Genomic DNA, 288,358 nt, shown 5'->3' with positions numbered 1-288,358 from the left:
GCTGAGTGCTCATGGACCAAATCCCCTTCTTGACGTGAGACACATTTCCAATTTCATACATATTACCACTGATCCAATCAAGCTGATATGTTATCTTGCCTCTCATGTTTGTAAGCTCCTCGAGGCGTTATTGAATGTTTTCCATGCTGTTCACTGTCAGAATGAATAAATACAATATCATGTTTATCACATGTAGATGCTCTCAAGCATCTGGCATAATCTTTGGATGAATGTAAATGAAGCAAACGGAGCAGCTTTTCAAATCACACACGAGTGCTCTCCCTTAAGAGAACGCTTGTTTTTTTCCCAAATGGAACTAGTTAAAACTTTCAAGTCGAGTAACGAATCAGAGTACAAAAACACTTTCTTGGTTATAACAGTGCAGGCTAGGTAATCAGCCGTTTAGTTGCAGCACAATATAAAAGTATAGTAAACAAATCTCCATATGTGACTTATGTCACTTTTATTTTTCTTTTATTTGTCAGCACGACAGTTAAACAAACCCTATGCCCTATGTGGTCTTAGCAGCAGTCAATCAATACCAGAAGTCTCCTTCATGGCTTAGTAGAAAATAAACCTTTCTAGTATCTCTTATGAGCCTTTTTCTTCCTAACAAACTGTTAAAAATATATATTTCTTATCAGTTTACTTTTTACAGCAAAAGAGGGATAATTACAATATCTGATAACAATTTATTTAACAAATGATTATCAAATATGTCAAAGGTTTGTTGTTTGGATCTCTGACAAACCTTAATTATCTCAAAATAATGCCCATTTTACCTTTTATGTTAAAGATCAGTTTCACATCACGAAGCAGAGACTCTGCTGTCTTTAAACATTACATGGGCAATCTGTCAGTCAGTGAACTGGAGCATCATTAGTTCTAAAGTGATCCAGAAGTGATGCTGCTAATGTGGGTAAAATAGGGACTAATAAGTACGAGAAACACTTGAAGCCTCTGAAGGTCAAACTGACTTTAGAAGGAACGCTAAGATTCCCCTGTGCCGGATCATCCTTACAAAACCTTTTGAAAGTACTAGCATTGAATACGCAAGTGAGTTAATCTGAAAGCAAGCATCATTGCTCTTAATTTATTCGTTTTATTTATTTATTTTTTGCAGTTTTTAAAAAAGGGCTTGGAGGTCATTAAGCAGGTTCTCTGGATCTAAAAACCCGTCCGCTGTCTTTCTGAAGAGAATGTTGGTCTAGCTGAGTGGATCATGTTTGGGTTTAAAAAGTACAAAGATGTCACCTTGACTCAAAATATTTTCACAGAATTATTCAGAGAGAGAAAACAAGGTCCAGAAAAGACGTGGGATGAATGAAGTCAGTCGTGATATAGGTGGGTGTTTTAGCAGCCAATGAAGATTTCAATCACAAAGACAACAAGAGTGAATCATGTTCTGCATTTTTTTTACTGCAAGGATGAAAGTTGGTCGACTTTAAATATTTTAAATATACAGCAAAAATTGTGTTTTCTTCCTAGTCAAGGAGAAACGGCAGTTAACATGTCACTGCTGACCTCTCCCACTTTGACAATAGTTTGTCATGTACTGTAAGTTTGGAAGTTGGGAGAAAATGTTGTTTACAATAAAACAGCTTGTGTCAGTCAGTGCAAGACTTTTGAAGCCAAAGTTGTAGAATCTCCAGGGTTGGTTCTCAACATAAAACCATATGAAATGAATCCCCACTTGCCTTAGCAATGTTAAGATGATAGACATTTTTAAAAAGGCAGAAATCCTGTTGCCAATGACACGTTCTAACAAGCAAAGGCTCAAACAAACAAAAAAATCAAAAAAATCATAATCCTTAAAAGCACGATTGCTCAGCAGCTAAAACAGTAAACTGGTCACATTGATCAAAATAAAGCCAAAAGTCCAGGCGTTGTTCAATGAAAAATAAGAAAGATATTTTTTTTTTATTGAATCTATAGAACAGAAGTCAATGATTAAATCACAGTCTGTTCAGTTGCCTCTGACTGCTACTGCACAAACGTTACAGATGTTGGCAGCTACATGCATTGTGGGTGTGCATTCATGCTCGCTTGTGTGTAAAGATCGTGCCAGTGTGTCTGTCTGACAGATCAGACAGTGAGCGATCTCAGAACTCACCAGGAACTCCTGTTTTCCCCCCTCTGATCTCTTGGTTGTCTATTTCCTCCTGTCACATGAGTAGTCTGGAAAAAAATAAAAGAAATAAAAAGTGTGATGTGTTGTTTTTTTTTGTTCAACATAAAAGAAAGATTTTCCTGCGTTTTGCACCAACTGTTACTAGGCATTGCCTTTGTAAAATTTCTTCTAGCAGACGCCAAGTTTAAATGAATTCATTTACTTTGCTGTGATCTTGGATTTGATCAGCATTCATTTTTAAGTAATAACATTTTTATTTTATAGTCTTGGTACTACAGTAAGATTTGAAAAAAAGGTATCAAAAATCCATTGCTCACATTTTTCTGCATTTAAATTTGATGCTTTCACAAACGTTTAGTGACCACAGGGAACGTTTTAACACCCAGGTTCACCCTTCCTGTCCTTGCTCCCCGAACTCTATACGTGACTGCTCTATTAAGCATGATCTGTATTTATTTTTTTATTTCCTGAAAATAGACAACCCGCTGAGTTCAGCGGTAAAAAATAGCAAAGACTGCTTCATTCAGGGCTCCTCCTCATTATAATCTGCCTTCAAGGACTGCGAGTCACACGCTGTTTGATTCTCTCTGATGAGCATTTGGGGAATACACCTTTTACCTTTCAGCTGAAGGTTGGAGCACATGCTGTTAGAAATGTCAGATGAATAATCATTCGAGATGAACGAAGTGTTGGGCAGAGTTTAAAGAGAAATTACCCCTTCGGTAAAACTGAGAAAAAGTCAAATTTTTAGGTCACACATTTGACAGTATTTTTTTTTTTTCACATAAGGAAAATATCAAGCCTATATTTGTAGTCACATGCTGGTTGAGAGACATTAATAAGGTTATATTCTGATTTTATTTACGCAACAAAAGGGAAGCAAGACTATGATTTTAAAGTGCTAAACGACTGTCAAATGAAGGAAATAGTTTTTTTTTTCCAAGCAGATGTACAGTAATCTGCAGTATTTATTTTTATTCACTTCACTATAATGTGGAGTCATAATCTTCAAATTAGCACACTTCACTTTTTATTCAAAAATAGGGCTGTGTTGAGCACATGGATGCGTTCGAAAACGTATACAATCAGTTAATGCTGGAGGGTCTTGGTACATTGCAACTGTCCTTGCAGGCCAAACAACATCCACTTGAAGTCTAGAAACACATGGACCCAGCGGTTCAAAAGGTTTGATCTGGATGAGAATGCTCTGGATTTGGTAATTCACTTTTTTCCTACCAATGGTCACTCAATCCAGCTCACTTTTGTCCTTCAAGACAAACTGGATTTAATCGACCTGATCCAGACAGATTTAGAGGGATACCAAATCTGGATTGTCAGTGTTTAAAGGTAAAATATGCACAATTATAAACATTAATATGGAGACACGTATTCCGCTAAATATGTCGGTCATGACAGACTCCCTCTGGGTTTGTTCTTCTCAGCTTGTTTATGTTTTACTAAGAGGCTCAAACATGCTTCAGTCATGTCCAATCGTTAGCCTTGAGACCACACAGGACCAAAGTATTGACATAATGACAGAGATTCATCGCAAGAGGTCAATTAAAGGAGAGCCCACAGATTTTCGAAAACAAAGAAAGTGCTACAGTACTGCTATTTTGGTATAAACTGCTGACAAGAAATAAGAACTGAATCGACTTTCATCTGTGTCTGAATAGAGATGAGTGGATTGGAAATCCTCAGTCCCACCTACACATGTATACTGGATTAAAGAGGTGCTTTGTTTCCTTAAACCAGAAAAACATCAGGTTTACCCTGTCTGGATCTGTGAGGTCCTTGGAACCCCTTTTTTTTTTCATGTCAAAAGCACCGAATGTCATCTTGATCTCGACGGGAAGCCTGAAAAATCTTGTTTTATTTGCTTATTATTTTTTACCTTGTTTCTTTTTTCTTCTTATGGGGATGAGTGCCAGGGGAGGGGAACGGGTGGGGTGAGGCGTCACGTGTGTTTTTGAATGTTTTTGTTTGGTTTAATAAAATTTAAAAACATTTTAAAAAATCTGTACAAGTATTTCTCAATTGAAATAATGTTAATATGTTAAAGCAATAAAGAAAGTTTGAGATGAGTAGATCAGATAATCTCCCGCTGTGTGCATATGTGAAAACAGCTGACTGAGTGTTTCTGAATTATCTAGCTTTTTCATTCACAGTCAAAGCTGTGTGACCTCACAGATTCAGCCACAAGTTCTCTTCTCCTTTTTTTTCCAATGCAGGCATCCTCAGGGATCGTAAATTATGACACCAGGGGCTTTTAAAAATATCTTTAATGCCAGAACATGTAGTGGTATTCCCCCAAAGTCAAGGGTAGAATTTGCCCATCTCTGTATTTTGTTGGACATATCTTAATAAGCAGAAATCTCCATCCCAGGAGCTCATCCAGCAGGAGAGTGCTTACCCCAGCACTCAGATTAGCATGCATGGAGAGGGGGAAAGAAGCATGAGAGGAGTTAACACGGGGTTTAAATGAGGATTTGAGTCAGATTCCCATAAACATTACTTAGCTTGTACCGCAAAAAACAACACTGGGCTGTGTGTTTTCAGATCTCCCAAGGAAACAAGAACTCATCATCACAGTAGCTCTACATTACATCTCTGATGAATCAGCTGAATTGTTTTAGTCCACGACGTTCATGTACATGAAGCATACTATCTTGTAGAACCTGAGTGCCTCTTAGAAATTCCAGGCCTCAGAGTGTATGCAGCTGCTTCTAACCTTTCCCTCGACATGCTTGTTTACAGGAAAGTGCTTTGGGCCTGTGATGTATGGTCACATGGGCACTGGGCTGGAGAACACACAGGAAGTTGCTTTTTAAGTGAATAAACGTTTGCTTCAGTGCCTCTAATAAACCTTAACGGATCACGGTCTATTATTTGTTGTTTGGCAAAAAAAATGAATTTATCAAAAATCTTTAACATATGCTACAGATCACTAGTCTCCATAACTTATTTCTGTTTGTTTCTGTTTCGAGTCACACATTTAATGCAAGCTCTTTTTCCTGCACATCATGAAAAGCTAACTAAAGGATTTGTCTTCACCTGCTTTATATTTATTTAAATGCATTCTCGGTGCTTGGATCATAAGTGCTGCAGCTGTTAGCTGTGTTAGACAAACCCACAGCAGAAAGCTGAAGATCTGCCCTGCATGCATTCAGGCACCTTCTTCATCCTGATTACCTTACTGAATCAGTATGGGCCCCAGTTTAGCCTGTATATTTAATGCTGCTGCTCTGATGTATGCATTAAGTCTCAACATGCTAGAAAATGAAAAACAAGTCACATAATGCACACAAGATTCTAAGAGTATGTTGTCTTCATTGTGGCCCAGGTTGACACATGTTCACAGACTTTTTAAAGAATGTGGACTTGAACATATGCCCCTTAATTTTGCCAGCGAGCTGGTTGTTTCACCGTTCTAGCCTTAAGCTAAAGAGAAGCCTATCTCAAAACTGTTAGATAAAATGGCTGAGGCTAAGATATGGAACAGGATTTACAGATTAATCTAAGAAGGGTTAGGGCGAAGATGTAGCATATATCCAATATGGCGACCACCATCATTGCTATCCTAAAACCTCTTCAAAAACCAATTGGAGACAGCACTGAGGCTACATCCATGTTTTATACACACTATGGGTTACTTTAGGCTATCCCTGTGTGATTGGATCGTTTAAGACTCATATTAATACCAGGTGTAATACAAAGCCTGCTCTGCAGTTTGCATACTGAGAATTATAAGACCAACATTGTTTATCCTTAATATGTACCTTGATATTCAAACGAGGATGTTGTTTTAAGTGATCAAATGCATCAAGGTGGCATTTTTCTTAAAAAGCTGAAGATGACTCTTAATCCTTCCAATCCCCTTTCTTTAGAACCTCACATAATCCTAAATGTCATGTTCATTGTTGAGAGCAAAATAGTCCATTTCCCCGACCACAAGCACTCAAACACACAGCACTACTTAAGCACAAGTGCCACCAAGTTACTGCGCACACCCCCATGTAAAGAGGGAATTTAATTAGGTGCTTAAATATTCAATCACCACTCTCATTACTTAAACCAAGAGGCTCTCTGTATGGGTTTGACAAAGAGCCAGGGCACACAGTGCATGCCTGCTAGTTGAAGATAGTAGTAAGTCTACAATTCAAGCGAGACAGTGGATTTCCTGAGGACAGGAGGATACACTAGAGGGACCGAAACTTCCTGCTAATGAACCGTGAATTTAGAATCAAACAAGTTCTTTCTTGTTAATACTACAGAACGCGGTCAAGGATGTTGCACCCTCATTCTGAAGTTGTTTCATCACCCTTATCCATCAAATTAGGGGCATGGGTTTTGTGTCATCATCATTAAATGGTATCATCATAATTAATGCGTTTTTTTTCTTATTATTTGGGTTCTTCAAAAGAAAAGTCTGCCAAATATTATAACTATTGATAGTGAAGGAAATTAAAGATGAAAGAATTCTCTTTATTTAAAGAGACATCTTGAAGATTGTTCACCTTTAATTTGCATAGGTGTTAGAATAAAAAAAAAAAAAAGGATTACTATCATCAAAATGGCTGGAGAAAGTATGTAATGTGCATATGACGTGAAGTTTTTTGAAAGTGTAGCTTTTTCGTGATAAAAAACATGATAGGTGGTTGCTCTTTTGTTTCATGAATTGGTTTCACTAATGGAACAACATTTGTATTTAAAAGAGAAGGGAAACATTGCTTGGCATCATAAACCAGAAAACAAAAAGTGCTGCTTTTAAAATAATCAGAATATTGTTTTGCAAGTTCAAAATAAGGAAGGAAATGCATTCAGCGTTTTTGTTTGACTATGAGGATTGATTTGAAGTACTGGCTTAAAATTGGTTTTGTTCATTCTGAATCAAATAGTATGGCAATTTTAAAATTCAAGAAAAGCAAAGTTTAGAAGGAGGGTAGTGATTTTTTTTCTACAACTTTTATTTTATTTTGGTTCACGGGCCGTGTCTAGCCTCAAACTTCGCCAAAATGCATCGTATGCCTGAGCTGTGATGTTTACTTCCACCGCAGTCATTACTCAAAGCACAGCTCTAAGAAAAAGCTTAATAGTTACAAGTGCCCCTAAGGTTGCTTTAAATCATTAAATGTCACAGAATAATACTCAATAATGGCAAAACTGTCTCTTCCACAGACTTTTTAAATTGAATTTCATGTCAGGCCTCGTTCATTTTCGAATGATTTCATTTTGATCAACTTTAAATGATGCTACTATTTAATTGATATTCACTAATGTGTCTGATTATTTTCACTCATTTCTCAAATTACCAGCTCTACATGTCTCCAACATACAAACACTATCATTGAGGGAAAATATAGCAGCAACAAACAAAAGCGCATACAGAGCAGAACACTGGACTGACCTCTATCAAAAGACTCTGATATTGCCAGTTTAAAGGCGATACTTTTACCCCGCTGTAATGTCTCACCTTCACCGTAAATGTCACGGGACGCCCGCCTGCACCAGCATGGGTGGTTTAGTAATAAAGGCGTAAACGGCATCTCTGTCAAATGATGGAGATGGCAGGGCAGAACAGCGCTGTGTGTGTGTGTGTGTGTGTGTGTGTGTGTGTGTGTGCTTGTGTGTGCATGTGGGGGTGTTCATGTATGTGGAGCTCTTGCTTCTTGTTTACAGATTGTGCCTCTTATGCTTTTGCAACACCATGACGAAATGTAAAATCACCCACTGTGACGCCATTGCAGATTCAATGTGGAAGACGAAAGGCAGAATGACAGTGGACCTTTGTTACAGCACTGTTGCAGACTAGCAGAGAAAAAAAAAAAAGGGCTAACGATGGATGAAAGAAAAGAGCCTTGACAATGAAGGAAGCAAAATAAGTCGTCATTTTCCTGAGATGTTGGTTGTCCACTGTCATGTGAAGATTATCTTGGGAGAATACCTGAGAAAATGTCTGTTTTAAAAAAAATGTGTGGAGGGGAATTTGCTGTACAATACAATGTGCATCATAATCAACATCCTGCGACTCACAAGACTTGGATTGTGAATGTCTCATATCATATTGTTCAAAAAGCTGGGTTTAAAGATCACACTTGATTCAGCCTTTGAAATGAAGATTAAGCATGTTACATGTCTGTTAAAGGACCAATATATAACTCTGACATCTAGCGTTCAAAATGGGTACTGCAATCTAAATCCAAAACATTGGAGAGCGCCGTCTCCTCATGCCTCCTTCTCTCTAATAGCCCGGTTGCTATGTTGGTGAGACGGAAGCTTCCATGTGGTCTGCATTGTCTTGGAACCTTTTTCACCTCTCTTAATCTTATAAAGCATGTTCAATATTCATCCTTGTTTTACCACATTTCTCGTCGTGGAGCTAATTAGAAAGATGCAGAGGATTTTTCGGTCGGGTTGAATCACTGAACCAATCAGTTGGCCACTTTCATCGCTGCGACACCTATTGGTTTGCCATTTGTCTGGCAAACCAAGGGGCAAAACAATTGTGGGGGGGTCACTTGGAAAACATTGTGTTCTATGATGCACACAGCAAATAAATAATGATATCTTTGGGAGGAACACTGTTGGAGTTTTTGTGCATCATATGTCGAGATTTTTCTAAATAAGTGATGTGTGTGTTTTCTGATTTAGTCCCTTAAAACCTTCTCTGGTCTAAACAAAACAAACCATACCACACTGGAATTTAAACATACTGACTCCTGCATTGATTTTAGAGAAGCCAACACTTCAACACGGCATGTTTCCTTAATGACTAATGCTATAGTACCACACTGTATACTATAGGCCATTTTAGAGAAATGCATCAGAGTCAACAGTTAAAAACAAACAACATCTGACCTTATTAGTCTTATCAGCTAGTGTGAGTCTGCTCTATCAAAACGTGGCTACAATGTTGTTTTCCTTTTTCAGAACTATGCCTCGAATCTCTGAAATGGTAAGACCTTTTCTGGGGCTGTTAGCATTTTGGAGGAAGTGCCTATTATGCAATGTGTTTACGCTCAGGGGGGCTTCTCCATGTGTCCTCTGAGTTTTCATTACCTTGGAGGCAGCCACAAGAATATGAGAGCGGTCTGAACAGTGAATAACTTCTCGCTGAGCTCCGTGGCACCTCGATGGCCAGGAGCTGATGTTTTCCTCGAGAAGCCGTGCTGATATTTCCTTCTTTTGTTTGTGTCAGATTCATGGTCGGTGCACAGAGGAGAAAACAAGTCACCAGGCTTGAATAAGATTCCTAGGCCCAAAACTAATCTGGATCTCATCACTGTCTTAATTAATCGGTTTTACACATTTGTCTATGACCTGCATCCTCAGTCGAACACACTCCCTGAAGATTTCGGTGGATTATCCATGTGGTATTTACAAATAGAGAAAAAGTTTTCGAACTTGTAGTGTTTCTCCTTCCCTCAAGTTATGGTTGGCAATTAGCCATGCAGCATTATTCATTTAGTTACATAAGGCTGTGTTTTATGTTCAAATCAAATTTGCATAATATCTGTATTCATTATGAGCTTTTGTGCCATTCTTTTCACCCAGTATTCCAAGTAAAAGAGAATTGTTTGCAATTTGTTTAATGACATACATCAGTAATCCATTCATCTAAATTACATTTTGCAAGAACAAAGCCAAACATTTTCTTGAAAATCAAACACTTATTAAAGATTGAACCACCTCTTTTATATCTGTGTGTGCACTGCATTCTGGGACAACAGTGAACGGAGAAAACATCATTATTTGACTCATGAGAAAAGAAAAATACAACAATAAAACATTTAAAATGTTGTCCTCTTATGTAGTAACGTATCCAGCAGTTAGCAAACCAGGTATTGTCTATTTTAATAACATCCCGAACTCTTTGGGTAGTCCCAATGCAAAAACAAATTATGACATAGACACATCTTTAAGGAAAAGCCATGAAACATTTTACAGGGTTCAATTGTTGTTTAGAAATGGGGGATGGAGTCATTTTATTCAATTTGATAAAAGCCTTGGGTTTGATTGCATAGGGAGAAATAAATGTAGCCTATATCTTTGATTACAGTGAAAACTGAATTGTGACAAACAGCGTAAACATTCTTAAAGTTTCAATAAAAATTATTTTGAGGATTATAGAATAGACTAGTATTAATACTGATTTCTCTGCAATACCTCCGAAAGCAAAACAGACCCTTGGAAAACAGATTAATTATAGCTAGATGCTCTTTAAAGCCTAAAACCAGTGCCGCAGGGTAGGTGTCAAACACAACGTTACAGCATCCTGTCAAAACATTTACATTTAAGTGTTATATTTTACTATTGAAGTAAAGTTTTAGTTTTTGTCCACAGTGGGCACCAAAGTGAACCCCAAACAAAAGTTATTAACAGGCGCTTTAAGCTTTGAATACTAAGCCAGACATCCCAAAACAGATAAACCTCTAAAGTGCTCCATCCAGTTTAATCCAGTTTAAACTTTGTCCTTTAGACTATAGACTGCTTTACAACATTAAATTCAAAACTGCATTTGTAAAATAGAGACAACAATACAAATCCTCTCAAATAGAAAATGCAGTATGACAAACTATTCTGCCTGATTGCTAGCATGTTAGTTAGTTTGTTAGCTAGTAGATTACTCACCATAAATCTTTCAGCATCTTTGTCTGTGAAAGTTCAAAGATGTTTCAAAGGCAACTCATTTCAGAGTCATTAAACATACGCTTGAATTCAGAGTTGTCACCTGGTCTAAACTAAGTAAGTTTTTATTTATTTATTTTAAAGGTAAAAGGTAAGGCTACACTGAGAAAGAAAAGTCAAAACTGGGCACAGTTTATTCAACACAGCTAAACACAGGATGAGCCTGTTTCTGGGTAAATAATGTTAATTTGTTTAGTTTTTTCCAAATATGGTTATTGTTGCAGTGCTAGTGCTGGCAGCCTTCAGTCCTCCTTGTAGGTTAACACCCACATGCATGTTACAGTCAATATACAAAAGAGACAGACTTTCCTGACTCCTGGCTAATTAAAAAAAAAAAAAAAAAAAAACTATGCAGTGGATAAAAGTTTTTTTCTGGAGCAAATTCTAAAGCTATACCACAGAGATTATAAATATATGTGACACAGATGTTCTATTTAACAAACACAATATCAAGTAGCCTCAATGGATCTGGGTTACATCTTTATGATATGATCTATGTTTCTTGTAGCTCGTGTGTGGGTGGGCATGACTAACTGTAGGAAAAACACAAGTCCCCATGTTTACTCACAGTCCAAACTAGTGGGAAAAAAATGCTTAGGGATTTTCTGTTCCCAAAGCCCATTTTGTGGTGAGAGAGCTGTCACTGCTCCTTGAAAGCAGCACAGAGCAGTATTAATTAGGCCACCTTTAGCCCTGTATTTACTTCACCTTTCATGCTCTTAATGTTGAGAAGATATTGTTGGCTTAGTGTGAGCTGCCGTCAAATGAAAGAATATTTTATAGCTCATTAATCATAGAACATGGAGGTAAGGTGACTGGTTTGAACAGTTTCTTAAGTATTGAAAAAGTGGGTTTTAAGAAATTCATTTTGTGTCGCAGCATAAATGGACATCTTTTGTTAGCGAGGACGAAGAAAGACTGAACCTTTCGTCACCAAATGTAATGCAACAAACAAGTTCTTAGGAAAGAAAAAAAAACTCTTAGCATAGGAAGCTTTGGGAATCATAAAGTGTTTAGATGTTTACAATCTCTAAATTACATACTGGATTTCAAGCAGAAAGACACAGGGGCACCTGATTCATTTCTTCCATCTCTACGCTGCTGACCCTTTGGAAGGGCAGGTCACAAAAGCTTTTCATCCTGTTCCTCTAGAGCCTCCATCCAATCTCATCACTGTCCTTTCCTCTACCTTAGAACCTTACAATGTATACTTTATCCCTTTGAGCAACCAACCAGCATTGAACTGCACCGTAGGGCTAACAAAACTGAAAGATACAGACATACAGTGTATATCTGCAGATTTACCTCTATTTAGTCAGTGACTGGGGCTTTTCTCGCCCACTTTTCCTTTTGGGTGTTTCTTAAGGTGACTGTTTTAATTCAATCAAAAACAAGATAATGAATGCCACCATTCTTATGACACAAAAAAAAGCATTTTCAGCCTACTCTGTGGTAAATGCAGGCTCACGCATATGGCTCAGACAGACATTTATAATGCTTTTTTCTTCTTCGACCAGGTAACGTTTTGAAAACATGCTTACTGAGTTTAATTTGAAGAGCTGAAGTTAGATTTTGATCATGCTAGCTTTGAATAAGAACTGGAGGAACAGCTGGCCAATCTATGTAATCAATTCTTAACTTTTAGTCACGTGACCAGAGCGAAGGTCTGGAGGACAAAAAGAGCTTAGAAAAGAAACGTTCACTATTGAACACATTGTTGGGATGTATCACGCTGACTTGATAATTTACCATCTTTTCAAAACGTCACATATTAATAACACCTGAAAAAAGCAGAAAAACTAATTAACTAATTAAAATAAACTGCTAGTTTTGGCTGCTTGTGACTCCTATACAGCACACAGGACATTATTTCATTTCAATCATTAAATCTCCTTGCCATAATTTCACTTCAGTGGTGTTTATGGGGAATCCTTCCCTTACACTGTTGCAGGATGAAATCATACAAGCATGCAAACAGCTTATAGCTGGGTCAATAACGCTACCGTTTGGAAGTGAAGAGCAAGAAATTCATCATCAACGCATATGTAAGAGTTACTTAGTTGACTCTAGATAGCTCATGTACTGTATCAGGATCACTGGCATCAGTCCGTCTTCAGGTGCAGTAATGGTAGACAGACTGGAAGACAGTGAGATTTTGATGAAGTTTCTGTTATCTCAAAGGGATAGCAAAGCATTTAATAGCCGGAATACACAATCTCCTCCTCTGCGTTTTCTTTCTCTGGCAACATTCAAGCACAACAAAGAGGCTTGTCTCATTGTCAGTGAGTGAATTTAATTGAACAAGAAATGTCTTTATTTAAACAATGAACTTCTCCGTAGCAAACAGCTGTTGGAAGTCTTTCTTCCCGACCATGCAGGTGCACGGGCGATACCATAAGTGTGTGTTGTCATGTGAAAGCTATGAATAGCTACATGCACCTGTTAGCTAACAAATGAATAGCATATTTGATTTTTTCCACCCAAATCAAAAACAGGAGTTTAAAGCTTTAGTGGGAGTAAAGTCTTGCTAGCTTAGTAATTCAGGACCCTTTACTATAATTTTAAATAGTTATATACAGTTATATTGTGTATATAGTTTTGAGTGTACTGTACACATAGACTGAGCTATTATTTTCAGTGTTTCTCGGCTGATTCTCTCGATGTAGAACACGACATTTAATTAAAAAAGAGATGATTATTACAAACTTTTCTAAATCTGAAAAGTCTAAGAAAAATGTATTTTGGTGCACTGAGGGTAAGGTTTAATGACGTTCTAGCTGTTAATCTGCACTGTGGGTTTTGAGCACTGGTGCAGTAAGAGGAATATTAATGCTCAGCAAGCACTGTGATCTCCTGCGGTCTGTGCAGCATGTAGAGCAGACATAACCCTGCTCTCCACCTCTTCACACAAGAGGATTTTATTGTGTAATTCTCCATCAAGGATCCTTGTCTTGTCCTTTTCTCAGTGGTTGGAAATACTGACATGTGCTTATGCATATCGAGCCCGTATTAGTATTTCCATAAACGTACACTGATGTGCAGTGAAAACATGGAGGTATCGTTCATTCACAAAGCTCCACTTTCCACAAGTGGAGCTTTGTCAATGATCCTTCAGAAATTACATAAAGGTTAAAGAAATGTATACACCTATATAGTTGTGAATGTTTTCTGTTGCCTTTCGGTTTTATACAAGGTCTAAAATATGGAGAATAGAGACGCTTTACTTGGGTCAGGGAAATGGAAATAATAGCTTTTAAAAGTCTGGACAGCTTTTCTGCTTAAGCATTCTTATTGCTGCTTCTTATTTAAACAAATTCTTTTTCCTCGCTGCGTCCTTCTGACCTCTTTGGTCGAGGGAGCACCCAATCCTAGTTCTTCCTTTGGGCAGCGGAGCTTTCTTCTCCTTAACAATGTCCTCCTTCTTTACTTTTTCCTCATGCCTCTTCCTCCAGTTTAATCCTATTAAAATACATCATATTAGACAGATTTCTTCTCATGTGAAAATTGTTTTTCATTTCTCTGACCTTTTCTCAGGAAAGCTTGAGATTTGAAATGATGTTCAATGTTAGCTCCTAGTTTGACTAGTTTAATAAGCTGCTACAGCACTTTTAAGCAGCAATTTGCTGTACTCTACATTTTAGTAAAACAGAAAATACTATTCCTGTACTCTGCAGTCTTCGGGATTTGTCAGTGTCCACTGAAGCCACAGTCACTACGGCAGACAGAAACTGAACGTGACCTCATTGTGAATCCCCAAATACCAGCGGGGCTGTCCCCTGTCTTGGCCCGGTAAGAAGTCCGCAGGGTGCTGCCCTGGTGGGTCTTTAAGTGACAGAATCTAATTCTCAGCACATCAGTCGAGAGGGACACAGGAGGGAAGCCAGTGTGCACGCCGGCACCGGTGAAGGTAGCACAATTAGCCGAAAAGGTCTGATTCTATCTCTGCCTTTGTCCTAATGTCCTTTCCTTACCCTGGCAGCAGACTTCCTCGGAGGTCAGAGGTTAGCTGTGTGAAATGTGTGCCAATGGGCTGCGAGCGTCTCCTGGGGAAGACATGACGTGTGTGATATATCAGAGGCTATAGCCTATACAGCAGACTACAGAGCATGGCTCCTTTTCTCCATCCACACTGAATGGAGCTTTGGATACATTAGTTTGAGCTTTAAAAACCAGAATGAATTCACTGTTTCCTCAATCCGTTTCACATAATCATCCTCCTTTTTTTTCCAGCCCTATACACTGGCTTTAGACAGCACTATATAAATACAGTGTTTTCTTGACCAGGGACTATGATTACATACTAGAAACCATTTCATCATTCACTTGCATCTCAAATAGTGTTGCTTCAAAAAGCAAGGAAACCTGCAGTATATTACCGTTTATGAAAATGTGTGCAAACAATCCCTCCTTCCTTTCTCTCTAGGTACTGACGCTCTCGCTTTACACACACAGCAGAGATGCAGATGTGATCATAATTTCAGATCACTTTGAACCTATGTGCACCTGTCATTTAAATACGATCTGAATTTAGGTATTGAATCTATTGGGGTCAAATTAATGGAATGGGTAAATGCATGCTAAGCATTAAGCAGCCAGAATGCAAATCCAGCTGTCTGCAGGATGTAAGGGAAATCTGTTAATAATGCTGGTGTTACGATACACTGTTGGTTGGACCCAGACGCACGACTCAGAGACAGTTTATCAGTGAACAGTAATTTAATAAACACGATCTAGTGACACGAGTTACAATGTGTGAGAGTCCTTGCTCGTCCGTGAGCAGTGAATGAAAATCTAGTGACAGTCTTTGTGAGAAAATCCTTGATCCCGAATCCCGAACGCGTGAGGTGAAGGCAGGTGAGCTGAACAAAAGGCAGACAGGTCGACAGGACGGAGGAGCAGGAGAGTCTTTGTGGGGAGCGCTGATGTAGGGAAAAAACATGAGGAGGGTCAATACACGATAGTCACAAAACACTAAGAATCAAAAATACGAGAGAGCCTGATCAAGGAATACTACCACTTTGGGAAGAATAATGATCCGGCGCCGACTGAGTGTGGAGAGCGGCTTAAATACTGAAGCTGATGAAGATGAGCTGCACCTGGGAAACACACCTGCTGCAAATCTAGACAGTGGGAGGAGACAGGAGGAGCAGACAGACAGGGGAAAACAGACAACACACACCAGTAGGAGGGAACTAAACAAAACCAACTCATGACAGCTGGTCCAAAAGTTCATCTGTACTACCATCGTAGGCACCAGTCGAACAGTACCAATGACAACAGCAAAGAAAATTCAGAGGCCATACAGTAGCTATAGGAATGTCTTTAGGGTCCACTTTCCTCGGTCAGACAAAGGTTCATGTAACCAACTCGGCTTGGTGAACCCAATAAGTAATTTTATTAAGACCCGTAAAAAGTAGCTCCTCCGGCTGTCTTCTGGTTTTCACCTTGCAAGTTGTAAACCCTTGAAAGTTTCCAGCTGGGCTTCTCTTGACCCAGAACACTTCAAGTTTGCTGTTCGCTCAGTCTGCCTAATTTACATAGTAAATGTATGAATGGGGAAAAGCATGAATTTAGACCGTCTGCTAAAAGAGGAAAAGAGAACGTTGGCTGTAATCAAATCATCTTCATCTTCCGAAGGATGGATCCAGATTGCATGTTATTGTTTTTGGCTTTAAATGAGGCTATACTGTATGTCCCTCCAGGGGAAAAAAATCAGCAGGTACTGTCAGGACTAAGTCTGAGGTTATTCTGTGGTTGAAGAATTTAAAATTGTCTGAAACCAATCACCAGTTGTAAACAGGTTCCATGTTTGCTTGCAATATGGGGTTGCTGTGGCTCAGTGGCATTCAGTCATCTACAATCAAAACCTGTCATGACAGGCCCGTGTCCACCTTACGCTCTTTCCAGAAAATAAAGCACTGGCTGCATACTGAGGAGTGCTTGGATGAAGTGTTTGAGAGACAAACATCCCTCCTGTCTCTATGACAAAAGTCTGTTGATAAAGGCTGCTGTATGATTGACACTGCTCACTATATGTATGTTTTTTATTCTAGATCTTTTATTTCCTGATTAGACATGGAGAAAAGACGATGTGGGTACAAGACACGATCTGCAGGCAGCAAAACTCCAGGGAACATCATACATTCGGAAAAGAGCGAACGAGCGGCTGCATGGAGTATGAGGAACAATTACGCTGGGTGCTGAGCGTTTTCTCCAGGCGGCCTGACTTTTCTCTCTCCTCCACTGATAAAAGGAGCTCAGAAAAAAAAAAAAACACAAGGTGGACACAGGGCCTTACTCTGTAAAGTTTAAAATGAGCAGTCGTTTTTCCAATTTTTTGGCATTGCGTGCAAAACTCTTTCCCGCACTCAATATTCCATAAGTGATAGCTATCACTTTAGGAAACTGAATTGAATGCTTTTTAATTGGCTGTAGGGGCACACATGCAGGCTTTTTGTGATATATTTAGAAACTTATTAATTCATTTCTAACTTTTTTTATGTTAAAGATTGGTTGAAAAGTGTCACATTCTGCAGTTTCCTTTTGGGTGACTGTTTTATAAAAGAGCCACTTTGGTGCCACTTGTTTGCTGGAAAAAATATATTAGGCAAGTCCGCTTTGTTTCTTGTGAGAAACTGGGCTTTTGTATTAAGGAATATTTTTCAATATATTATCTCCTGTATATTTTAATCTTTAACCCATCAGTGTTTTGTGTACTATCTAATGTCTTGTTAGTGTCTGCAGGCAATTTCCACCACATACATCATTATCACAATCGATCAAATCACACATGGACAAAAATTATTGCTTTTGAAGCATCAGTTCAAACAACAGGAGTATTCAGCGACATACAATGGTGCATTTATTTTCTTAGTAGAACCCTACAAGGTACTTTAATGAGCTTATCACACTTTGAGACTCAATTTGTCCTGTGCAACAGAATAATCATTTCTCCAAGAATAAAGGGGCAATTGTTGCAGAACGAATCAAACCAACAGAAAAATAATAGATTTCTCCGGATGCGTGGGTTGGTGTTTTCTTTTTAGATCTTTGAAAAGTGGTTTTCGTATAAACAAGGTAATAACATCTGAAGTCTTGTGCTGTCAAATAAATTATGGTCTCCTTGGAGGGAAAGAGCTATCACAAGTGCCTTTGTGTCAAGTAGACACCTTAGAGGTTGTTATCCTCCACCACACACGACGAGAGGGAAACAGCTATCATAGTTTGATCTGAGCGCAGACGCCTCAGAGTGGCCATAAACTGAAGAAAAAAAAAATAGATATATATCCCTCAGAGTAAAGAAAAAACATCAGACCTGGATATCAAATTAATTTCAAAGCAAACCTGACTCCTTGTTGCCTCAATTTTCAGAAGGAAATCACTTATTTTCTCCTATTAGCATGGCGTAAACAAAACTCTTAGCCTCCTTAGTTTCTAAAGCTGTAAAACATGTTGAAAAAGATGCTTTCATAACAAAGACGAATGTGCATCTTCCCTTTCAATGAGATGCAGTGGGTGCGGCACAAATAGGCTTCTTGAGATTTGTCTCAGCCGGTATTAAGGCCTTGAAATGAATACAGATCAGAGGTTGAAGCAGATCTGACAGGTGTCTAAAGAAGCAGCTGGTGCCAGCTTTCAGCTCTTGTCTGCTGCAGCCCGAACACCCATAAACAGTGATTACTCAGGGATTAGGATGACTCAAACTGTAGAAAAGTTGCGAGTATATCATGAGCTTTTTTTTCTTCTTCTTCTTCTTTTTTGAGGAAAAACATATCTGCTTGGTTCTGACTGACCATGACACCAAGTAAAGTGATTACTGGTGATGAAAGAAACAAATTAAAGCAATTCCGAAGTCAACAGTGCACACAAAGATATACGACTTGTGACGGGGCCCTCAAAGTAAAAATAAAAAAGCAACTCTTCGGTCACAGGGCACGCAGGGAGGAATCAATATCTAAGGAAATAACAAACCCCCGAAGATTATATTTAGCCACATGCAACCTGACATCTGTTGTGCTAACAGCTGGAGAAAGACTCGCTTCCCACATTCCCCCGTGTTCAGCTTCAAATGGAACCAATTACTTGACTGTTTGCTTTCTGGTGAACAAAGTGGTGTAAGACAACAAACCTAACCACATAGTATCCTCTCTGCACCCCTAAAGCTGCAGGAGATAACTTACGAGCGACTGTGTGAAAGTATATAAAAGAAAAAGAGTCAACATTCTACCTCCCCCCTGTCTGTGTCCCCCTTCTTTATAAACTGAATCTATACCAGCGTCACAAGTATGCATGCCGTGAACTTCTCTCAATGCAATTATTTCTGAATCTTTCACGCGCAGTGTAGCTCTGCTCGCTCAATCTAAGCGCAACTAAAACATTCATCAGCAAATTGAAATTTTCTTGGTTTATCAGAGCAAATTAGCCAATGCAGCAACAAACAAATAACAACATATGTACAGTAGGCAATCAAGCTTCACTTAATATCGGAGAGTCAGTGCTGCCCCACTTGCAAAAGGCAAATCCTTTTAAAAAAAAGTTACATACAAATATTTTGGATGGCTGCTCAGTCCATTTCTAATCCATCTTTATCAGGAAATGATTAATTTTTATTACATTATTAAAGCACAGCGGTCATTGTACTCAAAAGAAAATACAACATTGTAATGTTGTATTGTGAATAATGATATGAGAATTATTTCTGTAGGTTCCAGTAATAGTGTTGTTTGTGGTGGTCATATGAACTCGTAAGCCAAGTAATGCCGATTTGTTGGCAAAGATCAGAACGACTCATAATCTTCAAATACCCCCTTCACAAAACAGGACTTCTACTCCTATGTGCATCGTCACCTATTCCCTGTGCATGACTGCAAATGTTGGCTCTTACAGATGTTTACTCACAGTTACATGAGGTCATTTCACGACAGCCCTGTGGGACTCGATGTTATTGGTTTCCTGTCTAAAGCCCCACACACCGCAGCTCACAAAGAGGTTTCAGACACTTTAAACTGTTGTTTTTTTTTTTTTTGCTCTAGCATGACTTGATATTCTTGATTATCACTTGGTCCTGTGTGTGATTCAACTTTCTCCATGTTTCACTTTGATGTTATTGTCTTTGAACGCTTTGTTAATTCTTTAATATTATGTGAATTGCAAAAAAGCTCCAATTAGCCTCACTGTTCCAAATTACATTCTAGCTACAGGAAAATGTTGTTCTTTCATAAAATGAGTACTCCTGGGTTTTTTTTTCAAAGGAGTCACTCATAGTAATAATAATCATAATAATTTACATTCATATATATATATCCTATCCTCTTGTTCAAATTCAGGTCCATTTTGCTCTTTCCACTTGAATGTTGGCTAAAAAAAACATTTTCAACTGTCGTCAAAGACTCAACAAGCTGCATGGAGATTGTCTTGAAGCCTTGACCTTTACTGTGCTTGTCAGTTATTGAATTTCTGATCTTCTCACACAACTCTCTGCTTTGCTTTCTTTGATCCATGTTCAGCACGGTGCACACGGTGATAACCAAACACCACAGTTACACTTTTTCTCCGTTGGATGGGTAAGTTGTGACAAGGTTGTGGAACAATCATGCTAATCAAGGGCACCAGTAAGTTTGAAATATCCCAGTAACATATTTAGTTTTTACCCTTCCATCTGGAACCAACTAATGTATCAGAACATCCAAGATTACTTTAAGAACATGAAAGGCATTACTTTATAGGGTGTCTCAAGTTTCATTTTACTACACCAACAAATACGAACATCATTCTACAATTAACAATGACTTTAATGCTGAAGAGAATTGAACTGGGCCCAATATGGATCCTTCCTGAAAGGGAAATGTAATTTAGAAGTATTTGATGGTTTGCGTCCATAGTCAAGTCAGAGGCAGCAGCTCATACTTCACAAATATGAATGAAACATGGCCTTTTCATGTAGGACACAATAATTGGAATGATTTTTAAATAAAGTTAAGCAAATATAGAACAGTCTTGATCGTCATATTAAATCCGTATGTGGATTTCATAATTCATGGCTACATCTATTTGGGTCTTAGATTTTTTTGCATCACAGTATTAACATATTTTATTCATGAATAAACAACTCTTGGCATAGATGGCAGAATCAGTGAGAGAAATGGACACGTGAAGACAGCACAACGTATGTAGGATTGGTGTTGGATGGTGCCTCCTTTATTGCTGCACAGTTCCATCTGCTTTCTTATGCATATCAAACTGTAATAAGCCCTTCATTTGTTGCAAATTAACATAACTTTCAAACTGAATAAACATCCTCTTGTCCTGCATTATGTATCACTAAATACATTGTGGCATCAGAACTCATCGTGCGTTGACGTCTCACTCTCAGTTAGATAACACGATGGTAATCTCGTCGTGTTTGGGGTGTTCTTGTCTAATCAAAGCGCCTTATTGACTTCTGTCTGTTACATGTTTTCCATCAACAATGTTTGTTTACACTCATCCATATTTAAGGGATCCTAAGGATGTCACCATGCCTGGTCCCTAAAGATCAACATTTTATTTAGAATCATGAATTACAATGTTGATCTGCTCTCAAGGAAGATACATTTCTGTGTTTCCTAAAAAGCTGAACAGCTTTGTACTATTCAATTTTGACTGGATTATGAAAATCGTGTTCTTATTGTGTTGGAATCCATAATGTGTGATTCATCCTTCCCTTGTTTATTCTACCATAATATGGATTTTTGTCCTTTTTATTGCAATCTAAATACAGTGCATTGGAAGACTTCTCTGGTGCAAACTAACAGGCACCGTCACAGCACAGATCGTAGCTGAGAATCTGGCCTTTCAAATTTGGTCCAAGCAAGGTGTGATAAACACCTCCGTCCCCAGGCAAGGACATTAATATATTATGATTCTGCAAAGCGCTTGATGCTATATAAACCTCTCGTGTTGTTTTACATTCGCTGCAAAATTCATGCTTTGCACAAAAGCATTTGAAAAAAAGATTAGATCAAAGGTTGATTGCCAGTTACTTTAAAAGGTACTCTGGTGTGATTTGTCGGATAGCTTGTTTGGTTTGGGGTAGTATAGATGCTTAATGAGAAAATATCCTGCTATCATGATATAAGGCTTCATTTACATTTGACACTGAAGATTACCTGTTTAATATGTCTCTGTCATTGTTTTATGACCTCTAAATAAACAAAGTATCAAATAGTTGTTGTAACCTGCAATATATTGCATTCAGTTATGGGTTGAAAAGGTGTGAAACCTTAGGGTGCATAGTGCTTTTTAAAACATACATTTAAACACTTTGAGTCTGTCCTGTCTACACAGTTGATACTCAGCAAACACAGTATACATGTACCTTACAATTCTGTACAGAAATCCAACTACTCAGAAAGGTTATATATTTAGTATTTGCCAATTTTTTTTATTAATTAAGTTCTTATCCAATTATTTGTGTGGGATGAACCAGAGTGCCTGGAGAAAAAAACCCACGCAGACACAGTGGGACCATGTGACGTGCTGACACAAAGAAACCTGCTGGCTTCTCTATGTCAGGACTTCACATGTTCCACTGTGCTGCCCTGCAGCCTGTTATAGCCTGTGTGAGCTGGGGGTGGGGGAGTTGGGGTGATTGGGGCTGTTGAGTTCGTCTCAGCTGGTCCTGCATCTGCCCCATGCGATGCTTGTTTTTACGAAGGTGTTTTGGAGTGATGGCCTTCTTAAACTTCCTCCAAGGAGCGATCTTCTCCATCTCAGTGTTTACCTGGGTGTTGTCCTCTTGAAGGGAATGCTCTTTGTTGCACTTACATGTCTGTTGCTCCAGTTGGTTTTGGAGTACCTCCACCTCCTTCTGCAACACCTGACAGGTCTCCTCCTTAACTTTCAATTTCATGTTCAGCTCATCACAGCAGTTTTTTCTTGTTTGGAGCTGACCTATTAGGTTCTCCAGCTGCTTTTGGAGCACTTCCACCTCCTTCTGCAACCCCTGACAGATCTCTTCCTTAACTTTCACTTTCAAGATCAGCTCATCACAGCTGTTTGTTCTTGTTTGGAGCTCACTTGTGAAGCTCTTCAGCTGATCACAGTTTGACTTGTCTTTTTGGGAGAGCTCTTCCTGAAGAATCTCCTTCTCTCTCTCCAGGGATTTATTCTGAGCTTTCAGCTTCATGTTCTGCTTAACTGCCTCTGAATGCTTATGCCTGACTTCCTTCAGTTCTTCCTGGACAGAATCAGATTTCAACATTTCAGCTTGCAGCTGTTTGTTTTGAGTTCCAACAAGATCTAGGAGCTCTAGTATTTTGCCATTGTAATCCTCCTCCGGTGCTGCGGAGGATGGACTTAGACTTTTTTTCTCTTCTATGACCTCCTCAGGAGTTTCCTCGACTGAGTCTTGAGTGTAGTCATCGTCGTAGACATCCGTATCGTCCTCTAGCGTGAAGGCGGATACACCTGGCTCCCACATATACATGGTCAGTTGTTTTCGGAGCCCCTCCATCTCCTTTTGCATTGCCTGATTAGACTCCTCCTGATCCTTCAGTTTTAAGGCCAGCTCAAGGTTGCTGCTGGTCTTTTCTTGCAACTGATTCATTAAGGCCTCCATCTGCAGGGAGATAGTTATTTCTTTGTCGAAGGCCTGCTCCTGCATGGCCATGCTTTCCTTCTCCGGGGTGGTGTTTTCAGCTCCCATGGTTTCCTCCAACTTTGGACCAACTGAGGCTCTCTCCTGAAGCTTTGTATTTTGAGCTTCAATTATTCCTATGAGCTCCTCTCTTGTTTTGCAGGAATAATACTTTATGTCCGGTATTCTTAAGGATGGATTCAGGTGGTTCAGTTGTTCTTTTAGCATCCTTACTTCCTTTTCACGCTCAAGTGTGCTGTTACGCTCCTCCTGCATCGTTTTTTGTAACTCCAGGAGCTCACTCTTGGTGATGGCATTGGTGTGCTCCGAAAATTGCCTCATCCCTTTCTCCTGTCTTAGGTGGTAGGTCGCATCCTTCAGGCGAGCCCTAAGATTGTTTTCCACCAGCCATCGGGGAGGAGGTGCGTATCTCTCATACGAGGTTCCAGGGGGCCCCTGGTAGGGGTACTGATGCTGCCAGTAGCCTCTCTCCACCCTTTGAGGATGAGCTTGTGGATGGGGAGGGAACTTTCTTTGCTGGTTTTGCCACTGCCTTCCCTTTACACTTTGGGGATGAGGATGAGCTTGTGGCTGGGCAAGGACTTCTCCTTGCTGGTTTTGCCACTGGCTTACCTTCTCTCTTCTGGGCCTAGGATTATCTTGCGGCCTGATGTAGACCTCTCTGGACTGGTTTTGCTGGCTGCTGCTACTGGTACCTTCCATTGGGTTTTCAGCCTGCTCCTCCATCTCCATGATATCAGCCCAGCTCAGGGACTGTGAGTTGGTGTTTTGTTCCATAGCTTTTCTGATTAAATTCAGAGATGTGGTCACTTAGATGTTGAGTAGTTAAGAGCACTTGTTAAAATATCTTACTGACTCGTGTCTCAGATCTGATCCTTGAACTGATAAGTGTCTGTGGCTCTCAGCTTGGTGTCTCAGGCTTAAATACTGAAACTTAACATTCTAAATGCTTTGATGATGCTTTGATCTTCCAGAGTTACAGAATTATTTTGTTTTGCTTTGTTGCCAACGTTCTGTGACCTCATAGCACTGGAAGTGTTGTGAACATTTCTCTTGTACCCTTGAAGTTATTGTAAAAGGTGCAACTGATGAATAAAGTTTTGCAAAAAAAAAATACAAATAAATAATCTTTTTGTTTTTACATCGCTTGTTAAAATATCCTTACTGATTATCATGATTATTATTTTCGAATGATTAATAATTATCATTCATATTACTGGTCCTTTTTTATTACATGCTTTAGAAATATCTTGCCATTTATGCCAACAAAGCTCACAGAATGAGATAAGAAAATGTTCTTTATTGCATTATAATCACAGTGTTTCCAGATTTGTGTCTACTTAAATGATCCTTAAGTGTACTAACATAAATAACCATAAAGAAATTATATAAAACCTCAAGAATGAATGATTTAAAAATAATAGCGTGTAAATGGATGATTCATCATTATTTAGACAGCATTTTATGGAGGAAAACTATTTTACTGTTCCAGTACCTTTTGTCCGAATGCTGCAGGTAGGATGTGCGTTGCATGTCGGCACTAAACAAGTGGCCGTAGAGAAAGGTTGAAATCATCACTGAGGTTCGTCAAACAGATCACACAATTAAACTGTCAAAATACATCTGACATACACGTTGACACACGCACAAAAACATGAACTGGTTTAGCAGGCTTGGGCAGCGTCGAAGAACGTTTTGCTCCAGCTTTTCAAGGCTTTGGTTAAATGTCACAGAATAGTAACGACTGAACGATTTATTTAATCTAAGAGTGAATTCACACCTGAGCTGTTTGGTCCATTTAAAAGGTACTCTGGTGTGATTTGTCGGATAGCTTGTTTGGTTTGGGGTAGTATAGATGCTTAATGAGAAAATATCCTGCTATCATGATATAAGGCTTCATTTACATTTGACACTGAAGATTACCTGTTTAATATGTCTCTGTCATTGTTTTATGACCTCTAAATAAACAAAGTATCAAATAGTTGTTGTAACCTGCAATATATAGCATTCAGTTATGGGTTGAAAAGGTGTGAAACCTTAGGGTGCATAATGCTTTTTAAAACATACATTTAAACACTTTGAGTCTGTTCTGTTTACACAGTTGATACTCAGCAAACACAGTATACATGTACCTTACAATTCTGTACAGAAATCCAACTACTCAGAAAGGTTATATATTTAGTATTTGCCAATTTTTTTTATTAATTAAGTTCTTATCCAATTATTTGTGTGGGATGAACCAGAGTGCCTGGAGAAAAAAACCCACGCAGACACAGTGGGACCATGTGACGTTCTGACACAAAGAAACCTGCTGGCTTCTCTATGTCAGGACTTCACATGTTCCACTGTGCTGCCCTGCAGCCTGTTACAGCCTGTGTGAGCTGGGGGTGGGGGAGTTGGGGTGATTGGGGCTGTTGAGTTTGTCTCAGCTGGTCCTGCATCTGCCCCATGCGATGCTTGTTTTTACGAAGGTGTTTTGGAGTGATGGCCTTCTTAAACTTCCTCCAAGGAGAGATTTTCTCCATCTCAGTGTTTACCTGGGTGTTGTCCTCTTGAAGGGAAGGCTCTTTGTTGCACTTACATGTCTGTTGCTCCAGTTGGTTTTGGAGTACCTCCACCTCCTTCTGCAACACCTGACAGGTCTCCTCCTTAACTTTCAATTTCATGTTCAGCTCATCACAGCAGTTTTTTCTTGTTTGGAGCTGACCTATTAGGTTCTCCAGCTGCTTTTGGAGCACTTCCACCTCCTTCTGCAACCCCTGACAGATCTCCTCCTTAACTTTCACTTTCAAGATCAGCTCATCACAGCTGTTTGTTCTTGTTTGGAGCTCACTTGTGAAGCTCTTCAGCTGATCACAGTTTGACTTGTCTTTTTGGGAGAGCTCTTCCTGAAGAATCTCCTTCTCTCTCTCCAGGGATTTATTCTGAGCTTTCAGCTTCATGTTCTGCTTAACTGCCTCTGAATGCTTATGCCTGACTTCCTTCAGTTCTTCCTGGACAGAATCAGATTTCAACATTTCAGCTTGCAGCTGTTTGTTTTGAGTTCCAACAAGATCTAGGAGCTCTAGTATTTTGCCATTGTAATCCTCCTCCGGTGCTGCGGAGGATGGACTTAGACTTTTTTTCTCTTCTATGACCTCCTCAGGAGTTTCCTCGACTGAGTCTTGAGTGTAGTCATCGTCGTAGACATCCGTATCGTCCTCTAGCGTGAAGGCGGATACACCTGGCTCCCACATATACATGGTCAGTTGTTTTCGGAGCCCCTCCATCTCCTTTTGCATTGCCTGATTAGACTCCTCCTGATCCTTCAGTTTTAAGGCCAGCTCAAGGTTGCTGCTGGTCTTTTCTTGCAACTGATTCATTAAGGCCTCCATCTGCAGGGAGATAGTTATTTCTTTGCCGAAGGCCTGCTCCTGCATGACCATGCTTTCCTTCTCAGGGGTGGTGTTTTCAGCTCCCATGGTTTCCTCCAACTTTGGACCAACTGAGGCTCTCTCCTGAAGCTTTGTATTTTGAGCTTCAATTATTCCTATGAGCTCCTCTCTTGTTTTGCAGGAATAATACTTTATGTCCGGTATTCTTAAGGATGGATTCAGGTGGTTCAGTTGTTCTTTTAGCATCCTTACTTCCTTTTCACGCTCAAGTGTGCTGTTACGCTCCTCCTGCATCGTTTTTTGTAACTCCAGGAGCTCACTCTTGGTGATGGCATTGGTGTGCTCCGAAAAATGCCTCATCCCTTTCTCCTGTCTTAGGTGGTAGGTCGCATCCTTCAGGCGAGCCCTAAGATTGTTTTCCACCAGCCATCGGGGAGGGGGTGCGTATCTCTCATACGAGGTTCCAGGGGGCCCCTGGTAGGGGTACTGATGCTGCCAGTAGCCTCTCTCCACCCTTTGAGGATGAGCTTGTGGATGGGGAGGGAACTTTCTTTGCTGGTTTTGCCACTGCCTTCCCTTTACACTTTGGGGATGAGGATGAGCTTGTGGCTGGGCAAGGACTTCTCCTTGCTGGTTTTGCCACTGGCTTACCTTCTCTCTTCTGGGCCTAGGATTATCTTGCGGCCTGATGTAGACCTCTCTGGACTGGTTTTGCTGGCTGCTGCTACTGGTACCTTCCATTGGGTTTTCAGCCTGCTCCTCCATCTCCATGATATCAGCCCAGCTCAGGGACTGTGAGTTGGTGTTTTGTTCCATAGCTTTTCTGATTAAATTCAGAGATGTGGTCACTTAGATGTTGAGTAGTTAAGAGCACTTGTTAAAATATCTTACTGACTCGTGTCTCAGATCTGATCCTTGAACTGATAAGTGTCTGTGGCTCTCAGCTTGGTGTCTCAGGCTTAAATACTGAAACTTAACATTCTAAATGCTTTGATGATGCTTTGATCTTCCAGAGTTACAGAATTATTTTGTTTTGCTTTGTTGCCAACGTTCTGTGACCTCATAGCACTGGAAGTGTTGTGAACATTTCTCTTGTACCCTTGAAGTTATTGTAAAAGGTGCAACTGATGAATAAAGTTTTGCAAAAAAAAAAAAAAAAAAAAAATATTTTTGTTTTTACATCGCTTGTTAAAATATCCTTACTGATTATCATGATTATTATATTCGAATGATTAATAATTATCATTCATATTACTGGTCCTTTTTTATTACATGCTTTAGAAATATCTTGCCATTTATGCCAACAAAGCTCACAGAATGAGATAAGAAAATGTTCTTTATTGCATTATAATCACAGTGTTTCCAGATTTGTGTCAGCTTAAATGATCCTTAAGTGTACTAACATAAATAACCATAAAGAAATTGTATAAAACCTCAAGAATGAATGATTTAAAAATAATAGCTTGTAAATGGATGATTCATCATTATTTAGACAGCATTTTATGGAGGAAAACTATTTTACTGTTCCAGTACCTTTTGTCCGAATGCTGCAGGTAGGATGTGCGTTGCATGTCGGCACTAAACAAGTGGCCGTAGAGAAAGGTTGAAATCATCACTGAGGTTCGTCAAACAGATCACACAATTAAACTGTCAAAATACATCTGACATACACTTTGACACACGCACAAAAACATGAACTGGTTTAGCAGGCTTGGGCAGCGTAGAAGAACGTTTTGCTCCAGCTTTTCAAGGCTTTGGTTAAATGTCACAGAATAGTAACGACTGAACAATTTATTTAATCTAAGAGTGAATTCACACCTGAGCTGTTTGGTCCATTTAAAAGGTACTCTGGTGTGATTTGTCGGATAGCTTGTTTGGTTTGGGGTAGTATAGATGCTTAATGAGAAAATATCCTGCTATCATGATATAAGGCTTCATTTACATTTGACACTGAAGATTACCTGTTTAATATGTCTCTGTCATTGTTTTATGACCTCTAAATAAACAAAGTATCAAATAGTTGTTGTAACCTGCAATATATTGCATTCAGTTATGGGTTGAAAAGGTGTGAAACCTTAGGGTGCATAGTGCTTTTTAAAACATACATTTAAACACTTTGAGTCTGTCCTGTTTACACAGTTGATACTCAGCAAACACAGTATACATGTACCTTACAATTCTGTACAGAAATCCAACTACTCAGAAAGGTTATATATTTAGTATTTGCCAATTTTTTTATTAATTAAGTTCTTATCCAATTATTTGTGTGGGATGAACCAGAGTGCCTGGAGAAAAAAACCCACGCAGACACAGTGGGACCATGTGACGTTCTGACACAAAGAAACCTGCTGGCTTCTCTATGTCAGGACTTCACATGTTCCACTGTGCTGCCCTGCAGCCTGTTACAGCCTGTGTGAGCTGGGGGTGGGGGAATTGGGGTGATTGGGGCTGTTGAGTTCGTCACAGCTGGTCCTGCATCTGCCCCATGCGATGCTTGTTTTTACGAAGGTGTTTTGGAGTGATGGCCTTCTTAAACTTCCTCCAAGGAGCGATTTTCTCCATCTCAGTGTTTACCTGGGTGTTGTCCTCTTGAAGGGAAGGCTCTTTGTTGCACTTACATGTCTGTTGCTCCAGTTGGTTTTGGAGTACCTCCACCTCCTTCTGCAACACCTGACAGGTCTCCTCCTTAACTTTCAATTTCATGTTCAGCTCATCACAGCAGTTTTTTCTTGTTTGGAGCTGACCTATTAGGTTCTCCAGCTGCTTTTGGAGCACTTCCACCTCCTTCTGCAACCCCTGACAGATCTCCTCCTTAACTTTCACTTTCAAGATCAGCTCATCACAGCTGTTTGTTCTTGTTTGGAGCTCACTTGTGAAGCTCTTCAGCTGATCACAGTTTGACTTGTCTTTTTGGGAGAGCTCTTCCTGAAGAATCTCCTTCTCTCTCTCCAGGGATTTATTCTGAGCTTTCAGCTTCATGTTCTGCTTAACTGCCTCTGAATGCTTATGCCTGACTTCCTTCAGTTCTTCCTGGACAGAATCAGATTTCAACATTTCAGCTTGCAGCTGTTTGTTTTGAGTTCCAACAAGATCTAGGAGCTCTAGTATTTTGCCATTGTAATCCTCCTCTGGTGCTGCGGAGGATGGACTTAGACTTTTTTTCTCTTCTATGACCTCCTCAGGAGTTTCCTCGACTGAGTCTTGAGTGTAGTCATCGTCGTAGACATCCGTATCGTCCTCTAGCGTGAAGGCGGATACACCTGGCTCCCACATATACATGGTCAGTTGTTTTCGGAGCCCCTCCATCTTCTTTTGCATTGCCTGATTAGACTCCTTCTGATCCTTCAGTTTTAAGGCCAGCTCAAGGTTGCTGCTGGTCTTTTCTTGCAACTGATTCATTAAGGCCTCCATCTGCAGGGAGATAGTTATTTCTTTGTCGAAGGCCTGCTCCTGCATGGCCATGCTTTCCTTCTCCGGGGTGGTGTTTTCAGCTCCCATGGTTTCCTCCAACTTTGGACCAACTGAGGCTCTCTCCTGAAGCTTTGTATTTTGAGCTTCAATTATTCCTATGAGCTCCTCTCTTGTTTTGCAGGAATAATACTTTATGTCCGGTATTCTTAAGGATGGATTCAGGTGGTTCAGTTGTTCTTTTAGCATCCTTACTTCCTTTTCACACTCAAGTGTGCTGTTACGCTCCTCCTGCATCGTTTTTTGTAACTCCAGGAGCTCACTCTTGGTGATGGCATTGGTGTGCTCCGAAAATTGCCTCATCCCTTTCTCCTGTCTTAGGTGGTAGGTCGCATCCTTCAGGCGAGCCCTAAGATTGTTTTCCACCAGCCATCGGGGAGGGGGTGCATATCTCTCATACGAGGTTCCAGGGGGCCCCTGGTAGGGGTACTGATGCTGCCAGTAGCCTCTCTCCACCCTTTGAGGATGAGCTTGTGGATGGGGAGGGAACTTTCTTTGCTGGTTTTGCCACTGCCTTCCCTTTACACTTTGGGGATGAGGATGAGCTTGTGGCTGGGCAAGGACTTCTCCTTGCTGGTTTTGCCACTGGCTTACCTTCTCTCTTCTGGGCCTAGGATCATCTTGCGGCCTGATGTAGACCTCTCTGGACTGGTTTTGCTGGCTGCTGCTACTGGTACCTTCCATTGGGTTTTCAGCCTGCTCCTCCATCTCCATGATATCAGCCCAGCTCAGGGACTGTGAGTTGGTGTTTTGTTCCATAGCTTTTCTGATTAAATTCAGAGATGTGGTCACTTAGATGTTGAGTAGTTAAGAGCACTTGTTAAAATATCTTACTGACTCGTGTCTCAGATCTGATCCTTGAACTGATAAGTGTCTGTGGCTCTCAGCTTGGTGTCTCAGGCTTAAATACTGAAACTTAACATTCTAAATGCTTTGATGATGCTTTGATCTTCCAGAGTTACAGAATTATTTTGTTTTGCTTTGTTGCCAACGTTCTGTGACCTCATAGCACTGGAAGTGTTGTGAACATTTCTCTTGTACCCTTGAAGTTATTGTAAAAGGTGCAACTGATGAATAAAGTTTTGCAAAAAAAAAAAATAATAATCTTTTTGTTTTTATATCGCTTGTTAAAATATCCTTACTGATTATCATGATTATTATTTTCGAATGATTAATAATTATCATTCATATTACTGGTCCTTTTTTATTACATGCTTTAGAAATATCTTGCCATTTATGCCAACAAAGCTCACAGAATGAGATAAGAAAATGTTCTTTATTGCATTATAATCACAGTGTTTCCAGATTTGTGTCTACTTAAATGATCCTTAAGTGTACTAACATAAATAACCATAAAGAAATTGTATAAAACCTCAAGAATGAATGATTTAAAAATAATAGCTTGTAAATGGATGATTCATCATTATTTAGACAGCATTTTATGGAGGAAACCTATTTTACTGTTCCAGTACCTTTTGTCCGAATGCTGCAGGTAGGACCACGTGCGTTGCGTGTCGGCACTAAACAAGTGGCCGTAGAGAAAGGTTGAAATGATCACTGAGGTTCGTCAAACAGGTCACACAAAGTAGAGAAAAAAAAACAAACATCTTCTTCGTCCTTATTTTCCAGCGGGCGGAGTTCGATCAGTCTGTATGTGAGTTTGACGCACGTCAAAAAGTCAACATTAGCCGTATAGATATGAGATAAAAGCTCTTGAACAGTACAAACATGCCGGCGCCAGCAAGGAGATATTCGGCTGCCGAAGCTACAGAGTTAACTATAGATACAGACTCTGATAATTCATTTTTTGACCTCCGTGAAACTGATCTGGATGAAGGCAGCAGCGGCGACAGCGAATGGAGGGATTCAGGACCTACATTCAGACCTTCAGGACGTGTAAGAGGTAAGATATAATCACGTTATTTTTTGATTCACCGTGATAGCATATGCATCTGATAATTCATGAGATAGCGTGACGTCGAAATAACATATCCCTCAGTTTTGTACATAAACTATGTACCAAACGAATTTTTGACGGACTTTTTATTGTAATTTCCAGACACAGAGTCCAGGTCTCCAAGGTCCAGACATACACGTAGGTGCAAGAGGTGAGTCATGATAACATATTTTATTTTGTTTGATAGTATGTTACTTGGATTGTATGATTATTAGATACTACAAGACAAGAGCATCTGCTAATTTGTGAGAGAAGATAAAAAAGAAATAATTTAGCTTTCATTTTGTACACAAACTATTTACCAAATGAATGGTTGTATGACATTTTACTGTCATTTTACACACACAGAGTCCAGGGATTCAAGGCCCAGGTGTCCTTTATACAGAACTACCCAAGGTGAAAGAGGTAAGAAAAATAACGTTCCTCTCTTTGTGCACATCACACTGTTGAATAAAAAAAATTGTCTTGCTAATTATTTACAGGTCGATCACAGCAAAGAGGCAGAGGTCGGACCTGTGGATCTTATGGGCGTGGTGGAGGTCAAGTACCTGGTGACCAAGCAAGAGGCTCTGTAAACCAGCCAGGTGCAGGTCCTGGTCCAGGTAATCTGATGTGGAAAGAAATGAACTGCCAGCCAAAAGACTTTCCTTTTCACTGAGAATCCTGGACCTCTAAATGATGCTGCTGCTCTTGATCATATCATTCGTAAGCCTGACCTTGAAATGTACTGGTCTACAGATGACATTTTGGCCTCTTCCTACTTCAACAAGGTCACGTCCCGCAACCAGTTTGAAATCATATGGAGATTTCTACACTCCAATGATTATGAATCAAGGCCAGCAAATAGCACTGACAGGTTGTACAAAGTCCGCCCTGTCTTATATTACCTTATATCTAAATTCAGTCAAATGTATCAACCTAACACCAACATTTGCATTGATGAGGGTATGCTTCTGTGGCGTGGACGGCTTGCGTTCAGGGTGTACGATCCCCAAAAACCTGTCAAATATGGGTTCAAATCCTACATCCTTTGCGATTCTGACATAGGGTACTGTTACAACATGAAACCCTATTGTGGAAAAGGCGCTTCACTGGGAGACACAATTGTCTCTCTTCTTGATCAGAAGTGTGTTTTATTTATTTTCTAATGTTTTATTATTGAAAATAATAATAATATTTAAGTGTTTGTAAAAACAAAGTATTTCTGAGTGTATAAGAGAAGAAAAATGTATAATATAGTTTGTAAATGTTGTAGTGCTACACTATTCAAAGAAAATTTATAATTTTATGTGATCATTTTTATTTATTTTAGTTATTTGGTTTAAAATATAACTGTAGTTGTCAAATGAAAGTAAAAAGAATCCAAATGTAAACTCAAAATCACATTTTTTTCTTGAAAATAAGTGTGTTTTACAAAAGTGCTGTTTTCTCAGCTTTTTGTCCGGAATGTTGTTTTTTTGTGAAAATGGCCGATATTCAAGTGCTGATAAAAAAGATTGAATGAAGTTTGAATAAAATAGTTTTTTTGTATACGAAAGCAGAGGCTCTGATCTTTCTTTTGATGTATTCAATATTTACATATTCAAAGAACAAAATATTCTGTGGGTCTTGAAAGATTGGTGAAAATGGTGAAAAAGGCTGGCGCTGGCTGGCAACCATTCTAGAATTCTCTGGCGGGGAAAGTGTTAATATGAACGTATTGGACTAATAGAGAGGGTGAGCACAGTAACCTCACAGCACAAAGGTACCTGGATGAGTGTCTGCAGTCAATTTGCACCTGGTCAGGGTTAGAATCCCCAGCCAGGCAGGTTCCCTCCTGTGTGGAGCATGATCTCCCTGTACATGTGTGGTATCTATTTTGTCCTATTACCTGCTCAAATTGTAACGAGTTATGTGCTACAGCTCTTTTTGTTAGCTTAATGCTCATTCATGTTGGATAATGCCATGAATGGGCCAACAGAATTGTCATTCTGATTTACTGAAAAACAAAAAAACCCTCAATTTCACATGACCATGTAAAGTAAAAGTGATGGTTTCTTAGGGGAAGAGATGCTAAGTTAGCTTTTCTCTATAGTCTGTACTGCTACTACTGTTTCATTGTTTAAACCCTTTTAGCCTATTTGCTAAAAAATTAAAACCCAATGAATCAGCCAATGAAAATTATATTGCATGTTTTTCTATGAGGCTTGGTTCCAGGTTTCACCAACATTTAAAACAATCAGTCTTCCTTTGTAGAAAAATCGGTATCTGTAGTCCATTTATTCCTCGTGAAGTCATGTGACCTTTTCTAGGCTGCCCTCTCCTCCAGATCAATCTATGTCTGCATTAGGGTCTCATCTTTGACAGAAACTTGTACTACAACATTTTTACTTATACTGTGGTGGGCTAGTTTACTTCACCCATCTTTTTTAAATGATTGTGTTGTAACACACTTGTGTCTAAAATACACATAATGGAAACAGAAGAGTCCAATCAGCCATCTTGGGACATGAAACCAAGGACAAGAACGAAAGAGTTGAAATAATCCACTTCAGACATCTCACTGACAGTGTTCCTAACATACTTCTGAAAGATCTCAGAAAACAGATGAATTTTCTTTTGTTGAGGATACTTTTAAGTGTATACATGTCACTGTCAACTTCTAGATGTTTTCTATTTAAAATAGTGCTCACTGGTGACTAAAGATATGTGATTAGTTATAGACAATTTAACTCACTTAATTGAGCTGAAAAGACTTAAAAATGTGTATATATATATATATATATATATATATATATATAGCTTCTGATCGAACACACACTGTATATGTTTCCTTATGATAGGATTTTTCTAATTAATTACCATGTTGACATAACCATCAGAGAGGTGACAGTGTTCTGGCAGGGGCAGATGACTGCAATTAAAGACTGGGCCTGTAAGTAATTTGCACGTTGCAGATGAACGGTCACATGGGTCCAGGCTTAAACTGCTGACTGAACAATATTTCAGCACTCGCTCACAGTATTGCCCCCAGAAATAAAATAAAATCCTCCTCCTCCGCTGAGAAGTTTCATCAAAGTTCAGAGGCTGGCGTGTCCCTTGTTTTAAATCCATTTCCCCCGCTTTGAAAGATGCTCTCTATTCCTCAGCAAACAGAATCTGTATCCTGAACCCACTGCTGCAGCATAAGGACATTCTAATGAATATTTATAGTACATTAAAAAAAAGTTGATATGCATACAGTTACAGTTGATACAATTTTCCGATTCATGGTCCAGGATGAGATTTAGGTCATATTTTAGCGACACTCCGAACTTTCGAAAACTGTCAAGCTCATTAACTGCTAATCTTAGAAAGTGCGCGGTAATAATGTTCCTTTTAGTGCACTGGGAGAGTGACAGTTTAAGATTCATGAGGTGGCATAATTACTGGGTTATTAAACAGTTTTGGGACGTTCAAAGAGAGCTATGTGATATAAACAAGATGGAGACACATTGAGGACGTTTTTCACTCTTAAACTGATTAACATAGTGATGAAGAGTTTCGGGCTGTCGAGAAGAGCCCCACATTTTTTGGAGCTGAAATATTAAAAGTCATACCATAGAGTTAGATGCTTTAGTTGTAAATCCCAGACTTGGTCACATGTTTTTTACATTTCAGAGAACTCATCCACTGATCAATATCTTCATCATCAGGCAGTTCCTTCGGACTATCTTTAGTCTTTCTGTCATTAACCTTTCCCTCAAACTTTGAATTCTCAGCAGCCGGAGCCTGAACGCCACAGAAAGAGGACAGTGGAGGACAAACAAGAAACACATCAAAGTGATGCATAAATCCACATCGTTGCTTTGGCTAATGTATGCAGACTGGATGTGCTACTTGCACAGCCAGGGGGAAAGACAGAAGCTCGTTCTTACTCTCGTCAAATGTACTCAATGAGTGAAGCAGCTTCTGATTGAACAGCAACATACAACAACTTCTTGACGTGCAACTTGTCAAATGGAACAAGCTATCTGCTAATCAACTAACGCACAGACATGAAGTCTAACGACTGTGTCAATGTCTTCAATAAAACGTCAACACAAAGGTAGACGTTTCTTTCTTCCTTTTTTTTAAGGCATCACAAACATTGGTGCATTACAAACTGCCTTATTTGACTTACTGCATTACTCTCTAATAGCACAGACATGTTTTTGTTGGTATTTACAGAGTCAAATCTATTGAGCCCTTCTATTTCAGCTGCCCACTTTGACTAGCTTTTTATTCCAGCCATCATTTGTAAAAATGGCATCAAGTGACCAACTCCAGGCTCCAATGTCAACATGCTCGGTAAAGGGCAAAATTCCAAGGGCTAATTGGAAACACTTAATATTTCGATTTTAAATCCATCAAAAGGTTTATATTCCAGATCTTGATCGTCCCCGCACCCCAATAGGTGAATAATAAACCTTTTAGTTCTACAATAAAGTAGTTCCTTGGACAACAAAAAATTCTGTAATAGAGCAGTAGGAAAATATAGATTTTCTAAATAAATCTTAATCAAATGTTAGTCACATTAATAATGAATGCAAGATTGAACAAAATTTCACCTCATCTGAGTCATGAATTTTACATGATTTTTTACAGAAGCCTTTCGTTCAGTCACACACACAAGGTGACGCCTCAGGGCAGCACTTCCAGTCATCTCTCTGGAGCTGCTGAGGTCAAGATCCACACAGGCTGTCTTTGGAAAAGAAGGGGGACTGCTTCTCCCCGTGTTGGAGAAGGCCATCAGTAATTTCTATTGGGGAATTGGGATGTGTCCAATTATATCTCGTACCCACTGTGGTGCTGGTGGGATTCTGTTGTTTCTTTGTCACCAGGAGAAATCTGTGTTTCTCTGCCTCCCCAGCCACTCGCAGGTTTCAGGCTGTGGCTAATGAGGCTTAGCTGCTATATAGGCCAAGTCAGTCTCAGCTCAGCACTGGTGATTGCAGGGGCCCGCTCAGCCAGAATCAGGCAATAATTAACGTCTTTTTGTGGAAATCAAAAACCCCTCTCATTATGTGGCGCCATAGAATCAGAGATATTTTTGTAAATATCATCTCTTGCCTCTTTATTTACAGTATTGAGTCCCTGGACGACTGCTGCTGTCCCTATTTCTCAGAGCATGGATGGTAGACGTTCCAGAAAAATCCCATTAGCTGCTCATGATTTCAAGTCAAGTATGTGATGCACAATTCTTTTTTTTTTTCTTTTCTTTTTTTTTTTACATGAAAAATGTCTGTATCAAACTGCACATAAGCTGGTTTTTCGATTCTCAGCTGGAACTAGTGTGTCCCAGATAGTTTTTCTCGTGGAAAGGAGGAAGGAAGACTTGTAAGCTTTTGACATAATCCAATTCATGAATAAGCAATCTGCTGTCGTAACATCTTCATTGTACAATGAGAGAGTGCAGGTTTTGAACGATATGTTTTAGGATGAAGGTTCAACAAAAAGATGTGGTGTTCTGTTTTTACTCGAGACGTCACATCTGTTGCTTCGCCAATTTGTTCCATCTAAATACATCAGGAACATAACATGCACAAAGGATGTTGACCTGTTTTTCTCTGGCCTTGTGAATAGGAAGAATATTTTCTGGAAAAAGCTTAAAAGTAATATAATCCAAATCTAAGCGTCTACAGTTACCAGGCAAACATTTTCTCAAATATATGTTACATTACGGTCATCTTCCTCCCTCCTGCCGGCATGACCACCATGGGGTCCAGAGGCTACAGCCGCTCTGCCCCCCACCTCTGGAACTCCCTCCCACCTGACATCTGAAACATTGACTCTCTGTCCATCTTCAAATCACGTCTCAAACCCCACCTGTTCAAACAAGCCTACTCACTCGGATTTCCATCCATTTCACTGCAAAAGTCCTGTTTTAAAGTAAAATTGTCAATTACCTCATTTTAAGTTATTAATTTGTATGTTTTATACTGTTTGTTTTTAACCCTGCTTGTAAGGTGTCCTTGGGTTTTTTGAAAGGCACTCATAATAAAATGTATTATTATTATTACTAATGCACAGTGATTTATGGTTGTTCAAAACAACAAAACAAAGGTAATCATTTGTAAAGGAAAAAAAATGGTTGAAATAGTCAGTCAACATGTTCTCTCCCTGACTTGTCAAATATGGGAGCTTGGTCTGGAGCCCTCGGTTTGGAAAAAAACATGTAGCTGTCTTTCTTCTTGAACCACAGTTGCCTCTCAAGCTTCAGTTCTTCCAGCTTTACTCTGTGTTCTTCACAATATGGTATCAGTCCATTCCTCTCTAAATTTTTCTCTGTCCTTTGGTGGATTGGCACGAACAGAGCGTCTTAATACATAATGCATGTCCAATTCAACTCTTGCGGCAGATCTACAGCCACTGAGTTGTTATCTTTTTACGTGACAAATATTGCATCATTTTGTTGGAATTGTGAAATGCATTTGTAAGGATGTTTTTCATGAGCTGTCCCTGCGTAAAGATGCTGAGCCGCTGAATTCTTTTTCTCCCACATATTCATCCTCCATATAACAGAAGAATCGTTACTAGAAGTAATCTGAGACATCCAAGCATACAACACAAAACACTTTACCAATAGCCGTGTGATTCTCTCCCAGCGTCAGATGACAGAAAACGAGCAACACATTTTGATTGATTTGCATAAATAAATGGGGTGTTTCTTATAAAAAAAAAACAACAACATTACACAGCATGCTTGTAGTTGAGAACAGACCTGCTGCTTTGTGGGATGTGATAGATACCCGCTATTAGTCAGACATCAGCAAGCACTTTAATGTACAAGGCTAATTGCAGGTAGTAAAGAGAGGAAAAGCATTACTTAGCATGGAGGGTGCCTAAAGGGAGAGAACCACTGCACAAAAAACTAATGAACCATGAGTAAACAATGTTCCTCTAACACCCCTAACCCACCCCCAAACAATCCCCAATACTTTATCCGATGCAGAGGAGCAATTCTCCATCTCAAACTATGTAGTTAACTGTGTAGTTTTTCCTCAAAGCCCTTTTGTAGTTTCCACACCATTTCAGCCCTTCCACACACATGCATACACTGATTGCAGAGACCACAATTTAAAGTATCATACTGCCTATCACTGCAGATCAAATCCGCTCCACATAAACTAATGATTATGCCGATGGCTATGCCATTGGGAGCATTTAGGAGATCAGTGTAATACCCAAGGTGACTATGAACCCAAGTTGAACTGCTAATTGGCCACTCTTTCTTTTAGCCACAGCTGCCCATACATGCTGCTAACCAATTCTCAACTAAGCCCTGTAACAAGTCAATGACTCCATTGGTTGGCCCTTTTTGGAAGTTGGCATAGTTCAAAAGTAACAACAGCAGCTGGCTCTGTCTGGAAACAACAATAAATAATGTTTTTAGAGTTATACGCATGTAGGGTTCATTTCCACTGTCAAAAAAAAGTCAACATTTCTGTTACCAAGAAATAATGTACCTCAAGCTTCTAAACGCATGAATTTTTTCTCAGCCGACATTATTATGAAATTCCTACCCATTGGTTCATTTTTTTTGTGTTTAGATTTTGGGCTTTTTAGTCTTTATTGTAGAGAGGAATGTGGATAGAGTCAGAAAGTGGGGAGAGACACGCCACAGGCCGGACACAAACCCGGGCCGCCCGCGTGAGGACTGTGCCTCAGTACATGGGGACGTGTGCAGTGCCACAGCCCCACCGGCGCCCCTACCCGTTGTTACATTTGTGTTGTGATTAACTTGACCATGTGATTAACTTAGTGTCTGTGTTATGTTCACCATGCCTCGGCATGAAAAATACATGGCTGACTGGTGGGTTTGCCATAAGACTTGGCATATTTTTAAACTGAGCATTTTAAACATCACAGTTTTACGGAACCATACTATTTTTTTAAGTTCAGACCATTAGAGACAAATTACATTCACTCCACATTTTTTCTAACTACTTTCCAGTGTTTTGTTTGTGCTTTTTTAGATTAATTACCCAACCTCCAGGCAGCCACTGCTTTCTATTCACGTTGTTGCAGTATGAAAATGAGAGCCTGGAAATTTGCCTATGATAATCCATCATCAGGAACTCTAAAATAATTTTGCACTTGATGCATTCATGGGAAAAAACCTGAAATCCAAAATGTTTAAATGTGGCTGTAAATAGAGAACCTTTTCAGAAAAGTTTTACAATCAGAACATTAGGACACTGTTATTACTGTTGCTGTCTGTATGAATATGGTTGTTTCTTGCATGTGTGTGAAATGCATGCATCAGCTTACCCATTAACAACACGCCTAGATCATGCACCATTTCCTGTTATTTGCAAATGTCTTGGTATAAATTCAATTAGAAAGGCAATAACAGAATGCTAACATACTGAATAACTATTGATGTAAAAATGCTGACATTAACTTCAATCTAAAACTGGGTCTGATGAGACAGAACGTAACGTAATCTGTCAACTGGAAAGTCAAATTTCAGCAATTTGTCATTTTGTAAGTGAAAAGTAGACCAAGGTCCTGCATAAATCCTGTTCTCAATTGTAAGAGATTGAGAGTGTAAATGAACCACGTTTCTTCAAGAATGTAGAAACATCCTCCACTATATCTATATCGATCTATATATATTGAGATGGATTAAGGATTATCTTGTTTTATCTTAGTCCAAGACTACCAACACAAATCCAACTACAAACAGAGCAAAATAAGAGAACACAGTTGTGTCTTGAAAGCACAGAAAACAAGTTCTATTGTCATTTTGCAGTGTGTGTAATATGGAGTAATATAATAACAAAAAAAGAGGTTAGAGAGGAACAAAAGCAGGAGGGGAAAATACTGCACATAGTCCAGAATGAGCTTGAAATACAGTTAGTTCTCAAGTTTAATAAGCAGAGTGCCCTAGAAGCAGAGCTCTCCTGTGATAAGTAGAAGGTACTACATACTGTAAAGAGGATTACAAGGTCCTCTGTTCATTTTTAAATTAAGCTTTAACTGATTCACAAAAACGTTGAAATTGTGACCTGGTTTGTAAGGGTCGAAACCCTGTAGCAGAAAAACAGTTTTCATTGCATAAGGCAATAGAAAATGAGAAGTGGCTACATACAAGGCCCAGATAATAATGGGCAGGATAGAGCATGCAAGTCCACCTATTTTTATCTCCTACATTTTGTTCGTGGACTTAAATTGCCTTAACCTGTGACACCTACCCTGACTGCACCTCCAGGGGGAAAAGAAGTTCAGACAAACATGCCATCTTAAAAGCTGTAGCACTGCTCCCTCTATCAGCATGGTACAGTTTGTTTCTCCTCAGATTTCCTCTGCTGTGTGTGACAACCTTGAACACTCAAAGCAATTTGAGGGATTTATATTACCTGCCAGATTGAGCATTATATAATCTTTCTATGTGAACTTTAAACCAATCTTTTTAGTTAGAAACAAAAAAGATGAGCAAAAGATTATTGATGAAAACACTGAGGTTTTGCCTGAACTCCGGCCTTATTTTCATAACTCATGCCAATAGACCAAACGCAAGAGCTGAGGTCTGTCAATTTTATGGTTAGAAATGCCATCATCCATAAAGTAAATCCTTCCACAAAACACAAGTAGTCAAATGGAGAACATTCTGAGATTATGTCCCCATAATCTTAAAGTTCAAGAGTAGTAGGTTAGATGCATAGATGGATGGAGTTCTTCAAAAGTTCAGAGTAAATGCATTTTTATAAGAACAAAGTTCAATATGAAAAGTAAAGCTACGTATTTAAGTACATACTTATATGTGAACTAGATCTGAGCAATGGGGAGTTGCCATCAATCCATAAAACTGCTCTATGGAACTAATACAGAGTTCCTGTGCTAATTTGGGGATCGTCTAATTAAGATATTTTGTATGTATGTGTGTATGTACACATGATCAAATTCAGTTGTGCTCTGATTTATTCCTCATCCATTGGAAACATGAACGTATTGCTGTTTAAACATGAAAATGAAACTCCGGGTGGTTGTTTCACACTCATGGGCCCAGATCCGAGTACACTTGACCACAAGGTCTGGTTCATTTGATCAGTGTCATACTCTTTCTGAACTCAGGTACTCAGGAACGCTTGAAGTAATCCAATCCAACTTTATTTAATTAAGCACTTTAAAACAACCACAGCTGACCAAAGTGCTGTATAATAAATTCACAAAAAGTGAGTTAAGGGATTTGAGTATGGTCCGTGGGAGACGTGAACCGCTATGTCATGTAATTCTAATTGGCTCCTGTCTCTTCAAAAAAACGTACAGCACGGGTCCGTTTAAGTTGCAAGGGAGGTGTGGAAGGAGAGTCGTTGTTAGTGCCTCAGAAATAATGAAAGCACCCAGAGTAAGCAGGATGGACTCAGCCAGCAGGCGGTTGCCATGGTTGCTTCTTCTTCTTTCTACTTTTTGGCGGATTTTCAAATCAACAATGTGCCTCCTGCCACCTGCTGTATTGGAATGTACATATAGTGAGTAAGTGTAACAATGTTAACAATGTGAGAGCAGAGCAGAGGAGAAGGGGCGGCAATTTTGCCTAATGTAATGTATAAACGTCCCAAAACCAAGTCATCATAAAGGAATTAACAAGAAGGTACTAATTTTGTTGACAATAATACAACTAGTCTGTTAAACTGCTTATCATTTTATGTCCTTTTAGATTCCTCACGATTAAAGAGGGACAGATGAAAAAAAAATAAAAAAATCCATAGTTAGACAAGTCAAAACACTGGTGAAAGGAGGGGGGATGATTGGCACTCAAAGATGGAATTGATGTACCTTTGCATTAAAATATATTGTTTTAGATGATCAGATACTAAGATACTGAGATGGGACGTTTCTGAGGATTTTTTATTCTTCTGCTGAACTCTTGTTCTCTCTGATCTCTTCTTTGCCTGTTATCGGAAGTTTGGGTCTTTCCTTTAATTGTGGGCGAAATACTAAATAACAGGTCGATACAAAAGCTGTTTAACAAAAGAATCATTCCCTCCTCTGAAAACATGAATAACTCCGACACAAACACAACTCTTGTGCAGTACTTCAGACTCCTTAATAGCCCTTCACAGCAATTTCCCACCGCATACTTTCAGACAGCAAAAAGATCAAAACAAGAGACAAGGGCTGTGGAAATAACACATTCAGGTTTTTGTTGTCCAACTTTCGACGAAAATAGAGAGCTGACATGAAGGTCAAAGCCTACCCCTGGTGTAACAGTGGTCTGTCAGTTTGGAGCTAGTTCAAAGGAGAGGAGCCAGGTGTACTGCTGTTGGGGGGTGAGGCCTGCTAGGCCTGAGTGTCACAGGCAACCCAGCGCCAGGTGCAACCGCAGGGTGACCCCAAACGTTGAGGTAATTCGATGAAAAATCTCTCACTGTTTCTTGACTGCAGTCTACACGGAGCATAAACAAAAGTCTAAATACTGGTGATATGGTTAGAATGAATTTGTCCTTAAAGGAGCAATTTGTAACTCTGACGTGTAGAGTTTAAAATGGGTACTGCAGTCCAAATTCAACATAGGGGAAAGTGCTCTATGCCCCCCAGCTTACAATGTGAAGGACACAGAAGCTTCAGTGTTTAGCCAGCTGTGTGACAATCTTTTTTTTTTATTTTTTTTTATTTAGTTTTGGGCTTTTTGTGCCGTTATTAGAGAGATAGGACAGTGGAGAGAGAGTGGGGATTGTCATGTGGGAATGGAACCACAAGGCTGGAGTCGAACCCAGGCCACCAGCGTTGAGGACTATAGCCTGCATATATGGGGATACGCACACTCACCACTGTGTCAGATATCTGTGCTGAAACTTCTCTCCATTTTTACAAAGGACCTCAACATTTATCCAATTTTCACTAAGTTTCTGGTGGCGCTTATAATAAAAATGTAGAGGATCTTCTGGATGAAAATAACCGGTTCCCTTATCTTTTAAATGTTCTTGTTTTGACAGGGACAGTGTAGCCAATTAGCTGTACCGGAGTTAGTTATAAGCTTATTTACATCTGTAGTCCCTGGGCAGGAAACAGAGACAAACTTCTCTTTTAAGAAACAAAATATACACTTCCAACATCAACACAACAATACACAACCACTGTACAACATTAAATTAATCCACAGGGAAATTCACAAATGATACGTCAATGTTACAAAGAGATGAAGACATTTTTTTTTACATATTTCCATCACTGCATCACCTTTAACTGTAAACATTGGTAGTTTATTATGGGACCCCATGGGGATTCCACAGTGTTTATGCTCTTCAGCATTTGTCTCTTTTCCCAACACCAAAGGTTGCCACTTGGTTTGAACGCAGAAAATATGTGTTTACTTGAGTTAATGGCGCCAGTGTTAAGACGGTATCTGTTTCATATATAACATTGGAACAAGGTGTGATGATTATTAACTGGTTTTTGGGTGTTAGCACAGAGCATGGGCCAGCACCACTAGCACGGACTCCTGAAGAAATTACTGATCCAATCCGGTGCAAATTTAAAACAACAAAAGTTCACCAAAGCGCTGTAAAATCAAAAACAGAGACAGTGAGAATAGAATACAGATACAAAACAACGTAAAACAGCAGGACATACGTTTCTTCTTGGTCGTAAACTGGAGCCACATATTGAAGTTTATCTTCTTCTCTCACTCACGGCTGGAAAGAAGTGATCCATTTCCCGACTGTTAAATCATTGTTCCACCAAGGGAGGAAGACAGAGGCTGATAAAGCAATGCACTCACTCTTCAGTAAGTCATTTCAACATAAACACTTGTTCATACTTTACATTCAACCATCTGTTACAATCCACACTGACTTTTCCAAAGGATTTTATTTAACCTGCTCCTGATAAGCATAATATAAACCTGCAGGCCATCTTGTTTCATCCTCATGGATTAAGAAGTGGTTTTATCTTTATCTGAACATTTTCGAGCACAAATGCAATGTTCTTAAAAGTCATCTTCAAATCCCTCCTTATCTTCAAACTCACTGTAGGTTAGGGAAAACTTTGATGTAATGATACTTAATCCATGCCATATGAATTCACCTTTTTTTCCCCCGTTACTATATGTTTTTTAATGGTTTATTTTTTAACTTGTTTATGCTTTTATTTTGCTTTTTATAAAAATGTGGGACAGAGAGAGTGAGGAAGATGTGGGACCCTTATGGTCACTTCATAATCCCTTGCACTACTATTTACTATTTATTTAATGTCTACATTTAAGAGCATGCTAACACAACTGTTCTACAGTGATATGTGCTTTTTTTTCCAACTTTGGTAGTTTACAAATTTGTATAAAAAGACAGGTAATTAAACACACGTCATACTGTTTATAGGGACGCAGTTTACAACTAGTGGTTGGATGGGGTGGTCTGGGATGGAGTCAAACTCCCGGCCTGATCTATTATTCTGCCCCTGTTCATCCTGATGAAGTTAGAAATATGAGGCACAACAGTAAATTACAGGTAATTTTCTTTGACAGCTGACTCCTTAAATAATGCTCTAAAGACACAGTAGTCAGAATGATGTGACATAAAAAAAAGTAATTGTCACTCAAATGAAATCAGAAACAGAGGGGCTGAATTAAAAGGGGGCAGTGAGTCATTAGGCTACAAGTTGAACTCTCAGTCAGTTCGATGAATCTATCAACAAACCACACCACTCAAAGTCTCATCTTACACTTTCAGCACATGTGATATAAAGAAGCTCTGACATGTATTGGACAGAAACACTTCATCCTAATTGATCCTGTGTGGTCATGAAGTCTGAGAAATCAAGACGGAGTAATTAGTTAATAATGATTACTGTATCCAGAATCAGACGTGAACGTGCAGCGATGGGCTTACTGATAGCCACCCACCAAAACGCAGCCAGCCTCTAATTGCATTTTCGAGTCAAAGGCGTCAGATCAATGCCTGGCTGTAGCCTTTTTTTTACGGCGTCCTTCACCCAGGAATACACCAAGGAGGCTGATAACGGTGAGATAGAATCAGCCGGGGTTGGGAACGTCCTCGCCCTGCCATTTGTGTCAGGCGTGTGGCGCTGTAATGAAGCCTGCAGGAGCCAACTGCTCAACATGCACACCGAGCGGCTCATGTCATTGTCATTGCAGCTGCAGGTCATTATTCACACATTTATTCAAGAGTTATTTTTCATGAGTAAAGTGTTAACTGGCTCTGTTGACAGTTATATGAAGGTTTTAAGCATCTGTGTTTCCATACAGATGATCAACTCACGCAAAACGAGCTGTGCGATCTTTAAAACCCCACACATTTAGTTTCACACGCAAACAACACAAACTAATGTCAAACTCATGATGGGTTTATAAAACACCAACTCAAACATCTTTGAAGTAGAAGGTTAAGGTCTCATAAGCTGTGAAAGAGCTCCTTGTACATTAATTCCCATGTTTGTAATGGCTTTATTAAAAATGTATGAGCGCCATGATGTTAATTGCAACCACCGGGGCCGATACCACCACGTATGCAACCCCCCCCCCGGAGTGATGTGTAAACCTAATTGCACGAATGACACATTTCTTTAAATCACTCTCATGTCTGCAGCCAAGACAAGTCCGACGCTGTGAGATAATTCAAGCCTGTCAAATAACATGCAATCAGAAGAAAAGACCGGTTCATTACGGGCAGGGCTTAGGGCTTACACAAAGAGGGTTCTGGATAGATAAAAAAATAAATAATACAAGTGTCATGATTTATGTAATAATGTGAGAATAAAAACTTGTTTACCTTTATATTCATTAAACAAAAAAAATACTTTAAATGCACATAAAAAAAGAGAATTAGAACCGAAACAAACAAAAAAGAAGACATCGACCAAAATCAGGCACAACAATTGTCTGCTGACTCTTTTGTTGCATGTTCCAGTCTGTATTTAGACAAACAATGAAAAAGCTGATTCAGCAAGAGAAAGGACACATGAGAGTTAGCTTAAGTTCACAATCACAGACCAAGAGGAGGGAGGTGTTTGACTCGGGCACAAGAAAGAGCTGCTGTCATCTAAACCACAGACAAAAAGAATGCACATGTCGCCCTGCATGCTTCAGGAGATACGTATTTCTTTCTCCAAGTTTAAGTTTGACTGAATGACAGGTTCCTCATCAGGTTGAAGAAGTGTCAATATGTTGACCTTGGATGGGACTATAATGCATAGTGTTATGTAGCGACAGTCTGAAAGGTTTACAATCCCCTCCTGTTCGTTCTATTTAAGACGAAACAGTGAGAGGAGGCAGGGCTGAAGAGTTTTTCAGGTGAAGGTGATTAATCACCTCCTGCAACAAAGAGCAATATTGCAGCACCTCTGCCATTTAGTTAGAGCATTAATGACATCCTCAAATCGTTTGGGTCCTGAAGCTGAGGTGAGGAGAAACAACTTTAAAACAGCAAGAAAAACATCTTTGATTTCTCTCAGTGAAATGTATACTCTTCATCATTCTGCAAAAAGAAAAAAAAAGAAAAAAAGACCAAAAGTGTGAGAAACTGCGACTTACTGAGACTTGTTACAATGATCAAACATGACTTTTACCCATCATGCCTTGTGCTGTACCAAGTTCCTTGTTTAATAAATGTTTTAAAGCAGTTAAAGAGTATTTTAGGGCTTTTGCCTTTATTTGACAGGACAGTGTACAGAGTATAGAAAAATGGAAGAGAGAGTGGGGAATGATATTTGCCCACTTGAAGACTAGTGCCTCCGTACGTGAAGCGTGACCTAACTGCTATAATGCTGACATTGTTCAAAACTGCTTTTTGTCTCTTTTCTATTGCAAGGATATTGTTTACATAAGTCGTTGTTTTGTTTGTTATGTAGTTGATTATGTTCATGTTTTTATTGTGTTGTTTTATTTCTCTGTAAGGTGGCCTTGAGTGTCATGAAAGGCGCCCTTAAATAAAATGTATTATTATTATTATTATTGTGAAGTCCTCTCTCACATCAAAATGTGAAACAATATGTGTGCATTATTAATTTCATCTTAACTGTTTTTTTAGTTTTTGCCTTCACGTCCGTTTATTATTACGTGTGCACGCAGTCATACAGTGATTTCTGCATGAGCACATCCTGTGAGTATGTATGTGTGAAAACAACAGAGTCCTTCTCTTCTTGCTGCTCTTTTACTTTAGACTGCTTTCTGCTCCAGAGGTGAGAAGTGTTAAGGAGGCTGCACCAGCCCTTGCCACATGATAACAAATACCAGTCCACAAACCCCATCAATACCGTGATAGCGAGTGCACACAGATTTGCTGGTAATTATGCCCTCTGGATGTTCCCGACTCCGTCCCCCAACCCTCTCCCAATCCCACAACCAGCTAGCCTCTACACTCTGCAGTGCGGCCCAGTTTCTGACTCTGGTTCTCCCAATAGGAGAGGATAAGCCATGGAGAGCCGGAGTAGGGGGGCTGGACCAATTAGAGGAAGAAATACACAGCACAAGAGGCTGCTCCTCAGATCAGCCAAGCAGGGCAGTGCCAGACGTTTGTTTTCCAGCTCTCATGCAGGAGGTTAGCGGTGTGTCAGCCTGGAGAGAAAAGTCCACTGTCGGCTTTCAGCTTGTTGAGAAGCTTGTTGTATTGAACCTCGATAACAAGGAGCCATAATGACTGAGGCGGCTTTTTTTTTCTAGTTCTCTTCACATCAATTTCACTCTACTGATCTTTTCTGGAGGTCAGAAGACGCCTGAAAATAGACAACTTTCTAAACAGGCCATTAACAGTGGGAGCACTAACTTGTGAAGTTACATATCTGGGCCAAAAATCACACCTCATGGCTTAACAGCTCTGATGTTGCTGCGAGCATCACGCACATTTAAGAAAATGACCTCCAATGAACCATTAGTGTGCTCCAATGGGATCATTTTCCCTGGACAGCGAGGTGTGAAAAGACTCTGACGGCGGTGAGAAAGGCGTTGCCTCCTTCTCTCCCACAAGACACCTGCAGGTGGCAGAGTGGCAGAGCTGTTGTCATGGCAACCCACCTTATTTCCACAATCCCCCTGGCAGGTTCTGACAGATGTGTCAAGCCTTATGGGAAATTGGAAACGAGAGAACTGACCTCTTCTCGCTTGTTTTTCTGTTGGGAAGTTTTGATTTGGAAAGGCTCAGAGAAAGAAAAAAAAAGAGGGAACCAGGAAAAAAGTAGACAGAGAGAAGAAGATACACAGCGAGAGAGCAAACGTGATCAGTAACCTCCTTTCTGCTCCTCCCGCTGTGTAATCAACGTGACATTGCAGGTGGAAAAGCTCTGGGAACTTTCTCTGCCAAAAGGCCCGAGGGTGAACTGCAGGGATCGCTGGCTGACAGAGAAACCACGGATCAGGGACTTGTGATGTTCCCTCTCAGTCCATATCAGCCCCTCACAGTCCACAGCGTGAACCCGGTCCCTCCACCGTCCCTAAGATTACTTCCAATAAACAGCATTTCTAGTCAGCGCTGTCAGGGCCTGGAGGAGAATATCGCTTCTGTCATAGGAAGATGCACACAAATGCCATTTGAATGTTTTTTGCCTCGCTCACTTGAGTTTTAGAGTCGACATGGTCGTTTCCAACGGTCAGTTTCATGAGCCTCAGATGTTTAAGGGCCCAGTTTGTATCCCAAGGGAAACATACAATCAACCAGATTTGAAATATCTGCATTTTTCTTTTGGCAATGGTCGCAAAATTGGCAGTTCTCTTGGTGGCAATCAGCTCTTTGAACTGCAGCTGTTATTGAAATTCCACCAGTGTCCTTTAATGAAAAGAAGTCATCCGAAAGAAATGTGAGAATTGTGTGGAAACAATGCCACAGCTACTGAATACTGACAAAAAATGTCCTTTTATTGGTTTTAGATTAAAGTAATCGAAAACATCCGGAATCTTGGACTGTTACTCAAAATATATATATTTTTTTTATTCTTGGGCTCTTGGGTAGAAATTACCAATTTGATCAAAAACAATGTTCTGTGAAGTGCTAGTTTTGTTTTCATCCCTTTAGACATTATTAATGCATTGCAACATACACACACATACACACACACACACACACACACACACACTCACTGCTTGACTACAGAATATTCTTTCCAGTCGATGTAATATCCCCAATGTCCATCAAGTATAAACATCCATAAATCTGAGTAGAAATGATATTAAAAAAAGAGGTCTTATAACGTTAGATATTGCCCCTCATTTTCTGACTGCTGCTATATTAACTTTGCAGATATTGCAGAAGGCACAGTATTCCAGTATTCTCCAGTCACTCTCTGCCTTGAAACAAAAATGAGGTTAGACTGAATATAATCTAAAAACAAAAACAAAAAACATTTAGCATCAGCTTGGAGCCAGACTTGTTCTGCAGACACAACATGGTACTACACTTTTTTGATTTGTTGAGCACGTCACTAACACATTCAAGGTTAATGGTTCAAACCCACTGGGGCCAAATACACAGAAAATGAAAGCACTCGTGGTATTTTAAGGCACTTTAGATAAAAGCGCCTACCATATGTTCCATTACAAGTACAAAGTCAGGGGGAGTGAGGAGCGGAAAGTGGCAGCAATTATGTTTTGAACTACATAATACAGAACATAATTGTTTGCAAATAGAATTTTCCACCCAAATGCTAAACGCACCTTGATATCCTGACAACAAAGGTATGAAAACAAATCGATGGCGCCAGTGTAGACAGAAGAAGAACGGTTTAATACACACTGATATATTGAGTGACTAATACATTATACAGGGAGCAGTTGTGGACATGTGTGGTACACAAACGCGTAAAGGTTTCCTTAGTTTATGCTCGGTCATGGTACTCTTTTTCCATGCAAAGTTTTTGCTGTTGTGTGGTGCACTGTTTTTACACCACACAACTTTTTTTTGACTTACAAAGTTTGGTAATTCAGAAAAGTGACATTGCGACGAACAAGCTTCTAAGCTGTTCCAGTGCTTAAACATTAGTTGCAGAAATCCATGCCGTTAATGAGGAGGCTATATTGGAATACAAGTATATGACATTAACTTCTGCTACCCTTCATGATTTGCTGGCATGGCCTATAAATATATCTTCCATTGTGTCGCACACTTGATTAGAAAGATGCAGCGGTAGATTACTGAACTTACTTTCACACTGAGATGGTGTTTACATGGTGGCACCAATAAAAAAAAATACAGTAAACAGGAAATATACTAGACCACTTCCCCCCCTCAGCACTACAGCCTCATTACCCGAGCTGAATGTAACATTGAGTGAATGTCAATGTTTCATTGCATATTGAACTGACTCCAGTGCTGCGGCAGAGAAACTGTTCCAGACTGCAGCCAGACAGATGAGCTCTGTGGAACTGTTGTCAACATCCTGTTCTCCCAGTTCGTATTTTCTCGGTTGTTTTTTAGATCTGGATATGCAGGGTGTCAGATGCCAGACAGATGTCCATCTGTTGCAGTCTGTCAGCTGCCTCCTAACCCCGCTGAATGTGACACAGCACATCATATTTGCTGATTTTAACAACACGTCCCCTTTTATTTTCAACAAAGGTCAAAATGTATGTAGCAGAACCTCTGCTAGCGTCACACTCTGTGTCAACATATCCTCATTGATGTCTCTGCAGCACAGATAACGCACCAACAGTCGAGCATGTTTTCCCCCACTCCCGTGTTTTTCTCAGGGGACTGGTGGTGATGTTGTTGATATGCATCTCGGCGCATAGGTGCCTAATTGCAGTGTAAACTACTCAGACCTTGTTCGTCTGCATCATCCAGCAAATAGAAACATTATAAAATGACACTTTCAGTGACTGCAAATAAGGCTGTAGTAAAAGTCTCATTACTGTAACATCAACATCAATTAAACTTTGTGATTGTTTATGGCCATCATTGTAGCATATTACATTGTTATGAAGCCTCAAGACTCATCCACTTCACTTGAGGCAACAGTGTTGAATTATGCATCACGCTGCTGTAAAAGCATTCCAGAGTGATAAGAGTTTAGTACTGTGTTTAAAGCCTGCCAGGACATGTTTATGGCAGCTTACGTCAACCTGGATAATGTCAGGTTGTCATGATAAACCTCTAAAGCAGTGTCAATATGCCACTGAAGTGACATTAACCAAATGGCAATTACTTGTTGTAAAGCTTAAATCAGCATAATAAGTACATTGTTATCAAAGTGTTATAGTATCTAAAAACAAGTAGTTTATTTTTTATAACACATGAAATAAAAAATAATAAGAGCAATGCAGGGAGGGTTGGAGATTTGAAAGGTTTCAGTGAGTTTGAACTGGAATACAAATGGGAGACCATTCACCAATCATTTGGTCAGTTTTGTTTTAAAGGTTTTAAAGCATGGGTTTCTCTAAACATGTTCAATCTCGAAACCTATTTTTACCTTACATTACCCACTGCTTCCTGTTCCCTTTTCAGGGACTGTCAGTTTTACATTTTGCACCGTGAACAAGCATGATTGCTCCCTCCTCCTCTCTTTCTCTCGCTGGTCTTTGTTCACATCATTGACTGTAAATATTAAAGGACGAAGTCTGAGTGACGTCAACCATTTAATAAGGCAGTGTGTGGGTGGTTCACTGGCAGAACTGCTATGATGGAAATGCTGTCTCTATCTGACTTTCAGTCAACCTAACTACAGGCTTAGAGCCGAAGCTGAGGCTGGTTTTAAGCGGTGTCAGCTTTGGCCTCATTATGTATAGCTTGTATCGTTTTCAAATTTAAAACGGAGCCTTTTTGATCAAAATGACCCCCAGTGTGCCAGTGATGAAAATAACTGATCAAACCTATTTTTTCTTTGTACCAGACTGTAAACTTCATTCATGCTGTAAAAACTTGTGACTTGATCCTAAAGTGGACACTCGATGAACTGCGGGACTTTTGCACTTTTACACTGACTTCATTTTCACAGCGGGAGGTTGCCGCTGGGTTCACACTAGTAACATTGTTGTGTGCCTGAGTACACTTTCGATATCCAATACAGCATGTGGCAGTATGCACATAGTTGGTCTTCAAATGCGCCAAAGAAAGATGACGAAGCAACCATGGCAACCACTTGCATGCTGAAAGTTTGTGTCGTTTCATAGAAACCAACGTTGACCCTCTTGGTTGCACCGATAAGATGGTTTTTGGAGCGACAGGAGCCGTTAAGAATCACTTCATATAGCAGTCCACTCTTAATTGGAATAAAATTGTGATCAAACAAATCTATATAACTTGTACATTTAAGATTAGATGTCCAGAAGATGTCGCACTTCAGCACCACTCTCTCAATCCAAAACAAAACTTTTGTAAGTGCTGTTCCCTCAGTGTGATCACAGAGCTGAGAACAACAAATCCAGGGGGAGTTTGACAGAACTGTCCTTTAAGGACCTCAACAAATGGAGTTTGTTGTATGTTTCATTGGTTGAAATCCCCCCCCGGCACACATGTATATATATTGACAGATAAACAGATGACCTGGCTTGTCCTATTAAAACAAATGAGTCATGCCTCTTCAATAAGAAGAAGAAAACTACAAGTAGTCTGGTTATCCTACACCAGCCTGACAAGTTTGATACAAGTGTGCCTGTGGCAGAACCATGAATTCATCAGATCTCCTGAGTCCATGCTTCTCAGTCTGCTGCGTTAACTTTGATATATTCTGTCTTTCTGGGTTTTCAGCATGGTGCTAATAAGCAGAATGTCTGACTCTGAAATGTTGGGGTTTCTTAAAGAGGTTTTTTGGCTTACAGCACTGGTGTTTCCTTATGCACATGCTTGATGAAAGCAGAAGCCCAGATAAGATGAAAGCAGCAGGAACACCCCTCTCTCTAATGCGGGCTTGGATATTCATTTGTAAGTTCAGCCTATATGTTAAATGTTAAACTTATGCCATTGCAGTACATCCTTAAACACTGAACACGTTCAAAGGCAGTCTATTTGGGGAGGTATATATAGAAAGCATGGTGCAGAGTCACAAGTTCAGCGGGGAAATTAGTGCTGGAGGAGTTGCTTTTCCTTGTGCTCAATTATTCAGATGCTTGTGTCTCAGTGGTTGGGAAAGTAAGAGTTCAGTTAAACTTGTGTGCTAAAAAAAAATGGACTACAGCGTTTTGAGGTAATACTCAGGAATAGCCGAGTGGGTTTCGTGAATGAGAGCTAATCGTTGGTCATTTCGACTTCTTAGTTTTTTTTCTTCTTTTTTTTTAACTGCACAATAGAAAAAAATGTATAATAAAAATTTAACAACTTCAAAAAAAAAACATTAACCCATCCTATGCCTGAACAGGACAAAAGAGTTGCTTAGTATGTGAATTATGTAATCTGAAACTTTTGTCAATTCAGAATACACAGGGGGGCTCTATAAAGGTCAACTTGCCCATTAAGTGATGTTTGTATAGAAACTAAAACAGTACTTTGACCATATATTATTACTTAATTTTTGCAGTCTAATAAGTTTATTGAAAGCCGCTCTGTGTGACACACATCTTCATATTGTTGGGTATAACATGCATGTACATTGTGCCAAGAGGTCCCTAGTGAATCTGTGGGGCGGGTCAACAGAAAGTCTCATCATTATCATCAGTTTGTGTCAACCTGATCAAGCTTGCTTAGTTGCCCTAGCGGCCAGCTAGATGAAAAGAAGCCAACTTGTTTAAACCTACATCAGGGATCCCTTACATTTACAGCTGCATCTGCAAGCAGGAACAGTCTTATAAAAAGGTATTGAGTTTGAACATACTGTAAGTTCAGCTTGAAGCACCCAGGTGAATTTACTGTGTATTCAGACATCATGGGGCAAATAAACTGCAGATTCAAAAAAAAAAAAACAATCCAACAATAAATGTATGTTGGAGGCATTCTCCACGGCGCATAATTCCTACCAGGGGACTCTGAGCATGCTCCATAAATTACAACCACTAGACAGCAGCAGAGAAACTGCCTCGATGCTCCATCAAACATTTTGCTTTGAGGGTCATAGCCACTTCATCATGGGCAAGTTCGAAACTTGCAATATATATATATATGTGTATCCATCTCTGTCAGATTGTTAAATTGCACATCTCAAAAGACATGAATTACATTTCCAATTAATGCAAACACTCTTTAAGATGTTGGTAGAAATTGTCTTTAGGTCCTGACCAAATTTAATAACTTGTGCGGTCTGAAAGAGGAATGAAGAAAATCTGTCATCTGTAGCAGTTGTAAATGCATAAAAACTTCAACCAATGTCTTCCACGAGGTATCAATTTCATGAAACAATCATGTCTCCCTGCTCATTCTCTACCCCATGCATGGACGAGCCCTTTTGAAGGAGCAGAGAGGGGAGGGGATGGGTGCAGACGGTGCATGGAGGGAATGCTACTTTTAAAGTCATGCTCGTTTTTTTGTTTTTTTAAATGACCAACCCTGCCTTCATGGTAATACTTTCTTTACTTGTTATGCCTGTCACATGCCGTCTTTATAAAACAATCTAAACAATGGTTGAAATGCATTACTTATTCATCAACATTTTCTCGTGCTGAAGTAACTTCAGTTGAAACCTGAGATGTGAGGTGGATTTGTGGGTGGGAGAAAATAGTTCCAGAGGAGCGAGGCATCACACAGAAGTATCTCCAGCAACAACAAAGAGGGAGTGCTATGTGACTTGCATAAAGATTGACTATCACAAAAAGACCAAGGCAAGTGGATGTATGATAGGTCCCTGTTTCTGACATCTTTCTCTGGCCTGGATCATAGCATGCTATAATATCCCCCACTCCAAGGCCAAGGCCGTGCAGCGGGGAAGCTGAGTGTGACTGCTGTGAATACTGCTGTGCCAGTGTTTGTCAATGATGTATCGTGTGTAGCATGAGGCAGCGGCTTGGGGGTAGATTACTTTCCTAAACAAGGCAATGGTCTTAAAGGGTGAGTTACTGCCCTGGCTATTGGTTTCTCTTCCTGGGCCCCCTGACAGCAGTAGCATCTTAATACTGGCTACCGACCAAGACAGCAGAGTCCCTGCCAAGTGGAAGCATCTGGATGGTCTGTCCTATACTACAGCAGAGCAGATACACTAAGAATATATACAGACACAGAAGGCAAATTCCACAACAAATTGTATTGCAGACTGGAGATGTTATGTATGTTGGGCACCTGAATATCACAAGCCATAGACCTTTGCAATGTGTCAGAGTAGGTACCATTTTGTTTTTGTTTATACCATTTCCATATTCCATTTTGGATCCACTTATCAAATCCATGCTCTGTTTTGGTTTCCTTCAACTCCTGCAAAAAAAAGTTTCTCTGGCTACTAAAAGTTAGCAGTTCTTCTGTAGCTTCTGGCTTATTGTTGTTTGCTGTTTGGAACAGAGAAATTACCTTACAGTGTTGATGATATATATACTGCATATAGTAAATGTATTATATTAAAATTAAGGATTTAGCTAATGTTATAAATAGAAAAAAAGGCCAAAATGATTTTAACCCATTGTGCATTATTTGTAAAGAAATGTGCTGACTTTATCTCTTTAGCTTTAGTGACTATGAGGAGCTGTTATGTGGCACATCACACACACTTGACTCTGACATTTAGCTCTTTCCCATATTCCTTTTCTCAGCTTTTTTCATATTCCTAAATTCCATGCTTGGCAGACTCACCTCACACCGATATAAATTTCCTGTATTTATTTTGGCTTGAAATAATCGGTTCCTGTTGCCAAACCCTATCTCCCCTCTTAGACCAGGCATCCATGTGACAGCCAATTCTCCCATAGGCTTGCATGTGGCCATGATAAATTAGCTTAATGCCGTGCAAATATTAATCACATTGTCACCACAGCTGAGCAGGGAAGCAGTTTAGTACTGCAGCCGCCACACAGCCTCATTTATCAAACCCCGGAGCTCTCCTCCTATGCAAACCCTCCTGCTTGCTGTCTCCAAAACACAAGCTGTTCCCACCCAGTTTTTTTGCCCACTGCCAGACATGCCTTCAACCATTTCTTGAGTGGCATGGTTGGCTCTGTTGTCAGAATTATCTGACTGAACACCTGCATTTTTACATTTGTACAGACTTATATATCACCAGATACTTTTTGGAGGTTTTAAAAAATGTTTCCTATTATTGCAGGTAAAATACAAAAACTAAGTAGAGTGCTAATGTAAGAAAGAAATTGTGTTAATGTCAGTAAAACATAAAAGATGATTCCTAATGCAGCATGCCCAGAAGTTGTTGACTCCTACACTGATGTTTTATGAACTTGATTTCTATAATGTGGTGCCTTTGATTTCGAAAATGCGCCAAAAGAGCCTAATGAGGAAAAAGAAAAAAGAAACACAAAAAAACTGCATATATCAATTCTAAACACATAAGCAAACAGCGACAGGAGTAACAAATAAGACATAATATACTATACCATTAACAACAACTTAACACATAAGTAGTTTAAAGGTATTTTAATGAGTCAATAAGGTTTGCCTGTCTTTTTTTCTCCAATGTTTATAAGAAAGAATTACCAATGCAGACCTTGAAAACAAAGCTCCTAGCAAACCATAACATAGCACAGGTCTTATAGACCTCAATGGCAAAATGCTAATACAACAGATATAGTATGCATCAGTTATTAGCAGGATAGCATTTTTGATGTGAAAAACCTTCATGAAGACTTTGAGTAAACACGTTGCCAACTTTACACTTCAGCAACTTTACACTTTAGTGCTTAACTGTGAAAAAGGAGCTGTAGCCAATCACTCACTAAAAAGCTTTCTTAAATCCAGCTGGTAACCTGAAAACACAACCTGTTAATAACACCCCCCCCCCCCCCCCCCCACACACACACACACACACCACCTCAAATTGAGGGTATCGATGCATGTATTGCATGTGTTACAAGTCAGAAAAAAAATATATATATAAATATATTTTTTATATTGCATGCTAATTGGATTCTTTAGTTACACCATTAAGTCACTGAACTGACAGCAGCGCATCTCCCTGTACTCAACTCAACTTCAACTTTATATGTCCCCGAAGGGCGATTTGTTTTGCGGCAAGGCATAACAGAACATGAAAAAAACAAAAGAGGAAAGAGACATAAGCACAGTGATGGAAAAGAACGGCACGTCGGTGCCTTTGAATGGAACATCTCACTTTGAAAAACCTCCTAGGGGACTAATTTGAAGAGTCAGAAGTTTTATCCACCTCGTGACATCAAACATTTCACTTTTTTTTTTACCATCCTCTTTAGCTTTTTTCATGTACTTTTCGATCCGTACCAAAATTTTATTCATTCAAAAATAATGGTATTTCAAAGATATCGTTAAAAAATAAAAATTGCATTTCACTGATTAATCATAATATAAAAGCTCTGAAAAAAATGATTGCAAACAAATACTTTCTCAAAGATGAGACACTTTCAAATATGATCTCAAACATCCCAAGTATTCAACGGTTGAAATATAATCATCTTAAGGCACTTGCATTTGACTCCTCTAAATGACATCCGTGAAACATATTGCAATTTTTTTTCTGCAGCTGTCAAAAGAAACTCATTAATATTCCTCACCTGTCTTCAGTGCCAGTGGGTCATACAACTATGCGGTCGTTCTTTTTGTTATGTATGCCCCCCAACTCACACCACTGTGCCTGTGAGAGGTAACGCCAACTTGTAAAATAGGCTCAAAGATATTCACAAAGTCACCACTCACAATTGATGAATGCAGCAGCGTGAGTGTGGCAAGAATGATTATCACCTCGTACTGCTGCTTGAAAATTTGCAAATGGAGTGTTTACGCCTGAATGTCTAACCGACATTTGAATTTTACCTCGGGAAATTACATTGCACCTCAGTCCTCCAATAAGTGCCTGTCTGAGTTGGAACTGTTGAGAGGAAGCTATGGAAACATTACTCAGAAATAGCCTCTCCTTCAACAAGGAAACATCCTGTTGGGATGGAAAGTAGTGGCTCAGTGCGGTACCATCGCTCATTTGAAAAACTTCCAGAAAGTAAGGTAACTAAATGAATGTAAAGAAGAGTCTTATCTGATGTTTCTAGCTATTTCCACTGACTACAAAAACACCATAACATAAATATTTCATTAAAATTTTTAGTCCAGCATTCATGATACACTGATGTATCCTACGTACCTTTTTTTAGAATAAGTGAGAGTATCATTTTTGTTTTGACAGCAATTCATTCACTGGATTGCCTCTGTTACAACCTCAAACACTGGCCATTAAGTTGCATTGACATGTAGTTTCAACAACAACTATACCTTAAAAAAGGAAGAGATCATGTGCAGCAGACTAAAATGTTGTAACTATTAAATGTGACACTGAGTGCGTTAACATGGACTTGAGTATCCCAGTTTGTGCATGTAAACATCGTATCCTGATTTCAGAAAACGCAATGCAATGTCGACATTTAATAGTGCTAACACCACAGTAATTAGCGATCTCATTTTTTTCTCGGCTTTAAAAATTGCTGCGGTTTGAGTTGTAAACAATAAACACCAACTGTACAAATCAGATGCAATAATCCGAAACCAATAAGATACTATTATTGATCATGTATACAGGGATATGAATAACCTTTCTGTGAGCATGTAAACGTCATATTACGAATATGACCGGGATAAGGCTCATAACTGGGATACTCAAGTCCATGTAAACACTCATTGATGGTCCTAAAAACATCTAAAAAAGAAAACAGGACTTCAACTATCCTCTCTTTTCCTTTTCTCCCTGTCTTTGTTTCTTTGTAATTATTTTGGCTAGATTTTGGACACAATGCTTTGGCAGTGTGTGCAGTGTGCCTTTAGCTGTTTACTTGGATTCACTGCTCACATGGATGTTGTATTAAAATCCCTGTTTTCCATTGAGTTGTTGACCCCCTGTAACCTTGAGGGTCATTGTAATCCAAGAGAACACTTTTTTTACTTTCATTGGAAATATTTGTTGCTCTTAGACAATAAAGCAGCAGGAGATTTAATGCAATCTTCAGCCTCTTACCAATGTGCTCTGATATTCAGCACAGTGGTATTATGGAGTACATTGACCTTGTGCTAAGGCACTTTCAGTGGTAACCAGCACAGTACATTGTCGGCCAAGACTTCAAGCTATAGCTTCTTTCGCCCTGGGCTGCCACTATACTCTTCCTAATTTTGTTTCATTGAAGGAAATCACTGTTCTAGAACAGGAACTTATTCAGTGGGACCATGGGGAACGCTTTACCCATTAGTGGCAGTGCAGTGACCTTCAGACAGTCCATCCATTACCCTTTTGTTTCTTGGACTCTTTCCTTATAGTAATAGGACAAGGAGCCAAAATGAATGAATCATTTAAGTCCAAGTTCAAGTTCCATTTGAAACCTTTCCTCTCCCCTGCTTTCTTAGAACCTTCTCTATCTAATACAACATATGAAGTTCAGGTGAAGAGGTGAAGCTGCTATACATAATAATAGTCAATCATTATTTGTATAGCAGCAATTCATAAAAAGTGTTATCTCAAGACACTTTTCAAATGGGATAATATGCAGGTTGAATTCCTCACGTTCCTGTTGTCCACACTAACACGCTGCTGAGGTGGAGGTCAGAGCAGGCCATGCAGGAAGGAGGACTGCTGAGGCTGTAAGGATGACAACCGTCCCACAGTCGTCAGATGGTAGTGATTGGGCGTCGGGCGTTGTTGCTCCATCTATACAACCTTAACAAATTGTCACTTCAAGGCAGGAAATTCACATTTCTGTTACGCCTCTTCTGCGTTATTTAATGTGTGGGGGACTGAATGGTTAGATAAAGTTGTTCCACCCCTGATACTGTACGTACAGTAACAGGAGCCAGACGGTGGCAGTGCAGAACGCCGTAGCGAGTGAGACGAAGCAGCGCTGTTTGTGCGTGCATGCTTGAGTGTGAGGGTATGTGATGCTCCTGCTGGTTGTTGACACAATGTGCCTCTCCTGCTTTCATAATGCAGTAAATCACACTCTGGACACCAATATAAAAGAAAGAAACTTTGTCATGGCGCTGTTTCAAAATATCAAAGTATAAAGGGCTGGGATTGGCTCAAGTCCCCCATCTACAGATTCATGTGACTTTTTTTTTTCAATGACATTGGACTGTATATTGACACACATTTGTCATATATGTCAGCCCTGTGATTGACTCTTGACCAGTCCAGGGTGTACCCCACCTCTTTCCCAATGTCAGCTGGGATCATCTCCAAACGGGGAAAGTGGTATGGATAACCGATGGATGGACTGTTGTTCTCTTATGAATTTTTTTTTCCATTTGGGGACAAGAACCTCCCATTCATTTGAAAGAGACACTACTTTTTATTGTCCCTGAATGTTTACTGTGTGTCTCTGACTTTGAAATAAAAAACACATTATTGAAAAATGTAATGATTATTTTAACCAACATGTGTCAGTTATTGATGGCTAACATACAGTTTTAAATGAAGCTGTTAAATGCCACTCCCCGCATTCAAGTAATCAGAATCCACCATCTCAGTGATTACCTTCCAGATGTAAACTCCAACTTTTCTCAAAAGGTCAAAATAGCTCTATAAGTGACTATTTTTCACTGAAGATCACAAAGATGTTTTTCTTTGATAGTTCAGATGTGAAAAATCCATACATACTGTATGCTGCTATAATTGAGAAGAAAAAAAAAAAAAAAAAAAAGCTATGAGAGCCATAATTCTGTATTGATTCCACCTCCTAAATCTACTCCACCGGTGGCGTGGTGATGCAGATGAAAAAGTACTTTAGATTGAGACCGTTCTGACTGTAATGGTGCTCTGGATGAGCATATCATTGATTTTTAACTACAATTCTGCCTCTTGAGATAAAAGATGACTTAATGGATCAAAGTCAAGAGACGATCATCATTTCTGTCTCTTTTGTGTTGAAGCTACTACCGTATGAGGAGTTTTTAGTTGGCTATGAGGGAGGAAACACAGTCTACCAAAGTGTATCTCCTTTGCCCTTTTGCACAAGATAATTTCTTCAATCCGTGGAGTTATAGATTATTTAACCTAACCTTTACACTTTATGAATAAAAACAAATTGATGTCTTTTTCTACTTGCACATCTTTAGGTGGACAAAATGGAAGAAAATGGAACAAGAAGAACAAGATTGAAATACTGATCAAAAGGTCGCCAAATACATTTTAAAACACAGCTCTTACTCAAAGCACTTTGAGTCACATGTCACACACATTCACATCCATTCACACACTCATGGCAGAGGCTGCTCTGTGACCATTATGAGTATATCATCCGATTCATTTGCATGTATACACCACCGATGAAGCAACGCAAGCAACTGAAGGGTTTGTCTATGTTGCTGCAGGAGATGGGGATCGAACCCTCGACCTTTCAGATGAGAGACGACAAACTGAACCACAGCCTCTCAGCCCCTCTTCCATGTACCATGAATGATGTAATAATTAGGATTTTATAGTGCAGTTTTTGGGTGTATAGCTCCTCATGGTTAAACATAAAACACTGAATACATGAGCTATAGTATTTTTTGTTTTTTTCTAAAAGAAGCCAGGAAAATAATTTTGCAAGAAAAAGGTGAAAAATTAAAATGCAATCTACCCCAACCAGGGTCTTAAAGGGATTACTGGAAAATCAAATTAGCCTGAAGATAAATGACTTAATCTCCATACATCTGCTTTGTCAGTATGTTTTGTTTTTTGCACCACTCTGAGAGAAGGGATTTGCTGACGCACATAGTACGACTTGTGCTGATTAATCGCTGCTCTCACCGCAGCGTGCTAACTCTCCTAGGTTTCAATTCGCAGCAGGTAGGGACATACACAAAGACGCACATAACAAACAAACATGATAGGATGCTGCTTTCCGCATCTGCCTGTCCTTTGCATGTCTGTGAAGGGAGGTTCATTAATTGGTTCGGAGATGGAGAGATAGATGGCTTAGATTAGGCTCCCCTCTCATCACTTCTCCACCACGTCTCACCCTCGATCGCTCGCTCTCTCTCTCCACCTCCATCGCTGAACTTTCCACAAGCAAATTGAGTCAGGCCCTCTTAATTAGATTGTTTCTCACTGCATTTCTAATATGTGACTAATTAGAGTCAGACAAAAAGAAGGGGAGATTGCCCCAGCATTGCACTGGGGGTGAATCTGAGGATTTATTATGGAGACAATGATCGAATCAGTCAGTCAGCAGTTACTGACTTCAATGCATGGAGGGAGACTTTGAACCAGGGTGAGCTGATGTTAAGGGGCAAGTGTGTTATAGTTCCTAGAAGAAAGCCACACTCGAAGGGAAGAGTCGTTGATTTAGATTTAAATATTACTTACACCATAACTACTATCAAGAATCCAATGATGTAAAGACTATTTTGGGCCTGAATTTGTGTGCCTGGATGTTTTTCTGTGGCTCTCTTTGCTGCATTGTACATTACTACGTTTTTTTTTTTCTCAATAAGTGCCATAACTGAGCTCAGCTGTCATCACGTTCTCCACACACACACACACACAGTGATGCATTCCCCCTTCTCTCCCTCCTCTGCTGATATCATCTCGCCTCTGTCACTACCGACGGTATGGGGGAGGGGGGCACGTGATGAAAAATGTTTGATGTTGCCACACTTCAACTCAATTTAATTTAGCACCTTTTATGCATGAAACCATGCAGCACAGAGTGCCTCACAAAAGGGAGATGTCATTACAATGATTTCAAAAGACTAAAATAATTGATCATTTGATCATCATAAACTTAAGTATGTGAGAAGATATGGAGCACAATCAGAAATATTCCTAATGTTCTTGGTTAATAAAGTTATGAAAAACATTGTTGGCCTGGTAATGTTCATCTTAAAATGATCAAATCTGACTGAAAAAAACCTAAATCATAAAGAAGTCCCTATTTTCCAAAATGCTTCAATATGCAAGAGATTCTTTTAGACGTCCCTCTTCTCATTTCAAAGACAAAACTGTGAAAAAATTAAATATTCCTAACCAATAATAAATGAACTTTCCCAGGACTAATAAATATTTAGGTTAACCAAGGGCAAAGAGGCACATCACTCACCGTATTTAGGTTGAATCATTTAAAATGTAATGTGTCATCCCATGTTAAAACATGAAGTCAAAGAGATCCCTAACCGGCCAATTAGTACCCATCTCTACGCTCATCAAGGCCAATTAATTACGGAGGCTGGAACGAAAACAACGATACGCAGCGGGCCCACCGGAATGGCATGTAATGCAACCCAGATGCACTTAGCGCCCTAATAAAAGCTGACGGTGATGGGGTGACGGCAGGGTCAGTCAAGGTGAAGGCTCGTTAAGCTCGGGGTTTTGGGCGGAAGACAAGCAGCGGATTCCGAGGCTCCCCAGGATAATCAGCAGCATCGGAGCTCTGTGAGGCTACAAGGGCCTCAGAAACAGGAGGAAATAAAATCAATACAGCCTCAGCATGAGCAGCACAGACCACACATGCTAATGCTTCCTCACATCCACTGCTCCACCTGTGTCAAAGCCACGATAAACCCACTCATGCTTATCTGCGAGTCTCCCCATGGATGTGAAATATGAAGCAGAGAGACTTACCTTCGGTTTAATTTTCCACACTAAGAGCTTGCTATGGGCCACAAGTGCTAATTAGATTGATTTCAAAGATCTAAGTCATGGATCATTGGTTGGAGCTGGATAGCTCTGTAAAAGTGTCATACAGTACATATATCGTGGAATTATCTACAGCAGAGGCCTCTTCAAGCAGGAAGAAATGTGCTTCTCTTTATTTTATAACCAAACATTTTCCTGCTAAAATGAGCCAACCATTAAAGGGTAGCAATAGGCACTCTTCATATTGAGCCACTACATTAAAGTGATCCGATTTGGAATGCGGTACTTTGTTGTTTTTAGGAGAACAATTTCCTTCCTACTTAAGCTATTGTTTACCACCAGCCTGAAGGTTCAAACCTGCAGACGCATCTTCATTTGATAGTGTCATTTTGGGTAGATTTGCATGTCATATAAATACAGTAACTAATTGCAGAGTAAAGGCACATGTGAGGGGTTATTACTGACCCATCAAGCTGTTACACTGGACATTGTAATGGATGTTTAAAAGTTACAATTGAGGCTTTGAAACCATTGATTGCACTGTGCATCCCTCTTTATTACTGCTCCAAAATTGTGTTTTGATCATTGACTTTGTATTAAGATGGAAGACGAGTCTCCATCTCCTCTCCACTGTACATAACTGAAGCTTAAATATCCCAACAATCGACACTGTCAATTTGCTGGTGACGTCATTTGGAGCCCAGTTTGAAGACACTCACGGCATTTGTTTCTTTTAAAAACACTCGGAGGCACCATCAGCATTTGAAAATATTGTTGTCGATGGTTACGTAAAGCAAGTTTACTTCTGAACGTTAAATCTCATCCATGATCTTTCGTCAATCTGAAAAATATGTTTTATTAATCATTTATTTTTCTTACAAAAACCTTCCCAGACTCAGTATGCTAACCTTAACATCTGGCTTGAAGTGTATGCATTTTGTAAACCCATCTCCTTAGACCTAGTCTATTTAAAGAATAAGAAGATTAATATAGAGAATTTATCACAACATTTAGATGAGGGCCAGGTTATTTTAATCCTCTGTTATAGAAGAGGTGCAGCAGAAAATGATAAAGCCACATGTTTTACCTTTAGATGTGGAAAGATTACAACTTTAAATCTTCAGTCCTTATTGTAACTTTATTTTGGGGGGCGGCTGTGACTCAGTGGCAGAGTAGGCGTACCCAACTGGAAAGTCTTGGGTTCAATCCCCAACTCCTGCATCAACATGCATCATGTGAATAATTGTTCTCTTAGCTAGCTCTTAACAAAAGTATCAAGAGTTTTCCTTACATTCTCCAAATCTGTTGTTGCATTGGATCAAAGCATTATGTTAAGTTATCAAGTGCTGTTTCCTTGCCTGAATAAGCTTAAGCTTCCTGAACATGATGTAGCTTATCTAAAAGCTCTGACTCGTGCACATCAAAGTATTATCTTTTGGGATATTTTGGCATATTCTAGCATATGTCCAGCATGTTTTGATGATCTGACATTCTCGTTCTCTTGTTTTTCCCCAGTCTGTTTATCCACACATAATCTCCCCTTTATAACGCTGCCTTACCAAAATAAATGTGAGGGGAGGCATTTTGTGTGGCAGTGGAGGACAGATGTTGCCCAGCACGAGACTGACAGTTTGCAGTATCCAGAGGCAGCACAATTTAGTTGATGCTGAGTCAGATGGCTGTGGATTTTCTTAGGGTTAGAGGCTTATTAAAGATGCCACTGCATCGCTTTATTGTTTGCACTACGGGAATGGAAAACACAATGTTGACAAGGAAATGGGTTTGTGTCTGTTTGTGTGAAAGAGAGGCGGACAGAGACGTTTATGTGAGACAGTTATGTGGAATAATTGAAATTCTAAACGTAAACAGTGCCGCGGCTATTTAGTTGATGTCTGGACTCACTATTGCTGATATGTGAGTCGGCTTGGAGTTAGCTTACGACATTCCAGGTCGTGGTTCAGAAAAGAACAGAAAGTGAGACTTTATCATACCTAGTTGTTACTGTTAGTATTATATATTCTGTAACAATTATTACTGATATTGTAGCTATACATCTATCCTATTTTAATTGCTGTTCTGTTTGTCTCCATCCTTCCTCCTGCATCTCCCTCTATCCCACTTTCCAAGAACAGCACAGTTTCAGGAGCAGCATGATTCTAGTTTTACTTTTGTTTTCCTTGTCACTCTAACTTTGCTGAATGTTGTTTAGTGCACATAGTGGTTAGGTCTTTGTAGATAATACAACAACGAGTAAGGTTTTTTTTTACCTGCTGTTTCGTTAAGTGTCTTTGAGATAACTTTTGTTTTGAACTGGTACTGTACAATTAAAGATTGACTGACTGAAATTAGATTGTTATTCAGATTTCCCACAGGATTTTTGTGTCCAGACAACATTTCTGGATGAGTTACCATATTGGTATCAGTTTTCTGTGTGCTAATGATAGGATAGGGAGGTTTTTTTTGTATAGCAGCCTCAACTGAAAGGGCTCGTAGACTTTTATATCAACATATTTCAGACTGTTGTTCCTGGTGTTGTTGTCTTTTCTGCTCTGGTTTACTTCAGTCTCTCTGGATTCAATGCAGTGATCTGTGTTGTGTTGCAAGTGATGTAAAGGACACTTCAATCTTCAACACTGAGAAGAATTTAAAGGTTTATTTTTTCACAATGACATTTAAATTGTAGATTGCAGACAATATGATGATACTTAAGCCCCCCTCCTCTTTAGTGAGAGTAAGGTAGTTGCTTCTGCAACTTAAAGGTTGTTGACTCTTCCCACGGAGGGAGAAATCATGTGCTACTCTTGCAATAATTACCGGGAGAGTATTACTGTGATTATTGCTATGACATTGATGTAATAGGTACAAATTGTAAGCAAGCGTACAATTACCCCCCGTTAAACCGATGATACAAACCATGCTGTGCCGTGCAGTTTTAAACACTGAAAACCCTTTTCTGCACAGTTACATTCAATAACAACATATCATTTATTCAACAATTGCTCTGCTGGCTAATAAAAAGGATCAGAGTTAAAAACTACAGAAGAGCATGAAAACATTACCACAGCTGGCTTGAGGGTTAGAACTTGAGAAGTGAGCCTTATTGACATACCTGATGTTGATTAATTCCAGATTGCAGGTTGCTTATTGGAAAGGCTCACTGCCTGTGGAAATAAATTGTTCAGGTAGTGAGTAGATTTTTCACGAGCGATAATAATGACTGACTATCTGACTTATTGTACTAGGGCTACATGAAATCATTGTAGGGTTTCATTTATTTAAGAAACAGACAGTGTTGTGTTTTTTTTTTCAACCTTTATTTAACCAGAAACGAAAAAAAAAAAAAAGATTGAGAATAAAAAGGCCTGCCATGATGCTTTCAACTACTGTGTATATGTTTCACTCTGCAGGTGCTTTCAATATAAATATACATCTGCAATTCTATTGTCAATGAGTCTTTGGGAAATGCATTATGCATCAAATATGTGCAGCAGGAGCACAGACTCGTCGGTGTACACTGAGAAGTAAACTGTGTTAATCTCATGGCTTATTTTCTGACAGACTCTATCCTCTTGGCCCGGGCTTTGAACTCTTTTTATGTGTCTCACAAAATCAACGGCAACTCCCTGTGGATTCTGCCTTCAAATGGGAAATATTTCAGAAGCACGTAACAGAGATGTTTGATCACTTCGTGAATCCAGGATCCTACTAATTGATAAGACAGCCTTTAATTACCTAGTATTAAATTAAATTAAATTATATAGTATAGATAATCTTGTGACAGTCCAACTCTACACGGATGTAGTTTGTCTGTCCTGCTCAGTTTTTCTTCAAGTTCATCCTCAATGTTTAATGTTTATTTGAAGAGGCAAACAAATCTCGATGCTAACTATAGGAAGAATTCATAGCATATAGCAATTCATAGCATTGGTTTTGTATGCATGCCATATGCATAATCTTTTTTTTTTAAATGAATGATGAAATAGTGCATGCGTTGGTTAAGAACAATGTAGTAAATAATGTGTTCTGACAGATACTAAAGCGCCTCCGAACATTCAGACCTGTATACCTCGTTTCATCTAAAGTATGTTTCTTAAACATCACGTAACGTACTTGTGCTGTCTTGTTTTTATTGCATTCAGTATAGATCATAGGAGTTTGATTTTGTACTTGTGTTCTTTGGCCTGCAGTTTGCTTCGTGATGGATCATTTACTTCTGATTAATGACATCTCGACACTCAGTGCTTCGATGTCTAGAAGCATGACACACCGAGTTGAAGACGCTCTTTCATCCAATTACACTCAAAGATATTGTTTGACATTTTCTTGGCGTTAGATGACAGTCTTTCTGGTACTCATGCTTGATGTATTGCAGACAGTAATATACTGAATAGTGGCTCACACAGACTCTGTGCGTGGAATATATGCATTGAAATGACAGCCTTTGTGAAGCAGGACTCCAGGATGTCTCCAGGTGGAAAATCCCCACTGAGCAGTTCAGTTGCTGTGGAGAAATAGTTTAATAGGCTACAATTCAAATTCTGGGTCACTTCTTTTCTTCTTTGTCTGCAGGCTTTGCCAAGGTTGATCAAAAACAGAGACCACCACAGGAACCAATCATACTGAACCAGGTGGGACTGCCTGAACAACATAATGAATCCCTCTTTTATTTATAGCTGGATTCACATCTACTGTGCGTTCAACATAGGTTGTTCAGATGTTCATTTAGTTTTACTGTCAGGTGTGATATGACCTATTTCCTGTGATAAACTGTGTTGCCAATTCTGTATTTCTAATTGCCTGCTGTGATTGATTGATTAAATGCAAGAAGCGTTGAGAAAAAGGGGAGATCAGCATCCATACACAACCATGAATACGTACAATATACTCCTGTGTTACAGCTCTACATCAAAGCTTGTCACATTCTTAAATGGCAATCAGCAATGTTATGACTGTGAGTCATGTGTATTAAAGTGTGTGATTATTATTATTAGATCAGCCTTTGTGTGGTTCTGTGCTCTTTTCTTGTATGTGTGATTGTCTGTCTTTGTGCTACGCTGCAGGTATTTGCCGCTGACTGTGCGCTGGCCGTGGATTGGGCAGAATGAAGCTGAGGACACTAGTGTTAAAATGGGAGCTGCGGCCGCCTCTCATCCGACACGACGGCCATGTAGGGAGCAAGAGAGAGAAATTGTGTGTTTTGTTACAGTAATTGAAAAGAGTCTTTAAACAGTCCGGGTATATTGAGGGAGAGCCGTTTTTTTTATTTTGATTATTCTTTTCTGCTGGAAAGAGGATTGTGTTTTCTTTTCCTTTTTTTTTTGTTTTATGTATTTCAGGTAAGGACCAGAGGTCTTATCACAAATGTTGTGTTTGTCTTGGAATAAAACACTTTGTATGGCATTTGAGCAAGTGTGCAGGCATACCTTCTTCCTCAGTCGGCTGTGTTCGTTCTGCCCGGCACCTTCTTAAACTAACACCACAACATTTACCAAACTGGTTGAATATGTGAAATTCTCATACAGCTTACCTCTAAATCAAACCATTGTTTCTTCAAATATGTTCGATGAACTCATGGTAACCCAAAACTATCTGAATTGATTGTTGATTTTAATAAACCCAATTGAATCCAAATGTATTGATCCACTCACAGAAAGTTAGATTATGAGAGTGTGTGACTTCACTCTGTCGAAGCAGACTTCGATGCACTCGTGTGGAAGAAATAATTACAGAACAAGTGAACATAACCTTCACAGAAATATCCAACTTTGAGAAGCTGTCGAGATATTTCAGTTACAAATTGAAAGAGTTGTGTTTGTGTATCTCGAACCAAGGACCTTTAAATCTTGTTGACAGCATGTGGGGCTTGGCTTTTGACCGAGGCCGCAGAAGAACCAGCGACCCAGAGTGCTCCTGTGCTGTCAGGTCTGCAGCCCTGCCTCGAGGCTGTCTGCAGACCTTAATGCACTCTGAAGCTCAGCTGTGCACACCCGAGCAAAACACCAAACACAGGTCACTTATTCCTGCTCTGTGCCACTTTTTTTCCTTAACCCTGCCGTCCTTCCCATTTGTCGGTCTCACCTTGGGCTGTATGTATATTACCTTGCACTCATACCTGGATTATTTTGGAGTAATAAATACTGCATGGTCTTTTTCTATGAGCTGTAGAGCTTTTATCATTGATGAAAGAGCTCAGAAGTCCTCACAGCGACTTGAATTTTTAAAGACGTATAAAGTAATTGCCTTCATCTGTTGGTTAGAAAAATCATTTTCAATGAAGGTTGTAACCTTACAGAAAACCGTATTTAACACTCAAGTTAGTTTTTGTCTCTCATCATTTTCCAAACTTACAAAAAATCTGGTCATTTAAACTGGAGACAGCCCCGAATTCTAAAGAGGCAAGACTTGATATTACACTGAAATAATGTTAATAGCTACCTTGGCTAGAGAACAAGACTCTGTAGACCTTATAATTGAAATTTCTTGTGACAGCATTAGCTGGGTCACTGCAGTTTCTTCCATCACTCGGCAAAAGAAAATTTGAGGAGGCAGAGGAAACTTTGATGGCAAATAGTTTGAAGGTTTTTTTTTCTACCAAACTGGACAGAAAAGGACCAAGTCAAATTAGTGAAAAGTGACATCTCAAAGCTATTTTTGCAAAGGCCTGACCTTAGAAACTGACGTTGATTATCATTTCTTTAAAACTATGCTTTGGTCATTGCGGTATTTGGAATACTCACAGATTTTGTACAGAAACTAACATCACAAATTGTGTAACTTCAAGTGCATACCTTCCTAAAAAATATTCAACTATACTGAAAGCATTTTTTTTTGTTCAACATCAAAAGAATGCTGAGCAAAGAGGAGATAATTTTGGATGCTCTCTGGCACCGGTGGACATGCACCAGTCTCCTACTAAGTGCGAATGTCCGGGGGCAATCTCTCCATCTGGCGGTACACAACGAGCCAGACTGTCCAAGTCACTGCACCGTCCCTCCCTCCCTTCCTCCCTCTCTCCTTCTGTCTCTCGGTACAGCCCAAAGACATTCACAGGACAACAACTTGCTCCCTATCCAGCATCCCCACCATCAAGTCCCAGCACCGTCCTCTGTCCTCTGGGTCTGCCGGGCTCTTTGATAGTCTCACAGGCGACATATGTGAGTCTGATTAGCATATGGCTCTGAGGTTACTGCATTCCAGGGCCCATAGCAGGACATGGCAGGGAAGGCTGCAGGGAGGAGGGTAATTGATTCAGAGCAGCCTCTCCCTGAAGCACTGTGAATGAGGAACTTAAAATAGTTTTGATACCTTTAAGGTGTATATTAGAGTTTTATGTTTGTTTAAGTAAATCACACTAGTCCACAGTAAAGAGTTTATATGTTCGCTCATGTATTGGAGCCAAGGAGGTTCAATGTGATATGTTCATGAATGTCTTGAGGATAGGGAAATGTTTTTTTTCTTTGAGCACAATTCAGTTGGAGACAGCATCCACCAATTGTTCTAAAGGTTCTGTGCTGGACCTCAGCTTTGTGTTGGAACAAGGTTCAAGAAGAAAACCAAAAGGCTAACAAACTGATGCTGATAAACCCTACAAATTGCAGTTTAATCCAAAGGGGTTTGCCATTTTCTTCTCATCTTGAGTTTTTTCAGCCGCAGGAAACTTAGTTTAAACCTCTAACATGTGGAACACAAGGGTTGAATGTTTAAATGGATTTGTGACCACTGGGACCACTGACCAACACATAATACAAGACAAATGTCGCAAGTTTAGAAATGCAATTTTTTAAAATTCTTATTGAAAATCCTTTTCTTCATCTATGTTGATGTTTATTTATTGTCTCAGTACGACTAAAACTGGACTTTAAAAACACATGTTAACATGTCAGTCCATCTGAAATCGCACAATGTGAAATTTCTTAAAGTCCGACTAGATAATGCAGTTTGGGGGTTTGATGTAGTCCCTTACCTATACAGTTATCCCCCAACTGGCCGAAGAGCGCTGACATGCTCCATACTGTATATATTAATTTTGACCTTAATGTTCACAGTGTAAATGAGGAGGAGAAAGACAGGCAGAACAAATGGTAAAAGTAGACACTGTCAGGATATACAAAACATACAGAGTTGCAAATGTATCCATATTTTTACAGTTCCACATACAACCAGTTTGTCACTTGCTAACTCGTTATTGGTGGATTGTTGGCACAGTATGTGACGTCAACCAGAAAGTCTATTAGACTAGCTGAAACAGACGTTTGCAGAATTGAACACTCTTCATCTAATTTGAGTCTCCCATGACGATTATATACTGGGAAAAGAACAGTTGTACAATTAAATGGCCTCATCAAGCAAGACTGATAGCTCGACTTAACTGAACATGTCAATTGACATTGTCATAATGTGCAATGCCACCAAGTTAAACCAGGTTGTTTAAGTTCTACTATAGTCAAAAAGTATTCAGTTTGCACCTAAATATTTCCAGTTTGCTGGCTTCATCTTTGAGAGGATGAAAGAAAGGCAGCCCATGTTTGTTCTTTTAAAGCTCTTTTTTGACACAGTAGACTGAGTGATGGATGTGCAATGGTTTTCTGCCAATCATTTAAATTTAGACTTTTAAGTTTTGATGTGACAGCTCAAACCAGTTCCTACACCAAAAGTAGAAAATATATCATCAGAAAGAATGGTTTCGAAAACAGAGACAGAAAAATGAAAGACTACTCTTTGGCAAAACTTGAGTATTTCTTAAAAGAGCACTAAAGAGGGTGAATAATTATTATTTTTTAAGTTCCCTCGCATATAGGAAAAAAAGTGATGGGCATCAAATCTAATATTTTACTTCTAAAGGCCACAGATTGCATCTCCAGACAGGTTTTGCCGGCAGTTATCTTTGTCAAATGCCACCTTAGATTCTTGTTAACAGCCTTCTCGCTCATGCTCTGAACTTCTTAATCTTGGCAAAAGAAAACTCAAAATGGTTTTGTCAGATGATGCCCCAATACTTACTGTGTGCTAGTAAAAGGTCAAAGAATGAGCGGCGAGTGCGTCTTTCATGCCAGATTCTGTCACAAATTATTCTGCATCCAGTAACAGAATGTGGGGCCATTTACGCAGTAAAATTGTAGAGGTGTCTCGTAAGGTTAAGTTGCACAGTATGTCTTACAAAAGGGTTTAGCCAATAATTAGGGGATAAAGGCTTGAAAAACTAAAAGCATCAAAATTAAAACTGACCATAGTTATTTCGAGGTGCCTAATTTGAAAACCTCTGTTTCATCTCAGACGTTGGATACAGTGTTCCATGCTTCCAGAGTATTACACTGATGATAGCAGCCTTGCTCATTTAAACACAAACGGTCATTGGATTGATTGTGTGGATAATGTTATGTGCTCATTGTCAGGCTGAATTGCACCACTTTGTCACTCCTCGTTGAATATGTTGCACTCGGTCTTTTACTGCTAAGCTGACATTGTCAAAGCAATGTGCCTTTATCTCTTGGGAGGCTTACAGGACCGGGGCATGATTGTCTTGTTGAATTAATGGCCCTGTGTTCGAGTGAAACTTGAATAGCAGCATAATTAAAATCCACTCTATATTCCAACATGGTTCCCTTGCTTTACCAGGTGAGCCATGCCTTCTTTGCACTACTTGGGTTGGTTGACCTTGAACCCACTTGGACAGTGGTTAAAGGTCACTATAAATGGCAAGTGGAATGTACTTGACTTGAACCTGTGAATGACCCTGTGAAGGGAAGCTAGGGTAAACTATGCTGGCAATGAGTTCCTGATATTGACTAGATAACTTGCAAACAGCAGTAAGTCCTTGAATATGTAACTTTTCTTGATGGTTATTGAAGAATTTAAACATTTTTGTTTAACTGTAATAAAGTGCAAATTTCACAATACATTGAAAAAAAAGTAATACAAAAATGTGTCTTACCTAAAAGAATATATAAAAGGCTATTTTTTTTCAGGAAATAAAGCAACTTCTGTCTGCAGTGCACAGCACAATGGTAATTAATGCCTTGCATGCTCACAATTATCCAAAGTAACCAGGAAGGGTAATTTTTTTATCTAAAAAAAGTGGAAAAATGTAACTAACTCAAAAGTATTTAATGTACCACTGACCGATGACATGGGCTATGCTTACAAAGATGTCCAAAGACCTAATAGGGACCAGTTGACCAAAAGAGTATGTCTTTGGTATGCATGGGAAGTGTATCAACTCAGCAAAGAAAGGTCCCTGTCAAAAAGACGTTTCCAAACCTGGAAGCCTCCTATGAGGCTACAGTGCTAACCATTGTACCACTGTGCTGCCGAGGATCTGAAAAGTCTTTATAACCATCTTTTTTGGTTCTGTATGTGTTCTGTACTCTGTTACTTCTTTAGCCATGTCCCTGCTGCACATGTTTGCAATGCTGGTTTAATTATTCATTAAAGCTCCAGTCAATCATTTGGGATTGTTGTCAGACATCTCATAAAAAGCCCAACAACTGACATTCAGCAGAGCACAACAGAGACACAAATCAATATTCCAATACTGTCAAAAGGACATGGAAGCAATGTTTGTTTACCATTTTGTCGACTCTGGCAGTAGTATATTGTGCCACATCTCTAGTCATCTTTTCACTTCTTAATTTACCTCTAAAGTTGCAGCTGTAAATAATAAAGCCATTGTATATTTAACTGTCTTTCTGACACATTGAATTATATTTTCTAGTCTTGCATCTTGTTTAAACAAGTCACGCCACTGCTATGTCGCACTGAGGGGTTGAACTCTCATCAATGTCAAAGACTGTGTGAACTCTGTTGTGGGGAGTAGAGGGGGGACTTGTAATGCTCCTACCTACTTTTCAAACCCCTGAGCCTCAAAGCAAAGGTGATGAACAGGTCAAAGCCTTTAATTACCGAGTATAAAGATAGGCTGCCCTCTGTCTTTCTCCAGATATGCTGACACAGTGTGCAAGAAGCCCCAGCACGGCCTGTTAGTAGAGAGATAGAAAGCTCCAGTTCATGATTGGTGTACAAAGCCCCTTTTCGTCCAACTGTCAGAGTCCAGATGGTTCAAATTTTAGTTGCAGACATGCAAAACCAGTCCATGCTGAGTTGCAGACTAAGTTGATGAAGATACATAATCAGCTGCCTTGGAGTTCCTTGTTTTTACCATATTACTTCAACAAAAGTGAAGGAAGCTCTATCAGACAAACCAACCAGGCAAGCAGAGCAAGTACAACCATACAATGTCATTTGGCATGTTAGAAAAAAAGGCCACTGTCCTCACACTGGACTTCCTATCACACTGTTTCTCATCAAGTCTCTGTTGAAAGTCACCATGCCCAAGACAAACACATACTGGAGTGGGAGTTTATCTTCAATTGAAACCAAACTAAAATCTCTCTCTCTGTTAGTTGAAATTCAGCGAGCTGTAATCATCTGTTTCTGGATCTATTCAACACACTGAATTATCTTTCTCAATGTTTGACTAGAAAACCAAGGGTGGGTTTAGTTTGTGCAATCACCATTCATTGGTCATGCATTTGTTCTTCCTTCAAAAGGCACAAAGAATGTCAATCATGGAGCTGGTTGAAACGTGTTTGTTTGTCTCGCTTCAATTGTGCCGTCCCAGCTATCCTGTATTGGTTCACTGAACAGATAAATTCCATGAAGGAAAACATGAGCATGCTTATATTTCTGCCGCCAGAACTGGTACAGTTTTTAAATCATATGTTATTGACATATCAGTGTGTTTTTAGTATTTGTTAGTAGTATTTTTTTTGTATTGTATTGTTTGGCATTTTATTTCTTGCCTCTCATTATTATTATTCCATTATTGGGAAGACTCAAGATCCATTTAAAAGACATACAGCAACATACAAGTTAAAAAATTAGCACAAGACAATTATACCAATGCTTCCACATTATTGTTTTACTCCATCCTTTAATTGATTGTCATGTTATTGAATTCATATTGGTGTGCATTAGTCTATATATGTCATCTGCCTTTTTTTAATAACATAGCCACTCCTATGTAAAGCACTTTGAACTACAATTGAATTAGAAAGGTGCTTAATAAATACAGTTTGACAGATAACAGTCTGTAGTTTATCACTAAAGATGTGCACATTTGGCTGTCATATAGGCATCATACTATACTTCATATATTTATTGCTGTTTTTTAATAAAGTAGATCTGAAAAGATGAAGAGACCCCTCAAAAATGTCATTAAATCAGAAACTCAGCATGGAAGCCATTCTCTTCCAGTTTCAGTGGAATTTCAATACGGGTACACCTTTTTAATGAGGTACTGATCTGATGATCACCTGACAAGCCATCAAAACTCACAGAACTGCTTGCATTATTGATGCCAATACTGGTGTAAAATCGTCAACAGCAATGTAGAAAAAGGTGGAAGGTATGCAAAGAAGCCACTATTACAAATCAGAATTTTTCCACGGAATATTGATGGCAAAACTCTTTGCAAAAATGTTTCTAACTTGCATTTTGATGCCTTGCTCCTAGTGTATGACCCATGTCATATCGTTACCAAAGAGGAAGCAGGGTTTATGATTCTTAAGCCAGTTGCTCTGTCCATCTTCATTTACAGTCACTGATCTTATACAGTTGATATTTTCTGTAAATCAAGCACTGAAAAAAGAAAAAAAAAAAAAGTTGCAGAAAATTTTATTTTCTCTCAAACACAAACCAATAACTGGTAAACCAGATACAACTATTTTATTTTGTCGTCTCTTGTTTCCTAGAATGTATTTTTGAATTTGGAAAATCCATCAGCTGAAACCAAAGTTGCTAAATTGTCCTTTCGTCTCATGATTAAAGCATATTGCTATGGTTCTTACTCTACATTGTTTTTTTTTTCATTCATCAGAACAGTACACACATCATGAAGCCCTATTTATTTTGTGTGTCAGTACCTGTGGTCACCCTGCTGTTTACTTCACATGTCAGTAATTCTCCAGGTGGATGCTTTCGTTCCCCTGGGTTCTGCCTGTGTTCCACCCCTTCTGGCTGAGCATCCGGTCATTAGACCTGAATGGCAGCGTTGCAGAAAAGGCAGCCCCTCAAACTGGCACTCCCTTGATAACAGGCCCTCTCTTCTTCTCTCACTCTGTCTGCATTGTTCTCTCCCAGACCATTCACTCCCTTCTCTCCCCCCCCCCCCCCTCCCATCTTCTTCTCTTATACATCATCTCCTCCTCCCACATCTGTCTCGGACTCTATTTGTGTCTCTCCGTCTCTTTAACTTCCTCTGTTTCATCCTCCCTGTCATCACCTATATGTTTCATTTGCAGTATCATGTCCAACACCCACCTAGACGCCCCTGTGGACCAAGGGCCCTCTCCCTTTCCACTAATGACCTTGGTGGCTGGTCAGTGCTTGGTTGTGGTACTGATGATCGCACTGAATGGGACCCAGTGGCTCCTGAGGAATAAATGATTCATTTCCCTTGCTTCCTACTAGGTAAGCCAGAAATGTCTCCATTGGGAAGCATGATAATGGTGTAGAATCGACATAATTTGTAATGTGTAGCTCATATATGTGATACCAGGGTAAGAGTCTCAATGCAGTTTCAAGCATTCATTTGTCACTTAGGAAAGATTACAGGGTTGGACATTTATGGTCCAACACAAAGTAAAGAGATACATTAGATAACAAGAACCTGCTCTGCGAGCTATGGGAATAGCCATGACTGTATAATGAGTCTGTTACTGTCTACGCAATCATAATTGATCCTGTTGTGACTGTTACCAAATGACCACTTTATTTATTTTACATTTCATAAGAACAGGAATATGTTGGTGTTTATGTTCAGTGTCGCAGGTTTAGTCAGACAACTAAAAAATGCACACACTGTTCTGGGACTTCCCGCTGTATCAGCTTGCAATGGAACTATAGATGGACAAAGTTTCTCCTCTCAGACCTCTTATCTATATCGATTGGGAAGATGAGGTTTATAGATCATGCTTGACCTTGAAATACACTGCCAAAATAAATAATGACATAAGTTTACCACATGTTTATTATTAGTAGCTGTTTGAAACTTTTGTCTGTATCAAACTGCCATCCAAATGTGTTCAATTGTAAGCTAACAAAAGTTTCTCAACTTTGTTTCTGCTTTTTCAAAGCCATCCAGGAACTTTAACACCAAATTTAAGGTTGTGGATTGCAATTTCGATTGCACAGTGTATTTGGTCCAACATAGAAATACAGCCAATGTGAATGAGAAAACACCTCTAAAGCACTGGCATACCATTTTGTGATAGAATGATTCCCACCTTATCCATTTCTCTGTTAGGCTCACACACACACACACACACACACACACACACACACACCTACACACACACACACACACACACACACACACACACGCACAAACTAAAATCCCACAAAAAAATAATGTTTTTCAATCGTCCAACCTGTCAATACATCATCACACGCTAAATTCAGCAAAAGCCTCCCTGTGAAGCAAGGAGATCCCTTTTATCGAGATCAGTTATGGCTATTTTCAGAATTGCATCATAAAGAGCAGACTACTAAAACAGTCTGCATTATAAATGTGGTCAGACCCTTGCTGCTGATGATAAATCATTGCTCCTTGACTACACAAGTTAAGGGATACAAGTGTTTTTTTCTGAATGTGGCACTATCACCAACAACTTTCCATCATAACTAATCCAGCAGTAAAGGAGATTGTGCTGGACTGTTTTGCTGGTTACTATTTGAGAAAACAGTAGAGTGGGTTGATTTGTGGATTGATTTTCCTGAGAGACGACTGCAAGGTCATGCACTGTCAAAACATTATGTTAGGTAGTGATTTAGTGCGAGCTAACTGCATTTATTGTTGCCGTATCAAAGGTCTTCTAAATGATGACAGCACCCCTACACTGATCTATCACCATAATGCTAATCAGGCTGGTCCCAATGGCAAGAGGCAGCTCCAGATCACATCACTTGAAAAGCCTCATTTACGCCAGACAGCCATTTAGCCACAATTCTCCATTCATTATGGTCTGATTCAGGAATTGTCAGTTTTGGGTGGGTATAAAGTATTTAAATATCCATGAAGAATAAAGGTTTTGTTACATAAATGGAGAGAGGTTTGTCCTGTTTATTCATGTTGACCAATGTCGCAGGGTTAGACATTTCTCGTAATATTCAGCTAATATCAATGATGCTCATTGGGAGCCAGCGTTCCATGCCAGCAGCATGCAATCCATTTATCTCTCTTATGCGCTGCATGACATCTCTTTTGGGTTAGTAGTCATTTATACCACAGGCAATGACAGGCAGAAAAATACCTCACACGTTTTCAAAGGCGATACGAGAAGGGCTTGTCTAAACGTCCCTGTCCTCCATCTGTCTCCATTGGCCTTTCGATATGCACACTCAAATCTCTTCAACCGAGGCTCTCTGGCATTTGTGTCCTGTGGATGGCCCTATAGGCAGACAGGCAGAGAGCTCTTCACTTCCTCCCACACTCATCTGCACATATGAGTGGCGGAATGTTTGCAGCAGTGGGACCGATCATGTAGAAGTAATGTATTACTGGAAATGATCAGACTGACTCACCAGAGACCAGAGACAAATTCATTCAATGAAGGTGATACTTCCTCAAAGTAACTTATGCCAATAGTAGGCGACATATGAGAAATTCACAAATTCACACGTCTGTTGAAATGCACAAAGTCTAAATTGAGAACGATAATGGATTTCACCATCAAAAATGTATTTTCCAAAGAATGTTTTGTTAAAAACAAAATATAATAAAATCCTAATAGATGGACAGACGCACATATTAAAATGTAATGCTCCTCCAGAGAGCAGAGATGTCAAAATCAAACCATTAAAAGGATGTGAACCATATACTATGGCCTTCAGACTCATCACATTACTCTCCATTTGAACCACTTTGGAAGTTTGGAGTGAAATAATAGACTGTGCTCTATACAACCACAATTAAATCATGAAATAACCCACTTATATTCAGTAGAATGGTATTCTACACCACCAGGTTTCCAGACACTTCTATGCTAAGGTGAATTTAACTATTCAAGTAGCTCAGGGTTGGTCTACAACTTTCTTCTGCGGCATTTAACCACTTTTTTTTTTTTTTTTTTTTTTTTACCTCTATAAGCACAAATCTAAACATCAGCATTAAGCCATTCTGAACAAATGGAAGACATATTTAAAGTGTAGTTGTGGAAGGATGTATGGGTCAGACATGATTCATCAAGTTGTTTGATTTCACTGTACTTTTTTTGTATTTTTTATATTGTTGGAAATTGCTTTAATTTCAGTTGTTAATGTCCACTTGATTTTTTTTTACATAAAGATGGCTTACTCAGTGTTAATCAGAAAGGAATGCAGTCTATTTTGATCTTTGTATGAGTTGGTTAATTGTTCTCTCATCTGGTGATAATCTGCTTCCTTCCTTGCCGAATAAAGTTGATTGGAAACAGTGTTTCTTCGTCCTTCTCTCAATGCTATTTCCCCTGATTCAATGTTTCCCCTGATACTTGAATTTCCTTCGGGATAACAATCTATCTATCTATCTATCTATCTATGTAAATACCATACTTACAGCACTTTACACTCGAGAAAAATAGATGCTAAAACAAACAATCCGAAAATTCTTAAACAATGTATAAGACCAGAGTCTTGAATCCAGAGCCCGAGGCATGTCTGACGTAGGCCAGCCTCCCTGTAGGAATGGGCTTTGGCTGTGTGGGAGCAAAACTGGTTCTATTGTCTAAGAGGCTAAGTGCAAAGGCAACACTGTTAGTCATCAATTGCAGGCGATGAGGTTGAGAGTCATGTGCTATTTCCTGTGGGAGCATACTCGTTCTTTTGTGTTTCTTTGTGCAGTTGGAAATGTTCTTGAATGTCTCACACAAAGTAAGAAAGCATGCAATCATCCTTGTTTGTCGAAAGCACCAGTGCTAGAGAGCTGTTTGATTTGAACACCCATCCATTCCGAGGAGTGTGGTTTATCTTGATTTGGTTGCTTTGGTTGGGTGATTCTTGCTGGGGCCAACCAACCTCAAAATGTGTTTACTTGTTTATGTATGGGATCTTCTGGAAATGCTTTCTTTAAATGGCTTCCAAACCTTGGGAGAATTTATAAATATCGAGTTACCTTAATACTTGAACCATTCAAAGGAACATTGTCAGGCATAGGCACAAACAGAGACACATTTCCTGATGTATTTTGTATATTTTAACATCAACTGTAGTGCAGTTGATGCAGACCAAGGTAGAACAAAGAAGAGTGAACTGCCTTTGAAGCATATGTTATAAGCATTACTGTTTTTATAACTCCCAGGTCTTTTGGGTGAAACACAAGTCTGAAAGCTAACCAGGCAAAATGGCAATTCAACTGTCAGGGTAGGTATCTTTCAACCAACTGTTCTAAATTGCAAGCATCAACAGGAGAGAGCAACAAAACCATAACAGGACAAGGCTTCACCTCCTATTGCGGGTGGGTTGGAAACAAGAACATGGCGATACGACAGGCATATTTGTTTATAACAGGGCTAATAGAGCTGCATGCAAATGTGACAGAGGTCGTCAGTTAACATTCAAATTCAAGTTCCCGAGTCCATGGCAATGTTGAACAAAGAGACATTATTCTGTGACACTTAATTGTATGGACAGCATTTAAATGGACCAGCATACTATGTCTCCATGCATGCAATAGTAATCCACAGAGAGCCACACATCTGATATACACAAATATTTCACTGATGGTAGATACTTCACTAAATTTATCAAACATCCAATTACACAAACACACTCTACTTCATCTGACCACAAGCAATGAGATGTAAGATTTATGAACATGTGATTTCAATGAGCTATGTGGGGCTATGCTATTCTCCTAATTAAGCAATTAATTGTTTTAATTAAAATGAGGTGTAACTATGTCTAACTCTCTGGAGCTTGAGTGCTGAGCATTTCTTGTATTCCCAGCTTTAATGTCCATTTCCTTAATTGACTCTCTTTTAAGAAGCACACACATGGTTGCACCCACAGGGGCAAAGAAGCCTGCAGCAAAAAAAACCCTGCAACAATGTCTCTGTGCTACTCTGTGAAGGAAAACCCACTCATAAACTATGGAGGCCCACTGTGCATTGATTGATGTGTATACTGTATATGGATCTATAGGTTCTTATTTGCATTCCTTTTTTTATAAGTAACTATAGCAACAAGAAATTTCCTGGCTGATTTTGCTTGCAATGGTCACCATGGCTTGTTTATAAAAAAGTGTGTTTTCTAGACTATCCCAGCATCAAATCAGATACTATCAGTGCTTGAAGGTTTGAATCAATCTGTAGATTTGATGAGCTGTTGTCTCACCTAGAATGTCTGCATTTCTACTGGGTATCATGCACACATTTTAAAAACAACTCTAAAGGTACATGTATGAACCCTTCTCAGGCTAATTTAGCACACTCATATATAGCATTATTGATTAAATATATAATTTGACGAAGGCTCAGTGGTTATACATCACAGGCACACTGTGATAAACAGTACTCGCTTATAAGGTAGTAAAGGATCGTGACTTCTTTTTAATCACCACTGACTTCTGGTTGGTTAACCCGTTTTGTGACCGTCTTCTTAAGTTAACATCAATTCCAGGAATTTAATTGTAAGTAATCAGGACTAAGGATTTTTAGCCACAGATAATATACTATGCCTTATGCGTTAGCATTTTGTAACTGTACTATGGGAGATATTAATAGTGCAGACCAAAGAGCATTGATAGCACAGTCGACATCTTAGGCGCTCGGCATCTGAAGTACAAAAACAGCCATCAGCCACTTCTTTTCCTGCTGCGCTCTTTTTAGTACACTGCTGTGCTCATACATTTCACTTCTCCTCAACCAACGAACGCAAATCAAGAAGTTGCCAGACTTCCAATACTGACTTTGGCAACTTCAGTGGAAGAGAAAAAACTCATCCTATTAAAAGGGTATAATTTCCAGTTCTAGAGCTGCTACTAATGCCAGAACACGATACCTTTCTATTGTTTTCACATGTTCATTGTACTGTACATACAAAGAGGCTGCTTGAATATCCTGTGTAACTCTTGATGTTTTATGCTATATATCTGAATATGAACATCTAATGTCAAAAACCAAGATGAAATTATAAGTAATCAATATTGAAATGGATAATTTCTAAAAAGGTCATTTGAAGGAGCGATTACTTGATTTAAAAATCTGTTGGCTGTTGATAATTAGTTATTTTAAATGTAACATTTTGTGAAAGTTGTGTGAAAACTGATTTACTTTTAGCAACAAACTATCTTACCAAGTTTGTGCTGTCAACCACTGCCTAGTTATCAGCCTCCACCTTCTGAGCGTTTCATCTTCACAACCAGCGTCGTTGTCATTCGTGCGCGGCTTGTGCCAACCTCTACCTCAGCGGCAAGGTAACAGGAACGCAAGGAATACAAAGGAGAAATCCTTCCTGCAAATATCTTTACCATACAATGTATGGCAGTTCTAATCGCTATCTCTTGAGGTACTGCAAGGCTACGACTATCTTGTGTTACATGCCTATTGGTGAGGCCATGACTGAAACTGGGTGGGGGCTACAAAGGAAGATAGCAGCCTTGACAAACAGGTGTAAATATGTGACGCCTGATCGAGCATGATTCAAGCCTCTTGTATGGAGGCACAGACTATATTTCTGGGGGTATGAGGAAAATGCTGGAGTGCACCTTTTAACAAGGTCTCATCTATCATGGTCACGAGCTGACAGTATGCCTGCTCTCCTCTGTTTCACAAATCTTGCAGAATGTACTCAGTGGCAGGTTAACACGTATCCTTAGACACAACAACAGTGCTGATTTCAATTTCTGATTAAACAGCATGCCATTATTGGTGTTGCAGATGAATGGGGGAACTGCTGTTCAGAGTTGCATTAGATTCTACAAGCCTGCAGAACAGCGATAGCCGTAAGAGCTACCATCATGAAAAACATATTAAACTTCAATTTATCCACCAGGAATGCACAAAGAGGTGGATTGATTATGAGTAATGATTGTGTAATTTAAATCACAGGGGCTCACGTATAACCAGTGGGAGTTTGCATTGTATCTTGGAGAAATGAAGTGCCCTTGTAGTACTGCAAATGGATAAATGTGATTATTGCTCTGTTTCTACACTGCAGCAGAGAGTCCCTGAGTTATTCTCACAAACAGAAAATGCATTATGATTAGAGAAAATGAACTGATCATATTTAGTTGCATGACACAAGGTAGTGGTAATGAAAAACTCTTCTAAGATGTGTTTGTAAGAAAGAGATTTTGCTAAATAAAATCAACATTATTTGTTGCCTTCAAACATTAGGCCACAATGTGAGGCAAGGCCACATGATAAACATAAAACCTGTTTTTTTTTAAAAATACTATGAAATAGCTTAGTCATACACAGAGAGACCTCCATTTACAAAACATTTGTCTCTATAACTACACTGTATATAAGTACACAGTGTTTACCTCGTCTTCTGTAGGAAAGTTTGACAAATGAGCCGGACCGAGGGTGCCAACTCAGTGCTAAGATCAGCCAATTTTGTCAGCAGCCATAAAATGATGAGCTGACAAAAATGGAAGTGAACAATCTGTTCATCCAGCTGATTATGATGCCACCTATGTGAGCAGTTAAATATGTGCTACAGTCCACCTTATGTCCAAATATATACATGATAAACCCCCCTCTGTATGTAGATTTCACAGTATAGACACAAAGTATAGAGGTGACAGTTTTCATTCATAGACAATATTTGGAGTTTGTCTTGTTGGCATTATAACTAATGTTTTTTCTTCTTTTCTTTTTTAAAAATTAACCAGGTAATTAAGCCATTGAGAACAAGATCTCTTTCACAAGGATGACTTGGCCAAGAGGGCACTCAGACTATCTTCCAAGTTAAATGCCAAAAAAAAGTAAATCCAGAAAAACAACAACTGATAAAGGCAATTTAGTAAATATCTTCTTTATGTAGTCAGAAGAATAGGAAAGGGTTATACAAGCTTGTCTATTTATCATTTAAAGTATTTTATGTAAAAAAAAAACCAACAGCATCATAGAAGGTATCATTCAGGTAATTTCATGTTGTAAGTATCAAGAGAAAATCTTTTTTTCCTTTTCTTGTTAACTTCCCCAGGTGTTTGAAATGTGTTGCGAACAAGTTGTATTAGTGATGTTGAAATCATCATAATTTTCAAAAACTGTTTTTTTTCCCAAGTAAGACAGCTAGCAAGTGATCCTTGTACCTTCCCTAATCAGTGGAAGGAAGGTAGAAGAGATTTTTGAAACACATTAGTGGGGAAGGAACATCTCCCAGCCTAATTTCCATCACGCTGTGAAACAAATCCAGCCACTGACTTTTTTTCTGACATCTCCCACCAAGAGGACATGACTTTCCCTTCAAATAAATCATACTCAATATTATGAATTTAATTGGAGTTTCTCCCTCAACTGTTTCTGTACAACTATTATACAGAACTATTTCGGTAAAAGCCTCATGCAATTCGAAACACAATGGTGATAGAAAGCATGATCCTGTGCAATGAAATTTAATACAATTACACACAGGCTCTTGGAGAGCTTTGCTTCCTTTGTTTTGTGATTCGATTAAGTTTGCATGTGGAACAAGCCAGCAGAGATGGATTGCTGAGCCTGCAGCACAGAAAATATGAGCAAGACCTTAGATCAGAATGCTGTAGGATTTTTTGGGGGGATTGTAAGGCTCTTCTGTTCTCAGGAGTGCTGGGATTTTGGTTAGTAATAAAACAAATTGTTTAATAGACAGGGAAAAAGTAAAGCTTTCTTCATGCTGTACACAATTTCAAGGTCCTTATGAAGATCTACTTTAATCCTACACTGGGGGTGTTTTTGTAAGTCTTTTTGCAAATTCATGACACAGTACAAGACAGTAATTAAGCTTTTAAGTGGTCTCTGCAGGGCTGAGATGGTCATGATAGTAACAAGGCATGAATGTACACAGTAGTCATGGCTGTGAAGATTAGTATAACATACATTGTGCCCAATTTAAAGCTCCTGCGGGGCAGGTGGTTAGGAAACAGACTGAAAATTATTAGTGATGCCTCTTTAAAGCCTACAGATGTAAAACAAGACCCTCAGCAAAAAAGACAATATCTTTACGATTTCGTTCGATGCCTGAAATCACGGACGGAGGGTCGGTGTCAAAAAAGTTGTTTAACACAAGGTAGAATTTTTTTTAATTATTTTTAAAGGCAGAATGTGCAACATTTTACAAAGAAATGAAGCAGAAGTCAAGTATGTCCTCTGTAGATGTCTCTGATTCATGACTGTCTACAATAAGTGAGAAGCACGAGTCCCTCAGAGCCGTGTTAAAATCATGATATCATTGTGTGGATGCGTTTAGATTTGCCTCTGCTTTCTTAATGAAAGACAAATGTGTTAAAATGAAGCAGTTTCAAAACATTACTACACGTGTACAGGATAACATTGAGCAAATACATTAGAGGTACTGCTTTGTCCACAGGGGGCGCCAAAATCAACACAAACTGATAGTTCCCTACAGGTCTTTCAACATGCAGGCTGATAATCATTTGTGCACCAGGATTTCAATGCCAACTTTGCCAAACAACTTTTTTTCAGGGAAAGCAGGAACACACTCAGCACAAGCTGCAGGGACAAACTTGGTGATCTTGCGTAGCCAGACCTATCCCCACACGTTGCTTTAGGACACTCTGCAACTGCCTGACAAAGGTTTTCAAATGTTCCACTTTTTCATTTCTAAATCAAGCACCAGCTGTCTAAGATGATGCCTGACACTGTATAAAAAGATGGACGGCAAAATCCCTATATGTAGCTATTTTGCGATTCATTGGAGGCAAACCTTTTACTGACACACTTGGTATTTCTCATCTCATTATTGTGGCTGATTATAATTCATAGGCTATATTAAATGTCAGAGAAAGGCCAGGGATTGTTATGCAAATGTTAAGCATAGAATGTGTTTGTTCATTCAGATTTAGTCTTTTTTTACTTAAATTGGTTGCAAAAAAAAAGAACAGAAAATGTCTGCAGCGCACATACTCACCCCTGATTTGGACTAATCCATGTCAACATGGCAGTTTGTCATTGTTTAGCATCATTATCTATTAAATAATCAGCTATAATAATAGAATATAAAGCCAATTAAGTTATTGCATGACTTTAAAACTGTACAACCAGCCTTCCACTGTCAATTCTCATCGCAACCATTGCAGGCATTCACTTTTTTGTGCAAATTTGTTTAAAATACTGCATTAAAAACAAAAAACAAAAACCCTGTTATAAGGGAGATCCAAGCAAAAATAGTAAAAGAAGACCATTATTGACCATTTCCCCAGTCTTAAGGTACAGGTACTTTATATGGCTGCATGATAAGATTACATATAGATAAAAGCAGCTCTAGGCAAGTAGAGGGAGGAGGAGTGCTGGGAGCCATGGCAGCAGTGTATTTGCTGTCTGGAAGCACATTAATGAAAATATGCAGCTATAGAAAGTGTATGGACAGTTAGACGAACTGTCAAAACTAAAGACATTACTGACACTCAGGGAGACACAGTTCTTAGTTTCAAACATTCACCTGGATAAGTATACAGTAATTATTATTTACCTCCAGTTTTATTTTGACAGTTGTTCCAACCCCCCCCCCCCCCCCCCCCCACTCGATCAAGCTGCAGCATAGCACCAGCTGCACATGTCGAAATGCTGTTGGCACATTACAAGGACAATTCTCTGCATTCAATAATAGAGATGAGGAAATTATTCTTTAAATCATTTACAACAGGTTGTTTTACATTTTGGAGAGTAGGAACTGACCCAACAGTGGCAAGAGAAATACACAATGTGAGCTTTCTTTTTCTTTTCACAGCCCAGGCACGAGAACATCACCTTCCACTCACTCCAGTAGTGTAATTGAGCTGCAAATTTGCTGATCATTGGACTTGCCAGTCGATGCCAATTATGTGTTAATGCCAAGCTAACATATACATCCCAGGCCACCGATCATAAATTGCTCCCCCACTGGAGAATAATTCACCAGCTGCCACTAAATATCTAGCTAGCTAGATATCAAAATGGGAGATTTTGAAAGATACAAAATAAACAGATGCCATTTATGCCAAAGATGCATGAACAGATGCCAAATTATGACTCCTTCATTACCTTGCATTTTGTGTTTAAAATCCATCTTTTACCATTTCAAAGTAGTGTGCTGCCCTTATGGCAATTGTTACGTTAATAGATGGTAGAGGTTATAATGAGGTAATTTCCTGTTGGGGCTCATATAAGACCTGCAGCATGCTCTGAAGTGAATCCGCTGTCATCCAATGCAAATCAATGACCAGGCAATGCTGTGAGTTATGTTGTTAAAGAGGTGTTAAAGAAAGTGTATTGATTATTATTTTAAGAAAATGTTTGTTCAAGTAACAGTTATGTCACGTAAATGTAAAATGTGAGCATTACGCTGTTACAGAGACAATTAATGCTGTATTGTTTTATTTTGCAGTTTTCACCAACATGTTAATAAGGTGCTGTGAAAGTAAATGAAGAAATCTTACTTCAACTCCTCCTTTTTATTGACATTGGTTTAACTCTGTGTTTAGTCAGAGTTTCGACATCCTGCATGAGAACACTACAGTTAGTGTTTTCAAAACTGTTCACAACTGTTTTCTGACATTTATTATGGGTCTTTTGGAACTGCAGTTTTTTGCAATTCTACATTGGCTTCATTTTTTTTAACATGGGAGGTTGAATTTACTGTAACGTGAGGGTCCAATATATAGTGGATGGATCACTCTACTTAAAAGAAACAAGGAGATGGAGTCCGCTAACTTTTCAACAGCACTTTTGCTTTTCTCCGCAAGCTAGCTACCGCTGCTTCCCATAACAACCACGAACACTTCCCATCACATGACCCGCCCTTAGCCAATCAAAGGCAAGGATAATTAAACTCAAGAAATGTAATAGTATTTTAACCTTCGTCTTGTGTTAGGGTCGGCACCGACCCGTTTTAGTTTTTAAATGCATAAAAGAACCACGTAACTTTTTTTTTTTGCATCAAGGCTTTTTGACTTTGTCAGGAATCTCTATTTCAACAAAATCAAACATTTATTTTGGTTTTCACTAGATTGTAAAATGCTCTGGTTAAAATTATGACCTTGGTGTTGTTAGGGTCGGTTTTGACCCAGTTATAAAAATAAGATTATAAAGCAATAATTAGAGCCAAAATTGAACACACATTGACAGCCAGCTCCTCTCCCAATCATGTGAGCTTTAGGGGATTCTCATTTTACCTTGTTATCCAGTACAAAAACAAAACAAACAACGACAGGCATTTCCAGACATGTGAGGTCAATTCAGTATAGAGTTGGTGACTTGCAGAGTGCACATCTCCAATTTGCAGCATGCAAAAATGAAAAAAAGATTTACAGTGAAAGAAGTTCTGGATAATATTTTTGCTGAAAATGAGGGAGTGGACACAGAGCAGCATAGTGATACGGATGAACAGGTTTCTGAGGAGAAAGACAATGTGGAGTATCATCCAGAAGACACAGACACATCTGATGAGTCTGATGAGGAGGTCACCGGTGGTGAAGCGACTCCCGCTGAAAGATTCAAGTCCAAAAGTGGTGAGATCTGTTGGAGCTCATTACATCATGATTTACATGGCAGGGTAGCTGCTGCAAATGTCATCAAAATGACCCCTGGAATCTCAAGGTTTGCTGTGACGAGAGTCACTGACATCAAGACATGTTTTGAGCTATTTATGCCATTGTCACTAAAAAGAGTCATCATTGCTATGACAAACCTTGAAGGAAAAAAAGTCCATGGCGACATGTGGAAAGACATGGATGAGGAATACCTGGATGCTTATATTGGTGTTCTTTTTTTTGCTGGAGTGTACAGATCCTGCAATAAGGCCACTGATAGTCTCTGGGATGCATCGACAGGTAGAAATATTTTCCAGGCAACAATGTCACTTCAGACCTTTCATATGATATCAAGAGTCCTCAGATTTGACAACCAGAGCAAGATCTGACATGCTTGCCCCCATCAGGGATGTCTGGGACACACGAGTGCAGCTTCTTCCACTGATGTTCAACCCAGGGCCAGGTGTTGTGTTTTACAACATCCTCGATGTATCTGCATATAATGCATTTGTGTTGTGGACCCACATCCACCAAGTAATGGAAAAATAATAGTAAATATACATGGGTCGAAATTGACCCGTAACACCATAGATGTTACTATAGTTAAAATTATTAAAATGAAAAAATAAATAAAACAAATTTATTTAAGAGATGTGTTCTAATACCCCTCAGTAATAGTCAGGTAACACAACAACCTTTTATTTATTTATACAATTCTCTTGAGGTTCATTTTACCATTTTTTTAAATTGAAATCGAGGGGTATACTGACAAAAAAAAGGCCCAATGGCCCACACCAAAAATATTAAAACCAATATTTTCATGGATAAGGAAGCCTAACAAGGTAACCAAGAGATGAGAAACAAATTGGATGTTAGATAATTGTTTTCAGTGTATTTTACAGCTGATTTAAGACATGGGTCAAAACCGACCCGTTAACATAAGAGATGGTAACAGAAAGCTAACACAAGACGAGGGTTAAACTTAAATGAATGAATTAACTGAAATATATGAATGTACTTCATTTTGAAATCTTACATTACCATCCTGTCTGATACGTAGTGTGATAGTCTATATTGTTATATTGTGGCACAGGTCAGTTTTGGATCAGGCCCTGGTTTTAGACCCTTTAAATAAGTGGGTAAAACTGACTGGATTACTTTAGACAATTTGTGAAACTGTCACAGCTGCTCTCTCTTTTTAAATTGGGTATTTCTCTTCTTTTTAATTTGTGTCGGTGCAGAGTTCATAGGATGAACAAAGTTCTAAATAATTAAGCCTGTTGAAATTGGTGAGGTAGTGACGAGCAATTTGCTGCTGATCTGACCCTTGATTAAACACAGGGTCCAGAGCTAATTCAGCTGGCCTTTAATTCCAATGGTGGGCTCATTACCCTTAAGGAGGCGGAGAGAAGTCAGAGAGGTTTACAAGCATTGTATAGCTCACAAAGGGGGGAGGCAACAGAGAAATGAAAATGCTCTTTTGGTATGTTTTCTCTGTGCTTTCTCTGCATCATTATGCAGGCTTAATAGAGCCCAGATGAACAATGGAGGCTTTGGTGGATTTCCATTCAGTGTAGCAATTGTAAAGGTCTTATTTTGCTGCCTCTTATAGTGGCAGAGGTCGGGACCAACAGAAAAATAAAGCTCATGGACAACTTTTACGATTTCATCAAAGCGTGATTTAGCTTTGACCATGGCTGCAAAGGCTTGTTAAAAAAATGGATGCTTGAAAGTAGCATCTGGAGCATTAAAACTGACTCCCACTGAAGTTGGCCCTGGACTTGTGCACAAACAAGTGTCAGAAAATAAGCACACTGATACAGATTTGAAACCTTTATGACATTTTTGCATAATCATGAGTAATGCTAGAAGCGTTGGAAAGGACAGTTTTCTTTCAATCGAATTACTGTTGGTTCAAGTAATTGCAAGCTTGATTATCAGTTATCCTTTTACACATAATGGTCACTTTGAACCTCATAGATAGAGAAGCTACTCTCACTGACGAAATCCTCACAAGATCTAAATGTGATTGATTCACAGTTAAAGAAGCGTTGATTTAAAAAAGCTGTAACTGATCAGACATTCCACACTTGTGAGCCCATTTATCTGACACGCCAAACATTATCTCCTTGTAATTTCCATCCTTTATAACTATGATGCCACATAACACTAATTTTACAGCTGTCTTAGCTTTAAATTACTGTGAGATTTGTGATGATGATGGCAATTAGCAAACAGCACAGATGCTAAAATGTGTACGCAATACCCACGCTCAAAAGCGTTATCAAACTCATTCTCCACCAGATGTTTGCACCTCCTCGCTGATACGTTCACTTAGACCAGAGAGGAGCTTAATCACCGCATGGCGACAAAATATGACATAAATCTTACACACAAAAACCTTAATGGACCTGGTATTCAATGAGGTGGGACTTTGAACAGAGACCTGTCGTGCACTAATGACATTTATCGATCAATAAAAGAGTCAGAATAGCTTGTAGGTACAGAAATTTAAAAAATGACCTCCTTGCACGGTGTAAGTCTTATTCCTTCACGAGGAAATTTCCTCTGTTATCAAACAAGAAGGCTTTACTTTTACAAGCAGTTTAATGTGTTTTTCAACTCAGTATGAAGAGCTGTGAGGTTGGGACCAACGGTATGCTAAATACAGGATCAATGGTGTTTTGGAAAGAATCTTTAGACGAGTTTTAGGGGGGACTCATTCATATTGTTTAAAAAGGACTTTACTATGTGACCTTTAAAGCTATGCAACGTAACACTTCATGAATTATACATAAGATGCATTGTTCTTAAAGGCACATATTCCTTTTTAACTTTTAAATCAGAAGATGTTAAGCATTTCTGTGTTGCTTTTCATATTGCATCGCTTTGTTTTCTTTTTCTCCTTTCTTTTGCTTTGATGTTTCACACAGTACAGGCTGTACTGTGTGAAACATCAAAGGCGCTGTGTGTCAACAGGCAAGGCGGTCAGCGGGGGCCCCCCGATGGCTGACAAAATTTAAACCCACAACATTACCTCAAAATGTACACATTTTGCAACGACAGCACGAAACCACCCTAAAGGGGCCCCATCTGAAAGCACTTACTCTCAATGCCTTTGTAAATGTTACATGCATTGTTGCCCTTCAAATGATTATGTAAACTAGTCGGAGGGGCCCCCAATAAGTGTTTGCTTGGGCCCCAACAGATCCTATAAGCACCCCTGGCACAAACAAAATGTAAGTCACACTCAAGTCAGTTCAGAATTAAGAGAAACACAGAAAGATGCATTAGGAACTTTTTACTTGCTTTTTTCCATTCAACTAAACTATTAACTGTGGCCCCAACACTTAGGTATGAACCGAATTGTGACCCCTTTTAATCATTACATCCCTGTGCATCATATTTTACATAAAGTCGTCTGGGTATGTGTGCATGTGTTCATCTTTCCTTTACTCTGTGACACATCCACAGCATTGAGCAGTTCCACACTGCTTGAACATTTGACTCACCGTTTTTTTGTTTTGCATGTTGGTAGAACGTCCAGTTTAAATAATACTGCGACATGAGGTTGTTTACATTTCTAAACTGCAGTGATATCATCAGTTTAAGAATTAATGAATTTCCCAAAGGTCACAGAAGAAAAATTATGCCTGTATGTTGTATCATATTACATTTCGCATATTGAGTTATCCAAAAACCCCTTGGGCCATGTGTGTTTGTTTCAGTTTTTTGAAAAATGATTTTACAATGTAAATCCAAAATGGCTAAATAACATGTTCAGATCAACTTATAGATCATAAATGGTAAATTAAAAAGCTTGGAAATAAGTGATTATGTAGACACTAGCATGATTGCAACAGAAATTAAAGAAGGGCGATCATGAAATTCAATTCATCTGTTGTTAAAACTCACAGGATTCGGAGGTTAAATAGATGGTAGATTATCCACTGATGGGTGTGTGAATTTGAAAAAGAAGTAACAGGCACATTCTGTGCTGGCTTGTTATGGTGTAACTGACATCATAACCTGGATCTCGCAGATTTGAGCAGAAACATGTTTTATTTTGTTCTCTGTGGTGGTGATAAGATGGAGGGGGGGAAAAAGGAGAGGTTATATAAAGAGATGTTATGTGCATGACCAAAACAACATTTGATGAGGTCGTACAGTATGACCTAATTTCTCATGATGTTTTCCTGATTTCCTGTGACTATACATTAGAGTGCATGGAGTATGATCAATCTGTATCTGCACAGACACACTGTCACAGTGTCTTACATTTAACATCCACGCACGATGCATAATATGGTACATCTCCCATGCAAATGCACAAAGTCAGATGGAGTGGACAGGGTAAGGGTTTTGTGTCTGATATTATATCTTATTTAATGGCTGTTTTTTCTTCTTTTACATATGCCAGCAGACAAGTAACAAGGGAGGAGATTTAATGCAATAAAGGCCCAACTCGGAACAATGCAGAGTAAGCAACCTTTACCATCTGTAAACTAATGTTTCCAATCCAAGCCCCTTTGAGTAAACATTTTAAGATAAGATTTGGAATAAATTAGCCTTGAATGTTTTTTTCAGCCCTTATTATTCATCGCTTGATTACAAAATACATTCAAATAAGTAGTCCATTTATGTCTACTGACATGTTCACTGGTGAATCACCACCTAACGCTTAACCTTTATCTGTCACAATCCATACCGCTCATAATGACAAAGGCATTACTAATTCATCAGGACATGAAGGATTGGACTGTATCAGGTGGCTCTGTCATCTTTTCTCCTTGCAGCAGCAGGTAAATACCCTGTGGGAGGATACTGTCCTAATGACTGTAGAAATGTGCAGTCTGTTTGCACGTATGCCATGTTACTCAATGGCCCTTTTTTTTTTTCATAGACCCTTAAGCCATGTATTTGCATGCAAGCATCAACCAACGTGGGTAAACAATTTGATAGCAGTTTAGAAGGAACAAATTAAGAAGTCTTTGGAGATTTTAAACGTGTTGCTTAAACCTGTCAACACCTCTTAAAGGTCCACATGCTGGGCCTTTTGGGAGCACAATAGTGTTTTCACATTGTAATGCAGAGGAACAGCTGTGTGTTACATTGTTAACCTCTCAGGAAACTGAGCATGAAAAACAGAAGTACAGTAAAGGAGTATTTCATTTCACATTGGGTAAATGAATAATATGTAGTGATAAAAACAGACTCAAACTAATATTAATGTCCATTTATGATGTACAAAAGCAAATGAGACCATGACAAGATTGATCATTTCTATAGAGTTAATATTAATACCTGAAAAGGATGCTAGAGGGTATGTGATAATGAAAATGATCAGAAGGAAACATTGTTTTAGTTTTTTTTTCCACAACAAAGATTCTTCATGAGCGATTTATTTAACTGTTAAAAGGATGCAGGAGGACAAAAGCAGCAAATAAGATTAGAGGAATTGCCTAGACTACATCAAACCAAAAGTTACTTTGGGAGTTTTAGCAAAAGAGTAGAAACGTTAAGATCCCTTTTAATCTATAACATAATGGACTGTAAAAACTTGTATATTACAGCACTAGTCTTTTTGATTATTTCACAACATTGAATGTTTTTATTTCAGCTTTTGGTTTCACAATAAATGGCAGAAAATAATAATAATCAAATAGTTGATTATTTTACATAAATGGCTTGTAAGATATCATTGAAATATACATCTCAAAACATTGCTATTACTGTTTGCTCCTGGAAACTTTCATCTGACCAACAAGATCGTCAGTGTCGAAATGCAGTGATTAAAAAAATACATAATTTAGAGTCAGAATAGGATAGTTACAAGAACAAAAGAAAAACTGCTAATACTAATACTACTAAGATTAAGGTGATATACTCCTTGGCAAGGTGAACCAATAAAAGGATGCTCTATCTGCTAACTTGCCGTCAATGTCATTGCGAGCATAATGAGCCCTGACATTCAGCACTTCTCTCTCAGCCGACATGATTGCGGTGTCACTGTGATTAGCTCTGACCCTCCGTCGCCAGGACCAGAGCGGTTGTGACCCCTTGTTGCAACTGGTAATGAGAACTAGGACCTCTACTGTGACAGCCTTGTATGAGGGTCAGACTGTAGACAAACCCAGCAGAGCGACAATGGTGACAAAGCAGTTCAGGATAAATGATGGCATTACCATTCAGGATTTAATCTGGACACACAGGTAATCAGCTTTGGCTGTTTCCAAATGGATACGAAAATAACAGATAGAAATAGATGATCACAAGTTGACTTCTTTTTTTTTTTTTTTTTTTTAAGAGGATTCATCAAAAAGAAAAGAAGAATTTATTTGTCCTGCTCAGATGATTGTGTACTAACAATAGTGTGTGATATCTAAATTACGTTATAATGCTCCTAGTTTTTATTGAATTTTTATACTAGTATTTGCATTTTTTTGAAAGTAAAGAAGTTGGCAAGTCAAGTAGTATCATAATTAAATTATAAAATGGACTTAAATAAAACCCCTAGTAGCTGCTACTGTATGTTACTCAAGACCCATGGACAGAGCAGGGCCCATCCAGCTCCACACTGCAAACTCGCCTCCTGCAACACTGAGATACATGAAGTGTTTATGTTATGTGATGCAATCGTTGATTGGCATCACATAATTTGCAGAACCAAGTCATTACCTCCAGTGTTTTAAGTATAAAGTCAAATCCATGTAACGTTTGGCAAGTGTCCACTTGTGTCCACTTGATGCTGGCTCAAAAGACAAAGAATCCCGGGTTAACACTCACGTTAAAATGCAAAACATGTCAAGCAGAATTAAACATGTTTACAGCCTATAATTCAGTTGGTGATTTTGTTTTACCTTTTCCATTTTGATTGTATTAAGCCAAAGATTTATTCATACATTTGCATAGAGGAATTGCTGAGTTGGCTGACAGGTGGGCACAATGTACTGCATATCCTGTCCTTATAGTTAAAAGCCCAAAACAGCTCCAACTCTTTTCCTGTTCCTAGATTGTTCAAAAGCTAGGTTAAGATAGAATGTCCAATATGTAAGTAGCTACAAATGTACCAAAGAACAACTGACAGAGCAGGGTCCAGCTACTTAATGCAAACTGACCCACTGCAACCCTGCAGTCACTTGTGTTATAGTGTACAGGTTATGCAATGTGATAGTCAAATTGCATTCATCCTCTGGCAAACCTACTAGCACCCTGAGAGAAAGACACAGGACCTATAATGACTCAATCTGGGGTCATTTGAAGATTTCGAAATGTGAAAAATTAAATGATTGCAGCTCTTAGTACAAGCTGCAGGATGGGGATGAGAGCCGTCATAATGTCCGCTATAACCTACCTGAGAGTGTGTTCCAAAACTAGTGCTTCCAATGACCAGCCATTAGTGCTTGGCAGCGGCGCCGCCAGAATTTCAATGTAAAACTGACATTTAGAAGAGAGCAGATGATGCTATTGACACTTGGATAGGCAGTAATTAGTTCCCCCTTTAGCATTCATTGTGTGAGACATTTCATCACTAAATGTCAATTATCATGGCAGCTCCATTCAGCGGGTAACCTTCAGTTATCACTGTAAGCATTAAAGGGAAGGGTGCCTTTAAGAATAAGCTGACTTTATCCCCACTCTGACAGGTCTCTTTGACCGTACTAAGTGATATGGAATAACGTAACATTTCTATATCCGCAGGGCTTCACCTGCTTTGAGTGCTACCTTTTGAAACGATGTGAAATATACCTCAGATATGCTAAATATACCTCAGATCTGCTAAATATTCAGTGCTGCTAACATTGAAAAGAGTGCTAGAGGATTATATTGATTTTAGTTTAAACATACATTTCTATTGATATATTTTGTTCACAATAAAAAATTAAAAAACATGTTTCTTTAATTAAAAAACATTATGAGGTCAAAAAAGGTTTTAAAGTGGAAAAGTTTTATGTCACAACATTTCATCATCAAATGTTGTCCACTACTTGTAGCTCATTACAGGTAAAGAGGTCCTTATGCTGAAGATGTTTATTGTGCGTGTGTGTGTGCGTGTGCGTGTGTGTGTGTGGTCCAGTGTGTGGTCCACTTATATTTCTATCTAACAGGGGACCTGGGTGTTCTTTAACAATTGGGCGAGGCAGAAAAACAATTCTCATCTTTGAGGTCACCTCTTAGAATTGTTCAAATCATCCCCAAATCATGTCAACTTTTTGAAAGTTTTGCTAACAGGTGAACTAACTTTGAATGAGGGTTGCTCTGCAGTGCCTCTTCTGGCTGAAGCAGGAATTTCAACAACTTATTACATATTTCCCTTTTTAACATTCTTCTGTTGTTTGAATGGGTTGCAGCTGGTTTATTGTACATGTACAGGCAATCGAACAGGATTGAGAACATACCAGTCTACTGAAACAAGTAATGAAATATTTAATTTTCAAAGTAAATGTATAGGCTTGGGTTTACTGGACATATTAAGGCAACCATTTGTAAATGTGTGTCTACCTTAAGATAGAATTGAATTTAATAGCACAATAACTTTCCTTTTTAAACTTTAAATTAGCTTTGAAACCTCACAAAAATATCTCAACGAGCATAGAAAATGTGCTTCTTATGCAGGCAATATGATAATTTATAGACACCATGTTAACAATTGACTAAACATCTATGGATATACTCCACACACTTTGCAAATATGCTGATGCTTACGCTCATATGTACACAAAATCCATTAATATCACTAATCCTTGTCACTTGACATGGCTGTTCTGCATCTTACTGTACATACAATATGTTTGTCTAACAACAATGCATTTGCATGCAGAGACCTTCAGTGGGCGCAAAAGGACATCAGACCAAATTCACACATGTTTTTTTCTTTAAGTTTCTGGCTATATTGTACAACAAGTGTTATGTGTAGTAATGTGACACAAAAGTTTCATTTGACCTAACACATTTCGTAACAGACAACAAGCCAGCTTATGAAACCCGGAAGAGGATCAACCAGAAACCATTCATCCGTTTCTTTGGGCCCATTCATGTTGGGTGCTTCTTGCTGGATGTGTGTGTGTGTGTGTCTGAATGTGTGTGTATGTGTGCCGCACACACAGGGGTATTGAAGCTCAGAGAGGGATAATCTGGCCTGGCTCCAGGTTGCGGCTCAGTGCATCCTTTTTGAAACACGCTCACACAAGCACACACACTGGGAGTCCCCAGAGGCAGACGTCCTCTGGCTCTGGTGCAGCAGAATGAACACTGGCGCCACATTAAGCAGGCCCTCTTCAAAAAGCTCTTTGAATAACCCTGCTACTCCAGTAAAAAAAATATCTAATCCAGGTCTGTCAGACTTTCTGCTGCTTTCAATCTGATATTTACTGCAGCTGGGGACTGAGTCAGGGCTGACTTTAGCAGCTTGCAATGGGACCTACTCTCTATAACTGTAGAAGAATTTAGACTTCAGAACGTAGTGAGGCAATGATACACTTTTCAACCCCTTTCTCTTCTATGGGTTTTTAATTTTTCTTTACTTGCCCCAGAATGGAGATTTGCAGTTGCAATGTCTTATTGCTTCTTGCCAACCTAGTATATTGGCGGTAAAGGGACATATCATTTTGGTTTCTCGACTATGTGGTTTAGTGACTTTGAAAAGTTAAATCGATCAATTTTCTGGAATCCATTTCCCAATTACCCAATTCAAAAAACAATGTTCACAGTTTTGATTGGAACAATTTTATGCTTGAAAAAAATAAAACCTCATTGTTCCAGGGATTGACAGCGAGGTCAATGGAGGCATGTGACTACTTTTCTTCCTGTAGTGATAAGGTGACCAGATACAGGGACATTTGGACATGAGAGCTTCTACCTCACCAACTACATACATTTTTAAAATATATTGTTGTTAAAAAAAACATTCAATAGTCCGACTATTAAACTCCAGATTAATCCGGGACTTCAATTGAGCAGGATGTGGTAAAATTAATAAACAATATCAAGAACAAAGTTGAGAGTTGCATGTTGGAAATTGGTATAATCCATGTCAAGAAGTATTTACGTGTCATATCTCTGGTAAAATAAGTGTAGCAAGCTTCCCTGCTTTGAAGGAGGTGAAAGCATGCCGTCATAGACTTAGACTTTATAGTTTCAAATGGGAAATTCTTCTTCATAGCACTACTCAGGTTTGGCAGCAATCAACAAATGATGACAGCAAAGAGAAAACAAGATTTTGTCATTGTTATATGGTCTGAAATTATTAACTTTGTCATTCCAAAATAATAATTGAAAGAAAGCTAAAGTAGCCAAGAGCTATGGCAAAGGTTGATCCTCTGTACCACTTAGCTGGTTCTGCTCAGATCCTTGAAGAAGTAGGTTTGTATGCCTTTCTGACAAAAAATGTTGAAATTCGAAGTATGTATTGAATGTATCTGTCCGTGCATCCTTCAGGAAAAACAACAAGTAAAATTTGGCTTACAAAAGACAGATCTCAGTCTCTTGTGTTGACATTTTCATAGATCTATTTTACTGTACCCATTTTTTTCCCCTTATAATTTTTTGGGAGGTACGTCATCTAACTTCATGGCTTAAGGCTTACCTCTCGCAATACGCTGAAACACCCAGTTGGGTGGCTGGAACTGCTGACAAGGATATGCCCAATCTAAATGTGGCTTACTCTACACTGTCAAATGAGTGGTATGAGATAAGTGGATGGCAGCTCAAGTTGATTGTATGGGTGGTGTGAAGTCCCTGGATAGGTTTCTGTTGACTGAAGAGGTGGGTTTCTGTTTGGCTGGTGGGTGTCTTGTCTACTGGTGGTATTGAGTGTGAATAGGTTGGTGGTGTTCTGAATGAAATGGCTCTCCAGTCCCAGAAAAGCACCAGACAGGGTGCCAGAAGAAGTCTGTCACAGATCTGCCTTTAGAAAGTTGCAAAATATAATCTGTGTAATTGTATCATTTTAATGCTGAAAAAACAAAACCATTGTTTCTCTCCACGGTGATTCACACAGATGGAATATGGATGAAGCACCTGCTGTGCCCTGAATTCTAATCCAGCCTGGGATTGTGTCACTTGAATCTCCAGTGCTCACACATTGACCCTGTTTGTGCTCTACTGAGGGTTACCAAATGAATTGAACAAGTCTGTACGCTTCCATCAGATGTCATAGTTCAAGGCTACCTACATTTATTCTGTCATATCAAGCATTAAACATGACTGCCAAGGGCGAGATTCTAATTTAATGACGATGACCAACCATTCAATTAGGCTGCAATTCAACACATTTACAAGATAAAGAAGCAACAAACCGCTCTTGATAAATAATGCAAAAGTTATTCTTTATGCAGACACACAGTTAAACTTTTAAGGCTGTCACAGCGGGAAAAGGTCTTAACTTTTCATAATCTTTTCAACATTTATGCCTCTTTGTTTAAAATATTCATTGCAGGGCATGAGGGGTCACACATGGCAACAGTCTTGGCAGCAGAATTGAACAGTTGGAGGAAGTTTCTACAGCAGGTAGCCCAGAGTTGTGTGTGCGTGTGTGTGTGTGTGTGTGTGTGTGTGTGTGTGTGTGTGTGTGTGTGTGTGTGTGTGTGTGTGTGTGTGTGTGTGTGTGTGTGTGTGTGTGTGTGTATCACACCACCAAACAAATTGCTGGACAATGATAGCTGGCTTGACAGGGTGAAAATGATTTTGTTCGCTGTATGACACCTTAATTTCCTCTTTTTTCCTCTGAGGATCTGTCTGCTAAGTGACACTACAAGTGGTTTCTTTGATCTTGTTTTGTTTTTCAGTGATACTTATTGAAATTGTAACTATATTTTGTCATATATATTTATACATATATACATACATACATATATATGATATTGTGGTTATGTATTAAAATAATATATAATTAAATTTAGGATATACAAAATATCCTAATATTTTTTAATGATAAAATATATAATTAAATTAAATAATATTAAATTTAGGAACTTGATGGTTGTTGATAATTTACAGTGTCCGGATGGCGGCAGCATTTCAAATGCTCCGCAGTTCGTCCGTCTCTGGAGCGTGCTAGCACCACTACGCTCTACTCCAAGTCCATTCGACAGAGTACATCGACCCCGCCAGGAAGTGAGGCAAGGAAACGCACAAAGTGAATGGTCAATTTCAAAATAAAACTAAATAAGCAAACTACTGAAACTACTGATCATATTTTCCATCTTTTATCAACATTACATCCAAACAGGCAGCATCTTCGTTTGAAAGACAAAACAACATATTCCCACATGATCTTTCAGTAATGTTTTTCTTATGTAATGAAAAGAAACAAAACATATTTTTGCCGAACTATCGTTCAGTACCATTATTTATTAGAGTGAATTAAAAATCTGATAAACTTGCCTCTCTGTTCTCCCTTCACTGTACAAGATGAGCAGTGCAACCTTGGTTCCCCAGACTGAAGGTTACATCTCCAAAATAGCCATAATACATTCACTCTGTCACTGCGTGCACAATGCACCATTGTGTGCCACACTGCCACTTTTCATTTAATCAGCCTCCCTATTGTGAAGCAGGTAATAGTCTCAAGAGCTTTCCTGACAAACCTTCATATTTCTGACTGCATTAATGAAAAATTGAATCCCCACTCTGAAGACGCTTGTTTTGGGATATCAGCCACATTTGCAGCACATTTCATTTGGCACCTGGGAGGCTGTTTCTTTTTCTCTCTTGAAAAAAATATATCTGTAAGTTGTGTTGTTGCGAGAGGGGGATTTGAGAGTAAGTCAACATCACCTTACATCGTTACATAGTTAATCGTATTCTATCCTCTCTTGGCACAGAGTGTACCAGGCTGTGGTTATATATAATCCATTTGTAAATGAAACACCACAGGATCAGAGAGAATGGTTCTGTTTCGGCATCTGCTTGCTGCCTCGGTCGATGCCATTACATTTTAACAATTCTTTTCGCTAAACAATGTCACAACAAACGATTCATTTTGGGTCATTTTAAACCTGTTCAGTCTACAGTATTTGTCAGGTTCCCCACAAATGTGTAGCACTGATGAGACAAGAGCCTTCTTGTGCCACAATGCAAGAAAATAATTTGTATACCATGACAGATGAATGACTGCAGACAAGACCAGAAGATTATGTTTGCACAGTTCCTTCTGTAGCAAGGTGAGCAACATCAGATTCACTGCTATGGCAACTTTTTTGTCAGTTTCTTGTTCATTTTTTAATTATTTCTATAATGTCAGATGCTAGCAGTATTTACTAAAGCTGTTTTCACATTTGAAACATTTCAGGATCATTTCAGGGACTCTATTCAAATCGACTGCTAAAATCTTCCTGAGTTGGTTGTTCACACACGTCTCTGGCCAATCTGAATTGAAGAAGTGTTGTGCATTACATCGACTAAATATCAAACATACTGTTTCAAGTTCTCAACAACCAACAGCTGTATCATGTTTAAAAATAAAGGTTGCACTTTCAGGTTAAAAAAGATTAACAGACACTTGACATCGGAAGCCAGAGAAGAAAAAAAACAACAACAGAGCAAAGGCGAAGAGAAGGCAGGATCAGTAACAGCAGCACAGCTGTACGCAGCACGGCACAACAGATCCAACGAGGGGGATACATACGCACACTGACAACAACACAAACAATGTGAGCACCGGCACAGATCTGGAGAACTACTGTAGACATGGTATCTTTGACTCACAGACAACACAAGAAACAGGAGCAATCAATACACAGCTAAAAGCAAATACAACAAACATAAAAGGACGGGGAGAAAGGATGGATGGATGGATGGATGGATGGATGGATGGATGGATGGATGGATGGATGGATGGATGGATGGATGGATGGATGGATGGATGGATGGATGGATGGATGGATAGACAGACAGACAGACAGACAGACAGACAGACAGACAGACAGACAGACAGACAGACAGACAGACAGACAGACAGACAGACAGACAGACAGACAGACAGACAGACAGACAGACAGACAGACAGACAGACAGACAGACAGATAGATAGATAGATAGATAGATAGATAGATAGATAGATAGATGAATATGTTGCTTATTTATGTAGCAAGATAAATAAGTTTTTTTTTTTTTTCTGTCATTCCTGTGATCCTTGTCCCCCCCCAAAGGTGTAAAAATCTGCCAAGCACACTCTGGTTTATGCTGTGTCTACTGAAAACGGTCCTGTGGTTACTTGTGCCAAAAATCTGCCATAATGGGCCCCAAGATAATGATTACTTTGAGTGATGGCATAATGAGGGCTTTATAAATATGCATGGGTCACAGGGGGCAGTAATATTGTGGATTATTAAAACTGTAAGATAAGAGGTCAAACTAATGAGGGCAAGCTGAGGGGGTGACACAGCCTCTGACATAGGAATTAGCCGGGGCCAGATGTCTGCAACATCGGTTGTTTTCACACCATGGAGCGCTAAACTAATGCATGTCTAAATCACTTACTCCAGGGCTCAAGAAAAGCTTTTGCTGCAATCATTTCCCAAAATTGATTCAAATTTCTTCAGGTAATCACAGCAGAGAATGGTGTCGAAATTGAGGTTGGGGGGTTGAAAGGGAATGTTTACTAGCCGTCCACACATAAACACAGCCTGTTAAGATGAGCAGGGCTTAAATCTTTGGGAAGCAAAGTAGGAGTCGCAGCGGCTTACATTTTTTAAACAGCTTGTGAATAGGACTGGAGATGCTTTTGGAAATGCCTGTCACCTCTCTGTGTTTATTGTTTCAATGAGCGTTTCGAGGAGCTGTTGGTTAGCAGAATGGAAATGTATTTCAACTCGCACAGTTAGCCCCTGGTGGAAAAGCTTGTTCTAAGTTGTGAAGTGCTTTCAGACAGCAAGCTGCCTCCTCTGTGTCGTGGGAAAGACGGAAAAGCCGGTGTTGCAATTTGACTGGCAGCTCATTTTCTCTTGTGAATCTTGGCTCCGACATTTTTTTACCAACAACTTGCTTGAGATATTTTAGATTGCTGTGATCCACCTTGTATGATCTTAGACGAACAAAGCAGGCTGTATGTTAAGATAGGTCGGAAAAAAAGTGCGTCCACATGACATGGACTCAGCAATCTGACATTGTGTACTGTAATCTAGGAGTCATAACTAAGAATCAGAATGAAGAAAATAAAAGTAATAAATCTGGCCCACAGTGAATACTCCTGACTTTTTACCTGTTGCGATTACGCATCCACTCACCCTTACTTCACATCAGGCTAAAAAAAGTTCAACAGCTGTCAACTCAGATGACTGCTGCAACTGCTACCTTAATTTAAACAAGGTAAACAATGGAGGACTTATTGGTCTGAGGCCCTGAGAGTCTGGACATTTAGGTCAGAACACAAGATAAACATAATAAAGATGTTCACAAAAGATTTCGTAATGTATCAAAATTAAGGTCGACTATGTATTCATAGAATATGGTGTTAGAGGATTGAACAGTACTTACTCAGATAATGAATTTGTGTTAAACATGACCTTAATGATTCACGCAATGGCTCATTTGTTGCTCAGACAAAAAACAAACAAAAAAAAACAAAAAAAAAAAAAAAACTCCAGCTTCATTAGTGTTCGCTGCAAGTTCATTAGCATCCGTCTTAGAGGAGTATTATTGTCTGCTTCACTCTCTACTGCTAAATGTAAGAAATACCACTATAACAGTTCATTATTATCACTTCAGTGAAAACGTTACATCCATTGTTATCCTATGCATTAGGGTAGTAATTACTCTTTTTGCATACTGGTTCATTGCATAACCACTTATGACACTTGTTTTGGGGGTTTTTGAGTTGAGGTGTTGGTCAGAGTTAGGTTTTTAAGCAATGTCTAAGAGTAATTCTTGTAGTAGTGTCAAATGAGACTCAAGGCTGTCAACGAGATTGTAAGAATTAGTTGCATTAAGGGCGTGATTCCCAACCAATAACCACCACAGAGTATCCTCTCTGAAATGTGTCGGCACATCTACAGAAGCCACAGGACCAATAACAACCTGCAAAAGCTCTTTCCAGAGCCAGTTTTTGGTTTGTCCCTTCAGGGCTACAGTAGAAATATGTCGGTAAAACATGTCAGGCTCTGTTAGAGGGGACCCGCCCCAACTATATCTATCAATACCTCATCTGAAATGCAACAGCTCAGGTTTTTTTGGGGGGTAATACCAAGCCCCGCTAAATAAAAAAAGACCAACATACATAGTCTTTCAAAGAAGTATAATTAATTGTAAGTGGTTTGTGTTGGTCTAAGTGTTGAGAAGATTGTGCTTTATAGTGTGACCATGAAAATCTCATGGCTCCCCTCTCAATGAAGCATTGCGACAGGGTGCATATGGTCACCATGGCTCTGGGCTGCTGTTGTTCATACCTATAAAGACTTAGTTAGTCAGCACTGTTTAGAAGAGGGTTGCACATTTGCTACTGATCTTATTCAAAGGTATTTTCTGTAATATAGGATTTTGATTATTTTCTAGATCTGGAGTGCCATGTTGTCTGGGCAAAATGTATTTTATGAACTAAACACTGTACAGCAACTGAGAATAATACTCTGAGGATTGAAGATGGATGGTTTCTTTGAGGGTAAAGAGAAAATGTTTGAGTCTGGTTTTGTATCTGAAAGACCCACAATATCCCCTTTATGCAAATTAACCAGCCAAAATCCTTCTTAATGACTTTGATGTGTAATTAAAGATGATGCAAGGGCGACTTGGCTATTTCAGTGCTGTAGCAAACTGTGAACACCAACTACCAATTTTAGCATGTAATTAACTACCCCAATGCTTGGTGGGATTTTTGCTCTTTTGCTGGATTAGAGACACAACGCTCCCATTGTCCGTGGATCCCATGCTCATTATGGGATAGGAAGGAATGTGCATGGCCCTAATTTAAATCTCTTTTTTAACCAAAGAAATGATGACATACTCATGAAAGTAGTACAGATACTAAAAGTTTGAAAAGGTAATAAGGCCAAAGATATGTGCAGGATAATTATATTATCTACTGTGTAAGCACAAAAAGTAATATGACCTAGGCAAGTGCATCAGAGAGCTTATAATTGTCTACTTTTTCTTACTTTCTTACTTTTCTGTGTATAGGATCCTAAAAAAGTATTTCAACTTTAAATCTAAAGTTGAAATGTGCTAAAAATCCAATAAAGAAAGAAGAGTCCTTTGATCTGAATTTAAACTGTTTAAATTTTTTTTGATAACTTCATATTTAAATTTCATATTTCCTAATGAACAGGTTTGTACAATAACCATGTTAAATATTACCTTCATATATTCATCTGGGCTCATGCAGTGAGGAAAAATATGTTTTGTATGTGAGGATTCCTCAGGAGGCAGAAATATTTGCTAAGTGCTGGATTTATTAACCTAAAATTACACAAGAGGCAAGATTCCCTCTTAAATGAATATAAAGCAAATACACTGGTACCACGTACAGAGAGTCTTTATTGTACTTGTGCAGGCTTGACTCTAGACTCACTGTTTGGTGCATGTCATCTCTCTATCTCTATTGATCACCTGCCCCTCTTAAATTGATAAAAATCAAGGAAAAACCCTGACGGAAATTTTTTTTTACATTTTTTCCATTAAGTTACTGCAACTCTGTGGGCAAAGACGTGAGGCATTCTGCAGTAACACAATTATAAGAACCCTGGTTCATTGCAATTCTTCATGTACTGTATGTGTTTGTGTTCTCTGACCCGGACATGACATACACGCAATGCAGTTGTAGATTCAAAGAAGTGAGCGTAGCCTATCACAAGGACACAGCAGACTGCTCAAGCACTAACAGTTTGTGCTGGTGTTGTAGCAATCAATCGGCACACAAGCATCAAATCTTCTGTTTTCTTTCCCATAGGCTTGCCTATGCTACAATGACTTGGTGATCCATGGGGAAATTCAAGGGCTGAACACTTCTTTGGGGGTTACAATGGTGTTGAGAAATGCTGTTGTGCACAGAAGTACGTTTTTTTTTTGTGTGCCTGCATTACCCAGGGGACCGCACAGCAAATGCAAAACAAGGACAAGAGCAAATGCCTGGGTTGCAATGAAAGCTGCAACATTGTTCTCTGTGTGGATGGACAAAAAGTTCAGGCTTTGCTGGAAGTACTTGTGAATTATTCATGCCCGTGTATGATTGGCTGCTATAGCACCAACACTTATTCCATAGACCTGCAGAAGCATCTGTTTGCATCACAGAGAGAAACTACATGCGCAACATCACTTTATTGTGGATTTTTATTGCAACTTCCTGGGAGAAAAAAAATGGAACACGTTTTCCATCATCGTCTTTCACGTGTCTCTCTCTTGATGGCAGTATGCGTGCAGAAATTTGCTCTGGAACAACAGCTTAACCATCAACTCAATATCCAAGCTTAGGACTATCAGTAAATATTGACTCCACACACAAATGGCCAATCAATGTTTACAATGCTGTTTATTGGGCAAAGCTGTATTCATAATACACCAACTCCTTCTGACATAAGATCTTGGTAAATTTAAAAATGTGACATATTATGCCGATTACACTTCACCATTTTTTATAACACTTATATGTGTCCCTAGTCTGTCTACACCAAAAAACAACAATAAGGAGGTAGACACATGTGGTAAAGGGAGTGATCACAAACTGATGATTAGCTTTTAAAAGAATGATCAACTTTAACACTTATGTGGATTTACAACAGAGAGCCTTAAAGTCCTAAAAACTCTTTCATGCACACAGGTCTTGTTGTTGCACAACTTATTGTCTGGTTTTGTCTCATGGGACAATGAATGGGGCCATGCCATTTTTTTGATTAGGTTCAACATAAAGACACACTTCTCCTTCAGGGGAAATTTCAATCCTGCAAAGTTTAAAAATAAAATACAGAGAAACAGGGTCACACTTTATTCTGCTTTTTTTGCTTTTATTATTATTATTATTATTAAAGTGCCTCTCTGAAAGTGTAGAAGACACTGCCCATATATGAATCTATTATTTTATTTAACCACAGTGACTTATTATGGTTTCTTTCCTTTTTCTTAATGTTAGAGACTGATGGCATGTTTTGTCACTGCAAAAAAAACATCCTGTATAGGGGAATGAATGACATAAATCATATTTTACTCTCCTGACAAATCAGACTTTGAAGTAAAATGAAAATGCTCCGACAGCTCTGATGGAGCTCAAGACTCGACCTGAGGACAGCTGCTGTGTTACAAATTGATTTGACTGTCGTTCAAAAACTTTAAATCTGTCTGTGACAGCTTACCTGCATGACAGGTAGAAGTATAGGAAGTATTTTTCCTTCAGATACTCGTGTTGTGTCACATTCATAATTGCACAGATTCACTTGAAGCAACCCAGTTTGTGCTCAAGAGTAAACAGGCAGAATTAAGTTTTGTTACTTCCAAGCATTTATGGAATGGCCTTTCCTCAGCTTATTAACTACCTGTGGCTCTTACACAACAGGTGGATATACATTTCCAAAGTAAAAGAACCTTTTTGGTGAGCGCTATCGTTTAAACATACCAACAACAACTCCGTTTTTTTAATATGTAAGAAAGTGAATTTTGTACAACTTAGACCCTCTTTTCTGTCATGTAAGAATTATTATTGTTAGCTTGTTGACATGTGTTGCTGAGTTAAGTCTCATGCAAATGTGAGATTGGCTAAAAGCGGTAGCTTGGCAATAATCAAAATATTATACCGCTAGTATGGATTAGAGCTCGTGAAACGAGACTAACTTCAATGTGATCATACCATTGAGTCAAAGTGATGAATCGCTCTTTAAAAAGAAAACATGAAAGATTCGACAGAAATATTTTTAAAGTTGAATAATCCGTTTCTTTCCACTTGCTCTCTTGACATGATAACATTCAGGCAACAGTGTAAGTAAAGCTGTCTCCAGCCACTAAGGCCAACCAGAGCCTCAATCACTGAAGGGCTTCCACTGACAACCATAGCTCCACTGAGTAGAGAGATATCCTCAGAGCTCTACCCACCAGCCTCCCATCCATTCCGCCATTGATTCTTAATCCTGTCTGTGAGCTGTGCGCAGTAGGGTGTCCTGACCGCTCAAGCCACCCATACTCTTAACCCCTGCCTTGAAGTGCACGCTGATTTAGAGCATGAATCATGAGTGTAGGATTATATGGAGTGAGTCATGTCAGCCAAGGGATGCCCGCTGTGCTTTTAAAAGGATGTGTTGGCGGAATTATTTTTATGTGAAATATTTTGCAATGTGCGTGGTTGGTTTGACAAACAGGAGGATACATTGTTTTTAGGGCAAGGACCCATAGATAAACATACCAGATCCAGTTTTACTTTCAAAACAGTAGTGTCAGGGAGTCAAAGAAAACCAAACTTTCTTTTTTTTGTACTTTTTGTAAGACCTTGAAGAACTACAGTCAGATATATTATCTTTTTAGTCAAAAATATTTAGGACATCTTTTAAAATTCCAACACACTGGGGAAAAGATGAGTCTTAGTGTTCATTGGTTGTCTTGGTTACTAATATAATTAGAAAATGTATTTTGTTTATTTATTATGATAAGTCAGTCTCCCTTTTGCTTCAGTGAGAATGAAAGTCAAATGATTCAAATAAAACACAGTGAAGCACATGACTTCCATGGGTTGTAAAGTTACAGTGGTCAGTAGGAAGTGTTCCGAAAAGCTTTTGTATAAGTGGTTGTGTTCCCTGCGCTGAACTAATTCAGCACTGGCTTTTTTTTGGTTAAAACCGTGACCTATTATGATTGTTTTTAGTTGATTAGCTTGCTAGTTAGCAACTCCTAAGTGAACCAAATTCAAATTAACAAGCTTGAAGGATCGAGCAGTGTCCCAATACGGTTCATAGTACCGAAGCAGTAAAAGTAATAATAGGTTGAAGGGTTAGTGAAGGACTCATTTATTATGCCAGCATGCCTTCGGTGCTAGCTTAACCAGTGTAAAGTTTATTAACCCAATAAAACACAAAGTGTTATTCACTTGTTGTTCTGGCACATTGAGAATCATCACTCTCCCTTCCTATGAGCATAGTTTTTATCGATTGGATTCATTGGTGAGTGTTCTTATAAAATGTATATTTTTAAGCCTAGACTGTAAAAAAAAATTGACGTCAACTTAATGCCATCACCTATTGGTTTGAAAATGGGCATTTTGAGGCCCGATTATGGCAGTCGCCATATTGGAAATACTGACTCTACCTAACGCTCTAGCAACAGGCAAAGATGTGGAGCTACTGCAAACCTCAGATTCATCAAAAAAAAAAAAAAACAGCTACAATGTGACCACCACTCAGTTAAATTAGCCACACCCCTTATCACGCCTAATTATGCACATGTCTTAGTCAATCAAAATGGATGAGTAATATATAGAAAATATAACCCTAGTTCATGTGATGTAACAGTGCATGTTTTACCGATAAGAAAACATTTTCTACAAGCCAAACAGTTACTTATTTCTATTGTAAAAAAAATGTGATTGTAATATGGGGCTTAATGGGAGTCCACGAGTTTTGGATCCAGCCTCACAGGATTTTTAAATCAACTATGATGCCCTTCAATGTTTGATTTATTTTTCAACAACAATTGGCTCTATTTATTAAGGTTTTAGATTTTACTGTAACTTACATTGTAAACTATATCCCTGAGAACTTGTTTTTTTTAATCTGCTGTGGAACTCAAACATTTCTTTATGCCTTCAAAAAAGTATATGAATAAATGGTCTCATGGCTTGACCTAATGACAACATTTTGAATACTGTAAAAGACTTATGTTGGGAATGTCCCAGAGTAACACAAACTGAGCATACAGTAAAGCGTTTGCTGTGATTTGCACAGCAATTGCTGTAAAGTAAATGGGCACATAAATTCAAGAATGGTCAGTATGTTCAGATACCTATACATGTATGAAAAAAAGGGTAAATAAAGCTAAATGAGGTGCTGGGATAGTTGTAAGCAAAGTTGGATGATATGCATCATTGCTATAATGCTGCTTGCTACAATCCACAGAAGGTTGTGTTAAGATTTTGGCTGTTCTCCCAGTGCTTAAACCTCCTCCTTGTTCCCATCTTTCTCTGCCATCTTCCCAGCGTGTTTATCTGTTTGGCTTTGTGCATAAGAGGGGATGATTACTCAGCATTCTGATATACGAACACAAATGCTTGCATACCTCCATACCTGTACTTAGCTCTTAAAAGTACCTGCAGTCTTTTCAGTTGAAGATATGGTGAGATAATTTCATGAACTTCCAGGTTTGTGCAGATCTGACTGCAGTTCACATTGAGGCACAAGTAAGGAGAGATGGCGAGACTCCCTCCTCCCCCTCCTCTCTCAATCTCTCATCACATACTGCGGCTCCTCCCTCCACCTTACCCTTCTCCACATCCCCTCCCTTTTGCTATGCCTCTCTTCCTCCCTGTCTCCATCCCTCCTTCATTCTCCCTCAATCTTCCAGCCTAGCTGAGCCTATAGCAGAGGATCCACCCTCCCTTTATGTGTGTGCGTGTGTGAATGTGTGCATGTGCTCAAACCACATGTGTCACTGTGGGTGCACATGTGGCTTCCGCAGCTGACGGGAAAGGACTCATGAAGTGCTCGGGACTTGGATAACAGATCTCTCTCCTTATGCATATTTACCACAATTTTTAACAACACTCTTAAAAAAAAAAAAAAATTAAAAAAATCCCATTAAAGAGTCTAATTTTTCTCCTCTTGGGGCAGCATCTGGATGGAATCTTCAATCCTTTCCCCAGAATCTTGGATTTAATGAGCAGCCACCGTGGAATGAAGCAAGCAATTTCTGGATTCCCTTCCTTACAGCTCTGGTAAGAATATCCCTTCCCTGTCACCCTCTTGTTCTCTTTCAGTATAGCCGTCTCCTTTTCTTGCACTTCCTACCTGATTTACTCCTCATAACATATTGACAGGTGCAAGCAGTACACATTATGGGATAGGGGAGCAGTTAAATGAAGCAGAGCGGGCTATTTAGGACACAGAGAGAGGGAGGAAAAGAGGATGGGCTGGCTGAAAGAGGGAGAGAGAGAGTGTGTGAAAAAGGGGAAAGAAGCAGGGAACAGAAATGTGTGCCGACACCAGCAGTGTTGCTCATGCTGTCAGGGGCTGGAGGGAAAAATGCTCCACTTGGTACTTGCTATTGATCTGCTGTTATTTTCAGCCCCTATCCCTCAGAGACAACTTTGCATGGTCTACCTGACAGTGAGTGTTGGTTTTGCCCATTCGTTGGCACTGACAGAAAGGTGCTCTGTCAAGAATAGGAGCACATTGAAAATCTGAATGTAAGCACACTTTAGGACTAGCTGAATTTAACATGCAAATGTATATTTACATGTCTGCTGCCTTTTTTTTTTTGAGGAAACGTATAGGGGTTCTCTTTGCAGAATGTGTATCTTTTATGTGCATATATGAAGGTTTAATGTTACGAAGTGGTACTTGGATTTCTTTTTTGGATGCATTTCTGCACACCATATTCCCCTGAGACCTCCTCAGATGAAGTTGAGTGGAGAGAGAAATTGCAGCTTTCCTCCATGTTGATTTTGCCGGATTACCTGATGGGTCCTCCTGACAACAGCTCTGACGTGTGAACAGGTTTCCAGATAGCGATTTGAAATGGCTGTCGTGCAGATCAAATGAATGTGTGCAGAGGGAGAGGTTCAAATATCTGAATAATTTATGTCTTACTTCCCTTTCTTGGCTTGTTTATCAGTCTTTTCTTCAGGAATATATAATGCTAATGATATATTGATGAGAATTTGTGTTTGTTTAACTTTTTTTTTCACTTTGTCAGTTGAAAGCATGACGCAAAGTTGATGTTGCTATTTTTGATCAGCACTGCAGGCTGGTTAGGCTGCATTTCTTTTATCTTTACTGCTGTCTTGTTATTAATTCTCTGTTCATCTCTCTCTCTTGTCTCAACGAACTCTACAGGGAGAGGAGGAAAGAAAGACTGTTAGAAGGGAGAATCTAGGAAAGCTTGTACTGATACTGAAAGCAGTGAAGAGAAGCCGAAGGGGAAGCTGGTGGAAGGTGAAGGAGGGAGGACATAGCAACGCAGGATTGACAGAAAGTCAGAGACAGGAGGACAAAGGGGACAGGGGGGGAGTGAGTGTGTGCTAACAAGCCTCAGGAAGAGCTTTTAGACAGGCAAACCTCTTCTGAGGCTCAGGCTTATGGTGGGTACAGGGGGTCAGTTTACACACACTTCCACGCTCTCCAAAGGAAAACCCATAGATAAGCCACAGGCCTGCATCTCTCATACTTGCCTGGCTGCATTTTCCTGTAAGGGACATCAATATTTATCACATATCCTGTTTCAGAGAAGAAACACCCGACCGGAGGAGGGAAAAATAATAAAAGATAAATCAAATTACCCCACCTCGGGAAGACCTCCTGCTTCTGTTTCATTTAGAATTCCTTTCCAGCACTTAGGCAAGGTTGAATGATACTGTTGCATATTGAAATACAGGTGCAGCCACAGCAGTTCATATTTTCAATGATTGCATTTCAGAGCTTCAGCTTCATTGGCAATGGCAATTGTGATACATATATTCAGGCAGGATGAATTATTTGCAATGTATTGAATGATCTCATTAGCACGTTGCATATCCTTTCACTGCTTATTCTGTTTGAATTCTTTATCACTTCCTACAGCCAGGCTTTAAATTCTTAATGCAATATCAGTATGGATTTAATCGTTTTGAATAAACAACATAGATCAGACTTTACTTAGTGAAGCTTTTATGAGGGTTTAATGGAGACAGAAGATTAAATCAACAATGTATCCCAGGATGCATCCCTATTAAATTAGGAGATGATCCCCTTTATTTAGAACCAGAGGTATTCTGCTAATTGATTGCTTTATTTGGAAAGTATTAAGGGAAATCTTCCTCCTTCACTCTCAGTCTCCCTCAGGCACACAAACGCACACACACAGACACACAAACACAAAAAGGATGTGCCTTTGTGCCGCTCACAGTACTCATTTTTTACCCTACTCAGATGCAGTAAAAAGCTTGTCGTGCAGTTGGAGACTTGTGTCCGAGAGTGACTCACAGAGTCTGTGAATGCTAGTCAGTCCACCCACAGCCAGAAAGCATTAATAGCACACTGCCCAGTGCCAAATGAGAAGTTAACAACTCATTTTTCTCCCCAACCTCCAAGGCAATCATTCTCAAGGCTGTTATAGCAAATAGTGGTCATTGCTGATGCGATTTCGTGATTTACCGTGATGCATGAAATGAGGCTGGCAAATTTGTCACAGCAATTCACAGCTAATGGTGTCTGTAGTTGTGGACTATACAATTGTGGATTGATGTGAATATAGGCTTCACATCCCAGTGTGCTCTCTGGATGGACACAATTCAAGACTTTACTTCTGAAGTTTTATTCCAAAATGTAAAACTCAATAACGCTTTAATTGGCATAAATAATAAATAACATGATTAAAAAATAATAATAGTATCGAAAAACGTATTAATAATGTGCATCTCCTCTCAAGGAGGGAATATCTGATCACCCCCATATTAGGTTTACCCATATCAATATTCTTATATTACTTCCCCACAACTAACTTCACAGTGAAGTCAGTGAAGTCAATTCATTTCTATTTCAGGCAATGAAAAAGAGTTGGTGAGGATGATGATGACAGGCCTATGATTGTAGTCCATCTCTTATTCCCTCTTTTTTTCTTTTTTTTACTAATACCATTACATGAAGGAGTTCCCCAGGGTTCTGTTCATGGTCCTCTGATATATCACTGGGGAAAATGTGTCTTTTTCTTGTTGGTTTAAGTAAGGGTATGACTTATTATCCACTATCAAATATTAATGCATTTTAAATTCTTAAGCAGCAACCACTTTATCGCTTTTTGTTTGTGGAAATGACATCCTGCTTGTATATTAAAACATATAAAGGCCAAATGATCACTAAAAAAACTTTCCCCCTTCACAGTAGGAGCAAAAGTATGACTGATGATTTGTTATTCTCCAGATAATTCATTGAACACGTACAACTACAGTTGCTACTGCGCATTTTAAATATATAATAATAAATATATCTATTTAAATATCACAGGGTACTGTAGAAGCATAGTTTAGAAAAAGAGAATAATAATGCAGTAAAACAGTAGCCTCATCTGTACACTTGAAAAAAAGAGTTAGATAAGAATAAAAAAACACACATTGTAAAGATACAGTAACAACAATAATCTGACCTTTAAAAAAAACACCTTTATCTTCTGCTATTGTAATAATAATTTAAGCTGATGTGATGAGTTTTTTGTTGTGTTGATTTTTGTGCCACATTAAGACAAAGGGACACCTCTTTCTCTGTATTAATCTTGTCCTGGACATGTTTTGGTATTTTCTTATGATAAACAGAATGCCATTATGCCTTATTCACAGTCTTTTATCAGTCAATTTCATTGCTCAATGTTTGCCTTGGAAAATAGATTTAAAAAAAAGGCAGTGTCCGCAGCACTATGTAGTTCACTTCTTCTCACACTTACACGATAGCAGAGGTTACACGCATTAAGAAATCTTTGTCATCGTCAAATCTTTACACAGGAGACAGATTTCCATACTTTAAATCAGCAGTACTTTTTCCTTTTTAACACAAACAGTGCTTAACTCCACAGACATGTTATGTTATTGTAAACTTAAAAAGACGAGTTAGTTGTTCAAGTTACGTTTTATTCCCTACATATGTACTATACAAACAGTACATATGCGCTCACAGTTTGTCAAATACTAATACAGACAAATACAGTCTGCAGCAGTTGGGGGTTAACAACATTACTCAGCAGTTGTTCGTGAAGGATGAGAGGGCAATATTTGTTCACTTCCTCTGCCTATTTCCCCCCCTCAGCCAACTGAGTGAATCTAAATGGTATAAATTGGAAATTGTATAAATAATTCAGGAATGGCTTTTATCATCTCCATTGTGAAGCATCACTAGGCCAACGCAATAGTCATTCTTGTGTGCTTGTCTATGTTACAGTTCCAGGAAAGGATTCACCCCTCTCTGACCTTTAGTGTTTTCAAGTTGTTCAACAAAATCTTTCAAATGCACCCCTCTCTTGCCCTAGTTTTCATTTGAGGCACACTGGCGCTGTGAAAAGGGCCTCCAAAGTTCAATCAAATGCTATTCAGCCTTTTTTTCATTTATGTTATGAGGATCATGCAAACAGCCATGAATAAACAGATCTTGGACAAGCAGACAACAACCATACTTTTTTAACGCTTCTGTTTTCTTTCTGACAAGTAATTTCTAGTTGTTGTTGTTTTTTTTTTTTTTTTTTTTAATCTTGACCCATTGATGTCGTTATCTGTTCACCCTGAGAACATGACTCACAAAAACCAACATTGTTTCCTGAGATAATAGGACCCAATTATAAAACCCAATTTACTGATCAAAAGCTGAATAATATATCTTCTTTGGGCTTCCTTTCTTAGCATTCATGGTTTGTTAGGTTATCATATCATTTGTGGAATCGTGGAATCTAGTGAAATGAAGCCTTTTGCCACAATACTGCAGCTTTTAGGAACCCTAATGGTACGTTCCATTTAGCTCAGAACTTGGATCTCGGAGCTGGGAATGACATTAAACCTGTGTTAACAGTTCCAGTTACAGGTTGGAAGAAGTTGGAAAAGTAACATGAACACCTCCAGCAGTATTTTTTTTGTGTTGGCTGACGCAAGGCGATAACAGAACACAATGTGATAGTTTGCATGCAAAAATAACACAACAACATGTTCAAAGATAGAAATTCCAAAATGCTTAATGCTTGAATTAATTACACAAAATATGTCACTGATAGACACAGAAGTTACAGCTTAAATGTTACTGTTGATGCACAGTGCAGTCATATTGGATTTTAACTGGAGCTACTGAAGTTTTCATTTCTGAGTTCTATTATCAAATTGAATTGAAATTGAAGTTGTGAGGTAACATGTACATTGGGCATATTAGAATCCATACCAATCTATACCATAGGTAGGCTTTATTTGTCAAATATGCTCCATGTCAAACATACAGCACAGATGAAATTTCAATCCCCTCAACCCACAGTACAAACCTGCAGTGCATTAAAAAAAACAAAAGCACTGGGCTTAATAAACATGACAATTAAATAAATGCAATAAAAAAGTAGCAGTAAAATAAAAAAAATCTTAGCATCAAAACTTGGGCACTTGTGAATACTGCACTGCCTTCAAGAGGGAAGACATGTTAGTTTCATGTCATGTGTTGAGCTGCATGAGATGCATAGACTTTAACTTAGCATTCAATACCTTCTTACGACAGCTTATCAAGAAACTGGACCGACTGGGCCTCAACTCATCCCTCTGTAATTGGCTGGTGCACTTCCTCAGTGATAGGACACAAGCAGCATGGGTCGGCAACATCTCAAGCACCATCACACTAGGCATAGGAGCCCCCCAAGGATGTGTGCTCAGTCCTCTGCTCTTTACCGTGCTGACCCATGACTGCACAACAACCTTTAGCAATGAAATTGTAAAGTTTGCAGACGACACAACTGTCGTGAGTCTCATTTCTAACAACGATGAGAAAAACTACATAAAGGAGGTCTAATACCATGCATCTACAACACCCGCCTCACCTGCAAAGCATCCAGCATCATGTGGAAACCCACTCACCCATCACATGGACTCTTCAGCCTCCTGCCATCTGGTAGATGGTACTGGAACCTCTGAGCCACCCCCACCAGACTAATGGACAGTTTCATCCACCAAGCCATCAAGAAGCTGAACTCTTCCCCCTTTCCCCCCTCTCTTTCTCCCCCTGCCCCCCCCAGCTCTGGACTTTGAACCTCACCACCCATCCTGGAGCAGTCCTCTCTGTCTTATCTCTCTGCACCCACCCGAACTGGAAACCAAAAGCACCGGACACTCTAACGATAAAGGCTTCCCTATAAAAGAAAATGGACTGCTTTCTTTAATTACTGAGGTATTACAGTGCTGTTGTTAGTCATTATATGGAAAACATTTCTGGAAATTACACTTTGATGCATGTGAATCATATAGTATGCCCATAACTCCTCTTATCTACACTTCCAAAATGACAATAAATAAAACAACACTGCTGGCATTTATTAGAATCATGCTTGAAATAGAAAGCATCAGCTTTCATCTCCCTGTGTTACACATAACAATGCAGTAATGTCACAAAGCATGTGCCAAGTGAAAGTGCTTCAAACAGAGAGCTATATTGAGGAGAGAGTGATGTATGTATGCAATGGCTAGTGGAACACACAAAAAGAGAACATCAACATTTACTAAAGCACGACTCAGAATATATGTTTTGCCAGATCCAATCGAGTTGCTGTATTTCATGACTTTCAATCTAAATTTTAAGCATCTTTTGCATTTCTATCAACTAGTTTTGGTTAACAGACAGCAGAAAAGTGTTTTTTTGGGTTGAGCTCAATAGATTCTCTTTGATGGCTAGCAAGTGAGCCGCCTCCTTGAGTTGAGGGGGAGTCCAGGTTGGAGGATTCCCAAATGTTCGTCCTGATTCTCCTGGGCTGTGAGTAAAGAGACTGTGTAGGTTTCTTAGCTACAACACGTAGAGCAGTAGCCTGATAATAATAGAAGTTTAACTTATATTTATTTCTTGTTAGTTTTAGTCTTGTGGTTGTATAAAACAAAGACTTTGAGCTGTGGCCACACTTGATTTTTAAAGCATGTACAGCAAACCCTGAATAAATCTACCTTTGAACCACCTGTCATTTTGTAACACCGGAGGGTTCACATGGTCCAAAATAAAGGAAATTTAAAAAAAGCATTTTATTTTTATTTTTTTCCATTTGGGATTACCTCGCTCAGCTATAAATACAATTATATAGCAGCTTTATCACATAGAGGATAATTAACAGACATGTATTTATTTAATTCTGGTTTAGCCTGCCATCACTTGGCATAATTAGAAACTAAAGAAAAAGTCAGCTACAGTTTTTCAGAGCATAATCTATGAGGTGCACATAAGCAACTCAGATTTTCACATCTGTCAGGCTGTACAATGTTCCAATTCCTTATAGGTTATCTATTTTAGACAGTTGTTGGACTTTACTGTGTAAGAAAAAATGATCTGTATGCAGGATCCACAAGAATACAGGAAATATATTGTATAATGTTAGTGAGTCAGCAAAGTGATGACTTACAACTGGTCATTATGAAGATATTGCTTTCTTGGCTGGTTGACATCTCTTTTTCATTTCAAAACTGGTCTTACCCCCTCCACCCGTGGCCAAACACACACTCCCAGTTGGAGGTAAATTAAAAATAATAATATGCTCAGTTGAAACCTCTCTTTTGGCCGCCAGCTTGTGTGTTAGTCTGATGCCCTGAAACACACGCTCCTTACAAATCCTGCTTTGTGACGAATGTTTCAAATGCTGCAACATACACAGCATGCTACGAAACATGCTTTAAAAAGATGTAATTAAAGTATGAAAATAATATTTATTTGTTTTTGATTCATTTCTGACTCAAAAGAGATGGTCTTTTACATAAGCACAGCTGGGGGAGAGGGGCCTCATCTGTGAACATAATTCCTGAATTATTTCTCTGTGCTGAGTGTACTGAAGTCTGCACTATGATCAGCGTCAGTCAAAAGTGAAAACACAGGCTGAAAGAAAGCGGCCAATATTTGTAATTATCATGGATGATGCGCCCAGAGCTCTATTTTTGGATCTTCACAGCAGGAGAAAGCAGAGGGGATGTTTACTTGTGTCTATGAAATATGAAGTCAAATCATTGATAATTGTGTTTGCTCAAGTATCTCAAGGTCAGGATTCTGTCATGTAACTAAATCGAGAACGAGATGTAGGAAATCAGAAGCAGTAGCTATTATTTGGATGAGTTGGATGAGATGTTTTTTTGAATGCCATATCTGAAAACAGCAAAGCCGATTTGCTTTTACTCATCAAACTGCAATATCTTTCTTAGAGCCTGAAATGTAACAACCAGAAATGTTGTAAAAAACCCAAAATGTAATAACTGGTCGATTATGTAACAAAATGCTGAGCCCAAAACGGAGTAACTTTTTGCACAAAATGGAACAAGCTTGTCATTCTCTTGTTGAGAATTTCAACAGCAAAAGCTTTATATTTAAGCTTTATTTATTTATTTTTTGTTGTTTGGTCCCTTCGACTCCAAAACTGTGCACAACACCTTTTACAAAACAATTTCATAACATCTTTACAAAAGCATCATTTTGAACACAAACGTAAAGCTCCTGTGAGAAAATTACAGTTTGTGTTCACTTTGGCACCCCCTGCAGTCAGATAGCCTGTATCTGTTTTCTGAGTTTGTCGCGTGCGTTTGTAAGTTGTGTTTTTCTTCTAACAGTAAATCAATCACGGAGAATATAAGCCGAAAAAGGGAAAACGGCTTTTCAATAGGGGCAATTTATCCATTAATGTGAGGCTTACCTCATTGCAGTGATTTCAGGTATTGATGACAACAATAAAGACCTTATCAATATTGTTGCCGATGATCTTGTTTGCTTTAATAGGTGATAAAGAAACATCACAATTAAATTGTTTGTTTTTTTCATAACCAGCTAGAAACTCTCCATAGGAGCTTTAAGCTTTCTGTCCCCAAAGATATTTGGGAAACGGTGCACTCACTGGAAAAGAAAGAACTCTGAAATATGTTAACTGTCATCATGCCAAAAACACTGAATCTTGACTTTGAGTTCATATGCGGCAAATGCAGCATATGCAAAAAGGGCAATTGGGTCATCTCCTGTCCTCTATAAGTGCTGGCATATATGTGCATGTTAACAGCTTTATTATAGCGCAGAGATTTATGGGAGAAAAAAGCTCCCATACCTTGTCTTCTGTACACAACGTCTCTGTGGTCATTAGTATTCTGCTCAGCGCTGTGCACTCTCATCTTGGTTGGCCTTTTTCCAATCTGAAATTATTTTTTGCAGTTTTGCGCATGGCAGTCTCTTTCAGCAAAAGATGTCCGGGTTTAAATAAGTAAACAAAGATACTGACACATAAATGCTAATGAGCACATTCTAATATCTTTTTAAAAGTGTCATGGAAAACGAAAATGGGCTTCTGGCTGGAGTCTTACAGTGTGTTGTTTTCCTGAATCAGAGGATGAATCTTCCTTACTCATATTTTAATGGTGGAGGCAGTGGAATCTATGACTATGCAAACACGTTGTTCATGTTCAGAACCTTGCATACTGAATACTGTACTGAATTTTTTTTCCCTTTTCTTCTGGTACCCCAACATTGAATTTCTACGAATGAGATAAAACTAGTTTCCTCAAAGATTTGAAAACCAGATGAATTATTTCCCAATAATAATAACAATAATAATAATAATAATAATAATAATAATAATAATAACAACACATTTTATGCCTTTCATGTCACTCAAGGTCAGAGTAAATAAAAAAAACAACACAACCAAAAAGGAACACAAACAACTACATACACAATTGATTAGGGCAAATAACATGTACGATTTTGTCGCCTATGATTCCTGGCCTATAAAAATCAAACAATGTCATAAGAAGAAAATCTGGTTTCTAAGATCATGAGGTAATTTTCTCAATATTGGGATTCAAACGACCCAAGGAAGCTGATTCGACTGTTTGATTTCACCTCATATATTGGTAGATGAAGTGTCATGTTTTCCTGATCGTGTTTTTCTAAAATATATCAACACATCATGTCCGTGATGTAGCCTAGAAATCAGCTTTAATCATCCATAGCTGTATTTCTTATCATTGGAGAGTTCACTGAGTGAGTTACAGGTCATTTAAAGTGCTGGCAGTAATACTGTCTCTTCCTTGGACACTCAGAAGTCACATTTGAGTCCTTTCCTTCTTCTGTCCAGATAACAATGAATTATGTCTAGTTCATCAAAACATTTCTAGAGTGAGTGGTGTCTTCCAGTTTCTTTTTTTATCTATTTCCATGTACCAAAATAGTTCTGGAAAACTTTCAGCCGTCTGCAGCGTCTACAGGCCAACGGGCCGCCCACACGGGTATATTCACTCAGTTGGATCTCTTTTCAGGACTGTGTGGGCGAGTAAAGATCTGCTTGTTTTACATCTCGCTCACTCTCCTATTAGTTTGGTTGCACCTGTCGGGTCGGTACAGCTTATGCCTTTATTCATGTCTGCAAATGGACTTTGTGGATGTCATTTAATCTCAATTATAGCACAGATGAGCTTCAAAATGAGCGGAATGATAATTGCCCATGGCTCAATAAAAACATATGTGCCCAATGTGCTGCTCTGACCTTAACCAGTTGGTCAGTTATCACCCAACAGCCGTGCTTGTCCATCTTAGTTTTCTTTCAGCAGTTTAGGCTTTAACAACCATTCCCATGTTTTATTGCTGAATCAGCACTATTCATCGACCATATCCCCTCGTTCACAGTTCATATCAGGAGAGAAACGCTGCAAGAGAAATTGAACGACAGTCTGTTTACACTTTTCTGTTATGTCCTGCTCTCCAGCTGAGTTTTTTCCTTAAGAGTTTGCCTCTCTGGAGACATTGGTTTCATAGTTTATGCAGAATGTAGTTGGATCTCACTAACCTAAAATGAGGCTATATGTATGCAGTTTGTTGTTGGTGAGCATCAACTATAAAATAGGCTATTTTATCAGCTACTTTGTTGAAATTCTGTGCATGTTATACATGTATTCATGCATGCACTTGACTGAATCTATTGATCATGATAACTTGCAAATGTTACACCCCTGAAAAAGAGGGGAAATAATCACGAGTGATGCAGCGATGCTTCCTCCCAAAGAGTATATAGAATAATTATTAAACACATTGACAAAAATGCACATTTTTGACATTTTTTACAGTGCAAAATGAGTAGAGGTAGAATCAGGAAGTACACACCTTATTGAACTTGAATCATTCCCTCCCACACTTTTCTGTCAAGTTAAAGCTTCACTACCAATGAAGTGAATGAATCCAAATACACAGGAGACAGGGCGACATGTTTCCTCATTAAGAGTATTCAACAGAATAAGGGAAAAGATCATGTTTTTCTCTGGTATGTGGAGGGAGGCAAAAGCAATCAATCTCAGATAATCTGTCTCAGATTGCTTAACAGAGCACACAGGAACAAAGGTAACAATAAATGATGATGTTAAAAGAGTATACTAAACATTCTTCTTGCACCTTAACCATTTTATATATATATATATATATATATATATATATATATATAAAACCTATTTTTTTAAGGATAGTATGACAGTAATTAATCACAGTTCTTACAAAAATGCAATTTCATTCAACTCAGTTGCGTGTATTCACAGTTTGTCTTTACACGTCTCAACATATGGGTATGTGGTTTACAGTGATCACGCACGTCTGTAGCATGTTTGCTGTAAATTGCTGTCACCACCACCTGGGATGTGATCTACATAGCATTACATTAAGTCAGCATTGCCACTCATCACCTGCTCCAGCAGGGAGTCAGGACGAGAGGGGTCGGATTACGATGGGAGTGGTTCAGGAAGTAGAAGGCTCCCTGTAGCTGTAACAACGTTAAGTGGGCCAGGCTCAGGTGAGCTTTCCACACTTAAGCTAAATTGGAAAAGACCCTCTAAGCAGAGCGCTAAGTGGCTCTGGTGAGCCGCTGATGTGTCTTTGAAGGGGTTGGGTGAAAGTGTTACGTCCAGCTGGGCTTCTTGTGGTTGAGGATGGCATTATGGATCCTATAGGAATTTAAAAAGATAAACAAGTGATGGGCCTTTTAAAGGAAAGATTTTGTGTCATTCAAAGTGAGGAGTATGAGTCTTTCAAATTACTTCCACAGGCTTAAGGACTTCGCTCCCTCTGGAGGATATCTGCTCTAGATTAACAGTGTGTTTGCCCACAGTACTGTGATGCACAATGGAAAGAAGCACCCACCATACTGCTTCATCCACTGTGCTTTAATTGTACCTGAAGTCACGGCAACTTAAAATATCGCTGACATAACGATCCCCTCATGGCGATGATTTATTTTAATATAATTGAGACTGCAGTCTAATTGAAGCTGATGAGATGGGTTTGTGTATTCCCCCAGTAAGGATTGAAATTGTTCAACACTTCTTTATGCGTTATCTCTGAGAGCTTTATCTCTTTATGAGCGCACATCAGTGTATTGAATGCAAATGAATACGTATTGAAAGCAAAACCTTTGCAGAATTGATCGCATTAAACAAGCCTATAGGGTAACAGCGGTGATGTAAAGCAAAGGCTGTGGCATATTGGTATTCTGCGAGGCTGCACGCCCAGCTCTCTAAACCAAAGTCGACATTTAATTTGCAACCAAAATGAGGTGAACTTTGTGTGAAGCGGGTCATTTTACTGCTGTAATCGAAGTGCCCCACTCTTTGCTCTTAACTTGACTTTTACTGTATGGGAGGGCAAAAATGGATTGGTGTCTGTGTAAGAGAATGCGAAAGTATAACCCTTTCTAATTTCAAATGTATCATAAAATATGCATAACCAACTCTAGTTTCTCGTTTTATTTTTTGGGGGCGGAAGGACGGGGGCACTTTAATCCAAAGTGTTTGACAGTAATGTAAATGAATACTTCAAATACGATACCAACAGGAATCCAAGCTTTTAAAAGAGGACTTGAAAAACCACACTTGTAGAGCGTCTTGCTTCAGTAAATTTGACTATATACCCAGTTCAAAGGGAATGTTGTGACGGGACATAATGTGTGGAGAAACTGTTACAACATTAAGAGGCAGAAGTTGAACCTTTAAGGTGGGAACATGTTGTCCCTTGTTGTTGCCGATGTGTCGCTTTAAAAGCTGCAGGGCTGATATGATTGGGATTGCGGATGTTGCCTTTAAGTGATTGGCGTGGAAATATATGAAATATGTGTTGTGTGTGTGTGTGTGTGTGTGTTTGGGGGGGATTGGTTTACTGTGAATGACAGATCTTTCGTTCCCTTTTCGCATGAACTCAACTGCTGTTTGACTTTGTCTAAAAATGACTTGTGTTGTTATCTACAAGAGTCTGCACAAGTGATTATCTCTGAGTTGTCAAATAGTGCTGATATCATCTTCAAAACCAGCGCGTGCGCCAATAGAGTTTTCAGTTTGCGGCCAGAAACTGGTTGGAAAATTGATTCCAGAGATTCCTCCTGGGTATTTTTTTTTCTTTACAGCCGGCTCCTGCCAACTGCTGACTTCTTGCCGGCCAGGCTAATAAATTAATCTTTGTCACACATTTCCACCGAGCACACTGGCTTAGGTTTCATGGCTCTATTATAGACGAAACAAAGAATAGGGAGGATGGGAAAGCAAGGAAATACACAAGGCATGAGAAACATTTGTAAATGAAAGTGGTAGAAATTCAAATGCAATCATACATTTTGAATTAGTTAGGACCAATCAATGTCAAAGTTAAACCTGAGGATGACTTTGCATGTTAATTTAAGGGCAAATAGTTAGTCCTCTAAACTTGAAATGCTGCACAAATTGCACTCCGCTCAGTCCAAAAGCATTCCTCTTGAACCTGAAACCTCTCGTTATCTCACTCTGCTCACCTTGTTTCAAAAATTCATTAATCACATCGTCGCTCTGTGACGCAGAATTCTTGGCACGTGCTTTGCTTCTGAACTACTCCGTGATTATTGTTGTTGTCTCATGACCTTTAGGTGAGTCTGATATATGTAGCTCCAGATTAGCTTTCTTGTCACAGCTGTTGTTTTGGTGCAGATCTATAAAAGCTCTCCCAGGTGGCTGAACATTTTAAAGAATAGATGATTTGGATATATTCCTCAAGTGGATGCATATTCTTCTGAAACCTTTGATCTCTACAATCACTACTTCTACCTATAAATACATTGTGATTATTGGTGCAGTGATGTGAAAAGACAATAACACGCCTGCTATGTACTCCTGTCATTTTCTTGTGCATACTCAACTTCCATCTGGGGAGTGCTGATAAGATGGTGAGCTAGCAACACAAAATACACACACATTCACACACTCACAAATATGTCTCTTTGTATTTACAGCTTCTCTGGAGCGTGTTTGAAGCCCTGCATGACACATTATGTTTATACATTTTATTCATTTACATTTTATTGACCCATGTGGAAATCTGTAAGGGTATAAAAATAGATCAATCCGAATCTGCACCCAATCTTAAAATTCAACATCTGAGCAAATCAGTCTGCAGAGGTCTGGATCAGTAAAACCAAACTACAAACAGGTAAATGGCCCTGTTTCAAAGTTATGAACTACTTCACTAAGACTTTGCTTTTTGTCCCAGCATCAGTTTATTACTTTGTCTTCTGTTCTGTAAGTCGGCATTGTATCGTCTCTGCAGTTGTTTGCGAGGTACAGCACTATATGCATTAAGAGAAAGAAAAACTTGGCTTGTGCCTCCACAGATGGCATGATGTCAGCAACTTTCTAATCTCCACTGACCCTAATTGGCTACTCCCTTTAAATTCTATTTGAAATATTAACGACAATGAGGCTGAGGATTACCAAGGAGATCTGTGGGGGGCATTCCATCAACATAGCTAAAGAAAGCCACGCTCACCTCACCTGAAAAACTCAGAGTCATACTCACATCTCTTAATTAAACCTCAAGTCGTTCCATGAACGCAGCCCAGCCTGAATTCATCAGGACTGACTCAAGACAGGCTTGCAGAGTCTCGCTCTGTGTATGCACCCGAGGTTCATAAGTAGCCCAGATGAATGGATGAATGAAAAGACGATCAAATAGAGCACTATTTGTTTCAACAGCTGAACCAACGCTGCTGATTGAGCTGTGCAAAGAATTTAAAGATTTTATTACAGTCAAGCTGACAATAAGAAGATAAGACAGAGGATTAGGGGCACCTTAAAGAAAAACAACCCCTAACATTTCAAGAGAAAAAAACTTGTTACTATATTCTCATCAATGTGCAAGTTTAATCTCAACATTTTGGATCTCTTTTTTAAGATGGTTCTAATAACAAACCAGAGAAGAGGGCATGGTAGAAACATTCCTACGGACTAAATTCAAGTTTCCGGTATTAATCTTGTAAAACAGATAAGTCAAAAGGATGTACACCCATTTTTTTTTGTTTTGTTATTATAACAGGACATGACGGACATGAGAACAGACACTCACCTGAATGAAAGCTCTTTTAGAAGTCTGTTTCTACCCGACCGACATTCTTTGAGACACAGCTGAACTAAGTTTGACAGCAGATCATGGCCAGATCTGCTGCTCCCGGCCAGATTGGCAGGCATGTTTGATAAATTGGTCATACAACTGCACACTCTTGCACAGTGAAAGCGGAGCCACGAGCCAACTTCAGGTCTTTTTTTCCCCCCCTCCTTATCACGACTGTACAAACTGTCAGATTGCATATGAAAGCACATTGGCAACAGCTGGCAGTGTGATGTGTCTTCCCCCAACTGTCACGAATATGAGAATAAAAAGGAACATCCAAAGAAAACAACTGTGGACCTCCAGCTGAGTAAGGTATTCTACTTGTTTCTTGTAAAGTATATTTGAGATAGAATCAGTTAGGAATTGCCACTGGACAAAAAAAGGTTGATTGGTTGATTTAGTGATCGATATTGGCACAAGTTTGGTTCTTGACCAACCAACCCTTTAACTACACGTGTCCGTGCTATCAAACAATAGTGGACAAGTCAGAGAGTCACATTCATTGGTTAGAAATATAACCAACACCATTCACAAAACCAGCCCAAGAACACAGATAGCTGTTTTTAGAATACAACATGCTGGAGGCGTTTCTGTGTCCCACAGGGATTTCCACCCTGGTCCCCTCTGATGCGTCTCTGTGCTTCTTGTGTTTGCCTCTGTGCCACAGGGAAGTGTGTCACAGTAGAGACAGAACAGAGGCTACTTTCTCTACTTATTATTTGTTATTTGAGGGGAATAAACACTGTGTCCCATACTTAGATTGTCGTAGGCTCAGACAGGTGAAAACACCTGGGAGGTTCTGTTTTTATTGTTGTCTGTTGTTCGGAAGCCTTAGAGATACCTGCTATACACCACAAATTAAACTCTTGTGTTAAATAATTTACAATAATAATTGTATTAACCTGATTTGCCTTGCTAATGTGAATAATGCCCAACCTTATATTCAGAATCAAAATCTGTTTTTTTGTTGCCAAGTACATTTACACATACGGGGGTTAACAAGGTTTTCTTTTTGTTTTGTTTTTATTTATGTGTTTCCTTGAAATGTATGATGTGTCTGAAATAGCTGTTTGGACTAAACTTGAAAGGAGTCTCAGATTTTTTTAAGGCATTTTTATTATTGTTTGAAATTAGGTAAGTATATTGAGCTTCAGTAAAAAAACCGTTTTGCATACTCAGTGAGTCCAATTAGATCACGCATTTTTGTCCTTTATGTCCAAAAAAATCCCTTTGGATTCACTCACATATCTATCTATGTAGTAGGGAAAAAAAGCAACAAAATCTTAACAGCATGTCAAAAGCAGAAATCATCCCAAATTCAAGCTTGAGTCATCTCACACAGCAGAGACTGCATGAATGCACTCGTATCTCACTGCTTCTGCAGTATTCTAAAATGTCTCTGTTTGTGGTGGTTCTGTCAGCTCCTCTGTTACTGCCTTTGTCTTTGATCCAGAAATGGTTTTACAGTATCAATTTACCTGCTGTCCCAGTTCTGCAGGAGTAGTTAACGGCTGCTTATAACACTCATTAAAGCTGTTCTTTATTGATGGTGGCACATGTGCATGCTCGTCATTGAATAGAAGGGAGCCCGTTTTATGAGCAATACATAACAGAGTTGAAAGCATGATTCAACCTACAGTGGGGCAAAAGCAATAGTTGTTATTCATAAAACAGCATCATCCATGAGTTGAAGGTTGGAGAGGTGAAACTCTGCATTAATGCATCAATCTCAAAGTGTTCACAGAACAACATTTAAAATGTTAAAATCAGAGTCATAGAGGAACCTTGTGTTATGTAATCAAGGGTATTTATGGTGACCTGGAGGATTTAAGGACATGTAACTTTGACTCCCATTCCACTTACAACACATATTTAGTCCCCAATGGCAGTGAGCCTCTACCACAGTCAGTGTGATTCTTAGGACATATGTTGAAGATAAAGAGGGTCAACATTTTACAATGACTGCAGTTTATGACCACATACATGCCGACTTAACCAATGTCAAACAAAACAACAAACGTAAAGAAAATAATATTTGTTGGTATACATGTTGGTATGTATGATATGAATGATTTAAAGTTTGGTTACCCTCCTTTTAAGGTGAGTACAGATTATGTTGGTTCAAGAGTTGTCTCTCTTTACTGGTTTTGTGTATTGAAGTTTTAACTGATTTAAAAGGAACAGCTGACGAATGAGATACCAGATTGCTTTGAAGAGACCATCACTTACCACTGCTGCTGTTGAGCTCCATAGTGTATGATGAGTGATGCTGCTGTTAACCACCACTATGACCAACAGTCAGCCTCTGCTGGCTTTGGTTTTACTCATTTTGCACCCGTTATGGGTTTCATAGTGTATGCTGCTTATATATTTATGTATTCCTACTATGCTCATCCAGCAGTGCAGGCGACCACTTAGCAGGAGAACCAGAGCTACCAAGGCCAAATTGATTGCTTTTTCATGCAATAAATGTTTATCAGTGACCCCTTTCTGACTTATTGATTTACTTCCAGTGTGACCCCCACTCTCTGGTATTTCCCATTGAACAGGGTTGCATGCCAAAATTCTTATTAGGGCTGTAAGAGATAATGGCGTTGAGGAGATCTCATTGGGATTCATGGCTGTCCTGTTGGTTTGTTTATAGTGAAGTCCACCCCTCAGGCTGGTGCTACTTTGCTGATGGTGAAGCATAAATGATTACACAAAGTGCAGACATCAGATACTTTCTGATCTATACCTTGACCAAAGGCCCTTGACCTTCAAAAGAAAAAAAAAAGCTGAATTGATGTTTATTAATAAATCAAAGCTTGGAGTTTAAAAGGGCTTTTTAATTGGTGTTGTAACTTGATACCAATTAAATATCGAAACAATTTGCAGTTTGATTCACCTGTAAGACTGATTGAAAGTCTTGAGCATATACAATTGGTGTAAAATAAGAATCAAACTAAATTATTAATTGATCCATGCAGACATCACATTGTTGCATGCGTGGATAAAAGTTGCAATGAAAATGTCTAACCTGATGGGATTAATGATTGTGTGATATGATCTATTTTCATATTTGAATCATAAACAAATGACACATTATTTACTCTTCTCTGGGGAAACAGCCAAAGAGAGTCCTGACTGTGTGAAATCATAATTACAATAACATAAAGCTGCACTATGGACTTTTAGGTCTTCCGCTGTAGCATTGTGACTCACTCTCATAATTGCTTTGTTGTCTTGTTACAATAAATGTTTACTATATTTGGCAATGCAATTTGGAAAGCTGGCCATGCTGGATTTAATTGATGTTTGATCTTTAGGTTTGTTTACTTTATCTGCATAGTGATTGATATGTGTTTTGATTACATGCTGTTCATTTAAACACATTTTCATTCATGATGGCTTTGTCGTATAAACGTCAATAATGGACATCACAATTTCGCTTACAGACATATGGAAAATGTATTTTCAAATACCACAGCCTGATAAAAACATAGGACAATGTTTTGTTTTTTTTAAACAAAAGAAAAAAAGAAAAAAAAGAAAAAGTCAGTTGGATTTAAATCAATCAATCAATCAATCTTTATTTATATAGCGTCAATTCATAACAGGCGTTATCTCAAGACACTTTACAAAAGCAGGTAAAGGACCTTACTGTTTGTCTGTTAACATTAACAAAAGAGCAGGTAACAAGACCATGCTCATTGTTATGTTTACAAAAAGCAGGTAAAGGACCTGACTTATGGCTATGTTACAAGAGCCCAGCTTAATCCGTCATGGCGTGGCAAGAAAAAACTTCCTTTTAACAGGCAGAAATCTTCAGCAGACCCGGGCCCATGACGGAACAGCCATCTGCTAAACTGTGCTGGGCTTGAAAATGGGATGGGGGAGATGGGACAAGATGCAGAAAGAAGAATAGGATGGGATAGGTTGGGGGGGGGGTCTGGGCAGGCCAAATAAAAATGCCTGTTGACAAATATTTTAAATATTAACTTCTTTGGAAGAAGCACATGGTTAGCTTAGTGAAAGTGTAAATGTCCAGCTATCTAAAGGCACCAAACATACTTGGTAACCTTTAGTTTTGCAATGAATATGTTAATGTACACTGTTTTTTTATAATTTTCATTGCCATTACTTATATAAACTGCCATATTCAGTATAAAACATGGACATTGAGACTCATTGACATCACCTATTGGTTTCTGATGCACATTTTTGAAGCCCCACGAAGCAGCAGCCATATAGGAAATTTGGTCTCAGCCAAACCTAGTAACAGGCAAAGACGTTGAGCTGAGGCGGGCCAACTGCAAGTCAGAGTGAGCTCACTTGCAGTCACATCAGTCACCCCACTAGCTATGCAAAATTGTTATCAAACATAAAATCAAACCAGTGAGTGAGATTTCAAGATATTCAAAAACATGTGAGGTCACTTTCAAAAGGTCACGTTTATTGATTGGTATCCGTCAACAAACAGCTGGTCTCCCCTCTCCAATCACCTAGACGTGCAGTAACCGCTTAGTCATTTCTCTCTAGAACGTTTACACTCAGCAGGTTTCCTTCATTTCAATCAGGAGCTGCTGGCACACTACTGCCAAAAAATCAGGGACCAATATTCTGATTGCTTCCCTGAGAATATCCCATTCAAAAAAAGTGGTGGTGAAAAAACAACGTGACACACATTATTCCCCATCTGACATTATGTGGTGGAGAAAAATTCTAATAAGCACAAAATGACACCTTGTGGTGGTGTATTTAGCCATATAAACATGATTTTTTTTTTAGTGTCTTCTTTTCTTTTTCTTTACCTTCAAGCTTGAATGCAATGATATCATAGTCATATCTGCAGTTTTTTTAAGCATGTTTCCTTATGTTTTATCCTGTGGTTCTCAACAGGCCTAGCTTCGAGGACCCTATTACTGCTTCATGAAATACCGCAATGCAAATTTCTAAATGTCAGATATTTTTCTACCAATCAGATGAATTTAATGAAAATTGTGCAGATCGGAGCTCAGGCGGTACACAACTGAGAGAACAAAGAAAGGAAACAAAACAAACTTGTCAAAAAAGCACTTCACAAACTTGTTGACACAATTTCATTGTCCTGGCACCCATACACTAAAAACAGCTCTGCTACCCATTTTTGGGTCTCGACCCACCAGTCAAGAACCACTGGTTTAACACACCAGTGCAGGTCGATTATATGCTTTCAAAGATACAGTTGACACATTTGTCATATTTTCTGGATGTGGAGGCATCATTGAAATGATTGTATGCTAATGAAGAAGACTAAATAGAAATATGCTCCATGGTAACTTTGTCTACTCTTAAAATGACTTTATCTCTCAACAGACACAAATGTTGTAAGCCACTGAGAGGGCTATGACTCTGAACATGTTAACCTAACTTCATCATAAACTTACTGCTTCAAGAACCCAGTGAAGGGTTTTATGTCTCTAAAATCCGGGGATGTATTTCTGTGCCTCTGGCATTTCTTCAACCCTGTCTGAAGGGTTTGAGCACAAACTGCAGTTAATTAGTCACACCTCATTCAACCGGCCAGCTCAAGGTTATTTGACTAATTATGTGCAAGTAGGGATAGTTATGCAAATACAGCTATGTTGGTGGATGGAGATTTTTTTTCCCCACTCTCAGAGTTGCAGAAAGTTCGTTGTTCCCTGTCCTTGCCTCATGACTCACCAACAGAACACGGTCCAAGGTGAGGTCGGCAGAATTATTCTCAGCATGGTCGCACAAAGTCACATAACTGACACTTCCAATGTCTCTCTTTTTTTTTTTTTTCAAATACAAAGGTTATAGTCAGTTTGTGTGGGAAGCTGGAAAATTATGCTCACAATTATCACACTGCACCCATTTTTAATCAGAGTTTTAGATTCTTGTTGAATAAAAAGGCTAAGAAAACTCCCCTGTATTCTTTATTATAATGGTGCGTTTCAGCCTGGCCGATAGCAACTGTGATGAGAAAACATGTTAGTTAATTTTGAAACTTTTCAAAACAAGTTTAGCAACAAACAGTTGCTAAACTTTTCTTCAACATTATGTGACAGACCACTCTCCTAGGAGTAAGGCTTTTTTGGCAGTATGTACGTTAACTATGGTGTTCGTACCAACATTTTTCCAGCAGAAAGATCAACAATTGCAGAAAAAGTCCAAATCTACGATCGTTTTGCATTTTAAATGTCTTCTCCTCAAAATATTGTTTGTGACTTGAAGGCAACAAATCCAATAAGCATGACTCAGATAGCCATCACATCAGCACCGTTCAGCGCCTCGCAAACAGTCCCTCCTCTCGGCTGACAGGCTCCTGCCAATCAGATCGTCACATGATGACCTGCTATCACCTGCGACTTGCTGTGTCAGACAGTCGGTAGGAAATCATGCGTCATGTAAATAAGACAATTTTAGAGTTTTTTGGCAATAATTTCAACATGCATCCGATGTTAGAGTTAAAAACAACCTTGTCATATCATGTAACCACGAGTCAGCATTAATCTACTGCACAGTATTTAATAACACATAGCACATATATTATAATGACTCAGCAGATTAAAACTCTCAGGTGGCTGAATTCCACCATATTCTAATTTTAAGACTTGACATATGGTGAAGGAAAGACAAATGATTGGTTCCAAAACAACCACACTACACATCAATAGCAATTTCAACTTCTGTCTGAACCTGTGCCTTCCTCTGCAGTGGTTGAGGTCGAGGGCACTTTCCGGTCAAAGGAATCCAAAATGAAATATTGTGCAATAGAGTTGAAATAATAGCTCTTGTTGTCTTACAGTTCCTGTTATTTTGGCAGGGAACTCCACTTTAACTGCAGGGAAGAATGGCAAAGAAAATGATGTTTGAAAGCGCTTGTTTTTGAAACAAATAAAATTGTTACCCCAGCGTACAAAAAGTAAGACCCTCTTTTTCTCCTTTTCCAGTGAGACTTAAGTATAAACTGCACACATTTAGTCAAACACATATGTGAATAACACAACTGGAGCCAAGCTCTTTCTGTTACTGTCGAATGGAAATAATGAGGATTGATTAATGAGGAATGGTTCTATATTCATGGGCTGCTTAATCCACAGTTTGCAAGAAAAAAGGCCTTTCTTTAAAAAGAAAAATCCACCACTTTTTTTACCACAATGGCACAATAGATCAATAGATTTGTTTAGTTTACACCAGGTTAAGTATGATATTGTTTCGACATTGTCTAATGAGCTAAACAAATACATGCCTTGCACTACTTGCAAAAGTTTGTCTGTAGAATTAAATGTTACCAAACTGCTCAGTGCCACACGACGTCTCTCACCGTGCTTGTTTACGTCCAGCTTAACTGCAGGTAAGCATGCACTGAAGCTACTGCCATGTTACAACTATACAATACTACATTTGACCAGATTGAAGGCATAATAAATGAAATATAAGCATAATTTGTTTCACTGACTATAAATTCTAGAGAGGTCAAGAGGTGAGAGAAAGGACTGGTTCTTATTAAAGGGAAACATAAGTCTTGGTCAGCTCACCTACACGTTTGTCTGTCGGGCCACTGGTAGCCCGATTGCACTGGACGGCGTTGTCATTAGTGACGAGCCCCAGGCCTCGTCAGGTTTTTGTCATGGTTTTCAAGCTGCCTCAGGAATGGTGCACTTAACACACTTAACACTAATGTAATTGGCGTTTCCATATCCATAAATATCTCCCTCTGACTGGCAAAAAAAAGCTGTTCTGCTGTACACGTTGTGGGTAGTGGAAATGGGCAGGACGTCAATGGCACCTCTCCAGTAGCTACTCTGAGCAGACTCTATATGACATCACCAGAGCTAGATGGCAAGTATTACTGTACATGGTGGAGGAAGTGATGCATCCTGTTATCTATATTTGATTTTACTTGTTCAGAAAAATCTTTTTTATTAGCCTGAAAATAAAAACAGAACAAACAGCAGACGTATGCAAAAGACCTGTTTTGACTTGGACATGCAGGGGTGGCCTTTCACATATTATATATATTTTTAAAGAAAACTATTGAATTCTTTAAAAAAAAAAAATGTAAAAAATGTTGAAAACAGGACCCGCTTCCGACAGGTCAAATCGCCAACCACATTTATTGAGTGCCCTTGGGCGGCCAATTAGATTTCACGGGGGCCCCATGCCACATTTGGCCACCCAACTGGACACACAGAGCCAGCTTATGTAGGTGTGCTCTCAGAGGGTGGAGCCACTGATCTTATTTGTAGCACAATAAAGTGTGTACAATCACATAAAAGCAGAGCCTCCTTTGACTCAGTAGGAGTATAATTGAAACTGTGCCCTTACATTGTATCATTCTCTCTGTTTTAATCACTTCACTTGACCTGAGGTTGCAGCAGTTGTGCCCTTTTATAAATAAACTTTGATTTTAATCATAAAAGACTTCTTGTGTTGTCCTGTGTGACTTTGCTCTCTCTCACACAGAGCGTGAGGATTAGCAGGTCCACAGCCTCTTAATTAAAGCCAAAAGAAGACAGAGGAAAAAGTGAGGAACAACAGCAGCTTTTCAATTATTTATTGGCTTGTGACTCAGATCGTCCACCTCAGCCTCACAGCGCAGACACACACACACACACACACACACACACACACACACACATGGATGTTTGGTGTTTGTTGAAGCTCATTGCTGTTGAGGAAAAGAGTGCATTATTTCTTTCTTCACATATAGAGGACTACTCTAAATCCAACTTACTTTTCAAAGCATGACAGATGCAAACAACAGCCTGAGTCAAAAACAGAAGAGTTCCCTCCAATCAGTGATCAAACTTTTTTTGAATTGGAAAAAGAATAGCATTCACAATTTAAATTATGTCTTCAATGAAATAAGTATGAAGTTACAAAGCCGGCCTGTGGAGAAGCCTGCAATCACTCAGAGTGTTAAACATTATAGGGTAGGTCAAGGGTTCCATACTGCTGCTTCTTCTGTGGTGTATGAATGTATACAGATGGGACTTCTGATGGTTTTCCTACATAGCAACCTCTGCCAACAGTGTGTATAAGTTGATGTGACACGTGGTGTAAAAGTGTTGACAAAATAACTATAAGTTAAGATAATCGTTTATTTAACAATGAGGAAGTAAAATAAGCATAGACTGTATAAATATTCATGAAAGAAGCCTGAGTGACGTCAGCCATCTGTTACGGCAGGCGGTTCTTGGAGATTCATCTGAAATGTTTCATCGCACCCACGTGTCAGTTGCATCAGCTACACCCCTTACGATAGATAACACATATTTATAAATATCTAAACTGAGCCAATTTTTAGATTCACTCCATGTGTGCCCATGACGACAGTAAATAATCAGACCTATTTTGTTTATTTGTTAATTTATGCAGTAAAAACAGTCATGTGTATTTCACTTCTGTTGTTCCTGTAGCCAGCCTCAAAGGGACACCGCAATCTGCAGGATTTTTCACGTTGGTTTCATTTTTAAAGTCTTGAACGTTGCTGCTTGAATATGAAAAGAGAGTCAGTGAATTGCAGGGGAACACATCCTTTTCGTCGTGGACTTGTTCAAAATAAAAGGGACTGATGGAAAAGTAAAGTCTTGAGTTTCTTTGTAAAGTGTACCCTTACCCTGATATTGTTTTAGAGTTATTTTTCATATAAGAAGCTAAATAATGTGCTCCTGTCTGTAGCGATGTATAGCTTATAGCTACTGTACCTGCACTCCAGCTGGTCTCTTCTTAAAAGGGCAGTGCTGTACGTGAGATAACTTCTATAAGGCACCATGATGGTACTTAGTTGGTGAAATTAGAGGTTGTAGTTTCAGATGTTTTCAGCATTAAAAACATTCAGTTTGAGATATGAAAATCAAAAGTGTCACAGAGCATATTGTAAGATCTCAGACATTTCCTCACTATTGCTCGCGTTAGCTGGAACAATGCAGCATCTTTTGTTCAACACATGTCCTTTCATAATGCTGATCCCATCCGGACAGCACACAATTAGTCAACCTGAGTACTATACCTTGTTCTTTGAATGTATTTCCTGTGGTCCCTACTCCTCCACTTGTTTCCATGGCAACAAGACTTGGAAATGAAAGACAGGTTACTGAGTCTGAAGTTTCCTCTCTGCACAAATACAAATAGTCCAGATGTACACAGCCCTTCATGTGTAAGTTATTAGTAAACCTTTAAGAGTCCTTTTGCCAAAAACATATACGCATGTTCTCTTCGGGTTATTTTTCCACTATGCTGAGTAAGACGAGGATGAGTGTGCTCATTTTTCCTTTGCTTCATAACATAACATGTGGTCACCTCAACAGTACAACAGTTGACTTTGCTATTTCAAGGTCAAATTCCCTGCCATCTTAGCTACTTTAGCTTTACAGTTTTAACTTGGAGTGATGATTTGCACCTTTAAGAAGTGCATAATAACCTCCTAGACTCGCTTGTTAATTATAAATATGCTCAAAAAGGCAAATATTTCATTCTCCCTGATATTGTACTGTATATTGAATTTTATCTATGTTTTAAAATCAGGTGTTTGTGTCCTCTCTTTTTGTGTGTGTAATGCACAACACGATGTATTAACTCTCACTGGTGATTGTCAAGCAGCAACCTTTGGTCGTGAAAAATGAAGCCGATGTGCAAAATCTTTCGTCGAGTGTCAGCTTGAGGCTGGCTCCAGGAACACTGACGCCACATACACATGACTCGCAAAATACATAAACGTGTTAACAGCCTGGTACAGAAAAAAAAAAAAAAGTTTAGTAATTGTCCTCATGATCACACACTGTACAGGGGTGATTTTTTTCTAAAACAGCTCTGTTCCTTGAAAAAGAGACCTCTGGGCTCAATGGGACTATCATGGATAAACAAAGGTTGAATGAAAAAAAATGCACTGCCCGTGATGCAGGGTTTGCCTCATTAACAGAAAAAAAATGTTCTGTTTGATATCACTTCCTTACTGTATGTCCTTATATGTGACTTTGTCTGTGTCATTAATCTGAGATAACAACCTACATAAGCATGTGCTATTGTGACACATTTGACCCAAGGACAACGTCAACTCATATCAGCTCTGAGAGGAGCAAAATGTTGATGCAGCACTTGTTACCACTATCGCCACCACCGCCACCCCCCTTGAATCATGATCACACACTGACACGCCATGAAATCGATATGAAGCCAAGTAATAAGAGGCAGCAATCAGCAGCATCATGTAGAGCACGCTGGGTTTGCCATCCTTATATATCACTCTGTTGACACACAGCTAAAGGTCACGCAAGATGTAGTACAGCAAGTTATACTGTGAAAAAGAGTATTTGGCATTTAAGATGCTTTTTTTTACAGCTTAAATAAACTTTTCAGCAAGACAACAGAGTAGAGCAGGACATATCTCATTTAATGATTCTGCACACACACACACACACACACACACACACACACACAAACAAACAAACAAACAAAACAGCTTATATGCAAACATACCAGTTTATGAATGCACACACTGAAACTATACTTATTTTTATTTATGAGTTATTTGAGAACAGGGCACCCAGGTTTAGTTGTCCATGTCTCGTGTGCCACTGTATTGAAAGAGTAATCCGAGAATGAGCAATTCTAAGAGAAATCCCTCATCGTGGAGATGGGGATAAATAAATACAGCTAATGGATTAAAGAATCAAAACATGTTACAGGCGAGTAAACAAGAGTAAAAGTTATTAAGTTTGTGTCGAGAGGAGGTTTAAAGATGATTTATTAAACATTTTTCAGCTAATGGTTGAGAGGTCAGCTGGGGGCAAAATACAAATAAGGATCAATGTTAATGACTACTGCTTTGTGTGTTTTTTCATAACAGCAGAAGACATCCCAACAACACCGCTTCTACCTCCATGAATTGGGTGCAAACATTTTACAATTTCAACGCACATTCTTTGTTTTTTTTTATTCATCAACCAGTGAAATGAGGATGTCATGTAGGATTTAAGACCGACTTTCAAAGTTCTTCTTCCATTTGTGTCTCTATCAGCTTCATCGAAATGTGACATGGTGCCGATTCAAAGTTGACATGGCCAAAGCGTTCAATGACACTTTACTTTTTATTCACCATTGAGCAAAATTTTAATTCCTTATTAAACTTTTTTTTTTGTGTCGGGTGTATGCAAGACACCAATTTACTCCTGTTAGCTCTGTTTTGGTGTCCACCAACTCCTGACAGTTGTCTGTAGTAAAATATGTCTGTGACTTTTGTGCTTGACTGTGGTTTACAGTAAAACACAACTATTTTGTGCATACTATTTCCCTCATGTTAGATTAATATAGTTACATCATCTAAGTAATAATCATATCATTGATATTACCACTGAATAGGCTGGGGTTGGATAATGTCTTTTGATATAATGGTCAAACAAAAAATTTGCTTTAATTACATGTTTGTACATACTAATGCCTCGATTCCCTGTTATGCACTAATAGAACATTGCTTACTCACAAACACCATCAAAAAGCTTGAGGGTTTTTTTGGCTCTTATTTCCTTTATTTACTGTTCAAACCACCAGGATCTTTAAGAAAACATTGGATATCCACCAAAGGCTCAATAGCTTTGAGCTTGTTCCAATAGAAGCGTTACCTTTCCCACCTCTACCGACGCACAGATGTTTGTTTTCCAGCTGCATACGTCACGTGTGACGGTGCTCACATCCCTCTAAACGTGCCTTACATGCATGAATAATCTAGACGACAACAACAACAACAACGAGTGAGTGACATCCTGTCTTGACACTTTGAGAGACACTGGTGCCAACACAGTGATAATGAGAGGTAGCGGGAGGGAAGGAGGGACAGTGAGAATTGCTTCAAGTCTTAGATGTTGTGCCATCCCTTCCATTTGTTTTCTTTCTCTTTCCCTCATGCACTGCGCAACCAACATTTCCCATCCCTCCACTACCCTTCTCTCTCGCTTTAGCTTTCATCGTCGTGCACACTGTACCTTCTCTCTCAGTTGCACTTCTTTTTGTCTCCCATCGGGTCTTTCATCCTTTTCGCACCTTGCATCTCATCAGTGGGCAAATTCTCCGCTGTGTCAACGACTTTCGGAGAAAGAAATTAATAATTATACGAGCCGAAGAAAGAAAAGAAATGGAAGAAAAGGAGTGAGACAGAACGTCAAGTCAAAGTCTGTCGAAACTGTGGAGTATTGTCTTTTTGTGTCAGAAAAATATCTGTGAATAACACACCCTGGAAAGTAAAACGCCTCTGTGTGCATGGATGAACCTTTTCTGTTAAGTCTTACAAGATGTGTCTTCGAGGGTTTAGTGTCAGCAGAATTATACCTGTTGTGGCTGTTTGCAGATTTTGCGAATCGTTTGGAGCTGTTGATGAGAAAACACATCCAAAAAAAGAAACATGGATATATTAAAAGCATGCAATGACAAAACCCTTGAGGTACCAATGAAACCAGATTTGTTCTTTTCAGTATTAAAGGCTCAACCTTTTAAAGGCTTGAAAGACAACTGTGAAAAGTTTAAAGTGTCTCCTTCAGAGAACAGCAGCTAACCAACTCTTTGCTGACAGGCTGTAATATTATAGACATCTTACATTTTTAAGGAGTTGAAGAAGTTGGTATGATGTGAATCTTAACATCCACTTCAAAGCTTTTAAATGCAGAAACCACTTCCATTGGCACTATAAAAACAGTGCACCTGCACATGAATGAAATCCTATGTACGTCAGAAGTACTATATACATGAAGGCAACCTTTTATTCTTTACACACACACACACGAAGCCATGTCTCAAGATGTTGTAAGTAAGATTCTCTCTCTGTGCTGGTCATGAAAAACATTCAGCCAATTGAGTTTTCCAAAGTCTCCTTCTCTTCATACCTAAACCTTAGTTTGCCATTGTGGAATATGAAAATAAAATAAATACGTAAACTAACCAGAATACAGACTGTTCCACCTTATACAGTATTGTTAAAGGTTGATTTAGTAGCACAATAACTTAAGAGATATCTGAGCACCAGTTGTAAAAGTTGCTTATCTCAGCACTGTAATCGGTCTCATTGTCTTTTAGAAGATATATCAGAGCAATATCATCCACAAATGTAATTAATTTTCAGTTATCATGATAACTTTTACATTCATTGGTATATAAAGTGAACAACAAAGGTGAGAGGACAAACACTTGTGGTACCCCATTGTGAGTGCTAATTATTTTATACAGTCATAATTTTTTCCCATGAATGTTAACAAACGGTTTCCTTTCAGAAAGGAAGTTATTAATTCATCTAATAAGGCTGTGGTTGACTCTAATGCTACACAGCTTCACAGCCAATAGTTCTGCTTGAACAGTGTTAACAGCACCTTTGGCAAGACACTTAACCCCATGGCTTGCTCACACGGCAGCGTATGTGAATGTGTATAATTCGGATGACTAAATACTGATTGTCACTCTACATAGCAGCCTCTACCAACCATGTGTGAATGTGTAGGTGTGACATCCCTGATCCCTGTCTCCCGTGCCACTTCCTTTTTGGTTGTGGACACTGAAGCTTCAGTGTTGTTTGTCTTCAAACCTTTCTGTTCGCTGCATTTTTTGAAAACATCCAATATGGATCCTGTAGTTGTTTACCATTTCTGGTCATGCAACTTGTTAGAAAAATGTCAAGTCTTGTTGGGTCGGGTAGAGTCAACTGTCTGAACCAGTTTATTTGGCTGCTTTCATCACTGTAACATCCGTTGGTTTGTCGTGGCCTGGCAAACCGAAGATTTGAGGGGCAAAACGGCCATGTGAGGTTCCTTAAAACTGCCTGCTTCTTTGGTCAAAACAAAACCCAACCACTCAGCACTGGAGCTAAAACTGAAAAGGAGGACATGCTGGCAACTGTGTTGTTGACAGAGAAGCCACCAATTCAGCATTGCATGTTTCCTTAATGTCTGATGATATAAGGTCATTTCATCATTTTATTAACTCGATATCTTACATGTTGGACCTTGATGTATAGAAAAAAACACACTGGGGCCCAGCACAGGGGGTACACAATCCAAGCTTAACTTTATATAAAGACAATGATATCAGTTGCCAATATTACACATGTAAAAATTGTTATGGAAGGAGTTGAGGGGCTCACTCACTCTACATAAGGACATGACCCAACTCTTTATGCCAACTCTTCGCCACTGTGACACAAAGGCCTTTGGAGAGGTCACAGATGCACCTTCAGATAAGAAAAGATCGTCAAACTCTGTGCCAAACATTTACTGACTTAAGTGATTGTGCACGGTGTTGTTTGCCAAGCACATTTTGTCATCAGTGAAATGACATACAGATTTTTACACCTCCACATGTCACAATATCTGCTAGACACAAATACTCTGTGAAGCTCACACATATTTTCACACTCACAGTCCATTCACTTCAAAACAACACATTTACAGGACATAAAAGGTATCCACACTGTATTCATCCCGTGTTCTCAGGTTGTCACCGGCAAGCTTGCCGTTTGTTATTCCAGTGCCCTCTCTCACTTTTTTAATGCAACAAGCCCATAAAGGAACAATAATTGAAGTTTTGTAAAGAAGCCTGTGCTAAGAGAGGTATTTTGGTAAGTTGAATTTACTGCTTGGCAGAAACACAAAGGCTCAAACCAGCGCCTCAGAGGGTTCTGTCAGCCAGGAGTCAAGAGGGCCGCCAATCACCGTGGTGCATGTTGAGTTATTTTGCAGCAGCATTCCTTTTTCTGTGGCGTCTTTGGCTTAAAACAACCTGGGAATAGTGCTCACCTGAACATCACATGGCTTTGAGGAACAAAGTCTGATGGACCTCAGAGGACACAATAATGCACAAGGTAAAAAAAAAACAAACCTGGTGGACAAAGTAACACAGGCATATGTTTACTTTATAGTGTTGCTTTAATGAAGGTTATGCAGGTTCCATATGTTCGTATATAATGAAGACGAGTCTTCCCTAAAGGAATATATACTGTATACCCAAGACACTCAGCGTGAAATATTGAATACACTCTTAATGTATATTTTATTGTAACAGATTTTGTCGACATTATCGTAGGTCCACCGAGTGTTTGGGTTTCATTACTTAAAATAATCTCGTGTCGTTGTGACAGAATCCAGACCCCACTATCCTTAGCTCTAAGTAATCCCCGGGCCAACCGTAACATTTTGCGCATTGCGATAAACTTTTAATTGATACAGGCATTAATGTCACATTCTCCCTGAAGAGAAAAGTAGAGCAGCTAATTAAAGTAGGAATCTTTGGAAATGTCTAGAGAGAGCAGGCAACAACAGTCCTTCAGCTTCTTCTTCAAAAGATCAACATTAGAGAGGAAACAGAAAAAGGCTTGAAATACACACAAGGTATGTACATGTGCCCTAATAAAGCGATAAGTGCTAAATGAAGAAATGCCTCAAACCTACCCTATGACCTTAAGTTATAAAGCATTGCCACCTTTAACAGACCCAGGCTGTGTTGATGCGAGGTATTACAATTCCCAAACTATAGCTACACTGCCACATGGCCGCTACAACTCAATCTTATAGACTGATAGGTAGCCAAGACATAAGCGGGGTTGTCAGGTGATAACTTCCCTTTACCGATGTTTGGTCTGATTAGCCCCACAACATCTCTGAAAGGCCAGACATTGAGTTCCAGCTTCCCAGGGACAGCCCTCTCCATATCAGCTCCTACTGCACACCACACCCACATATAGAACTTCTATATCTACCCTACCACATGGCCTTCACAGCCTACAAAGCACGGCCACCTTGAACAGACCCAGGCTCCATAGATATAAGCTCCAGGTAGTGACAACACTGACACTATCTGCATATGAACATATATCAACTTCCACATATGACCTGATATGACTCTACCTTTAATATACTGCTCTTGAATGTCCACCTTACTTGTGTTTCAAGTGCTTTAACTCAGTCAACCTTCACTGCGTAAGACCAACTTCAGTAAAGGGAAATTTGTTCAAGAACATTGATTAAAAGGAGGATACGTTATATCTACTTTTTAAAGACTTGGGTTTTTGTTCCTGGCATGAGTACAGCTTATTTGTGGGGTGCTGGTGGCCTAGTGGTTGGTGCGCACACCCCATGTATGGAGGCTACATTCCTCTAAGCGAGCGGCACAGGTTTCAATCCAACCTGTGGCTCCTTTCCCATATGTCATTCCCCAATCTCTTTCTCCCTGGGTTTTTGTGCAGATTATATTTCTTGTGTACGAGTTGTAATTACAATTCGTTTCATTTATTTTTCTGCTCGTGTATATTTATGCTCATTTTTATTCTGCATAAGTCCAACGTATTTGTACAGCCCTGTACCTGTACAAATGACAAAACAAACATTTTAACTAACTATTATGGAGGTTCGTCTTTTGTAAAATAACATCAAAGTTGATACTGGCCTTAATTGACTCACCTCAATCATTGAACAAAAACAATGTACACAGTATAACATTTGAAGTGAACTGACGCGTTTTAAATCCCAAATTTGTAACACTCAACGTGTTATGAGACTGTCCTGGCAAGCAATCCCCGTTCATTATTATTTATGACTATAAAATGTGGGGAAAAAAAGGAATGGTATCTGACTTACACATGTTCATATTGTATCTATGAAAAGACTTCAGCAGATAAGAAGACCATGGCATAAGGTACTAATCCCACCAAGATTCTTGTCAAAATTTGAAATAAAGAGCTGACTATTATGCACAACAACTACTGTCTCTTTTCCAAGTAACGGTGTTAGAAAAGTGACGTTACTTGCAGTAATCAACATCTACTTTTTTGATAAACAGCCACTCTTCAAACTCAACAGTTTCCCCGGCATCATAATTCATTTGAGATCCCGTCAATCAGTCAGGAAAGTCAAGGCTTCAGTTTGCTGGAGTTGCATGAATAAACACTAAGCACAAGCTTTGATCTTGAAGCCTTTCTTTAAATGATTGGAATTAGACTTTGATTTCATCAGAAGTGTGTCTTGGCAATCTAGCCATTCCAAAATCAATATGTTTATAACGTCATGGATAGCTTGAAAGCTTATAGGGATGTAAATAAAAACTGTCAGAAACAATGTTTGTGTTTTAGGAATAGGTCACCTCAGAGAAATATCACAAGAAGGTTTTTCTGTGCCCACAGAGATGGATTGTGTCAGGGCTTATATAGAGTAAGGGCTTTGATTCAGTAAGGGTTAGATGGACAGCTGAGAAAATTCTCCCGGACATGTATTTGGCAGCGAGTATTGAAAGTCGATGACTGATGTTACTCTCTTCATAATTGATCTGATCTAGCAGGTTCACGGTTGGTACATGTCACTTGAGGATTTGACATCGTTTGGCCAAATTAGTTTTGCTTTTATGCAGGCGCAGAGGAGATGTAAAAATGCACGCTCCGCCTCACACAAAAAGAAATAAGGCAGACTTCAGATGGAAAGAAATGAGGCAGCTGTGTTGCAGTTACTGCAAAGGCAGTAAAGCCGGAAAAAAAAAAAAAAAAAAAAGATAAAAGCCAGATAGTTAAAATCCCTGACATCACAGTGGGGGGAGAATTGCGTCAGCTTCTTCAAACAGTCCAAATAGTAAATTCAAAGGAGGGCTCACTGAGTATTCTCCACAGTGAAGAGTGAGCCCCTGAGATTCTGTTGACGTTGTATTTGTGATCAAATCCCTCCAATTTCTGATCCCCAAAACATCCAAGCAACTACATTCAAGGATCTTATTAAGGGGGAAAAAAATGATAATAAACGTTTTTTCTTCAAGGTTTAATTATCAGATTGAGAATCAAAGCTTTACAATCCATTATGTGTGAAGAAATGTTGTTGTGCCTGCTCAGTCTCAACAGAACCAACGATAGACACAATAAACATATGAGACACTATATACGGCTCACATGTAATTAGATTTTTAGATTAAGTTAGCTAAGCTGAGCTTTAAACAACGACTGTAGGCAGGAGAATTGGATGACCTGGATTTGTGTTCATTATAAAGTCTTCCTAATTAGCTTCCCTAAAAGATGTTAAACATTTAAAAACCTATTATAATTAATGTGTACAAAACCGGCAGATTTTACAGGGAGTTTGAAATGTAGAGGATAATATGGGGTGTAACTTCCTGAAGTCCTTGTTTGTTTTCTGCAGCTGGTCCTCGAGACTGTAAAACAACATGGTCGTAGTCATCATTGATAATGTGCAACACTGAATGCGTGTCCAAAATATGAACAGAAAATGGCAAAACTTCAGTAGACATTCTTGTTTGAGTTTCTTCTCTTTCGTCCTTATTTAACTTGGCAACTCGGCTAAGAGCAAATTCTTGTTTACAGCGCCGGCCTGAGGGAGTAGTTGCAGGAATAAGAAGGGCTGCAAAGACTCACATTTGGGAAAAGCCCGGTTCAACTGCAGTCTCCTCTTGGCCTCCAAGCTGCTCCATTATAGAAGTCAGGGACGGGTAAAAATGTTCTTTTAATGCGGTGGTTAACTTGCACTTTATGTTCATTTTTATACAGGTACCTCAAGTCAACAGCTCCCTAAGCAATTAGCTACAATTTCCTCTTTGTATGAAATGTTATTGTGGGATTTGTTACTCTTGTGCCTTTTAAAAATGCTCATGTACCATTCCATCAGTCCCAGTCCAGGGTTCCCATAACACTGTGGCGTGGACGTGTTTTCACTGTCTCTTATTACAGAGAGTACAGTCTGTGTCGATATGACGCCCCCATGTATATGTTTTTTCCTTATTTGACGTCTAATGCCATCCTCGCATCCAATCCGAAGAGCTGGGAGCTTCAACAGCAACAAGGGTAATTATTTACAGAAGGGATTGTGGAACCTGCTAAAAATATCCCTTTTCCCTCCCTACGAGAGCTCCCTCGAGCTTTGAGAACAAGACAGGAGGAAAGAGTGGGAAAGTGGGGCTGTGAGAAGTTTAACTCATTCCATTCTTTCGCACTCTGTCCTTGTTCTTAAACGTCAGGATTTAATATTGATTAAGAGACATGAGGCTGTCTTGAAATATGTAAGGTCCATTCAGGAACAAGATAATGCGTATTATCAGGATCTTAAATGATGGCTGAGCTGCATTATTTAAGCAAAGCCACAGATCCTCTCTCGCTCACTGCAGATAAGCTTACACTCGTTCGCCCTCCCTGTCAGGAAGGTCAGACCACCAGGTCGGCTGCACAGTGGCATCATGTGGATGATAACAATTAGTTCTTTGCTCAGGAGTCATTGAGCAAAGACCATAAATTCAGCAGATCTCTTATTTACAGAACTGTACAGTCCAAGACAAGTTGCAAAATTGATGGATTGTGAGCATGTCATGTGACAGGGATTCAATTCATTAAACTATATTCATTGTAGGCTTTTAACCTTTTTAGAAAGCTACTTATCGTGGGGAATGTCATGCAGGGCTGCCTGCTTTAAGATCAGTAGTTTGATTGAGGGTGTGGATGGAGTAGCATCACTCCTGTGGTTCACCGCCAGCCTCAACATCATCTGTTCTGTTTGTAGTGGTTGATTGAGAGCTGCCCAGAAATGTACATACTGTGCCTTTAATGCCACAATTAACAACCTCAAGGTCAAACTTGATGAGAAGTCGGATGAGTTATGGTCTGGGAACAAAGAATTACGAACACAAAAAGTGTAATTTAGTGAAACCAGTCAGGATTAAAGATACTGTAGAGATAGGGAGTATTACATTTTGAATTGATATTGGATAAGCAATTAGAAATCTATCCTGATTTTAATCCAGATAAAATTTCCAGTTTGAGATGTTCAAAACTTTTGACAAACAAACAAGATTATCCTGATCCCAGCAGATGGTTGGAGTCAAACTGGATTATAGGAGAGAGCTGTGAGAAAACTATTACAATTATTCAAACAGTATAACTTTTTGACAAGATTATGGCTATTTAAAGACATTTTCTATACATACTGTATATTTTTCTTGAAATCACTGTTTAACCGTTCGAACAACTTTAACAAACATCGAGTCACTCAGATGTTTCAATCTGGACTGAAGTGGTGAACTACCTTACATCCATGTGCCTGTGTTAGCATGAAGTTAAAAATAATAAAAATAAAAATAAGTGGAGAAAATCACTATAACTTCTGCGAGGCGTTTTCTTTTAACAAACATCCAATTAGAGAATTTAACATTCTGCCACTTGTGTCGCTTACAGCAGATGGAAACTAAAATAGAAGATGAAGATATCCTGAACTCTGCAATTATATTACAAAGCTGTGAAAGGCATCACCAAGGCGTTTGGTGTATGTTCAAACTGGGATTGGCACATCTCACTGGCTTCTTTTCTTAGTACAGGCTTTGATGACGTCACACCTCCTCACAACCTGCTCCACCAGGTTCTGATACTTCTCCTCATCTCCCCATCTTTAATACACCCAACAACGGCTGTGTCATCAGAGTATTTTTGAAGATGGCATGAAGTCTGAAGTATAGGTCGTGAAAAGAAAAGGAGAAAGGACCATTCCTTGAGGGGCCCCGATGTAACGTACCATCTGGTCAGAGAGACAGCTCTGCAGTCTCACAAACTGTGGCCTGCCCGTCAGGTAGTCCATGATCCATGAGATCAGGGGGGCTTCCACCAGCTTTTTATTTAGCTTTTTCCAGGGCTGGATGGATCCATACGCATGTGGAGGCGAGATGCGAACTGCAGGGTTTCTTGATATTAGCATGCAGCTGGTCTGAGGTGCACTAAGACCAGCATCTCTATGACCTTCATCAGGTGAGAGGTTAGCGCTACGGTACATGCATGTAGAGCTGGCACAGGCACCAGGTATTTTGTTTTTTTCCCATATAGCTCATACTCTGTGTATCTGCACCCATGATAAAGAGGTGCTGCAACATACCACACAGCTGGCACATGTCTTCAACACCCGAGGACTGATGCAACCCTGTCCAGCAGCTTTTCTCTCGTGGATTCTCCTCAGAGTGCTGGGTGGCGCACAGTCTGGGTTGGATGTCAGCAGAGGTGAGAGTGACAGAGGGGAGAATGAGGGGGAGTTGCTGCAGGAGTTGAAGGCTAGCTGTTGAAAGTGCATGTTTTTTCAGGTGACAGCTCAGATAAACAGCAGGGGGGCTTGAGGAGGTGGAAGATCCAGAGTGAAACCTGTTAAAAAAAAACTGATTGAACTCATTAGCCTACTGAACATTGCCTTCATAGCAGCAGCTCTTCCTTTCCTTTGCAAGCCATTGATCGCTCTCATCCCTGTCCACACATTGTTCGCCCTGTTCCTCTGCAGCTTCTCCTCCAGTTTCTGTCTGGAACTTTCCGTATGTCTGTATGGAAGCCAGAGATAACGTAGGTAACGTTGAAGTGGCAGTATAAGTTTGAGTGGCCATGTCTGTGAAACAGATGACACTGGCCTTTGTACTTCCTCTGGCTCCTGGTTAGCACTTCCAGTTCATCCGTTTATTTGCCATAGCGTGTACATTACCCGTGATGACTGAAAGGATACAGGGTTTAAACATCCATTTTTTCCGCCTCAATATGAATCCTCTCGTTCTTTAACTCATCTCCTACAGAACTGTTGGCTTCCCCCTAACAAGAACAGCTGTCTGTCTCAGGGCGATCAGCTGGTCGTGGGTGTAAACAATACCAGGTGGTATTGTCGTTGCCATAGATACAGTAAATAGGACTGATCCAATTAGTGTCCAACAATGCATGACAAAAAAAAAAGTGTACTTTGTAAGTCCAAGTTGGAAAAATACAAGATAAAAAGCTGAGCACACGTGAATAAACTTAAACAAAACTACAAAACTGTGGGAGCTACTATTGTGCTGGCACGCCGCCATCTTGGCAAAAAATATATAAAATGATTGTGTTTTAAAACCACCTGCCATGCCAAATTTAGGCATAAATCTTGTCTCCTGAAAAAAAAAAAAAAGACTTATAGGGTTTTTATTTATACTTTCGTGAGACATTTATCATTGAAATACTGGACGTCTTTTAACCACTGACAGAGAGCATCTTCTCTGAATTAAGCCAAAGGTCAGTTGTTCTGTAAATGATGACGGATGCTGTACAGTGAAGTGACAGCCCTTTTAATCGAGCCTATCCTTTCCAAACTGTTCAAATGGGGTTTCATGTATCCTCTCATGGATAACTAGGAGAGACGTACTTAGAGATACACAATTTATGCAATTATCTGCAGGATTATAGTTCTTCCTGCAAAAACAAAGAGGATCCGCTCGCCGTTCTGTGAAACATTATTACTTGCAAATTGCAGCTCCATGTTCCAGTTTTAGCCTCTATTCTCATTGAGTGTGTGTTGCTCTCGGTCTCCGGTCTGGGTTTCACAAACATTAAATTAACATGTAACCAGATGACAGTCGGGAACAGAGAAAAGAGCTCACTCTAACCTGAACTTTACTTGCTCTTAGCCTCGTCGATGGTCTAAATATTTATTCAAACAGCTTCAACAAATTAGCTATTTTTGTTCTGGTCTTGGGGACTTCCTTTTTTTTTTTTTCCTCCAATAGCTTCAAAGTGTGAAATGAACTGGACCCTTAACTTCTTCAAACCATTTTTTTTTTAAATCGACATTGTTGTAAGTGTAGCTCTGTACAGTTCTTCTTTTAAACACTCTCAATATTTAACAATCCATTTGTTGTAAATGGGGCAGCTGTGGACCAGCTGGTTGAGTCAGTCGTGTTTTAACTGGAGGGTTGGGATTTCGAACCCCAGCTCAGCTGCAGCCACATGTGTGATGTGTCCTTGGGCAAAACTCTTCACCCCAAGTTTCTCACACTGCTTGGCAGTCGCGTATGTTGTATATTGTGTAAGAATAGGAATAGTTACTCTGATGGTCACTTGACGTTGCCACATCTGCCATCAGTGTTTGAATGTGTAGGTGTGACATGCTGTTTTAAAGTGCTTTGAGTAGTCAGGAGATTAGAAATGCGCTAAACAAGCTCAAGTCTATTTACCATTTTACTTTAAATGCTAGAGCGCCATTAGACATTATATTTATATAAATAAAAGAGAATAAATATTAAGGATTTTTTTTGTTGTTTTTTTTTTGCAAATGAGGACTTGTAAGTTCCCCCCTTCCTGCCCGATATATATCATAGCTTTCACTGATGTAAATTGATTCTGAAATTGTTGAAAATGAACGGCTAATTAAAAAGTGCAGAGTGTGAGATTATTTCATCTTGGGGAAATTAACGTTTTGATGCAGCGCTCTGAAAGGTCTGCTGCCATCGGTTTGCATGATAATCTAACTCGTGAGGCCATTTTGGTGAGCAAGGAGACAAAAGAGTTTCTGCTTATTGGTGAGTTCATGTTCTCAGTCTGAATGAAAGAAAAGGTGAAGATAAGGATGATCGAGAGGCGGTTATTTATTTACATTTAAGGAGTGAAATATTTAGGGGTTTTTTTCCCACGTTTATTAGTCTATGCTGTTGCTTTTATTTGGGGCGATACTGCCAGTTGTAGGATTCAAGGGGGGTTTAGAATATTTATTTACATATATACATTTTAATTCAAATATACTGTATAGTGTTACCTATACAACATACTATAACAAACTGTCATGCTCTGTAGTTACTTAAATGTAAAGAGGAGGTGTTGAGCACTGTACTTGGTTTTCAAGGTGACAGTTGTACTCTGATTCACTACACTTTTACCATGCTACATCGACAACTAATCCATGATAAACCTTTCAATGGTAGATTGAATGCACTAGCATTTTCTATGTATAGCTAGTGTACAGTTGTTTCTCTTTTAAAACTTTGTATACAAAACTTGAACAAAAGATGGCCTCGACGGATCATTTCTTTATTTAAAATGCATAATGAATCTGTTCGGAATATATGCTGGCTAAGAGTTAATTTATACATTGGCATGTGTAATGTTGAGCTGATATGCTTTTTCAAAGGCCAACCTTGAAGCTCCACCTCTTTGTGTGTCGCTCGATTGATCGAATGCTTTGTGGAGAAAGCATTTTCAAGATGGTGACCAGCATGGTTGCGCTTAGAATGTCTTCAGAAACAGTAATGTCACTGAGACTATACAACAACATCCCTGACTGTGGATTACGCACAGAGCATACTGTGTGAAGTTTAATTGGGAAACATAGTGGTTGTACTTTGAGAGAAAGTTTCAGTGAGGTCATGAAAAAAGGAGCTTTTAGAAATAATGAAATTCTATATTCTATATATTTGTGTGTCTCTGGAAGCTCAACCTGGCCTCACGCTTCAGCTGACTCTCCATGGATGTTTTCTCTTTCTCTCTGTCTGTTGGCCCCACAAAAAGAATAAATCACAACAAATGAATGCATCACACTTCTTCATTAAGCAACAGCTAACTTGTTAGGGATATTAAAGCACAAATAAACAGCTTATTAGATATTAGCACATGCCGACGATGCGTCATGCTCATAAGCGAGTGGCTGCAGTGGTACTGCTGAAGGCTTTAAGTGTGCCTGCTTTCTGTCTCATGCTGCAAAGTGTTCATGTTGAGTGTTCACAGGTTGCACATCATGTTAAAACAAGCCCCGTGTTAACGTTCAGTTACTCTGGCAATAACAAACACGACTCCCGAGCCAATCATTATGTCAGGCGGTTAGCATATGAAGTAATTACCATCTACAGCTGATTTATTACATAATATCTCATTGAAAAGACAAACACCCATCCATCTCAGTCACTTGGAGCTTTATTGATCCAGGTGGTTTGACTCAGCTGTGCGGTATTGGACGCTATTGGATTTGGCCAATCAATCAAACTTTGGACACCTCTCTCTGTCATCACCTTGAAATCTCTTTGGAGGATTAAAAAAAAAAAGGATCTGTTCTTTTTCACTCACGTGTGTCTCGCTGCAATGCCAGCAGGGTGTCAGTTGTTGGATTTTTTATGATAATGTGTCACAGATGGCACACGATGATCGAGTGAAGTGAGCGAGACGGTGAATTCAGGTCAGCTCTTTGGACTGAACAAAACAGCAATAAGCTGAAAGGCCCGTTCACTTTCAGTTCCAATAAAATGTCTATCTATCTATCTATCCATCCATCCATCCATCCATCGAAAGCTTTTAACATAGTGATTGAACGACACTACCAGCATATGAAACATAGGTCAGTTGAAAAGAGAGAGAGTGAATTCAACAATGACATAAAGAGGTAAATCTGTGTCATTTTGATTTTGGAGGACAGTTGAGGGGAAACATTGAGCATATCCCTGGGCGAGTTGATCCCCGGCTCCATAAGTGGTGTAAAACAGAAAGACAGACACTCACATCCATAACTTGAGGCAATTTTAACTTTTAAAACTTCCTGATATGCCTGCTGGCAAACTAAAACATCCGTGACAAGAGGAAGGATGTGCACAGTTCACACCCAACGAGCGGTGTTCTTCTGTTCAAGCAGTCATGCTCAGACAAACTCTATTTTAATCCTGTTCTAATTGGTGAGCGTCTTTAGCGATGACTTTTTTTTACACACTGATTAAAAAAACCTACATGTGAAACGTGATAACGTGTGTTTTCCTTCTATAATCAATGTTATTATTTTGTTTACTTATGCATAAACTAACAAAAGAAACAATCAGCTAACATTAGCTGTACCATCTGCTGGATAACAACCATGGCTGACCAAACATGAAAGCACTTCACATGCCCAGCTGCATCACAAGACTCATCTGTAACGAACCACTTGTGAAAAACCAGCAATTCTCTTGACACAAAAGTGGCTGGGTAAAATGCTACTGTACCTATCAGTATCTGATGAATGGTTCCTTTCTTGTGTGGGACTGAATTTCAATTTACTTCGCCGGGGCTTCTCCAGTCAGGCTGCTACCGTGCACAGCTTTTTTGAAGGACGGAGAGGTGAATACAAAAAACAGGCTTCAGGAGCCTGGCCCCCTCCAGCCTTTGATGTATGAACCCCTGTGTGAGCCCGCGGCTGCTATATGTTTGTGTGTTTCGCCTTGCACCTTCTTTTCTGTTTTTTTGTTGTGTTGTGCTTTGTTGTAATGTTGTGTATTGTCAAACAGGAACAAAGCAGCAAGTCAATGCAGCTTTCAAACACTTCACGTCAACTCGTGTCAGGCCAACTGCCTTGACATTGCTGTGATGTGAATGTGCTTAATGTGACTGCCAAGCAGCAACCTCCAGGGCTGGAAAATGAAGCCAACACTTAAATGCCACAAATTGCAGTTCCTCCAGTGACCTCTTGAGGCTGGCTCCAAAAGTGAGTCAAACTCCATTAGGCCCCATTTTAAATTGTCTTACTTGACAGATGAATGACATGTAATTAATACAATACACCAACATTTTTTTTGCTAATTTCTCCATCTGCATAAAGTACACGAGGTGAACATTTTAACAACTCACCCATTTATATTATAGTTTATAAGAGAGTCACTGTAAATGACAGATGCCAGATATGTGCTAGGACTTCGGTTTTTGTTTCTGTGTTTTCATAAAAGGTGTAGATATTGTTTGATTTTTTCGAGAATTTAGAAGTTGTCATGACAACCCTTCTCCACTCATCACCTTTTTGTCTGGTGTTCGTACACTTTTGCAGAGAGAAGATAGAAGCGTCTCTGGAGAGAAAATGTAACGATTCATGCTGATGAAGCCACTTGCCACTGAACTAAACCACTTGGTTACGATTTTTTCAATTTTTATAAAAGTATTGGCAGTAAAAAAGTATTGGCCCACAACTCTGGCCAGCTACCAACACAAGCATCAATCAATCAATGTTTTAGCGTATTTGGTCACAGTCATAGGATGACACTGAAGCTTTGCATGTAGATCGATGGATAAACATTGTGATAGACAATGAAACCCATCAATCCTTTTCAGCGTCACCTTCTGGTCCAAATGCAGTCTCTTCTGGGATCCAAAAACCTATATACATGCATCGGCCAATATGCCAAATGCAAGGCAATTTGAGGCCTTACAAACATAGACATCCAACATATGAGCAACCTCCCCATGATTATGTCAATTTTTCATGCAGTCCATGGTGGCTGCTGCTGTAATTGCTACCCACGTTCCTAGATATTCATTAAATGTTTAGAAGTCCATGGAAAGCTCAGGGAAATGTCAGACAGAGCCCTGTTAGCACTAAGATGCACACAAGGTCTCCTTATGACTGCTCACTGGTCTCGGACTAAATAATTGAGACCTCATTTGAGATGTGGTGAATTGAGGATAAGGGTGTTTGGGAGAAAGCTGCTCTTGGTCCTTTACTGTGAAACTCAGACTATCCTTAACAGCCCGACAGTTGGCTTCTTGGTCAGTCTTTTATTTATTTGCCGTGCTCCAAACAACTAGTCTCTGCAGATATAACTCTCTCTGTAACGGTGCTTTAGATTAATACTGAAAACGTGAGTACTGCTCAAAACTTTCTGCTTTTTCTTGGTCAAGAAGGCATAGACTTTTGCTACTCTATTACCCAATGTCAACACTGATTGATGTTTCAAAAGGTAAAGGATCCTTTCATGATTTATTTTTCAAACTATTGACTTGAATAGTTACTTAAATCTGCAGATGCATACTCTGTATTCCTGCTATCTAATCAGTGATTCCGGTCGCATATCCTGAATGCTGAATTCCTATTATAGGCCATTCTCAGGCCTTTCTGTCCTCGTTCTCTTTTGCTGAAGTCTGCTATTCAATTCTCGGGTGTCATTGTACTAAATATCCAGCATCGTCATAATACCTCTTTATGGCTGCAAACAAAGCAGCCATGTCCGTCTGTCTGGCTTGTTTATGTTCGGAAACTGCCTCAGGAATGGCTGAGAAAGCCTATCTGGGAGTGAAGTCCCCCCACAATAGCCGAGGCTGCCCTTCTTTGATACGTCAATCAAGCTGACAGACAGAGCTTATCTCAGAGGGAGAGAGAAATGGACCAAGACCCCCTCCCCCCCTCCGTCACCCCGTCAGATGATCCATACCGCAGCATCCAACAGACTCTTTCAGGAGTTCATCAGTTGCACATCACAGATAAGACCATTGAGAGAGGGGGTGGAATCTCAAGGGGGAAATTCAGGTCTAAGATTTGGCTTTTTTTATTATCTGTATGATTACTTTTTTACTCCTACAGAAAGAAAGTTTTACATTCCACAGTTGTATGACATGAAGGAATCTCATTGTTACAACAATAATGATAATATTCAGCCACTCTTAAATTGCCTTTTCGAGACTGTCATTGATTGACTGTTTGATTCATTTACAAAAACAGATTTAAATTGCAGATGTAACAGGTTTTAAAGTTACAATATGTAGATTTGATTTTGGTTAAAGATTTGATTTTGGTTAAAGATTTGATTTTGGTTCGGCTTAGGAGGAAAATGAAACAGTACTCAATAAATGGACAACAATTGTATGTGGTGACAATAAACCCCTTATATTTTGTTGACAGAACTATTTTACATATATACAATTATTTACAATAGTGCACTTTTTAGAACAAGAAAAAAACACAAAAAGAAGAGTCCATTCAATTCTGAGACTTATTGTTCAGAACAATCAATCAGTCTTTTTTTTTTTCCGGCAGCAGAAGTCCCTACCACACTTGAAGTAGAAAGTAAGTCTGACTTCTGCTCCAGCACAGAGATGTGTCGTCTGATGTTGATTCACAGGATATGGTATGATAGGACAGGATAGGATAGGATACCTGGCCTGTATAAAACAATGCTTTAGTATACTATTCAAAAAACTTCTTTTGCAATAAATAACCATGGTTATTGTCATAGCTGCAGCCAGCTATTAGCAACTAATCACAAACAATATATACTCCACATGCAGAACATTATTTAATAGAACAAACATGTCTGCAGCTCATGCCGCTTAGCATTAGCAACATTTAGCATATTGTGGCTAACGCCGTTTAGCATTAGCAATGCCACACTCACCAATTCCTTTAAGTTAGAGGATCAGAGGATCCCCACTCAGCATGGCTCAGTCACTCTTTACATCTGCAGGTTGAGGTGCACAATGACTAAAAACCAGGCTTTTAAAACCGCATGAATTTTGAGAAGGTTAGTTGATGTTTACAGTATTTTACCTGCTTCCACTCTCCGTCTTAGCGTCTCACCCTTTCACCCACCGGTGTGTGTTTAATTGTCATGGTGACGCAAGTATCGCGAGATGTAGCGCAAGTATCGCGAGATGTAGCGCAAGTATCGCGAGATGTGGCTAACAGGAGTTCACAGCGAGATAAAAAATAAATAAAATAAATACATTTTATTAGCTGGGTTACACCCTCCCCCCTTTAGTTTATGCGCGTCTCGTCGCATGCTATGCGATTAAAGTGCAAATCTGCTAACGTGGACCAAGAAAGAAGTCCGGGCTTGATGCTTTTTGCAATGCTTCAGTGTACGCGTCAGAAAGACTATGGAATAATGTCTGTACTACCGAAATCAAGGGAGTACCGAGAATGGAGTACTGGAGACGATTTGGTGGGTGTCTATCTCGACCAGTGCGTCTCGGTACGATATTATTGACAGTTTCAGGGGTTACAGCAACATCAGGACTAGTTCTCACAACAGATGAATCAGATTGGCTAAGAGCAGGCGCTTCAGCTGGGGAGGATGGAACGTCAGTCTGCACAGTGTCTGGCAGCATCTCAAGGACCACTTCCTCTGCAGGTGCAAAGCTCTCGAGCCTATTTCCTTCCACAGGAGCATCTGTTGTGTCCTCCACTTCCGAATCGCTTCCCTGAGAGGAACTTGAATCGACTTCAACTTCAGGCTCAGGAGTTTGACTGGCAGTGGAAGGTGGGTTGGGTACAATGTGCTTAGTAGTGCCGATGGGTGATGGAGATACTGGGTCGGCCTGATCTTCATACTCTGTCAGGGACTGATCTGGAAGTAAAGCAACAGGTAACACAGAGCTGTTGTCAACCAAGGCCATTGTACTGGGCTCTTCAGGAGACTGAAGTGAACGAGGCAGAACAAGGCAGGGAAAATCTTCATCCCCAGACGAGTAAGTGGAGTCAGGTTTTGGTGGACGTTGACTGCGAGTTTGCGGTCGACGCGTAGGGGGTGGAGGCGAACTTTCCCTGTGGGGTGGAGCAGGAAGAAATCCACAGGGCAGGAGCAGATCACGATGTAAGGTGCGAGTGGGTCCTTCTCGACTCTCGGGTTTCACAGTGTAAACTGGTAGATCTCCAGCGCACTTGACAACCACATAGATGTTCGGCTCCCAACGATCCTCCAGTTTGTTTTTTCCTCGGATTCTTACATTTCTAACGAGGACTCGATCTCCGACATCCAATCTGCATGGAGTCACTCTGTGGTCAAATCTCGTCTTGTTCCGCTCTGCAGACTTGAAAGCACTTTTGGACGCTAACTGGTATGACTCTTCAAGGCGTGAACGCAGATCGTTGACATATTGAGTATGGGTGACTGATGACTTCTCCCGAACAGGTAGACCAAAGGCTAAATCAACAGGTAAGCGCGGTGATCTTCCAAACAGGAGCTCATAGGGGGTAAAACCAGTCACTTCATTGCGTGTGCAGTTGTACGCATGCACAAGTGGCTTGACATACTCCCGCCATTTTGTTTTCTGCTTGCGCTCTAAAGTTCCAAGCATGTTCAACAAGGTGCGATTGAACCGCTCAACGGGATTACCTCGTGGATGGTAAGGTGTAGTATGAGTCTTCTTCATGCCTGTCACAACGCAAAGCTCTTGGATCAGCTTCGATTCAAAGTCGGTCCCCTGATCTGTATGGAGTCTCTCAGGAATTCCAAAGTTGACAATGAAATCATTCCACAGACATCTGGCTACCGTCCTAGCCTTCTGGTTGGGAGTAGGAATGGCAACAGCATACTTTGTGAAATGGTCTGTTAGCACTAGAATGTCTTTGGTGTTACTGCTATCGGGCTCAAGCGAAAGGAAGTCCATACATACTAGTTCCAAAGGTCTAGTTGTCTTGATATTGACCAGTGGAGCTGCCCTTTCTGGCATAGTTTTACGTCTCACACACCGATCACAAGTGTGGATCTTCTTCTCAACATCTGATGACATTCTAGGCCAGAAGAAACGCTGGCGTACTAGATCCAATGTCCTCTCTATCCCCATGTGACCCATGTTGTTGTGAAGGCTGGTGAGAACCAAGGGTCGCAGCTCAGGAGACAAAACTAGCTGGAAGGTGGTCTGTCCATCGTCCTGTCTTCTCCTGTAGAGAACTCCATCTCTCAACTCTAGTTTGTTAAACTCTCTTAATAGAAGAGGGAGTTCGGGAAGTTCTTGCCTCAGAGTAGGAACAACTTTCTCTCCCGTCTCCAACTGATGGATTACTTCACGGAGGGCAGGATCTGTGAGCTGCTGATCTCTCATGTCAGATGGAGAGAGCGCAGGAAGGTCTGGGAGGCCATGCAGGTCTTCAGAACAGTAGCTTTCTGGAATTCCATTAACATGCATGGAGAGAGATTCAGCCAGGGTGACAGGTGGCAGAATAAACCCCAGAGTGTTTTTGGCCAGAGAGTTATTACAGATGACGTTGACTACTGCTGACGGGATTTCCTTAGCTTCTCCATCCTCTGCAACGTGATGATCCAAAAACTGCTGAATGAGGTTCTGCTCTTTCAAAGACCAGCTGTCGTCAGGACAGGGGCTGTGTGGTCGTCTGGACAAGGCATCAGCATCGTAGTTATGACGTCCAGCACGGTACTTGAGCTTAAATGAATAAGTGGAGAGAGCTGCTAGCCATCTGTGGCTCGTGGCGTCCAACTTCGCAGAGGTCAGTACATATGTCAGTGGATTACTGTCAGTAACTACTGTAAAGTTGGCACCATAAAGATAGTCATGAAATTTTTCAGTTACACTCCACTTCAATGCCAAGAACTCAAGCTTATGAGCAGGGTAACGCGACTCACTGTGGGACAGCCCTCGACTGGCGTAAGCAATGACTCGCATCAGTCCTTCCTGTTCCTGATACAGCGCTGCTCCAAGACCAGTTGTACTCGCGTCTGTGTGCAGAACATATGGCCGCTTGGGGTCAGCAAACCCAAGAACAGGAGATGAGGTGAGTTTGTTGATCAGGAGGTCAAATGCTTTCTGGCACTCGGGAGTCCATCGATCACCAAACGATTGTTTCACATCGAGGTACTGCGTTGGAGACTTCTTCAATTTGGCTGACCTGCGCACAGGTGGGTAACCTTTCGTAAGGTCATTCAGTGGCTTGATGAGAGAGGAGTAGTCCTTAATAAAACGACGGTAGTATCCGGAGAAACCCAGGAAAGATCTCAGCTCCTTGAGATTTGTTGGAATTGGCCAGGATTTTAATGACTCGATTTTCGCTGGGTCTGTCTCAACTCCTCTTTCCGACACCACGTGCCCAAGATATTTCACCGACGTTTGGCAGAATCGGCACTTCTCTGGAGAAAGCTTCAGGCCATAGTCCTTTAGCCGACCAAGGACGTGCAACAGCCTCCTCTCATGCTCCTCCAGCGTATCTGAGAAGATTATGATGTCATCCAGGAAAACGAGTGCCTCCTTCAGGTGTAGATCGCCCATGCATTTCTCCATCAGGCGTTGGAAAGTGCTGGGCGCATTAGTGACGCCCTGCGGCATGCGGTTGAACTCCCAGAATCCTAGTGGCGTAACAAAAGCAGTTTTGGCTTTGTCCTCTTCACGCATGGCGATTTGATAGTATCCAGACTTCAAGTCCAAAACTGTGAACCATCTGGATCCCGTCAATGCGGAGAAGGATTCTTCAAGATTTGGAAGGGGGTAGGCATCCTTCACTGTCTGTAGATTAAGCTTCCTGTAATCTATGCACAGACGGACGTCCCCATTTTTCTTCCTGACGACGACGATCGGAGAGGAAAAAGGTGATTCGGATTCGCGGATCACACCAGTTTCAAGGAGGTCTCGGAGATGTTTACGAACTGCCTCGATGTCATGGGGGTGTATTGGTCGAGCACGGTGTTTAAAAGTAGTCTCATCATGCAACTTGATCTGATGTTGGACTTTGTCAGTGCAGCCAAAATCTAAATCATGCTGTGAGAAAACGTCTATCATGCTGTTCAATTTGGATGTGATGTGTTCTTTCCACTCAGAGGGTATAGGAGAATCCCCAAAATTGAACTGCAAGGTTGGATGGTCAGGAGCAACCAGCTGGGTCTCCACATGCTGGGACAAAATGCTGGCAGGCTCTCCGATGTCAGCAATTACGGTGAGAGGCGGAATCATCACATCTTGTTCGGACTCATTTCTCACAATGACAGGGACCTTATAAGGAGCATGGTTTGGCAGGGAAATCAGGCAGCTCTGGATGCACAGTCCACCAGGTAAAGGAGAAGAAGGGTGCTCAATGAGTGCGTATTGGGCTGTAGAGGGGGTCTTGAGGTCTGCAAAACCATCGACAGCAACAGTACGACCAGCTGGAACAGTAATTGGAGTTTTGCTGGTTAACCGCACCACTCCCACACAACCATCTTGGCTCTGTTGGTGACGCAATGCCAGGAGCTTCAGCACTGCACTGTAGCCCTGCAATGATGGCTGGAATCCAGAATTGTCACTCTGCAGGTACTGATCATACAGTGGCTCCAAGGTGTTCATCCCAACTAACAAGGGTGAAGAGCTGACATCTGGGACAACCAGGGCAAGCGTGGGAACCGTAAATTCAGATCCCAAAAACTCTTTGGGGAACTTTACATCCACTTCCACATATCCCAGGTATGGGACTGCCTGTCCCGCAGCACCTTCAACTTGAAGCAGGTCATTAAGTGATTTAACCGGTTGGTCTGACAGATGCTGATTGTAGAAAGAAACGGGTAGAGTGGTCACTTGTGATCCTGTGTCCAGTAAACACGAACAGTGATGGCCAGCGATGGTGACTAATGCGGCGCACTTTGATCCGACGAGTCCCCGTGGTAACCGGGAGTTACTCTGCTTGGATGAAGACGGTTGGATCATTTTGGCATGCCGGATGAATTTCTTTGGGGGACGTTGTTGGTCCTCTTCAGCCCCTGTTTGCCCCACAACAGGAACTGATCTTAGTTTAAATCACGGCCATTACGGAAGTTTGGTCTGGGCTGCATTGCTTTATGGTGCTCTCTTCTCTTCAGTGCAACCAAGGCTGAGTTTGGTTCATTAGTGCATTGAGGTCGAATGTGCCCATCTTCACCACAGCGAAAACAGTAACCTGCTCTGGGTTGTGATGGTGTAGTTCTGCGAGCTGAAGTGGCAGCTGGAGCCTGTGGTTTGCGTCGGTGGGAAGATTGAGTGTTGGAGAAGAAAGGTTGTTTCTGGTGCTGATGACTGGATGTTAGCAGTGACAACTGTTTCTGAACATCTGCTATCTGTTGAGCTAATTGCTGCGTCAAGGTGGTAAGTGCAGCAACAGCACCTTGTTCTTCACCATCTGTGTGAGCAACCTGTGCATGGGAAGCAACTTTTTGTTTTGCAGCTCCCAGATGTTGCTTCATTCGGAGACTCTTGGATGCCTCCCGGTCCTCCTCTGTCCTCAGCAGTAACAGCAACTCAGCAAAGGGTGGTGGATTTCTTTTCTTTTGCTTCAGCTGTAGCTCAGAGATTAATATGTCATTCCAGCAACCACGACAAAACTGGGCAAGTAAGTGTTTATTGATGTCAGCTTCTGCCACACCTCCCCTTTTTACAGCTAGACTCAAAGCAATTTGGAGACGCTGCAAGTACGCCGACGGCTGTTCTCCTGCATTTTGAAAAGTGTCCATGAACTTTGCGTAGAGTTCTTCCCCATCCTGAACTGTTCCAAACGCTGACTCTAGTGTCTGGAGATAAACAGCAGGTAGAGTATCTGGACTCAAATGTCTCACCAAGTCCACAGCTGGAGGCAGCAGACTGTCGACGATCCTCCTTGATCGATGCAGATCTGACACAGCCGGGTCCTTCATCAACAGTTCTACTCCTGTACGCCATGTGTCATAATCGACTTCGTGTGTGGATCTGGGGGTCCTACCAGAGAATGATCGAAGGCGCTGGGCAGACAGGTGGTGCATTGAGGAATCCTCACTCTTGACGATGTGCTCCACCAGATAGCGCTGTATCCCTGGAGGATTCATGTCTGTTGTAGTAAGGGTAGATGTTGATGCTCTCGCTCCTGATTGAGGTGTAGGACTGGGGTGAAGTGGCTCAGGACTTGGGTGGTGCACGGTGGCTGCGAATTGTGTGGTGACAGCTGACTGGGGAACAGAAAGAGCTGAAAGTGGTGGTGGTGCTGCTGGTAGCAACTCAGCCATAGTCTCAGATGATTTTGAGGGGGACTGCTTCATCTGCAGCTCAGGGGAGAGTTGTGAGACAGAAGCGCCAATCTGATTCATCATGGTTTTTAATATCTCGGCATACTCCAAGCCACTTACTTTTGCTAAACTTTCCATTTCCGCCATATAAGATTTTGTTTTACTGTTAGCAATGTGTTTACTGTAAACGGTGGACAGATTAGAAATGCAGTATGTACCGGTGCCCTCTGTAGAAACTAAAGTGTATGGTAACATTGGTTTTAGCGCAGCGACTGGAAGACCGGATTCAAATTCAACAACTATTGTTTCATGAAACTCGGAATCGGAATCATCAATGACTTCGGTGCGCCTAATCTTACCATAACTCTTGAGGAAGTCAACCACCTCTTCATCAGAGTCAGATTCTGTTGTGCCCTCAACCAGCACTGCATTTGGGATTTTAATTCCCAATTTATCAAACACATCCATTGTTTTTTTTTTTTTTTTTTTTTTTTTTTAAACAAGTAAAATAGTTCTATTAAGCACTGCTCAATTTCCTCCTGGCTAGCTCGCCATTTATGTAACAGGTTTTAAAGTTACAATATGTAGATTTGATTTTGGTTAAAGATTTGATTTTGGTTAAAGATTTGATTTTGGTTCGGCTTAGGAGGAAAATGAAACAGTACTCAATAAATGGACAACAATTGTATGTGGTGACAATAAACCCCTTATATTTTGTTGACAGAACTATTTTACATATATACAATTATTTACAATAGTGCACTTTTTAGAACAAGAAAAAAACACAAAAAGAAGAGTCCATTCAATTCTGAGACTTATTGTTCAGAACAATCAATCAGTCTTTTTTTTTTTCCGGCAGCAGAAGTCCCTACCACACTTGAAGTAGAAAGTAAGTCTGACTTCTGCTCCAGCACAGAGATGTGTCGTCTGATGTTGATTCACAGGATATGGTATGATAGGACAGGATAGGATAGGATACCTGGCCTGTATAAAACAATGCTTTAGTATACTATTCAAAAAACTTCTTTTGCAATAAATAACCATGGTTATTGTCATAGCTGCAGCCAGCTATTAGCAACTAATCACAAACAATATATACTCCACATGCAGAACATTATTTAATAGAACAAACATGTCTGCAGCTCATGCCGCTTAGCATTAGCAACATTTAGCATATTGTGGCTAACGCCGTTTAGCATTAGCAATGCCACACTCACCAATTCCTTTAAGTTAGAGGATCAGAGGATCCCCACTCAGCATGGCTCAGTCACTCTTTACATCTGCAGGTTGAGGTGCACAATGACTAAAAACCAGGCTTTTAAAACCGCATGAATTTTGAGAAGGTTAGTTGATGTTTACAGTATTTTACCTGCTTCCACTCTCCGTCTTAGCGTCTCACCCTTTCACCCACCGGTGTGTGTTTAATTGTCATGGTGACGCAAGTATCGCGAGATGTGGCTAACAGGAGTTCACAGCGAGATAAAAAATAAATAAAATAAATACATTTTATTAGCTGGGTTACACCGACAAAAAGCTTCTCAGGAGAGATTGAAGAAGCTGTGCATTTACTTAAATTTGGGATCTCAGATTGTTTTTTTCTTTGGTATTTCGTATTGACAGGTTATTCTTTTACTCAACAATTTATGGGAACATATTCTATTTCCTGAAACATAGTCTGTTGACAGCTATTGGTATGTGTTTCGCTTTGATTTGATTCAATACGATACGACACAACACGAAAGAATGACACATTACAATAATATACAAAGATACAAAAAAAACGATGCAAAACGATTCAAGGTTTGACGATGCGACATGATAAGACATGACACAGCACGATACGATAACATATGATAAGATGAGATATAACAGAGTACAATACAAGATATTACACAATTTAATAGTGCACATCAGGACTTCAAGGCATTAGTATGTCAAAATATGTATCTTAAAGCTAATTCTTTGTTTGACCGTTGACTAGAGCGGCAGTAAACACAGAACAGAGTTGCATGTAAAATGGGGGTAACTGTACCAAAAGCAGTTGAAACTAGCTCCTTTTCCATCAGCTACAGCTGCAATATGCAATATGAAAATGTGTCAGCACCTTTTTATCTTACATTTCATTTCATTCAGACTGTTTGTGCTTCTCAGCCCCAGTCAGTCAGTCAGTCTCTGCTGGACGTCTTACAGACCCACAAATTAACATCCACCATTAATCTCCAGATCCTAAAATGCCACTCCATTGCACTTTATCTCATTTATGCGTATGAAATGAGCTCGAGTGCTTTTGGCAGCATTTTTTGTTAGTCATGCACTAAATCTCAAGTTGTTTCACACCCAAATCTCGAGTCATTTCACACCATCTGCTGCTCTACACTTTGCCTCTTTTTGCCTTTCTTTTCCTTGGACCACTCCTCAATCCATTTGTGAATTAACTGTCTCTGGGTATACATTTTGACTAGTTTGTCTCTGGTGCTGTGTAGTGAATACAAAATTAGGTTGACTCACCAATATAAATCATTTCCAAAGCATTGGAGAGGGAATACTAAGAGCACGTGTGCCTCGGGACCTGCAGTCACCATAAAATCATTATCAAAGGGGAAGGGACTGCATTATTTGTATTTGCTTACAAAGAAGAAAAGAGCTCAGAGTCGACTTCTTTTTTCAACGTTATTTTACGGGTAATCAGTCTGGATAGGGGAGCATGGAAGCTAAGACATCAATGGTGTTGGTGATGGAGTGATAGCAGCTGAGTCAGCAGAAAACGATAAATGCTCCAGACCTTTTTTGATGACGATGGTTCAAGGTGACAGACCTGTGTGTACTCTGAGGAATGTCACAGCAACATCTGGTCATCAGATATATAGAAAATCCTCCTGTAGGGTGAGGGTTTGTTTCTGCTGCAGTCAGGGCATGTATCACAGATAGCAGCAGCTGTTACTGTATGCAAAGCATCATGAGACAGCCTGGTACACGCATGCAAAAAAAGAAGGGGAAAAAAAGCAATGAAATGATTAAAATGATGCAGGTGGGATTTTTGGATCTGATGCAGAATTTATTCTAAATAGGAGTTGTCCTGTCAAAATGTGAATACATTTTTACCAATCTGTGAAATCTATGTGTGGGTATAGAGCATCTTTTATATATTATTTGCTGCTCAAAGTGCTTTACAATAAGGCAAAGAAATGTACATAAATTGAGACAAATCAACTTGTAATCAAAGACAAAGAACCGTTTGATTACACTGATAGTAAAACCAAATTGTTAATATGAGGAAAATTAAAATTAAAATTGAGATCGAATTAGAATTTTTAAGATAAGAGGGACAATTTAAACTCATTTGATCTGAGTAAAAGGGTCACATTTTGGCCTAAAATGCAACGGTAATTCAAACCTGCACATAAGAACACCAGTACACATCGTGCAATAAAGGACAACCAAAGATTAAAATACAATAGTCATGGAGTAACTCAAAGTCAGCTCAAAGCCTAAGGGAGGAGCTCAGCGCAAATCTTCATAAACATATTTTGCAATGTCTTCCCTGGCATCCACATATTGTGTGTTTCTATTAATTACTTTCAGGCTATATGTTTACTGGAAACCTTTAATAAACTAGAAACAGGTAAACGTAGTGTTAACAATGTAGCTTGTTCCCCGCCAGCTAAAGGCCACAAGGAAGAGAACCCTAAATATTATTCTGCTACCTTCTTCCCCACTTCATTCTAAACAACAAAACAAGTTGATTGGTTATTTATAAAACACCAGTTCAGCACACGAACACAACCCAAACCACCGCAGCCCACCTCCCACGAGGAAACAAAAAAACCCTTTTGACATGCAAAGGTAATCATGTGCTCCTATTATCCACCTTTTCAAACAGTCCCCTGTGGTCTAAGTGAAACGTCTGTGCTCTGCTTTGCTGGAAATATAACATGAACCAAGCACAAGAGCAGATTTGTGACCCTGTTCAAAGAAGCTCTCTCCTTCGCTTCTCAAATTGAAGTCAGAGTCCTACTCTGAAATAAACACTATAAATTATGACGAAGGTAATTTGCTGATAGTTGGGTTATTGTATATTGGCTTTACTGTTTTTAAAAGTGGCCACATCAGCACCATAAAGAGGATTTATTTGATCCCAAGATAGAAAATCCACCATATATCAAACCAAATAACACTTGGGGATACAACTGTGGACCTGCAATATCGGCCCAACCTAATGATGACTCCGTCTCCTGGCATCCTCATAAATATTCATGAGTGGATTGCAGGCCCACAGGTTGACATGGATATACATGTTCTCCCTCAGTCAAAGCACATCAAAACAGTCAGAGCGGGACCATTCATCTAGTGGATATGCATTAATGAATAGCTATATCATACATTTTTCTCCCATTTCTAGATTGTTTCCTCGCAGCGTCACTGTTGATTTATCTCATGTACAGCTGCTTAAGTCAATCAGGGAATGAAATATATCAGTTCACTGTTCAATTTCCTCGGTGAAGAGCCATGAAAAGGGACGAAAATGAAGAAGGGAAAAAAAACCCGTAGATCAGTGAGTTCAACCCCTACAATAGAAATATTTAATGTCTTTAATATATATATTTTTTTTTGGGGGGGGGTGGGATTATTGTGCTTTTATTGTCATGATAATCTTTGCACATCATTAAAAGCAAACCACTGTCATAACCGTTTTGTGCAGTTTTATCTGACCTTCCATTCCCTCGTAGTAAAATGACTTGCTCTTTGAAGAGCTGCTGCGGTGCCTTTACGACTGCTGAAAGGATGCTGAACTCTCAAAAAAAAAAAAAAAAAAAGTTCAGCAACTTGATCCCACCGGTAAACTTTCTGAATATTATAATTGACTCCCTTAAGTTCCAAAACGGCAATTCCGTTGGCATTAAGTCTGAATTTCATCGATGAGACAGACAGTCGGAAAACAGAATATAAGGAAACTCACTTTCATCAGCAAAAACTGAGACTGTTCCCCAGTGGTGTAGTGAAAGACATCCACAGGTATACAAAGATTACCAACTCATTTTCCAGTCTCTGGGAGACTTCTAAATCCCCTCTGATTCACACCATTGATTGACAAATACATTTTCCTGGAGGGATGACTCCCCCTATTCTGTCTCTAATTTGCAAGTAGATGCTAACTAAAACTGCAAGAGTAGTCTTACATGTCACTATTTATAACAGAGGCCATTTGTCCTCTACTGAAACTGGAAACTTAAAGGAAAACATTGTGGGCAAACAAGGTAAGAGTATACCGGCTTCTTTATTCACCACTACTGTTCTCTTCTGTTCTGACATTTTGTCAATAACTAACGGACTGTATTATACACTATGTTTACATGGTCACTGACAACTAAACTAATAAACTAAAAATGAAACATTTTAAAAGGTTAGATAGATAATAATGAACTGGGAGCACCTGATGGCCTGATAGCTATGCTGTGTACCCCACGTACAGAGGCTATGGACCTTGCCCAACAGTCATTAATTCAATTACGACGTCCTTTGCTGCATTTCATCCCTGACTCTCCGCTGCCAACAACGCCTTTCTCTCAACTCTTCTATCAAATAAAGCCCCAAAAATATATATTAAAAATGAAACAATGTAAAATGTGTTGAAAATGGAAGTGAGATACCTTTAACTATTTAAACACTATGCAGATGACACACTGATGTATAATACAGTATCTCATTAAATGTAAAGGTAATGTTGTTGTTCTTCATTAAAATTCATTACTTATAAATGAAAAGTTGTTATTGCTGAAGGGGATGAGATGCTGGGAGATATCTCAGTCCCACTTGATTGCATTTCTTTCCTGTCAGATCAGATTGAAAATAATATCTTGACTTAATTCACTGGAATGGCTCATGACCCGAGAAATGACTGTGCTAATGTGTTTTGTGACTAAATTAACAAAGCTGAACTTTTCCTTTGGTAGAGAGGCTGCAGATGCTGCATTCCAGCTTTTGTTTTTTTTGTTTTTTTCTCAACAACTTGGACGGAATGATTCATGGAATCACTTAGGCGTCATTTTCAGGGACATACAGCCTCTTAACGACATTATAATTACACATTGAAGATTAATTTGCTTGTGAGAAGCAAATGTTTTGATGGATTACTTATAAATTGGTATGGAGGAGTGAAAATGGTGGACCATGACAGGGGCTCAGGTTTCTAATTGTGCTCTGAAATGACCACAGGATATGGTAACAGTAGATGCCCTGCCTTCATGCTGGCTGCAGGTTTAAAACTGTGAATTCAATGTGCAAACTTAAAGCAAACAAAACCACAATTAAGATCAGATTCAATACTTTTTTTTGTTAATTGCTCCAGACAAATGAGCAATTGATTAATGGCTTCTCTGTTAATTAAAGCAGACCTGCAAGGTTCCCTGAACACTTCTTTCATCCGGCCCGGTTAAACCGCTGCCCTCTAATTAGAGATGAAACTAATGTGACGGCCAGCCCCCCCCCCCCCCCCCCCACCCATGACATAGACTAAAATCCTGACAGTCATCCAAACTTTGCTAGGTTCCACTAATTACGTTGATTGTGTTGTGCTTTTAAATTAAGTCATTAAAATAAATTCAGACTCCTATCTATTGCGGGGGCAGGAGTCCTGAACTGTGAAAACAAGGGCTCTGAGAGCACATAATTACTTTTGCATGTCAAAAGGGTTTTTTTGTTTCCTCATGGGAGGTGGGCTGTGGTTATTTGTGTTGTGTTTTTGGCACTAAACTGGTGCTGTACAAATAATCAATCAACTTGTTTTGTTGCTGGGAATAAATTGGGGGAGACGTTAGCAGAATGTGGAGGTGAAAAAAACAAAGAAAAAGATCACTTCAGGTCACAGTTTTATTTCATAACACACCTTTAAGACGGACACAGCGAGCTGCTAAAGATATGGATATTGTTGTTATTAAAGATATTTTTGGACCAGTTTTGCCTTTATTGGATCGGACAGCTGAACACAGAGAGGCAATGCTGGGAGGAGAGAGTGGGGGATGACATGCAGCAAAGGGCCGAGGTCTGATTCGATTCCAAGACCACTGAGATGAGGACTCTAGCCTCAGAACATGGCACACGCAACATAGGCATTAGGCTACCCCCTCGAGTTACATAACTATTTGTTTTCTACTTGAACATTACAGGCAAATGGAAGTAAATGTGCAAATCCAAAATGGTGTGGCAGCAGCCAAACCCTCAGATTGTTATTGATACATTTTATATGGGTAATACAGGTGTCTGAAGAGGTGTTTTAGGCTTATTCCTAAATTCAGACTGTCTCTCTATGTCAGATTTGTAAAAGATGATTCATGCATTCATAACCTCAGGACTTTGATTACTGCATATTATTCTGGTATTAGTAATGAAAGCATTCACTGGCTACAGTAAGCTTTCATAAAGCTGCCTGGCTTTCTGACTCATTCCAGCAGAAGTGAGCACACAAAAGCCAATCCTTGCTGACCGTCACTGGTCACAGTTAGTTTTAGAATGGATTTAAAGATTGTCTTGCTTGTTTTACAAAGCCTTACATTGCCAGGCCTCACCTTGCCTTTGTGATCTTTAAGTTTTTATGCACCGAACAACAGTTTAAGATTCTCTGACACTAACTTTGGTTACAAGTTGAATCTCAGCTTGTAACCAAAAGTCATCAGGCCTTTCGATGCCTGAGCTTTTATTTGGAATTCCTTGCCAGAGGTTCATAGATGAGTCAGGTGTGTGTCCTGTTTGAGAACGTATATGCAACTGTATATGGTTTTTCACCCCCCAACACACACCAACCTTCCTGGCTGTCTATGAAAATCAAATTACACTAAGCGACTCTGTAGAAACACTGTGTTAATTTGCTCTAAAGTTTGACTGACAGAAGAATGCATTTGAGAAATCTGTTTATTCCACAAATTAGAATTTAAAATGAGGTACCTCTGTCTCCTATCTGAGGAGAAATTTGATGAATGAATAAAAGATCTGTGAAAGTATCAAAAGAGACCCTCTGTTTGTTTCTCTTACAATTGTTTTCTGCTCTCCATCAGACCCGTGTGGAATAATTTAGCCCTGGATTAGCTTTCACCTTAAAAATGTAACAGAACATTTAAAAGAACACACACGTAGTTTAAGGGGATCTGATGTTGTGTTAAGCAGATGATAGTGACATATCTTTCTTTAAACGAGTCATTGAAATGGAAATAAATAAGATGTAGATATGATCAAATGTTGTTTATTATGATTTATTTTTCCTTCAGTTTCATGAAGGCAAGTCTTCTGGTGAAATCTGAGATCAGCGGGCAGCCCTAAACATCTCACTGTTGGTTTTCTCATTTGTGTCATTGCTGTATCCAAAAGGATGACCATGTCTGATAGGAGTCCCACACTGTTCCCCTTCAAAGCCAAAAGTCAGCCAGAATCTTGATTTCATTTGCAATACTACTGTGAAGGAATGAAGTGCAGAAAAATTAAGCTGTCCTTGTACTCTTACTGTGCCTCATATAGATGCATGCCAGGCTCACAAATACATTATACTGTTGAATATGTCAACGCGAGCGATGGTGAAGTCATTATTTTACCAATCCTGACAGTTATTCTACTTACGCCAATCAAAATTAAAAATTGTTTTTTACAAATTTATTTTTATTATTATTGTTTCTTAATGCACATTAAAGTCAAGGGCAGCTAAAATTATCTTTAAAAATAATTTTCACCAACACTGTTATGTACTTCTTAGTAATGACACTTTAAAAATGTTCACTGCATTGTAACAGAGCAGGCTGAGAGAAAAACAGGCCAAAATACTGAATGTCAAATCTGAAGGTATTCCTTTAATGATCTGAGAGGAGAGTTACTCCACATGACCCTGTAGCCTTCAGCTTTTTTCCTTCCTTACGTTGGTGTTTAAAAAAAAAGAGGGAAGAAAAGGGTGGAATTAAAAAAAAAATAGACCAAATCAAATGACAGACATTTTCCTTCACTCAAATGGAATACTTTTTTTTCCCAGTCAAAGACGTGTTCTCCTTTCTAAGAACTGCAGTAGGGACCTCCTAATACATGCTTTGATTTAACACAGCCATGACCTCCAGCAGACAATAACTGCTTAGGATTTTCCTTTTTTTTGCAGAAAATATGTTTAATTCATTGGAGGAACACTAAAAATGTGCTCTCTTTTTGTACTTGTCAATTGCTATGACCGCAGTGCGAGTATAGGCCTATAAAGCACGTCTTTAAATACAGACAGATGTGAAGCTCCAGCTAAGAGCACTTAACCTATAGCCTAGACTTTAGCCTGATTGGCTAAGTCAAAAGTAATAAATTAGTTCCAGATGCAGTTTATCTGCTTCAAGGCCCAAGAGCTATATGATCTATAGCTTAAACAGAGTTAAGACAGCTCTGTCAACTCTAGATAAATACTTTTTAGACATACATAAAAGGTGTTGTATGTTGTAGTCAAGACCACACTAACTGAGATCAAGCCATACCCAATACCAGAGTTCTCTAAAAGAAGTGTGGTGATCAAACCAGGGGTCAGGGGTGGTCTTAACCGATCTTGATATAAAATCCAGAGTTCATCCAGACCTGAATCCGAGACAAGACCCAGTAAAAATTCCGAGACGAGACCATCAAAAAGTGGTCTCAAGACTGATTTTGTGTGCTACAACACTAATAAAAGGTATCAGATTCACAAACAAAGATTCAGCAATAAAGCAAACAAGCTACAACTTTATAAACCGCTAATTAAGGTAGAAATAACAAAACACATTTTGGTGTTACTTTAACTTGAATTCCGGTTTGTAGCAGTGACTCTAAAGACCAAAACATTGGATATTGTAAACAACAATAGCATTGACAACAACAGGTGTTTACGTAGGCTATGTTGATCAGTAGACGTAGTGTAAGGTATATTTTCCACTTGTGTGTGGTTATTTTTATTGATATATCAATATCATGGAGGTTTACTCACACATCTCCCCCTCACATACACCAACTCAAACACTTCCTGCCTTAGAGCTTGAAAGTGGAAGTTTTCTCCTTGAGTTCAGCAAACAGTCCCAGCAGTGTGGTCGGGGTTAAGTGTCTGCCTCAGACACACCTTCAAGGCATTGTTTAAGCTCTTAATTGTTTCGAGAGAGGGGAGTATTTTTGTACTGAATGCTCTGCTCAGGCTTCCTTAGCTGGCAACCATCTTCTAAAATGAGCTGGCTTGTTAATCAGGCTAGATTTCAAAAATATATTTTTGCCATATCAAATCCCATGTTTGAAGAATTTTTAGTTGAGGATTACAGAGGCCAGATTAGGGGAAAGTGTTGATGTATTACAGAATGCAGTGACACACACTTTATCCCAAAATGAAGATGAGAAAATCTGCAGGGATTACTACTGAAATTGTGAACAACACAACAACTGTGTTTCTCACAACTAATGCTGAAATAGCTGTCATCTTAGACTGTTTTTTTTTTTTTTTTTGCTTGCTTGCTTGCTTGGTTATTTATTTATTTTTATTTTTTTCCTGAAAGGATAAGTCTGTCATTTTGTAAAAGGGTAGAAGCAACCCATCCCATAAAACAAAATATTCTGCTGAACCCCGAAGAAGGAACAAGTGCCGAGCCAACAATGAAATGTATAAAAATGATGTTTGGTTAATATTGTTGACAAAGGAGCAGGATTTTTAAAACTAGCATAGAACAACCAGGTCCCTCTATTATTCAGGGGTGGCAGGAAGTAGCATGACCATACTCAAATACTTAACTATTATTGGAATATTACATTCCCTGCATCTCATCCCCTTTAGCAATAACATTCAGAAGACTAATAAAATCATAAGATGTTCAAAAAGTAGCACAAAAAAGTGACAGCAGAATCTCCCATTCTCGACCCATCAAGGGATTACACATATGTAAAATGTAAAAAGCGCATAATAATAACAATTGTTGTTCCGATCTTTAGTCCATCATCTGACCTGGCAGATTTATCTTATTTAAAGGTTAATTTCTTGGGTGGCCTGTCAAATTTCAGCGGGTACCAGGTATTTACCCAGCCGCGACCTGGGAACACCCCTGCAAAGGAGGATAAAACAAGTCCGAACTGACCACATCCTCATGGAGGCCATTTTACTCACAGGGGCCATTCAGGGTGAAATGCTCAACTGCTTTTATACTTTCATACTGTGTTCGAAATCATCTAATTGTTGTGTTTCTGATTATGGCAATGAATTAATCTTGAAAATTTGAAAACACATCTTCCATTTTCAAGCATAAATCATACTACCTAACCCTATTACCCTAGTTACCTTTAGCATGTAGCCTTGATAATGTTACAGTTGTAGGCTACCTAAGCTCCATTTAGGCTACCATATGGTCATTTTACAAAAATTAAGAAAGGCTTCAATTTCTAGCTAACATTATATTTTCTGGAAAAATTGGGCATCTTTTAATAGTTAGAAAATGTGCTATATAAATCTAAGGTATGTATATGAAGGTAAAAAGACAAATGCTAGCTAATGTAATTTATGTATTATTTTCATCCAGAGCATGAAACATGAAGTCAGAGGCAAAATGGCTGGTGTATTAATATGATGCATAGAGTTAGGATCTGGTTTGGCCACTGCGTTTGCACACCACTGTAAGGTAAACTTGCCAGGATCCTGATTTGCCACTGAGGCCATGGTATGTTCTGCTGGGTGCCCTGGGGATTGTGCCACATGGGTGATGCGTTTGCCTGTCAGGTGGCTTGTGGTGAGAGTTAATCCTGTTGAAAATAGAAATGTTTTCTGCCTTGGGATATGGAAGGGAGGGGGGTGCAAGAGAGATGCGACCGGCTCCAAGGAGTCAGTCATCCATGTGCACAAGCAGAGATAGCCTAATCTTGTCACAGACGCAGGGGGAAAAGAGTGAAAGTCTCAGGGTATCAGTAGCAAAGACTTCTGCTCATGGAGATGATTTGTAAAATCAAGCTAGCACGAAACTAAGAAAAGTTTTTGTTCATCCCCAGAGACATTAAGACTGCAGTTGATCGATATTTATTGTTCCATACAGTTACAATTGGAAATACTTCGTCAAGCTAACTGTTGGTATATCTACACTCAATCTTCTTCTTGTTTTCCATACCATTTGGTTTCCATTTTCCTTGTATCTTTCGTCTCAAAATTAACTACTGTACAGATGGTGTTTATCATGGATTCATATTTTCTCTCCCCATTTTTCTGTTTTATAGGATTTACTTCCTACATAGTGCTTTGTTTTTTTTAGTTTTTTTTTTATCTGCAATCATCTAAAGGTTATCGAAGGAAGATACCTCCAGTTTTTGGGTTATTGTCTGAATCATGTTTCCTTCTTTGGCTCTTTCTATACATATTATGTCAGTTCAGCATCTTTGCTGCCTTCCCCGCAAACCTATACATCACAGAGTGACACAGAGTATCATACCACTCTGTATGCTGTGTGTGATGGTAGGGAGGCAGCAGTAAGAGTTAAACTCTCTGAGGTGGCAGGAATAATCTTTTCGTGCCCAAGCTGACTGCTTTCAAGTGGGAAAACAATTCCCTCATCAGGCTCTGCTTCTTTTTTAAAACATCCGGCAGCAGTTTTGATTGGGAGCTGGCTTTCAGGTTGAACACAAGCAGCTACTTGAGTCAGGTCAGAAAGAAGCCAATATGTTTTGAATTCCAGCCTGTAGTGCCTTTAATGCTTATCTGAGAAGATTCATCAGAGACAGTCAGAATAACACACAGAATGCAAGATTGCAAAACATGTTTGCAATCACACACACATGTATTGCCGTAGATAAGAGCATTATGGGTCAAAGAGGCATCATCATTGTCGCCTGCCGTTGTTGCTGCTGTCCTTCAAAAAAAAACATTCAATAGACTATTTTATGCTCACTAGCATTTAATGAAGTTTTTGCCCCAGTGTTCTTTCTAATAGTGCTCCCCATCGAGATGTGAAACCATGGAGTAGAATACAGAGAAGATGAAGGAGTTACTGAGCAGCCTTGTGTAGTACAGGGAGAATCGTTTGATGGGGCAATTCGCCTATATCGAGGAATACTTCCTCATGTATTTGTGTAGTTAGGTTTCACTGATACAACTTTCAACTTTCACCTCCGATCACATCTTAATTTCTTAGTTCTTAAAACGTCTGCTACCAGAAATGCAAAATATACTACAGTTTGTTCTCCTCTTGTTCGTGTGTAAATGTATTGCACTGTGCATAGGTCAAGTCATAACTTCACATAATGAGTCATTTTGCGGCTGTATATCTGCAACTACTTCCAAACCATGTCCCAAACAATATGACATGACATTTTTAATGCAGATGCTTGTATTGAATCAGAAACCAAAAATTAAACATTGAAATTAATTGTGTTTCTGGTAATGAGGCAGCTGAGATGGTGAACATCTTGCAGAGGAAGAACAAGGTGACTCTCTCACTGCCAACAACTCTGCAGACAAATTACTCCAGCACAGATGCTCCAGCTCTTTGCTTTGGATCCAAGGTCTTACTTTTCCCAGCCAGGAAATCAAAGGGAAGTTCATCCCTTTTGATTTGAATGCATTGGCCATGTTCTGTGTGTTTGTATGAAATGCGGAAGATCAAATGTTTGCCAAGCCATTTGCTGGTCTTTGCCTTCTGCACTGTTTGCTGATAAATGGGGTTCGGTTATTTTTAGTGATATGACATGAAAATTGTAGCTGTGAAGTCAAAACAAATATTCACAGTTTTAGGGTTTCCCCTGGTGTTGAATGCAAATTCAATTATTGGAAATGTGAGTAATAATGGTTTCAGCAGAAGCTCTTTTGTTGCTCATTTTCTGTAATGAGCGTTCAAATTATTTGCGGCATTTACAAACTCTAACCACTCAGAATTTGTACAGCATTTCCATCGTCTGATCGTCCCTCACCCACAGAGAGGGAAATGAAGCGTGTGTATTCATGGCAGGAAGAAGAGATAAGAGACTGAAGCGAAAGTAGTGTGAGGCTCTTTCCCAAAGAGCTTTTTGGGAGGATTTTGCATATTTATACTATTACGGTCACATCTGTAAAAGTACGTTTTTTGAAATTTTAAATTGACTTATATTTGCATACAGTCTTAGTTACAGCACATCAATGAAAATCCCACTTGATTAATGAGGCACTAAGCTATACATGCACTACCGGTTTACAAGAGTAACCTAATGGAAGAAAAATAGATCTAACCCGGAAGATTGGGATTCCTCACCTCCTGCAGCTCCATGTCCAATGTGTCCTTGGGCAAGACGCTTAACCCCAATCCCCACATACTCTGAGCATCATGGTTTTACTCCATCGGGCAGCGCGCACCCTGCCCCACTGGATCCATTTTTGGAATGGGAGCGCACCCATGAGCAGCGGAACTAACTAACTAACTGCTTCGTCGGCGGTTCACTAATGTGTATGATTGTGATTTGTGAATACTGATGGTCATTTTACATATAAACCTCTTGCATCAGCATGTGAATGTGTAGGTGTGATCTGTGGAGTAAAAGCACTTTGAGTAGTCAGAAGACAAGAAAAATGCTATACAAGCTCAGATCATTTTACCATTTACTTGCTTCTATTATAGGTCATATTATAGATTGTATTAAATGTAATCTGAAAAAAATAATTGTTACTATTTTAAGGAAGCAATAATTGATTGTCTTGTGAAACTGAGGAGGGTCCGAATCTTTGTGTGTGTGTGTGTGTGTGTATATATATATATATATATATATATAGTCATCAGTAACACATTGATGATTGATTAATTAAAGATTCCACAAGGAGAAATTTCTTTTCACAGCCCCATATCTGTCCAACAGACTCTTCCCACCAGAGGACAGTACATACACAAAGCACAGTGTGTAAAACAAACAATGTCAAATAGCAATCAGCAAATGTTCAAAGTGTGGTCTGTGTAGCAAGGCCTTTTGTTCAGGGCAGCTGTATCAGCAGAGATCAGGCTCAGATCAGAAAAACAGAGTAGTCTGTGCGAGTATGATCAAATGTTTTCCCTTGAGATCTGTGCGTATCTGAGTTGGAGTGATCTGAATGAAAAATACGATGTTTTCACTCCTCAGAAGAAGAAAGATTTCCTTGCTGGCTATTTGAATGCTGTAAATACCAACAACCTTACTATGTGATTTGTTATGATATGACTAAGGGTTCCTCTGTTGCTTGGTTCTTGCAGGTGGCTAATCAACTGAAGAGAGAATGCTGAGAGGGGATGTGGATTAAGAGGAGACGTTGCTCATCTCACACCTCCGACCTCCTGCCTCCTGCCCTGTAAGAAGCTCTAGCAGCTCCTCGGAATCAGCAGGCCAGCAGTTATACTGCCTGTGAGTATTATTGCTCTGCACAAATTACGAGACGCTCCTGCTGATCAGTCTGCAGTGCTCAGATTTGGAGTTTAGTGAGAATATCCAACATTATCTGCTCCTTCAGTGCTGTAAAACGCACTGGATTTGCAGGCTTTTTGACATGCAGCTAAAAATTAACAGTTGAGGGAAGCTCATGAAAGAAAACGACATCTTGCGTGTAATAGTTTGAGGGTGGGGCTTAGCGGATACTACCCCACATCATAGTGGCCACAACAAAAATGTGATATCCTCAACCTCACTGTACCACACATGTCAACCAAAGCAACCCTCACAGTATGTGAACTTCAAGATGCATTAAGGTGCCTATCAAGCAGGGGTATTTGGACATTTTAAAACACAAGATCAATACATTATTACAAAGGTTTATTGTATGTTTATTGTTAATTTGTGAGAATGTAAAACTGTGAGAAGACAAAAAATCATTGTTTTTATGATACTGACAGATTCGTTAAGAACATAGTTAAATGTTGATGGAGAATGTAACCACAGCAGTACATCACTTCATTAAACATTGTATGACCTTTTCCAGGTGTTGAGGGCCTTGCGGTCATGTATGGAGGCTATAGTCCTCTAAGCAGGCGGCCTGCCCCACTCTTTTCCTCCGATTTCCTACTCCTGTTGTGTTTGAAGTAATCTCTGTGAGCCTCTATACAATTACAGTGCACCTTGTTTTTGACATGGACATATGCTGATTTATGTGGTAAAACACACATAATTTAACTTTTTCACCCTGATTGCCGTAGTCCCACAAATTCCCCTCTTCAGAAGTTGCCTTTCCTAATCAACAGCAGAACATCTTATTGACGCCCTTTGATAAGAAAATCATCTGCAGCTACACAACCCTCTGCTCTCAGAGGTAACACAATGTGATAGGCATTACAGCAGTAACACTTTCTCTCAACACACAGATGAATTAATAATCAGCGCTGAAGTAAATGTTACACCCACTTGTATGCAGACTATCTGTGCAGCCTTCCAGAACAGGAGATCAAGATTAACATTCAGCCATAGAGGATATCTGTCAGATACATGATCCATTCAAGTACATGTGTGTGCATGAATGAATAAATAGTCCCTCAGGGTCTGATTGGTATGATTGCCATGATTCATGTTAGATTACAAAAAGGCGATATGTAATTACTCTTTGACAAAGGTTAAACTGCTGATCTCCATAAAGTGCGGGCAGAGCAAGTGTAGCATTAAAGTCATTTACATTCATCAATTCACTGTCTCATACATGCGGTGCATGATGGGTTAAATATGAGAAAAGAAGAGATAAAAATAAGAACATATACTTACAGACTAAAATACCATATTACTATGTGGTCTTCACAACATCAGCGCTGAGGCTATCCAGCGAGCTTAAGCGAACAACTGCAAGCAAACAGATGGTTTGGGTTGTGGCAAGCTTCATTTGCACTTTACTATGGCTCTCGATCTTTGCACACCATTTTAATGGCATTGTGATTTTTGCTAATTGTGTGGTGGCAAAATGTTGAGTACACTTGAGGCCTGCACCAAAGCCAAGGGATAAACATTTGTCTGAAATTAAAATGCCAATTTTTACTACAAAAAAAAACAAAACACATTTACAGCCTGGTTCAATAAAATTGACATCAGTAGCTCATCCCTTTATTGTTGCACACTGTGTTCTGATTTATACGTCACCATTCATCCCTTTTCATTCAAATTATCCATTATCCATTATCGATACCACTTTTCCCATAAAGTGGCAGGGGTCTGGAGCCCAGCTGTCACTTGGCGAGATGTTGGGACCTGGACTGTTACTCGTCTGTTTTTCATTATCTAATCTTGAGTTGTTCATAAATGTGCATAACTAAGGGGATGGATGGATTGACCGACAGGTAGACCTGTTGTATCTGTAAAATTGGAGGCCTCAATTCCAACTTTGTTGTCACTAGATGTTTATCAATAGCTAGATTGAGAAAGTATTTCCAATGGCCACCGCCATCGTTGGGCTTCATAACGCTTCTCCATAAACCAATATGTGACTTAACTGAGACTACATCCAGTCCATGTTGATACAGTCTACGGCAGTGAACCGTGTCTTCATTCTGACGAAGAAATATCGAAATGTATATTGTTTAACAAAAGACTAAACAGGGAATACAATCATCATCACTAAAGAGATTTAAATGCCTGAGCATCTCTTCTGATATTTCATTCTCCATTAAGCAAAAATAATCCACTCCATAGTTATTCCTCTTTCCTCACTACCATCCTTTTATCAGGCCGCTATTTAATAACAGTGTTTGATGACTCACATCAGCTCAACCTCCTCAAACATGTTTCAATTGATTGCCAGGATACTAACTGAAACTTTTTTTTTTTCCCCCATGAATGGCTCGCCTTATCTTAGGCTCTTTAAAAAAAAAAAAAAAAAATTCCAGGAAGCAAAAATAATCAAGATCTATTAGACTTGTGTCCCTCAGTTATATGTCCAGCAGAATGCAGCTATCTCCCAGCAGACTACCAGACATCTCTGCTTTTCAGGGGAGCATTACAGGAAGTGCCATCACTTTAGCTCTTCTGTGTCAATTGCTCCAAAATGGCCAATTTCCTGTCTAGGATGTGTGTTTTCACATTTTTATCATCCCATGCCGTAGTTATCCAGTTGCACTTAGGGCCATCAGTCATCGATGCTGCGTTGAGAGGAAGCCGATGTGCAGTAAAACTGACGGACGGCCTTCCGCATGACTGAAGATGTATGAGATGTGCAGGCGACCTAGCGGGGCTTTTTTATACTGTATTTTCAGGGCTGCTATATAGGTGCCAACAGGGAAAATAGCTTTGCTTACCATTGGCTTTGCCTGAATCTTGTGTCTCAATCTTGTGAGGATAAAGTAAGAGACAGGCTTTTCTTTATATGGTGTATTAATATTGAAACAGAGAGCTGCACATTTATAGTGGTTACACAGTTAAAGGAACTGTAGCAATTTGAACAAAAAAAACAAACAAACTACAACTTATCTTTAGGATTACATTTGTTTGTCCGAGAAGGTTAAAGGATGATGTGCACCTTCTTAAATGAAGCCATAATGCAATGGAGATGTCCTTCATTCCCAAGTGCTCAAATACAGAAGCTTTGATACGGCCTTTGCTCATTGTCTCATTAAGATTAAATAGTTACCCTTTTGCGACTACGATGCAATGGGCTTTTAACTAACACCGATATGAACTAATCTGCACCAACATAAGAAACACGGATCAAGGTTACAGCAATCTGCATGGGATAGCAAATGGAATGATCGGTTAATCAACCGACAGAGTAAGGTAACCAAGGAGACTGGACTTTAAGACCCATGTGAAAGCAAAAGTCAATGTTGCTGTAAGAGCTTCAAAGAAAGTGCATAATGAAATATTAATTCAACCACCCCAAAAATGTATACACATGCATTACCTATAGAGGGCTAACATACAGTATAGAGTCAAACAACCAGTACTATAACAGTAAAGGTATCTTTGTGATCCAGCTTCTGTCACGATTTGGATTAGCTTAATGCAAACACATTATGGGAATTGCCTTAAAAGTACAAACATAATTGGCATTTCACGGCAAATTTTCCTCATTTATATTGTTCTTGTATAAGAAAGGGAGGGCAAGCCCAGATATAGTAGCCTAAATGTTTATACATATGAAGCCTCCTGTAAGTTTCTGTTGTTTTTGCATCTTCCTGTCCAAAGACAACATATGTAAATAGTGGAAACTTGTGTGTGAATCGCCCCTGGCAAATTAGGCAATATATATATATATATATATATATATATATATATATATATATATATATATTTATTATATTATTTATTATATTATTTATTATATTATTTATTGTTATGCTAATTTACCTGAGCCATTTCCAAGCTAGTGTTTTTTTAATGACCAGAAAACCTAAAAGACCTCATACTTCTCTTACTAGCAATCACACTTTTTATTTTAATTACTTTAATCCCCTCAATTTAAACATTTTAGAGAAACAAGCCAGCACACTTTCACAATAGACTCATAGTTCAGCAATTATCCAAAAAATATTTCCACTTGATGATCATACTTTTAATCTCAGACTCGACTTTCTGCAGTTTGGCTCCAATGCATCACGATAGAGAATATAAGAGCTTTTGTCATGTGTCTCATGAGTGTAGATAAAACAGTCAGCTGCACAGGAGATCTGACGTGTAGCATCGGAAAATGATTTATTATTTGTATAAGACCAATGTAGGGACACCTCTCACAAAGCTCTAATAAGCAATGTTCTTGTTCAATAGCTTTTCCTTCCTCCTTTCATACACAAACCTACAAATACTTGACCTTTGAAATTAGAACATTCTGCACGCTGCATAAAACTGCATGTATGTGCACCAGACAGGGGAGGAATATAAAGTAAAGTGCACTGACCAGCACTAAAAGGCTATTTAGTTAATGTGCTGTGAGTCACAGTTGCATATAAAAGTAACCGGGTTTCACTGGCTTTCACTTTTTAAAATCTCTGTATGAGAGTCTTAAACAAGAATTTCAGTGCACATTCCTGTAAAATGCTCTGCATGTTCTTTGTTTTCATCCCAGGGGCATTTTTTAACATCCAGCCCTGTCATTCTGTTATCCGTACTCTTCATTTGACACCCTGACTGTATTTGATTGATCTCCAATTCATGAATTTCTCCTCAAAGAACTGTTGAGTGACACCATCTGTTTATTTTGCAACATAATTGGTTTCTCGTGCTCTGGGGTAGACAATCGTTCTTTGTCCAATTACAGACGATTTCCCTGCCGTTTGATTCCATCTTTTCCAATACAAGTTGTCAAAAGAAGATAATTAGATTCCGATTTCACCAAAGGATATATTCACACCAAGCGTTTAAAATCAAATAAGCTCCACTGGAATTGTCATTAGTATTTTTGGGCGATTCCATGTAAAGCTCTCTCTAAGCTCTCAGAACAAAATACTCGACAAGATACACCAGTGTGGACTGACATTTAAATCTGTTTTTGACAAATAACAGTTTTGACAGCAATGCTTTCCAAATCTCCCTGCAAGCTGGCAGTTGTAGCTATTTTACAAGGAAACAAGGACGGGAATAGCAACAATCTTGCATTGTTTCCTTTCCGCCTTATTTTCAGAAACGTGCATCGGTTAAAACTAAACATAAAAGGAAGAGACCACAACAAGACATTCATCACGTTGATCTTACCATGATGCTTTGTTGTTTTGGAGGTTTATTTTTAGAGTCATCTTGCTGACATTGTGTCATGAAGACTGTGTTCATTTCCTGTTGAACTCTAATGCAGTTTGATATCTGAAGCAAGTCAGTGTCAGTCTCTTTCTTCACCAGATTGCTCAGATTCAGACTGCAGACAGGAAACGTAGTCCCTTTGAGGTTTTCCTAAATGCTAAATGAGACAAAAATGATTCTACGTTTGTAGACTAGGTTTGTTCACCTGTTGAAGCTGCATTATGAATGATAGTACTCCTCCCCCTCGACTAACGAGGCTACTGAACATCAGGCGAGGACACAGAAATAAAAGAGTTAGATTTTCCCCAAAGAGCTACTTTTCCAGTGTCAAAAGTATTATGTAATAATTGTTAAGAATTTGCTGCAAAGAACAACATATAAGATTCAAAAGTGAAAGCACTAGGCCTTGAAAATGTTTCTTTTTAAGGCTCAATGGTTGAAAATGTAAACCTCATGGAAGAAGTTTGCTAACTTGCTTTACTTTATGGTCCAAATTTCCGTACAAGGTTGATATGTTGTATTGAATAATATGGTATCATATGGAATTGTAAGACTGTAGAATGCTGTCGTATGGTATTGCATGGTGCTGTGTTGTATGGTACATTATTGTATCAAGATACTGTCTACGCCTCTAAAATGAAAACTATAACTAAATGTACAGGATGCTCCCAAGTTTACACATAGCTACTCTTTTTGTGTGTGTTAATGATTTTTATCTTCAATGTAAAGCACCTTGAGCTAACCTGTAATGACATTTGCCATTTGCTGTCCTATTGTACTGCCTCGTACAATAGTGTATCCTTTGTCCAGCCTTTTGATGCAATTTGTGACAATAACGAATAAGACTCAGCTTTCAGTTAACTCCACTTTCAGGTATTTTGACGGATTAGCATTTCTTACAAAAAAATGTTAAATGTGGGAAGTTCTAAAAAGTCTTTTTTTTTTTTTCTGGTGTAGGAAACTGTGAATGTTTCCTCTTTTGTTCTGGTTAAACACTTACTTATGGCATCAGCTGCATGTGACACACACACTTTTTGCTTTTGTCTGTTATCGTAACAGGATCCTCTTCATGTGTCATGGTCTCTTTTTTTGAAACAGAATGTTTTTAAAAAATGTCCTTCCTTCCATCCACTTCCCACATGCACCCTGTGCCCACCTGGTGTATTCAGTGGTGCTGATGAATAGATGAGGTATGTTTATTAGTCCCAAAGATCCAGCTCTGCAGTGTTTGGGCTCCGGCAAAGGTTGTAAACACACAAAGTGTAAACAAGTTACCAAAGATACCGCGTCCCTGCTCTTTAACACACAACAGATATTTTTAAAAGTCCTACACCGCTTGCAAATAAAATTCCCGACCTTGCCTTGGGCATAAAACATGCCAGACCTGCCGGTCCAGTTCCAGTGCTCTACTGTATATCTGTAGAGCTTCAGTGCCATGTAAGCTTTCATTGAATACATTCTGCACTGTCCTTATCTTACTGCTTGGATTGTTGGAGGGAACACTAACATCTTGTAAGCAACAAGAGGTGACAGATCTAAAAGAAAATCGTGGTCTTGAAAAAAATGGAGCACATGAAATGAAAAAATTGGTTCAAATATCTTTTCACAAAAACACCATTGTGCAAATAATTTAAGGTTGAATCCCTGTTGAATCCCAAGAATTCATCAAGTGTGATATCTTAAAGTACTTTTAGATGAGCTATTCAATTCGGCTCACCGATGAGTGAAAATCTAATCAAGGCAGTTGTGCTTCATGGTATTGTATGGTTCCTTGGTACGGTTATGTCATTGTAATCTGTGTGTCTCTGTTTGTGTGTGTGTGTGTGTGTGTCTGTGCGTGGGTGGGGAGGGGTGTATGTATGTATGTCATGATACCTATTGAATTAATATAGACATAAAAAAAAAGTGCTTCAGTGATTAGGAGATGTTGCATGGACAAGACTCTGACCACACTACAGCAACCAATTGTTTGTATCTATCTTTAACACTGACTTTCCCACTCACATTTCACTAGTGAACCTTAATATTGTGGGTAAAGTTGCATTTTAAAGGAAACGTATTGACATTGTGTTGTAAATTGACAATTTCTGTGTGTTTTTTGTGTGTAGGTGAGTGTGTGCGTGTGTGTTTGTATGGCGGCATGCTCTTTGTAGGAGTGGAGGGAGGCTTGGGAAGGTGCTCGGTTTTAGGTAGGGGATGTGGCTATGATGTAATCTGGTCATATTGGCCCTTAATCCTGTTTGATAAAGGTTAATTCTGTATTTTGTTTCATTTGTTTGTTTACCTGCCCAGGGACTGCATTGAATGTCATTTAGAGATGTGTTACACATCAACTGAAACGTACTTTGTTTACATGAGCAGAAACAGAGAGTTCAAAAGCTAAAACATTACAAACAAAAAGTTATTTACTGAGGTCACGTTGCCCAAGAATTTAGCTCCACTTTGACAAAGTCTTTTCTTCTTGCAGACCTGGATATCAGTAACTTTCTTTGCCTTTCAGCTCGACCTACTTTTTACATGAAGAGGGAAATGATAAGAGAAAAATCACCTTCTTGCACACAGTCTTTTTTCCTTTCCGTCAATATCCACAGATTCATGTTCAGAAGTGGCCTTGTTCTTTGCATTTTTGAAATAAAGCTGAGGCAAAATAGGCCCAGATCTCTTGGAGCAAAATGTGTGTTTGTGGAAGATTTCCTCTAATCCTTGCTGCTAAGCACAAAACAAGAAGAATCCAAGGTCAGCTTTCCAAAGGATGTAGGGGCCATACTTCTATCATGGAAAGGGATTTACGAAATGCTGCTTTGTGTTTGGCACAGCCCATGCAAACTGTGCATATTTACCTGAGCACACATACAGCACAGTACAGTTTTACTGAGCAATCAATGCATTTAGGCATACCACCCAAGCTCTGATTTGAAATGTATGTTTTCCTTCAGCTGCACTTTGCAAGAAAACCGACATAAATCTTTAGATTAAACTGAAAATCTACACAAGGCTGAAAAGTAGCAGGAAAGAAAAAGAGACCACTTAAAATCTGTCAAACATTCCTAGAGAGCAAAGAAACCGTCAGCCCTGACACCTCCTCGTCCTGTAACGCACAGACATTAAGGCGTTATGTTTATTGTTGGTTTTAGCCGTAAGCTGTTGCCATGGAAACAGGTGGTGTGGATGGAGTATAAAGGTACACAATGGCTTGCCTCTAATAAGTGCTTTACAGGGAATTTGAAGCAATATCTGTGTGAGTGTCAGCACACTCGTTGACAACCGGCAGGAGGGAAAAATGCGAATACAATACATCAAGTTATCTTACAGTGTTAAAATGTTTTGTGGTTGTGTGAGAGTGTTTGTGTGTTGCAAAAACCTCTTTAATGGTAGTGATATTAAATGTCTCAATCAATTAATCTCTATTGCTCATGATGTATGTTTTAATGGTTCTTTTAATGAATATTCAATCATCAATTATGTTAAATGCTTCTGTAATCATTTCTATGAGGAAGTCATTATGTTTCCTGGAATAAATGTACGCAGTGGGCAACCTGATTCATTCCCCTTTGAATTGTTTTTGTTACGTCACAAATTCAAAAGAGCAATTGGGTTAAAAATGGAGCCAAGCTGTCAAACAGATATTTTGAGTTCTGCAGGTTTTTTTTGGATGGGGTGGATTTATGTATTTAGTGGCTGCAAACAGATTTCAGGCTCAATATTGGGCACAAACTTCCGCCTATTAAGCTTTCGTCTTTTGCACGGTGTTGCAGTGAGATTCTGCTTTTTAAAATAATTCCACAGCATCAGCGCATGAAGTTCAATGCCCCCTCATATCGCAGGATGCACTACGCTACAAAAGATGATACTACTGAGCTTCAGCCAAGGTTGGTAGTTTCTGTTAAGAGCCCATTCTGCATCAAATATTGATGCATTTATTAGACACGAAAGCTTAAAGTGGATGGAGTACAAAATAAATAGCAAAGACTTCTCACCGGAAGGAATCATATTCAGAGTTAATAACAGTAAATAACAGAGTGTTTAAAGGAAATATCAGGTAGAAAACAGGAAATAGCCTGTCTGTATGGTCAAACCTTTCATAGCCATTTCCTGTGTAAACAATTCACGCCTCTGTGACGAGATGATAAGCCACTTCTTGACACATGGATTTCATTTTGTTTATGGCTGATGTTCTTATCAGGTTAGATTTATGATAATTGAGACGGCTAGAGAAAAAAAAATCTTGTTCAAGGTCAAGGACACTCTCGCTGGCCAAAGCTGTTAATGGACAAATAGGCTGCTGTCGTAGTTTAGAAAATTGCCTTTCAGTTACATGTGGATATCGCTATTGAGCTAATCCTGCTGAAACAGATATGATGTAAACGTGTTGAAGTCCATTTGTTTCTCTGATTGTTATTCGTTGAGGTTTTGTTGACATTAAGTCCACAGAAGAACCTCAGAATCACTTACAGTAAGTATGTAATGCAGCTGGGTCGACGCAAGAAGCAGTTGTGTGCTCGCGTTTTGTCCTTCAGCTTGCTCTGTTGATGGAGAAGTAGTGAAAGAAGAAAAAACGTATTTCCATCAGCACTCACCTTGCTCACACTAAATGCACACGTGAGCAAACTATTCTATTTCCGAAACCTGATTAATGCACCCCCATAGCACAGCTCACCACCACCTTTGCGCACACACAAAAACCATCATCATTTCTGCTTGTCTGTGGTGTGACCTCCCTGCATTCTGCGAAAAAAAAAAAAAAAAAAGAGTAGCTTTGTCTCTGCCGCCCGCCTGGGAAGACTTCTGAAAACCTATGACGCACGTCATGTTGCATTTATGTCAGTCTTTTGTGCGATGTACTTTCTTTTTCGTCATCGGCTGATTAATCTAAATGGCACGATTCCTATTTCTCGTCAACTAAATGCCTCGACATCTTATTCCATGCAACAGGCAGTATTTTTATTGCCTGCATATGTCCTATCTTGTTGCTGCCTATCAAACTAATGTACTTCTTATGGTTGCTCGTCCTTTCCAACAGCGCTTTGAGCCGAACATGTAAAAGTTTTCACATTTATCTTGCTCCAGTATTACACCTGCAAAGAGATATTTCTTGAGGTGCACACTCCTTGATTGGTTTCTCTTTGACCGTGACCTTTTAATGGTCCAATAGTTGACTCAGAACTTTTATTTTCTAACCACTCTTGAACCCTGTTGAAAAACTTGCATTCCAGTTTCCTAGGTATTATGTAACTGGGATTTAATCTTCATGATTAATTAAAAGATTAGACGTTTTAAGCATTGTTGTTCTCAGCAATTAAATTGTCAAATTTTTTGTTTTTGCTGTGCGGCCTCATCCATAAAAGTTTGACCCCTTTGACCTCCAGCCCGACGCACTATGTTGCCTTTCTATTTTTTACAGTACGGCGGATTTTTAACATTCTCACCTTTTGTAGAAGCGAAATAGAGCTAATATTATAACGTCTCCCATCTGCTTTCTCTTTACAACCATTAAGAGGTCTTTATAAATGCCCTGTTTCATGAGTCTTTTGTTGCTGCATCCAAGTCTGAATGGAAACTAAAACCTAAGCCTGACTGAACGATGCCACTTCAACCTGACCACATGATCTGTGTTCAAGCATGCATGCCACAATGTAAGGACTTAAAAAATGGGGCTTTGTATGGCTTTTGAATTTGGCTGATCTGGTACGTGTTGTCTATGAAAGTGGGATGTGTTAAATGATTCTTCCTGGAATATTGTTGTTATACCTTGAGCACAAGACTGATGTTCAATCCAACAGATGCAATACAATGGAAATGATACAGTTTGACACGTCTTTTTCCACCCACTAACAATATGTCGCTGTTGAAAATATCTCTTGGCTGTATTTTTCTTGGTTGTCTACTGCCTGAAGATGACCTCAAAGGGTCAACAGTTATGCACACTCAGTATTTTTTTATTCCATTCCAAGTGATATTTATTCTGATGGGACATCAACACTGTCACATTTGTGTGAACACTGGGAGTGTGTTTGACCTTTTTTTTTTTTTTTTTTTTTTTTTGCTTGGTCAGCCTTACATAACGAACATGAATACATTTTTATTTGAAGGCAACAAACAAAGCAGAAAATGCTATCATCTGAGCATGCCAGGATCTGATGTCACATGGCTTCTGTTGCCCAAGATGAACAATGATGTTACTTCTCTGGAATGTATTTCTCAAATTAAAGTCACTCAAAACTACAGGTTTGCTTGTTATAAATGTGACATTGCATTTTGTTTAATCAATAGTCTTCTCTTAATTACAATTCTACAAGCAGACAGTTTTATCCAGAGTGACATAAATCAGAGAGTAAGTACAACATGGATCTATAAAAATCAAATCAGCTTAAAACCAACATTTAAATGCCCTTATCAAGGTAATGATTATTGTCACAACGATTTTTTCCAACAGTTTTGTAAAAGTGAAATGCATTTCTGGAACGTGAGCACAGCCCCTCAACACAGAAAAATGTGCAGACAACATGTTGTTTTGTGCTGACAACAACTCAGTGCTGACTGAGTATGTGGATTTGGAATTGGTGGTAAAACGTGCAAAAACTTGGTGACAAAGAAGTGACTAGCGCTGTGGAATGGAAAAAAAATGCTCCAATTTCAAACAATATTGTAATGTGGAGAAAAATACATGCTATTTTTGACTGATTAATAAGGATGTCATCATGATTTTTCATAAGTAAAGATCATCTTCTAATTCACTAACAATCATAAACTTTCTGTCTTTGAACATTTTTTCCAAGCTGAAACTTTGTGACATTATCAAAGGTCTGCCATTTCTCTTTGTGTCTCCTCCATGCGAAAGAGAAAAAGACAAACAGACAACATTTAGCCCGCTAAGCTTTTTCTAGCAGAATTCCATTTTTCTCAACGCATGGTAGACAGATGGGAATAAGAGACAATGACCACAGAGGTATTCCTCCTCAAGGTCAATGGAAGAAATAAGTGAGAAACAAAGGCGTCAAGAAATTACTTTTTTATCCCAGGTGGCGAGCGTAAATCCCCCCCCCCCAAAAAAAAAGAAAAAAAAGAAAATGTTGTGGTGCCTCAGCTATGTCTGGCCCTTTTGTTTTAGTTTCATTCTTTAAAAATGAAAACCTTTGGAGAAGTGCAAAACATGCATTGGGACACAGATTCCATAGATACAGCAATAAAGGAAATAGACAATTAATAAACTTAATTTTAAAACCTTTTTTCTTATGAGACTTTATCCAGAGATAATAACAATGAGGTATATCTCAATCTCAAAGAGATGTTCTCAGCTACAGTTTTCAATGGATTACCATTTGCGTGCTTATGATGAAAAACTTTAATTTGTTTGAAAATTAGTCCCGTTGATTTGAGGCTTTACTCAGGTAGAGCTGGAAATCCTTTTTTCTCCTACCCTGGAGAGCACTCAAGTGTGCAGGTTTGATGGTAAGACAGTAAGCAGAGCCTAATTGATACCACCAATTATTCTGTCTGCTGGCAACAAAGCGTGGCAAGAAACAGCCAGCAGCACATTGGTTTAATGAGAGTAAGGTGTCCCTGTGCTGGTTTCAGTGAGTTTGATGAGGACTTCCGACAGAGAGAATAGTGCTGCTGCTTGTGATGACACAGGACACAGATCACAGGGGGAGGCCATTAGATTCACAGTCGGGAAACCATGTGTGGCACTCTTATTGAGTTTAAAACATCCCAAACCGGAGACCAGGGCCAAAGACCTGAGTATGTGGCAGTGCAAGGTTCTGTCTGCTCTGGGAGCGTCAAAATAAGATTTTTAATAAAATCAATTTAAAACATGGGAAATGTATACACAGGTCTGTTGGTAAGAACATGTGTGAAGGCATATTCTGATTGTAAATTATCAATGAAAACTATTAAAATGTATTTTAACCTTTGTAGGAGCCGAATGTAAGTTTATTTTATTTGCCTTTAATTTGTAACATTTTTTTTGTGCGCCCTCCATAGGCAGAGTGGCGCGTCACGGCGCATACCGTCATTGACCCCAGGCTCAGCAGTCACGTTCAAATGATCATTGGCATTACATGTTTATGAGGTTCTTTGACTCAAGTCATGTACTTTTTGTTTACTTTGATTTACAATTAAACTATTAGCAACTTTAAGCGTCAAATCTCACTGGATTTATTTTTGGATCAAGTCTGCACGTTTGATGAACTGTTCCCGTTTCATCCAAAGTGGTAAAAAGGATAAGATGTTGAAGAAGTTACTGGACAAACCTGATTTTTTGAGTTTTTGCCACTTCAATTGTCAATGATGGTATGCGTCATGACCGGTCTTCCCACAGGTGTGCTCTGCGCTCCACTTTGTAGACGCCCCACTCTGCCTCTGGAGGGTGCACAATAAAAATTAGTTACAATTTAAAGGCAAATAGAATAAACTTAAATTTGGCTCCTACAACCTTAAAAGAAATGTATCCCTCTTGTGTGTTCTTGGGGGGCTCATCTTTTCTTAGATACATGTAGGAGGGCCCAAAGGGAAAGTGTTGGGGACCGCTGCTTCAAAAGACCTGCATGTCGAACATTTCTATGTTCATGTTGAATTTTTGATTGAACATGGGATGCTGGATTCTCCATCATGCCTTTTCTTATGTTGAAACAAGCCTTCTTCTTTCTTGAAATACAGCCTGATTCAAAGCATATACAATTCCACTTTTTGACAAATAACCTGTCATGGCACCAAGTGGCAGTAACTAATGCCTCACATCTGAGGAAAATCGCATTGATTGTGAAAGCGTCATTTACTGCCTATTGAGAAGTGATTTGTCGGCTGGCTGTTTCTGCGCAACTTGAAGGATGGTTTCTTGATACTGGAGGTGTGGGCCAGTGGGGGAGGAGTGCTATGGATGATCCACACCACGTCAAAGTTTAAGCCAAAGGAGCTTTAATGATCTGGGTAGGGTGGGTAATCATTAAGAAAGAGGGAAGGTCGATGAATCACACTTACAAAACAAAGATGTATTCAGGTGATTGCAGACTGTCTTTGCAAAGGCTCCTAATCCCTTCCTCTTCACATTATTTCTGGCAGCTTTGAGGATAACGTGCCAGGAAGGTGAACGCAATGTCAGATAATGGCACTATCATAGGAATTGCATTGGATCCCTTGAGATTTCAAAATGGGCTCCTCACAAGAGCAATTATGCAGCTTGTTTGCCTCCAAGCTCTTTCATGCATCAACATTGTGTCAATAGCCTTAAAAAGTGCTAAGTAGGACTCAAGGGGAAACATGGGCTAAATGTCATTACAAGGTCCCATTTAGACCTTCATGTAGTTCTTCTCTGGGATGACACTTTTGTACAATCAAAAACCTTGGAAAACACAAATAAAATTATGACATACAATTTGGCATTTACAAATGTTGAGAGCTTGGTAACAAACGAGTTGCTCAGCGTTTTTAAAAGCAACGAATGTTGGGCTTAATGTTCACTTTACTGCACAGAAGACTTTCATTATATCAGTAACTCCTTTCAGAACAAGTATTTTCAGATGCCCAATCATCACTGTCATTAATTCTGCTTCCCCTCTTTTCTATTAATAAGCACACGTTGACCCTGTCTTGCTGTGTGCAATGTGTCCACTGTAATAACAAAGTGCGTCAAATTGAAAAGCCTCTCACACTCTCTCCTGTTTGAATGCCATTTAGACATGTCACGACACTCAAAGCCAGGCCAGCTTGTTTAGTGATTTATACAGTTCCAAATAAAGACACAAGGTCTTCTTTTGATTGGGCTGCAGCAGTCCTTTCAATTTAATACACACAGATATTTAAAAGGAATGGTTGGTTGAGAAGAGATCATCCAAGCCCCTTCTGAATAATAATAGTAATTAAAAAAAATATATCATATGAATGTAAGACATTCTCAGAGTTCAGGAACATACACACAGAGCTTCTTTTTAAAAACTCCAAAAACTGGAATAATATTTGAAAGCAGTGTTTTTCCTTTTTTTAAATGGTGCTGATTCCCTTTTTCAGAATTTAGTTTAGAGTTTTTCTCTTTTGTGTCCATGACCAATTCCAATAAATAACTACAAGATAAAGCCATGCGGGGAGTTTGTTTATTTCCTTTCAAACAGACACTGATACCAGTTCTTATGAAAGTAAACTGGACCATCAGTGACAATTGTTACACATCCATTTTGAATTAACTGAAAGTTCCTTATGGTTGCTTCAATTAGGAGACTATCATTAAAACGACATATTAACCCATTTACTGCATGGCTAAATTTGTAATAACTAAACATGCATAATTGTGATTTATATCTTATGTTATGTTATCGATGCAATCATTGGTTCCAAGGATTCCTTTGTTGCATGCTCAGAGTTTCCTCTTTGAAAAACATTTCCTGAGCCATAAAAGAAAACCTCTACTGATCAAAGGTTCTTTTTCTTTTGGGGAAAAAAAAAATCCCATGTTTATTCATCCCTATCCCTTAAGCGGTTTAATATTGGACTGGTGCATTTTAGAATTTTGGAAAGCAATTTGAATCATAAAGAAATTTGATTCTGCAGAATGATAATATTGGTGATTAAATCATTAAACCAAAGTCCCACTTTCTGGCTTTATGGATGCTTCTCTGCAGCACAGATGGAAATAAACCAATATGTCTTCCAACAGGACACAATCAACTTGACGTGGCATCGGAGGAGAAGGAGAGAAGATATGCATAAGACATACAGAAGTCTTTACTGCAAGTGTAAGGAAATGCACAAGCATAAAATGTAAAAATATGTTTGTGAGATTTTATCAAGCACTTGTGCGTTGTCCATATTTTGAATAGTAAATATATGTGTGAATAAATAACGACCACAATCTGGTAGGTACAGAACAACTAGTTTGGCAATTTTCTCCTGATACATTTTTTTCAATGCATTATAAGATAGTTTGGTGTTTACTACATAATTGACCACATAATGAGAGATGAGCTTCATGTGCTACTGCTGCAAAACACATTTCCCCTTGTGACAAAATTAAGAATTGGAATGAGTTGAGGTCTGCTCCTGAAGCGTCCGCGCTCGTACATAAGTGAGGGGAACAGAGGGCAGGGGGTCAGTGTAGATGGAGCACTGAGGGAATTCTACTCTCAAAATCATGCTTGTGTCTGAAAACTACCAACCGTGCCTTTAAACAAACTCTAACACAAGCATAAATGGTCTTTCTTTCTTACCCGCACGGTTCAGGTGGCCTTAGTTGGCCACCCTGTACACTTTGTAGCTGTTTTTCAAAGGTGAAACAGTAGAGTCAAATAGCAATAACAGCAGTGTTTTCAGCTGAAAAAAAACATTATACACTACTGTTAATACAGAGCAACACAGCATGTGTCATTGTACACACTTTGCTGAGCTCAACTTGCCCTATCAATCGCTCAGGAGACCTTTTAATCCTGCTGCTTCTCTGTGGCACGGGCTGTTCTCCAGCTGGGAGCAGCAGGTGTTTATTGGCTTTGGTATCAGTAGGAAACGTGTGGTGGCCTGCCTCACCTTTAACTCTGAGGCTCCTGCCAAGGCTGCATCAAGTCTTCCTATAACTTCAGCTGTCAACAAGAAACTCTGGTCTACAGTATAAGGCTATTTCAATCGTGTGAAGAACAGTTATACAGCAAAAATTGTCAGAGATTTTTGTTCCACCCAAGAACAAGTATAGGGGTATGTATGGGATGGATTTCTTTGAGGGGGGAGGGTGGGGGACATGTATGATAAGACTTTCAGCAAAGCATGGAATCTGTAAAACAATCTTTTTTTCTTATTTCTAAGAACAAAATTGAAATGAATGCCAAGTTAACGGCTTAAAGGTGATGACAAAATAACTGCCTCTCTGTCTGATGAGTTATACTAGTCTGAAACATATTGGCAGACACACTGTTTTGCTATTTACACTAATTGGTCTAATGAGGCAGAGTAATTAAAGGTCAAATCTTCTGACACTGAAAGGCCCTGACCCTCTCAGTCAATCACCTTTCTCTGATTGGCTAAATACGGTTGAGTGTATTTGCATCACCATGGGGACAACATTTGTAGATGTTGGTTTCCTCCAGGTGAGAGAAAGAAATGGAATATGTTGCCTGGAGATTATTGCTGAGTCAGCGAACACAGCGAAAAGTCTAAAGCAGGAGAGCAATGCGAGAAAAAAACCCATTAGGGAACAGTGATTATGGTGTGCTTGTTTTTTTTTCTTTTTTTTATTGTGCATACAGGACTGGAAGGATTTGAATATAAATCAACTGATGGAACATGTCGGCGTGATTTTCTGCCTGGCGAGGGGAACAGCAGGGTTGGTTGTTTCAGTGAGTCAAGATAAGGCAGGAGATTTGAAGTTTTGACTTTCTCTGTTGGAGTGGCACAGCTTGCCTTGGTTTCCTGATAACTTGTAGTAACTGTTGACTTGCTCTGGGGTAATTTCACTGGTGGTATTGTTTACTAATGCCACAACTCTTTAAATGACCTGCTTTGACAAACTATCCTCTGCTAAATGTGTGTTGTCTGGTTGATATGGCCAATTAAATCTGTCTCTGTTGATTGCAGTAATTACAAAACCATATGGTTCTATTTTTTCATATACATATATACATATCCATATAGTATTTATTGCAGGAGTCTGACAAAAAAGGGACTTTTAAAATACATGAAAACATGTTAGTCGGACTAACACCCATAGGTTATTCAGTGGGGGGTCTATTAACTCTTGCATGTGGGGCCTATATGCGTCAGCCCAAAACTGGCCGAGACGTTGCACATGCTCCACAGTTCCCACACTGGGCTTTGACCCAAAAGTCAGAATGCATAAATGTGTAAAAATGAGAAAAAAGACAAAGATATTGTCCTACTTAGTGAGGGCTTTTGACTGACATGTAGACACAGTTTATGTCGTGTCAGCCACAATTTACAGAGCTGTACGGTGTCTGTGTTTTCACTTTTCAACACATAACCAGTTTGCCACTTGCTAACTTCCAACCACCTAACATGTTGGTTAAAAAAACAAAACAAAAAAAAACAAACAATTGTTGCTATAAAAAGATTAAAAAGAAGAACACAAAGCAGTCACAAGATTCATGTTAATTGCTGGACATGTTGTAATAATATGCATGTGTTTGTAGATGGAGATGGAGGAGTACAGCTTTAGCTGCATATAAAGAACATTTGCATTTTTTTCTAATTGATTGAGGAATTTTTCCTCATTCTTCATAAAAGCAGAAAAAAAATCCTTACATTCACTTTATTTACAAGAAATATGCAATACATCTGAATTTCAATTTTCTTGGATCTCTTAGTCTTGGTTTTATTAGTAAGCCTTGTTCAAATTGCACCTCAAAATCTGAATTTTAGCACATCCAGATTGTATCCAGTTTTTTTTGTTTTTTTTTTCACAACGCAGGTGGTTTGAAATGTGATTCCTACAGATCTGATTCAATTTTCACTTTGAAAGTCTTTGGGGAAAAATCCGACTTGGGCAGCAGCCTTAGGTGTTAGTTTTCCAGGTACATTAGAAGAGAAGTGATTGAATGCTACCGTTGCTTTGCCTCCTCAGTTTTGGCATGTAATTAACCTTCAATCATCGTTTCTCTTATCAGTGTCAGCCATAATTCCATAAATGAAATGTTGCACTGCAGGGGTCTTCTTGTGTGGAGAAAAGTCACCTGCTATTTTATTAATGGCACTTCTGAGGCAGGAAACGGTTAAAATGTGCTAGCTTCTCCTGCAGTGACAGGCTTTTATATTTGACAGCATGTACTGCCAGAGCTATTACTTTAGAATACTTCAACTCACCGGTCGGAACAATGAATCTAACAATGCACTAGAAAAATCCTGCACTTGATGTCAAAGTCACCATGCATCAAAATACATTCAAAGAAGTGAGATTTATCACAGTAAGACAGCCAAACCAAAAATATCCAATGTAAATGCATTATTGAACAAGGTTCTCAGAGATGAAAACCCCATGTGGACTCGGCTTTCTTTAATATGCTATTGAATTGGTCAATTTAGAAAAGAGGGCGTTTGCATGTTGTGCTCCGCCTTTTTTTGTTCTGATCGCTGAAATTGGAAATCTTTCAACTTTTCGGAAATGTGCCGTTGATGTCACTGATGCTCTTTACAGATGTATGATATTCCCCGTAGCTCTGCCTCCTACGGATCATATCCGTGTCAGATCAGGATATAAAAGATCTAAAATAAAAAAATATACAGTAAGAAGTTACGAAGCGGGTTTGATCATACAACCGCCTTTGTCAAAAGACAACGGCTGTTGTCTATAGAGACTGGACGGACTTGTCGTGCTTTTCTTCGCTCTTTCTTCTTCTTTTGCTTGGGAAACATGATAGGGAAAATTAACAACACAGAAAACATTTTCTTCTCCTTCTGTCTCATTGTTTTGTTGTGTTATCCTTTCTTTACCTAATAATCCAAATCACCACATGCCTGGTAGCTTAATTTAACAGTTTTTATTATAGGGCTGAATGGCATTGAAAACAAATGGCATTGTGATACCTTGTCTTTCTCTGATATATATATTGCAATAACTGCAGTGAGTTCATGGCTTGGCTTGGATATATGCAATTGACATGTGGATTACACTATCATGGTTTAATCATTCTAAACCGACCTCTTCTTTTAGGCCGGCAGGATATGAGAAAAAAAATAGAAGAGCAATAAAATTGTTCAATATTGTGATACAGATATGAAGTGCAACAAATATTGACATATCAGTATTAAAGAATCTGTATAGGATTTAGACAATATGTTGCTCCTGAATCCAAAGTAATTCCAGCATCAAAGAGCGCATGAGCACATGAGAGCATGGCGGTAATACTCCAGAATGGCGGTAATTTTCACAGTGCCGTTCACCAGGTAAAATGTACATATATTCGGAGTGAGAATTTTCCTGCTTTCTTGAAATACTTTGTCTTATCTAAAGCAATAAATTCAGACTTTTGCACATATTTTTTGTGAATGCTCATACTGAAGAAGGCCTTGTTCTGAACGTGTCACTTGATCTGTACTGCTGCTCCACCTAGGTAAACATACTCTTCAGGACATTTAGTGTACTGACCCTTCTGTCCCTCTTTTATGCTAATATTGCTCCAACGTGATAGAGAATGACAAATGGCCAAATAAAAAGCTGATCCTATGAACCTATATCCTGCAACCTAGCAGTATCCCATCTCAGAAAGAAACTGCAGGACTCACAAGAGTTTGACTTGACCTCATTTTACTATTGCTGCAGCTAACACGTAACACCCATTATTTAGCTATAGAGAATTGCGTGTCAGCAAGTTTCTCACCCCTTTATTAAGCTCTCCACTCTCTTCTTCTCTGATACTGGACTGCATTTGCTTTCTTCATTTCAAGTCAAAGATTACATCAGAAACTTGGGGACACTGTTAGGTTCAGCATGAGGCTCTCTCCATTGTTGCTGGCTAAGCTCTTCCTCAGTGCTGTTTTAATTCAACTCTCCCTAATTACCAGCTGAAAGAAAAGCCTCCTTGTCCTCTTTTGACATTTGACCTCAGTTTCGTATTTAAACTCCCAGCAACCATTCCAGCATTGACTTCTCGTCACTGAAACGGTTAATAATGACCTCTCCACCAGACACTAACACAAACACAGCAAAGGCATGTTGCTCGGGGCAACACATTGAGGGATAGCCATAACCCTGGAACAAATAAAGCCAACCAATAGAGAGCTAGCATTTCCCCATCCAATAATTGCTTCAGAAAGTGCATGGGAATAATGAGATTCTGCTGACGCAACACTGTGGTCAGGGTACATGCAGTATATGCTACGTCCAACCTCGTTTGCTTGCTCGGCTGTATGTTTGAGCGAGCAGATGTGTGTACATACTTAATCATTTATATATATATATATATATGCCATTTGATTTGTCAGGGTAGACCTGTTTAAGAGGTTAAATGGTTTGATTTGCTCTGTGCTCCTGTGAAATTGCTGTTGTGCCTGTTCTCTAATTTAAAAAAAAAGCTTGGATGTCATGATTGCATATTTCCTACAACAGCTTTATAAAAAAACATTATGCCAAATCAAACTAATCTACATGAAAGGGGTTTTGATAGTAAAGGGTACGGTACACATATTTAGCCATTTCCTATCATTAAAAGTTCTGCTGTGTTTCATTTCCCCATTGTGCAAATGTTCCATTAATCAGAAGTATACACTTCATAAATAATAGACGTAACCACCATCACACGAAAACATGTTAGTTTTCTGGGGCCAAAAAGTACCATGTTGCTAGAGTTGAACTGGAAAGGAGGGAGGGGTTGACAAACAAAACACAATAACCCTCATGGCTGATTCTTTAGTTGGTGAATGAGATGAAATGCTTACTCCATATTAAGAATGTAATATGTGATGATGGCTGTCCAAAGCAGCTGTTTGTTCAATTGGAGAAGTCAAGAAAGCTTATGGAATCTGAAGGACCTGCCACTGGTCTGCTTGTCATCAATATATAGATCAAACATGCCAGGCAGAGTGCTTTAGCCTATACTTACTACGAAGGTTCTGAAATCTCAATGCAATGATTGAAATAAAGCTTGGGCCCAGGCTTCTTGGATGGCCATTAATACACCATAAAGACAGACATATTCATCTAATATATGAATTTACAAAATGTCAAAATTGGAAGGTTTCAATTCATAAAACTGGTGAATTTTGAAAATATACATTTACAGTTGTCACGAATAGTACCAATCTGGAAACATCCTTTGTTTCTCCTGTTAAGGTTGGCTTTATCAATCAGAGGCCTTATGACTTTTGGAGCCAGCCTCAAACACATCTGGATTGGCATCAAGTGACTAACACTGTTTTCTGCAACTAATTATAACCCCTGAGTCCTATGTGCATGGGGATTATGAAGGAACATTCTTCGGATATGAATGTAGTACACTACCTCCATTGTGATTAATTTGTGAGGAAAAAAGGCCATTTAAGCCATAAGAATGTAATTTCAACACTAGTTTTGCATCTGCTAACCCCAAACAATCCCCCATGTAGAGAACAAAAAAGGTTGTGAAAGGAGTAAATCCAACTAGTTTGTGTTCAGTGTTACCACATAGTGTTGACAGATGCAGCTCTGTTTGACTGCGTTCCTCTCAGACTTTAGATCACAGTGGGTTGTCTGGGCTGGATTGGTTACCGTTGTAAATCAAACAAGACAGAACTGTGGATTTGGATTTAATTTGATTCATTGTGATTAATTTAAGCCATACTCCATGTGGCTCTGAGCTAAACTCAGATAGCAGCTGGTGAGACTTCTAGCAAGGTCAGAGAAAAATACTCAGAGACTTTAAATTGTTTCCCAGAATAAACAAAGACGAGCAAACGTGAAACAAAGCACAATTAAAGGAAAACATCTACAGTATAAAGCCTCCAAAGGGATTCACAAAAAAGAGCTGCAGAATATGGCAAAGTTTAACAACGGTGACTGGACTTACATTGTTAAAATTTGTAAATCAATGAAAAATAGATGACTTCAGACAAAATAACTAAATTAAATTGCTAAATTTCTTGAATTTCCCTCGGGATCAATAAAGTATCTATCTATCTATCTATCTATCTATCTATCTATCTATCTATCTATCTATCTATCTATCTATCTATCTATCTATCTATCTATCTATCTATCTATCTATCTATCTATCTATCTATCTATCTATCTAAATAAACATTACAGGCAAAATCGCAGCTTTTTGTTTTTGAATTTGTTTAAGTCTCAAATGCACTTTATGGGGAAAGTGATGGTTAATATACATTTGATTATCAGAGATTAATGTTGAGTGTCTTACAAAAAAGAGGTTGCTACAGTGAAGGTTTTTAACACATGACATGTGTATTAAGTTTAATGGGGCTCGCCCTCTGAGAAAGTAATGACGGAGTGGGACCGTTCTTGGTCCAGATCTCCGCCTTCTTCAAATGAGGCATCAGATCCGAACCATTAGCTCTGTGCTAACTCATGACATTTTTAATGTGCGACATGATGGGGGTTAAAGAAAAGTGAGCTGACTGTCATGTGCTAAGTATGAAAATGTTATGTTGAGAAAACAAATGGTGTTTCAAACGTAATGACATTTTGATGCCTCAGTGCAGCTCTAATGTTCAGCAGATGAAAAACAATTCCAGTGAGTTTAAGATGGTTTGTCAGGGCGCAGAGCAATGTTCAAAAGTAGATTGATTTGCAATGGCAAATCTCTTACAATTTATATGGAAAAAAAGTATCTTAAGTTTACCATGACTTTAAAAAGTGCAGAACAACTCACACACTGTGTGAATAAGAAACTAAAATATGAAGAACCCTCTTTAAAATGGGTGTGAAAAGGCAGGTATTCACACAAGAACAGAGAAGAATTCAGCTCTCCTCAAGCGGCACACCTCCAACCCCTTTTTCACTCGTGTTCGTACAAAGGAGTTATGAATTAGAATGCACCATAATTAAGCACCATGAAGTGCAAGAAGCGGACAAAATAGTCCTTTGATAGAGCTGCAATTCCCATGAGCCTGCATTGTTGTGTTAGCACGATAATGTTAGCACTCTTTGGTTAACTCGTAGCGTCATGATGCTCATGAATTGACATCGAATGACCGTGATCTAAAGACATGTAGGTGAAATCCAAATAAACTGTTTTTTTATTCTTCTTTTATCTGGTCCTTGAATAAAACAGCTTTTTACACCAGGTCGCCCCGTCCATGTAAACATGATGTAAACACGGCTTAAACAACAATACAGCTGGCAGGACTCATACTTCTAACTCATTGTAGACAGTCATGACTCAGAGACATGTACAGAGGATATCTTTGATTCTGCTGTACTTATGTGTAAGGTGTAACACATTCTGCCTTTGAAGACTTTAAATGTGCTTTTGTTCCTCTCTTTCTTTTTTCATCAACAGCTTAATTTAAATAAAACCTGTCCTTTGTCTATTTTTTCCCTAAAGTTCACTTATCATATAAGTTTGAAAGATATAATGAAAAATGATGAGCTCTTTGGGAGTTTTCAGTAGAGACAGTTATATTAATCACATTAAACAGGTTCCTTGGATTTTACTAGTTTTTCATTTTTTACAAGACATGTCATTTTTATATCTTCAGGGCAGTGATGCAGATCATAAACATTGCCTGAATGCTTTTTTTTTCCATGACTCATGCCTTTTGGTGACAATATTAAATGCATGAAAAGCATTAACAGTGCAGGCATTTGGAAAAAGAAAAAAAAAGCCTGAGGCTCTGGGCTTCGAGAAGCACATTTTGTATGTGACACATCAGCAAAATATATGAACACTGAATATCTACATCTTTATGGGCAGCTTGAGATTTAATCATATGGTTTCCAACGTGTAAAGCTGCCTCATATGTATCAGTTCAAATAAGTGACTCTTTTCACAATAACTACTTTGAACAAAACATGTTCCAGACATGGAATTATGTCAAGGTCTCTGAAGTTCTGGAGGTTCAAACTAAAATTGGTGACATCCTGTATGAGTCTTTGAGCACTTGAAACTCATAAAAAAGCACTTTCTGCTTGATGCAGTGTTGCCTAGGAAATGAAACATCTAAAAGTAGTGTCTGGTCATTTACAGGCAGTCAGACGCAGAAGAGAAAATGAGATTAGACCTTTTGCAGGCTGCAATCACTCAAGGGATCGACCTGGATTTGGCTGTCAACAATTTACTAAAGCCTTGGTAGCAGCTATAAAGTGATTGAAATCTCACTACGCCTCTGTATGGTGTGGTGTTAGTGAGGAGTGGGAGTGACCCCAAAATGGTGTGAAATAGTGATTACTTTAGCAGTGTACACTACTCCCTGTAGCGCTCCCTCACCCTGCTTTACTGTCTGAAAAACAAAAGCATTGGGATTTGATTCAGGGACAGATTAGATTTCTGTGTGTATGTGTTTTCGTGTGAGTATTTATGTGTTGCTGTGCCCACATGTTTGTGGCTATTGTGTCCGTGTGTTTTTGTGAGTGTGTGTGTGTGTGTGTCCCTGCACATACTTTTTTATGTGCGGATGTGTTGCACTGAGATGGAGGGATGGAAACATCTTTTACAAGGAGCTCTTGTGTCAGGGAGCCATTGTCTGCGGGGCGAGATGACAGGCGAGTAGTCCCGGCGATGGATGGTGCCCCGCAGATGAAAAAAATAAATAAAACTGGAGCCATTGTTTCAGAGGCCATGAGCGGAATATCTGCAGGGGTCTGAGGCCAAAGCGCTGCTCGTAATAGCTTGTCTATAGGGAAACACATTTGTCACATTTGTCTCTTGGCAAAATGAAAACCAAAATGGCTCCACAAGACAAAACTGATTCTGCACGAAATGTATGGTCAAAGATTCCCATCACCAACATGAATTAATAATAAGTCCACTAACATATTTTGAGAGTTTGACTTTAAGAGTATGAATCATCAAAAAAATGATTATTCTATGAGTATGAATAAATCTGGAAGACCTGCACTGAACAAACGTAAGTGCTATAGCAACATTTGGTCTGCATCTACAAGCTTACACAAAATGTGCAGAAGAATGTGCGCAAAAAGTAAAATGTTACATTTTTTCTTCAAAAACACAGCAATAGTTTTTCAGAACAAACTTTGCAAAGTGCAAAGTAGTGAAAATATTTCCCTCCTTTAAAAAGATGTTGATTATGAGTTAGAGCTTTCATCATTGTTTTTCCATCTAGACAAACAGTTTGAATGCTCCTTTTCATTTACCCAAGCTTAAACACCTTTAGGACACAGCACCGACTGCAAAAAAAAAAAAGGAATTTACGAAGACTTCCAGAGGAACTCTCAAGCATTATTGATGTAATTGAATCTATTTTGCCAGAGTTTCTAAATCACAATGTCAAGGCTGATAGCTTTTACAGGATCTAAAAAGTTGCTTTCAATCTAGTGTGGTGAAAAATATCTTAGACATATTTTGCTTTGATGTTATTTCTGTATTAAACTCTGTTGGACTATTTATTGGCACTGGTAACCCAATCCTTACAGTAAAGTCAATAAAATCACTCCGACTTTTAAAATGTTGTCTTTCTATGCAAATGACATAATTCTATTATATCAGACCTAAACGCCTAACCAGGGACAAGGGCGGCTAATGAACCATGGCTAGAAGTCCAATATGCATTGCATTGATTGCACTTAGTAGGTGTAACAGTGCCTAAATGCATAGTCCCATATATCCCCAAGGGACGTTGCAAATGAGTTTAAAAGGGCAGGTACAGCACTCAAGTGCTTAAGGATTTCTAAATATGCTGTAATTCCCACCTTTCATATTCTATCAAAATGCTTCCCCTCAATAAAAGATTGTTTCACCTGTCCTTCAACATAAAATGATAAATAAATACACTTGAAACATTCCAGTGGGATGGATGAGTCAGACACTTTTCAGATGTAGAAATGAATACACAACGTCAAGCATTAGTGTCATAATCATGTCAAGTTTAGGTATGGAGATGATTCTCACTTCCCACAATGTGTGTGTCCAAAGATGAAAATAAAACAGAGATAACATAGCTTCTTTTGGGGTACAAATGCGGCAGATGTACATGTATTTGTAAGGAGACATGACTTGCTCTATTTCGAGACAGTTCAGATTGGAGTGCATGATATAAAAAGTACGACCTCTCAAATCTGACCAAAGACTATTTGGTTTGAGGGACAAGAGGCGCTTTTAATCTGTTCCATCTGTCACTGCAGGATGACATGGCATCAGAGAAACAGATAATCTGTCATTATACTGTCGGAAAGTGTTCATAGACTGGCATCTATTTGGGAATTTAATCTGCTTTATCACCCTTTGGTATTTTGATTCCTTTTTTTCCAACTTTGTTTTCCACATTCAAACGTCAACATGAAGCTGTTTTCCTGACCTGTGAGGTGTCTAACAGGACACACTTGAATGATATAATTAAACTGTATATAATAAAGAAGTACACAACAAACTAACATTTGAGATTTTTTGTATAAACTGATGGAGATGGCATGAAAGTGTTTTTGTGTGCAACCACAATGATATTTGTTTGTCAGATTGGTGGAACTCATCCTTGCCTCCTCTTGAAGTTGAAGGACAGCATCATTGTCCCCAAAATTGAGAATTTTGTGCACTGAACATTGCGGAAAAAAAACTGGCGATAACACAAAATACAAGAAGGCAAATTGCAGAGGATTATACGTTCTCATTTGGGCCTCAGTGATGGATGATGCCCCAGCATTCAAAGACATTGTGTTTTCTTCAAGGGTGGAAGTGACTTTGCCAAGACATTACGAGATAAGAAGCTAACTGTTATTAGTTTAATGGGAATGATAGTCTGCCCAAAGCACTGTGTGCAAGTGGCATGGGAGCACCATTTTTCTTCACAGGCTTTCTTGCACAGAGAGTAGTAGGACAAGAGTATAAGCCTGCCAATTGCATTGTGGGAAATCTAAGACAAAGCGTTGCTCATATGACTACTGGCCTTACAGGGCGAGGTAGAATTTGCTGCAATTGGTGTGAATATGCCTCTTCTTGTCCTTCAGAAACTGGCAATAGAGTTTCATAAAAGTCTCTTGTGAAGTATTCATTCTTCAATATATTGTGGTTACAAAAAAATCCATAAATCATATGTCAGGAACTTGGCAGAAAATATAACTCACCTATAATGATAATGATATAATATAATGATCTTGAGGGCTTTTTGTCAACAATGATGGGTACTTGAATTCTGTCTAGTTTGTGATTTAAAAAAAAATCTTTGATGTCATGGTTTGGAAACCTCTCTGTGAAGAACAAAACTCCCTGAAGAAGATAGTGAGGTGGTCCAGTAAACTGAGCGGAGAGTAAGAGCTGAGTCTAGAGACTTTGTACACCAAGCAGTTGGTGTGGATAACTGACTCAATTTTAAAAGATGCATTGTGGGATTCAGCTCATTCTTTCTGGAAGAAGTTCCAAAGTGAACGAGCAAAGAGCTATAGGAGCAGCTTTGTCCCAGCAGCCATTATAGAACAGAACAAGTATTTGTGTATCATGCATTGTTTTTTCTCTTCACCTTTTTCCTCTAGATGTAGTTGTTGTAATTTCATAAAGGTCTTGTATGGAGGGACAGAGATAGCAGGCTGAGAAGCTGATGTCATGCTTGTACATCACATCAGTTTTACAGCTTTATCAATTGCAAGGTTGGACCCCGTGCATATTTGACTCGGGTACCATGCATTTGCACAATGTTTGTTTTCGGTACTTTTTAGGTATTTCATTAGATCTATGTGACTCTCCCTGTCAAGTCACCGTAGCTGCACATTTCCCACACTTCTCCATCTTTAGAACTATAAAACTGTGCTCTGGTGTCTCAAACAGATTTTGAGTAATCTCAAAGACTGTCATTATCATGTCAGTTCAGCACCTTTGCAACATTACTGCTTTGACCTACCTGTCAGTAAAATAGCTTTCATCTAAAGATTCTAAAGAAAGAAAACATAAATGACCTCCTCTTAACCCTTTGCAACCCCCTCAATAATACCCTTTGCAGTATGACAGGATGCTATTAGTGTCTATGAATAGGACTGGGAATCTTTTAATGCATAGGTTATGCATTTGAAAGGATAAAATCAGATGTTAGCAATGCCATATCTAATTCACAGCACATTTGGTTTGAGCATGCAAACCCATATTACAATACTTATTCAGGATCTTGGCAATTCAAAGCCCAGCGAGGCTAGTTTTTCCCTCCAGCCTCACAAAATACCCTGCTGTCTGTTTTCACAGGATCGGGCGTTTCACATAGCAGCACAATAATGAAAGTCAGGGCAAATGAGTGAGTGTGAGGGTGAGTGACGAGTGAATCAATATGTGTGTGTGTGTGTGTGTGTGTTGATTATACATGTGTGAGAGTGAGTGACAGAGAAAATGAGGCAGAGAGAGAGAGAGAGAGAGCGTGGGTCTGTTTGTAAGGATTTATGCATATTTTTTTTCTGCAACAGCTACTGGACCTGTTGACTTCAAGAGTGAAATACTCTTCAAATAATACAATATTTACATTCTTAGACATAGAAATAGATCCTTATGCATATTTGAACATCTTGATTTCAACTATATAAAATAAAATAGGAAAGAAATGTGTCGCTGTGCTCCCCCAAAAGCTGCTCCCCTCACTTACATGTACTAGCGCCATTGGTCCAGGAGAGGATGTCAGCTCATGCTTTGAGTGTGGGCTCATGCACGAATGGGGTTGAGAGGCTCGATTGGTTTATGAAGTGTGGTCAAGTGCCGATATTGGTCGAAATTTTTACATCTTTACATCTTTACAGGTGCTACAGATGACAGATTTGTTTTGTTTCTTTTTCAGAGCACATGAGTTCCTAATTACTGTAAGGACCCAGAGACAATTTAAACCAAAACCTTAAAAAGTGTATCTGGAGAAAATGACCTACCCTGCCTTTAAAAGAAGCTGCTGTTAAAGTAACATCTTAGAGACACATTCATTCATCTGTCTTCCTTGAAGGAGACATCTTTTATTGTATGCGTTGAACTAATTTAAAGAAATCGAATCACAATAAGATTTCTACATGTTTGCATAACTAACCCTGTCAAAGGTTTACTCTTTAACACGCCTCGATACCAAATTTGTTCAAACTCCCTATCAAAATAATATGACAAACCAATGAGAACATGTACAAAAATGTAAAGAGAAAAACCCATTATAGTTGAAGTTGCCCACCTTTGTTTTCAGTGCGAGTTATAGTGATGCTACAAGGCCATATTAGCAATGTTCCTTTGAACATGGGCTACTCAAAAAGCCTTGTTTTAATTAATTAGCCATTCTTTGTATATCAGTGTGCCACCTGAAAACCACATGTGGAAGTGATAGACTAAATGCAAAGAATGAGTCACACAGAGAACCTGCTCGAGTGTATTTGTTCCCGCAGTAGCAGTAAAGTGCTGTAGACTCTATGTGTGGAGTTTTGGAGTCCAGTGGTTCAGAAATGTAATAAAAAGCTTGTGTCACTAAAGTATATTCAGTTTAAAGGTCAGAGGTATAGGCGTGGTGCAGGAGAGGGGTAAAACAGAGGCTTTTAAGGAGTCACTGCTGAAAAGGTGAAGAGGGATAGAGCACAGAAAGATTGATTGGTATCGCTGTGGCAATGCTTGGGATGCTGGTGCAACCTCCTTTCAACTCAGATATTCATGTACACCTTGAATAGACTGGGGATAAAACAAAACTGGGCAAATTCAGCATGCTCCTTTTTTTAAGAACTTGCAGCAATGCAACACATGTTCAAAACAGCTGTCACAGCTGAACACTTGTTGATTTCCAAACAACTAAAAAAAAAAAGTAGTAATAAGCTTGAAATATGAACCCTGGATTGAGTCGATGAGCCAGAGCCAGAAGCCTGATTGTAACTTTGACATCCATCTGTCACGCAGGAATCTCTTTCAACCTTGTTGACCTCAGAAAATGATCAAAAATATTGACATGACCTCGCAGGCCGAACGCTCTCACACGGAGAATTAGAGCATCTGGATTTCCGTGCTGTCGCAGAAAGAGAGGCTGTCCTGGTTGTAGCACAGAATACATAAAGAGCAGGGTGGCAAATAATTTAGTTTTTCTGTATTGAGGTTATGTGTCTGCGCGCTGCTATGAAAAAGAGAACATGACATTGGCGTGGCTGTGGAGCTTTCTGCCTCGTTCTGGCTCTGTCAATGGTGCTGAACGGAGTTAAAAGCAGGTCTATGATTGTGCTGCTCAGCCCTGAATCACAGTGACTGGAGCTCTCCATGGTGCTGAAATCACACAGCAAAAAGAGGAAGCCTAAATCTGGCTGAGTACAGGAGCTGTACATGCCCACATCACACTCACATCCCCTGAAGGAAAATCTGTGATTTGTGATATTGGGTGTATAAATAAACAGTCTGTGGTAATGCTGTTGGGGGTGCTCAATTAAGAGCGTAGAGACTGATTTTGAAATGCAGCTGAAAATGCTAAATATTTAACCAAAAATACTCAATTTTTTTGTTCAACAAGTTGTAATAGTCATTTTGTAAAAACGACCGGTCCAGTAGAGCAGATTTCGAGTTATCTGTTTTCAGCAGGAGGGTTTGGCCAACTTCCTCTCTTATCAGGAGCTCTCCAAAATCCTGTGCTGAGAGGAAAAACTGAACAAGTTTGGTGTGCTGCTGTCAGCATGATGCAAACTGTTGTTTGGACTTAAAAAAAAGACTTTGGGCATTTGTATAATACAAAAAAAAAGTCATATTCTGATAAGCGACATTGCGCAGCTTCAGCTCAAAAAGGAAAAAGACAGTAAGACATTCTCTCCCACAGAAACATGAAACGTAACAAATCTTAGCTCGCTCTTTTGTCAACACCTTCATACATATCTTTGCTCTTGAAATATGTCAGCTTGACTTTGGAGTGTTTATTATCTCGATACACCATAAACTACTATACTATAAAATGGTCAAGTGCAGCCAGGTGGAAAGCAACAATGTCTGCTGTACTTTGAATTCAGTAGTGCCAACTATGCCTCTCCTGGATGTCATTTCTGCACCAAAGTCCTTCTCCTTTTTAACCGTCATTGTCTTTGCAATTCATTTTCTCATTTAGTATTAACACATACAGATAATAGAAACTATCCCACATTTGTGCCTAATCAAATGCAATCGGAAAATTAATTTGAAGCGTCTGTTTTTATTACAAATTAGTCTGCCGTGTCGTCTTGCGAAGGTTATCGAAGAGGCAAAGGATGGTAATAAAGCAATGTCCCTCTTGTGAATCTGGCTCTCACTTCACTGTGAGGAAACACGACGAAACACTGTGAGGATTTCACTCTTAAATTTCCATACTGAGGGGAGAAACTCATTCCGAACACCAGAATTTAATTTGGCTGAGAGAAAATGAATTAAGGTGGAGTGGAAGCTCCACGAAGTCGCAGACACATTTCAAGATGCTGGTTAAAAAAAAAGGTCTGCGCCTCTACAGAAGAATGGCAGCTCTATGATGATGATGCCATGAAAACGCATTTGTGTCTAAAAAGCATTGTTGCTCATTAAAATGTAAAGCTTATCAATGAAGTTAAATTGCAAAATGAATGACAGCCTTGCAGGTTGGTATGCTAGTCCACTTCCCTGCTGAACAAAAGGGGGGAATGATTCTATCGTGACAGTGAAATGGTTATTTTATCATCTCATCATGGAGCCATTTATCTTTTAGAGGAGAGAGTGGCCATGTGACAGACACCCCTCACACCCAGAAGAACAAAAGATTAAGGACAAGCATGCGTGCCGGTGTGGAGAAACACAGCAGAACAAATGAATTATTGATGGGATGCTTTGAAAGCCCATGGCGTCACTAGGTATCCATTGTTACCTCTGTTGTTGTTTGCAGCTCTTAGCAGGACAGAGAGGATGGAGAGCAGGCAGGCGGGGATAAAGACCATGAACTTAGCCTCTCTCTCCCCCATGAAGTGCATCCTGCCAAAGCTAATTTTCTCTTTTTTCATCTCATTTTTTTCGGGTGTTATTCATCCAGTAGACACATTTGTGCTGATAAACTGCAACTAATAGGTGGGTTATTCATTATACGCCATCAAGGACAATCAGTAGTGTTCACATGTAGACAAAAGACAAGGCATCATCATTTCAAATGTATTCATTGAATCATTAATGTACAGTGGACAACAAGGTCAAACATGCCACAACAGCTCAACTTTTTTTTTTTTTTTAAGAGAAACGGGGAGAAAATTCAGCAACAATGCAAGATTATCAAGATACAGACACAAGTGCATTAACAGCAAACACACTGCAAATACATGAACAATGCACAGTCTAAAAAATAATTAATGAACAAAAGAAAGAAGATCCCGACTAATCTAGTCATCACTGTTGAAGTGCTCCAGGCCTGCAGGCGGGGCTTTGGGGAATAACTTTCGAGAGAGCAATGATTTGATTGATAATCTGACGGAAAACTCTGACAGTGTCAGAAAAAGTCTGAGACAAAACCCACAGAACCATAGTCTCTGACTAGTCTAGACGAGTCTCTGAAACAGGATCAAATTTCACAGTTCAATGACTTCTGATTTACAAATAGCTCTTCTAAATTAAGTCCTGCTGTGTAGCTTGTGTTAGCTGCATATTTTAGTTGTGATTCTATTAGTTGACTTTGCCCACGTTATTGTATTATTATAATTATTATTATTATAATATCTTAGAGTGAGGGTGCTTCAAACAGCGAATGCTCCAGTTTGGGGGTTTGGTGCCTTGCTCAGGGGCACCTCGACTGTGCTCAGGAAGTAGACTGGCAACTCTCCAGTTACCAGGCCAATTTCCAGACTTGGTCCATGCCAGGACTTGAATAGGCAACCCTCCAGTTCCCATCCCAAGTCCCTACAGACTGAGCTACTGCCGCTATGATGCTTACTCCTCTTTGTGACTTTGCTTCACATGTTCAGAAGATAATAATGCCCTCTTTTTGGTTTGGACTTGGAGGTGGAATGTTTTTTTTTGTTTTGTTTTTTTAACTCATATCCTTTCTGCTAATCATTGGAATTGCACCAAATGGAAATGTTGTGGGACTTTGCAGGGCATTTGTCCTCTCTAGCCACTAAATAAATGTCATATCTTTAGGGATGTAGAGTTTCCTGGAGTAGCTCTGAGTTACTTCTGCAGCCAACTTCATAGTCAGGTCTTGTGTACTGAACTGCAATGGAAAGAAGCCTGTGTCCCCCCCTTAAGGAATGGTTTCACAGCCCGGCACTGGGTAACAGCTCTAAAAAACAGAGAAAATACCCTGTATCTTAGCCAGGGTGCCTTGGCCATGCGTGAACTGATGCTGATGACATTCACATGTAGCTGAGATGCCTGAGTGGCTTAAGATGCTCTGAGGGTCTGTGCAGAAAAAGCTGTAGGATGCAAGAGGGACAGAGGCACATTTCAACACTGACGGACAAATACTTTAATGGTTTTTCTCTCTGCTTAGGGCATTGAGAGTTTGACAGGAGTATGCACGCAATGAGCGGGCTTGGTGATGCCGGGGCGGGCGGGTGAGACACACATTTGGGCTTTGATATCTGAGTTCTGTCATTTTTCGACCCATATTGAAACACAGTAATTACTTTATTTTCAGCACATGTTAAGTATGGATGCGAGGTTGTTGACAACATTTCAGGAAGTCAAAACACTTCTTCATGTTCAGTCAAAAGGAAGCTATCTGACAATTATGATCTTCAGTTTAATTAGAGGGGGAAAAAACCCCATGCGAACTAAACACGTCAGACTCTTATCGGCGTCGGCGGTGACGGAAACACAGCAATTATTGAATGCCTGTGTGACGACAGCCGTGGTCTCACTTAAAATATTCACACTCTTTGTTTTAAGAGTTAGCCCTCTCACATCATCCATCTCTTTTAGTTCCTATGGTAGGATGTCTGGCCCTACATTTTGATAAAGCATCGAAATACATCTAAGATCAGGAGGATAATATGCATATTTTACATCATATTTATATTGAAATGTATTATTTTTTTAATTAAAGCACAGATTGAAAAAATCATATTGTCAATATCTAAAAATACACTGAGACTCTGAGGAAGCGCATTGAAATGATTTTCCTTTGCACCTAAAACAATTTGCCTGAAGCGATTTGTGTGCTGCAGCACTTTCTTGGGATCCTGTCTGAGAGAAGGAGTCCACTGAATGATTATAGAAGTCTCAGGTCCTTCTCTGAGAGTACCGACTTCCATTTGTGGAATGGCTGAAGCGTAAGAGTTTCTTTCAACCATCCAAAAAAATCTCATTTAAAGTCTGACATTAATGTATGTAGCTTTAGTAAGAGAGAAAAGGACCCGCTTAAAGCAACAAATGGTGTTAAGATGGTGCTGTTTCTAGGGTTCAGGTAGCGTAGTGGTTAATGAGTGTTCCATGTACAGACGCCATACTGTAGTCCTCCAAGCCACTTGTGGCTCCTTTCCTGTCTGTCATCCCCCACTCTCTCTCTCCCTCTGAGTTCTATTGTCTACAATAAAGGCACAAAAAGCCCCAAAATAAATCTTAAAAAAAAGAAAAGAAAACATGTTTCCAAAATGTTTTAACATGTGCGGTATCTCAGACATCTTCAGTTCATATAAGCATCGTCTGTATTGATTTATTCTTTATGAGGCAAACTAAAATATCTACCCATAATCAAAGATACCTGAACACAACTTTTGCTAACATTCGATGCAGTACAATTCCGATTCTGTGAAGAGTTCAATCAAAAAGCAAGAAAAAGAGCTTACTCTTTGTGACGTTTCGTCTCCAAACAGCAAAGAAAACAATTTACTCATTGTTGTAGTATCTACAATTACTCAACATTAACACCATCATGAGCACGAGGAAAACATTAAGTGACAGTGGAAAGTAAAACAAGGTCCTTAAAGTGGCTGAAACTCAAACAGAACCAGAATCATGATGAACAGCCATCAGCAGAAAGAGAGTTGGGCTTGAAAAGAGGAAGATGTAGGAAGAAGGATAAAGACAAACAGAACAACAGCAACAGACAGACATAGCTCCAATGTTAGTACTTTTAACATAGCGACTATAGTGATGATGTAACAGGAAGGACTACACAACATAGCTGGGAGATATGTTGCATTACACCTCTCATTGATGACATCAACATGATAATGATGAAGATGAATAGAGTACATGTTACTGTAGAGGAAACTCCATGTTCGTTTCGACTCTGTGAAACATTGAATGAGTGAAGAAAGCCTCGGGCAGTCGTTGATGCTCTTTGTTAAGTCCTGTTGTCTCGGTTTCTTGGCAGAGCTCACCATTGACAATTATTATAACTGTGTTTTCATGCCAGCTTTCTGTTACTACTCCTAAACAGGAACAAACCCAGTTTCCTGTGTTGATTTTGTTCAAGTTAAAATCACTTACTGTGTGTATCCACAGGCCTTCAATTCTGATTTATGTCATGTTGTCCCTTCAGTTATCTAGAGAACCCCATGAACAAAAAAAAAAAACCCACTCAGTCGTCAGTGAAGTGTTAAAGTGTGAATCCAATGTGTTGCCCTTCTATAAACCTACAATCAATACAGGACATGAAATGAGTCCTATCAGCCAGCTGGGAAAATTGACAGAAAATGCAACTAAAACGGACATAATTGTTTATATATTGATCCCAGAAGGGCAAAGTAGAGCCAGTGATGCTTTTCTCTCATTATCATATACTTTGGAAGATGTGATCTTCTTCCACTTTGGCATGGCATTAAAGAGGTTGAAATGAGAGCAGTAGACGGGACAAGATAACAATTTGCTTCTATAAAACATTCACTCCTGCTGCTTTTATTTTTTTAATAAACACCACCATCTTTGACTGATTGTGAGTGGGATTTGCTCCTTAGAAATCACAGTTGATAGACAAAGGATCTATATGTATGAGACAAAACACTCCTTCCTAAAAAAAAAAAAAAAAGCCTGTGTTGTGCATGTGTGTTTGTGTTGCACTATCTGAAGCCCACAGTGCCATCAGGCTCTCAAAAAAGGAACTGCTACCTCAAATCCACTCCAGAATCAGGATCTGATATTATTTCGGTATTTGTAAGCAGACTGGAGGGGGAATATTTGCATGTGGCAAGGGTAATGAGAGCTTACATTGTTTTAATTCAACCCCAGAGGATGTTTAGAAACGTGTCCTTTGCGCGTGTCCTTGTGCGTAAACATGTAGCGCACAGGGGAGGCTGAAATCTGGACAGATGAATCCGGAAAGATAAGGCTATAGTTAACAAAACTGCCACACAGTATTATTAAAAGAGCTACAAATGAAAAGACTGCATGCGTGTTGTTATCAAAAATATAGGCGAACACCCCCCCCCCCCCCCCCCCCCCCCCCCCCCCCCCCCCACACACACACACACACACACACACACACACACACACATACATATACTTCTACCACACACTCACACTTTAGTAGGACACCGGGCAGAGTGCGTTCCGCCGATCATCTCCGTCCCTCCCTCCTCCAGCAGGCAGATTGCCTGTGCCACTGACGACAGCCAGCAGTCACACACACACACACACGTACACACAAAGACACACAGACAGACGCACTGCTCTACTGTGTGAGTGTGTGGCTGTGTGGAGAGAGACTGCATCAAGGAGAGAGAACTGTGCGTGCTCGCATCGGGAGCGGTGCGTGGGAGTTGTTCTCTCTCTCTCTCTCTCTCTCTCTCTCTCCCTCTCCCTCTCTTTCTCTACCTGCCATTTGCATCTCTTCTTTATCTCCACACTCATCCTCGGACGACTTCGAGCGCACAGGGAGTCCCATTAAACCCAGGGAGGATCGCGCTGTGTCTCTGCTAGGTGCGCGTGTGTTAATGTTGTGTGTGGGTTGCCTGTTTTAACTACAGCTGTCATCTTTAAAGCCGCGGTGCTGCCGCGGAGGAGAAACTCATTGGGAATCTGCAAGGAAACGGCTGGCTGCTGTGTTTTTTCCTCTCCCTTTCTTCGGTCTCTGTTTTCTTTTTCTTTCCGAGAGCTGTCTTTCAAGGCGATGGACTTGAGATAGTGCGTCTCAATTTGAGTGTTGGTGACTGGGAGTTGCCGTCGGGGAGATATGCGAAAGGATGCTTGGATTCAGTGAAGCCTACAGCAGGTGAGTATCCGATAAAAAGCGATAAAATGAGGATCTTTTAAGGCAAATACGTTTTTTGGGGACTATGCTCAGTGTACTTGGGTCGATGCAGTTTAATGTGGGCTATAAGGCCAAGATTTTTAGAGGGATGGATTTTCCAGAATGCAGCTAAACCTCGGGTCTCTCTGGGCTACTTTGAAGAAAACATCCCTCAAATATGTGGATTCTAGTGCGCCAGTGGCGAAATCAGCGCACTCCGGAGGCTTTTCTAAAACTCCTCGGATCTCATGTCGATGTCAAATCGGTTAATATATTACGATGATTAAGGGGCAGAAGCGGTTGACAGGACAGCAAAGACAGGGAGGAGGGGGGGGGGGGGGGGGGGTCTGTAGTGTGGTTAGGCGCGTCCTCTGCAGGTAAAAGACGCGTCTAATCCACTCAGATTGGAAATTAATTCATAGATTTGTTATCCGTCCACATATTCGACAGAGTAATCTCCTTTTCTGGTAATTTCTCTGCGTATGTGTGCCTGTCTGGGAGGACGGAGGCTTAAGCCATTAATCAAATGTAATTGTCCCGCGAATGTGAGTGTGTGTATGTGTGTGTGTGAGTGTGTAAGAGAGAGAGGGGAGGGGGGTATGTGTGTGTGTGTGTGTGTGTGTGTGTGTGTGTGTGTGTGGTTGAATAGAAAAATGTTATCTTAATCTAGTCTTTCTTTGGCCACTGCTGAGAAAACATTTCTGTATGTGGGCAAGTGTGAAGCAGTCGTGATCCTGCCCATATGCCATTTGATTCATCTGCAAAGATGGCTATCTGTTAAATGGGCACAGGATGAAAAGCAGAGCAGGCTCCTGCTGCAACGGACTCCTGCGTTTTTTATTGATCCTCAGGAGCCACTTTTGGAATTTTTTTCGGGTGGGTTTTCAACAACACAACATTCCTGGGATCTATATATAGCTCACAGTGCGACTACACAGGACACAGGATTGGAAGTTGTGTGTTGATGCTGCCACACGCCTTCTGTTGTTTGTTATTCCAGGCAGCATATGCAGGGAATATAGGCTATGACAGTTCCCCCCCCCCTCCCATCAAAGTGTCACCCTCTTGCACTGCCTCTCCTAATGACACAACAAAAAACAATGTGCGGCAGAGGATCAGAAGACTGTGTGATGCTGAGCCTGCGGACATTCATAAAGTGCTGTAGCTCTATTGGTTATAAATAGCCGGAGGGAGCGGACTGCCAGATAGAGCAGGAGCAGCCTCAGCACAGCCCTCTCTGCCTTTATCTGGGTTCACAATCCGGCATGATAGATGGCTGATACACTCTGCGATATCACACAGGCACACGGGCAAGGGTGTGGCAAAAAAGGTCTTCATAGGTGCATTACAGCTTTATCTGAGTTCATTGTTTCCCTCAGAGTGGTATGTGCTCTGAAATCGCTTTAGTTTCCTCCGGTGTTTGGTCTCTTAGTGACACCAGAATGACCTTGTAACACCAAAACTTACAGGCTGAAAAATCCAGTGTTGAATTGTTTTGCACTTCTCTACTTCTCCTTCATGATTGGTAGGGATACTGCTGACTCAATCATGGCTGCCTCGCAACAGCTAAGACGCTGCCCAAGTGTGTGATCCGCTTCGTCCAGACGACCTGGCTGCCTTCATTAAACAAATGTGCGGGCCACTGACCTTGGCAATCTCCCAGTTGTCGATAGGATTCACCTCTCTAACCCTGCAATAGGCTTTAGGACACATGTAACAAAGACGCACTCCCTCGATCTCTCCCTCCTCTCCTCCAACATTATGCTGCTGTTGACATGCTATATTGAATTACAAGACGTTGATCAATGTTTGCAATAAGCTGAACCACAGTATGCTGGCTGCTGCGATTCTACAGAGTATCCAGTGCCATGATAAAAAAAAAAAAAAAAAAACACTGCTCCACATAACAGCATTATGTCTGTTTGAAGTATGGTATCATTTGGTGGGTTTGTACTTTAAAATGAGAGCAGAGAGCATTTGAATCACTCGTGAAAGAGATCATCTCCAGCACGGATTCGTCAGCAGAGCGAGGCAGAGGAGCAGCCGAGACGGAGTGGGCGGTGAAGGTGTGGACCGTGATGTCAGCAGCGTGATGACTGACCCGCCTTCTCACAGTGCACAAAATGACCAACAGTGTTAGTGAGCGGGCTAATGCTGGCTTATGACGTGCTGCCGTGTCTCTTGGAGACATCCATCCTGGGTGTAAAACTGACACCTTATGCATCTACAAGGTGTTTATTAGCTCCCAGTTGTGAGGCCACCATGCCTACTCCATGTTAGGATGACACTGAGGAGTTTTCCACCCGGGACGGCAATTATGTTGTTTTTCATAAGTCCGGGCCTGCCAGTCCACTTGATGCCACTGCCTTGATATATCAGTGCCTGAGGCTGTATGGCATGTTTATAAAAAAGCCTGCGGTGGTATCATAGTGGCTGTCTGATGAGTGGGGGATGGGGGTGTCAGTGTTGTCCTTGGTGGATGTCTTTAGAAAAAGATAAGCAGAAAAAGCAGCAGCACACGCTCCCTGAAAGCCATAAGAATTGTTGGTCTTTTTTTAATCTAAGACGTCGTCCTACAGTCCTCCCTGATAATGTTGTGTCAAAGACAATGTGGCAACTAATAAACTAATATGCATTTCACTTATCTCCAAATGTCACTCTGACGTTGTTACTGTATGTTTTTAAGAAAGTATCTGATTGTCTTGAAATGTAATCAGTTTTTCACAGATGTAGTCTGTTATTGACTGTATGAGAAGTTGACTGAGCCTCTGATTTTAGAAGTTAATTAAATCTTGAAATGCCTACCGTTCAGCTGATTGTTACAACATTTAACCATTTCCTAATAACTCGATGGTTTCAATATCTTGATTCAAGTCTACTTTATTACAGCATAACATTGTTTCTAAGGGTAATAGTTTCAATGAAAATGAAAGGACAAAGCAGAGAATGACTGAATGCATACTGACAAGACACAGCCAGATTGGTGTTTCAACGCAGACCGAGGAGTAGCAATGTTTAGCAACTCTATTGTCCCGTGGTGGTCATTTTTGGCTCCAGAAAAATTAAGATGGCAAGTGCCAAAATGATAAACTCAGGGCTACAAAAGGAGATTCAGAAGGAAAAAAATGCTCTCCATTCTAACCAATTCATCCTGCTTTAACAAAGCTCTGTTCAATAATTTCATTCAGTCAGGTTTATATTCAACGCTGCAGTGATTACTCACATTTATGCATGTAAAGCATTTGTTGATCTCCACTGTACCTTCATTAGAGTGATCGTGGCTTCCACTGATTCATTTGTGAAATCAAATTTGTTGAAGTGTGACTGCATTGGCCTTAATCTTTTCCTGTCGGACACATTACCATAATTATTATATATGCTTATCCAGAATTTACACAAATTGGTAACCTTGTGTTTATCACGTCCATGATACTGGTCTCAAAGCTGGTTCCCTATATATGGGCAAAGCTGCCTGCCAGTAAATGAAATGTACTGCTTCTCAGAAGCAGAAAACAAATGGAAGGATCTCTGAAAGGAATATCTACGGTATGCTTATAGCCTCATTACTGTTTGAATGAATGCTTCATTGAAATGTCATTGAACAGTACAGCCTTGTTAGAGGCATGTCAAAGACACATATAAATGCCAGGTATTCACATTAGCCTGTAGGGTCCATTCACCTTTAAAGGATCTGTGTTGGAAAAGCTGACACAAATGCAACTAATTCTGATCTGCCTCACAGTGTTATGAAACATGTCTTTTCTTTTTTTGTTTGCAAAGGTGCATTGAGAAACTGATTTCACCTTGTGTGTTTGTGTGAAAAGGAGTCCATAAAAGAAAAGCTGGACTACCACATTTTTAAATGGCAAATGGATCCGTGGCTAAAGAATGCATACATGACTGTAGCAGCCCCCACAAGCCTTGACCCGATGCAGCCGGCACACGAATGGAGCATCCATATAGATTTTATTCCAATAGCACTTGACATGTGCCTGCAATTTGATCATCCCTTAAATGTGCTTTCAATGCCATTCCCTTACACATTATTTACATTACATACATGCAAACTAATCATGGCAAGAGTTGAGGTAACATCCTGCTATAAACCAGCTTCGGTATATCTGAGTATAGATCATTAAAACAAGGCTTATATGGTAGATGAGGTTGGGGGTCAGCAGCCCTCTGAAGAGGACATTTGTATTCACTGCATAGGGACTAATCAGTCCAATGATGGTTCCCCTGTTGCCAGGCAGACTTAAACGTGGACACCCATCTTTTAGATGATTGTATGAATGACACTTATATCACCCTACTAAGCTGCTAGTGGGCCGTAAACTCCATTTCCTGAGGCAGTGGATGGCCTCAGATTTGCAGCTGGGGATAGAAGAGTAGAGCTAAAACATCTGCATGGAGCTGCTGAAGGAAGTTGATAAAAGGCTCACTTGAATTCCCTGTCTGCTTCGGTTATCAATATCCACATGGTCCTGTCATTGACGCAGAGAGTAGTCAATTTATTTGGCTATAGTTCAGGTGTATAACCACAAGTTTCCTGACAACTGACAAGCCAAATGTGATATTTTTGGATATGGATTCCAATGACATTGTTATTTACAATGTACTCCCTTCCCAATCCATCTGTAGACAATGAATATTATTGTCTCCTTTGATAAACACACATGGATTTATAACCAGAGACTGAATAAATTGTTTTGCGCCGGTGATGATAAGTATTGTGCAGCAAAATTACAATATGTTCCATCTGTTCTACTGAAAGCATTTATTCAAGCAGTGCTATTCATCGGTGACGAGAAACCCAATTTTGGGACAATAGGAGCCCCACTTGTACAGCCACTCAACAATGGAGTATATTTTCCATAAGTGGGAACAAGTTTGTGTTTTTACCCCACCTTGCTCTTATAATAGCTGTTAAAATACCTCATTGAGAGCCAGAGTTCACAGAGTTCGATGTTTTGGTACAGTACTAGCACTCTCCACTCTCTCTCCTTTTGTCTAGTGCGCCGGCCGAGGCTCTACTTAGGAGTGAAGTTGTCATCTACACCTGGTCTGCTACAGGACTCCTCCATATGAATTAATCATTTTGGATATCTTTTTGGTCCTAATTCAGGGACAAACCTGCTTATGTTTTAGCTGACCAACAAGCAGTTCCTTTCTTTGAATTGGGCTAATTCATTTTGACGAAGGCTTGAACATGTCTCAGAACTTGTTTTGTTGCTGTTGATATTTCGTGCCACTCATAAGAGCCATTAGCAGCCAGTAATCCCATTAGAATTCATTAAGAACATGAGCACCCCTGTTCAAGTGCTGCCTCAGTACAGGCAGGCTACTCTCTGTGATAGTTGGATTAAAGCGTTCTTTGATAATTCCAATATTTTAATGTGCCTCAAGCACATTATCCTCTTCTTTTTGGTCAGATAACTTTCATTGCTTTTTATCCATTGACGGTCTGTTCCTATTCATCATGTGATTCGAGACAACAGGACCGAGCTTTGAGGTACAAAGGGGCAGAGGCTTTTAGTTCCCTAAAAGCTCCCTTTTCTCCATCTGTTTGGTGCTCTTCCTCATTCTTGCTTTTACTTTTTAACATCCCTTAAACATGTCTCTCTCTCTCTCTCTCTCTCTCTCTCTCTGTCACTGTTTGCTTGTCTCCCTCGCTTTCACCCCTTCTTACCGCACACTGGCTTTTCTTTCACCCACTCGCTGTCACTGCTGGGAGAAGGAAAAGCAATGACAGAACATTGGAACAAAGAACTGCTAATACTGTCAATGGAGGCGAGCGAAAGTGCAGAGAGGGAACAAGAGTTCAGATTTCAGGTTATCGACCAGACAGGGTGGCATGAGAAGATGTTGGTTTGTCAGACGTGAAGGAGCTGGAAAAAAAATCATTGATATGAAAGACAGCATCTATCAATTCTTGTACATATGTCTTTCCCCTGAATGTGTTTCCATCCTTCGTAACAATCATATTGTAACCATGCTGATCTACTTCTGTATTCAAGCGTTGTACTGTTTATAGTCAAAGACATGTCTATGTGTATTGATTGTGTCAGCAAGGATATGATCCATGCATACATAAGCCACCCTTTAAATACAATACATAATACCATTCAGCACTGATGAATCTAAAATATGATCAAAAGTTTAAACACCGCAAACTTGGAGAAAGCCAGGGTGAGTCAGTGCTGCCTATTAAAATTATTTTAATTCCTGTTTTTTTTTTTTACATCTTTAGCCCAGCATTATTTTAAAATTGACAAATTCTCATCGCAAGTTTTCCCGGCCAAAAAAAAAAGTGTCAACAATGCTTATTAAATCTGACGAGCAGCCAAAAACCCCCAAAGTGCTTTACTAATAATGCTCTGAAAACAAGCAAGACAAGCTAAAGAAGAACATTAAAACATATCATATGTATTTTACCTGTAAATGGTTAAAGCATTAACCATTGATATAAAGTGGATCAAATTTTAAATTGAATATTTTATGATCAATGTCTAATGAGCACATTAAATCATTCAACATGGTTTAACATGGACATCATTTATTGAAACTATAGATAGACAAACTGAAAACAGCAATCCAAGTATCCGAGTGTTTATAGCGGGTGGTAATTTGCAACACTTGTCCCTAAAAGGGCTTTTGTGAAAATCAATAATAAAAAAACATCATTTAATGTAATGCTGTTTCTTAAAGGCATGACTGTTCGATGTGTGTCAAATTGTTTCAAATGATTTCTTTTGCAATTATTTTAATAATTAATTGTTATCAGTAATTCCAGGATCTTAATGGAGAAGCTCCAATATTAAAAAAAATAATTTTCGGTTTACATTATATTGGGTCCTCGCAGGGTTAATTTACATGTTGTAAGGTCCATTGGGCCAACTGTATTTCACACATTTAAACATGTAGCTATTAAGCTGGACAGCATAAAGACTAAGATGATATAAATAGTAAAGACACTTTTGGGAGTGGTGGGTTATGGTTTTTTTTTTTGGCTTAAAGGTGTATTCATTAGGCTCCAAATCATATATTTTGTTCTTTTGGTAAATTACTAAAGTGCTGTGGTTTCGGCATTGTAGCTCGTGTTTGGTGTTTGTGGTTATTCTGTGATTTTTGTGGGGGGGAAAAAACTCACACAATTCAGCCTCCTTTCTAAGCAGGCCTTCCCAGCGTGTGTGTGTGTGTGTGTGTGTAGGGGGGATTTTGCAGGGAGACAGATGGAGGTTCTCATTTAGTCAAAGTGTTTCTGCTTTCATTTGGAAAAGCAGAATGCACAAAGCTTCACCCAAGGACAGAAGAAGCAGAATTACTGGTGGAGGGCTTTGAGATTTATGCATGCCACTCTTAAATTCACAATGTGCTCTGTTTGGATTATATTCCTCATCATGTCTAAAAGCAACGCATAGCTTTGACTTCATGAGTTTGTCAAGATGAAGTTGATCGATTGCTTATGTATTTCCTCTGGACAGACATATTTTAACTGCGGCTTCTGCCCGTTGCATCCTCTAAAGCTGCAGGGGGATGAGTGAGGGCAGTTAAACCGGTGAAATGGCGGCGTGTGGGTGGACAGGGAGGGTGGGCCTGATGAAAGAGCCAGGCAGCGATCAAAGGCGAGAAAATGAAATGGCATTTGACCTTGCTGGACGCTGGCAAGTGACGTGCCGCCACAGAAGTGCAAAGTAGTTTGAGAACCTGTGGGAAACTGAAGGAGAGACAGAGATCAGGTCTGCAGGGTGCTGAAGATGGTCCAGGCAATTTAACCCTTCCACCTCATAACTGATTTAGCAAAGGTCGAAGGTGCAGAGGTGGGGAAAGTTATAACAAAGATGAAAATGAATCAATATCAAGTGAAAAAAATATAATCTTGCTTACAGTGTGACGTAATGGGCTCTAAAAACGTCCCCTATACTCTTAAAAAAGAAACCCCTGGAGGCTTCTACCTCTGTAACATAATCTACCCTCACCATGGTCCCCAACCTGTGGTAGATATGCAAATGTCAAATAAATTATTCAGCATTTTTGTGTTTTTTTTTCCACCTGCTGCTGCCATGTTGGTAATAATGAGTCAAACAGTGATATATTAACCATGGTATGTGAGGCTTATGATAGAGTGTTTTAAGACACATCGTCGCCATAACAGTTTCATGATAGATAGATAAATAAAAAAATGTAAAGTTACAAAAAAAATATTTTGGTTTTCTATTTATTAATCAATTATGAGAAGTCAACTATTATTTAATTTAGCATCAAACGGCATCATGATTTCCAATGGTCCATTGTGTCTCTGCCATGGCCTCAGTGTAAAACCAATACTAGTTTTGGCGACGCAGAGAGAGAAAAACTGCATTTTCTTTCATAAAATTGTTTGTGTCCTGACTATTTCATTCAGCATGTTTGCTTGAAAAACAAACTGAAAAAATACATTGAACACATTTACCAGTTTTTTGGCACTGCTGACTTATTACTAGGTACACCACAATGTGCCTAACATGATGAGACTCCAGAGAGAGAACTCTAAAAAGTCTGTCCACTGGCAAATCATCTGGCTGTCAGCGGGCTGCGACAAAGACACAGTTCTTTTCGGGGCGGGTGAAAACAAAGGAAAAAGACAGCCACATTCTCATTGATTCATTAGAGCGGAAGAGGCAGAATGGCTCACTTCCTCACTCAGAAAACTGAGGCTGGATGGACTGTGATATGAGTTGCACTGAGAATGTAATGAGGTTTTTCTCAGAGGTATTAATCCACCCTTAAATGCACCATTCTTCAACGCAGTGTTTCTTGATAAAGTAAAGTTCTACAGTAATACCTTTTTCTGTGACTTCTTTTAAAGTGTGCACAAGTGTTGACAAGGGATTTGTGGTGTCTCTGCCAACCTTAAAGCCATCTGGTATTACTATACGGGGTCACCTTGTCATTGATCCATGTGTAGCATGTGAAATACCTAGATTGTCTTTCTAAAAGGGAGATTCTACTCCCTCTCGTACCCCCTAGGATTAGCAGCGCAAGTGAGATGTGATTCTTTTCTTCGCACTATCTTTATGACCTCGTCTCATACTACAGGGAACCAGAGATAGGGAACGGGAGGATACAAGGACAGCTTAGACAAGTAATTTTGCCTTTAATTGCTCGAACCTCCCATGAGTGCTATTGCTTAAGTACTCCAAAAACTGTTGTTGTTTTCCTCCACATAATCTTTGATTATATGAAGGTCAGCATTTTTCTCTAAGCTTCTTATGAGAGATTTTTTTTTTCTGCAGGTGGATTGCTCAGAAAGATGAGACAATGCTCCCACGTTGAAATTAAGAGTCAGAGTGAAGAGCCACTTTTTTTTCTGCCCACTGCAGTTACTGTGCTAACCTCTCGCCTCGGCCATCTAATATATGATGCTCTTTTTTTCTTCTCTTTTTAGTCCTGCTTAGACCTCATTTCCGAGTCTATATCAATAGCGTCATTATGTAGGGTTTTATCTAGCTAATTAAGGCTTCATCTTTCTGGGCGATCTCTCAGAGGACATGGATTAGGTTCCCCTATCTCTGCACTCGAGCCACGTTGGGGTCGACAAGGCTTGCTAATTTTGGTGTATGGTGTGTGTGGGTGTGTGTGTGGGGGGGGGGGGGGGGGGGGGGGGGGGGGGGTGCATTGACAATAGGTTGTTTTGGTGAAATTGTACTTTTTAAAAAAGGTTGGATGATTACATTTTGGACGCTGACTGGAGGAATCAAAGGAGTATTGCAGTACTGTGCACAGTAGACTCAGGTTTTGGAGAAAGAATTCTTGGAACCCTCAAGGTGCCCAGGATTGTTTTTGTTTTTGATGGAAGCCTTGTGAAAGCTTATACAGCAGCTTATAGTGCAAATCCAACCATAACCTACATAGCATACATTGTATTTATGTGCCAATCACCCCCCTAGTTTATCAGCAGAAAGCCATTGAAATCGATTACCTAGCCAACCATTGCCTCTGAACAATTCATTTACAATGAGTTTGCATGCCTCAACAGGCGCTATTGCATTTGCATCTACAATCAGGTGATTCATTTGAGCTGGAGAAGGACTCCTGAGTCACTGTTTGCCCATGCGAGAGCAGATCTGTATGAATTTTAAATGCAGTGTTCTGGCTCTGCTGTCATTGTATTTTTTTGTGCTGAAAGTCACCACGCACAGCCTCGGTCAGCACGCATACACGTTTACTCTTGCCATAAAAATGGAGGTTGGCCTCGGCGATACACAGCAGACCTGTCACTGGTTGTATAGAAGGTGTTTATCTCCCTTTTCACTTCTTGTATTGCAGTGGAGAGGAAAGAAGAAAATTGTTTAGTTTGGTGCAGAAACACAATCGGCCACAGAGCTTTGGCTGGCTCATGCCATGTATATAATGCATCTCCGTTTTTTTGATAAAGCACTTATGAGACAGTGTTTCTGTCTGAGCCCTCTCCATTAACGGAGATAAATCCTTAATGGGTAAACTGAAGTGACTCTGCTGAGGCAGTTTTATACACAAGTCCATACATTTGGGATCCATAAATCAAAAACAGTATAGGGAGTAGAAAAATATTTGTACTTTTTTTATAAATTTTTTCCGGATGAAATTGTTTCTTGGATCTTGCACTCTGTCACCTTGCTGAAGGTGTGGTTACTCAAGCACCCATTATACCTCAATGAAATGCTGTCTTTTCAGTCTCCAAATTGAGTTCACCTTCATGGGTATCCTACAAAAACAAGTCTTTGAAAGAACTATGTCGTTTAAAAGATGAGAAAAATGACCCAAGGTTGAAGCTAGGACATTTTTACATTGCTTATTTTCTTTTTCTTTGTGGTGAATATCTGATAGTGAGATGTGAAGTGGTACATTTAGAGGTTTCTTGAACATAGGAGTATATAATTACATACTGAACGAGACATTTAAATGATAAAATAAATTGTATGGATACAAAAGATACCAGGGCCGGATCAGGGACCAATAATAGTGACAGTTAAGTTTAGTGGAAGGTTAAAATATAATGCAGTACACATTTTGTTGTCTTTTTCCTTTTACAAATTCAGATTTGTAATTTATCTCTCATTTTATGACACTGAAGAATCTGTTTGACCCATTAATCAATGGCAAAATAAATGCAAACATTTGTTCAACATTTCTAGTGGACATTTTTATGAGAAAACACTTTTATGTATCATTGAGATTACAAACAAATTAATTCTTATTACATCAGATTCCCTTTGTTAACGGTCAACACACAAAGTCAACCCTGAATAATGCTCTTCAGGAATTTTGGAATGAAAGGGATAGTTGAGAGGGAAGTTTTAACACATCAAAATAAATCTATATATAGACTTTGTTTTGACAAATCTTTGACAAGGATCAGAGAAAAAGAATGAGGAAGGTACGTTTTCACACATTTAAGTCATATAAAAGAAAATTGCTATCAGCGCCATCTAGTGGACAGAATGTAAATGAAGCTGGGGTTTCTTTACTCCTTGCAGCTCATTTTGGAGATTTTGGGAAAATGTCTTAAGAAGTAAAATAGTTAACAACGATCAGTCAATCATTACTTGTATAGCGCCAATTCATAATAAGTGTTATCTGGAGACACAAAATGCAGGAATGATTCCTCCTTTGTATTCCTCATGTTTCTGTTGTCCACACTTCCTTGTCACTAAGAGGGGGGGGGACTAACATATCTGCTAAGCTATCCGGCACCCCTGTACCAAAGCTTTGGGTTCATTTTTTTTACTATCAATGCAAAGTCTCACAAATAGTTTTCTATTTTTCTGCTTGTATGGATATTGACAAACTATGATGAATGTCCAAAACAATCACTACATTGTTGGAGCTCCCTGTTGCACCACAGTGTTTTCCTTTAATCTATTCTACTCTGTGCTTCAGACAGCAGCCGCAGTATTCTCCAGCGTCTGATTGCACTGCATTAACATGGCATTTTCTGCAATCGAGGTCACCTCTCTATCAACTAATTACAGCTCATTTCCCTTTAAAGACCTCATTGCGAGCTGCAGGGTCCGCCAAGCATCAGGGACATTTTCTTCAGCACACTGGGAGGAAAGCCTGTAGATGCCAGTCACAATTAAAGTCAATATGGCCCCGAGCTGCTCCACACTGTGCCCATCACAAACACTAGCAGCCAATAAGATACAGGCTAAATTATTCATTATGAAATGAAGGCATGTTTCCGTGTTGACTCCCTTAATTGAGGAACCAGCGTAGCTTGCGGTACAGTCGAAGCTATTAGGACTATATCCTACAGATGTGTAGAGATGAGTTTGGTTGTTCCATGAGCTAGCAAAAAAGCAAACCTAAGTAAAAGTCCAAGTTGAGGGTCAACGTTGCCAAATCCGCTCTTTTCATTCGAGGGAAACATTTATTCCCTCAGAGGTGGAGTAATATGTTCAGCCTCCACCCTTCCAAAATGGTCACTCATCCTCTGAGCCTTCACATGTGGAATTGAATATGGCCACAATTCAAAACGTTCCTCATAGTACTTCTCACTGCTGCCATTCTCAAGTTAAATCTGACAGTCTTTTTCATACATATGTGCAGTATAGGAAGAGTTAGCTTGCATAACTCTTAAGTCAGAGCCTCATATGTGATTAATTTCCTTGAATTTCCCTCAGGATCAATAAAGTATCTATCTATCTATCTATCTATCTATCTATCTATCTATCTATCTATCTATCTATCTATCTATCTATCTATCTATCTATCTATCTATCTATCTATCTATCTATCTATCTATCTATCTATCTATCTAATTCTGAACACAAACATGGATTATTCAAATATGTTTCGATGCTTTGGCAATTCTTTGAGAGAGCTAACAAGGACTTTGTTTGTTTTTCATTTTACATGTCCTCCAGCTTGGGGTGATGAATGATGAGTCTGGACTGGCAGAATCTTTTTTTCTTAAATGTTTCTGAATTGGGCCAAACAAGAAGATGTTGTAGGTGAGGAAAAGATAGGTGATTACTTTATGAAATGTATGGCTCCTGATCAAAGCAGCATTCGAGGGAAACCTGTTTATTTTCTTGTGAATTCATTACAATCGTAACAGTGAGGAATCAGTGTTTCTTCCTGATTAGGTGCTTGTGGCAATATCATGCTAGAGAAGGAAAAGGTTTCTTAATTAGGGATTCAAAGGAATTGAATTACACTGTTCACAAAAGAGTGTGTATCTTAAAGCTCCCATGAGTAACTTCTTGTGTCGTTTTGCTGCTTCCCATATTGTCCCATTTGGAAAAAGAGGTTATTGTTTGCTGATGTTGTCCTTCTATAGGAAAAGTATTTTTTATTCTATAAATGATCACTTTTCTGTTGTTTATTTTTCAAACCATTCATTAATGGTTGTTGTAAATATATAAAAAAGTTGTTTCTGCAGCATGTCGTAACTCATGCTGTCTGACACCCCTATCAGCAGTTTCCAACACAAGAAGTAACAATATAGAAACCATCAGTCTGGATGCTGATGGGCTTATCTGCTTTTTTCAGGTTATAAAGAGGCATCAGCCATAATTCAGTCCATTTCATAAACCTCCTTAAAAAAAACTCCTGTGAAGAGCTTTCAGGTTATCTGAACTGTACTGTGAGCCTTGTCATGTAAAATAAGTTCTAACTTTTTTTGGGGTATATGCAAAGCGTCTTTGAAGAATGAGAGGTATATTCAGGGCTATTTGTATGGAAGCTTTAATACTGCTGCCGGGTCTGTTCTGTGCACTGAAGATCTAAAACACAACACAAGTAGCATAAAACATCGATTTGAATCTGTATCTGCTGCAAAGTGAATGGAAGTGGATTAATTTCCTTTGCAGAGCAGCAAACTAGTTTTTGTTGTATCTGCATGATTAAGCTTAGACACAGTATTAGTACCTTTGTGTGTGGCCATGTTATATTAGAGTGTCTGATTAGTGTTGATAGTAAATAGTTAGTTAATAGAAACATTAGATTTCTGAAACTTTGCTATACTGATACAGAATGTTAAGTCCTCTTGCTCAAAGAGCCATGATGTCATTGTCTGTACCTTTTCCAACTGGCAAGCAGCTGCAGCATCTTCCTCAGTCTGTTGCGTAGCTTTCATTGCACTCTTCCATGCATAACCACCACCATATTAGTTGTGACTGACCCAACCCGAATTAGGTTGGATAGAAATCTGTCCGTACAGGAGGATGACAAGACATATTTGCCAAAGCAAACAAAATGTGCGAACAGATTTTCTGGTTCCCATGCTCTTCTTCTCTTAAGTATCTCTAACTTAAGGATAATTTGTCACATTTAATGTCTTAAAATTGTAAAAAAAAAATAAAAATAAAAAAACAACCCTTGAACAACTATCTTTGTTTGACTCATATCCCAAAAATCCAACATATTTCATTTTAGTGACACAACCCCCCCCCCCCCCAAAAAAAAAAATAAAAAATAAAAAAATAACATATTTGATACAGGAATAAGGATAAGAGAATAGCTGATATATTTGTTTGGAAATTGATTTATAACCAAGCACATCAGGCATTCTGACATGTTAGCCTTTTATTGACCTCACAGAAGTCATTGAAACTAAGTTTGTAGCGAGCACATGTTATAAAATAGTGTGAGTGGACCAGCTGAGTGAATTAAAAAAATAATCTCTTTGGCCCTTTGCTTGAAACAGACTGTCTTAAAGCGCCTCATGGGGCCGTGTTAGTGCTGGCCTTTCTATCCTGCAAAGTAAACAAACTAGAACAAGCCAGGCTTCTTCCCACACGCTGCAAAACTCATCCAAGACCACTATCCAGTAAAAAAAATCACAAGTATAAGCCCTGTGACCTTCATCATACATTACTTAGTTACCACGGCCGCAGTGTTTTTCTGTTCAGCCGGTGTAGCAGCAAGTGTTTGCTCCGGAGCACTTTAGTTTGGCATATCCTGTGGTGTTCAGAGAAGAATCCATGTGTAACCGTGTGCCCCCCCCCCCGGACATAATCGGCTCATGTCTTGACAGCTCTGTCAGCAAGTTGTCCTCTGCCAAAAGTTCAGGCCTCAGAGGGAGGGGTGTCTCTTTTTTTTTTGGGGGGGGGGAGACAGGAAAAGTGAGATGCAACTCATGATTCATTCTCAAAGACTGGGTACAGAATTGTTCATGCATAGTAGTTATTGAGAAAAGAAAAGTAGTTCAGCATTAACACATCACTATTGCCTTATTATAGAACATCTGTCAATGTATGTGTATTCATAGTATCCCCGTAACACCTTTAAAGACTCAGTCTCAATCAGAGGAGAGGCCATCTCAGCAGCTCGCTCTCTGTCTCTCAGTCTCTCCTGGAAAGCTCAATCTTTCACAATATACTGTAGCTGTTCTTTTTACTTTCTCCTTCCTCTAAATGTACTGCAGCTGCTGCAATACCTACTTCTCATGTTTACCTTGTCAATACTTATGAGTTGCAGACAGTAGTTTTTAACTTTTTCTTGTTTGCCATTTAATTTTAGATTTTGATTCTTCACCATGAAACACTATTTTGTATGTTGTAGTTCGTTAATTTTTCAATATGTTGGGATTTAAAAACCACAATTGGAGATTTTTTCCCACTAGGGTTGTGTTGAATATCTGATTTTAAAGTTTGGGGTTGGTGATCCTCTGACCTCTCCTCTCTAGCGCCAATATCAGAATTTAAGTTTGTTCAGTGCTTTGCTTTAAAGACCTGCAAAGCTGATAACATCTAATCAGCTGTTCTTTGTCTGTAGTACTGATGAGCAACTGTTGGCAGGCTACTATTGTTTGGGAATATGGGACACAGTGTACCTGTGGAAGATCCGCATTTAACCCTGTTGTATACTTTATCCTGTATTACTGACGTTAGCATTAAGCCAGTGGCACAGGTGTTCCTTTTATACATGCAAGGTCTCAGAAATTCTCAAGCTGTTGGGTTTTGGTTGTTCAAAATCTGCACTAAATTAAAAAAAACAAGATTGCATCGATAAGAATATGCTCTTTTAGAATTCAGATCCAGACAATTTATTAATCCCAGAAGGGCAATTCAGTTTTACAGACTACTGAGTCATTTAACATCTAGGCTGCTGGGTCGCACACAGTGGAGTACCACCTGCACTAGTAATTACTTTAGTATGTGTATTTGATGGTTACTGTTTGGAATTGCTGGAAGATCGCTTTTGATACTAATATACTTGGGAGGCCAGAAAAAAGAAAACATTAAAGCGCAACAAAAATAATCTTTACATCAGTTAAAACAAAGCTCAAAGCAACTTTATAGAATATTGTTGAAGGCTCTTTAAGAAAAGGTGATTGATGGATGTTTGGATGGACAGTATGGATGGAGGGATTTATGTGAATGTGCCCCCGAGCTCTCATTTTATGCAGAGCTCATGTTTTCTTCTTTTTTTTTTTTTCTTGAGATCATTCCAGTTAGTTTAGGTGCCATATCATAATGGTTTTAAAAATAACTTCACCATACAGTTGTTTTACCTTCTAAACAGCAATATACTGTCAATTCTACTCACTGAAGTGGTGCTTAAACATATAATTGTTAGTATTTTTTGTCAAATTACAAAACATCCTCAGAACCTGCATGTCATCCTAATCGTCCTCTGATCAGGAATTAATGAAAGATGTTTGTATCTTCTCTCTGTATGAAGTATTGGCAGGCACTGATTTATTTTCTTTTGGATGTAAGAGGAGTTTGGTTCCTCATTAGTGAGTTCTGATTGGGGTTCCTCCAAAATTGTAGGTTTTCTTTAGAAAAGTTGGACATTCTTGAGGCCATTTCTCTTTGAAAACGAAACTCCTCAGAAGCGCCAATTAATGGTGATTCTCAGAACAGAGCTGGAGAGATGAGCCTAATGAGCTGAATAATGATGGAAAAATTACATACAGAAGACATACAGTCTCCTTCTCTCAAGCACGGCAACCAACTTTCTGTTAAAAAAGTTGCCAAATTAGGAGCCTGGCTGATCTACCGAGTTGACCGAGTTTGATCAACCGACATGAGTAAACTGCTGAACTCTGCACCCTTTTGGAAATATCAGGCATCATTACTTACAGTTTGTTGGTTTTATTTTGGAACTCAAATGACTAGTAAACACATCCTCAAGAAGGACAAAAATGCACCAATTGTTGTCCAATTGGTGCATTTAAGGTAAGAAAATAATTAAAGAAAAACACGAAAAATGCATACAACATTGCATTTAAACCTGTGACCATAACAACAACGATAACACAATTGATTTTTCACCACTTCCACCTACATCACTCGATAAGGTCAGAGTGAAAAGTCGACAGCCCCTAAAAGCTTTTCAAAAGGAATTCAATCCCTAAAGGCTCAAGTACCCTTAAATAATAGTGGAGTAACAATAGAGTGCCTGATTATCTTAAGAAACAAAAGATAAACTTAAGAGAGAAAATGTACATATACTGTTTAGAAAGAGAAGAGTTTTTTTAGTCACCGTTAAGTAGTTTTGCCGAGATATCAGTTCTAGTTTCCACTTGGGCATGCTTAAGGTGAATTACTTTGATGCCTTCTTTGTGAACTCACAAGATCTGTGTTCTAAGCTGTATCTGTAAGGACAGCACTTACACAGAATCCATCAACGACCCCTTGAGGAGGTGAAGTTCAGAAGGTACAGACAGAAAATGACCTTTTTAGTAGGTGAAGTTCAGGAGGGCAATGTTGACAGGTTTTATGGCAAAGTTTTCATCGGGGCAACAGCTGGACACTGTTGGAATTCTGCACCTTGTTGCACCTACCATCTTCTTCGCCCGGATTAGGGCTTTGCTGTCCATCTGTCGGGCGTCAGCTTACATTTAAGCCCTGCCATTTCACAGGCCCCAGCTCCAGCCAGCAATCCCACCAGGCAGCTTAGCTTCTCAATGACACAAGAGTAACCTTTCTTTGCAAATTCAGCTGGGTGACATTATAGCACTGTGAAAGTGATCTTACTATGGGAGCTAAAGGTCACACTATCCTGGTTAAGATGGATATATTCAAAATATGGCTGTCGATATACATGGTCTGTACTATAAATCAGACACATCTTAAGAATCATGTGTGCTTTTATTCATCTCTTAGCCTTGGCTGTTGAATTTACTTTAAATGACAAGAAATGAAAAAAAAATATATATCCAAAAGTGATTCCGAAAATGACAATCTTCCCCCCAAAATCATGTGCTACACTGTGATCAGTAAGACATTGGCAATTGTGGTCTCTGCTTATTCTAAATTTAAGTATTGACTATTGTCATAATGCAAATAGCCCATAAAATACAATTGTGCATATCATGCCCATTCATGATGAGCCCGGCTGCTTTAGAGAGGACTGGGTTAAAAAGGCTTTCAACACTTCTTACTGCAGATAACGTCAGAATCCTCACATGGATTTCCTAGCAGCTTACAGGTATTTAACAATGGTATTTAATGAGGCTCAGGAATGATGTTGTGTGACAGGTAAAACTAAAGCTTTGGGCCACAGTTGAGTCTTAACAATGGCTCTCCCTGTGCACGCTTGATTGTACTTACTGTGGTGAAGTTAATGAAGGCTGACAGTCTCATTCAGAGACATGGAACAAGATCCAGAGTGTTGATAGCATGTTATTTAAAAAGGCTACATGTGGAAAGAAATAATTAAACAACTTAGTACACATAGTAAAACCTGTTTAAAGTAGAGCTTCAGGGTTTAATTACAGTAACTATGTAGTAGCTTTCGAGAAATGTAATTCTGACTGACTCAGGGTTATACAGAAATTGTGGCCTCTTGTGGTTCTTTAAGTCTCTTGTGGTTCTTTAAGTCTGAAGTTAAAATAAAGTTAAAAGTCACTTTAAGAAATTATGATTTTCTCCTCATTCAAACCAGCAAAACCATTGAACAGAGAGGGAGCATTATGGAGAGTAAAATAAAACAGAGGACACTGTTGAGCAGCTGAAGTCTTACCTTATAAGAATGGTCGAATATGCCTTTCAAAGTTATAGAAACTGGTCTCATCCATTCAAAAATCTAGCAGGGTGGTTGGTATGACCTGATCAAAGAGAGTTAGGTATCTACCCCAGACAGCTGTTTGTATCAGGGAACATAAAAAAGCGCTCTTATTCTCCATTCAATTGAGATTGTACATGAGACTGATGAGATGGCTACTTGTACAAAACGTAGTTGTAAAAAGAGCACAAGGCACAACACACTTCCTAATATGAGGCAACATCTTCATTGTCCCCATGGATTCTGTTATAAATGCATTAATCTCAGCATTCATTGATCCAGTCATTACTGGTCTTGGACATGCAGGTCCTCATTTATTGAGCGCCGTTGTCTTGTGTTTTCCTCAGCCACATTTAATTCTTTGGGAAGCATGCCCCTTCTCACTCCACCTCAATTAATGTAATTCTCCAGGAGCCCACTGGAGTGCTGATGGGAATACGAACTGCATTCAGACTACATGCCTGTGAGAGGACGATAAGAACGGATCATTAACAAAACAAAGCTGTAAATGTTTACCCCATGGATGGCATTCTTCATCTTAATGTGTCCCTGTCATAACAGTTTGTCCCCCCCTGCATATTTGCTGCAGAAGCCATTTGCAATAAATGTTGAAGCTACTCTGTAATGAAAGAAACATGGGCACACATTTAGAAAAAAATGGCTCTTAAAGCTTCAGTAACATTCTCTCTTCATAATGGGCCTTGAATAATATTCAGATGTAGTTTGATTGAGTAATCAAGTGCTTTGTTATGTCGTGGGTATTTAGACCCTGTGTAAAGGAGTGCAAGGAAGCATTTAGAAGCCTGAGTGATATCCATAACATGCTGAAGTTGCAGTCATGGAGCTTTACCAGCTGGGGATTATGATGTGATCACTTTCCTGATTGGGTTTCAGTGTCACTGGTAATAGATTTGGACATAATAGCATCTCATTGACTGATATCCAATATGCAATAGCCACATGATAGAGGGTGACAGATGGAATTGAGCTGGTGATAAGACCACTCCTTCTTCTAAGGTGTCTTAGTCCCACACCACTCCATCTCATCGTGCATCGTGGCTTGATCAATGTGGGTTAAGGAGTAAGAATGACTAAGTAAGTCTGGAGGCGGTAAGAAGTACATCAGGCTTGAGTGCAGGTCTGTGATCTCAGATATATACTTGCCAACATCCATGCCTGTTTTGAAATCACTTGGTTTCACTTGATTACAGATGGTATCATCAAATCCCCAATCTGATCTTTGGCCTTGAAGGGAATAAATGAAATTGAGTTCAATAACTCTTGCCCATAAACCCCCTTTTTTGATGAGTCTGATGTCCAGTTGTCTATTGGATGGGAATAAGTTATTAGTGGTGGCCACAATGGCGGTAACATGTCACCCTCGTAATTAACTGTCAACCATAATATCACAGACCCCCCCCCCCCCCACACACACACACACACACACACACACACACACATTCACGCTCTTCTCTACAGTCTCAATCTGTCACATGTAATATGGTCCATAGAATGTGCCCGAAAGCACAAAAGAGTGCCCTACCTTCTTTCAACAACCTTGTGGAGATCAGGAGAAATCACCACATGACCAGAGAGCAATCAACTGGGGGGACAAATTTAGAGCATGAGATGAAACTGCATACCACTGGCAGAATTCTATGGTTTTTGACAGCCATCATACAAAGAAAAGAGTCTCCAAGAGACAAGCCTTGATGAGGCGTAATTAGATGTGAAGGATTTGTATCTGTGATTTTTTTTCTTCCTCGCACATTTCACCATGAAAGAACATTACAATCCAACTGCATGTGGTGGAAATTAAGACTTTTAGCATCCATTTTCATGATGTATTTGAACCTTTTGTCTTCAAGTCCACTCACCTTTGTTGTACTGGACAACATTAATAAGTTGCATGAATACTGCTGTCATGTTCAATCCACCCTTGAATTAAAATGCTGCCACCATGACTGTTTGCATACAACTGAAAATCTAAGATAAAATGATCATTTTTTAATTGCATTGTCAGATAGAAGGGAGGAGTTCTGCAAAGAAATAGAATTTAAATTAAACATTGTGAGGCTTCATTTGCGCTAAAGCCATGTATTCATCTCTCACCATCCAATTACCTGCTTATTTATGGTCTATATTTTATCCAAAAAGATTGCGTGAGCTGAGTGTCAGCCACAGCACATACATCAACCTCGCCACCATCCATCTTAGATTGTGTCTTCCTGCTTCTGCTGCTACACCCCTACTATCCTTTTTTTACACACAAAAGAAAAAAAAACAGGCTGGAGATTGGAAGAAATGAGAGGAAGAGGGGAAGAGATGGTACCAGAACAAACCATACAAAAGCTCAGTCTATCACGCAGCATTATTTGGATTACAATCTGAAAAATGGTGTTAATTCCTCTTGGAGCTGTGCCCCTTCACTCTTTATCTGAAAAAATGATTGTCCACAAGGTATCCTATGAAAATGGTATTCAGCTTTCTGCAGAACACACAATGAGGTTTTAGTGCAAAAGGTATACAGATAATACTTTTTTTTTTCCTTTGACCTTTGAAGCAAGGATCAGTTTGGCCCTTTTAATGTCAAGACTAGGTTTGATAGAAGGCTGTGCATTCACAGCAGCTTCTTGCATTGAAAACAGCCTTTAAACTCTCTGCAGAGAGTGAATGATGCAGAATTCAAAAGTGTTAGCACACTCAGTTATGCAAGCACATACCTTATTCCTTGTAACCACCCACCTCTATTCATCTTGAGTCTGTGTCATGAATATTGCAACACAATTCATATTCCTCTGTTCTGGTAGGAACTGTGTCACACAGTAATGACTTCCTTTTAGCACTTAGAATTGTTGAATTTACTATCTGGTTGAAACACAGTTACTAAACTATGTACTTTAACTGAGCTTTATACTTCATTGATTTCACACTGATGTCTCAGTTCTTGTCTTTTGATGTGAAGCAGACAAATTGACCAGGGACCAATAGACCATGCCATCCAACTTGATTGAAGTTTTACTGTTGATGTTTGGGATGATGCATTTTAATGTTTTTCAATCTGCACTGATTTCCAACTATATAAAGAAAAAAGCAGAACACTTGCAATATATGGGGAAGCTGAAAAACTTTGTGTGTCAGTTTTGTAGGTTCCACATTCCAACTAAACATTTTCTCTTGTTTTCTTGTCTCCCCAGGTAACCGATAAGATGGTGGCCAGGGAAGCGACTGGGCACAGCTACCTGGTGGTTTGCTGGCAGCCCATACTGATCCTGATGCTGGGCACCGTGCTGTCTGGGTCCACCACAGGCTGTCCATCCCGCTGTGAGTGCAATGTTCAAGAGCGCTCTGTGTTGTGCCACCGCAAGAAGCTCATGACAGTTCCTGAGGGCATTCCTGCAGAGACAAAACTGCTAGACCTCAGCAAGAACCGCATAAGAACCATCAACCCAGACGAGTTTTCTACCTTTCCAAACCTTGAACACCTGGAGCTCAGTGAAAACACAATCTCCACAATTGAACCTGGAGCCTTCAACAATCTTTACGGCTTGCGGACATTGGGACTGCGTAGCAACAAGCTTAAGTTGATCCAGCTTGGTGTGTTTACTGGCCTGAGCAATCTCACACAACTGGACATAAGTGAGAATAAAATTGTGATCCTGTTGGACTATATGTTCCAGGATTTGTACAACCTCCGGTCTTTAGAGGTGGGTGATAACGATCTGGTCTTTATCTCCCATCGGGCTTTTCATGGTCTAAGTAGCCTTGAGCACCTGAGTCTTGAGAAGTGCAACTTGTCCTCTGTGCCAACAGAGGCTTTTACCCACCTCCACAGTTTGATCACTCTCAGGCTACGTCTCCTTAATATCAATGTTATACGGGATTACTCCTTTAAACGTCTCTATCGACTGAAAGTATTGGAAATAGCCAATTGGCCTTATTTGGATACCATGACCCCAAATTGCTTGTATGGATTAAATCTCACTTCCCTGACCATAGCTAACGCCAACCTGACCACAATTCCTTATGTAGCCCTAAGGCACTTGGTTTATTTGCGCTTTCTTAATCTGTCCTATAACCCTATTCATACCATTGAGGGGAATAAGCTCCATGATCTTCTGCGTCTGCAGGAATTTCACCTGGTTGGGGGCAGATTGGCAATGATTGAGCCCTACTCTTTCCGTGGCCTAAACTACCTGAAGATTCTAAATGTATCTGGAAACTCTTTGAGCACTTTGGAGGAGTCTGCTTTCCACTCAGTTGGAAACCTTGAAACCCTTGCTCTGTATGATAACCCCCTCGCCTGTGACTGCCGACTGTTATGGGTTTTCAGGCGGCGCTGGAGACTGAACTTCAACAGACAGCAGCCTACCTGTGCTTCCCCTGAGTTTGTCCAAGGCAAAGAGTTTAAGGACTTCCCAGATGTTCTTCAGCCTAACTACTTCACGTGTCGCAAATCCAGGATTAGGGATCGCAAACCCCAGCAGAAATTTGTTGACGAGGGAGCCATTGTTCATTTTGCTTGCCAGGCAGATGGAGATCCTGCTCCTGTTATTATGTGGCTATCTCCACAGAAAAAGTTTATCACCACCAAGACCATTGGAAGGCTCTCTGTGTTGCCAGATGGTACCCTTGAGGTGCGCTATGCTCAGATCCAGGACAATGGTACATATGTTTGTATAGCTAGTAATGCTGGTGGAAATGACACCTCTCTTGCTCACCTGCACATTCACAGCTACTCACCTGACTGGCCACACCAACCCAACAAGACTTTTGCTTTCATCTCCAACCAGCCCACAGAAAATGGTTCTAATGGTACAAGAGCAAATGTTCCTTTTCCCTTTGATATTAAGACATTGATCATTGCCACCACCATGGGCTTCATTTCTTTTCTGGGCGTTGTCTTGTTTTGTCTGGTACTGCTCTTCCTTTGGAGCAGAGGAAAAGGCAACACTAAGCACAACATCGAGATCGAGTATGTGCCACGGAAATCAGACGCTGGCATGAGCAGCAGCACAGTGGATGCTCCTCGCAAGTTTAACATGAAAATGATCTAAGGGAGCCGTGGAATTTCTGAATTGTGAACTGAAAAATAAGACAAATGGAAAAGAAGACATTTTCTTTCCTCTCTTACAAACCTGTGGATCCTGGTCTGTTAACATAGAGTAAACTGTTTTTTTCCTGCCTGAAGCACTAGAGAATAAGGGTAGTAGTATGGACTTTCACAAGTGAGAGCACACCCAGTGCGACAGGGCATTGATGGTTTCAACAAGGCCTGTTAGGGCATTCATTGAAAGTCAGATTTGTCATAAGCAGTTCATATTCCTGTGGATTTATAATGGGAAAAATATAGTAGAAAAGAAAAACACTTTGCCACCAGATTCAAGGGGCAGATCATATTTTGGCCATTGCTGTTTTATGTCTGTATTTTTTTATTTTGTGTTCTTTTTTTATTTTTCAGGGTTAGATCAAGTTATGAATAAAATGTGTATGGGTTGATGAGCACATTTATACAGCATTGATGCATTTCAAGAACATCATCAATACATCAGTGTTATAATGTGAATGCTACATATGGTCTTCTCTTGCTTTCCAACAGTGATAATTGTTCCGTAATTCATTCAATGTCAATCTGTTTCACGATACATGATGCAATTGGTGGACAAAATAGGCCTTGGAAATGAGCAGACATAAAGTACATAGCATATCATACACAGCATCATTTTATCATGCAAAAGAACAAATGTCCGAGCAGCTACTTCTTTGTCATTCTCTTGACTGAGAAATTTTAGTAAATGGTACTTTTACATAGTTTACATTGGTCATTAAGTGACCCTAAAAGAAAGAATGATATTTAAATGGAAGTGCTCAAAACAAAAATGGTTCAGTGATATAGGGGTACTTCGGTACAGTTCAGAATATTAATACCAATTGGCAGCAATGCATTGTAAAACATAGATAATTAAAAATTGCATTTGTAGAAAGATAAATAGAAGATTATTTTGTGTTGAAAAGTAGAGAAGCCTGTTGGCAAGTGTGGCTCTTTATGTGGGATTTTAGCTTTTGGGGAAATGCTTCGATAGAGCTTTATGAGCCCAGTAAACGATATCAGTATCAGTGTCATTCATCCCTAATTTTCAGATGGAAGCCAGACAGTGCACAGATGGATTGAGGGGATGATACAGAAGGGAATGTGGGATGTAGTTGATATGATGCTCTGTACCAAAAATAAACACAGCATCTATCCCCCTGGCTCCTCCATCAAACAGAATGGTTAGTATTGGCACCTTGATGTGATACGCGCTTATCCCAGACTTTTTTTAATCACATTTCAAAAACTGTTATGTAACGGTATTATTTTGTGCTCAACAAGATTGTGAGAAATCAAACTGTGGTGCTCATGTTTTTGGATACAATGTGCTCCTCAAGCTGTAGAATATTACTTTCATTGTTGATTATGTTTCTTGGTTGTTTTATAAAATCAATGATTTATTCATGCCGATGCCCCCCCACCCCCTCCCATTAAAGCCATGGAAATATTCAGATCCAGGATCATTAACAGGTTTGCTATCCCACAAGAAATGTGCAGTGTTTGTCAGGGGGGGAAAGAACTGTGCTTATTATGCTCGCCAGTTGACCTGCATATAAAATCTGAGGTTACAGCCTTACCTTTCAAAGTACACACCGTGGACAGCTGGGCTTTACAAACGTGTGTGAGGAGAAAGGCTAAGTTATTTATGATGGATGACATTACAGACAGCAACAGAGTAATGGGCTGAAAGTATGGACAGAATATGCAGATGGTTGGAGTGACACAGATGGTTTCACCCATGGAGCAATCTGAAGCAGCTTTGGTGTAATCCGTTTTGCATAAAGGAAAAAAAAAACACTGGATATGGCTCATGGTTCTCCCTCTTGCTGAATATGAATGCTCTCTTTGTTCAAAGTGTGGCTACTGTACCTAGCCTTTTTTGGTCCCGAGTGAGCCCGGGATTCTGTTTTTCATTTCTGTTGTTCCTTTTTTTTTTCACCCTGGACTATATTGACTATGTAGTCCAAGCCAACTTTTTACTAAAAAAAAAGGTACTAAAAAATAAATCTATGGAAAATACATTCAAATTGTTCTGTGCAATAAAGGTAATATGCAGATTTTTTTTTAATTAACAAAATTTTGTTGATGTTGAATTGTTGAGAATATGGTATGTTGTATTAAACAATCTATGGACTTTTTTAAACACATGATGGTCTTATCTTGATTTTCAATGAATGGTTATTGAGTTTTAATGTAAAGAACAAAATAAATAAATAAAAACGATAGCCTTGTAGTCAGGGTTTGGATAAAATTGGTTCACGCCATTGACAGGTGATTCCCGATCCACCTTAGCACTTAACCTAAATATACCTATAAACTCAAGTCTGCCTTAAACTTAGTGTACATTTGTTGGTGTACAATATCTGTGTCCAAATGAGAAATGTAACGCACTTCCCCCCTATGATTTCTTTGATTCACTATAACATTAATGAGGATGCAGGCTGCAAGTGAATTTAACGTCACATGTTTCAGCACTAATGACTTGTTTGTTAGGGCATTAGTAGTTCACTTTTTCACTTGCCTGGCTTCTAACTATCATTAATTGACCACCATTAGTAAAGGATCAAACACATTAGGATAAATAAAGGGGAGGTTGTTAATGTATGCTTCACATTTCTAATCTCTAAATTGGCCAATGCTAAAGTAATTAGTATGTAAACCTCAAATGAAAGAATAGCATCACCATTTAATGCTAAATCAAACGTTTTATTCTGGGATGTCTCTATGTGAAATATGGGACAATTAGGTTGCCCTTTAAAGGTTATGGGAAGTGACCAAGGATACAAATAGGACAGCCTGGTTTCAAATATATGCTCCTATTCTGCATTAGGTTTGGATCTCTGTCCCAATCGTTTTTATTCCACATCTTTGCTTCTTTGGTTAGGACTCCATGGGGACTTTTGACATTATTTCTTTTTCGCCTCAAGCTGTATCAAAGAATGCTCATTTATCTTCTGAATTGAAAATAGACAGGCAGAAAAGAAGAGGCGAGAAGCTGTTCTTGAGGCCTCAGAGCCCTGGGGAGTAATGGAGACATCCATTCTTTTCACTCCTTTAGATATTAGAACTGTGCTTAGGATTCTAGGTCAGGAAAAGGCTGATGGATTCTGACAATGCGCGACAAGTCGCCTCTCCTCAACCAAGCGTGAAAACATCAACACACCTCTGGGTGTTCCTTGCGCTCATCCAAATCCATGTGCTTAATGACATCTGGGAAACACTGCGTGTAAGCAAACAAAAGTGTAAATTTGCTGTTGGCGGTGTCTCAGTCACACAATAGAAGCTTCAGATGCCTAAAATAAAAAGACAGTCATTTGGGATTTGTGTTTGGATGTTGAATCCAAACTCGTGGCTGGGAGGCTGTTTCTCATATCCATATCATATCCATATCAAAGGGTCCAATTTAAGCACTGTTCACAAAGTCTCCATATCATATCTAGTGTTTGTTAATTTACCTATTTTTGTATCTGTCAGTCACGTAGCACATTTTAGCACTCTTTGAATTGGTGTATTTACTAGCTAACCTCATTAGTTAACTAACAGAAGACAAACAAGTGCTGACCTAAAATAAATGTATTTTAAAGATTATTTCAAATGTAAATTATCTTATTTACCAATCCATACAAGTAACTTGTATTACTGTAGGTAGTGTTGTAGTCAAGACAACACAAACAGTGAACAAGACATAAGCCTACTGGAGACCAGAATGGCCCTGAGACTGAGATGACACCAAGACAATCAGGGATCGGGACCAGGACCAAGGCAGGACAGCCAAGTCAAGACCAAGACCATAAATATTTAAGAAAATCCTCATTTTATGTGCAGCAGGCATGTTCATTGCTTAAACCACAACACTGGGGCGCTTTCAGCCGTAATGGGGGGATAAAAATTAAATCATCAATGAAGGGGCGTTTTCCATCTAATCAAAGTAATGACGCAGGGAAAAAAGCCAGTCAGTGGTGGTCTTAACTGATTTACAATCTGGAGTCTGCCCAGTTTGAGACCAACATAGGATTGAGTAAAAACGCTTTCATTTAGATCATATTCAACTACTGATTGATTTATAAATATTCTCAGAAAATGTGTATCTTTAGACTTAAATCCAAATTTGCCTTTTAACTGTCCTTATGAGACTAATTAATCTAAAAACGGCTTTGACTAAATTTGTAGATAATTTGCTGAAACCAAGCAGCAACCTCCTGTGTTGAAAAATTAAGCCAATGCCTGAGTGCTAAAACCTGCAGTTCGTCAAGGGTCCTCTTGACACTCGCTCCAAGAGCCCAAAAAGCCACAGATTGCACACCCATTAAAAAATGCTAGTTTTTAAAGCAGAAATAAACCTGGTTAAAAGAAAGGATATTGGTCTGATTAATCATTGTCTTCATTGGCACGCACTGAGGATATATATATATATATATATATATATATATTTATTTATTTTATTTTTATTTTTTTCAGAATTTACAGTATAAGAGTTATGCATACGCCTGACTGATAGGTGGGTAAACGTAATGACATGTCAAGAGGCTTAAAACCTGCTCTCCAGCTCTCAGCTTGTCATTAGGTTGACTGAAAGTGAAGTTGAGAAAGGATTTCCAACGTGTCAACCGCCACCAACGGGCTTCCAAAAGCCCTTCAGTAAAAGATGGGTGACGTCCCTAAGGCTTTGACCATTGATATTAAAAGTCTGTGACTGAAACAGACCAAATTAATGCTATATGCCAGCTCTTGATGTTTTTGCACTGGTAGATAAACGGAAAAGACTTTACAATTCAAAGCTTACATGACAGAAGTAGAAGAAGGTAGTTTAGAAGAGTGATGTATTTGTGCTGTTTACCATTACGGAACTTTTGCTGATTTTGGAAGTAGTTTATAATGGGTACATTTATATATACCTGCTTCATTACTTTGTATTTTAAGGATTGAAATGCTCACTTCAAAAACCAGTCTGAAGATGTGATGGAATGAATTCAGCTTTGAGGGATAGAATTTATCATGCACTTCTCAGACTGACTGTTTTTGAGACTTTATTGCTTCACTGTTGTAAAACTTCATCTGCTGCGAATAGTCATTTTCACGCACCATTAAGGCAAAATGGGATAAAGACGCAAACTGAAATTTAAAAAAAAAAAACTGTGCTAATTCTGACATCCCCAGAAAGATTTCCATAAAGAAATCATAACAATAAATCAACTGATAATATTGTGTTTACATTGATGGCCTTTATTCTTTAGCACAACCCTTGACCATTTTAATATACCAGTCTGGAAAATGTGTCTTTTCTGTACTTAATGCAACGTTTGCTTTTCAGTATTTTTGCTAAGTGCTGAAAGTCCTTGGGGGATTAAATAAAAAGATGTCTTCATGTCAGATACCCTCTATGAGTCTATGAGCTGTTAATACATAGATTTGACTGACTAATGTGCCAAATGCATTAAAGTTATACCACAGAAAAAGGAAAAAGCAAATATGTAATGTAGAATTTCTTACATTACAAGACACAGTTTGTGTTTAACAAACTCATACATACAGATTTGATTCAAAATAAACACTCGCTGCATTATTTTAGCTTTGTTCTGTATATGATACATAGCTTCTTGCTACTTTGGACAAACCCAGAAGGATGTAGACTCTGCAACTGTTCAAAGTGGACTGGACACACAAAAAAAGAAGTGTCTCGTCTTGTTTCAGTAAAAGTCAAAATCAAAGCAGAAGCCTCCTTTGTTCAGGAGTGAAACGCAACGTGTCGGGTTTCTGGAGGCTGTTGACTGAATTTCTCCCTTCAGGATTGTTGGAAAACTGGACATGACAGTTTATTGTGTTACCACCTTATACTGACTGAATGATGAAGGGAAGAGGCTACTATAGAAGACAGACAGCATCAAACTTGTTTTTCCTTTGTAGCAAGCTGAGCTTAATGGATAAAGGCACAGACCTTTTATAATAGTCATTAGATCAAAGTTAAAAAGTCCAAATTGAAAATGACTTAGACTCTCACTGGAGAAAAGGATGCTTGAAAATGTTGAGAAAGAACATAAAATATGAAATGAACCAAAAAAAAAGAAAAAAGAAAATAGATACATAAATGGAGAGATTTTCATAAATATAAAAACTAATGTTAAAGTTAACATATTATCATAACCTATAAACCCCTATCTTTAGCCCTGCTGTGAACAGGCGGTTTCTTTGTCTGGAGCTTTAAATGCAAATTAGTTGGGGTTTTTTTTAACCACGCCCGTCCATGAAAGGTGAAGTAACTCAGGCTGGAGCAGGCAAGAAACAGATGGATTTTCTCATAATTGGGGAGTTTGAAGACATGCTAGAGACACATAATGTTAGAGAAACATGGTGAAGTGTAATCTGCACCTGACCTGATCACAAAATCGAAGCTATTAAACTTACCGGAGGAAAAAAAAAAAAAAAAAAACTGTTGAAAGTTGCGGTACATTTTTTCCAAAATACCCACAAAATACCCACATTAATTATCATACATAGATGTTAGTTTTGTATTTACAAGTGTGACATAATTATTTGAATCTTTATTTCTATTTAAAATGCTTTCAGTTGAATAGTGTGCAAGACTTTGATCCTTCTGGGTTCAGGGGTTTATGTCTGCTGTGGCTCCCACGTGGGGACTTACACTTCCACTCACCCCGCTGCTACACACAAAAAACCTTACTCCTCTCTATTACTTGCTTTTTGACTGCCTTGCTATTGTTTTACTGTCTTGGCTGGATTGTCGCTATCTCACATGCACCAGGATGGCGTCCAAGAAGGCGATCTGTTGAGGCCCATTTTTGCCTGGGCCATATGCCACAACCCTCTGTCTCTGTAGGCAACTCAATCTACCCTCCTTATTTATTTAACAACCCCATGAAAGAGTCATGAGATCCCAATTCGTACAATGTGTCAGCCAAAAGACTGCATCTGTCTGCCATTAAAACCATCTTTTTGGCAGGCTGCGTAAACGGACTCACGGTGGCACGAGTGTCGATACTAAACCAATGAGTTGTGCCCAGGTTAGGGGACAGCTGGGTGTTTGCAGGCCGATATATTACCAAGGTGATCTCGGCAGTATTATCAAGGTAAATAGGTAAACAGGTAAGAGGCCAATCCATCCTGTTGTTGTGTTCTATTTCTTATTCCCCCGTGTAAGGCCTGAATATGCCATTGTGAAATAATTGAGAGATCAGTTGTGGTTTCACCTTGAGGTAGTTAAGCGGCCCGTAAATAATTTGGCTTCTGCATACATCGCCGCAAGGACAGCAGGCTACAGAAATGTGATGGTGCAGCAGAGGCAGGTGCCGCTGTGAGACAGACGATGGGATCTGATGAAAACAGCACAAGCAGGCTGCTGCTCCCATTTGTCAGCATTGTTCCCAGATATGTGCAGGTGAGTGTGGGCTTCATTTTTCATTATTTTCTCCATCTACCTTGTGATAGTGTTTGTGTGTTTTTGTCTGGCTGGCTTGTTTTGCAGAGGTCCCACTATCATGTTCATCTCAGAGATGTTGAGAGGTCAGCATATTGGACAAGACTATAACTCAACGCTGACACAGATTGTGTTATATTTTTCTTGTTTAACTTTAAATTCAAGATGAAAGTATGATTTTGTTGATGATGAGAAGATGATAGAGAAAAGATGGAAAACCTGAGTAAAATAAGCTTTAAAGGAAAGATATGTTACTCTGACACATAGCGTTTTAAATTGGTACTGCAGTTCAAAATCAAAATAGTTAGGAGACATGTCTCCCCATGCTCTCTCCTTCCTAGAGTCGATGTACTCGCCAGTTGCCATGTCACACACTTGGCTTTCTTCGCCTTTGTTAAATAGGACAGCTGAAAAGACAGGACACCTTGGGATTAGACAGTCAGCAAAGGGCTGATGCTAGATTTGAACCCACCGTTTCTGTGACGACGACTAAAACCTCTGTATACGGAGTGTGACATAACCGCTGGACTATTTGGTGCACCATGCGTTCTCAAATCTTAAAAAGTTCAAGCTTTTATCCACGTACAACACCACACCCCTCTCTCTCACACGCCCGTTCGTTCTGTTCATATAAAGTGGGGTACGCTACAAGATAATCGGACCCATTCAAGCTCAAGCCAACACCTTTGCTCCCATCAGAAGTTACCCTTCAAATGTTAAGACAGTCCCCTTTAATCACAGGCTTACTTAGTCTTAGTTCACTCTCTTTAGCAACTAATGGATAAATCCAGTCTATTGACTGACTTGGACGTTCTGTAACCAACATTCCCAGGTGAATTACAGCACCGCAGTAGTAGAAGCAATAATCAAGTGAACGGAGCTGTTGGTGATCTTTTAACACTTTGGCCTTAGGTCAATATTGAGAGTCTTTATGTACTTGGGTGCCCCAGTTTTAATCCTATTTTTAAGTTTCTTAAGTTTTTTTGTGTTTTTGTAAATATATCCTGGTTTCAGAAACCCCTTATCTTGATTTTTTTGGAAACCTGATTGTACTACCTGGAGAAATCCAAAAGGATATTACTGGATACTGTGGCATTTATACACATTACCATTATTGACTGTTGCTTCCTGTTTAAGCATTGCCTTAGCCAAGTGACATATCTTTAAAAAGAACATGGTGGTGGCGACAAGAGCATCCCACTTCTGGAGTTTTCTCTGTTTCTAATGTAAGAGTTACACATTGTTGGAAGTATACAGGTTTAGGAGTAACCATTGACATGTTGACCTGTACGATAATAGTTTGCCATCTAATATTCTGAAGCAAGTCGGGTCATAATCACAAGCGCCTGTGCAAGCAAGATACAGTAATCAGAAACCAGGATACTAGTATTCATCACATCTGCAAAGATGTTTACCGTATAACCAGGTTTAAGACGAATATGATCAAAACTGAGATAAAGCTCATAGGAGGTACTCAGGGCCATGTTATTGCACACACTGAACATTTGGGCAATGATCTCATTTAAAGATCAATTACTAGGGTTCTTAGTCACCTGGCGGTTGCTGCATGCATGGAGGCTATGGTCCTTTCAGGTAGGCCGCCTGGCTCGGATCAGACCTGTGGCTCCCTTTCCTTGTCATTTCCCACACTCTCTCTCTCTCTCCCCAATGTCGGACTCTATCTCAAAAAAAAAAAAAAAAAGGCTCAAGAAGCCAAAATAAAACCTTTAAACAAAGTCCCCCTGACAACAATTCCAAATGTGTTTTGTTCACATTTCAGAGAAATATGCAGTTGGGGAGTGTTAGTGAGGAAGGTCAGAACATTGCATTTTTAGTCATATTTAAAGTGTGAATTAAAAAGTGCAACTTTCATAACATGGGGGAAAAAAAGTTAAACATATCATAAAGAGGAGTACCAAAACAACTTATAAAGATCACAGTATATTATTGACAGGGCGGGTTAAACACCTCGTTGAACATCTGATATGAGCGCCTGATTCACTGAAGGCTCAAACAGAAATCCTTCCCAAAACACAGCTGGGCCTAATCTAAGGCATGTTTTCAAAAAGGAGCACATTCTGACATTCATTATAATAATGATGGGCTATATTCCAATTCAAATTCTGTCATCCCCATGATCAACTGTGCTCCATATACTAGAGGTGTCTATAACTATGATTCACACAGAAGTGAAAGTACACCATATTGACTGATGTTAATTACAGGCTGTTCTCAAAAAGTACAGAGCTAATTAAATCCGCTCGAAATTGACAAGAGCATAATTATTCTATGAAGTGCGCTTGATCACATATAGCAATTTTCAAAAGGCACTAGCTAATTTTCTATAGAGGTAATAAGTATATGACAGGGGAACTTCAGCAGATCATTTGATGTCCTAAAGTTCTAATGGAGACAGACTTAACAGCAGGGAAAGGTTTTGTGATCAGCAGCCATTCTCTGAGGCCAAAATCCCCTTGAAGTGAAATAGTGTCGATGTCAGAAACCAGTTGAATGCCTCAGCAATGACTTTCTCTCTGCAAAGCCCCAGGGATGAGCAATACAACAATAGACGAAGGCACCACACAGCTGTAGAGATATTACATAGCTAAGCTGTTTTGGCTTTTTTCAACAGTCTCGCTACCGGAGCCCACAGTAGACATTTTTCTCTCATTCTGTGGGACAGAATTGCCCGGCTTTAGTCAGCTTTCAGTTATTATAAAAAGGAGTCACAAGAAGGGAAGCGAGGGTGAGAAAGTCTGGGTTCTCCCACATTAAAAAGGGAAGACTAGATGCCTCACTTGTCTAATATAATTCAAAGTGCTCCCTTATTCTGCTTTTTTATACTTAGTTCCTAACTTCAGTCATTCTTTGACTGTAGAATAGCTTATTGTATTAAAGATCACATGTTCCCTTTTCAACAGGTTTAAACAGGTCTCAAAGTTCCACAAAACATGTCTGTGAGGTTTTTGTTACAATCTGATCCTGTATATGATCATGCCTCTAAACCCCTCTATTTCAGCCCTGTTTTCATAATGTGATAGTTTTTTTTAACTGTGTTGCAAGAAAAAAAGTAATTCTAGACCATGTTTTCGGCTTGTTCATGTATATTATTGTGGACAGAGGCAGAGACGCCAATATGAGTGAGTATTTTGTTCTTTTTCCAATGCAAGATAGGTACAGCCTATATCATTCTTCAAAGCTTTTGTTTGTTGTTGTTTGTGTTTTTTTGTGGTTTTTTTTTACATATGAACCAAAGACAGAAGGCAATTTGAAATTATTACTTAAGCTTCAGAAGCCAGAATTACTATCTAAATTGGTCGACATTGAACAATTAAATTGACATTTTTACACAGACATCAGGGACTTTTTAAAACATGTTGCGGAATCATTCACACAGGCAGATACAGAAAAATAGCTCAGCTAATTAGGGCAAGATAAGTTAACTTAAACTCTCTAGACGGTTATATTCCTTGTTTATAAGAGTTGCAGTGCTTTGTCATGTCTAGCAGAATTGGGATACAAAAACAAGCCAAAAAAACATTTTTAGAAAAAAAAAAAAACCTTGTTAAGGGTGTCGAATCTTAAGAGCAGACAGAACTGTTATGCTTGTGTCCGAAAAAGCACAACAAAAATCTCCAATTAGGCCAAGGTTTTCTTCAATGAACTAACTTATAGTTGTGATACTTACATTTTTCTCATGAACACATTTGCTATGTATTGTTTGTCTTTGATTCAGGGGTTTATCAACATTCTGCCAATAACTGACATATTGGCAAAGATCAAATGGTGACTTGCCTATTCACACCCATTCACACACTGATGGCAGAGGGTGATCTGGAAAGTGGCCCTCAGAAGTAACTAATCCCGTTTCCACACATTCATACACCACTCGGGGTTAAGAGTGTTGCCCAAATACACATCAGGCATGTTGCAGGAGCTGGGGATCGAACTCCCAACCTTTCGGTTGAGACACGACAAACTCTACCAGCTGATTCACAGCTGCTATGAAACACTGATGGACTTGCAAGCAAAGAACAGGAGTAAGGAGTTAATTTGTGTTTTTGCTTTTATAAGTATAGGTAATCAGAAGCTCAAACTGCATTATCCAGGCAAAGCAACTTCACAGCCAGAGGGTGTAAATGACCATATATGTTTGCACACAAGAGGAATATTTACATACCACAGAGCACAACCTGAGCTGAGGTTTCTAAGGAAACACAAAGGCAGCTTTGGCAGGTTAATTCTGCATGTTGCACAAATACAATACAAGCCTCTAGCCTGTCCTAAGACTCAATGCAATACTAAAAACAAATATCCCCTTCTTCTGCTTCCCATAATTGTTTTTTTGTTGAGTCTGCATTATCAGAAAGGAAAACATTAGGCGTAGAAACAAACTTGATTTTGCATTTGCCAATTCTGCAGGTACATCACAGAATACATATGCAGCTCTCTTCAATATACTGAATAAACAGGCACTTATATTTGCTTAGCGAGAGGGTCTTAGAGCACTCTGTTCTTATGCAGCAACAGCCTGACTAATTTAGATCGACTACATCCACAGCTGTTGGGCTGCCTACATCCAGTCATCTGCTCCTGGGCTGAATCACATGAAAAAAACAAAACTACATCTTGAGAAACTTTAATTTTCACTTTCATGTCACTTTTGCCCCTGGAATCCTAATACTCGACAAGAGGTTGAGGGGAACCAGCTGTTGTTGTTTCCTAAAATGATAGCCTGCTTTCAACAAAAAGCCTGAACGTTTGATTGTAACAGCTGCTTATAGGTAAACAGAACACCTCTTTCCAGCTGGGACTTTAGGGTGGATAACCATTAATGGGAGAAGAAAGATTAGAAATGCATGCCTTGAAACCAAGTGACAACTTGCAGTGTTGAAGAATGAAGCCAATAAAGCACCTAGAGACTGCTGCAAAATCCAGGGCCTTCCCATTACATCCATTATTGAAATACCAGATTGAAAAACTGAAATGAAAATGTTTGCATCCCGGCGTCAAATATTTCTTTGAAATAACTAATGTGGATTTATGAAGGCTAAGTTTGTTTTTGTTATACTTTTTCTTAATTAGGGGCGCGGCTAAGTTGACTGACAGTTGAGTGTGTAAAGACTTTACTTGATCATGACCAAGTCACATACATGTACGCATGCAGAATTATTAGGTTATATAACATTAAGTAAATCACATTATTTTGTTCTATGTCTAAACACAGTCAATGGTGTATTTACTGACAGTGCAACCATTGCAGTGCACCAGGCCTTAGCACTTTGATTGGCCCATAACAACTGTCAATTGAATGAAAATTATTACTGATGGTGAACGAGTGTTTGTCTGTGCTCTGTAAAGAGTCAGTTATGAAATACATCATACTCCTTTTGTGATTACTATTAATTTAAATATCATCAATACTTAATGTAAGCTGCTTATTGGACTTATTCTCAGAAGGTAGCTCACAAAAAGAAAAACAGGCTGAGCTGGTTTGAGATACGCGTGTCGCTCCGGCTGTTGTCCGTGGTGCTGATCAGAGGCTGGTTTGAACAGTTTCAGGGTGTTTTCCTGCATGGTGACACAACTGTTTGGTGTAAGGGAGAGGACCAAAATACATTTTCACTGGGACCCAGTACAAGTACAGTATGTTAAGCTGCTTGACACAGTTTAAATGAAATCTCAAGACGATTTAGAAAAATAGATGTTTGATCTATTAACCTTTTATCTGCTTACTGTGTAAATGTATTTCTAGGTAACATTTACATGCTTCAAAATGTAATATTTAGAAATGATTGCTGATGGTCTAATTGTTTTCTTTTGTATTTCGTATCGAGGCACGAGGTGTATTTATTTCCTTCTTTTTCATAACAGCTTTAAAACTCCTCACACAAGTAGACTTCAGTATTCCACTTAGAGCTTTGATGTATTGGAAAAACTTCTTGTCATCATGTTTTTTGTTTTTTTTGTATCCCAATTTTGTGTTGCTTCTCAAACTTCATGCGAGGAGCCTTTGGGCCTTCTTCAGGCTCAGTTATTTGTGCGAATCTGCTCAGTGGTGAAGTGTGGATGAGTAAGTGTTTGTGCGTGAAGCACGAGTTCACCCACAGCAAAACACTGTGTGGGAACCTTCAAAGTTTTAGAAAAAAAAAAGAAAAACTGTGTCTAATTGATGATGACCAATACAGCAGAGATGTAACTTTTGATCCTGTTAAGGATGTGAGCAGCATGAACTGGAAGTCTGAGCGGCACGACTTCGCCCCCGGAGACTAAAGATGTGACTGTACACCTGCTGGCTGGTTATCTCAGGCTCAGCATTCTGACACAATGGGACACGTCGGGGAGGAAAGAATCTGTTGACTAATCCCAAAAACCTTTGTTCTGACAGCATCTGTGACACATCCAACTGCAGAGACCAAAGGCTCCTGGGGTGAATTTACCTGAGGACTAGTTTCTCTGACACACTGAAGATACTTAAAGCTTTATGATCTCTGAAAGCATTGAAGAAGTAAAAGCCAACGCTTGCTACTCTTGAAAGTACAGTGGAAAACAGATGTGTTGTTACGCTAAAGCTTGGCACTTTATCCCACTTCTGACACATGCTCAGTTGTTCAGTCTGTCGGGACTTGGGTTGGGAACCTGAGTGTCACCGGCTCAATTCCTGATGCCTACAAGGTCTGGACGTTGATGTGAAAAGGTGCCAGGTTACTTCATGAGCACTGCCAATGTGCCCTTGAGCAAGGCACAGACCGAGGAGTGCTCGTTGTGGGCATAACCCTGACTCTGACATCTCTCCATCAGTGCATGTCCACAGCATCCTGGATGTGCTTCTGTGTGTATTTCAGCCTGTGTGTTTGTCCTCTTCTGAAACAGATTCAGATTGAGGTGTAGTGGAAATAAATAAGTCTTGTTGCAGTTAAATATGTTCAAGGTATTAATTTCTATATGATGCTGAAGAGAAGCAGATGTGCTTGCATGTTTAATACATGAGAGTTGCAGAGTTGAACACTCACTGATGAAAGAAGATTCAACACAAAATAATACAGCTTATAAAGGAGGTAGAAACACTGGAGTTGCATGCAGCCAAGTGTTCCATAAAAATGTATATTTGGGACAGGTGGGCAGTTTTGAAGCAGTGTTTTCCAAATTGCTGAGTTAACAGCCATGGTTTTGTGACATTTCAAATAAAGTTGGGTGGATATCTAGGCTTCTCACTTTCAAATAAATGAGAGAAGACATTATAGGCATCCTTGGAAAGAGATAAACCTGGTTGTTAAAAAAAAACATGTTACACAAACTTGTTATGTGTTCCATGGTTAAGCATGCTGTTGTATTGGGTTACCTGGTTGGAAAAGGGTAGCTTTTTGGAGTGCAAAGAAATGTTTTTGAATAAAGCTCTGTCAGTGCTACTGAGAGTACAATGAACATAGAAGAATACAAAGAATGTTTGTGAAAGACATTTCTTTGAGAGGAGCTCTTGGAAAAAGCTTAATAAAGAGGGTTGGTAGGGCTTTTGTAAAGTTTATTAGCCATTAACTTTTCTTTGTTAATGGTTATAAAATAAATTGATTTTGTTTGTACGATTTTTAATAAAGCTTATATTCATCATTTTTTCACATGTGGTAGATTGACTTAAATTATTCCTAAAGTTATTTTGAAAAGAATGCATAGCTAAAAATGGCTTTATGTTACACCATTGATTTATTTCCAAAAGCCCAAGGTTTATTTTTCACACCATACCTGTTATAATAAAGTGGCGTCCAAGTTAGCATGGTTTGTTTTGGCTGTTGTGAAAGCTGTCAATCAAACCCTGATGCGGCCTAAACTGTACTGAGAGCTCTTCAAAAGATGGAAGATAATCTTTTGATATCATGCACTTGGAGTCCTCTAGTAATATATTCTAGTTCAAGTAACCGTTTGCCTCCTGTATAATGTGTCATTTATTGTATATGTCACTATTGACGTCTGAGTCTCCCATCCCTTTTTAGAGCAGGGTGTGTTTTGTGGGTGTCTTTGAGTAACAGCTGCCCATTCTTCCTTGTTCTCAAGGCATGCATTGAACATGACAATCCCCTTTCAGTGCCAGGTTTTCCTTTTCTTTAGCTCTTTGTTGTCTATTTTCATGGATACTGTATACAGTGATTACGAGAAATGGATGGGCTACACCAGAAGGATACAGGCAGGCTTTCATTGGTGCTGTTGCTCTTGTTAATGAGCTCTGTACAGCAGAACCTCTTACTGCCTTCACTTCTAGATTCAGATACATAGGGTTTTGCAGATTTTCTTTGTCCAAAACCAAAGACTTTAATAATATCCATGTGAAGCATGGCATCACATTGCGTTCTAAAGTCATAATATGCAGTTTTTGAAATGTTAAGTGTGAGATGGCCGGGACTGCACTTGTGACACTCAACCTCACCACAATACACTCTGATAAACTATGTTCCATACGTTACATTACAAAATAACTATATCACTTTCTAAGACATACATTTTGTAAATGGTTGAATTTAAATAGGACCAAACTAAAGTGTTAGTCTGATTTCAGTCTATATAGCGTTGCTTAGAATGGTAGTCTCCTTTAAAGTTTTTTTTTGGGTGTGCTTTTCTCCTTTATTTGACAGGACAGTACATAGAGCAGGAAGCAGGGGGAGAGAGTGGGGAATGACATGAGGGAAAGGAACCTGAGCAGGCCAGACTTAAAGCCTGGCTACCCACAGAGTGCACTTAGTACATGGGCGGGCTAACATAACAGTAGCACATCTTCACCTCAAGGATATACATTTTAGTATGTTGTTAACAGTGCATTAACTGTCATGTGAGTCTGCAGTATGCAACACAGGGATGACCGTTATACATGGTCTAGCAGGGCTAAGCCCTCCTGTTCTTATACAATAAAGAGGAGAAGGCTATGTGTAAAGAAAAATGAAACTGAATGTTTGAATTGCAGTTGAACATAGGGAAACAACTGAATTCAATAACTACAAAATATTTGATAGCCCCAAATGGGCCTTTTACTATTACAGCCCAAATCCTGAAGCATCCTCTAATTCATTTCAGAGGTACAAATGAGTGACAGGTGTCATGACACACACCCTTGATTAGCTGTCCATTTTGGCTAAATTCATTCAGCCAACAGGTCATCAATGTTTGGACAAATCACACAGTTGTAGTTACTCACTGAGCATTTCTTAACCTGACATGTTACTCAGCATTGTTGAGTAAAATAAATGGTCTCTTAAGTTCAAATGATTGCGGTGGCAATTCTTATGTTGTCCCATTTTTTGAATCTTCTAAGGAAGAAATGAAGAAAACTTTTAGAGGTGATGTGGTGTCACACTGCCATACTGTATGAATTGTCTGAGAGACTTAGATGTGTTGAAAGGCAGCTGATGGCACATCATTGGATGGCAGATGGAAGAACTAATTATTTTTATAGTCTTGTTTATTTCTGCCTTATTATATTTGGTTAAATATTCAGACTCATGGCGCCAAACCTGAAAAGTGTTTGAAGTGATGTCTGACGTGCATGCTGCCACTGCACCACCAGCGCCCCCCTGTCTGTGTTTTTAGGTTGCTCTCAGCGTCTTGTAAAAGTATCAAGCTAAATGCTAATGATAGAGGACTTGAATTCAATGAGGACAACAGTATGAATGACAATAAATAAGGTATAAAATTGTGTTCATCATGTTCAACAGCTTGTGCTAGGCTTTCACCTGCACTATGGGGTGGTGAGCTTGTGGAGTAAATGCAGATTAGCATACCTACCTAGTATCTTGCATCTGTCTAATCCCAAACACCATATTGTGATGTTCAGAAATAAACCCAGTAATTGTGGAGAACCAGCTTAATGGGACCAGCAGTCAAAACACCAACTGTTACTATTTCCTTCCGGACGTACCAGCTGATTCTCCGGGCAGATAAGCAGGCTCATAAGATTAGTTTCCAGCAACCATGAACTTGATTAGTAAGGTAAACTTGCTAATCGAGGATAAATAGATAGCTCAATTACATCCTTTCAGCTTGTAGTGATGGAAGACTTCATGCCACCTGCTTCTGGTCCCTGTCCAGAAATTCAGGTTAGTGTAATTTGCCCCGGCTGCACGTGTGTAGTGGATTTCGGATTCCATGAAAGGTTAGAGGCCCTGACTCAGTTTGCAATACTTAAAACTCCCATCTGCATGATTGTTCGGCTGTATGTTGTCTTGATCTGTGTCCTTCCCCCCTTCTGTTGTGTTTCACACTGTGAGTAATTCCGCTTTAAAGATTCGACTGTATTTTAAGCATGGGAAGAGTTCTTGTTTTAGTTGGTGGCACAGTGATAGTCAAAGCTGTATTGACCAATGCACATCAGCTGGCTTTGTGAAGAGAAACAGTCAGTGTGGATGGCAAAAAAACAGGCAGAACATATTGCTTGATGCCCCAGCTCTGATTGTCTCTTTAACAAGATATCTGCATAGAGTGCATTGAAGGTCAAACATTTCTACTTGCCTCTGTGTTATTAAAGACATGACTACCTGAAATGCTGAAGAAATGATTGATCTGACATCCATCAAACAAAGATTTTAAAAGTTGTTTTCGTCCTCTCTTGAGGACAGACCTTTAAGAGTTTGACATTTTACTTTTTACAAATCTGCTTCATCATGTTATCTCTGAAAACGTCAATGCCTTTTCATGTTAATCAAATCAAATTAGTTTCTTTTTCATGCTCATATCGACGAATTGAAACAGGGTAAAGCCGCCGCAAAAAGTCATATTCCATCGTTGAACTGAGACTCAACAGGTGAACAGCGGCTGCGGCTCAGTTTGTAGAGTCAGTCGTCTCTCAACAGGAAGGTTCAATCCCCGGCTCCTGCAGCTACATGTGTCCGGTGGCAAGACACACAAACCCCAAGTTGTTTTCTGCCTCTTTGGCAGCCGCGTATGCATGTGTATAAATGGGATTAGTTACTTCTCATGGTCACAAACATAGCAGCATCTGTCATCGGGGCAAAATAGCAGAGTAGTCAGAAGACTAGAGAATTTGGCCTCAATGCAAGATTGTCTTGCATTGAGGCCGTTTAACACTACCAGCTGGTTTAAGTGAACTACAGAGAACTTGGCATACTTTCCTAGAGGCATTTATTGTCTATCAGATAATGATAGATGATCATTGATGGGTTTCTGAGATTGCCTTGCAGGTGAATCAAATCATTGCTCAACAAGGTTCACCTGGACTGAGTCTCTTGAAAGACCAGTCCTGCCCTCAGAGAATGGAGGCCTTTGGAGTGGGGAGTGCTGCATCTCGTCCCATCAGGAGATTTCTGTCTCTTTGTGTCATCTTATGTTTCTGTTTGGGTTTCATAGAATTAATCACTAAATTTTGAGTTATTTTGAAGGTGTCTTGTGTGATTTCATTGGTTCAACTTGTGATTACTTGTTTTGCCCTTTAGGGTCACCTTAGAGTGGGGTGTAACAATAACGTGTAATAAATTACAATTTTATGCAAGTGTCACCTTCCCAGATTTGACCTCTTACACAGCCATATTGTTCATTAACATGTGTCATGTGTCAGTGGTCAATGACAGCCAATGATAGCAACCTCTTACACCCGAGAAGAATAATCTGTTTATATATTCAAATAGCAATAACATGTTCAAAATAGCCACCCTGTCTGAAAAGTTGTGTTATATTTGTATTGTTTTTCTGAAATAAAAAAAGTCATGACTTGGATGAGGAAGGGAAGGGGGTTCAATTGAATCTCAAACCTTTGTTTTAAGCCTGGTCAACTCCATACTTACAGTATGTGTACAGCAATGTGCATTATGAGCATTCATTGTAACTTTTTTGAACTGGGACCACATCCAAGTAACCTCTGGGTTTGTATCTGCAGGGTGATTTTAATCTACTTCTACACTTCTGCATATGGTACAGATTTATTTCATTGTATTTACTGACGTGTTCAACCTTTAGTGCACACACTGGTTTTTTTTTTAAACAGGTTAATTACAATTAATCACGTCAGCCTCAGTGGATAATTTTCTTTTCATTCTAATCAAAACAAAACACCACAGCAAACTTCATTCTCTGCATTTCCATAAATGACACAATTCATTTACTCGCCTTCAGCAACCAACCTTGTATCCAACACAGTTTAATGAATTTATGAGGAATGGACCTTGTTACTCACCAGATATGCAGAGCCTTACTTTGCCATTAAAGATAATTAAACTTGCCCTAAGAAATGAGTCGTGGGGAGCTACCGGAGAAGGTCTGATTGCCTAGACCTTATATTATATATAGTTTAATTCGAAACTAATCTGCACTAGGTAAATGCATTTGCTCTGAACTTGAGGGCAAAAGAAAGATGCATACTACCATCAATTATGCTCATCCAACAACAAGGCCTATGCAATGAGGATGTAGTAAATGCTAAATTAATAGGAAAAGGAGGAATGTGTTTCAAACAGCAGGGATGTTTGAAATGACGGTACAAAAACATCAAAACCCAGAGATTAAACTGGAAACTATGGGCTTCAATGTTCTGTATTAATATTTCCCTGAAAGTAGACAGCTGCTCCACAGGTAGTAAACAATACCGTCACGTAACTTTATTATTTAAAGTATCAATGTCCCTTTCATGTTTCTTTTTTACCCTTCAAGGTCACATTTGAAGGAACACTTGAATCAGAAACGACCCATGAAAAATGTGTTCATCAAATGCGCCGTCGGATGGGAACTCAGCTACGCTTTCAGTTCTGTTCTTGATGGTCACAGAAGGAGAAAGTTGATCTTCTCAAATATTTATTAAAGAAGGGAAAAAAGATAATTTTTCCCAAAATGTAAAGAAGACTTCCAACATGATCAAACTCACAAAGCATTAGTAGAGGCAAAGGTGCCCAAACTGAACTCAGAATGATCAACACAGGTTATGCATCTCTTGCAGATTAGTTTTATAAAACTGCAGCACCTATTTATAATTCATGCAGAGAGACCACACAATATTAACCTTGATCTGTCCTCGAACAATGCATCACTGTATTGCACAAATGTCTAATATGAGAAACATTAGAAAACAAATTTGTTTGATTTCACAGCTCAAAAAACAGCACAGATCCACAGACAGTGCGTCAGGAGAATTAAATAAGAAGTCGTGAGGAGTCTGTGTAGGTGGTTGTTTATATAAGAGATGCATTATAAGCATTCCTGCATGTATTGTGGGCTGGAGGAATGAATGGGTGGGTTCAGTAAAGGAAATGCAAATAAAGGATGAATTGTGTCTGGCTCTTTTAGCCAGAGATAGACATCTTCATCACATCCATAAATTTGTGTTGGAGAAATTATCCCTCAGACCACAAATGGACCCAATTATATCAATATAATGTATGCAGAAAAGAGACTGCCATTATTCAAAACAAATGTGTTCAGGCAATTTGGAATAAAACCTGACTGAGAAAACATCAAGAGGCCTAAATGTGTGTGCTATCACACAGTCTTCCTTAGATGGGTGTGACATAATAGCTCAAAAATGAGCCATCTATGGAGAAGACAAATGGGATTTTTACTTCCTGAACCTCATTGTTGAGCTGTGTAGTAGTTATGCAAAACTGTCTCCTGTTCAGCAAGCATACACAAAGATAATAATTAAAGAAATGAAACTTCAATATGAAACATCTCATGGCATTTAACGATGAGTTAATTGAGCCCAACCAGTGGATATACTGTACTGTCTCAATTATTCCATAAAGTAGACTCAATGAGCCAATCCAGCTGTGCTCCCCTCCTTAACATCAACTAACAGAAACACTGAAAGGTCCTTGGGGAACTTGGTTCTTGTGCTTCTTACTTGGGGCCCTTCTTATAGTTGGAAAAACAGCTCCTATAGAAAAAAAACATTAACATCCACTTACTGCCCCACAACTTTGTTGAAAGCTGCTGACAAGCATTCATCTGCTCAAGAGCCTTTGGTGAGAAGATTCACTGCGTCTGCAACATCTGGTATTTCTCCTCTGTGAAAGCTCCGTGTGTCAGACAGTCAATATCAGTCATTGAGTCTGCACTTGCACTTAGTGCCAGAGTGAAAAGCTGGAGAACGAACAGCCAGAAACGAAAATTAATTCTGACAAAACGCAGATTGTACTTTTGATGAATGTTGTTTAATTGGTTCAAAAGGAATATCCAATGTAATTATAGAAATACTTTTTCAGCCTTTTAGGCCCCATGATGAAGCATTCTGAACTCATCATCAAAAGCATCATGACAAAAGGGAAGAAATGCATTATGGTCAATGGTAAAGGCACTTGAGCTTAGATAGCACTTTTCTTCTCAAAGTGCTATAACACAGCACTCACAAATACACATTCACAAACTGAAGGCAGAGGCTGCTATGTACAGTAAAGTGTCCATCAACCTTCGGGTTGAGAGAAGACTAACTGAGCCACAGCTGCCACCATTATAAGAGTAAATACAAATAATGCTTAAACAGAATTTGAGTATAATACAACATCAAATATAGAGTAAAAGTTACAGTGCAGTGAGATTTGTTGTTCTTTCTATTATATCAGACAAAATTGCCCAGCTCTAAATAGACTACGAGAGAGGGCTTTGTATAACATTCTCCAATTGATGAAGCAACTGGCACCTCTCCAGCTATACCAAACCAATTTCCGGACTTGGTCCGTGCCAAGACTTGAACCAGAAACTCTCCGGCTCCCAACCCAAATCCCTACAGATTGAGCTGCTGCCGCCCCAAATCTACATGGTACCAAAAGATAAAACAACCTTCAGAGATTTGAGTGAAACGTATTGGTCGCCTTTTGGCAGGTGTAGCTGTATTCATTACAGTTTTAGATGCCAATACTTGGGGAAAGATTTTTCCATTCATGAATACGGAAATCATTTCTATATTCACCTAACAATGATTTAAACTGTGTGTTCCTCTGCTCAGCTTGCTTCAGGACACAATCAGCTCAAACACCATCTGCTTTTACTCCCCTGTTGAATCAGCCGCAGAAGTCATATGTCCGTGTAATGGATCTTAACAGAGTATAAAGACACTCCTAATGAAGCTTTAGGCTTTTATCAGTTGTTCTAAGTTGTCATTGTGTCCTTTGAGATGTAGCTGTTTGATCGATGAGCCTTACAAGTCAACATGTGAACATGTCAGACACTGTAATGCAGCAATAGCAGCAAAAAGTAAACATATGGCTCGCCCCTATCTAAACCATTAATCAGTTTTAGAAGCGAGTGAACACATAGAGTGCATGATAAATAAGGGAGGGTATTGTTGACATTTAAGTGCAGAGTAAATGTGCATACAACACCATAATGATATGATCATTATGTGACTGTATTGTGTCATACTACAGTGTCAACTACTACTCTAAAAAGACAATGTTCATAAATTATTTAGTATAAATTATCCATTTAAACATGTTTTCTAAACTCTGGCATTAAAATAAGTATTTGTTATAAATAATGTAAGAAAAGCTACTGACAGTGTTTCTGATGAACAAAACAACAAGTCATTCATGTCTTGTAAATTATACGAGTCGTTGTAGGCTATACCAGTGAAACATGACAATCTCCTTCATATTGTAAATGTCTATAGTGTGCAAATGATTAACCTATGTGTCTCGTAAATTGTAGCCATGTTTTGTTTGTGATTTATTCTTTGCATATATTGTGCAGCTTTTGCTATTTCTAAATAAAACTTTTTGTAAAAAAAATACTACTGTATGTTGTAATTTTAGCTGTTTAACCACATGTATAGTGCTTTACAAAACAGATAGGTGAATAACACTGTTTTGAGCATATCTTCCTTAAAAGGTACAGTTCAAAGTTATGACATATTAGTTTAACTGTAGCCATATGTATTCACGAGGTATTGTAGAGTTCACAGGCTTCTTGGGAGCAACTGCTCTTTTCTCACCACGGAAATTGAAGACACGGAACATTTCTCATGGATCTGCCTGAGGCACTGCTTTAATTTTTGCGGCTGGATGGTGCGTGTTTCTCACCCTCCTGAGTGATCACAGACACCTTATCTGTCACTAATATCTGTGAAAAGAGGATGACATGAAATCGAATGTGGTAAAATGCTATCCCTCTGGAAGTGCACAGACAAACATGCAGAAGTGTAGAAATTATACAGCAGATTAAAAGCTGATTTTAATTTCCAGAATGGGGGGGGGGGGGGAAATAAAATGATAAACTGGAGCATAGCTTTCCTTAAAAGCTTTGAAATAATTTCTGCTTCAAAAGAAAGTCTCCAGTTGTTGGCTGTGGCTCAAATCTGTCTGAAAAAAAAAAGAAATAAAAGAGATGGCTGGTTTAGCTGCTGCTTACAAACCCAAAGAGAGCTAACTCATTAAAGTGTGAGACGTGACGTGAATGTGTGCTGCATGCCAAACTGAAAAAGGAAAAATCAACAAGACAAATGTCAGCTTCCTTTAATGCATCTTGGTTCACAAGGAATTATTTCTAATGTATGCCTCAACCAATGACAAATCAGCCCTTCTTTAACAGTAAGAAAATTATGGATTTTTTTGTTGGTAGTTGGCACAACCACATGACAGTTTGAAAACACTTTAAATTAAGGTCAGAACATTTGTCACTAAGTAGTGGCTTATTAGCATGCTAATTAGCAGAATGCTTATATGTTAGGAAGTTGTTAATACTTAGTATAGCCCTTATAAAGGTAGAAGTAAGCACATACATATTAGATCATGATGACATACCCGCAGCCAGAATGCTGCTAATTAGCATGCTAATAAACAACTACTTAAATAAGAATAGGCTATTGTGACGTTAATTTAAAGTAATAGCGACACTTCAAACTGTTATACTTATAGTTTATGAAGCCTATTGGACGGGGGTGGTAATATATCAATATTTACCATTAACTGGATCTAAATAGCACAAATTTCAGGTGGCAGAGCCAAGAGCAAGTAATGACACCCAGGGAGGAGGATAGGATTGGGTGAGATGAACAAGCAAAGCTTTTACCAGGAAGACCCGGTAGATAATTCCCTGTAAAAACATTACAAAGTTATGTGATTTATATTGCACTAGTCTACCTGCATTAAAAAAAACAATGTCAGTCTAAAACATTCAGTCTAAATGACTGTAAAGCTGCAGTTTAACTCATTGTGATTTCTTGCAAACCAGTTTGTTTTTTGCTAGCTTAAACCCAACCAAACTGCAACTGTCTTACCTGGTATTGTTACCATGAAGTTACTTATATGATCCTGCACATCCAAAGTCTCACAAAACAAGACACACAAGACAAGAAAGTGCGCAGACGGCACCCTGACTTCATTGGTGAATCACATCTTAAACTTTAATTTACTGCCAAACAGCCCAAAATCTGTCTTACTTCAAACTTTACCATCTACGCCTGGCTAGAGTGGCGAGTCAGTGCCTGATTCATATAATTCTGTTTTATAAAGCCTGTTCCTTTGAATTCCATAGACATTTTGTTGTGGGATCACACCTGGTTTCTATCTGTGATACAGAATGATGTGCCATTTCTGATGTGTCAGCAATAGCAGTCATCATCGTTTTCTCTCTTGAGCCTCAGCCCCAGAACAGACCACTGAATCGAACAAAACAAGAGCGGTGGAAGAATACATTGAGGTAAAGCATGATAAAATAATGATGAGCTGTTCATAAAAGTTAGCTCTTTATTTTGTACTTTATGTTTGCTTGCAGTTAACAAAGGCTTCTTTTTGTTGGTGGAATTCAGACTGAAAACAGTTGTGTGGTCAAAATGTGATGATCTAGGAAATCCAGTTTTAGTAATAAATACATTTATCTCAAAGTTTATCATATGGTAAGACACATTTCCATATTGGCTTTTGATACATGACAGAGAATGTTTGTTGTTTTTTTTCCGCTAAGTTAACTTTTTGGCTATTCAAATAATATATGTAACAAGGATTACAATTAAAATAGATATGCAGCTTATTGTTGTTGTTATTGTTATTATTATTATTATTATTATTATTATTACTATTATTATTATTATTATTATTATCATCATTTGTGATAGTGATGTAGAACCATATCTGAAAGGTTGAATACTGAGATGTGGTTGGTAAGGGCTGGAGGCAGGCTCCTGAGGTGGAGGACGTGTGGTCAGTCATTTCAGTCTGCTTTCCCAATCAATAAATGTATTTAAACTGTCGAACAGGCATATAGAAAGCTATTGGCTTGTCGCCTCAGCCAAAAATGTCATTTTAAACAGCTTTAAAGCAGTCACAACAAATGCATTTGCAAACAAAGCAAGCTTTGAAGAGAAATCCTCTTTGAATGCTGTGGAAATGCACTGAAAATTGTTCTATTTCTGGAGTAATTGTCTATTTCCATGACAGTGAAGTAAGAGAGAGGACAGCAGGACACAGGAGGGTAGCGGGGGAAAACGGCTGAACTGTCTGGTCGGGTATAACAGAGCAGTTGCTGGCCCGGGAGGCTCATTCACTGTCCTCCAACGTCATGCCTGAATTCCTCAGACTGATATTCTGTGAATGTGTCCTCAGTCCTCTGTGCCTCTCCTTCATTCTGGATGGGGTGAGTCACTCAGTCACGGAAATTGTCCGGTTTTAAAAAAAGTGAAACATGGAATTCCACTTCCTGAATTTGAAAAGTGGGTAAACTGAAGTGTGCAACTGAGAGCATGCTTGCTAAAATATTAAAATGATGACGCTGGTGTCGGTTGTGATGCAACAGAAATGGGAGCCAGTGACTGGAAAGAGGCTAACATTACACAAACTCTCCATCATTGTCAAAATGACTTTGAGCAAGGCACCAGATGTCAGGCTATTCCAAGGTCAGTGCACTAAGCAGAGTGTATTTATGTGCAAATGGAGCATGAAGTACTATTCCAGTCTAATGCAGCACAGTTAGCATCAGACAGTGAGGCTGATGCATGGCTCAAAGCTGGCGAGGCCAATGAGGAGTGCGGCAAACATTATTGTATTTGACCAGACGCAGGCCCTTCTAGACTGTTTAGACATTATCTTATACAAGCCAAAGACTCGAGGAGAATGTTCTGGAAGAACTATCTGTGTCACCTTGTAGCAGCGTAGGAGGACTCAGCAGCAGCTCATGCCAGACTGAGGATTACTACCTCCACTCCAAACACGCACTAATTCACAGCTCACAAGCTCTCTATTAGATTAAAAACCACTTTCTGTGCCATCACGAGCCAGATTGGAGGGGTTGTTGTGTGTATGTTTTTTTTTTGTTTTTTTTAAACATTAATTTTTGCTGACCAGATCTTCACTTGAAATCCCAATGTATGCTGCATTTTCTGTCCAGTGCTTTGGAGAAATGATTCCTGAGCCACCGGTGCATCAGAAACTGACGGGTAAGTCTAAGTTATGTGAACTGAATCAAATACATGTGTGTCCAGATGGATGACTTTTTACAGTCAGAAGTTGACGCTGCACCTGATACAGCATTTCTGAAATGAGAAAAAAATGTGGGACTTTGAATTCTGCATGGTTGTTGGAGTCAGACTCGCTGGTCTGAGTATATTAGAAACTGTGGATCTACTGGGATTTACACAAATGGCAGCCAGTGGAGTTTCCAGAAAATCGTCAGAAAAAGAGAAAAAAAATATTGAGTTGCAATCACCTTGGACAAAATGCCTGCTTCATGGTAAAGGTCAGAGGACAATAGCTAGATTGTTTTGAGTTGACAGAAAGCCAGCAGGAACTAAAATAACCACAATCCAGGTGTGAGGATGAGCTTCAGGGGACAGAAGAGCAATCTGTCAGCTCGCAATGGAACGCTTGAGTTATGGGCTTAAGGGTTAACCATAGAGTAAGCAGAAAAAGTGCCTGTTCTTTTGAGTGTTTTGATTTCTGCTATGATAAAGGCACTAGTGAATCAATTCAGAAGACCCACCGTCAAATATTGGACCCATCATTGTTGTCAAGTTTCAAAGGGTCATGCCACTGGCGTAAAAACATGGGGGATATTTTATGAGGGTTTAACAGACCTGACTTAGTATACCTCATTTCAGTTGAGTAGAGTGAATCCATTTCACCTCATGTCTTCTTCCAGCAGGAGACCCCAACCTCCCATCCCACCCAACATGGCACACGACAGAAGTCAACTTCAACTTGTTTCTTAAACAAGACAAAAATGTGCATGTAAGGAAATGGTGAAAAAACTCAGATTTCAGTAACTGAAGTAAAATGTTTATGGTAAAAGGGGGCTTTTTTCACTTAATGATGTACAGCTATAAATCCAGAACATAAAAGCTCCTGTGAGGAGTTTGTAGCTGGCTATGCAAAAGACTAAACTTTACATATAACTCAAAGGACTCTATGTTCCCCCCCATCACCTCCTCCTGTTATACCAAAGCATCGTCCAGCCCATCCTGCTCTACTGTTCCTCCTGCTTCTTTAACTTACTCACAGTCAAAAACCGTGCCAAACTCACCCGTGTCACAAACATTGCAGCCAAACTTATCAGTCTCCCCACTCCCACCCTGTCAGAACTCAATTCAAAGGCCATCACACGCATCGCACACACAATAGCACTGGACATCACCCACTCTCTCAACTGCCACCTCTCCATCATGCCCTCCGGGCGCAGATACAGGTTCCTGTTGTGCAGGAGGGCGCGATACGGCAGAAGCCTGGTGCCTGCAGTCATTTCAGCCCTCAATAAAAATCCACTTCAGTCCCAATCCCCGGTCCCCCCATAACCATATGCACTGTATGTCCTGTTGTCCCACATGTATGTTCCTGTGTTCACCCTTTGTCGGCGCGCAGCCCTTAAGACTGTACTATGTTGGTGAAAAAGAATTTCCCCTCTGGGACAATAAAATAAAAGTCTAAAGTCATATTGCTGCCTTTTAATGAACTACACATTTAATTGAGACCATCAGCAACACAATTACATTGTTGTCCAGTTCTGTACAGTTATTTTGAATGCCTTTAAATGTTGCCACTGGGTAGGTGCAGCTAGGTAAAAGCATATCGCAATACAACCATTTTTCACAAGTTCCACTGTTAAGCTTCAAAGTTTGTGATACATTTGATCATTAACAGAAAGCATGTTTATTTTAGTCAAAAAACACTAGCTAATGCTAGTTTCATAGCAGAACACAATAAGCCTGCCACAATATAGCAAATAATTTCTCCGTTCTGACCACTTTTGATCATAAAATATTAGTTAACACAGTTTGTTATTCTCTTACAAAATGCTTGAAATTGCAGACAAAGTGGTCAGAAAAAGTGAAACAAAAAACATTTACCGAGTTGCAATCACTTTGAACAAAATGCCTGATTTTTTTTAGACATCTCTAAATCAGAACATCTCAAAATCAGAACAGCTCAAAAGGCTTTGGAATAAATAAACTAGTAAATGTGAGGAACCATTTTCTTCTAGTCTTTCCTGTTTTGAAATCTGGCTCCAAGTATTCACTTGCTGACATTTTCAGAGTAGCTTTAGCTCTGTGGTGGCAGTGAGGATGCTGGGGCATAACATTTGAACTTTAGTATCTGGTTATGTAAGCGACAAGGCGGCTGTTGAAGTTATTACTTGTTACTGTCAAGTTTGTTCGTTTTTTTTTTTGTTCCCCATTTCATTGCAGCAACGCAGCAGTGGTGAAAAGTTAAACACATTTAATACCATACTGTCTCCTCACCTGTTAGATTAAAAATGGCAGCCATGCCTTTAAGACTGTCATCACATCTGTAAACAACATTACTGAATAGGATTACATAAAACCCAGAGAAAGATAAACACACACACTCTAGTAAACAACAAGTTATTCGGCAAGCGAAACACAATTTGGGCCTTTTAATCACCTTGTTCTTCATATTCACAACAATGTTTGTTTGCAGAGCAGATCTATTTGTGCGGTATGAAACAACACAGCAGCAAATGCTCAAAGTTGTAAATCAGTCTTATACGTGATTTGAGCTCTAAACCCTGTACTGTGTAAGTACTCCACTGGTAATACTGGGGCGCTGATGAGGAGTTTGGATTTTCCTCTCTCATAAATGCTGCTGGCAGCTATCTGCCTCAGCTTGTTTTCAAGCTGCCATGTCTGGGGCCTTTAGTTGTATTTGTTTTCCCTGTTGTAGCACTAGGGCACACATACAACAATGAACTGATGAATGGTTTTGTTCTAGTTTTGTTGTTGAAAATGTTCCCCACAAGTCTGGTCATTATCAACTGGATAGACATAATTATACTTTCTGTCTGACACGTTTTGCCCACCAAGGGATTCTCACCAGTGTTCTAGAGGATCCAAAGGAACTCAGCTGAGAAGGACATTGACTATCTTTAGAGCCAATCCTTAGATTGTTAATAGTCTGGCTTACATCATTCTCAGCTGACATATGCAAGAGGCTGATACACCATGGAAAAGACAAGAAGCTGACACATACAAACAACTATTCACTCTGACATTCAAAGCTGCAGGAACGAATAAGGGTTGACAATTAACCTAGCATGCGTGTCTTTCTCTCCGAGCTCCCAGATAAAACTCACACAGGAATAGTGAGAACATGCAAACTCAAAACAGAAACTCCCCAGGAGTGCAGCATGTAGTGTAATTATTCATTTTACTGAATTCATTTAGAGGATCTAAACAGCCTTGATTGAGTAAATTGTGTTTTCTATTCAAGCACAATTGATTGCATGGTGTGTTAACAGCTGTTTCAGTGTGCTATAGGCTTCAAACTTCAGGGCTTACTCCAACTACATTTGTAGGGAATTACAAAACTCTCATGACAGTATCATCCTTAGTGTTCAGTCAGAAGGTAAAGCATCAGGGTTTGGATTAGTTGACATCCTTTTTTCCTCATGTATTACAGGTGTATACAGGCAGGATTATTAGGTCACACCTACAGCTACACATATTCACACACTGAGGTTGTTATGTAAAGTTTCCATCCGTATTCATACATTTTGATCAGCTGCCAACAAAGCAGCAGGAGCAACTTGGGGTTAAGTGTCTTGCCCATGGACACATCAGACATCTAGCTGCAGGAGCTGGGGATTGAACCCCCAACTTCCCACTACCACTGGGTCACAGGTTAGGTACTACCACTGTGTCCCCGTGGTAGTGGAAAGAGGTGATACAATCTTGTCATTAATTATTACAATGCAGTTTATTATGATGTGATATTTAATGAAAAAATAAGGTGAAGAGTACTGAGGAAGAGTATAATTAAATCTAAACAATACGAAAATGCAGAACAAAAGACTTTGAATTCTCTCAACTTCAAAGTTTAGATTAACCATTATGATAATGACCACATCCATCAATTAGAGAGAGAGAGAGAGGTCTTCAGAGAGAAGATTGGAATCAATTTTGTACTGATGAGGGCCGAGGAGGTTGGCACCCTTGGCAAAGCAAACTAAGAAAAAAGGAGACCTGTCATCAACACAGGCATCCTTGTCAAACACAGGGAGACTCAAAGAACTCAGTCCTCAGAAGAATTACAGCTTCAACGGAATAATGCTAATTTGGACTGAATAGCCACTTTAAATCTGGATGCGCCCTTAGATGACAGACTGGCGGCATTTATCTAGAGCCCAGATTCTTAGTCAGAGCCTCCTGTCCTCCCCTGTGATTTTCTCCTTCCCGTCTCCCAGTTAATAATGCTGCACATTATTTCCCATGCAGATAGCCATAGAGCGTGAAATCAATTTAAAAGCAGAGGAGTGTGAGAACAAACTCAACTGGAGAGGAATGTCGGAATTTCAATATTTTCTCATTTAATAAAGCGTTCATGTGCTATGTGATTTAATAAACAGTGCACAGGAAGCTGAGGGGAGGGCACAAGGAAGAGGAGAGGGAGAGACATCCTTCTTGACATTTAAGGTTGTAGTAAATTAGGTAAGAGAAATAGGAAAAAAAAATAAAGGATCCAATATACCTGCTTTAATGCAGAGCCTTCCTGCGTTTACTTAAAACTTTCAGTTTGAAAGAATCCCAATCAGCTTTATACCATACCATACCACATATATTTATATAGCACTTTAAATACAACCAACATTGTGCCAAAGCGCTTTATAATATACAAATACAACAATCGTCCAAGATCAATCAAACAAGATACAAAGCCAAAATACTCATCATGAAACTGTTTATTAGCGACATGCTAACACAGAAAAGAAATTTGATTTCAATAGACTGTGCTCCCTATGTACAAAAGTTTACAATTTAATATTACACTATAAACAAACAAACACAAATGTGTATGTATGAAACTAGGGACAATAGTGCAATGTTTAACACTACTTATGCTACTAACGATTAGACTTCATGAATAATATAACAGGGTTAGAGTAAGTTTTTTCTTTGAAGGTTGAGTCAGTAGCCTTTTTTATTGGAGCTTGTAAACAAAACATTCAAACTGTGCCCCTCCTCCAGGGATCATAGCCACCAGAAGTGCACACTCGCTACAGGAAATAGTGTGTATGAGTACTGCTTGTACCTGTACTCCACAAGCTACCCAGTGTTAGGAAAAGCTAACCACCAGTGTTTGGCACCTAATAGAAAGAAGAAAAACTCTGTGTCCACGGATGAAAGCCAACACAAGGCTCACCCTCCTTTTTTTTAGAACAAACTTTAAAAGATTGGTGTTTCACCTCACAATGATTATATTTCTCTCCTTTGACAATCCATCACATTTACCAATTGGAGTTACAATCGCACATTTCGTATCTACTCCTAAACTCACATGAGCTGTCAATGGCTGGGACAACACAGTAGAAACACCCAATGTCAACCCAAACAAACCAAAACTTTAAAATTCAACAAACACAGTCGCCATTATACATGTATGGAGGCCCAGATTTGATTGAGCCGCATTACTTTTGTATTAGCCTATATTTGATGATTAAAGCTACTGACTTTATTGTTAAACACTACTACTGTATTTTCACACATGTACAGTTGAAAGTACTGCTTACACAAAAAAACAACAAATGTTGCATTGTAACAATCAAATCAAAGTTTCAGACACTAATCATAACACTATAGAAATAAAATAAAACATGGAACAGAAAAGACACATTTTTAAGAGGAACAACAAATAGAGACATGGAAGCTGATGTGTTCAGGTCTGTATACTAGCATGTCATCAATTGTTTGTTTTTGTACAAAAAAAAGAGCTTTCTTAAGGTAACCAGTTAATTTTAACGACCAAACACCTAGAGCTTAATTGAGCAATGCACCATACTTGGCAGACATGCTAACAGAGATTAGGTCATTTTAAACCGTTTGTTCCAATAGATGTATTTGTTGTAATTGTAAAGCCCACAACAGTTAATCTGACAACATTCATGTGCTAATGTTACATGCTAACTGAACGTAAGCTGTCCTTTACATAGATAATAAAATATCCAAATATGTGATCGACATAGGCAAACTTCCACTTTCAGGCAGTGAAAGTCTGGGAATAAGAGCTATGATGCAAGATGGTGGACTCAGCCTGTTGGACAAATATTTAACACTGCAACCTTACCGTTCAGAGGGGTCAACAACAGATCAGTTTGAGATGAATGAAATGTAATGAAAAAGCATTCAGGGAATCTGCCAGACGTTTCAGCTTCTAGCATGCTAACTACATTTTAGCTATTTGTTCCAAGTAAATCATTATAGATCCAATTGCGTTTTTGGTATGTTATTGAACACAGGAGGAATCACCTCTGGCAGGCAGTGACAGTGTGAGTAGGAGTAAGGAGAGTCGAGATGCAAAATGGTGGAGGTGGGTCGACAGGCCATCGAGTCACTGAGCTGTGCTCACAATAGGATCTGCACACCAACCATAAATAAACCACCTTGACACGACAGCATCATTTGTCAACATTAGGCTCTTGTGAAGCGAAACCAGATAGTCGAGCCGACAGTCGTTTAAAGGAAATGTCTGCTGAGGGGCTGGAATAAATCTTATATATTTGTGTTCCCTAGAATTTAATACAAGCTTTGTTTTTATTTCATGAAAATGTGCAGCCCACAAAGAGGAGACTGAGTTAAGGACTGAGACACTTTGACTTTGGAGTCAAGGATTATCAGTAAAGTTTACCCACAGAGTGTGCTGTTAGATGAGATTATTAATGAGATGATGAGAGTTTAATCCTTGGTGTTGTATTCGTCCCTTTCTTACATCTATGAATAGTACTCTACTATACTACACGCATGGACACTTGCACTACAATGTTGCTTTGGCATTACAACGATAAAACAAGCACTGCATATGATGTAAGAACAGCTAACAGTACAACAAAGGCTTTGCTGCTGTTACTTTTTCATCATGTTATTAAAGCCCAGCCTTTAGTCTAGAGGAAAACAAATTGAAATAGTCAACGAGAGTGCATCAAAAAAGTGAATCCAGATGAACCAAACCTAGCAAAGAAAAAAGCTGCGTGATATTAAACGTGCATGAGCATGAGCAAAACAAGGTAACTATCTTTCATCATCTGGGAAATTGATTATTTTGCTAAGAACAGCTGGCCTATTTACGAAAACTCTACTGGCCCAAAATTACATTTTCCTTTCGCTTTGATTGGATTAGCCTGCAATGCACTGTGCAGTCAATACTTTACATGGAATCCACAGGTAGAGTGTGATCAATCCTCTTTGTTCCTTTCTTAAACTGATTGGATTTGGAGCTCAGTCCTTGGTAGCTCCCCCCTGGATTTGGACTGTACTGAAAACTTTGCTGCTCAACTCTGGGAAGGGAGGTTTATGGCGCAAATGCTGAACATCCCACAGCCTGGGTAACAGCCCATTACAAGTGTGGGTATACTGTAGCTCTGGCAGTATAATGCCTTGAAGGGTTTCTCTGTTTGCGAGGTAGTTAGCTGTCAATAGGCAGGAACCAGTTAACACTTTATTACAGCAGAGCTGCAACATTTCAGAGGCTTTAGTATCACTGCTGTGCTTTTAATTATTATTTCATGACTGTGACATTATGGAGGGTGACAAATTTCACCATCTGGGAAATTGATTATTTTGCTACAATAATCCCCACACACACACACACACACACACACACACACACACACACACACAAACGTGAAATGACACACTTACTCTTGTGCCATTTGGATTCTAATATTGAGAAAAGTGTATTTCATTATTACTAATATTTATAATCACATTATCCATACATACATTATCATACCGCTTTTTTTCATGGTCATGGAGGGGCTTTCAACTGAATGCCAGTCCATCACAGGGTTAGAATATTCAAACAGGCAACCAGCCACACTCACAAGTACACCTCCTGATTAACCCAACGTGCATGTCTTTGGACTGTGGGAGGAAGTGGGACGACCGGAAAGAACCCACACATGCACAGGGAGAACATGCACAGAAAGCTTCCTGTCTGGAGAGGATTCAAACCATGAAACTTCTTGCTGTCATGAAACAGCACTAACCACTGCTCTGGGGACTTTTTAAAAAAGGAACTATCCACGAGAGAGTTACCTGAGAACTGCATTTACATTGCATCTACTTTGAAGCAGGAGCTAAACAGGTTTCTCTAAAGAGGGTTCTAGAAACAAAAGTAGTTCATAGTTCCTGCAGTGAGAAATTAAAAAGAAAAATGAGGAGGGCTCTTGCCGTTCCAAGAACTTTAAAATTGTTCATGTCATTTCACTATAATGTCTGTTAATCTCGAGTGACTCAAGCATACGTAATGCCATACTAGTACGTTTCATTTGAAGATAACTACAAGCTTTTAATCAGTTGATGTTTAGAATAATTGTATGTCACAACACAATAAAGGTGTGTTTCTATAGCAGTAATATAATTATTTTAATCATGTTAAGTGTGTGGTGTTTTGTTTAGAAGACACTGTTGGTCTTACGTTTAACTTTGAAACTTAAGTTTAGGAAAAAGAAAACATCTCTAAACAATCAATCGATGTCAGACATGATTTCCACACCTTCTCTGAAACTCAAACCTTTCAGGCTAAAAGGTTGTCAAGATGGACGCCTGCCCTCTGAATCAGACTCAAAAACAATGGAGAGATGGGTTTCACTGCATTTCACTTTAAAATGGGACACCTGGGGAACAGGGCTGCTCTTGTTTCCCAGCAGCATTAGAGAGTGGGAGTTCATGGGCGGGATTCTTTGGCTGCACAGTAGTTTTAAAAAAAAGTGAGAGAGAGCGAGAGAGAGAGAGAGCGAGAGAGAGACAGAGAGAGAAAGAAAAAAGACTGCTGGATCCCACCAGCAAGCTGTGTTCAGATGCAACTTGTGTGGTTTCATTTGGACAGATTTGACAGCTGGACTGTTTTTGCAGTCCATCTTTTCAGCCATAAATAGCCAATAGCCTTGTTCCCTGACAGCACTGACGTTTGATGTAATAACACACATCCGGTATGTGAGGAGTGTTTGTCTGTGTTTGTGTGACAGTCCAGACAGACAGATTTCAAACTCAGCTCTACTTGTTATTTTCCTCCACTACGGGCCATCTCAGTTTCATTCCCACTCTGTTTAAACATTAAGAAAGTGCACTCTATAAAACTCTGGATGACTGAGATGACTTTTAGTTGGAACAGACTGGAAAAGGTTGTTACCTGGTTTCAGCATCAATCGCCACCTGTTTATGCCACAATAAAAAAAATGTATTTATCTTCATATTGTTCCACATGTCCAATAGGTGTCAGGTCAGGATTGCAGAGAGGCTAGTTTAACACCTAATCTCTTTGATTATGGTATAGCATTAATAGTGCCCTTTAAAATAGGCACAAAAAAATGTTGTTTTTTCTGATGTTCCATATGCAGAGATTTTGCAATTTAACATTTGTCAGCTGATGCAGAAATTTAAACATGCAGTTTATTTTTATTTTTTTTACCAGATTTCAGTTCAAAATAGTCTTTACTATTGAGTCAAAGAATTGCCAAAATTGCAGTGCATTTTTTTGCATTCTTTTGTATTCCATTATCTGTCTGATAAGAGATCATTGTAGACAGTGAGTGGCTCAATGGTTTTGCTGAAACAGTGAAACACTATTCATCCACCTACTTCATAATTGGTCACTTTGTCTTACATAACGACCTCATTTCCATGCATTAAACATCCATTTACATTTTAACAACTTGAAACTGGTCACAATTATGTGAAAATTAAACAATTAATACACGTCATGCCATGTGTCATTGTCTACAAATACCCTTCAATAATCTGATAATTCGTTTTTCACTGCACATTTGAAAATGTTGACAAATGGGGATGTTTACTCATGATCGTGGATACGAGATTCAAAATGTATAATCCATGAAGATGTCTCTCACAAGTAATCATTTTACAAATAGATCACAAATGGCTAATGTTGAATTTGATTTTTTTTTTTTTAAGAATTCTACATTATTCTACATTATGTATACATTTCATGAAAGTGTGACATTGTCTGCAACAGACTCCTCAAGATCTTCTACCAGTCTGTGGTGGCCAGCGCACTTTTCTTTGCGGTGGTGTGCTGGTGGGGTGGCATCAAGACTGGTGAGGCAAACAGGATCAATAAAGTGGTCAAGAAGGCCCGCTCTGTTGTTGGCCTAGAAATGGAGACAGTGGCTGAGAGGAGGATGAAGGACAAAAACCATATCCATCCTGGATAACTCCTCGCACCCTCTCCACGACAAGCTGTGGCAGATGAGCAGCTCTTAAACCAATGCCTCATCCCACCCAGGAGCAAAACAGAGCGCTTCAGACGCTCCTTTGTTCCAACAGCCATCAGGCTGTACAACAGCAGGAGCTAGTTTGTTTTTTCATCATGAACACCAACCATGCCAGACCATGTTGCTCATAGTATCGTGTGTGTGTATGTGCTCTCGCTCTCTCTCTCTCTCTCTCTCTCTCTCTCTCGATATATATATATATATATATATATATTCATTGCACCATAGTATATAATATTACAAGGTTATCATGCTATTTTTATTATATCATATCTATACTTATTTATATTATATTATATATTATATTAAATTATATTCTTGTACCTATATATCAATACTCTAGTCAAAACTGCACTATATTTATTATACTTTATAACTGTCAATACTGTTTACATAACCCTCTGATCACACGTCACTTTAAACAAATATTCAGTGGTCACTTTAACATGCCATTCACTGCACATTATTTTATTTTTTTCATTGTCCTATTGAGTCCACCACATTATAGTCCTCTGTATATATCCCCCCTTACTACTTGGAATTGTATTTTTGTTTATGTCCCTATTTTATTCGGTTTTTGACTTTTTTTATTTTATTTTGTACTGCTGCTGCTGCTGTAATGCCCGAATTTCCCCTTTGGGGATCAATAAAGTTATATCCTATCCTATCCTACATTGTGGTCCGCCTTTACTCAGTGATTTATATTTGAATGTTGAAAGAAATTATATCATGCATAAATGTGTATAAATGTTCAGTGCAACTAGTTTTTTTTTTTTACAAACAAAATTATTTTAATAACAGACACCAGACTGAAACATCAACCAACTGTTTTTTAATTTGCTTCTCATGCCCCAAAAATTAACGCAAAGATAACAGAATAAATTATTGATGAGAAGGTGGGAAAAATAAAACTAATAAACAGCTGAATACAGCACAAGCACTTCAAGTTGTGGGCAAATGAAGAAGCCATATGTATCAGCACAGTGTTCCTCACTGTTGCTCTTTTTACTGTATGTTTTATTTCAAAGATGTATAAATGCTTGAAATGTATTTTGGGCACTTTTCCTGTATGTCCAACAGGCTAGAAGCCTCTCAGAAGGTTGAGCATTGATTAGTTTAGCTGGCGGATATCAAATAGCCTCACCAAAGTCTACACCACTGACCTTTACTCCAGAATGAACCCTGCAGCTGCAGCAGAAACTGATGTTGAATGTGCAATGATGGAAAAAGTAATAATTCTACAAGGTATATGCTGAGTTATATTGCAAATTACTGAATGAACGATTTTTGATTTGTAGTTCTCTAAAATAAATGTTTTGAGGCTCAACAGTAGTTTTTTTTTCCAGAATAGTTTTTTTCTTCCAAAACACGAGAGACAGATAGGTGTTGCCTCTTGAATATGTAGATCTAACCTTCACCATTACTGTTTGGATTCAGTGAACAACTGACATGTGTCAACATGATTGACCCGGGAACTCTGACATGCTGTGTATTCACCTTCGATTTGTTCAACATGAATAAGTCAGCTCCAGTCTCCCCCATCTTATCATCAGCGGTTAAGTGATGGAATAGAGGTCAGTCTGTGCAGCAAGCAGGACGTGAGATGTTTCTATGCCAAAGGATAATAAGCACAGGCAATTGAGTCCCAATGTTGTCCGGGAGTCACTATCTGCCTTCCGCCGGATAACAAGAGGGGATCAGACCACCGCTTTCCCCTAGGCGGCAAGGGAGGTGAGTTTAATGTCACTCTCCAAAAGCTATTTCCAAGAGCTCACCTAACATGTCCTCTTCAAGGTCAGAAGACGAGAGGATATGACTGTGATGCTTTCATGGGCTAATTGCCAACACCAATCCAATTTCCTCACATTCAGTCAGGGCCTAATACATAGTCCGGAAAAGTGCATTTAATTTCACCTGATTTTCTCAATCTCTGGCCTGTTAATCCTTTGATATTATAGATTGTCTTGTGAAAATTATAATAAAACAAGTTAATTGTATTGTTTATGTTTTTTTAAGACAGACATGGATCAATTGGAGCAACAGAGCAAAAATGTACCATGTAAATGTATGAAAATAACATCAAGATTGTCAACATTAATTTCACCATTCATATGGCCTAACCAGGTGTATTCAATAGGATTTATTTGTCCTTTCTGTGTTGGTTTGGTTATTTCAGGTTTGGTTTTTAGATTAGCTGTATTGCCACTCCTCAGAGAAATCATTCAGTCTGGCAATGCGAAATTATAAATTAACTTAAGTACCACTTAAATATGGAGTTCCACAGTGTTCTGTTCCGTGTTCTAACATTTTTCAATTTACAGGGTACTTCTTGGCCATATTATTAAAAAAGACAATATCAGTGACCATTTCTATAGTTCTCCTGTGACAGTCAAGATATCAATTAGTTAAATAACTTTCATACATGCTTTGAAGATATAAATAATGTCGGCTAATTTTCCATAATTAAACTCAAAACTCAGGTTCATTTTTCTCCATATAGCAACAGTAATTAATGTATTCTTTCTGTCCTGGGTAGATTTCTGCAATTCACTTCACTCTGTCACACACAACACAACTTCAACAAACTTAAGCTGATCCTAAATGTTGCAGCCATACTCATAACCAGGGCTGAAAGGAAATAACACATCACAGGTTTTTAAAGCACTTCGCTGGCACTGGCTATGTATATATTTTTTAAATTATTTAATCAACTATTGATTATTGGCTTTTCATTTTTATGTAAAGTGATTTGTAACTTTAAAAAAAAAAAAAAGAAGTGGCATAGGCAATTATCTGCTTTCACAAAAATGTTGTATTCCTGTGTAATAAAAGATATTGTAAAGTTTAAACAAAAGGAAACTTGCTACAATGATATGCAAAGAAAGGGACTAGCAACCTGTTGCAACATAGCTCAAATAGTTGATTTTAAAATAGCCAGAAGAAAGGACTTTTGCTCGGTACCTTGGGTGGCCAAATTTTGCCAACACCACTGGCTGGGCCAACTCCTTATCATGTTTCGCCACCCTACAGTGGGGCCCCACAATTTGAGTAGCACTGAGTTAAAGCAACAGGAGCACCCTGTATGTGGATCTAAAGTAGGCTCATAGAATTGAATGTAAATCATTTGGCTGACAAGGATTGTAAATGTAATGAATCCATTAATGCATTACAGTTTCAGTTTAAAAAAAATAAAAAGGTTTGCTTTTGATGGTGTTGTGAAAATTAATCATCAATTTTAACAATTTAAAGAAATAAAACAGTTCAAAACAGCATAGATTAAATAATGGATACAGGCAAAAGAGAAGAAGAAAATAATAATAGGAAGTTACTTTGACTGCAACAAAGCTGAAAAAAGAAAAACAAAGTCATATCACCTTTAGTCTGTTACCTGAGGAAGAGTCAGCAGTGAGGACCTTTAGCTCATAAGGAATAAGAGGGTAGAGAGATTGCTAAAGACGGAGAAATGCAAAGCCTTTAAAATAATCAGAAAATTGAATCCTATAATGAACAGGCTCTGGAGAGAAACTAAATCGAGCAGAAATATTCTGCCGTCTGCAAGGTTTGTTGAAAAGCATCATTGAATTTGATTTTTCTTATATTCCATTCTTTAACTTATCTTGGACATTCGTAATTGAAACAAGCCTTTTAAAGATGAATTTAACTTTATTTCATTATTCAATAATAATAGACAACCTTGTATACGATTTCTTTATTAGATCGGAAAGGACAGGAAATGCTGGGAGGAGAGAGAATTGAATGACATGCAGCAAATGGCTGAGGTGGGATTTGAAACCCACAACCGCTGCGATAAGGACTGTAGCCTATGTACATAGATGTGCAACATAACAGCCAGGCAATGGGCGCCCCAAACTTGTATACTTATCACAAAATCTGCATTTTTTCCCCAGCCATCCCATCTCTTTATTGTCAGATTGAGGCAATGAATCAAGCTTTGACGAGTGCCTCATTCTGTCTGAGCAGGTGCTTTGTATTCAGTCAAACATTTATTCTCTTTGTTCTCCTCCTGCAGCTAATACATTTCATATGAGCAAATGCCTTGCTTGCTAGCCAGTGTATATGGCAGATGAAAAGAAATAAATATGTAAGACGTATTTGCAAAACAAATAATGTGGAAAAAATGTTGAAAAATGTCAAAACAGATGCAGGGGAGAAAGCTTTCGTTATGGAGGCTGTATCACTTCTTTGTGCTTGAGGCCAGCAGGCATTAGCTCAGTATCACAGCGACGTGTGTGTCATTACTCCTCAGAGTCACAAATGAGCTCTAAGCACGGCGCTGCCAGCAGCTGGAGGCAGGGACATGGAAATGAATATTGATATCTCTCCCCCTCAAGAGCACAGGTAGACTGTCAATAACATACTTGCACCGATTTATATTCCTTTCTTGTATTATTTTACCTGAAAGTGCATCTCAAAGAAGTGTAGAAAATAATAACGGTACATGTAAACAACCTGAGAAAAGCAAGTGAGAAGCTTGAATTGATCACCGTTGCGGCTCCATCCACTGTGTCCATCACTCCGCTGCAGGCACTAAAGAATGGTTGTACATCTGTTACCTTTTCTCTGTGCTCAGAGCAACCTATGTAACACATTGGTTTAACATGCCATGGGGCGCTACAGCTCTATAGCATTATATGTTTCCAGTGAATGCACTCTTAGCATACTGTGACCACCTACCAACATCTTCTCCTTCAGCAGATAAACATGGATGTATCTGTGCAGGGCTCCTGCAGGTAAGCCTACAGCATTAAAGTTCTGCTCCAATAGGCTACACCTATGTCTATGTATAGCAATAGTTGCATGCTTGTTGTTGCTTACAGAGAGTATGTAGACTAGTATAGATAAGATGGGTTACTGTATATGTTTTTACAGGGGGAAAAAGCTCATGTGTAGCATATGCAGGATCTGCAGCTGGATAAGCTATAGTTGTGCTTGCAATTCAATTCCACATACATCAACCTGATTCACTTATTGGTGTGTGAAGTGGAGGGGAACTTGTTATTATTCTTCAATTCATTGAAATTCCGCTCGGGGCATGCAAAGATCTATGGCCACCAATGAATTATGTGCATAATCTGAACACATATAGAAGCTGCAGAGGTCTAAAAAAATGCTGTGAGCACAGTTTATGATTACACTGCATGATCAAGACAAGACACGATTCACAGAGACGAGTATTTGTCGTTTCATTTGTTAGATGTGAGGAAAAGATTCCTTTAATAGTGAAAAAAGAAAACAATGTTGGAGCAAATGCAGGCAGCATCTCCTCTCCAAAAGGAGTGTGAAGTTGTAGTGCTGTCGCCGTGCGGATCAGCACTACGGACAGCGACAATAATATGCAGCCCTGGAGCTAACAGACCTGTGTTTAATCACTCATCTGCTGTCCGCAGGGCTCTTCACATAGGGACGGGAGAAGGTTGAGCTTACAGTCAGCCGTTCTCACAGTGGGTAGTTTGATACATAAAACACAGGTGTAACTAATCATATTCATTAAGACTGTGATCGATTAACTGTTACAGTGGGAGAGCTCTGGTAATGCGGCATACTAACTCACCTCAACCTGTGCATTTCTTGCATACAACTTTTGTATGCATTCTTATTCATTCAAGTGAACAGTTACAGTATTCAAATTGGTTGTAAAAATGAAAATGAAAAATCCCCAAAGATCTCATGCAGCCGGGGCTTCATTTGTTCATGTCAGTTCAAATTTGAAGAAACTCAGCTAATGTTTGTTCAGCTCTATTTTGTTTGTTTGTTTATGCTTTTATGGGTTTGTTCTGGGAGCAAAACAATACGACTAGCTGAAATAAGGCAGCAAGGCTGTAAAACAGCTGGAATTCCCTGTAATGAGTGAAGCAGAGGCACAATGACAATGGCCTCCGGCTGTCCTCTTATTTGAACATTGGTATTTTCCTGTAATGCTGTAACTTTTTTTACACACCAAAAAGAGCTTCTGTTTCATCTTTATGTACCAAGTATTGAAAAAGGTTTTGTTTTTTTGTTTTTTTTTCTGTCATAACTTCATACCACGTTGATTCAGATAAAAATGAAATACATCCTTTCAATTTTTAAATAGCGGCTGACAGAACTACACAAAACACTTTTTTGGGGGCATTTCTCCCTGCGTGTTATGTGTCTGTTTCGGGCAACCACGCGTGCGTTAACTTGCATATTGCATTCTTGCCTGCAAGGAAATATTCAAGACTGCAAATATATTTTTGTTCCTGAATGTCGACACATAACACACCTGGGTGATCTTACTCTTGGGACAGCTAACAATAGGGCGGTGGACTATGCCTAAAGCGAATTAAACCAGTCCATTAATTCACAACCCCCAAGTGATAGAAATTCACTTTTAGTGACATCTTGCAGGGCTGTTCACCGTAAAGTGTGTCAGAGCAAGTGAGAATTTTAAGGTTAAATGTCTTAAATGTTAACCTACATAACATGGTGCCAGACTCCAACTTGTGTAAAACTAGGTTAACGTTATTTTTATTCATTTTAAAGGGAAAAGTTGACTTAAGATTTCCAACTTTCTTAAAATGATTTGATAAAATAAAACACCCAGTGTGAGAAGTGTGATGTTTTTTTTTTATTTACATTATCACACATCAACTCCAGCTTATCCCTTTTGCCATTTGCCTCCCCAAATGTAATGTGCATCCTCTCACAGCTTCAATTACTGTAGAAAATCCCCTCTGCAGGTGAGAGCTATATTGGAGATCCTCGTCATGTAGCCAGTGTGCATTGGTCATTAGCTTCCCACCGGGTGCAGCAGCACGCATGGCCTCCGAAGCAATCAGACGACTCCACATCCTCCATCCCTCGATAAGCACCTCTTCACCCACCATGGAAATATCCCACAGGACTCATGCAATAAACCCGGTGTACAAATCAGAAGAGAAAAACCTAAGCCTTGATTAATTTCCTGCTAAGGTTGGAACATTTTAGCACCAAAACAGGGTGTTAAATAGATGTTACTGCTGTTTCCAACAGTAAGAAAAGAAATGTAACACCTCTCCACTTCTGTGCAGCACTTTGATGGAATTTGGAATACATTTTCCCCCTGCCAGTTGGCTCCCTGGTGTTATCTGAAATTCCAGGCCAAAGATTGCATCAGCATATTCAACAAAACTTGGGATTGTGGGAAAGAAGGTCCGCACGAGGTTTAAACCGACTTTCCTGTGAAGTGAAGTTTGATTTAATATAATCTTTATTCTGTCAAGAGGGAGGTCAGCGGTGAGTATCCTCCTTCGGCAGCTAAATAGACCTAACCTTGATTTTTTTTTTTTTTTTGTCTCTTGAAGAAGTGGAAAAGCATTTGAGGTGGAGGAGCAGCAGGAGTGCCGCTCTTCACCATGACACCTTCCAATTTGATTCCATTCTCACTCGGCTGGAGAGTTGCCAGGGGAATTTGATTAATATTCATTCTCATTTGATATTCATGGCGAGGATCAACATTGCGTTTGTCGGAAATTCAGGAGGGAGAGCTGAACATACAAAACAACAATGCAAAATTAGGGCAACACAATGTGAGCAATGCACAGTGTTCATAACAAAAAATACAATTTATTTTGGCTTCTTGGACGCTTTGCTTTATGATAAAAAGAATATAATTATGAATCATACATGGCCAGCCTTGGGCATGGGAGACAGAGATATGAGGACTATTTGAATATGTTTTCATTACATAGCGTTTTCATGACATGCACATGTTAAGACATGACTGCACTCAAATGTGTCTAAGCCACTAAGTCCTTATTGTGATTCGTTAATCAGTGTAAATGTATTGTCAGTACATTATAAAACAACTCAGTACAAAAACAAGTAAAGGAGGGTGAAGGTAATACAACTGTTTGTCTTTCCATGATTGCATGTTTGATAAAACATTTTCCATGGCAGTGAAAATCCCAATTTGGAAAGGTGATGAATTCATGTAAAAAGGAAAATACTGGAAATTAGGTCTGGAAATCTTAGGGTGACTCACGATTCTGGATTCATGGATCCATGGATTCACAGTCTATTTTTGAATGAGTACATTCTAGTGGCTGTATTTCTTGCTGATCCGTTTCACATTCTTCTGAGTGACAGAGCGAGCCTTAACACTTAGCAGCGAGTGAGTGATCAGCCCAAACAAATAGATTTTTGTAAGTTATGAATCAAACTAAAACCTCAGAACATAAGAGTCTTCATTTTTAGTCATTTTTATCAAGTCTATTCTGGAAAGAGTATAATCCATAGCTCTTTGTAGACATGAAGAAATAGAGCAGTGGTAGTATTCGGTGTCACAGAGAAGGCAGAGAACTTCAGACCCAAAGAAGAGACACACTCGAGGCTGTTTCTTAAAAGCTTTGATTTCAAGTTATGATGATTTAAAGAGACAGACCATCACTTTTTCTTCCTGATTAAAGTGTGTGTCACGCTTGTTTTTCCAGAGCATCTTGCTTTAATGTTGAATCAAATTAAGAATCTTTTCACTACAACGTGCATGAGTGTGTTGTACCAACCTTTGAGGTCATGACCTCTTCAAAATCTTTGCTTCTGTCAACTCTTGCACAATTTGACTTCTTCATACCTCAAAAGAATCTTGGAATAAATCAGAGATCCGGGGTATTTCTCCAATCAGCATTTGAAATGAATACCCTTTATGAGATTTAATGTCAGGGAAAATCAGCATTGCTGCTAAATAACACAGCAAAGGCCACACATTTAATGAGCGAGTGAACTATTGATAACACAGGGAGAAGCTCTGGGATCTGTCTGATTCAGCTCAGCAGGTGATTGATTCTTTGACGGATCACATCTGTAATTAATCACAGCAGCTTGACGTAATGTTTGGAAGAAGAAATCCTTTGCAGTGTGGACTCAATCAAACATACAGCTCAATTAGAAACTATCAGGAGAAACGTACCACTATGTTCCTGGATAAATAAAAGGTAAAACAGCCATGAATAAATGGTGGACCAAATCCCTTCATACCTTTGTCTGAGGCTCTTTATTAAATAGCAA

At 39.3% G+C, this 288,358-nt stretch overlaps 1 protein-coding gene and 1 long non-coding RNA gene across 4 annotated transcripts; both read left to right on the top strand.

Annotated features, from left to right (window-relative positions):
* Positions 1-31,905: 31,905 nt before the first annotated feature.
* On the top strand, positions 31,906-33,235 carry LOC306825883. 2 transcript variants are annotated; one of them, XR_013779316.1, is made up of 4 exons: positions 32,157-32,201; positions 32,358-32,406; positions 32,604-32,660; positions 32,738-33,235. It is a non-coding gene; the product is annotated as an uncharacterized lncRNA (long non-coding RNA). The 2 variants fall into 2 exon arrangements; XR_013779315.1 differs by having other exon boundaries at positions 31,906-32,406.
* A 79,636-nt stretch (positions 33,236-112,871) lies between these two features.
* On the top strand, positions 112,872-244,413 carry lingo1a (leucine rich repeat and Ig domain containing 1a). 2 transcript variants are annotated; one of them, XM_079346486.1, is made up of 3 exons: positions 112,872-113,326; positions 180,086-180,233; positions 240,359-244,413. In XM_079346486.1, the coding sequence occupies exon 3, from the start codon at positions 240,371-240,373 to the stop codon at positions 242,216-242,218; it is 1,848 nt and encodes a 615-aa protein (XP_079202612.1). In that variant the 5' UTR covers positions 112,872-113,326; positions 180,086-180,233; positions 240,359-240,370; the 3' UTR covers positions 242,219-244,413. The 2 variants fall into 2 exon arrangements, with proteins under 2 accessions (XP_079202612.1, XP_079202611.1); XM_079346485.1 differs by lacking the exons at positions 112,872-113,326; positions 180,086-180,233 and adding an exon at positions 217,494-218,162.
* The last annotated feature ends 43,945 nt before the right edge of the window (positions 244,414-288,358 follow it).

Source organism: Symphodus melops, assembly GCF_947650265.1.
Source record: "Symphodus melops genome assembly, chromosome: 6".
NCBI classification, from domain to species: domain Eukaryota; kingdom Metazoa; phylum Chordata; class Actinopteri; order Labriformes; family Labridae; genus Symphodus; species Symphodus melops.
The sequence above is the reverse complement of the archived record's forward strand: the minus strand, read 5'-3'. Positions and strand labels throughout refer to the sequence as shown.

Bases quoted from the DNA above. Each gene is read 5' to 3' on its own strand.
- lingo1a (XM_079346486.1), top strand. From the start codon at position 240,371: ATGGTGGCCAGGGAAGCGACTGGGCACAGCTACCTGGTGGTTTGCTGG.